The 269,218-nt window shown below is 34.9% G+C and overlaps 1 protein-coding gene across 1 annotated transcript; it reads left to right on the top strand.

Moving 5' to 3' along the window:
* Positions 1-30,611: 30,611 nt before the first annotated feature.
* On the top strand, positions 30,612-224,589 carry LOC150097499 (uncharacterized). The gene is made up of 19 exons (XM_090406938.1): positions 30,612-30,847; positions 47,687-48,385; positions 74,756-74,842; positions 85,344-85,541; positions 95,745-95,909; positions 106,203-106,398; positions 107,887-108,034; positions 111,256-111,431; positions 117,344-117,408; positions 124,254-124,472; positions 164,151-164,906; positions 187,209-187,295; positions 206,668-206,871; positions 206,985-207,149; positions 210,354-210,549; positions 210,674-210,830; positions 214,045-214,220; positions 216,042-216,106; positions 222,235-224,589. Exons 2-19 carry the CDS (start codon positions 47,701-47,703, stop codon positions 222,654-222,656), a joined length of 4,167 nt encoding a protein of 1,388 aa, XP_090263064.1. The 5' UTR covers positions 30,612-30,847; positions 47,687-47,700; the 3' UTR covers positions 222,657-224,589.
* Positions 224,590-269,218: the final 44,629 nt, after the last annotated feature.

Raw genomic sequence — 269,218 nt, 5'->3', positions numbered from 1 at the left:
TAATAATAATAATTTAATCTAATAAAACATAATAATAATTAATAAACGTGGAATTTTCCAAGGTGATTCCTTGTCACCATTACTCTTCAACATGTTTTGATACCTTTGCCTATGATTTTGAACAAAAAAAACAAAACTTGGATATAAAATTCCTAAGTACAATATTTAAAATTCCCATCTACTGTATATGAATGACTTGGAAGTTTTATGAAAATCGGCACAACAAATAGACTCATGAATGAACACAGTTCGTATTTTCAATCAGAACATCAAAATGGAATTTGGTTTGTCTAAATGTGCAATGTTATCCATTAAATGAGGAAAAACACTAGCAATTTTAATTTTGATGAAGAGAAATATACAAAAGCAATTTCACCTAGCGAACACTATAAATACTTAGGAATACTAGAAGCCAGTGATAGTCTCCACTCGAAAGTTAAACAGCAGGTAGCAGCGGAATACATCAATACAGTCAGAAATATTCTGAAAACAAGACTAAATGGATTAAACACAATTACAGCAATGAACTCTTGGGCTATACCAGTGATCCGATACACAGCTGGTACCCCAAAACCAGAAAATTAATAACTGCATCATACATTACATCCACGAAGTGATGTTGACCGATTGTACCTACCAAGGAGAATAGGTGAACGGGGTCTGCTGCAAGTAAGACAGACTGTGGAAGAAGAAGAAATTAGTTTAATAATTACATCGACACTGAGCAAATGCTTCAATTCATTTCATAAGAAAACTTTCTAAAAGCAATACGAAACAAATCCGATTACAAAAAGGAACATCAAAATAACCTATATGTGTGCTGAACAAATAAACCCTTGCAGCCAAGTTGAAAGATATTTGAAAAGACCAGAAGTATTTCTAATGCCTTTTGGGACGGCAGTTTTTTTTTTCTCTCAAATTTGGTTAGACATGAGAGCATTCTGAACTTTTTAAATCTACGCTGTAGATACTAGAAAATCCATCGAAACAATTTTGTAATAGCTTTCATTAATGTCTCAGCAATATAAGAAACTTTATGTACTTTTCATATTCATATACTAAGTTGAATCTTGAAGCCATTGAAGAAAATATATTCAAAACGAATTAATTTTAGAATGATTAATATATGTTTATTTAATAATAATATCCGTTAAAAATTCATTTTAAAAATTTAATCTATATATTATAATATACATGCTCTTTATTATGATTTGAAAGCTAATTTGAAAGTGATGTGCTACTCTACACAGTAGAATTCAAATAGATTAGAATTTCAATTCTTCATAAAAAAGTTTTGAATAATTATTATGAAGACAAAAATATTTTCTATAAATCACCGATATTTTTACTCTAATTTAAGACATCGATGGCTCAGCATTTCTTAATGAATAGAATTGCAACTAAATAGATGAACCATAATATACTTGAGAATATATAGTATATAAGTTGATTAGAGCGAAGGGGTTATTCGTTGATTACAGTTATCAATATAGGCCTGAACAAAGTTCCTGTAAACTTTCTGCTAATCGCATTGCCCTACTAAATTGATAAATATGACACAGAGGGACAAGCTATACATTTTTTTAATATTTTTATTTTCTAAATCTGCAGCATGAAATAAAAAAGAGTTAATTTCTCATTAGTCGCTAAATAGTCGACTGTGGCTTATTTGTCATGTTTATTTTAGAATATAGGAACACGGATATGAGCTATACCCTTTTTTTTGTTACTTTTCGAAATCTATATTATGTATCTGCAATATGTATAAACACAATTTGGAAAATAAATTTGGAACTTATATACAAAAGTGATTTTAGAACATTGAAGTTAAGAATGGAATGCATTCTAAATTGAAAACATTAAGATTTATTTAAAAAAAAAAAAAACAATTTACGGATTTCTTTTCAAAGTTATGAATAAAACAAAACTGATGCAAAACAAATTTTATAAAATGTACGTAATAGGAGCCTTTTATTAGCCGTTATTAGTACACATTAGAACAAAGAATAAAACTGACTACTTTCGCAACCAATAATGTGGTTGTTTTTTTCAAACGTTTGAAATAAAATATTTGATGCTAAAATATAAAAAAATTTTAGAAGAGAAAGAATATAACACAAAAAAAAAAAAAACGAGAGTACAGTGACTTGATACTAGTTAACTTGTCTTTGTAGTGTCTGGTCAGTGATGCACTCGGGATTTAATCTTGGGGGAGGACCGAGTTGAGTAAACGATTTGAGAATACACACTACGCATCGCATAGGACCTATGACTGAGCATCTGCAACGATCGCCCATACATGATGCACGTGATCTCCTCTGGCCCGGCTGGAGCAAACGAAGTAGCGCTCGGTCCGCCCGAGCACTACTTCGTTCGTCTTACGTTCACAGCGGCCGTGATTGCGTAGAGCTATAGGGTGTTCCCACCTTATGTGACCGCTAATTCATAAGTAGTATAGAAATAGAAGACACGACACAACATAAATAAAAATAATAATTTTAATTAGGAAAAGATTTTTGGAAAATGTTCTAGTGTTTTTTTTTTCCTTTTTCTTTGGGGATGCCAGGGCTTTTGCCCCCCCCCCCCCCTCTGGGTGCGTCACTGCTGTAGGTAACTGTTGAAAATGTTAAATTCTGATGTACCAAGATATCTAACTAGTATTTCCCAGACATCATTTATGATTAAACATTGGTTTATGATCAGGAGGTCAGCTGAGTGAAAAACTGCCGCAGATTCTTTAATCTGCCGAGAAAAAAAAAAGTTATCTTCCAAATAGTGCATGGGACTCTATCCCAGTCAACGGTGTGATTTTTGATTGCCTTTAGGTGGGAGATGAATTTCATCGCCCAGTGTGAGACCACCTCCTTATTGGAGGCATGAAGTGTCTTGAAAAAGTTCCATGCTTGGTCTTTAAAGCAGGGTTTCAGGACTTTGCAAAAATATATTGAAAAATACAAAAACATATATAAAAATTGATTACAAAATAAAAAAAAATCCTTAGCCCACCCATGGTATAAAATCAGATTTGCAAATAATCTTTTGGGATCAACATAAAAAAATGTAGTTGGAGTATGATGAACTTAACTAGTCTTTCTTCTCTTTTATGGTCCACATCGCAGACATATTATTATTTTTTTTTTCTAAGAAAGACTAACCTAGCCTACACAGTTCAACCAAAACCGAAATTTGCCTGCGTAAACCACAGAAACATGTTTGTACTAACCTAATATGATACCTATCCTGTTAATTCTTTTGTTCTTTTCTGACTTCAAAACTTTAGCTTGTCTGGCTTACATAGGCTTATGGTATCCTGTCCTATTTATAGAATACCTATCCTAGTTAGAGGATATCGTGCTCTTCCTGTGGTCTAGCCTGCAGAGGCCAAATAAGCGGATGTTTTGAAAAAGAAAATGAAAAAGAAAAAAAAAATCCAAAATCATATTTGTATTGTGATCTAAATGGTTCTGATAAATCGCACATGTCAGAAGTTTTATCACATAATAAAAGTGCACAGTCCTGTAGTAACTTTCATCAGGTTAGGTTTGGAAGAAATTGTTATTATATTCCATATTCTAGTAACCAACCAGAGAACTGTTTTTTCAATCCGATCTTTGACAAAAATACACAGAAATCTTTTGTTACTTTTTTAGCCAATAATTCAGAAAAGTGCGTGATATACCTCCATACCTCCATATATAAAACAGTAAGTAGAATAAAATATATATGATGGTTCAAGTTATCTGCTGAATTCTCGTTAAGTTGGTTAAGTTCTCTAGCGTCTAGCATGCCGGGCAAAAGGTACTCGACTGTCTTAATTGTGGAGGGCATCGATCTGAAAGCTTTCCGATAACAAAAAAATTTAGAGTTAAACAAAGAAGTTTCCAACTTTAGAGAGTAAAAACACTAATAAACTATTTGTAAAATAAATAAATAAATAAATAAAAACTTATAGTTTCTTCAAGTTTATTTTATTTTCTGAAAAAAGTTTAGTTGTTGTTGTTGTTGAACGAAGAAATGTTTGATGATTTGATCGTTTACTCCCGTTTATTCCCTAATAAGGGAGTAAGGCGAGGTCGGTTCAGCACTAGCTTTTGAAGACTGTTAGGGCAGTTCAATCTTCAACAAATCTAAAGCATGAATTTGCTTGTAATTAAATGATTTTAGTAATCAGTTTCGCTTCATTATTTTGATAACTCGCGACCCCGGCACTTGATTCTGGAATCTTTAAACTATAGTCGCCTCACTCTTTTCTGTTAACCAGGAGTTTCGAAACTCCTGATTGGAGCGACTGAGTCCAATAATAATAAAATGTACAGTTAATAGATAATCCCAGTGCTTTGTGTGTGATAGGATGACAGTGATTCGATAATCAAGCCTCGCACGAAATGAGAATCGATTATATGGAGTTCAAATAGAGGATTTATGTAGGTTAGGACAGGTTGTTTTCTCATTATTTTCTTTAAATCAGGCTGTTATGAACCAGGAAGAAACACAAACGAATTTGTTATTATACTAAAAGAACCCTTTCTGCAAAGTATTTCGTTAATACAGGTAAAGTGGGAATAGTCGATGGAGAGTAGACCAAGATAATTTCGCACCCCGGGCAGACACCATGTGTGATGCCCCTAAGGCACACACACACACACACACACACACACACACACACACACACACACACACACACACACACACACACACACACACACACACACACACACACACACACACTCGGGTATCTTTTTATGCGGATCTTTTTTATTCGGATTTGAAGTTATGCGGTGCACGCCCACAGATATGAGACCTTTCGACACTTCTGCGCATGTCAACAGAAGGAGAATCCATTCCGATAATACGGTAATCCAGCGTTTCCCAAACTTTTCCTGCGACGGAAACACTTCACAAATCCTGAAATTTTTCATGGAACACTTTGGTTATTTTGTAATGTATTCATTAATAATTAATTGTTAATTTAGCTGATTTTTTATTAATTAATAATTGATCATTAATTAATACTTAATAATTAATTAAATTTGGCCCAACGGAGAAAAAAAGCACCAAAGAAATTGCTTTTCTTTGGAAATGAAAATTGCAATTTTAGATCGCTTATCAAAAGGAGAGGGATCTACGGTGATTGGTAAACATTTTAATTTAGGCGAATCTACTATATGAGCTATTAAAAAGAATGAAGTCGCAATAAGAAAATCTGTCATTTCTGTCACAAAACTAAGTGCCAAATTATCATCGTACTCAAGAGATGCTTTATTAGAAAACACGGAACGAGCGCTCGTAATTTGGATTGAAGAATTGGCTCAAAGGGGAATTCCTATAAGTGGTTATTTAATTGAAGCAAAAGCTCTTCTGTTTTATGAACAGATGAAACAATTGGAGCCGTCTACTTCCGCTTCCCAGACTGATAAAGAATTTTCGGCTAGCAAAGGATGGTAAACCGGGTTTTTAAAAAGGGATGCAGTTCATAACGTGAAGATTACAGGCGAGGTTGAAGCAGCAGCAGCAGATGAAGAAGCACCCAAACATTTTTAAGAGAAGTTAGCCAAAATGATTGAAGATAGTGGATATTGTCCCGATCAAGTGTTTAACGCTGACGAAACAGGATTGTTTTGGAAGAAAATGCCTAGTCCAACTTACATCGCAAAGTCTCAGAAAAAAGCAAGTGGGTTTAAAGCAAGCAAAGATCGAGTAACGTCGTTACTTTGTAGCAATGCATCAGGAGATCGTATGCTGAAACCCCTCCTAGTAAATTGATTTCTAAGACCACGTGTTCTAAAAGGCAAAGATCTAAAACAGTTGCCGGTACATTGGATGGCTAATACAAAGGCCTGGGTAACAACTGCTGTATTTACTGGATGGTTCAATAATTCCTTTGTACCAGAAGTGGAAACATACATGAAGCAAAAACTCTCGATTTTAAAGTTTTATTAATTGTTGACAATGCACCAAGTCATCTCCGCATTTAGAACATCCAAATGTGCAGGTAGTGTTTTTTCCATCCAATACAACAAACATTATTCAGCCATTAGATCAAGGCAAAATTGCTACTTTTAAAAAAATATTACGTTAAGCACACTTTTCAATTTATATTGGATAAACTAGAAAATTAATCATTAAGAGTAACTGACGTTTGGAAAAAATTTTATATTTTCGACTGCTTAAATCATGTCGCATCTGTTATCGCTGAAATAAGACCACAAACTTTAAATGCTTGCTGGAAAGCAGCTTGGCCTGGATGTATTGCAAACAGTGCAACCATGCGAACATCTTGTTGATAATGCTTTAAGTGACGATGATATTATTGGATATCGATTAACCTTAGATATCGTCGAAGATCCAGAAAACGATAGTGAGCGGAAAAAAAACCTGTCCCCCTCACTGCAAATATAATTCGAGAAGGTCTTGAACTGTGCAATAAATTGGGAAATCATTTTCTTGTTAATGACACAAATAGTGAACGAGCCTTTAAATTCCAACGTGAGCTGAAGAACTGTATGTCTGGATATCAGGAGCTGTATAAAAAATTAGTGAAATCATCATTCGCAAAGTTTAATCACTGATTACATTGTCAGAAGAAAAAAATCAGCACAGAACGATGGTGAAGCTAATTCTGTTTGTTAAGACCCATTGCCTTTACCATACAGATATGATGCGCTGACTATCTCTTCTTTGCGAACTGTTGTTGCAAAGTGATTTTGCAACAGTTCGCAAACGTTGCCGAATATTGTCTAATGGCGATGATAATTCTGATGACAAAATGCCAAAAAAAAATGTTACTTTCAATAAAATTAAACGATTTTAGATTTATTTTAATTCATTGCTTCGGTTTTATGCGGTTTAGAAAATTATGGAACGTATCCCTGATTTTTCAACGTAAGTTAGGCCTTTTTTGCGCGATTTTTTATATGCTGTTTTCTGTGGAACGTATCTACCGCATAAAAAGAGACCCGAGTGTGTGTATATATATACTTAAGTACTTTCTAATTGTAAGTATAAGTATTTTTTTAAATTATTAATAATTTCATAACTTCATTATTTCTACTTATCATTTTTATTCACTGAGATATACTACATAAAAAAGAAACCAATAAAAATTATTACAAACAACAATTATTGATTTTACACTATAATTTTAATTTAATCAATTATAATTTAGATATATTTTTTTCTTGATTTTAAATCTGCGAAAGCTTTTATTCTTTCACTCATGTCTATTTTCTGAGCAACAGCATTTTCAATAGATAACAAGGCTGAAGTATTCCGGATAATTGACATTATCCGGAAGTTGTCAATTCACTTCCTATTAGGGAATAAAAGGCGTTAGTTATTATTTTTTTTTATTATTATAACGGTTTCTCCATGGAGTCAAAAGACTCATCGCGGGAGACCCCCCCCCCCATTGACACACTAACCATTATTTACACAATCCCTATCATACTTCTCCTTAAATTCATTCACAGTCGAAGCATTTACGACCACCTCTGGCAACGCATTCCACTCCCTTCACAACCCTCCAAGAAAAAAAATTTGGTCCTAACACCCTTGTTAATCACACTCTTGCATAATCTCCAGGGATGGCCCCTCGTTCTCCCCCTTCTTGCACTGGTCTTAAAAATGTCATCAGTATCAATCCTGTAAAATTCCTTTAATAATTTATATGCCTCTATCATATCTCCTCTCCTACGTCTATCAGCTAGTTTTTATAGCCCACAGATTTTCAATCTATCCTCGTAGGGAACATCCCACAAACCTGCAACAATCTTTGTAACTCGCCTCTGAATCCTCTCCGCCATTTCTTCATCACCAAGAAATCCAGGTGACCAGATCTGTGCACAATAGCCTAAATGTGGTCTTATTAATGTCTTATAAAGTGGAACAATAACTTCCTTATCCCTGATTGTTAGTGTGTTCTTCAACAACCATGTAATTTCATGTGATGTTTTGGCAATCTTTGCAATTTGCCCTTTAAACTTAATTTCTCCGTCCAAGTCCCAAGTCCCTTGCCTCGTCAATTTCTTGCAGTTCAGTTCCGTTAATATAGTAAACAGCATGTGATCTCATCCTCCCTAAGGGCATCACCTTACACTTAGCCACATTAAACTGATAGCCATTTATCTTAGTCCATACCGCCAGCCGATTTAAGTCATCCTGCAAGATATCCACATCATCTGAATTGACTATCGCTCTTCCTAATTTTGCATCATCAGCAAAAAAGTGGATATTTCCTTTCAAAGTATTTCCAATATAACTGATGTACAAAATAAACAATAGAGTACCAAGCACTGAGCCTTGAGGTACACCACTAGTCACTTGCCTTTTCTTGTACTCAACTCCTCCGTAAACCACTCTTTGGTATCTACCTACCAGCCATCCTCGAATCCAAATCACCAGCTTCAGATCCATATCCATTTGCTCTAATTTATGCAGCACAGTTTCGTGTGGAATCTTGTCAAATGTCTTTGCAAAGTCCAGCTATATCACTGAGTAAGGATTTCCTTTATCCAACTCTGCTGTTACTTTATTATAGAAAGTAAGCAAGTTACTGAGGCAAGACCTACCGTTCACAAAACCATGTTACCTTACCCCTTATAAAGTATCATATTGCTGTCTACCCAGTTCTGAATTCAAATTTTTACCAATTTCTCCAAAACCTTAACCACCACAACTCCAGATATATTGATTGGTCTATAATTTGCAACCTCAGTCTTGGAGCCTCCCTTGTGCAGTGGAATTATTTCTGCCCTCTTTCCACTCTATTGGTACTTTACCAGAACTGAGGCTTAAATTAAACGGCCTGGTTAGAGGAGGTGCTAATTCTCTTGCACATTCTCGTAACACATGGGCTGATATGCCATCTAACCCAATGGCAGCGTTAGCATTAAGGTTCTGTAATATATTATGCACCCTTATTTCGTCTATCTCTAGACTCTCATCAGTCAATGACACATCTGACACTGCACTATCACACCCAAATGGTACACTTTTGCAAAATAATCACTAAGCAACTCAACTATTTGATTTGCTTCTATAATTTCTCTATCATCAACACTTTTTAAAGTAATCTTTCCATGGTTATTCTTCCTTTTACTTTGCCACATAGTGAAAGAACTCCTTAGGGTTTCTTTTGGATTCATCAGCTAGCTTTCTCTCATAGTTAGCTTTGGCTTTCCTTACCATACAGGTTTCTTTACCATACATCTTTGCCTGTACCTTGTACTGCTCATGGGAACGCTCATAACCTTTTTCTTTAGACATCATACACAAACTTTTCTTTATCTGCAACTCCTGCTTAATAATATGATTCATCCATCTTACTCCTACTTGATTTCTCCTTCTGATTCTGGGAATACAGTCTGATATAGCTTTCTTTAAATACTCCTTGACAATCTCTCACACACCATCAACATCTCTTCCCTTCAAATTCTCATGCCATAGTACTACTGAAAGCTGACTTCTCAGCTTGTCATAATCACCAGCCTTATAATGACACATATACCCCTTCTTAACAGAATATTCAGGGTTTCTTTTATAGGGTTTATTTAGGCGAAAAAAATTCAAAATGAAATAATTTCAATAATAGGAAAAAAAATAAAATCTAATATTATTAAAATGCTAAAAGTAAATAAATATTACGCTATCATTTTAAACACCACAGCAGACGCATCTCACAAAAATCAATTAAGTATTGTTGTAAGATTTATTTACTTCGATAATGACAACAAGAAAATAGAAATCAGAGAACACTTTTTAGGATTTTATTCAATTACTAACTCAACAGCGGAAAGTTTAACAAATTTTGTTGTAGATTTTTTGCAATCAGAAAATATAAATCTTTACGATTTACTTGCTCAAGCATATGATAATGGGGCAAATATGAAGGGCAAAAATCAGGGTCTCCAAAAGAGAATATGAGATATAATATGAATCCGAGAGCGTTTTACGTACCATGTGCCGCTCATACGCTTAATCTAGTTGTAAATGATGCTGCATGTGTTCCTCGTGAAATAGCAATTTTTTTTTCATTAATTCAGGAAAAAAAAAAAAAAAATATATATATATATATATATATATATATATATATATATATATATATATTGTCTAAATCAACCTATCGTTGGAAAATTTTAAAAGAGGAATGCCCAAGTTTTACTGTTAAAAAGTTTGTGATACGAAATGGTCAAGCCGCATAAACGCTGTAAAAGCTTTAAGGTATGATTTAGAAAAAATATACGATGCTTTATACATTTTATATCAAGAGATAGCGACACAAGGAACGAAGCTGGATCATTATTGTTAAAAATTAAATCTTTCAAATTTATATGTTCTCTTGTTATATGGCACCAAATCTTATCGAAAATTAATGTCATAAGTAATTTGATGCAAAAAGCGAACGTAATTATGTCTACAATAACGAAAATATTGAGAGACCTAAAAAATGATTCAAAGGATTGTAGAACAGATGAGGCATTCAAAAACATGTTAGGGGAAGCAACCGAAATTGCAAATACAGTGGATTGTGATCCAATTATTCCTTGTATGCCAATAGTCAGACCTCGGAAAACAAAAAGGTTATTCTCGTATGAAAGTGAAGTTGAAGTTATTGAATCGCAAGAACAAAATTTCAAAGTCAATTTTTATTTAGTAATAATTAATATAACTATTTCAAAACTTGATGAAAGATTTACATTTTTGAAAGAACATAATGATGTTTTTTAATTTTTAAATGACATTTATTTATTAAAACCAATAGAGAAAAAAGAAAAATTAAAATATTGTAAAGATTTGGAGATAAAATTGACAGATGGTAAAGATTCTGATATAAACTCCTTGGAATTATGCGAGGAAATAGAAAATATTTTAATTTATCTTAATCCGAATATGAACTATTTTCGGTACTTGAGTATATATTTTCGAATGATCTTCTTAGTGTTTTCCCCAATTTGTCAGTAGCACTAAGAATTTATTTAAATACCTGTGACTGTTGACTGGCGAAAGATCCTTTTCAAAGCTGAAAATTATAAAAAATCATCTCCGCAGTACGATGACACAGGTAGACTCAGCAATTTAAGTCTTATTAGCATATAACGTCAAATTGTTACTAATTTAGATATGGAGGATGTAATAAATGATTTTTCTACAAAAAAAAATCACGTCAAGTAAATTTTACATAAAGGCGTGTGCAATTAATGTTTGTTTATATTAAGAAATAATTGTTGTTCTTATTTTGTTTGTTTTTGAAAAAATGTTAAAAATAACTATACGAAACTATGTATTCTGTGTTTTTAAGAAATAAGACATGTAACTTTTGGTTTGCATAAATTGTTATTTTATTTATTGTAGTAAATGCTACATGCAATTTCTCTTTAGTTCTTTTTTTTTAAGGGGCTGCCGATAAAGGTTTACACCGGGGCGGCAAATACCCTTGCCGCGCCCATGTATCCAACAGCCTCACAATTATAGATTTATGAGGGTCCACTCATCGAATACACGAGTTTCTTCTGTTTCTGTGTGTGTGATGAGTTCCTTATTCAGACTGTCCTGTATTTCTTTCAGCATCCACTTAGTAGCATCTACTTGAACTTCTCAGCATTTCCTAAACTGCACTTCCACTTATTGACATAACTCTAAGCTGGTTTATAGAAATTCTCAACGGCCTCAAAAAACTTAGCCTCATTAATTTCTTCTGAATCTACTAACATTTTCAGTTGTTTTTTGACATCAGTAGTTACAAACACTTTACTTTTTCTGGACTTTAAATTGTTTACAAGATTTTCAATGTTCATGGCTACATTCTGTATCTGAAATACCATCTTTTTCAATTAAGCTAATTTGGAACGTAGACACTTGATCTCTTGCAAATGACAACCACGATTTCAAACAGGAATCAATTTTCGAGACATAACAGGGCGTTTTTCTTGAGAAAGAAAATAAGAACGAAGCCTATCAAACATGCTTAATATTCCTTCAATTGATGGATCTAAGGAAAAAATCTTCCATGCTCTAACAATTTAGCGGAATTGTTTCCTAAAGTCACAAAAGTTTTTCATTTCTTCAACTCTGACTTGTGTATATATTGAAGTACTCTATTTGTATACTTTCACTGTAAAACATTCGATCTCGATTAGTAAACAGTCAACAGCAACAGAACAAATGCCTCGTCTGAGACGCGCAAGTGTTGCCAACATGTTTTTTTTTTTTTTTTCTCTGAATAAATCACTGCAGATATCGATATTTAGTATCAAACAATGCGACTCCATGGTTATATAAATTACTGATATCCTTGATATTGATATACGATTATAGGTTATGAATAATAATTTATGATTTGACCAATATTAAAATTTGACCAATACTGTATATTTATAGTTTTTATTAAAAATGGGACAAAATTGACATTTTTATTAAAACGAAGGGACAGCCGGGAAATATGAAAAAAAAAAAAAAAACGGTACGTATGGTCAGCTTATTTAATAAACAGAAATTCATTTTCCCATTTCTCCTGAAATGACCTGTTTTCTTCCCAGATCTTACGTTTCTCACTCATAGTACACAAAGGCTGAAGTGACTGACCAGGGGACACAAACTGCAACAATAACACTGTTAACTGTGAAACTGAGTCTCTGAAACCGATCACTGTAACCAGAGCAGATCAAGTGACTTTCAATGATGCGTTACTCTGGAGCGCATAGAAATCTACCACTCCCACTGCTACAACTTGTACAGAGAAGCAGTAGATTTTCGTCATCAGAAATAATGAATATAACTAGTATATCAATCTGAAAATCTGCGGTCAAAACTAATAGCTAAATTGATAATACATATAATTTAATATAGTTTTTATCTTGCCGCGGGCCGTACAAAATCACGTTATGGGCCGCATGCGACCCTGCTGTTGGCCACCTATGGATTATACTAATACATATATACATACATAAATAAAGATATAAAGTATATAGACAACATTTTTAAATATGTTATTGTTTCGTATTTCCTGAAGCAATAGAAGATAATGAATTATTTTATGTTCTTTCAATATTTGCGTTTTCTCGGAGTGGAAGAAAGTATAGCAATACTTCCAATGCCAGGTAATTATTTTTGGAAAGAGCTCTAGTGTCGGCCTTAGTTTGGCGCCACCTACGCTTGACGCCCCAGGCGAGTGACTGGTCAGCTCTTCCCTTAATCCGGTACTGTTTCGATGACGATAATACTTAAAATTCAAGAGTCCTTTCTTTGTAACCATTGAGCCTTAACTAAAATAGATGGTTACCATAACAACGGTCACACGATCTTTCTGTAAACGAGTTTTGCGGTCATAAGCCACAGTCATATCGCATAAATACCCTGCCGGATTTACCCATTAAGCATACTAAGGGCTTTAGGCTAAGAGAGAAATACATTTCTTGATGACACAATCGAGAAAATTAGAAAATTAAAGAAGAGGTTATTTTAAAATGAAATATTCAATATAATTGTTATTCCGACTCTGCATGATAAAGAAATTATGCTTAAGGATAATAAACACATATGCTAATCTCCAAATTTTACAGAATCTGATGATAATGATTATAGCGAAGAACAATCTCTCCAATCTTAAATCCATGAAGATAACACATACTGTATATTGCTTCATCATTTGTCAATAAGTAATTTGTTAATCTGAAGGAGTAATACGAGTGGTTACATACAGCTCTACGTTAATTAATTTGTGTAATGATATAAAAAAAATAAAGAATTACAAAGAATTTATTTTGTGCTTTGTAATCTTTTGCATAGCTTTATGTGAAGTCATTTAAAAAAGTTTTGTTTTTGTTTTTAATGACTTCACATCAGGCCATGCAAATGAACGCAAATCGTCTCAGTGAACGATTCATATTCACTCCTATTACCTAGGAATTATAGTGTCTGGGATAACTATAGTCGAATCATTAACTTCTTTCCATTTGGATAGGGAAAATACACTTCTCATCCATAGGCCATTTGGAGATTACGATCAACAGATAATTCAGAATAACATCGAGATAATCCACAATTCCTGAGGAATTCGATTCTGAATAATTTTAAAAACGCCTTAATCTGCTATGAAAGTAATCATAAAAATAAACAAAACCATCAACAAGGTTTTTTCAGTAGTTTTTTTTCGGAAATACTTCATTAAGAAGGTTGTTCCAGATGAAAGAAGTAGATGGAATAAACCAGCTTCATCTTTTGCAGTTGTACTGAAAAAAGAGACATTAGAATATTATTACTCTTATTTCAACTTGTCCAACAGAAACTCAAGAAATGAAAGCTGCCATTTCGGTGGTGCAGTGACCACGGGTGGTATTTGGAGCATATATAGTGTGGAAGCATTGCATCTGTGAAATGGAGAAAGAATGGATCTGTAAGAAAGGGATTATCTTCGAATAGTTCTCCTTTCGACTGCATCGAGAATATTTAGAGAGATATTAGGTGCACCACCGAAAACGTGTGAGCTAGATTCTAAGGAGGGACAAATTTGAGATTTTTATGGAGTTAGTAGCCAGGTGGGTGAAATATAACATCCTGAGCACAAGTGTCTATGCCAAGCGAGAGGTTGGAGGTAAATGATGGAGCAGAGATCATCCTCTCTGGTGATTTGCGTATTACTGAGGGTATAGGGGAGCTGTATCCCATTTGCAAGAGAAAAGACCAAACTGAGTTTTAGTGTATTGTAGGTGACTAGATAGTCCTTGCCTCAGTAAGGATGTATGATATCAATATTTAAAGCACTGGTGAAAGATTATCTTGGTACTTGGGGTGTCTGAACACTGCATAGTTTGTCAGATCTGTAGGTATGAATGGAGAGTTCTATGATCAGCAAAGCTGTGAATAGGATTAGTGATGATTAAGAGAGTCAGTTATGTGTGGTATAAAGAGGGTATGTGATAGAACGGAACCCTGATACACTCCTTAATCTGTGGTGAAGCTCGAAGAGGGATCCATCTATCACGACAAAAGAAAAAACTGACTACGCAATTAAACAGATAGTAGCTAGACCAAATGATGGCAATTCGCTTAGTAGGCCTCAATCCAGACGCGATCGAAAACTTCGGAAATGTCCAGAGCGACAGCATATGTTTCTCCAAATCCATGGCACTTGCCCAGTAATCGGTGATGTAGACTAAGGGGTCGGTGATAGCGCATGAAGGTGCTATCCATACTAATGATTGCGGATTAAACTGTTGAGCCTCTCTACAGTGGAGAATTTAAATATTTATGACTTTTTCATTATTTTGGAGAGAACTGACTGGATGGCAATTGGTAATTTGAGAGTAGGCTACTATCTCTCTTTTTTGGAATAGACTGGATATTTGATTAGTTTCACATATTGAGATAAGTATTAGCTAAGTATAAGAGATTGTAGAGATGATACAAGACTGAATGTTTGATCACATTTGAATAGATGATACATGAAGCAGTGTTTAAGCACAATTGGAGAGAAAGCATCAGGACCAGAAGACTTTTTTGTGCCCAAATTATTTACTATTCTTTTGATATTTATGAGGAAAAACTACAGGAGACATACGATGGACAGATTCTGGTATGGTAGGAGGCGATTCTCCTTGGCGATTTTTTAGTATCTGGTGTGGCGGTGAAGATTTTAGAGAAGTTGGTAAGAGAATGGGTAGATAAACAAGCTATATTTTGCAAGGAGTAGCATGGGTTTACTAAAGGAAGGTCATGTTTTAGCAATTTGTTCATATTTTAGAACAATGTTATGGCAGGGTTAGATAAAGGGAATGGATACACTATGATCATGTTGCATTTTTCTAAGACATTTGGTAGGATACCAAATGAAAGGCTGCTGCATAAACTGGAGAATATAATTATCATAACTGACATAATCCTTATGCCCACGACGTTCCGTCCACATCATTTTTTTCTTACAACTCTCTTGCTTAATTATATTACACGTCCATTTCACTCCTATCCTTATACTTTGAACTCTAGGGACTCATTGTGATGTCTCATCATTTAAGTATTTTAGACACTTCCCACGTACTATTGGCAACCTTCCCATCCAATAACTAATACCATGACAAAGAATCCAGTATACCCCCTCAGGAAGTCGTAATTTCCTGCTTTGTAGTTCAGAATGTAAACTTTTCTGAATGGAACATTTATAAATTTGGCTACTTCTCAAGTGAGTACCATACGATCAGAGTCACCAACGCAGTTTAGTAACGTCTTTAACTTGAACACCCACTGGCACTAAAATCAGATCTAAGACTCTTTGACCTCGAGTTCCTTCTGTCATATGTTGCTTGAGGAAGTTGTCTTGCAACAGCTCAATAAATTCAGTTTCATTCTTCTCATGTGATTTAGTAGCTATTATTATTATTATTATTATTATGGGAAACTCCAAGCAGTCCATAGACTCATCGAGGGAGGCCCTAACATCATGTCAAGAACAACTATTCAACATTCACACAGTATCTATCATACTTCGCCTTGAACTCATTTACAGTCATGGCACCCACAAGAGACTCTGGCAGCTTATTACACTCGTTAACCACTCTCCAAGTAAAAAACCTAGCTCTAACACCCTTGCTAACCACACTCTTGCCCAGCTTCTATGTATGGCCTCTAGTCCTCCCACCACCAGTCCTATTCTCAAAAATATCTTCTGAATAAATCTTATAGAAACACTTCAGAAATTTGAATGTCTCAATCATATCACCCCTTTTCCACCTATCAACCAATTTCTGCAACCCACAAATCTTCAAGTTCACATAAGGTTCATTCCATAGACCTGGTATAATCTTGGTCACTCGTCTCTGGATACTCTCCACCTCCTCCCCATCCAGAAGAGACCCTGGCACCCAAATCTGGGCACAATAGTCTAGATGGAGTCTTATCAAGGCTCGATACAGAAGCAGTTTGTCTCTGCCTGTTAAAGTATTTTTCAGCATCCAAGTGATTTGATGAGCTGATTTAGCAACTTTTGCGATGTTCTCCTTAAACTTCAACTCCTTATCCACCAACACTCCCAAATCCCTGGCCTGGTCAATCTCCTGGAGTATAGTTCCACCAATGTGATATACTGCTGCTAATCTTTTCACCCCAAAATGCATAACCTTACATTTTGCCACATTAAATTACTATCCATTCTCCTTAGCCCAGTCCTCCAAACTAACCAAATCATCCTGAAAATTTTGACATCCTGTGCACTCATTATTGTTCTACCCAACATCATTGAATCATCAGCAAACAAATGAATAGTTCCTGTCAGATCCTTTCCTATATCGTTAATGAACAAATTGAACAGTAGTGGTCCAAGAACAGAACCCTGCAGCACACCACTAGTCACAGGCCATCTTTTGGATTCTACTCCTGAATAAACCACTCTCTGATATCTCTCTATCAACCACCCTCCTATCCATCTCACCAACCCTATATCCATTCCCATATGCTGCAGTTTACTGATTAGAATTCCACGTGGTATCCTGTCAAAGGCCTTAGCAAGGTCCAGCAGAATCACTGTAAACCCATTACCCTTATCCAGTTCAGCTGTTACTGTGTTATAAAACGTGAGCATGTTACTGAGGCATGATCCACCCTTCACAAAACCATACTGTTCCCCATACAGTATCCCATTTTCATCTATCCAACCCTGTATTTTCCTCTTGACTATTTTCTCCAAGACCTTGACAACGATTCATGATATGCTGATCTGTCGGTAATTTACAACAGCAGGCTTGGAACCTCCTTTATGCAGTGGAACTATTTTCCCCTCTTTCCACCCTCTTGGGACTAATCCAGACCTGTGACCCAAATTAAACAAAATGGTCAAGGGCACTGACAATTCTTTAGCCGCTTCACGTACAACATGAGCTGGTATACCATCCAATCCCACAGATGTATTGACATTGAGGTTTTGTAATAGACTATTCACCTCTACTTCATTCACCACAATTCCCATACAAGCTGTTGGTTCTTTCATTCCTTCAATGTCACCACCTGGATGATATACTCTTGCAAAGTTCTCGGTCAGTAATTCCATTTTATCAACTGATTCAGTTACCTCCTGCCCTTTGGCATTCTTTAAAATTATTCTGCCATGTACATTTTTCTTTTACTTGCAACATATCGAAAAACCTGTTTGGGAATCCGGTTTTGCTTTTCTTACCACACTCGTTACCCATCTGGCCTGTGCTTCATACCGTTCATATGCCTGTTGGTCACTTTTCTCCTTTAATTCCCTCCACAGTTGTTTCTTTTTTGCAGTTCAAGCTTAATGGTATTATTTATCCATTTAACCCCTACTTGATTTACCATTCGGACTCTAGGTATACAGTCAGCCATTGCCTCCTGCAAACACTTCTTAACCTCCTCCCATGCACTATCAACATCCAGCTCTTGCAGTTTTACATGCCATGGCACTGAACCAATCAAACTACTAAGCTAGTCATACTTACCAGCCCAATAATTCCACATGTACCCTGTCTTATTTGTAAATTCCACACCTTTATCCACCTCCCAATTCAAGATTCTATGATCATTCTCACCAATTGGTGGCAACGTGGTCATATTCGTTACAGCCAAATTCTCAGATGCAATTACTAGGTCAAGCACTCTCTGATCCCTAGTATTTTCCATTACATGCTATCGTAGATAGTTATCCCTTAATAACCACATAAAATCCAATTCCTTCCTCCCATGTATCCTTTCCTCCTTCCAATCAATGTTACCATAGTTGAAATCTCCCATAATAATTTCCCCTCCTTCCACTCATTTCCTCTATTTGCTTATGCATACTATCTCCACCATCTATTCCATCACCTGGTCTATAGCAGCACCCAATTGTATATTTTGTTCTACTAGCCTCAATCTCACACCAAATAGTCTCAACTGTGCTCTTTTCTCTATTCTGCAATCATCAGCTATCATCAATAACACTCCTCTGCCCATTTTATTGTCTCTGTCACTCCTGAATACACTATACCCCTTGCATTCCATTCAGTCCCACTAGATATATCATCTTCTGTCTGCCATGTTACACTAATGCCAATAATATGTGGCCTGGAAGTGCCAACCAAGGCCAAATTTCTTCCTTCTTGTTCCTAATGCTTCTGGCATTAGTATACATGAATTGCAGAAGCCGATTTGTCCCATCCCTATTTTGATGCCTTATACGAACTGTCCCATTCTGATTTGTTGTCCTTCGTACTCGCTCGGGCATATTACACATTCATACACTCAACTCTCTCCCTAAAGGCTGCATATCTACTTAACCCCCTTAATAACTCCAGTTTCCATAATTCTGCACATCCACTTCCACTTCATTCAACAACACCTTTTCAAGTCTTCGTACACCAAATCCATTCAAATGCAAACCATTTATCTTATATAAATCCCTTCGCTCATCGAACTCACTCCACATGTCCACAAATTCTTCACCACTCCTCCTGCATAATCCGGCAATAAAGTTATTAGCAATTTTGGTCTCCTTCTATACTCTTCACTGTCATACTGCGGCAACACTCTCACCATCCTAACTCTCTCTCTCTCTCTCTCTCTCTCTCTTCGCTTTTGCTACCTGAAGTAATTCCTTCAAATCCTCTCTCATGGCCATTTTGTCTCCTTTCAAATCATTCGTTCCTGCTACTACTATCAAATCTTTCACTCTCTGTTTTTGCACTCTAATAGACTCGCTTACATCCTTAATGTTCGCACCAGGTTGGTACGATTTTGTCAAACTCTCATCTATCACACCTCTTACTAAAGAATCTCTGTACAACACTTGCTCTTTCATTTTGTTTACACTCACGATCATACTCTTATTTTTCTTATCATACGTTTGCCGTTTATTAGTTGGTACGCTCGGTAAACATTTTTGCCAACGCTCCAGCTGTCGATTCGCCCTATGTATCGCTCTGCGCAACCGAGCGATCTCACTCATTGCATCTGTCTCATTATTTTTATTATCCGTTAATCCATTCATTCGTTCTATAATTTTACCTTCATTCTCACTTTCAACACTGCTTTCACAGCTATCTGGTACTACCTCGCAAATATCACTACTCATACCTCTCATATCACTATTTTCTACATTCTGACTTTCAACAACGATATCACTCTCACGACCTGAAACACACTTTAAATCCTCATATTCCTTACACTTTCTGCACACATTCACTCCACTATCATTGTCTAACTGCTCTCATCAAAGCATACATCTCACAAACGGTACACTGAATAAACTCCTTTATATTAAAATTTTTGAACAAAGATGACGATCTGGACGCCATTGTATTCCTTCTTATCTGCGCCATGTGCACGCTATTAATCGTATCTATCAAATTACTAATTGAAATAATTCAGAAAACACACAAAAATCACACAGCCATGCTAAGATACGAAAATTAAACAATACTGCATAAGATTCAAGCAAATTTACCAGTTATTACTTAAAATAATATTATCTTTCCAGGAGCTCTCTACAAACACTACACACCATGTAGTCCTCTAATCCGACCAATGCTCGGTAATTCAAGGCCCCCATTATGATTACACTTTTCACGATCATCACATTTATTTGTTGATGCATTTGTTCATCACTAGCAACCGATTCACCAGGTCTTCAACAACACCCCACTCTGTATTTAATATTGTTAGACTACAACTCACACCAGGTGGCTTTAAACTCACTTCCACATGAAAAATTATTACTAGTATTGCAATCATAAGTCTCAACTAACTAGATTCAAGACATTTGATATCATTAGCAGCTTATCTATTGCCTACTATAATTGTGATCTCGTTTACTTCTCTTTTATGTTTTTGAATTATTTGCGTTATATTCTTTATTTTTGCACAGGTAAAACTTGACGTTATAACCCGCTCGTCAATGGCATGTTTTATGACACAATCCCCATACCAATGACACCTTTTTTAATCAACTTTACTTAAATGATTTTTGCTATTACGCATTAACTTACTGATTCTGTGCTTTGTTTTCCATTTTGCTGCTGAACTTTTTTATTCTCCCTGTGTTCCTCTAAATGCCACTCGAATTTCTGTAGTTCTTTCGTCGTCTAATAATCTGCTTTAGCCTAGTGATCTCGGTGGTTAAATTATTTTTAATATTCTCTTTAATATGATCTTCAGTGGAGAATATCTTATTGTTCACTACTTCGCGGCTTTCGTCAGTGTTTCGTTTCTTCTGTGGTCTTGGTCCCATTTAATACCTATATTTAATATCAAAATAATACAATAAAACTATACTATATGTATATATTTGTATATACAAAGTCTGTGTAGCTCAGTGTATTTCAGGAGTATTTACACTTCTCAGCACTAAACCGACCGGAGAAAGAGCGTCGCAACTGCGATTGTAGTCACCGACTAGAGGAACTTTTTCTAAGCTTTTTTTTTCGACCAGTTCTCGAATTAGTCGATCTCTGGAGGGGGAAAGCGGGTTTTTTTTCCGGAAACTCGAGGTTTTCGTCCTATGAACTCAGGAAAACCGATTGTTCGCAGAAACGTTTTGTTATGACAAAAGGCAATGGTGAGGAATACAAGAGAGTGGTTATTGTATTCACTATCAACGGGATCGGTTTATCGTTTTGTTTGTAAACTGTTTGCTCCTAAACATTTCTCACATTTTGTTACAAGAAAAGGGTTCAGTGATGGGCGAAATACTATTGTAATTGATCAACATGAAAAAAGCATTACTCACTCAGACTCTAGCTAACATACTTAACTGGGAGACAAGGTGTAGTTAGGAAACAGTTGGAAAAACAAATTCAGGAAGAGTGTGATTACTGAGAACATGTCCAGGCATGTCATAGCTGTTATTCGTACGTTAGCTGAACGTGGCTTGGCTTTTCGAGGAACAGAAGAAAGATTTGGATCATTGTAAAATGGGAACTTTTTTTAGGGCTGCTTGAGCTCATAAGTCAGTTTGATCCATTTTTAGCAGGTCACATTGCGAAATATGGAAATTATGGCAAAGAAAATCCTTCTTATCTGTCCAAAGCCACCTGTGAGGAACTCATTCAACTGATGGCTCAAAAGGTCTACGTGCTTATTGTTGATGAAGTAAAATCTTCTGGTTATTTTAGTTTGTCAGTTGATTCGACACCAGATCTGTCACATATCGACCAGTTAAGTGTTGTACTTAGTTACTTAAAAGATGGACAGCCTATTGAACGCTTTTTAACCCTTCTGGAAATGAAAAGCCATACCGGTGAGGATATGGCAAATCAGGTGTTGCAGTACTTACGTGAAGTTTGTCAGCTAAACTTTTCAAAATGTACGGGTCAGTCTTATGACAACGCTGCTAACATGTCTGGGCGTTATAAAGGATGCAGCAAAAAATTTTAGGAACAAACAATTTTGCTATATATGTGCCCTGTGCCGCTCATTCACTAAATTCGGTAGGCCAAAGTGCTCTCAACTGCTGTCAAGAGGCGGTTAATTTCTTCTATACAGTGCGGTTGCTCTATACCTTTTTTTCAGCCTCAACCAGCCGGTGGAGAATTCTTAAAGATTGTATTGGATATGAAAATGTCTTAAAATCTCTCTCTGGTACCAGATGGGAGGCACATGCTATGGCAACAGCAACAATTTTGAAATCTTTCCTTCAAATTTTAGAAGCGTTAGACTCTATAGCTGAAGACCAGTCACAAAAGGGAGACACTAGAAGAGAAGCAGGTAATATTGCAAATAAGATGCAAGAGCTAGAATTCGTTTTTATGTTGAATTTTTGCGATGAGATTTTGCAAAATTTTCATAGAGTAAGCCAAGCTCTACAGAATGAGGATGTCAACTTAAAGACATGTGCAGATCTGTATGGATCATTAGCTGACCAATTGTGCACTTGACGAAATGAATTTGAAAGATATGAAGCAGCTACAAAGGAAGTGCTACCAGATGTTGATTACAAGGCAGCTCAAACTCGCAAACGTATCAGAAAGAAGGTACCCAATGACGGAGATGCTCCAGAATTATATCTGAATGCCAGAGATAAATTTCGTATCACCTCTTTTCTAAGTGATGTGCCACATAATGCTACTTCAGTGACTTCATCATCTATTGAAATTGAAAGGTATTCTCAGTGTTGTCAAAAGCTGATTGATGCTTTCCCAGAGGACTTGAACACTAATTTCTCAGCTGAGCTTCAGCAGTTTCATTCATATGTGCGCCATAAGTTCAGTGCAACAAAAAATGTAAAAACAAGATTCAGTCATGCTGAACTTTATAAAATAATTGTAGAAGACATTATTGAGTGTGCCTTTCCAAATGTAGACATTGCCTGTCGTATATGTTTAACATTAATGGTCACAAATTGCTCAGCTGTGCGTTCATTTTCTCAGTTGAAGTATATTAAAAATCCCATCAGAACAACTATGCAACAAGGCATTTTGAATGCCTTATCTCTACTAAATATAGAAGCAGATGTGTTATGTAAGATTAATTTTGAGGATCTGATCTGATCTGATTAAAAAAAGTAGGAGAAAACTTTTTAAATCTAAACAAAGTTGAAGTATACAAAAATAAACATTATTTTCCATCTTACTATAAGTTTTGTTTTATTTTGAAAAATAAAAATTTATTTTATGGTTTATTATTGTTTATATTTTGAATTACATACTGTATATATGGGACACCAAAATCTTTTAAGTGCTTAGGGCCTCTTTGGGTCATAATCCGACCCTGTCTCCAATCTTCGTATTCTCCTTGAAATGCTAAACCTCTGGGGTGATAAAAATAATGTTACATCCACAATCCATTACAGAAATGCCTCTATACTTGTTTGTTTCATATTGAATTTGTAGTTGTCTTTATCGATTCCATTTCCTTTCAATGACTGCAAAAGGGATTTCCAAGCCAGACATTGTTTTCTGTGTTCGGCGCTATTTTCGTGAAGAGGAATGAGGAAGGTCTAATACCATACAACTTTTTCCAATTTCATATTTCGTTTTCGTATAGAGCAAAAAATCTTGAAATTTTATACCATTAAGATCTCTTGGCAATTCCTTATAAATCTTTTGGAATTCTTGAAAGCTAATAGTTTGTACTGTCTCTTGCCACATGTTGTTTGAGATTACTCTAAGCAAAATACTAGGGTCATCATATTTTATATCAGATTTTTCATCAGTGCCTGCAACTGAAGCATCAACTGTATCATATTCGTCCATAGTCACTCCTCCTGCAGGTTTTTCATTTTCACGGCCTTTTCTTCTGTTGCAAGAGGTCTATATGTAACAGTCGCTTGACTTTCGACTGCTTTATGAGTTTCGATTTGACACTGATAATCTGTTTAGATTTCAGTGTCACAAACATTATCACCACCTTCACTATGATCAGTACTAGGAATTATGTCATTTTAATTTTCAGATTTTAAAAATTTGGTTATGAATTGACGACCTCGTGATGCTTTCGATTCTCTCTCTCTGGGATTTAAGTTTCCTCTTCTGAGCTCCGGACTTATGTTTGTACTTTGAATCAGACATTGGGATTTTATTTATTTTAACTAGAACGTCTTTGCTTGCCTGAAAGCAATTTATTTAAATATTTTTAATATATCAAATTTGTATGATCTGGAAAAAAAATTAAGTTTGTTTCATACAAAAAAACATAACTAAAAAAGCTTCATATTTTCTTTTACTTACTAACTAGCAAAATTTTAATTCAAATAAAACAAATTCTTCTCAAATAAAGAATTTTGTAGAAAATTTTCAGTTTCTTCAGATCAACTTAGCCAACTAAAACTCTCAAATAAAGCTTTCTCTTTTATGAATAAAATAAAATTCTCTCATCGGGGAAGCGCCGGCATTGAAACGAAGGCGTGCATAGAAGGCGAGACGAGAAAGAAAAACGAAAACTAAAGTAAATCCTTTCAAACCGGAAGTTCAGAAACGTAACCATAAGTCTGAAAAGATGGATAATGGGTTGGAAACGATTGCAAAATTTAGTAGTCCCTCTCAGCACATATTCATTCTTATTTTATAGTTCCATTTTGTCTTTTGTTAGTCTCACTTAACTGGCGGACCCAACAAGACGGGCCCCCCTAATTCCGGGTCCCCAGGCTAGAGCACTGTCCGCCCTACCCTTGTGGGGGGCATGAAATCCACTAACACTTAAACTGACTCACTATCAAAGACGTATTCATGGGTGTGCGAACTGTGCGCGGTGACACAGGGCCCAGCGCCACTGCACAGTTTTTATGTATTTTCTTGGTAAAATAAACACCGTATTTTTCATGAAAATACATCAAAATTATACTGATAACGGCGCGTCGTTCTTTGGTTGGCACTGCACCGCGTTACTACTCGCCCAGTATCTCATGGCCGGAGCCAGAACGGTAGTCTGGCTCTATTGTTCGATGAAATAACAGTAGGATAAACAGTAACTGGTATAGGGAATAAATTTTAAGATCGTAGCGCTAGAGCGGTAGTATTTGAAACTACTCTAAGATATATAACAATATCGTACAACATAGTGTTATATAGGGAAAATTGCATTTTAAAACAGGTGCTTTTAATAATTTTAAGGAGTGTTTTTTTATTTTAGTTTGTGATTTTATGAACAAGTATATACACTTACTGTAACGGCAATTTTTGTATGGGACATTACTTGCAAAACATCTTAAAAAATATATTTTGTAAACTGGTTTCAGGTTATCCGACATCAGAATTTTTCTTCAATAGCAGTTTTCAATCTATATTAGATTTATTTATTTTCTAATATTATCTATTTTAAATGTTTATTATTATTTTATTTATCCGGTAACTATTTTTTTAATTTATTAACTTATTTTATAATTAAATCTATCATGTTTAATTCTAAAGTATGACTAGGCAAGGCATGTGTAGCTTAGTAGAAGTGGCGCGTGGTGTATATGTATATATGTATGTATATGTGTGTGTGTGTGTGTGTGTGTGTGTGTGTGTGTGTGTGTGTGTGTGTGTGTGTGTGTGTGTGTGTGTGTGTGTGTCTATGTATATGTATGTATATATGTATATATGTATATGTATATGTATATATATATATATATATATATATATATATATATATATATATATATATATATATATATATACAGTATATAAACGAGAACAGACTGATCTGATAATGGAACTTATAAATAGACTGAAATCACTATGTAACATATACCAACAAAAATAACAGCTCAAGCAATTCAATAGGACAATAAGGAAAATAGAAATTGAGCATGTGATGTTGTATCTTATTTAAACAATGATTGTAAAACAGGTGTCATAAGTATATTGTAACGAGTAAATGAAAATGCCTAATAGAATTAGCAGCCTATGTACAAATTGTAAATAGCTGTATATATATTTATTTTTAAATGTACACAGCTGCTGTTGTTGATACAAATAACCTCAGTAGAAGTAGCCTCAAGAAATGTAAATCAAAATGTCAATTTGAATAAGCATTCTATGTACAAATGTATATATTGTAAATAGCTGTATATATATTTATTTTGATTGTACATAGATGCTTTAGTGTTAATAAAAATATACTCAGTAGAAGTGGCGCTTGCGTCCTCTGCGCTTGAAGTTAGACCTAGGTTCTAGTCTAGTCGCTGACTGGAGTAACTTTTTCTAAGTTACTCCAGTAACTTAGAAAAAGACTATCTTCGACCGGTTCCCGAGTTAGTCGATCTCTGGCACAGGCAAGCGGGTTTTTCCTCCTGGAAATTCTGGTTTTTCGTCTCGTAAACTCAAGAAAATCGACTGTAGTACCCACATTATTTCAGACAGTGACCTATCTTGTTGGGGTTAGGTAGCTAGCAAGAGATGGCGGCACTTGTTTTCCAGCCTCTTCATCGGTAGCTGCTATAATTAGTGATAGACATTGGGCAGGCTATCTCTGATTGGCTAACGGTGGAGATTGAACTGCCCACTCAGTCTCCAAAAGCTAGATAGGGTATAAAGGCCTTGCCTACTCCGTATTAGGGAATAAAAGGCATTAGTTGAATTTTTTTTTTTTTTTGAAGTATGACTAGTCGTGAGAGAGATTATTATGGAAGAAAATATCCAAGTGGGCATGAAAAACGAAAGCAAAAATAAGAAAAAGAAGCCGGTGAGGAACGTCAAAGAAATTCACTGTTTAAATTTATGAAGTTGAACTCATATATTTGTTCAGATATATAAGTTGATAACGGGTGTTCTGAAATAACTACAAACAGTTCTTCGGCTTCAACATTAATTAACAATGAGAGTTCTGAAATACTCAAAGTAAGCAGAGAACATGAAGCATTTGGTCATACAATTAATATTGAAGATCCTAAAACTGAGACACCTTCCTCTGGTGTCTCAGTTTTAGGATCTTCAATATTTACTATTGATGATCCAGCAACATGGCCCAAAATTTTGAACAATGCAACACTAACACAAATTGTACAACGTGGTCCACTGTCTCCTCCGAATGAAAATAATTTTCCAAAAGATGACAACAAGAGGTGTTTTTCCACAGCTCACTGTGTTAAGACAATTGCAAATGGAGAGAAGCAAAACAGAAGATGGCTTGTATATTCAAACTCTGTCAACTCTATTTTTTGTGTTTTTTGCAAATTATTTTCTTCTGATGATAATTTTTATCTAATAATGGCTTTTCTGACTGGCGACATGTAAGTGAAAGATTAAAGTCTCACGAACGAAATCCAGTGCACATGAAATGCATGTATTCATGGACACAAATGGAATGTAATTTAAAAATCACAATACAATTGATCAGGCAAATCAAAATGTCATAAAATTTGAAGCAGAACGGTTAAGAAATGTTTTAAGACGAATAGTAGCAGCAATTCTTTATTTATCCGAACATAATTTAGCTTTTAGAGGTAATTTTGATACGTTGTACACAGCCCACAATGGTAATTTTTTAGGATTGTGCAAAATGAATTAATTGTTGTTATGGGAACCAAAAATGCAACAAAATATTGTAAATATAATATGACAGGCAAAGTACTATTCAATAATTTCATTAATATTTAGATTTTTACATATATTTAAAGCAGATATTGAATTTGTGAACACGTTTTGACGTTTTTAACAACTAATGACACTACTGGTAAAGGTATATATGAAAATATAAAATCACTTTTGAATAAATGAAATCTTAAATTGTCAGATTGTAGAGGGCAAGGGTATGATAACGGAGCGAATATGAAAGGAATATATAAGGGAGTCCATGCTTACATTTTAAATGAAAACGAAAAGGCATTTTATACTCCTTGTGCCTGTCATTATTTATATTTGATTTTAAGGGATGTTGCTAAATCATCAGTTATAGCTATAAATGTTTTTAATAATGTTATACAAAAAATATGTACATTATTTGCTGCCTCAACTTTCCGTTGGGACATATTAAAGAAATTTGTTAAACAATTAACAAATCCAAAACCGTTAATGTAGAATAGAATCAGTTAGTGCTGTACGCTTTCAAATTACAGAATTTTTAAATGCACTAAAAGAATTATTTAAAACTGCATCAGATAATACTATCAAAGTAGAAGTGGTTTCAATATATGAACAAATAGATTAATTTGAGTTTATGCTAAGCCTTGTAATTTGGTATGAGCTTTTGTCAAAAGTTAATTTAGTAAGTAAAGTATTACAAAATGCAAAAATTCCCATAGAGGTAGCAATTAAGCATAATAAAGAATTAGTGCAGTACTTTGAAGAGTAGAGAATATCAGGATTTGATAGCTGTTTTGAGATTGCTAAAGAACAGTCAAATCTATTAGAAATAGAAATTAAATCTAAAGAAAGTCGAGTACGTCAAAGAAAAGTATTTTTTGATTATGAAACACCTCATGAATACACATAGGTAATAAGAAAGATAATTTTAGGATAAATTTCTCTTTTGTAATTTTAGATACTGCTGTACAATCTGTCAAGAAAATATTTGAATTGTATGAAATTCACGAAAAATCATTTGGATTTCTTTGATATGAAATTAATAAGAAAAATAAGAGAAATTGAATTAAAATTTTGCTGCAACAGCTGTATCAAAAATTAAATACAGATATTGATGAATCTGAATTTTACAATGAATTAATTATTTTTAGAAATATTGTTCCAGAAGATGCACCCATTAATATTTTAAAATTCATAATTGCAAATAATTTGTCGGATATTTATCCAAATATTACTATAACATTAAAAATATTATTGACCAGTCCAGTTACGGTCGCATCAACAGAAAGGTCATTTTCCAAATTAAAATGAATAAAAACCTATTTGCGATCTTCTATGTCTCAAGAACGTTTGTCATCCCCAGCAATAATATCTATACAGCATGAAATTGCAAAAAATTTGAATTTTGATAGCGTTATAAATGATTTTATTGGTAAGCGCATTAGGTTAAATAAAATTTAATATATTAAGATTTCTTTTAAATCTTATACGTTGTTGTGCATATATTTCATTCTTTATAGTAAAAATTTATATATTTAAAAAAAAAATCAGCTAACGCCTTTTTATTCCCGTATACGGAGAGTAGGCGAGGCCATTTAGCCCTATCTAACTTTTGGAGACTGAGTGGGCAGTTCAATCTCCACTGGTACCAATCAGGGATAGATGGCCCAAGGCTATCACTAATTAAGCGGTACACAGTGAAGAGAGACGGCTCAAATGTGCCGCCATCTCGTGGTCCCTAACCCTAACACAATATATTTAATGTCTGAAATAATGTGGGTTCTACGGTCGATTTTCTTGAGTTTACGGGACGAAAAACCCGCTTGCCCGTGCCAGAGATCGACTAACTCGGGAACCGGTCGAAAAAAGGCTTAGAAAAATTTCCTCTAGTCGCCGACTAGACTCAAAACCAAGTCTTCCTTCGTGCGGCCAAGCGCGGTAGTGTGCAAATTCCACATCCACTGAGCTACACAGGCTTTCAAAAAAATGATATTTTTATATTATTATGTATATTATTAAATAAATCATAGTTTTGGCGTATTTATAAGATAATGTGTACTTACATAATAAAATAATATATCATGTACATATAAACACATTTATTTTTTAACTAATTTTTTCCCTTTACTTAAATTGATGCTAAAGAGCATACTTATTTATTTATGTGCATAAATATTTTTCATATTTGATTTAATTAATTAATTAACAAGCTATCCTTCCTTTTAAAATTTCCATAAATGTTACTAACTTTCAGGGGCCCCGCTTTTCCATTTCGTACAGGGCCCCGCAAAATGTATAAATGGGCCTGCTGACTATCATTTCTAATGTTCAACCTAGCACGGATTTCCCTCACCTTAATTCTAACATCAAACTTCGATTCTAGTCAGCGACTAGAATTGAACTCTTACGATGCTCTTTCTTCGTGAGATCTAGCGCCGTGTATAACATGCCACTTTCACTGAGTATTATTAATAATTAATTAACATTGATTAAAATTTATTATTTTTATTTATTAATACTTCGGATTAAAATAATTGAAATGATTAATGATTATTATTTATTATCAAATTCATTAATTTTAATTTATTAAAATTAAATAATAAATATAACTGACATAAACCTACCCCACACATTGCGCCATCTGCCGTCCTTTGGTAATATTTTTTTCCCTTCATGACGTATATTTACTTTTGATATCATCGTAGAACAAACAAACAAAAAATAGCTTCCGGGAGAAAAGTTCTGCTTTCATTGTATGAGATCGTTTAACTTAATTTCACTGGTCATGAGGTCAATATATAGGTTCCTGTCGTGATGAGAGTCGAACGGAAATTTTTTAGAATGGAAAGGCGCGTTATCCCGTCATTCACCCTTTTAGTTGAGATCATAGATTCATAGTCAGTAAATAATTGAAATCAAATGAGGTAGGAATTGTGAGTAGCTGTATACAAACTCTATTTTGATAAATTCACAATGAATTAGCACAGCAACGCGGGTATATTTGTTGATTTTTCATTCCATGAGGTGCCGTTCGCGCATCAATGCGTCCGCTGCGGGAGTCTGTGCTCCCATGTTAACTAAACGCAGGTTGTAAGGGAAAGAGTCCGATTTTCGAAATGGATTAATTCCAAGACCAGTAATAAGCGCTAATTTTCTTGAGTTGTGCTGTTACCAGTAAAAGGTTAGAAATTGCATGATATGCTAATTTTGAAATTTCAGGAGGAATGAAGAATCGCCAATCTTTCTTGGATATTCAGTTGTTTGCAGATGCATGATGTGAAACTAGGAAGGGTTATTAGTAAGGGTACAGATGTGGCAGCCCTGCAAGGGGATTTGAATAAACTAGACAGATGGGAAAATGAATAGGAGTGTCAATTTAATGCAGCAAAATGTAAAGTCTTGAAGTTTGGAATACATCGATGGGAGGCAGCATACTCTGTTGACAGCATAGCTGTACTGGAGGAAGTAGAGGAGACAAGAGATCTGGGGGTAATGATTGATAGAAACCTGAAATTTAGGGAACATAGTGCAAAGTTGGTGAAGGTAACCCTGAGGATACTGAGAAGGATGCTGATCTGCAGAGATAAAAGTTATCATTCTATTGTATAAAGCCGTGATCTGACCACACTTGAATTAGTGTTCCCAAATTTGGTCCCCAAGATTTGAAGGGGATAAATCAACTGTGGAATGGGTACAGAGGCAGATAATAAAGATGGTTTCAGGACTATACGCAATATTGGTTATGAGGATCGGCTGAGAGAATGTGGACTGCAGAGTTTGATAGATAGAAGAAGGATAGGTGATATGATTGAGACTTTTAAACTGTTCAGAAGTAGTTACAGGGTTGACACAGCGAGGACAAGGGACCATCTCGGGAAGCTGTGAGCAAGAGGGTGAAGAGTGTTTTTTTTGCATTGAGGTTGGTTGAACTGTGGAATGCATTGCCTGATTGAGTGGTGAGAGCATGAACGGGGAATGAATTCAAGGAGTGGTATGATAGACTTTGTGTTTTCTAGGAAGGACCTTCCACGATGAGTATTTTGACTCCATGGAGACCTGAATCATCATCATCGTAATAATAATTTTTAAATGTGGAAGTTTGCACTCTTCCAACCACTGTTTTAACACACTGTCATTTTCTATCCTCAACATTTTCCCTGAACTTCTGCAAGGTGGTGCTGTTTTATTCTATTACCTCAGCCATACAGTGGCTGGTGGGGATAGCTATATGCTACCCCCCCCCCTAGGGAAATGATTATGCGCAAGGTGGTTTCCCCTTGCCTTCCTTGCCATAGTTTATTTTATGACTATAGTCGTGTATGTGTGTGTCCACAGGAGCAGTTTGTTTGTTTTGAAGGATGAAAAACCCAAGTTACCTGGAGAAAAAACCCCTCCACCTTTGTATGAGACCGGTTAACTCACCTTTAGTCGAAAGAGACCAGATAAAGGTTCCTCACGTGATTGATGGGAATCGAACCCAGGTCTTTCTGACCAAAGGGCTTTGTTTATACTGACTGAGCTATGGAGGCTCCAAGGCGGTGCTATACAGCATGATATATTACAAGGACAAAAAATAATAATTCAGTAATAACAATTTTTTCTTTAATTATTTTGTAAATTAGCCATTTTAAATAATTGTCACCAAGGTCAAATCTTATCATTCATGCTTGAGAGTTTGGCCTGTGGGTTATTTGGATGCCTGCTATGATCTACTAAGCCGACCAGTGTTAAGTTGAAGTGAAGGCAAGTATTGAATTCTTAGTGGCGTACTTGGATTTTTCAAAGTCTTTGATAGATTGCCATCTGACAACCTTGTAATTAAATTGAAACAAATGGAATTAGATAACGGACAATGAGTTGGATAGCTGATTGGCTGCCAGATAGATATCAACAGGTTGTGTATGAATTAATGGTATTCCAAAAGAGGAAAGTCACTAGTGGCTCGCCACAGAGAACTGTTTTGAAACCATTATTATTTAACTTGTAGGTGAAGGTTAATGCTCTGCATTCCAACCTTGTAGGTGGTGGAAGATACAAGAGATCTGGGAGTAATGGCAGGCAGATACTTGAAGTTTAGTGGTAATGTTGCTAAAATTGTAAGAAAATGACAATGGATTATGGCAATTATGAGAAAGACATTGACATGCAGAAGCAAAGCATTGATGACTCCATTGTATGTATAAGGGTTTGATTGCCCCACATATGTACTATTGGGTGCAGATTTTGTTGCCTTTTCAAAGGGATGCATTGGAGAGGATGCTAAGTCAGTGTCAGGTCTATGGAATCTTGATAGGAAGAGAGAGAAAGGGTTTGAGGAAATCTCTCTCTTTCCACTTGCAGTCTTGTGAATGGAAGAAGGGGAAGAAATATGATTGAGACATACAAGTTGGCGACAGGTTTCTACCAGATTAATGTGGAGGAGATATTTCATAGAGTACAGGGAGACAAGGGTGGAAACAAGAGGCCATTTCCAGCAATTGTATAAGGAGGTTCTTTTCATGGCGAGTAGAATGCATTTGCTTGAAAGTGTAACAAGTTCAGAAACTGTGAATAGGTTTAAGGTTTGATGATCGTTTTTGCATAAGGGAGTATGGACCTCCTGTGATGAGTCCTTTGACTTCATGGAGGTCAGATGCTAATACTAATAAGTAGAAAGAACAGATAAGTTTTTTTTTCTTTTCAATTTGTGAATAACAAAGTGCAAAACATGCCAGAGAATGGAAAAGTGGCAAATAATTACAGGAATAGGAAAACTTTAACAAACTAGGAATCATGTAATATTTATTTGTGTGCTAAGTCATAAGTGAAAATAGGTGTACTAAGGAATTCTGATAAGTTAAATCTAAAAAAGAGAGAGAGAAATGATTATCCTTAAGTAATTTGATTGCTTTGATTTGATTGAATTTATGGAGACACAACACACGTTAGAATAATTACTTATCATTAAGAAAGTAATATTTCATGTTTTGACCTCTGTATTGAAGTCATCATCAGGAAAAGATACATATGTACAGGATACAAGCTACATGACACTACACCATACAAAAGTAAGATGTATCTAAATGTTGATTAATCATTAACCCAGCCCAGTGTTTCCCACCGTTTTTTGGATCATGCCCTACCTCAACACCTCAAAGATTTTTATGCCCCCCCCCCCAACATAATAGTCAGCCAAGTTTTGAAAGAGTATAATATAAATATGTTCTTTAAATAAAAAAGGAACATAGGTAAAACTGTTTTTAATTTGACTTTCTTCAATGAATATAAATTTTATATTCATTGTATTCATTATATAGGCCAGTCTGTGTGTGTCATCAGTAGTTGTTAAGATCTTGGAGAAAGTAGTGAGGGACCATATACAGCATTGGGCAGATGAGGGTAATGTTATCTGTGAGAGTCAACATGGATTTGTGAAAGGGCGCTCTTGTTTTAGCAATATGCTAGCCTTTTATAATAAAGTTACAAGAACATTAGATGAGGGAAAGGCATATACTGCAATTTTCTTAGACTTAGCGAAGGCATTTGACAGGGTGTCACATGATAAGCTGATATTTAAGTTGCAGCACATGGGTCTGGATGTCAAATTGGTCAACTGGATTCAGGATTGGCTGTCTGATAGGTATCAGAGAGTTGTGTATGGCGGAGCAGTTTCAAGGAGGCAGAGGGGTTACAAGTGAGTCCCAAAAGCCTCAGTACTAGGACCTATATTGTTTAACCTTTATATCAATGACATTGCCAGTGGATTGCAAGGGGATATTCAGTTGTTTGCAGATGATGCAAAGCTGGGAAGGATTATTAGTAATAGTGCAGATGTGGTAGCCCTGCAAGAGGATTTAAATAAGAGATAGGCAAATGAATGGGGGTGTCAGTTTAATGCAGCAAAATGTAAGGTCTTGAGGTTTGGGAAACATCGATGGGATGCTGCATACTCTATGGGAGGAGTTATACTGGAGGAAGTAGGGGAGACAAGAGATCTGGGGTTGATGATTGATAGAAACCTGAAGTTTAGGGGACATATTGCAAAGGTGGTGAAGGTAACACAGAGGATTGCTGCAATTATGAGAAGGACACTGACCTGCAGAGATAAGAGGGTTATCATTCCGTTGTATAAGTCTCTGATCAGACCACACTTAGACTATTGTTCTCAGATTTGGTCCCCAGGATTTGAAGGGGATAAATTAACTGTGGAAAGGATACAAAGACGGATGACAAAGATGGTTTCAGGACTGTACAAGGATAGTTATGAGGATCGGCTGAGGGAATGTGGACTGCAGAGTTTGGTGGATAGAAGAAGGAGAGGTAATATGATTGAGACTTTTAAACTATTGAGAGGTGGTTACAGGGTTGACACTGGGAAGTTCTTTCGCTTGGTTGAACAGCGGGAAGGAGTGATGACAAGAGGCCATCCCTGGAAGTTACGAAAGGAAACTGTGAGCAAAAGGGTAAGGAGTGGTTTCTTTGCGTGGAGGGTGGTTGAACTGTGGAATGCATTGCCTGATGGAGTGGTGGGAGCGAGAACGGTCAGTTAGTTTAAAGAGTGGTATGATAGACTTTGTGTTTCTTAGGAAGGACCTCCCACGAGGAGTCTTTTGACTCCATGGAGGCCTGAATAATAATAATAATAATAATATTAATATTACACTTTGTATATTATAAAACATAAATTGAACTGAACTCGGGAACATAAAATCCAAGTTAATGCGTTCTTTGAGCTTGATATCAGCTAAGTACCTCATATGAAAACTCAAAGAGTTTTTATTTGAGGTACTAATTTAGTCATTTTCAATCTCATATCCCCATGGTTTGTGATATCCAGATGATTTCTTTTTTTCAGTAGCAAGTAATTTACAGCACTAAAGCCACATTCAACTAAATATGATGACGGGAAGGGCAACAGTATTTTTTTTGCAAAACTAGTTGAATTTCAGTATTTCGTTTCTGTCTCGTCAGAAAGCCATGCCATTGTTCCTTTTATGTTAAATAAATTTCTAATAGACTCATCATTTTGCTTTTCTGAGAGTTCTTGATACTGTATTTATGTTGACTGCTGTGCTAGTGACATCAGCTTTTTTTCTCGGAAAGTCAGGGTTGCAACATCGACAATTTATCACCGACAATGGTGAGTTTTTTGAGTATATCGGTGATGAGGTGATGAATGCAACATCATTTTCTAATTGCCCCCAAAATATTCAAATCCCCCCCCCATGGGGCATACGCCCCACATTGGAAAACACTGCCCTAGTCTGACCTCTGTTGGAGAATATAAAAAAAAAACAGAACTACATTAAACAATTTCTGAAGTTCTCTTCTTCTGTTTGGGATGCTATATAGGTTGAAGATGGGTCCTCCAAATTCTCGGAATAATTAATTCATTATTCTTGTTCAGATTTGGATGAAGATGTTTCAGCATTTTACAGGCTTCTTTGAATTTTCTTGGGATTTAGCCGACCAAATTGTATTCTTATTGGCTTAAACCAAAATAAAAAATGATGATACAGCATGACAGAATTTCATGCTTGCTGGGGCGTCGCCCAGTTAAACAAGCCCCCCCTCGTTGTTTTCACCAGAGAACCAGGGCAAACAGCGAAAAGTCAGATACTGGAACAAATCTGAAAACACACCCCAACTCAACATCATCAGTTAAAGATCAGTACTATCAACATAAGAAGCCTGAATGGCAAAGAAATCGAGCTAGTTGAAGAATTAAATAAGTACCAGGTCGACATAATAGGGGTGACTGAAACAAAAAGGACAAAAACTGATGAGATGTTTCTGAGCAATAAATACAAAATGTTATACTCAGGCAATGACAATCAAGCAAAAGAAAGAGTAGCCATAGTATTCAACACTAAATACGAGGCTAATCTTCTTGAATGACAGGCAATCTCAAGTAGAGTGATGTGAGCAATTATCAGAATGGGGAACTGGACAATGAAACTTATTTGTGCCCATGGTCCCACAGAAAGTTCTAGTAAGGTAGAAGTGGAGGAATTTTTTGAGGCTTTAGAGAAAGCAACTCGCAATATGAAAAAAGAAAAGTTGGTCCTTGTTGGGGATCTAAATAGCAGAGTAGGAAATGATGTTGGAGGCTTAATGGATTTTTTACAACACTCAAAAAGAATTAAAATAGACTTTAATACTTCCTATATTTCGTCCTAGTCACTAGGACATCTACGGGGATTACAAAAAAATTAATGTAACATATGCACCAATAACAAACAATACTAAGCCCAACCACGTGGGTGACACTAAAGTCCTATCTAGGTAGAGCGCCCTCTAACTAGCTTATATTATGCTTATATTCACTGGTGAATATAACCAGTGAATATAAGCGTAAAATGAACATTATCCTCCGCGATCGCGCTACCTACATCCCGCTAGAACACGACCCCACAAAAACACAAGTTAAGAAACTTAAAATTTTACTCAAAAAAGTATCTTCCTGGCCCCCAGATGTCACGAAAAAACTTAAACCTTTCCGCTCCTGTCCCCCCCGAATATACGGTTTACCAAAAATCCACAAACCCAATTCCCCACTCAGGCCTATAGTAGATGCTACCAATGCACCTTGCTATAGACTATCTAAACAGCTGGCCAACTCTCTGATCCCCCTCACCGGAAGGTCCCCTTCCTATATAAAAAACTCGACCCACTTTAAAGCCCTCACAGAAAATTTAACCTTGAAGAAGACAGACATATGGTAAGCTTTGATATCTCCTCTTTGTTTACCAATATTCCCTTAATTGACACCTTATCTCTCTTAGAAAAGGTTTTTCCCTCTGACATCTTAGATCTCTTTTCCTTTGCCATTAACTCTGGATATTTCTCGTGGAACAACAAAATCTACAAGCAGATAGAGGGAACTGCCATGGGTTCCCCCCTCTCACCCACCCCTTGCCAATTTCTATATGGAAGATTTCGAAAAACGAGCCATAGACTCAGCCCCACTCAAACCTTCTATCTGGCTAAGATATGTAGATGATGTGTTCTCTATTTGGCCTCATGGCCCAGACACGTTAGACTCCTTCCTCAGTCATCTCAATAATCTACATCCAAGAATCCAGTTCACTATGGAAAAGGAAAAGAACAATTGTTTACCCTTCCTAGACACCTTAGTCACACGCCTGCCTAATGATACACTTACCTTCACAGTATACAGAAAACCCACACACACAGGCAGATACATTCACAAACTCTCCCACCACCACCCCTCTCAACAATATGGCATTATTAAAACTCTTACCAAGAGAGCCCACAATCTCTGTTCCAGTGGAACCGCCCTCACTAATGAGCTTAACCACATACACAGCACTTTCCTCTCCAATGGCTACAGCGATCACAGTATCAAAAAAATAATCAACTCCTCCCCCATTCTCCTTCCTTCTCGTCAACAAGATTTTAAAAATGCCATCACCATACCCTACATCCATGGCACATCTGAAAAAATAGCCAAGATACTAAAACAATACAATCTACACACAGCATATAAGCCCCACCGCAAACTGGCTACCCTTATCCGTTCTACGAAAGATCAGCTCCCTCCTCTCTCTCTGCCTGGAGTTTACAAAGTACCCTGTTCCTGTAAGCTGGCGTACTTTGGACAGACAGGCAGATCAGCATCCATCCGTCTAGAGGAACACAAGTCTTACATCTTCAAACACAACTATGGCCATTCAGGCTTGGCTGACCATGTTTTGGACACCACCCACAGAGTATCATGGAAGAAAACCACCATGCTCCACCACAGCAAATTCAAGAAAGAGAGACTTTTCTTAGAAGCAGCAGCAGCTCGCAAAAACCAACCAAATCTCAATAAATATGGGTGCATTAAGCTTCCGAAGATTTGGGAAACACTCATCACCAGAGTTCCCACCTTATATTCCAGGCCACCTACTACTGCCCTTAGAGGGCGCTCTACCTAGATAGGACTTTAGTGTCACCCACGTGGTTGGGCTTAGTATTGTTTGTTATTGGTGCATATGTTACATTAATTTTTTTGTAATCCCCGTAGATGTCCTAGTGACTAGGACGAAATATAGGAAGTATTAAAGTCTATTTTAATTCTTTTTGAGTGTTGTAAAAAATCCATTAAGCCTCCAACATGATGTCCTCACAGCACTTAAGCCTCTACACACGTAGAGTAGGAAATGATTGTCAGATATACAAAAATATTTTGGGAAAATTTGGAGAAAAAAGCAAAGCTAATAATAATGGCAAATACTTGTTGGAATTCTGCTCAGGACATGAACTGGTTATTACTAACACGATGTTCAAATATAAAAAATGCACAATTTCATATGGAGAGAAGAGGCAAGGAATAAGACAAGTCTCATTGACTATGTTATTGTCGATAGTGATGTTTTCTTCCTGGTGCAGGACACCAGAGTGTACAGAGGATTTGAACTTGGAAGTGATCACTATTTAGTCTTGTGCAGGATAAAATCGAATTTCATTTTAAAAAGAAGAACATAAAAGAAAGTTTTAAAGTGAATAAAAGTTGAGCAGCTCTCTCAGATGTGAACTGCAGACTAAATTACACAAAGATTATTGAAGGAAAAATAAGAGTTTGAGAACAGGAACCAAGCCTTGGAGATTCAGTGGCAAGCCTTGAAGAAAACCCTGATTGATTCAGCCGGAGAGGTATGTGGTGAGGTTGTCTGCAAGGATAGAAATATCAGAACTCCATGGTGGACATAGGAAGTTAAAGAGACAGTAAAGGAAAAGAAGAAAGCATATCAAAAGTTCCTGGCAAATAAGTCTGCTTGTGCTCTTAGAGAATACAGAGACAAATGTAAGAAAGCTAAACTCTGTGTAAAAATAGCTAAACAAAAGTCATGGGAAAACTTTGGTAAGAACATAGAAAATAAATATCAAGGTGGCAAGATATTCTGGAGGTTGTTGAAGAAGCTCAGAAATGGAGGAAAGAGTGCTGTAAAAGAAATTAGAGAACATGGGAATATAACAAAGATCTGTATTTAAGTTTTGTAGATCTGGAAAAGTCATATGACAAGGTGCAAAGAGAGAAGCTGTTTGAACCACTACGGTTATATGGTGTCAATGGGGCATTATATCAAGCAATACTTAGTCTTTATTTGAGGTGTGAGTCAGCAGTTAGAATTGAAGGAAGTACAGGAAGATGGTTTGATGTTAAATCTGGTGTGAGACAAGGATGTACATTATCCCCTCTGTTATTTATTATCTATATGGATCGCATTATGAAGGAAAGTGGTATTAAACCTGATATCAAAATTGGAGATGTTAATGTCAGCTCTTTGCTTTATGCGGATGATGTTATACTTCTAAATAAATCTGCTACAAGTCTGCAAGATTCCCAGACTAAATTGAATAGCTTGTAATAGATATGATATTTATTATTTTATTATTACAGATGACTCCAAGGAGTCCTTAGACTCATCGAGGGAGGCCCTAAACATCATGTCCATCACAACCATTCGACATTCACACAGTATCTATCATACTTTGCCTTGAATTCATTCACTGTCATAGCACCCACAACAGACACCAGCAGCTTATTCCACTTATTCGCTACTCTAAAAGTAAAAAACCCAGCTCTAACTCCCTTACTAACCACACTCTTGCCCAGCTTCTGTGGATGTCCCATAGTCCTCCCACCACCAGTCCTCTTCTCAAAATATCCTCTGAATCATAGTCTCGATCATATCTCCCCTTTTCCACCTATCAACCAATTTCTGCAACCCACAAATCTTCAACCTGTTTTCATAAGGTTCATTCCATAGACCTGCTATCATCTTGGTCATTCACCTCTGGATGCTCTCAACCTCCTCCCCATCAAGAAGAAACCTAGGTGACCAGATCTGGGCACAGTAATCAAGATGGGATCTTATCAAGGCTCAATACAAAGGAGCAATAACTTGCTTATCTCTGCAATGGTATGAAGGTCAGCAATAACAAGACAAAGACAATGAAAATAGGCAGAATCATTGAGAATATCAACTGCATTATGAATGGAGAACCTATAGAAAAAGTGAAACATTTCATGTACTTAGGCATGATTTTAAGGGAAGATGGTAAATTAAATATGGAAATAGACAACAGAATCAACAAAAGCTGATATAGTAGGATAAATTTATATGGAATAAGAGAGAAATTAATCAAAAAATAAATTAGCTGTATACAAGATAGTGTTCATACCAGTTTTAACTTATGGATCTCAGAGCTGGGTCAGAAGTAAAACACTTCACCAAAGACTATAGACATGAGAGTTTTGAAAAAAGATTAGAGGCATGAACAGATGGCATCAATGGCAATATCATTAAAAATGAGGATATTAGGAAATAACTTGACCTCGTCAGCATCCAGGAATGCGTTAGCAGAGCTAATCTCAGGTGGTATGGTCACTTAAACAGAATGGACGAGGAAATATTACCAAAAGAAGTGTTCTCTGCGAGGTTGGCAGGAAAAGGACCCAGTAAAAGACCAAGATATAAGTGGATTGCTACAGTAAAAAGTGCCTTAGAAGATAGAAATATAAGATCTGATAATGTCGGAGTCTTGACAAGTAACAGACTGATTTGGAGGATAATTGTAGATTGGAAGTTAGTAATGTTGTAAATTTTTCATGTAGTACTATCATATCCTTTACACTCCTTGAGGGTACATGGCAGGAAATTGATGATGATATTTCTATCTTTTAAAGTACTTTTTACTGTCTCTATCCATCAACATCTTTGTCCTCCTCTGGGTCTTTTTTCCTGTCCCTGGCAAAGAACAATTCTTTTGCAATCATTCCTCTCCCATTCTGTTTAAGTGACCATACCACCTGAGATTAGCTCTACAAACACATTAGTGAATGCTAACAAAGGCAAGTTCTTTCCTAAAATCCTCATTTTTGATGTGATACTGGCATCGATGCCATCTGTTCACTCCTGATCTTTTTCAGAATTCCCATATCAGAGATCTCCAGTCTTTGATCAAGTGGTTTATTTCTAACCCTGCTCTTGGATCCATATGTTAAAACTGGGTTGAACACTTTGTTGAACACAGCTAATTTAGTGTTTTGACTAATTTCTTTCTCATTGCATATAAATTTGATAGCTGACTTCCTACCTTACCAGATTTACTAGTTCTGTTGTCTATTTCCATATTTAATTTATCATCTTCACTAAATATTGTGCCTAAATAGCTGAAATGTTATACTTGTTCTATTTTCAATATTTCTGTCTATTTCCATTGTCTTTGTCTTTTTATTACTGATTTTCACACTAAACCTATTACAACAGTTATTCAATTTAGTCAGGGAATCTTGCAGACTTGTACTGGATTTATTCAGAAGTATAACATCATCTGCATAAAGTAAAGAACTAAGATTAACATCACCTATTTTGATATCAGATTTAATACCACTTTCCTTCATAATGTGATCCATATAGATAATGAATAACAGTAGAAATAAACAATAAATTACACCATAACCACAGTAATTAACTTTAATGAAATGAAAGTACAGATATTGCTTAACAAAGACGTACAGAAAGTACAGATGTTTTTTAATAATATTTTTAATATTATTTAATACTAATATTCATTTCTAGCATGCAGCAAAAGTTTTTAATTTATAAACCACTGACTGCTGTATGTACCTTATATTCCCATTCCTTTGATTTGCTTGTTTCTACACACTGATGATGTGCTGTTATTTTCAGTATGAAATATCTGTACTTTCATTTTGTTCAAGTTAATTACTGTGGCTATCATGTAATTTATTGTTTATAGTCATGTCACAGGTACCTTTAAAGATTAACAGTAGAGATAATGTGCATCCTTGTCACACACCTGATTTAATATCAAACTATATTGTTGTACCTCCTTCAATTCTAACTGCTGACTTACAGCTTAAATAGAGACTATGTATTGCTCGATATAATGTCCCATTTGCATCATATAACTGTAGCATTTTGAAGAGTTTCCCTTTTGGCACCTTGTCATATTGCCATTTCCAGATCAACAAAAGTTAAATACAAATTGTTCATTAACGATATAGGGAACGATATAGGGAAATGTTCATTAACGATGTAGGGAAGGATCTAAGTGGAACAATTCATTTGTTCGCTGATGATGCAAAGTTGGGTAGGGCAATAGTGAATGCAGATGTCAAAGCCTTGCAGGATGACTTAGATAGATTGGAGTTCTGGGCTAAGGAGAATGGATGTCAAGTTAATGTGACAAAATGTAAGGTTATGCATTTTGGGGTGAAAAGATTAGCAGCAGTATACCACATTGGTGGAACTATACTCCAAGAGATTGATGAGGCCAGGGACTTGGGAGTGTTGGTGGATAGGGAGATGAAGTTTAGGGGGCACATTGCAAAAGTACCTAAATCAGCTCATCAACTCACTTGGTTGTTGAAAAATACCTTGACGAGCAGAGACAAGCAAGTTATTGTACCTCTGTACCGAGCCTTGATAAGACCTCATCTCGACTACTGTGCCCAGATTTGGTCACCTCGGTTCCTTTTTGATGGGGAGGAGGTGGAGAGGATCCAGAGGCGAGTGACTAAGATGATAACAGGTCTATGGAATGAACCATATGAGAACAGGTTGAAGATTTGTGGGTTGCAGAAACTAGTTGATAGGCGGAGGAGGGGAGATATGATTGAGACATTCAAATTGCTAAAGGGATTCTATAGGATTAATTCAGAGGATATTTTTGAGATCAGGACTGGTGGTGGGAGAACTAGGGGACACCTATGGAAGCTGGACAAGAGTGTGGTTAGCAGGGGTGTTAGAACTGGGTTCTTTACTTTTAGAGTTGTAAATGAGTGGAATAAGCTGCCAGAGTCTGTTGTGGGTGCTATGACAGTGAACGAGTTCAAGGCAAGGTATGATAGATACTGTGAGAATGTAATCGCATAGTTGTGTGGACATGATGTTTAGGGCCTCCTATAGAGTCTAAGGCCTCCTGGAGTTGCCCGAAATAATAATAATAAAAAAAAAAAATCCTTGTTACATTCTAAAGATTTCTCGTAAGGTGAAAATCTGCTCCTGACAGCCTCTATTTGACCTGAATCCAGATTGTTCTTCACCAAGCTTCCCCTCCACAATCATTCTTAGACATTTTTTTTCTCAAGTACTCTTGCATAAATCTTACCAGAACACTCATTAGAGAAATACTTCTGTAATTCTCACATTCAACTTTATCTCCCTTTTTATAGATAGATAGGTACTATGAGACCTCTGCTCCAATCCTCTGGAATTCAACTCTCTGATCAGTCCTGAATGATGCAGTGCAGCCACTTTAAAACTTTTATACTTCCATTTTTGAGCATATCTGGCCAAATTTCATATATTCCAGCTGCCTTTCCACATTTCATATTTTTGATAACTTTTTCTACTTCCTACATTTCTGTTGAAGCTTTTTACCATCATGCTGACATTGCTTGTTTCATTCAGCATTCTTTCAAAGTAATTACACCAGACAATCTTCAGTTTTAATGTCACCTTTATCATCTCTGATTCTTATATAGTACTTTTTCAATAGCCTCCAGGATATTTTGCCACCTTCGTGATATTTGTTTTCTACATTCTGATCAAAGTCTTCCCATGACCAGGAACTTTTGATATGTTTCTTCTTTTCCTTCACTGCCTCTTTAGCTTCCCGAGTCCACTATGAAGTTCTGATGTTTCTATCCTTACAGACAACTACACCACATGCCTCTAGCTGACTCAATCAATGTTTTCTTCAGAATTTGGCATTGAATCTCCAAAATTTGATTCTTGCTTTCAAATTCTTTCATTTTTTCTTCAATAATGTTTGTGTATTTGAATCTACAGTTCACCTCTGAAAGCTGCTCAACCTTGATTAGTGTTAAAACTTTCTTACACGCTCTTCTTTTCAATATGAAATTCAATTTCATCCTGCTCAAAACAAAATAATGATCACTTTCTATTTCAAATCCTCTGTATATTCTTGTGTCCTGAACTAGTGGTCGCTGTCAACTATAACATAGTATTAGTACTTAAATGAAGGAGATATTAAATCCCACATTATTTCAAAGCTGAATAAGAAAAAAATTGGAATCAAAGAGTTTCATACTGAATATAGTAAACTATAAAAGTATCGGCGGATACTAGTGTAAGCTAAAGCACTTAGTACAAACTGGGGCAACTCGTGGCAAAAGTTGATAAAGCTCTGATCATTATTCTTAGTATTTCCCATAATGTATTTACATTATGGGAAATAATGTAAATACATTATAATGGAAATAATGGAGATTGTTTTACATTATGGGAAATACTAAGAATAGTGATCAGAACTTTATCCACCTTTGCATGAGTTGCCCTAGTTTGTACTAGTGCTTTAGCTTACTGAATATAGAAACTATAAAAGTATCTGCCAATACTTTTATAGTTTCCTATATTCAGTATGAAACTCTTTGTTTCCAATCTTTAAGTTTCTTATTCGGCTTTGAAATAAAGTGGGATTTAATATCCCCCTTCATTTAAGTAATGTTACATTGCCGAAGTGAAGCCTATTGGTTCTTTTATTTAAGTAATAGTATTAGTGGTAATTAACCCATGTGCTGAAGAGAAATCCAACAAACATTTACCATTATTATTAGCTTTACACTTTTCTCCAGATTTTCCCAAAACATTTCTATGTCATGTAATCATTTCCTACTCTGCTATTTAGATCTCCAACAAGGAACAACTTTTCTTTTTTCATTGAGCCATTTAATGCCTTAAAAAAATTCCTCTATTTCTTCCTTTATAGAACCTTCCACAGGACTAAGTACAAATAAGTCTCATTGTCCAGTTCCCTATTCTGATATTTGCCCACATCACTCTACTTGATATTGCCTGTCATTCAAGAAGATTGTCCTGATATTTAGTATTGAATATATAGGTACTCCCTCTTTTCCCTGATTGTCATTAGGTGAATGTAACAATTTGTATTTGTCACTTAGAAAAATCTCACCTGTTTTTGTCTTTTGTTGTTTTAGTCATGCCTGTCATGTTGATTGACCTCTGTTGATGTTGAGTTGGGAGGTGATCAGGGATTTGTTCCAGTAGCTGACTTTTCACTGTTTACCATGGTTCTCTGAAGGAAACAACGGAGGGTCCTTGTTTAACTGGGCAAAATCCAGCCAAGTTGAAATTTGGTCATGTTGTACCATCATTTTACATTGTGGTTTAAGCCAATAAGAATACAATTTGGTCAGCTAAATTCCAAATTGCCAGCCCAACATCATTCATTCAGTATCTGGATAGATGTGAGCATTGTACATCAGTCGGTTCCCTGCATTCCTAAAATGACTACATGGAGGTCTCTTCCCAGTTATACCCCTTTGACTCTTTAACCACCCTGCGACCAAATCTGTGCACAGTAATTCATATGCATTCTGATCAAAGTCTTGTACAATGGAATCAGAACATCCCTACTTCTACCTGTCAGAGTACTCTGCATCATTCCCATAATCTGCTGTGTCATCCTCATAATTTTATCAGAATATCAAAATTTCAAGTTCCTGTCCACCCCCCCCCCCAAATCCTTCATCTCCTCCATGTTCTCCAAAATATCCCCACCAATACTATACTCAGCATCCCTTCTTTGCTTCCCAAATTTTAAAATCTTACACTTTTCAACATTAAACTGACATCCCCCCCCCACACACATACTCACCCATTTAGACAGTCTATTTAGATCCTCTTGCAAAGGTACAGCATTTGCTCTACTTCTCATAACTCTCTCCAACAGTGCATCATCTGCAAACAACTGTATATCACCATTTAAGTCCTTTCCAATATCAGTTACATGCAAATTAAACAATGCTGGCCTGAAAACAGACCCCTGGGGCACACCCCTAGTGACTTTCCTCTACTGGGATATCATTCTCCTGTACACAACCTGTTGATACCTATCAGACAGCCAATCTCCAATCCAATGCTCTAATTTACTATCCAACCCCATCTGTTCCAATTTAACTACTAGTTTGTCATGTGGTAATCTGTTAAAAGGCTTTCCAAAATCTGAATATACTACTGTATATGCATCACACTTGTCCAATGTATTTTCACTTTGTTCTGATAAGTAAGCAAATTGCTAAAACATGATCTTCCTTCAGTAAACCTATGCTGTAATGTTCACCATACTCTTTTATGTGGAATGCCAATACATGCAGAAATTCTCCATGTGCTTATAGTAGGACTATGTTCTACTGACCAAAAAATGTGTTCTATTTCATCTACATTTTGTTTGTTTCCATGTTCAGAAGAAATATGACTGCTGAAAACAGTGCCAGTCTCATGCAGTTTGTTGTAAACACTCTTGAATCTGGTACTCTGCAAACGGTATTCTCTACAAGTAGCAACAGCACTTCCATCAAAAACGAACATCATATCGGTATATTTAGCAGATGTAAAGATGTTTGGCATTCTTAACAACACTTCTAACACAAAATTGCATCAGGTTACATCTGCTTCTTGGTCACATCTGATTCAGAAAGCTGCATTCTGGTCACCTGATCAAACTGCTGTATCTCGACATCCATTGACAATTGGACATGTTCATATGAATGTTTTTTTTTTACTCAAAATGATTGGTTGGTAATACCACCTACAAAAATATTTACTGTTCCTCCTGAAACACCCTGTATATCTTTCTTAACCATTATATTTTTATGTTATTAGAAATACACCATTTGTATTCCATTATAAACAGTTATTCTTTTTGTGCAAATATGAAAGATATTTTCTATTTTAATATGGATTTTATTTTGTTACCAGAATAAAGAAGCCACATGGAAAGTTCTGAAGAACCACTACCTCTCTCTAACCTTTTACAGGATAAAAATATTTCTTCTGATATACCCCAAAGAACATTAGAATCTTTACGTCCACTGGAAGAAAGAGAGTGTGGTATAGGAAGTTGCCGACCATTATGGCTTCAGTATTTTGCAAACCCAAAAGCATATCTCATTGTTTTCTGTTTACTGAGTGTAGCACAAGGTGCATACTTTACATATTTTGTAGGAATACTATCAACATTAGAAAGGAGATATTCATTTGAAAGTAAAACATCAGGACTTATATTGATTGCAGATAACCTAGCACCAATCATAATTGGCATATGTGTTGTTTTTCATAGTTCCCAAAGTCATAAACCACGTTTTGTTGCATTTGGCATGATAATTGTTGTTTTCAGTTGTTTTGTTGCTTGTTTGCCATATTTTATATATGGTCCTGCTTTACATATGCTATCAAAAACAGAATTACTTTTTAATAAAAGCAAGGAGGAGTTTTGTGATAATGGAGTAAAAGAAAAAGAAAACTGCAATAATGCTACAATGACATCTAATGTCATGGTTATATCTATTATCTTTCTATCTAACTTCCTCAATGGATGTGGATCATTTATTTATTATACAGTTGCAACACCATATCTTGATGATAATGTGAAAAAGAAAAATTCTGCTCTTTATTTTGGTAAGTGTTAAATGTATGTATTATGTTATGTATCTCTTTATTTTGGATTATAGTTGAAATGCATATTATACATCTTTATGTGAAATATATTATGCAGTAAATCTTGATTTAAAGGATTTCGGATTTAACGGACAAAATTTCCAGTCCGTATATCACGTGAAAATTAACACTGTTAATTTTAAAATGTTTTTAATCAAGATTTGCTTATAATTAAATTAACAGGTTATTTTTTGTTATTCATTTCCTGTTATTTTTAACAAATTTTGGCGAATAGGCCATCATATTTGGAAAAACAGTATAGTAATTTAACCAACATAAATGAGTCACTGCTCATTAAACACGGTATAGAATTACCTATACCAAGCGCCTCAGCATCGAACATTAACTTATCTAAAAACTGGTAATTAATTTATGGAATTGACAACGCATATAAAGTAAATAAATTAAAGATAACTTTAATGAATCACTTCTATATTTCGGCAATGTCACATTGCCATCTTCGGGAACATAAAGATATGGTATGTGCACTAAGGAACTAACAAAGCAAATGAGGAAGAAAATAAGAACTAATTTTGTTCCTAAAGTCCTAATGTGCCCTCTTGCGGGCTAATTTGGTAGTCTTGGCAGTTGGGCTGAAGTTCTCAAAATGAAAGTCTCCCAAATTTGGAGCAGTTTCATGCACCCAAATTTGTTGAGGTTAGGAACGTTTTTTAGAGCTGCTGAAGATTCTTTGAATAGTCTTTCGTATTTAAACTTGCTGCGATGGATTATTTTTGTCTTCTTCCAACGAATTTTATGGTGGGTATCTAAGGCATGGTCTGCCAGTCCAGAGCGGCTGTACTGGTGAAAACGGATGTAGTCTTGGTGTTCTGAAATCCTGATATTTGCTGTTCTGCCTGTTTGGCCAAAGTAGGACAATTTGCAGCTGCAAGGGACCTGGTATACACCAGGTAGGTCTAGGGGAAGTGGTTGGTCTTTGGTAGAGCGGATAAGGGATGCCAACTTTTTATATGGTCTGTAACAGGAAGTAAGGTCATATTTTTTGAGGATATTAGTTGTTTTTTCAGAGGTGCCCTGGATGTAGGGGATAGTGATAGACTTGGTGTAGTCTTTATTGTGGAGGGGGGGAGGGGGGTTGTGGTTTATAGGTTTTAGTATTTTTTGGATTTTTTTGGGGTTGTAGCCATTGGCTAAGAAAGTGTTGAGGATGTGGTTTAGTTCCATAGTCAGGGCCTTGTCATCTGAGCAGATTAATTTTGCCCTGTTATATAGTTTTTTATCACCCCATATTGTTGTGAGGGGGTGGGTGGGATTGCTGGTGAATGTATCTGCCAGTGTGGGTGGGTTTTCTGTAAACAGAGAAAACCAAAGATCCATCAAGCTGGCGGGTGATTAAAGTGTCTAGGAAGGGGAGGGTGTTGTTTTCTTCTTTTTCTAAGGTGAACTAGACTCTGGGATGTTGGTTGTTTAAGTGTGTTAGGAAGGAGTGGAGTGTATCTGAGCCATGTGGCCAAATAGCAAACACATCATCCACATAACGAAGCCAAATAGTGGGTTTTTGTGGGGCGGAATTTAAGGCTTTCTCTTCAAATGTCTCCATAAAGAAATTGGCCAAGGGTGGGGAAAGTGGTGAACCCATGGCTGTCCCCTCTATCTGTTTGTAGAATTTTCCTTGCCAAACGAAATAGCCTGAGTTCATTGTGAACTGAAATAGGGCTGAGATATCGGGAGGAAACTTGGCTTGGATGAGCTCAAAGGTTTCTTTGAGTGGGACATTAGTGAATAGGGAGGAGACGTCAAAACTGACCATTATGTCGGTGTGTTGGAGTGTGAGGTTTTCTATACTGGCTTTAAAGTGGGCCGAGTTTTTTATGTGTGATGGTGTGTTGCCAGTGTAGTGTGTGAGCGTTTTGGCTAAATGTTTGGCTAATTTATATGTGGGGGGAATCAATGCCATCCACTATGGGACATAATGGCACATTTTGTTTATGTATTTTTGGGAGTCCATATAATCGGGGGGGGGGGTCTAGAGTTATAAGGTTTAAGTTTGTTGGTGACTTCCACAGGCCAAGAAGTGACTTTCTTAAGGAGACTGTGGATAGTTCTAATCTGAGAGTTGGTCGGATTATATTCAATGGGGAGGTAAGTAGTACGGTCTCGTATTAAAGAATTTAGCTTACCTTTGTAGTCTTTTTGGTTAAGTACCACAGTGGCGCTTCCCTTATCAGCTTTGGTGATTACTATTTTTTTGTTGTTTTTTAATTCTTGTAGGGCTGTATATTCATTTTTGGATAAGTTGGATTTTGGAGGTTTGGCTTTAGTGAGAACACCGACTACATCCAGTCTCACGTTGTTGGCGATGTGGTTAGGCAGGTTGCGAATTCCACGCTCTATTTGGATCATGATTTCTTCAGCAGGTATCCTTTTAGGAGCTAGGGCGAAATTGTGACCACGTGAAAGTGCGGTGAGTGCTTCAGGCTTTAAAACTGCCGACGAGAGGTTGACTACTGTGTTAAGTGGTGGCTGGGGTACAGAAGTAGAAGTCTTTGTCAGGTTTTCGTATTTTTTCACGTGCCGACTATGTATTTTTTCGAATTCCTTTCTTGCCGATGTGCCGAATTTCTTTTAGCACAGTATCATACTTTGAATTTGGTCAGGACGCTTCAATTCCGTATATGCGTTGTCAATTCCGTAAATTAATTACCAGTTATGTCTAACCAACGTATAAGTCTTACTACTAGAAACTTATCTAAAAGTGTGTGTGTAAAACTTATCTAAAAGTGTGTAAAACAATGTTTTTGTTATTACAGTGCTAATATTGATAAAATTGCAGTATAAAGTTAGATATTTTTATTTAAAAAAAATTCTTAACGATTTAACGGACACCCCTTAGCTCCTATTAGTCCGTTAAATCGAGGTTTACTGTATATATATTTTTTTTCATTCAGAATCTCATAGTTTGTGTGCACTTATTAACTACATTTGACTCTTACTATAGCAAACTTGTGACCACAGGAATAGTTTGCTCTAGTGAATTTCTTTTAGCACAGTATCATACTTTGAATTTGGTCAGGACGCTTCAATAGTTTGTTATAGTGGTGTTTCTATAGTGAGAATGTACCAGTTATTGAGATGGGCTTGCAATCTGACTGCAGTTTTAATATCTGAGGCATTTTCAGGGATTCTCTTCACAAAATTGAAGTTTTGCTTTATTTTACTAATGTAATATATATTTGCATACATACATATACATGCTAGTACTTAATAGTTTAAGAAAACATTTATAGTAATATAGGTTTTAACATCAGTTGTACATACTGTAGAGCAGTTTTTAATACTAAATTTCTCACACTACTTATTATTCCTGCATTCTAATACATTTCTAATGCAATTTGCCTCTACATTATATATCAGAGATATCCATCTTTTTTTTTGGTCCCAGAAAAAAACTTTTTTTTTTTCATTAAACTTACAAATATTCGAGTCATGGAATAATGAACAGAGCTCAAGCTGTTTCTCATCACTTTAAAATGGATAGTGGGAAAAGACAATCCATTCTTTGTCAGGCAGTAGTTTAGTATATCAGAGCTGAGTGGAGTCAGAGGGGAGTAATAGTAGCTACAGGAATACTGATAATGTATTGATGTTTCTCTTATACAAATTCCAGAATTATCAGGAACAAAGAGAATGAATTTGCAGTACTGATAGCCTCAAACTCAAAGATTATCACTAAAATGTGATTGATAGAAGATAATGACAGCCTGATAGGAATAGACAGAGTTGTTTAACGTTTTAGCAGGATAAGGAAGGTAAATGGGGTAGCAGAATGTTACTTATAAGTTGTGCCTTCTCAGGATATCAAATTTGGAAGGACATGGCAGTGATGGTTTTGATAGTGTATGCTGTGAGATAGAAGTGGCATGTTGCTATAGGCTAAGAAACATAAAAAATAAAGCAGGAAATTTAGAGAAATTAGTTTGGCAAAGCAAGTGATTATTATGGGATATTTTAACAGTAACAATATAAATTTTGCAGAGGAAACAGCTTACAAAAGGAACTGAATTGCTGGAATTTTTGATATAGAGAGCATGTGGTGGAGGGAACATGAAGAACCAGAATTCTGAATTTGGTTCTAACAGCAGAGGCCATATGGCTGTGACTGAGATCACATCCTTTACCTCAGATTGTGAGAGTGACCTTGGAGATTGAATAGACAATAAGAAGTATCAGAGTGAAAGGAAATTATGTGAAATTATAAAGTGGATATAATATATAATAATTCTTGCACCTATGGAAGTTCCATGGGTGGAAGAATTTGAAGCAAGAAATCAGCAGTGCATAGAGCCAGTTAAAAAAAAAAAAAAAAAATATTAATTAAATATATATCGGCAAATTGCATAAGTAATGATAGCGATTTAGAGTAAAGTGGATGACTAGAGAAATCAAACAAGAACTCCACATGAAAAATGAGGTTATGAAATAAGTATGTGGAATATGGAGGTATAAAAGTTTTACAGTAGTTATACTGCATAATTTAGAAGACCTGATCAAAAAGTCAGTTCAGATGATTGAAATGGAGTTCTTATAGTATCTATAAAAAGGAAAATTAGAGAATTATAGTAATTTTTCTACTAGCATCCAGGTAAGAGTTATGCAAACATACTTAAGAAAATGCTAAGAAAAATTGTGTAAGAAAAACTTGGAGAAGAACAAGCTGAGTAGAGGTTGTCAGCATCAGATTTTCACTTTCTGACAAATAGTTGAAAAATTATGGAAATATAACAATGATCTGTATTTAAGTTTTGTTCATCTGGAAAAGCATATGACAAGGTGCCAAGAGCAAAATCTGTTTGGAACACCACAGTTATATTGGATAAATGAAATGTTATACAGAGCTGTGATCTATGTTTAAGTTGTAAGTCAGCAGTTAGAATTGAAGAAGGTACTGGAAGATGGCTTGATATAAAATGAAGTGTGAGATAAGAGTACACTCTTATTCATCATCTATATGGATCATATTATGAAAGAAAGAAAGTGGCATTAAACCTGATATCAGAATTGGAGATATCAAATTTATCCCTTTGCTTTATGCATTTGATGTTGTACTCCTTAACAAATCCTTTGACCACGTGTAATGCTGTAACCTTTGCTACGGCACAGTATGACCTTTGTTGTTCTTGCACCAATAAACCCTAAACCAACCAACCAACCATAACAAATCCAGTGCAAATCTCCAGGGTTCAACTGAATTGAATAACAGCTATAACAAATAAGAAGTCCAAAACTTAGATGTGGTTTAGGTTGATACATGAACTGCATTTTAAGTGGAGAACCTATAAAACAAGCAAAATATTTTGGCAATAGCTCCAATATTTTACTTGGTCTATAGGTTATTAGGCATACTTTTTAGTGAAAATGGTAAATTAAATATGAAAATAAACAACAGAATAAGCAAAGCTAGTATGGCAGGCAGTCAGTTGAATGCATTTATATGGAATAAGAGAGAAATCAGCCAAAACACTAAACTAACAGCATTGGTGTTCAAACCAATTTTAACTTATGCATATGCATCCGAGCGTAGAGTTAGAAATAAAACAGTTGATTAAAGACAGGAGACCACTGATATGAAAGTTCTGAGAAAAATTAGAGGAATGAACAGATGGTATCATTGGCAGAATAATTAAAAATAAACATATTAGGAGGTGAGTTTTTATTGTTGCATTTAAAGAATGTGTGAGCAGAGCTAATTTAAGGTAGTATGGTCACTTAAACAGAATGGGGGGGGAGGAAAGGTTAGTAAAAAAGTTATTTGATGCAAGATGAAAAGAAGACCAAGCTCTAGTGAATTGATGCAATCAGAAGTGCCTTAGAAGGCAGAAATATAAGAGCTGGCAATATTGAAGGACTGACAAATAATAGACAAATTCGGTGAAAAATTGTTTACCAGGAAATTACAAATAATGTAAACTTGATCGTCTATCACATACCCCCCCCCTCTCCCCCCTTGAAGAGAGAGAGAGAGAGAGAGATAGAGATAGAGTAGTAGCATGAGGAACATAAGACCGAAGCTAGGAAAGCAGCTAGTATAAAGGAAGACAAAATTAGAATATGAAAGGAGACTAATATTGTGATCCAAAGAAAATTTCAAGGAATTCTTTTATGTGCATATGCAAATCTCTTACTAGCCAGATGTGGGTAGTAAGAGAAGAAATGATTCTGCATGAATGATCTTGTTTAGGTAGAGATGGTAGTCAAGACCAATACAAATGCCATTGTGGATCTGTTTAATCACTTTATTAGGGTATTTCATCTGGCTAAAACAGATTTTATTCTTTAAGGTTGATGGTTTAGGAGGTTATGAAGAAGATGTATTTCAAATACTAAGTACTTTTCATATGTTTATAAGTACTGGGACTGGATAGGATTTTGATACATGTTTTTTTGAAGAGAATGGGTGAAAGTGACTGCTATTGATTTGGCTGAAAGTTTTGCAACTGGAAAAGTCCATGAGGAGGATGAGGTGGTTATTGAGATTTTGGAGTAACAATAAGCGATAGTATACAGAATTGGACAAATGAGAGTAATCTTAATTATAAGAGTCAGCAGGTACATACTGTTATTTTTCTGAATTCTGTAGTCACTAAAAAAATACATGTACTAACTACAGTGATAAGTTTTAATACGTAAATATTTCATCCCAAGTATCTTGAGATATCCTCAGTACAGTAATTCAAACAATACTAGGAATAACATACAGTTAGGGCACATGATTACAATGGAATCTCAATATGCGTGCAGTAACGTGTTATAGAAGTAAATTAAAATATAACTGAACAAAAAAAAAAAACATATATAAAAAGATGTTGAATTGGATTTAAATGGTATTGATGTGAACACAGATTGATAAGAAAATAACTATTTATTAACTTAAAAGCTAATATTTCGCTGGTATTATATCCAGCATCTTCAGAGCACACAAACAAAGTTTGTTACAAATGCGAGACAACCACAAATCGGTGTAACTAGCATAAGTAATTGCAGCGTGAAACACAAGACTAAAGTCCTAATACGGCGCCATTTAAGTTTAAAAAAAAAAAAACAGTAGTTCAGAGTTTTGAAATATATATATATATAGTAGTCCAAATAGTAGTCCTTGAAAGTTTTGAAAAATAGTAGTCCAAAGTTTGAAAAAAATAAAATAAAAATAATTTTTAATTTGGTCTTACGATGACTGTCTCCAAAATCTTTGGTAGCTTTATACAGCCAAATTTTATTTTATTTTATTTATACAGCCAAAAATTTTATTTATTTATACCGTCATCCTAATTAAATTAAATTTTATTTTTTAATTAGACCAGATTTAAATAGACCAAATTAAAATTTATTTTTATTTTATTTTTTTCAAACTTTGGACTACTATTTTTCAAAACTTTCAAGGACTACTATATATATATATATAATTTTTTTTTTTTTCAAAACTTTGGACTACTGTTTTTTTTTTTTTTTAACTTAGATGGTGCCGTATTAGAACTTTAGTCTTGTGTTGCACGCTGCAATTACTTATACTAGCCCCACTGTTACACCGAATTGTGGTTGTCTCGCATTTGTAACAAATTTTGTTTGTGTGCTCTGAAGATGCTGGATATAATATCAGAAATATTAGCTTTTAAGTTAATAAATAGTTATTTTCTTATTAATCTGTGTTCACATCAATACCGTTTAAATCCTATTCAACATGTGTGACGAACACATAAGCCTATCCACGCATTTATATATAAAAAGATTATTTTACATAATTTTGAATCGCTATTTCCTATACTTCAGGAATAGTAAGAACGTCATTGCGGTTTAAATTTGGTCTGTGTAGTAGGGCTTCAGCACTTTATATAAATGTTCATGTTTATATAACGATCTATGTAAGAGTTTCAACTTTTCCCAATGGACCCTATGGTTTGGCTTTTCAACTCCATTTTGAGAGAGACTAGATTGCTGCAGTTTGAAAAGACGAATGTGGTCTTGATGTTCCAAGATGCGTTTCTGAACAGATCTACCTGTTTGTCCAAAGTAAGACAACTTGCAGGAGCATGGGATCTTATACACGCCAGGTAATATCAGAGGTGAGAGTTTGTCCTTAGGAGAAGGTAACAAGTTATAGATCCGGTTGATAGGTTTGTCAGTAGTTGCAAAATTGTATTTCTTCATAATTTTTGAAAGACGTTCGGAGATGCCTTTGAGACGTTTCGGAGATTGCCCAACCAGGTGACATCATTAGAAAGATGAACAGTAAAGGCTGGTATTGAGCCTTGTGGAACCTTGCTTGCAACCTTCCTTTTGCTAATTAATCCCCATAAACAACTCTCTCATATTCCCAATCCTGTCTACTAACTTGATATCCAAATCTTAAAAGGAACCTTAAATATCAACTTATAATTTGGTAAGCCATCATTGCAGAATTCATTTTATACAACGAAACCTGTGGCGAATTCATCACCAAATGCTGCCTTAGTATTCTCTGTATGCTCTATATTTTATATAGCATGTTTGAATGAAAGGGTTTACAGTGGTTTCTCGAGCAAGTTTATATATTGGTTATCATTCGTATTATTTTTAGTAAGCATGCGACAAAAGTTATGACTTTTGTCGCATGCTTTTTAATAAATTTAATAAATGACAAACTTTAAATACTATTTTCAGCATTCTTGCAAAGTCAAATTGTCATCATCAAGAAAACAAAATATCAATAGACAGATATATCTGGTGTTGGGAAAATAAATGAAAACTTACAGGGTTAATTTATTTTTTTATGCTTATGGCTACATGAAACTGGTAAGTGAAAAGTACAATCACAATTTCCAGCAACAAATGATGAAAATCTTAACATATAAAAGTTCATTACATAAAAGGCACAACCAGCTTTCTAAGTCTTTCCTTTTTTTTATATAAATAAAGTAAAAGTAACTTGTCATAATCAAGCCAGGGACAATTATCGTCCTGCTGTAACAAGCATGACAAGGCTGCATGTTCTCACAACACTTCACAACATAAATGTAGCTGTATCCTAGGTTTAATTAGAGAGCAGTTGTGTCTTGTGTGAGAAAACTTGATCCATTAGAGGAGGACCATTTCACATTACATCATCTTCTAACAAGAGGAGGAGTTCTGTTGATACCATGACGAGGACTATGAGAGTGACTACAAGAATAACGTCTTCGTGGTGAGATGGGACCGTGATCTTCTGTTTCCTCCATAACCACCGCCACCACCATACCAACTATAGGTCCAGGCTGGAAAGCCAATTCAAGGCCTCATCTGTCACTTTGTGGATGTCCTCTAGGCCACCACCGTGAAATTGGCACCTTGGGCAGTCGTACACAATATAAGTAATCGTCTGAACCATCGGAGAACAATGACAATAAGGGTGATCTGACAGCACCCATTTATGTAGAAGGTAGCGACATCTTCCCTGACTAGTTCTGATCATGGGACGGCTGTCTCAATCCCCCCCCCCCCCCACACACACAGGGTTAATGGAAGCTACCTAGTGGTCATGGTTAGTGACATGGTTAATATATAATCTCATAGTATATATAATATATAATCTCATCTTTCATACTTCTTATCTCGTTCCCAAGACATTCCACCTCCTCTTTCAGCTCATCTATCTCTCTCTCTCTGCAAGTTAGTCACTCTTACTCACCATTCATTCTCTCAATCAAGACCATCTCTGAAACCTTCACAATCATTCAAGAGCCTTCCACACTCCCAACTTATTTTTTCATTCATATTTCGCTCGTCATTCTCTCCTATCATACTACTCATCTCCGGACATTCATTTCTCATCCCTGATGCAACTAGGTCGGTTATCGAAATATATAATTCATTTAATTCCTCCCACTACCTACATTATACGCATATATGCACCCCCCCCTTCTCTCACCTGACACATATCACTCCCAGGACATATACATGCAACAAGCACTGCATGCCACAAAGTCCTTTATTATGTTATGCAAAATAGAGTCCTTAAATGGCAGAGGACTTTGTGACACGCCATTTGTAATTGGAGCTGCGGCAGCCATCATTCCTTTCTGCTGAGGAACTACTAAACTAAACGCTAAACACTATATTATATATACACACACATAAACAAACACTATATTCAACTATACTAAATAGCGAAAACTCATCTTCCCTTCCATCATAGATGCATCCGACTCTGACCTCACCGTCCCAGTAACCCAAAAATAACACAATATATAACAACAAAACTCCAAAAGCAGCACCACTAAAGGACGCTTATGTTACTGAGAAAAAAATGTAGCACAATTCACATTAACTTCCAGGCTCTATCCACAGTTTAAAAAACACTTTTTTTTTACCACAGCTCAAATTCATCGCCAAGTGCTTCAGCGACTGTTGGAGAATTGTTTTGTTAGCAATTCATTAGAGAAATTTTTAATTTTCTGAAGCATTTTCTTGCATTCTACTACCAATTTTTATACCATACATAGAAACCTAAAAAGTAAAAACTTCAAATAAGTCATTCTGGATATTTTCTAGCCTCTATTAAACTTCTAATGTACATATACCTAAACAAACCAGATAAGTCTGCATATGATATTCAATCCATAACAGCAATCATAGCTTTCTTTCAAGAAAAACTAGTGCCAGGGCAAGCTTATGAAAACTAAAACTGATGATTTTGGTAGTCCTTGAAAAAAAAAATATATGGAGTTGCCGTATTTTTAGTAAGAATAGATGCAGTATTTTAGTTATGTAGTAAGAGCAACATCATGAAAACTAAAACTTCCAGACCTGAATACATGAATTTTCAACCAAATGTGTTGGAAAATTTTGTTCACTCAAATATTTTTTGTTAGCAATTCATTAAAGAAATTTTTAATTTTTTGAAACATTTTCTTGCATTCTATTACCAATTTTTATACTATACATAGAAATCTAAAAAGTAAAAACTTCAAATAAGTCATTCTAGATATTTTCTAGCCTCTATTAAACTTCCAAGGTACATAAACCTAAACAAACCAGATAAGTCTGCATATGATATTCAATCCATAACAGCAATCATAGCCTTCTTTCAAGAAAAAATGGTGCCTGGGGCAAGCTATGAAAACCAAAACTTCTAAATGGAGTCAAAAGACCCATTAGATACTAACATACACAATGCTCATTCAACCACACCTTAAACTGATTTAATGTTGCTGTTCTCACTGCACCCTCAAGCAATGCCTTACACTTTCCAAGTAAAATAAATGTCTACTTCTCCTCTTGTTCACATCCTTGTTCAACTTGCAGTGATAGCATGTTGTTCTGCTCTGTTCTCTCTGCACTTTTGTAAAACTCTTTAAATTGATCTGCTACGAATATGTCTCGATCACATCATCCCTCCCCTTTCTTCTAACTTTCAGGATCTATACAGATGCATTCCCTCAATTTATTTTCATACATAACATTCTAGACATCTGTCATTACCATAGTCACTTTTCTTTGGACCCTAGTAAAATGTTTTCATTTTGGTAGAAATCAGGTCACTAAATTTGAGCAAAAGAACCTAAATGTGAACTAATCAAGGTTTTGTACAATAGAACTATAACCTCTTTTATAAAAATATGATTTTTATATAATTGCCTTAATATATTAAGACAAGAGAATCTGGAAATTTCAAAATTCAATATTTCTTTATTAGTTAAGATAATTATTATTATTATTATCTGAAACCACCAGGGAGTCAAGGACTCAGCATGGGAGGTCATACATCACCCAGCAGACAAACTGTTCCACTCGCTTCACTGTGAGAAAAAAATCTAGCTCTCACCTCTTTCTTTATCATACAAAACCTTCACAGATGCCCCTTGTCATCCCTCTTTCTGCTATTTATCAGTGTCTGGAGTCCCTATATACTATCAATCTGTCCTCCTAATCTAGATATTCTCTTTGTTACTCCTATTTGCACAATTTCCATAGCTCCTTTATACCTTCCAAACCAAGGAGACAACACTGCACACAGTAGTCCAGGTGCAGTCATATTAAAGCTTTGTTAAAGGCAAAAGGGCCTCCTTACTTGTCAATGTCCATTTCAACATTGTAATTATCCTCTGAGTTGTATTTGCTATGTGACATTTGAACTTCAAATTCCTATCCACCATAACTCCAAGATCTCTAGCCTTGTCAGTCACTCAAAATATAATTCCACCACTATAATATACTGTTGGAAATAAAATCCCACCAAAGTGCATAACCATACACTTACTAACATTATGCTGATAGTCATTTTTGTTTGCCCAAATTTCCAGCCTATTCAAATCATTTTGAATAGGCTGGAAATTTGGTGATCAGTGATGCTACTGTATATATCAGTAGCATCACTGATCACCCTGCTTATCTTTGCATCATCTCAACAAATGAACATCTGTTAGATCCTTCCAAACATCATTAATGTATAGAGTGAATAACAATTCTTCAAAGATTGATCTCTGGGGTACACCACTGATCACCTTAAATCTGGAGGATCCACATTCCCATATACCACTTCCTGATACCTGTCCCTCAACTACCCAACCACTTAGTGAAGTCAATAGTTTATATTCCAATCCCATATTAATATAATATTAAAATAATTAAGAAATCAAAAATATTAAGTTTAAATTGCGTTATGCGTAGATATACCTATGACTGCATTTGTACTCCAGAAAAGTACAGTCAAAGAATTAGCATGTATCAAAATGATCTGAGACTATCAAAAAAAGAGAGAAAAAAAAAAGGGGGGGGGGCAATTTAACAGCAACCGAACCAAGGACTGTAATTAGCAATGTCATGTCCTTCCTGAGTTCTGTGCATGCACAGACCCACCTGTGCAGGCATTTGAAACCAAATCAAACAGAATAGGCTGGTTAATCCTTATTACCATTAGTGTCCTAAGTCTGCATGTGTTCTTTTTGATGGTTTCGCCTATTCTGACAGATGATACTCCCAATTTTTTTGTAGGGGAAAAACCCTTCAACCTTTGTTTGAAATCGGCTAACTCACCATTTGACCCAAATGGCGAGTTAGCCATCTCTTAAGACCCAGGCCTTAAGATATGGCCTGGGTCTTTCCAACCAAAAGGGCTCATCTAAACAAATGGAGCTACAGAAGCTCAACTTAGCAATGCACAGTTCATTATATAGAAATATCGAATATTAAAGATCCAACATTATTTCAAAGCTGAACATATGTAGAAACTTTAGAAGCTTTAAAATTTTGGCCAGACAGTTTATGAGAATACAATCCTTGGCATTGGAGTTGCCTTAGCTTGTACTACTTAAAAGGCACAAATGCTGTCCAGGCAACCGTATATTTGCCTTTTATTAGTCATTCGGTAGAGGTTTCACTGCCCTGATAGCTGTTTCAAATTGGTTGGTTCTCTTCAGAGACCAGGAAGACACCTTAAGAGAACAAGTACTCTCATTCAATGCCAAAGCAATCCTGTGTCAGAGTAAACAAACTTATTGTCTGGTCTCTGAAGAGAACTAATAGTTCAAAACAGCTGTCAGGACAGCGAAGCATTTATCAAATGCACTATAAAAATGCAAATATACGAATGCCTACACAGCGCTCATGTCTTGTGAGTAGTGCAAGCTAAGGCAACCCCAATGCTGAGGATTGTATTCTCATAAGCTTTCTGGTTAAAATTTTGAAACTTCCAAAGTTTCTGCATATATTCGGCTTTAAAATAATGCTGAATCTTTAATATTCATTATTTTTATATAATTTACATTGCTGAAATGAAACCATATCACTCTTTTTTGACGACTACAGTTTATTATTTTGAATTATCATATTAAATTTTATTTAAATTGTTTAATGTCAAAATGTTTTGTAAAAACTGCCACTAAAAATTATCTACACCGCTCAAAACAATCAGGGGATATTTTGGTTTTCTTGTAAATTATAAAGTTATAAAAATAATTTACAAATGTAATACATTTATTTTAAAATATTCTTAATAAACAACAGTGAAGAACATGCAACTGTGTACAAAATCATGTTAAGACTTGTCAAAACATGTCTTACCCATATTCGCATGTGGGGGGGATATAAAAGCGTGGCTTGTTGCGCTCAATTCGACAGTACATAATTATCACTTCAATTGCAAACTTGTTCACCTACTACCCATTATTTTGTTAAAAATGGCAGAGCAACATGACATCCCGGAATCCATGGCTTGGAGAGCCATTGGTCGATTAGAAGCTGGACAAACACAGGAAGTTGTCTCTCATGTGTGTCATGTATCTGAAAGCGTAATTTTGAGACTTTGGAACCGCTTTCTAGAGACGGGAAATGTTTGCCGAAGACAAGGTCAAGGTCGCCCATCCACAATAACTCCAAAAGACAATCAATATTTGCCATTACTTGCCAGAAGAAATCGAACATTTAATGCAACACAACTTCGAAGCGAACTTGCCACAGCAACTGGCAGGCTGGTATCGACACAGACAGTATGAAATCATCTTTATGCCATAGGTTTTTATGCTTGAAGACCAATGGTTTGCATTCCAGTTACTGCAAATCATAAAAGAGCCTGAAGAATTTGGGCACAGGAACACCGCAATTGGACAAATGAGGATCAGGCTGGTGTACTTTTTAGTGATGATATATACACGATAGTTCAGTCTGCAACCAGATAACTGAGATATCTTGATAAAGCATGAAAGGAGAATAAGAAATAATCCACAGTTTGTTCGTGAAAGACCCCAACATCAAGGTGGGAGTTTGATAGTATGGGTTGGAACAAGTATAGGTGGCCATACTGATCTCTATTTTTATCAGAAATGGTTCCTTAACAGCTCAGAGGTATCACAATGAGATTTTGGAACCTATAGTTCATCCATATGCTGCTGCAATTCGCCAAGAATTCATTTTTATGGATGACAATGCTCGTCCACACAGTGCAAATTTGGTACAAGAGTGGTTTGAGGAAGAAGGTATTGAATGAATGGACTGGACTGGCTGTTCACCAGACTGTAATCCAATCGAACATGCCTGGGATGCTTCAGGTAGGTGCGTTTCTGCTCGCCTGGTGCCACCATGATCGCGTCAAGAGCTCGAAATTGCTCTCATAGAAGAGCGGGGAAATATCCCACAACAACTGTTTGATCATCTTATCCGGTCCATGCAATCAAGATGTACTGCTGTTTTGGCTTAAATGGAAACCATACGCCCCATTAAAAAAAACTAACAAAAGTGTTTTGGGCTATTCTTGTTGTTGTTCTTGTTAAAATTATTTCACACTAAAATGTAAACAGTCCCTTATTTTAATATATTGGCTAACATAACTTAAAAAAGGGTATATATGTATTTTAGGGCATTAAGGGCGAGTATAGAAGGCAATTATAGCAGAATAAAAATGTGGAAAAAATTATGTACATACCTTGTTTTTTCCCTTGTTTCTTTCCCACAAAGTTCTGATGATGGTCAGATGACGACCGAAACGGTCCACACCCCCGTTTGTCCCAGTTTTCCACATAGGGATACCCTTCCCCTTCGTTCCCCCCCACAACAAAATAATATATATATATATGTTTATATATATATTATTAATAGTAACCCGGGGTGCCAAACTTTTCCCCACGTCCCAAGCACATCCCATGTTCTCCCCCCCCCCCCCCCCATTTACAAACAACCTTCAGCAGGAGCTTGGATTTAGAAGGCATTTTTAAACCAAAAACAAGGCATGTACAAAATTTTTTCCACATTTTTATTCTGCCATAATTGCCTTCTATACTCGCCCTTAATGCCTTAAAATATATATATATATATATATATATACAGTATATATACCCTTTTTTGAGTTATATTAGCCAATGTATTAAAATAAGGGACACTCCTAAACAAAAACAGGCTACAATAGCCGTTAATTATACTAATAGTGTTTAAGAGGAGTAACATGGGAATTTCCCAGAAACTATACTTAATGTAAAAAGTCTTTTTAGCATGTGATTCTAGGAATAGGTGATTTCAGAAACACTTCAAATGACATCAGAACTCTATATGCTAGCAAGTTTTGTGAATAAGACTGCTGTTAAATAGTTCACACGATAGAATAAGAAACCAAAGGTGTAATACCTCCATGTGATCTCAAAGCTGTCAGAAGATATAGGGATGAGTCTTAGCTAATCTGAGAATAGCTGTAATGAATTAAAGTTGTCACTATTTTTGACAATAGTTTGTGTACTTAATATTTGGGAGACCGATTTTTAGATCTTCAGATGCCAGGCTATAGAGTGTTTCTCCTTCCTTACCCAAGTTGTGCTAGATGCATTTACAGTATATAGCATTATACTGCTCTCCTCAAGTTTCTGATTTGACTTTAGGGAAAGTGGTGAAATATACGTGATCTAATAACACTAAAATACTCCTTTTTTTTTTCCTTCTTTTTTTTTTAAATTAAGCATTGAGAGAGAGAGAGAAAGAGAAGGGTGGTGGAATCAAACATTCTTTTGAAGAGATTCAAAAAGATTACATTGACTACAGTTCTTAGGTATCACTAACTAGAGGTAACCCTCATATTATGCGATACTTATACAACGTGGTTTCGATATAAGACAGTATACAAACTGTAGTAACCCTTTATCTTTTCATATATTTTTCATAATTTGATATTAGGGAATACCCTTTAGCATGCATGCTAAAGGGTATTTCCTCTACCATAGGAATTGCTTACCATACAAAGTGTTTATTGGTAAGCAATTCCTTACCGTATAAAATGCTTATTGTTGAAAATTGTTTTCGTTTTCTGCCAGGAAAGCGCATTAAAAATCATAAGTGTGTTAATCTCAAGTTGAGCACTTTATTTTTTGATGAGTTATATACAATATGTAATGCTTTTTTTTATGTAAAAAATTATTTTTATAGTAATGCCACTTAGAGAGCTTTTGCAATATGGTTGAAAATGAAATTAGTGAATTAATTGATGGGAAAATAGATTTAAATGAGGAGGAACTGGTAAAATTAATAGATGACGTCGAACCAAATGGCAGGGAAAGTTCTGCCGAAGATTCTGATTGCGATGAAGATTCATCGCAATTAGAATCAGTTTAAAGAAATTAGCAGAAGGATTGAACTTGGCAAGAAAGTTATTTTATGAATAATGATCTTTCAATGGGATTATATATACTATCATCCTTTTTCCAAATGTAAACAAACAAAGTTTGCGTGTGACATAACTTCACGACTGGGCTACTTGTATATAGCTGTTAATGGCTTAACATCAATTGTCTTAGTATCCCATGATGCAAGGCATATATCCTTACAGACATGTATAATACTGTGCATTATGGGAAGGGCCACAACCCAGACTGGCTTTGACTTTTATTGAGGTATGTTAAAGTGCAGGCCAAAAACTCTGAGTGATCTACATGAACACTATATCTCACTGAGTGACCCTAAAGGATCACTACTAAACCCATCACTCCTGATCTGAAAGTCACTCCATGACAGGAAACTCAAGTGGTGGTGGTTCCACTCAGTGACAGGTAAAAACCAGCAACCAGACAGAGCCTCTCTATTCCCTGGGAGGTAAGCTACCATCAACAGGAGCCAGATTCATAAGAGATACTAAGGTGATAATTGACAATTGACATTTATTCTTTAAGGGTGAAGCAAAATGCTTTTCATATTCCCCGCTATCTGTCGTGGTTACAGTGAGGGTAAAATTTACGAGCAGTTTGCTTGCCCTGAATGGGCATGGAGATTATGTATCGCTATAGGAGGCTAATATAGTTTTTGGTCTTCTATATTTGAATATGTCCGTTGGCTCGTATGCTGCAGCTTGTTGAACCAAATTGTTGGGATGTGTGGACGTCTTTAGAAAAAATTTGGAAGCTAAGGATTGTAGATAAGAGAGAATATAGGGAATATTTATGTCTCTGTGGAGTTGGCTGTTTCTAACATACCACGGGGCGTTCAAAATCATTCTCAAGCACTTGTTCTGCACTCGCTGTATCTTAATAATGTTAGTATTAGAGGTGTGGCTCCAGGCTGGAGAGGCATAGGTGATTATAGGACGAATCGTCATCTAATATAGCTGCAATTTGATTCTGTTGCCGAGTTTGCTATTTCTGTTAATTAGCGGGTAGATCTGAGCTATGGCTTTAGATGCTTTTGCACATGCAGACTTGATATGTTGGTTGAAAGATAGCTTTTTGTCGAGAATCACACCCAGGTAATTTGTTTCTTTCTGCCAAGGAATTATAGTATTGAATAGTAACACATCTCCTGCAAGAGACATTGGCCTTTTTGAGAAAAGAACTGCTGAGGTTTTCAGGGGGTTGACTTCCAATCTCCACTTGGAGAACCAACCCTCCAGCTTTAGAAGATTTTCTTGAAGCTTTCTGGTAACGAAGTGGGGTCTGAGAGATCTGGTTAGTATTGCCGTATCGTCCGCATATAGTGCTAAAATGGAAGTCATCGGATTGTGTGGGATGTCTGACATGTATACAGAAAACAGCAATGGAGCCAGTAGAGATCCCTGCGGCACTCCAGCAAAGATATGGTGCTGGGACGATGTAGAACTGTTAATTTTAACTTGCATTGATCTATTCTGAAGATATGAACGGTTTAGATGAACCATTTTTAGTGAGATACCGGCTGAGATAAGTTTGTGCAGGAGTCCAAAATGCCAGATTTTGTCAAATGCTTTAGATAGGTCTAGGAATACAGCTCCTGTGCACTGGCGCCAGTTGTAGCTGGTGGTGATATATTCCACAATTCTGTGGATTTGCTGGGTAGTACTATGGTGTTGTCGAAAACCAAACTGTTCTTTAGGGAGGATGTTTAGGTCATTTACTGAGGTTTGGAGTCGTGAGAGGATGACCTTCTCTGCAACCTTACCCAGATTGGAGATGAGACCGATTGGACGATAATTCTGCGGTAAGTGTGGGTCTTTGCCTGGCTTATGTATAGGAATCACATCAGCCATTTTCCAGGTGGAGATACTAAGGTTGAAGTAATGCAGAAATCATATATTTCACATATACCTGTATTCAAAAGGTATCACACCTTATTACTAAAATACTCTGGATTAGAGATAGATGTTGAAAGTTTTTTCACTTGTTTCTGCTATAAAGTAAAGATGCCAAGAAATTATATTCTTGGTTTCACTTTATCAAAGTGTAAGCAAATGAAGTTTGCATGTGAAGTTACCTCACGCGCATACTTTGTTTGCTTACATTTTGATAAAGGATGAAACCAAGAATATAATTTCTTGGCATCTTTAATTTCCTGAGATTATAGTATTAATACCTTTACAGCTTTAGTTCTAGTCTTGACCAACATCACTTTACTTACTATCAGATGTAAGAAATTTACTTGCAAGGAATATTGCATAATTTTGAACAGTACAATGTTTCCCACCCATGATAGCATAGACATTCCACTAAATTGCTCGCTTGGTTGACTGAGTGATTAGCATATCCATTCTCCAACAAGCAGACTGCTGGTTTGAACCCTGATGTTTATGATTGTCTTTAGGTTGGAAATTAATTTCTTTACATGGTATGAGACCACTTACCTCGCTTATTGGAGGTCTAAAAAAGTGGCTGGAAAAAGTTTCATGTTTGATTTCTAGATTCTCGTAGACAGGCTTATACGTTGGTTATGCTATTAAAACACTTAAGGAATAGAACAACGTAGTTAAGGATATAAATTAAATTAAACTTTAATAAATATTTTCCGATATTTCGGCAATGTCACATTGCCATTTTCTAAAGGAACTTACAAAAAAGTTACGTGCACGTAGGCACTACAACACAGAAACTGGGAATGATGAGATGAAGCTATTGTTCTCCTAACAGTCCTGATGGTGCCCTCTAGCGGGCTAAGTAGGTGTTCTTGGCCGTTGGGCTGAAGGTCTGCAGATGTTGGCCTCCCAAATTTGGGGCAGTCGCATACAACCAAATTTGTTGAGGTTTTGGTAAGAAATTCTCTTACCAAAGTAAGAGAATTTCTTAGGGCTGAGGATGATTCCATAAAGAGTCTTTCAAATTTGTATTTGCTACGGTGTATCACTGTAGCTTTCTTCCACTGTATTCTGTGGCGTGTATCCAGAGCATGGTCCACAAGCCCAGAATGACTGTATTCGTGAATATGGATGTAGTCCTTGTGTTCCAAAATTCTGATATTCGCTGTCCTGCCTGTTTGGCCAAAGTAAGACAGTTTACAACTGCAAGGGACCTGGTAAACACCAGGTAGATCTAGGGGAAGTGGTTGGTCTTTAGTGGAGCGGATAAGGGATGCCAATTTTCTGTAAGGTTTGTAACAGGAGGTCAGGTCATGTTTTTTTAAGATTTTGGTAATCTTTTCCGAGGTTCCTCGGATGTAGGGAATGGTGATGGATTTAGAGTAATCCTTGTTGTGGGGGGGAGGGCGTCTGTGGTTTGTAAGTTCTAATATTTTTTGGATTTTTTTTTTGGGGGGGGGGGGGTAGCCATTGGCTGAGAAAGTGTTGAGGATGTGATTTAGTTCAGTGTTTAGGGCCAAGTCGTTTGAACAGATTAGTTTAGCCCTGTTGTATAGTGTTTTCACTACTCCATATTGTTGTGGGGGGGGGGATTGTTGGTGAATGTATCTGCCTGTATGGGTGGGTTTTCTGTAAACTGAGAAAACCAAGGATTCATTAGGCTGGCGGGTGACTAGTGTGTCTAGGAAAGGGAGGCTGTTGTTTTCCTCTTTTTCCAGAGTGAATTTGATTCTGGGGTGTTGTTTGTTTAAGTGTGTTAAGAAGGAGAGAAGTGTTTCAGGCCACATGGCTCTGAAACACTTCTCTCCTTCTTAACACACTTAAACAACCAACACCCCAGAATCAAATGTATCAAATATAGTAATGGCCACAAACTGCAATGGAAGGGAAAAATCAACATTGAAAACAAAATTAATTTCTCTCGAAGAAAAAAATAAAATCTTGGATCGGTTGAAAAATGGAGAAAAACCAAGAGTTTTTGCAGGGACTTTGAATTTAAATGAATCAACAATTCAAACAATCAAACAAAATGAACATAAAATCATTGAAAGTGTTTATTGCTGGGTCAACAATAAGTGCAAAGCACGTTGCTCGTGTACGCGATATTCTAATGGAAAAATGGAGAAATCTCTAATGATTTTGATAGAAGATTGCAACTCAAAAGAAAATTCCTATGGATGGAAATCTTATTAAACAAAAAGCTCTCAAAGTTTATAAACATTTATAGTGCAAACCAGGTGTTCAATGCGGACGAATCCAGATTATATTGGAAAATAATGCAAAAATGCACCTATATTTCGAAAAATGAAAGATCAGCTCCTGGAGCAGTTTCCAAAGATAGAATTACTCTACTGTTTTATAGTAATGCATTAGGTGATTACATGACAAAACCAGTGTTTATTAACCAATCCTTAAATCCTTGTGCTGTGAAAGATTAAAATATGCACTATTTTATTTTGCCTAAAACATTTATGCATTATGTGTAATGAAGTTTAAGTACAATTTGTAATTTTTATACTTTTATACTATTTATTTGTTTCATAGTTTGTTTTCTTAACTTGCATGAATTACCTGAATTAAATAAAAATATTTTTTTGTTGGATATGTCATTGTTGATTATATAATTAAAAAAAAAAAACGATTTCAGAACATAACCCTACTTTTTCTATGTGATCTGAGGCTCGCATAATGCCATTTATATAACGCGGCATTTCTGCAGAACCTAACATCTGCATTATACGAGGGTTACCTGTATATAGTTTTAAATGGTCAGTAATTCATTATTCTGCTAATCAGACTTCAATCACACCTCTCATTCCCTGAATGATGACAAGAGCAAGCATGAATGTCAAGACCAACATGTGAATTTCAAGACCTGCCCTGATGTCATTAATGTATAGATTGATGGATGGTCTTGAAATTCATGCTTGCTCTTGTCATCATTCAGGGAATGAGAGGTGTGATTGAAGTATACTATTTTTAGGAATGACAAAAGAAATTGGAGAGGAGGAGGAGTACTACTACTAAGATATCAGACGACTTAATGGCCCAAGGACTGCCCTGAGGTACACCACTGGTCATCTTAAATCTGACAGACTCACAACCACTGTATATCACTTTATGATATCTGTCTGTCAACCATCCTCTGATCCACATCAAGAGTTTATATTCCAATCTCATATTCTCCAGTTTTTGCAACAACCTTTCGTGTGGTATCCTATCAAATGCCTTAGAAAAATCCAACATTGTCATAGTGTATCCATTCCTTTTATGCAACTTGGCTATAACATTGTTATAAAATATGAGCAAATTGCTAAAACATGACCTTCCTTTAGTAATGCTGCTCTTTGCAGAGTATAGCTTCTTTGTCTACCCATTTCTGTATGTGAGTTCTTACCAACTTCTCTAAAATCTTTACTACCAACATAGAAACTGATAGGTCAGTAGTTAGATACATTGGTTTTTGCACCACCCTTGTACAATGGAACTATCATCCCTATTGATAAATTCTTATTCAGGTTATGCAACAGCTCTTCAACCTATTTTCATGAATCTCTGACTGTTCATCCAATATATCAGTAGCACTGTACATCTTAGCAAAGTGAACACACATTAATTGAACAATCTCATTAGCTTGAGTACCATCTACATTCAATAAAGTTATTCTTTCACATTCATTCTTTCTTTTGCTTGCTGCATAATGATAAAATTCTTTTGGATTGCTTTTAGCTTGCATGGCCAGTTTCTTTTTAATACTCCAATTTAGTTTTCTGCATAATACTCATTATTTTTCTTGCCTGAACTTTATTTATTTCATAACTCCTCTCACTCTTATTCTCACAATATTCTTTCTATTTCACTCGCAACTTATTCTAAACTGAGTTTATTCCTAGTATTCTTTGAACACTAGGAATAAATTCAGATACCATCTCATTTAAGCACTTTTTAGAAGATTCCCATGCATTGCTGAGATTTTTCCCATTCAGTAACTGATGCAATGCGACCAAAGATAGTATTCTCCTAAGTTGATCATAATTTCCAACTTTGTAGTTCAACATGTGATCTGTTCTAATTGGAGCGTCAGTACAGTTAAATATTTCCCAAGAAAGCACATGATCACTGTCACCTACTTGTGGTAAAATAGCCATACTCTTAGCAGAGACCAGACCCCCCTTCTGACACTATGAGCAAATCCAACACTCTTTGTCCTCGAGTTCCTTCTTTCACATGATGTTTGAGAAAGTTGTCTCACAACAATTTAATAAATTCCTCTTCTTTCTTATCATGAGATTTCTCATCTACCCAATTAATGTTTGGAAAATTAAAGTCACCATAATGATCACTCGTTTGTACCCATAAGGCTAAATCGGCGACATTTCTTCATCCCCCGCAACTGAGCCACCAGGTCTCAGTTGTAGTGGGGATGAAGCAACACTCCACCATATATTTCATTTTGTTTCACATCAGATAGACCGAAACTCACTGCTACATGGAACATTATTACCATCATCTAACTGGACTTTATTATTATTATTACGTGACACCTCCAGGGAGTCCAAGATACATCGAGGCAGGGCACCCACTGTATAACTCTGTCTCCACCATTCAATCCACCAACTTCAACTAACCTCAACTACACCAACACCATCTACCTTCCACCATCCCCACCACTAGTATTTCCACAGACAATCACAAACATTCATGCCCACGGCAGGATTCAAACCCCCGCAGCTTTTTGGCTGGAGAGCAGATACGCTAACCACTTGTCCAACCAGGCCTACTTAAGTCGTCTGATATCTTAGTAGTAGTACTCCTCCTCCTCTCCAATTTCTTCTGTCATTCCTAAAAATAGTATACCATTGCACTAGATCCAGTGGTGAAAATTTTAAGTGGCGGTGCTGCATATGGCTCATTTTTCCTAATCAGTAACGAATTTATTAATAAAAATATTTCATCCTCATCACGAACAAACACCAATAATGAAAGTTTCATATCAATAGCAATGACAAGTGCAAATGAATATTGGCATTAGATTGCAGTGCATTTGTTTCATGTAACAATAATTGAAAAAATATATAATTCTTTTCATATTTTCAGCAGTGACATTCGTCATAATTCAGCCTTGTATCTATAATAAATAAATAATTATATGTTATTTTAATAAAATAAAATAAGATTTACAAAAAAAAGTTCACCACGAACAAGCGTCAATAATAAACGTTTCATATCTCGCAAGCATAAGATACACTGCCCAAGCGGCAGTGTATCTAATGACGTAACATGCAATGACAAGCACAAACGAATATTGGCATCAGATCGCAGTGCATTTGTTTTGTGTAACGATAATTGAAAAAATATTATTCTTTTCATATTTTCAATAGTGACACTTGTCATAATTCAGCCTTGTATCTATAATAAATAAATAATTATATGTTATTTTAACAAAATAAAATAAGATTTACAAAAAATAGTTCACCACGCACATGCACCAATAACAAACATTTCATATCTCACAGAAATAAGGCGCGTAAGCATACTAAAAATACACTGCTGTTTGAGCAGTGTGGGAATGATGTAATGTGCAATGACAAGCGCAAACAAATATTGGCGTTAGATCGCAGTGCATTTATTTCGTAATTTAAAGCATTAATCGAACAATTCCAATTATTACCTATTCAATCGATGTCAGAATAAGCTCTAACCTTTAACATGTTGTAATTATGTTCCGAGATGCGTTTCTGAACAGACCTACCTGTCTGTCCAAAGTAAGACAATTTGCATGAACATGGAATCTCATAAACGCCAGGTAACATCAAAGGTGAGAGTTTGTCCTTAGGAGAAGGTAACAAGTTGTAAATTTGGTTGATAGGTTATTTAATAGGTTATTGATAGGTTATTTCTGAATTGATAATTAATTGATAGGTTATTTCTGAACAGACCTACCTGTCTGTACTTTGGACAGACAGGTAGGTTTGTTCAGAAATGCATCTGGGAACATCAAGACCACATTCGTCTTTTTAAACTGCAGAACTCTGGCCTTTCTCAACACTGAACTGAAAATCCAAGCCATAGGATCCATTGGGAAAAATCTAAACTTTTAAATAGATCTTTATATAAACATGAACGTTTATATAAAGAAAGTTCTGAAGCCCTACTACACAGACCAAATTTAAACTGCTACGACATTCTTTTTATTCCTGAAGTATGGGAAATTGTCATACAAAATTGTGTAAAATAATTATTATTAGGTTCTTTTTTTTTTTTTTAACTTCTGTAACACGTTACGCACATTTAATGAGATTCTATTGTAATCAACTCTAACTGCATCTTATTCCTATTATTATTTTAAACTACTGTACTGATGATGTCCTAAGATACTTAGGGGATGAAATATTTACAATTAAATAATTTTCAATGTGGTTAATACATATATTTCTCTTAATTGTGATCTTGCCACAGGTTTCCTTATTTAAAAAAGTTAACATGTACTGCATTTGTATAATGTTGTAAACATTGTTATTATTTATAAATACAAACAAAATTTAATTTTTTCATTTTTTTCTTGGGGGTGCTGCAGTGTCGCAGTGCTTATGTACGGACCGCCACTGACTAGATCCCAGTTGCTATACCTGATTCTGATAGCCAGGTTTCACTGATGCCAACAATCTTAGGCCACATCATGTTCAGTAAAGCACGAACTCAAACCCTTTGTTTCTGATGCTCCTGGCATTTGTGTATGGACATAATAAATTACCACGCAGCCTATTATTATAATTAGATATGCAGTCTATTTGGCCTTGTTGTAGAACTTTCTACAGCACTTTCTGCCATAACAAGCTGGTAGAATAGCTCATTCTCCATGATCTATAATTTATATAAAAATGCTGTGTCTTGGATGGACTCTTACTGCCTTCCAGTCAAGAAGTTTGCTGTTGAATGCTATTACTATTCTTTTTTTCTTGATTGTCATTGTCTGAATATAACATCCTGCCCCCCCCTCTTTTTTTTAAATTAAACAGCTGATATCCAGTTCATTGGTTTTCATTCTTGCTGTTAATTACTCAAACATAATAAAAGGTAAACCTAAAATGAAATCATAATGCCATAAGAAAATTTGGATTAAAGCTATTTGTTGAAATCAGTAGAACACCTGAATGTCTAGTTCTAATGCATTAGCTTTCATCTATGCCTGTTGTTAAAATTCCTAAAACTACACTATTATGCAAATTTCATCCTTCCAAGAAATGAAGAAAGGTTGCTCTAGTACTAGGATTAGAAACTAAGTGTGATACTATATATTTATCTAATTACTTTCTTATTTGTCATCGTTATGATTTTTTTTTCTTATTTTATAGGGATTTCAGTTGCTCTGCGTATGTTGGGGCCAACTTTAGGGTTTCTGTTATCATCTTTCTGCTTACAATTTTATGAAGATCCCTTCTGTAAGTTATTGATTGAAATAATTATTTATGAGTGTATTAGGCATGAAATACCACCATATACCCTTAATTTTTCCATTCTTATTACAGAAATAAAAATCATTCACTTCATTATTTTTGGATTTGCTAGGTAGGCCATAGGCTTCCCAACAAGTTTTAATTTGAGCTACATAAAATAAATATATGTAAATTAAAGATGCCAAGAAATTATATTCTGTGTTTTATCCTTTATCCAAGTGTAAGCAAACAAAGTTTGTGCATGAAGTCACTTAACTGGGTTACTTGTATATAGAGGCTAATGACTTCACATCAATGCTTTGGTATCCCATAATGCAATGCACATATCCTTAAGGATGTATAATGCTATGCATTATGGAAAGGGGCCACCACCTAGACTGGTTTTGATTATTGAGGTCTCATTACATTATTACTTTTAATACATAGAATAGTATAAGCTTGTTCTTAATTTTGAATTATTAACTCGATTAACTGATATCCCTTGCCAAGTATCTTATCACACCTATATCATTATTTAAATACAAGTTTATGGTAAATAATTTATTAAAGTTATTTAAGTTAGATTTTAAAATTTTCTGAAATTTTAACTTGAATAATTATTTATGGTAAATCATTGTGCTATAAGTAATTCTTAATTTAATACTGTCTGTTTAACTTCCTACATTCATGATGGACTTCTGATGTTTCTCTCCTTGTAGACTGCTTCATCACATACTTCTCTGGCTGAGTCAATCAGCATTATTTAATCTATCACTGAGTCTCCAAGATTCAGAGAATCAAACTTTCTTACATGTTTTTAATATGATAGTCAATATTTATTCTGCTCACAACTAAATGGTGATTACCTTGTGTTTTAAATAATGGGACAAGCGACAAGCTAATATTAATTTGGTACAAAATTGGAAGTATTTTGTGTGATAAGCAAAGATTAAGGATGTTATAGAGTTACTGAATTCCTTTGCATGAATGGACATGCAGTTATCCATATCAGCACAGATTACAAATAACTATCAACTGTGTCAACTTTGTAGTTAAGATCGCTCACTAACAAAAAAGAGGAGGGAGAGAGAGAGAGAGAGTAGATATCAAACTATCCATTATTTTGGTCATAATATGACTTTAGGGGAAGGGAATGACAAGAACTCTACTAATTTAAAATCAAAAGGATTGAAACATAGTATAAAGCTACTGTAATGTTGAAATTTATTTTCTGGAAGATAGCAACTCTTTTCTGTTCAAAGGCATTCATCAACACCATCTTTTATTCAAATGTATTTGAATAAAAGAAGATTATCTCTGTTTGGAGAGTATAAGGGAGGGATGTAAGTATGAAGAGAATGCTCAAAAACTCATCTCAAAATTGTTAACAAATGTTCAGGAGTGACAAGATACTTGCCAAGGGAAATAATCAGTTAATTGAGTTAATAATTCAAAATTAAGAACAAACTTATACCAGTCTTCGTATTAGAAACACAAACTTCACTTTGATTTCGATGTACAAAACTTAGTTGGATGTTAAGGGATTTAAAAATTTTGTAATGTTAAATCCCTTTAAACCTCCTCATTACATACTTTTTGAATTATTTTCTAACTGTTTGTTTCATTTAGCAATATTTCAAAGTAAATATTCCATTCATCTAGAATATCTTCAATTTTTAAGTTACCTTTATCATCTAATGCCTTTTAACAGCATTCCTTTCTCTATTTCTAAACTTTTTCAGTAGTCTTCAGTACATTTTGCCACCATCCTAGTATTTATGTTCTTACAAAATTTTCCCACAACTTTTGTTTAGCTGCTATTACACAATGCTTTGCTTTCTTACATTTTTTTCTGTATTCTTTGACAGCACATGCTGAAAGCATATTTAAAGTTACTTGACAAGAGCTTTTGATGTGCTTTCTTCTTTTCCATGACTGTCTGTTTAATTTCCTGCATTCATGATGGACTTCTGATGTTTCTCTCCTTGTAGACTGCTTCATCACATACTTCTCTGGCTGAGTCAATCAGCATTTTTTTAATCTATCACTGAGTCTCCAAGATTCAGAGAATCAAACTTTCTTACATGTTTTTAATATGATAGTCAATATTTATTCTGCTCACAACTAAATGGTGATTACCTTGTGTTTCAAATCTCCTGTGTACTCTTGTTCTGAACTACCATAACTATAGCAATAACTTTCTCATTGACTGTTATTGTCATCAGCAATAACATAATCAGTGAGGTTTTTTTTTTGTTTGTTTTTTTTTCTCTCCATGTGAATTTATGCATATCTTTATGTTAGAATATAGTGTTAACCACCTAACTGGCCATTATGGATGAAATACGCATCCTCGTATGCTTCATATCCATCGTATATTTCAATGTAATATCAATGGTATTACAATTTTAATATGCACTTCACTTCCATGATAACCTTGATGTCTATAGACTTCTTGGCCGGTAGCGTGCATGGTTAATGACTAGTCCAGGCTAGAAATTTTTCATATGTTAGCAAGTAAAAATAAATAATAATGGGATGCTTAAGATAAATGGCCAATAGTAGCCACTTTCTTTGAGCTGTTAGATGTTTTTTTTTCGTCATGAATATATGGACTTGTCTCAAGAAATGGGGTTGCTTTAGTCAATGCTCATAGAAGAGGTATATTTTGCTGCTGACCTCTAGCTTATGAAAATAAAGAATGAGAGGAAAAAGTAAAGGACTTAATTATATCAAATAAAATTGAAAGAATAAAGAAACGCTTAAGAGGAATTAATTGGAATGAAGCCATTGTTGTAGATTAAGTGATAATGATAATTGGAAAATTATTATTATTATTATTATTATTATCAACATTTGACCTCCATGGAGTCAGAGATTCATTGTGGGAGGTACTCACTATTGCATACAATGCTCATCCAACCCGTCTTAAACTGATTCAATGTGTCCACATCCACGACACACTCAGGCAATGCATTCCACTCACCAACCACCTTCCATGCAAAGAACCTGCTTCTCACTCCTTTGCTCACACCCTCCTTATACAGTTTCCAGCAATGGCCTCTTGTTCTACTCCCCTCTCCCATTCTAGAAAAAATCTCTTCCATGTCTACCTGATAACAACCCCTGACCAGCTTATGTCTCAATCATATCCCCCCCCCTTCCTCCTATTCACGAGGCTCTGCAACTTACATTCTCTCAATCTATCCTCGTTCTCCACATTCCAAAGACCACCGACTACCTTTGCGAATCTTCTCTGTACCCTTTCCAACCTATCCTCGTCACCATGAAAACCCGGCAACCAAATCTGTGCACAATAATCCATATGAGGCCTGATCAAGGCCTTATACAATGGAATCATAGCCTCTCTATTTCTGTATGTCAGGGTTCTCCACATCATTGCCATTATTCTATGCGATGTCTTCACAACTTGTGCAATGTGGACCCTGAATTTCAGGTCCTTGTCCACCATCACTCCTAGATCTCTCATTCCTTCTGTTAAAGTTTCCCCACCAAACGTATACTATGCATCCCATCATTGCTTACCAAATCTCAAAACCTTACACTTGGCAACATTGAATTGACAGTTCCATTTACCTGCCCATTCATGCAATCTATTTAAGTCTTATAAGGCATTAATATCAGCCTGACTGTGTATTGCTCTCCTCAGTTTTTCATCATCCACAAACAGTTGGATATCAATAGTTAAACCAACCCAATATCATTAACATACAAATTGAACAACAATGGCCCCAAAACTGATCCCTGCAGCCCACCACTGGTGACCTTTCTCTTTCGAGATACCGCACCCGCATGGACAACGTTCTGATACCTATCTGACAGCCAGTCACTGATCCAACACAGACGTCTGTTATCTAATCCCATCTGTTTCAATTTATTTAAGAGCTTGTCATATGCAGTCTATCAAAAGCCTATGCAAAATCCAAGTACACCACTGTATATGGATCTCCTCTGTCCAAGGTATTTGTCACCTTGTTATAGTACATAAGTAAGTTAGTGAAACATGATCTCTCCTTAACAAACCCATGCTGATAACCATAGAGAATACTCTTGTTATCATTTCTGTATCCTACTTCTCACCAATCTCTCCAGGACCTTCACCACAACTTCAGATATACAAACCGGCCTATAATTCGAAGCTACAGCCTTATCATCGTCTTTATACAGTGGAACAATTTTATCCTCCTTCCACTCTCTTGGAACCTGTGCTGTTGCAAAACTCTTATTAAACAGGCATTCCAATGCTACTGCCAGTTCCCTGGAACATTCCCTTAAGATGCGTGGTGATATGTCATCAAATCCTATCGCCTTATTAACATTCCTCAAATACCTCCTGCTCACTCACAGTTAAGCTATCCTCTCCTATGTCCTCTACACTTAAGTTCCTCATGATTCTACCCTGATCAGGATGAAACCTAACCTTTATAAATTAATCATTGAATACCTCAACAATGTCTTTGCAGCAGTTACCATTCTACCACTTTCATCTCTTAACTTCATCTTTCCACGATCATTCTTCCTTCTATTTGTCACATATCTAAAAAATTCTCTAGGGTTTTTCTTAGCCTGATTTGCCAATTTCTACTCACACTATACTTTTATTTTCCTTACTAACTGAGTCACTCTCCTGGCTTGTGATTCATGTGACTGATTACCATTATTCAACTTGTACTTCCTCCAAAGTACTTTCTTTTTCCAGATTTCATGCTTAAGCTCCACATTCATCCATTTTGCACCTGCCTTATTCAGCCTTTTGGTCTTTTACATTCGTACATCGATGCTGTTATGTATTTCTTTGTAAGTTCCCATGCGGCTTTTATTTCCTTACTGCTCAACTCCTCGTTTCATGCTACAGCTTTAAGCTGTCTCCTAAGCTTGTCATAATCATCAGCCTTATAATTCCACATATATCCTTTCCTCGCAAAAGCCTGCATATGACTAGCCACAACACAGGTGATTACTTCATGATCACTTTCACCAACTGGAGGAAAATGTGAAATCCCCTCTAACGATGAGATCTAGAACTCTTGATCCTTGCGTACCTTTCTTTACGTGCTGCCTGAGATAGTTATCTCTCAAGAAATTCACTTTCCTTATTCCCAAATGCTATCTCTTCATTACAATCTATACCACCATAATTAAAATCACCCATAATAATTACCTTTCCTTTGTTCATTAATCCAAGTTGTTTATACATTTCTTCATCACCACCTTCCACATTCCCAGGCCTATAGCAACATCTAACTAAATATGTCTTCCTCTCAACTTCCACATTACACCACACTGCCTCATAACCATTGCCACTATTTCTCCCTTTCATGGCTACCTTATGTGGACTTAATTCCCCTGCTATCATCAGAAGCAGCACTCCCCATCCCTTCCTGCCCTTTCTATCCTCACGAAAAATACCGTACCCTTCCATTTCTATTCCCATTACGATGTCATCTTCATTCAACCGTGTTTCACTTATTCCAATGATTTGAGGGGAATAAACTCAATCACTGAAACCATTTCATCACCTTTATTTCTGATACTTCTGGCATTTGTAAACAAACAAACACAACAGTTCATTTTTAGGTCTATAGCCAGTCCTATCCAAGCCATATGTTGGTTGTGATTTCCCCACTACACCTGCCGAATCACCTTTATCACTGCTTACCACATATACCTGCTCAGTCTCCACTTCTCCACCCACATTGCAATATACTCCATCTTCATACACACACAATCACTGCCACTTTCAACATTCACTCTCCCTATGCCATATCTCCCTGTCCACCCAAGTTCCCCCTGTTTCCCTGTTCCTCTTGTATTCCCGTTCTCTCTTCCTTTCTCACACTACTGTTTCCACTGCCAAGCACGGTTGTCTCTCCTCAGTACCACTCTCCTGATTTTTCTCTTCATCTCTTCCTTTTGATCTCTGGCATGCATCACACACACTGTACTTCTACACATACTTTCATCCAGCAACACTTTCTCCAGCACACTCACTCCAAAGCCATTTAAATGCAACCCATCACGGCTGTATAATTTCATTCTTCCATCAAACACATGCCATACATCCACAAACTCCATTCCCTTCTCCTCACACAGCTCTGCCAACATACCATTCATGATTTTGGCTCTCTGTCGCAAATCATCATCATACCTGGGTAACACACCGACAACCTTTCCTACTACACTGTTACTTTCACTACTCTTCTCAATAGTCTCCTGATAATCGTCCTCACATCCTTATGCCCAGTTAGATCATTCGTTCCCTATAATCACAACCAACTCTCTTGCTCGTTTCTTCCTCATGTCCAATGCCTTAATTATTGTACTCATTCTCCCACCCGGATAGCAGACCTTATGGACTGTCAGTAACTAACCCTCTAATTATGGAGTCTCCATATACTGCTATCCTGGAATCACTTGTCACTTCTTTTACTATTTGTTCTTTCATTCTGTTTTCTTGCATACTTTCATTGATTTGCACTAGATGCTTAACATCACTCAACATATTCTTCATTTCGTTTTTCATTTCCAGTATCTGTTTCATTAAATCTTGCATTCCAACAATTTCACTCTCTATCTCGCTACCTCTCGTTCAGCCGCACTTTACTTCCTTTTCCTCATTCATACTTTCTTTCAACCTTTATCACTAACTTTCACTGTACATCTTTGCATTCTTTCACTCCTTCAGTTTCTCCAACATTTGTTTCACTTCCATTTTTTGCAACTTCTTCCGTAACTTTCTCTTCTACATCTTTGCATTCTTTTACTCCCTCAGTTTCTCTTGCTTTCATTTCATTTCCGTTTTTCATAACTTTGACTTCTACATTTCCTGTATTCTTTCACTCTGTCAGTCTTTCTTTCATTTCTTTCATGTACACTATCTTTTTAGTCAGTTTCGCATTCTGTGTATCGTGGTCCAACAGTATATATTTCACTTACAACAAATCCATACTTTCTCTGGTCTTTTACTCATTCTCTCCCTTTCCACAAAGACATCTGTTACATTCTGCCATGCATACATATCGCACTCAGGACATTGAATCAGTTTTGAAAAGTGTATGTCGCCAATGCTACTTGACTTTCACGGCATTCGCCTAGTAGCACCAGTCGAGCCAGCATGGATGACCTCCTGACCGGCATTGTGTGATATTTAAAATGGCAATTTAGATTAATAATTCTGATAGAATTCACACCAAAAATCACTCAGACACATTCGTTCCCAAAAATAAATAATGAAACCCTAAATTTATGAAACACTGCCAATTATTATTCAAAATAGCACTTATTTTTCCAGAGTTCTTTCTGACACTACACAACTTACGGCCCTCTAACGGCCAATATGTTCAAGGCAGTTATACTTTCAACTGCTGACAGTTTTATGCTATTTAAAACTTATTGTTCTAAATACTGAATAGTATGAACTAGGCCATTAAATAAAAATAAACATGGGTAATATGATTAGATGAAAAGCAAAACAAAAAAATACTTCAGGGAAGTCTGTCGTTATGATAAGAGTAAAGATATTTGTAATGGCACTTCTGTCCCTAGTCTTTAGGACTGTTGGGATAGCTCATAAAATACAGTTATAAGCATCTTTCTCCAATTTCTATATTTAAAAATTTTTAAAATATCTCTGGTTAACTTTAAGCTGTCTCCTAAGCTTGTCATAATCATCAGCCTTATAATTCCACATATATCCTTTCCTCGCAAAAGCCTGCATATGACTAGCCACAACACAGGTGATTACTTCATGATCACTTTCACCATCTGGAGGAAAATGTGAAAATCCCCTCTAACAATGAGATCTAGAACTCTTGATCCTCGCGTACCTTTCTTTACGTGCTGCCTGAGATAGATGTTCATTAAATAAAAATAAACATGGGTAATGTGATTAGATGAAAAGCAAAACAAAAAAAATACTTCAGGGAAGTCTGTCGTTATGATAAGAGTAAAGATATTTGTAATGGCACTTCTGTCCCTAGTCTTTAGGACTGTTGGGATAGCTCATAAAATACAGTTATATGCATCTTTCACCAATTTCTATGTTTAGAAATTTTTAAAATGTCTCTGGTTAACTGTTTCTCTATCATGATTTATTCAACCATACTGCCTCTTTGTCTTCATGATGCTATTGTTAGTTCTCCAAGTACCTGTCCCAGGACTTCACTGATTCATCTCATTTGGCTTCTTATTTTTGTAATTATATTTTCTGTTATCCATTGTGTATCCATTCTCCTTGTCTGACTCCACAGTAGCAATATTATAGAATGTTAGCACATTCAAACATGACCTTCCCTTCATAAATTAATGCTGTTCATTGCAAAGTATAGTTTCTCTGTTAACCCATTTCTGTATGCAAGCCCTAACGAACTTTTCCAAAAATCTTCACACCACTCCCAGAGATATTGATAGGTCGATAGCTGGATACATCAGTATTTGCACCACCCTTGTGAAATGGATTACCATACATTCTTTCCATTCCTGTGGAATTTTCTCTGTTTTGATACTCAAATTATATAGTCTGGTCAAAGAAATAGTTATTACTTCACCTGAAAACACTTTTTTAGCATCCATGCTCATATCCCATCATTCCTTACTGCAGAATTCATATTCTGCAGCAGGGAATCATTCAAATCATTTTTCTTTCCATACAATAATACTGTGCAGCAGCTCTAGTATCTCCTCCTCGTTTACCTGAGTTTCTTCATACAGTGAAGAGGTAGCAGTGAGCAGAATGTTGCATGCACCAGGTTGATAGCTTTTAGCAAAATGTCCACTCATTAGTTGAACAATCTCTTCTGCATCAATCACCCACATACTATCTGCATTCAGTAGAGTTATTCTTTCGTATTCATTATTTCTTTGACTTGCTGTGTCAAATACTTGCTGTGTAATGATAGAATTCTTTTGGGTTGTCTTTAGCTTGCACGATACTAATTTAGCTTTCTATATAACAATTGGGACTCTTCTGGCCAAATGCTTATAATTTTCATAACTGACCTCATTTTTATTATGCACATGGTATTCCTCCCACATCTTCTTACAAATCTCTTGCTTAATTAGATTACTCTATTTTACCCCTATTCTATTTATTCTTTGAACTCTAGGGACACATTCTGATATTGCATCCTTTTTTTAAACACTTCCCACTATCAATATCCTCATTCAACAACTGATATCATGGCATAGAATCCAGCATACTCTCAGGTGATCATAATTTCCTGCTTTGTAGTTCAGCATGTAACCTTTTTTGAGTGGAACATTCTTAAACTTAGCTACTTCCTAAGTGAGTACTGCATGATCACTGTCACCATGTAGAGACAACTAAAATCCTCTCTGACACTATAATCAGATCTAACTCTCTTTGACCTTGAGTTCCTTCTGTCACATGCTGCTTGAGGAAGTTGCTTGGTAACAGGCCAATAAATTCAGTTTCATTCTTCTTCACAGCTACCTAATCAATGTTTGGATAACTAAAGTCCCCCATTATGATTACTCATTTCCCCATAATTTTTATTTGATAGTGCATTTCTTCATCATTAGCACCTGATCCACTAGGTTCTGTAATAACACCTATGTATTTGATCTTGTTAGACTTGACCTCACACCATATGGCTTCAAACTTGCTGCCACATGAAAAGCTGTTAGTAATATTGTAGTCATAGGTCTCCATCTCTAACTGGATTCATTTAATATCATTAGCAGCATGCTCTCCCTCCTCTCCTATCCTGTCTATCCTTCCTAAAATTAGTGGTCTACAATCTGAGGTCCTCCATATTGGCCAAGGCAACATACTCTACCCCTTTACTTCTTATATGCTTAGCATTTGTGTACGGACATAATTTATTACCTGTATGCTTTTTGTTTTGTGTGACACATTTTGACAGCTTGCAGATCTCTGTCCTTATCTAGTGCCGTACTCATGCAGACATTGTTAGTACGTGCTTGATAAGTCCAAATTGGACAAACACAAAATTGTTCTCTCCTTAATCATTTCCATGATGATACCAGTTCCCATCTGCTACATAACATTGTCTCTCTTACGTACAAATTCTGACCATACATCCCTTCGTAATTTAGTTTCCCTGACTCTTTCTGCGTTAGATCTCATAACCAGTTAATAATTTTTTGAGATGGACGGTCTATTCAAGTATAGACCGTCCATCTCATACAAATCCATTCTGCCCATCCAAAAACTTGCCTCCAGTTCTGCACCACAGTCTATGCATCAAATTGTTTGATGCCATAGCCTTACTTCTTAATTTGTTTCTGTCATATCAGGTAATATACTTAAGATTCTTACTTTGTCACTCTTCACTCTTGCTTTTTGCAACAAATCCTTCATATCCTCTCTATTATTAAATTTATCATTCTTTCATATACCTGTAAGTAAGGTATACGATATATAAATATACTGCATATGCTACATTCTAAATGAGCCAAATGAACAAGTACTGTGTGCATATGTCATATTCTTTTTTATTTATAGATGACCCAGGAATTTCAGATAAGGATCCAAGATGGATAGGAGCCTGGTGGATGGGATTCTTAATTTTAGCAGCTGTTATACTCATGTGTCTTATTCCTATGTCTCTTTTTCCCCACTCTCTTCTGAATCAATCAAAAAAAAGATACATTCAAAATGATAGAGAAAAACGACCAGGAAAAATGTGGTCAGTGATCCGAGGTAATACAATTTATTAGACTCATTTTAGATACTTTTAAGAATAATTTTAATAACTTATTTTCTTTATTTTGTTGTAATTATTCATTAAAAATAAATAATTTTTCATTTAATTTTTTAAAATATTACAAGTTAAAGGGGTAAAAAAAAAAAACTTTAAGAAAGGAAGGCATGATGTGTATGCCAGGATTTGAATTCACTTTTGCTTATTCCCAAGTTTCATTATAGCCAGATATGGAGATGCTTAAGAAATTAAAGAAGTAATTTATGAAATCATTGGCTGCTCATTTTTGGTTTGGCTTGATTTTGTTTAATGCTAGCTATTAAAATTCCCTTTTCACAAGATTTTTCTTGTTAGAATAATAAGCTAATTATGTTGATCAAGAGATTAGTTTGTTATTCTCTCTCTCTTCCTGATATGTGCATATTATGGTAAGCCACGTTTCAAGCAATATCTTTATATTTCCTATACTCAAGTAATCATCTAGTCCAACTTAATTGAGCCTTAAGTAAAATTTTAATTAATAAATGGCACAGCCTATGCTGAGAACATTTATTAATTAAAATTTGATTTTGTGTACTAGCAAATACAGATTGTATGTAGTTGAATATGATCTCTTTCATTTAAAAAATCTGTTCCTTTACAAATCTTGCAAAATACTTTTAGGGCAGGATTACCCTGTAAGAAAAAAAACTTTTTTTTTCTGCATCATTAAATGATACATCATTATAAAACTTTTTTTTTTTTTTTTTTTTTTTCTTTCATGATGGTTTCAAAAATCAGTGGTGGTATATTGCACTTGTATCAACATATTGCATATCTTTCAAAGAGTATAAAATAGCTAATGAAGTAAAGTTGACAGTTGTGTTAAGTATTATCTGGAGATATTTGAAGGTCACTGCCACTTGACAGTGACCTTTGAACATTCACTGCAGAAAAAAGTTTATTGTTTACTTGGTGAAGAGGCAACATTTTAAGTTTACTGATTCAGAGTATTATTTTAATTAATTAATAGTCATGCAAGTTGTTATGCGAGTTATTCTGAGCACACCGTCAGTAGTTTTCAGGCCAGTTAGTGAAAACCAGGAATGAAGTAAGTTCTGACTGTAGGCGGTGTGTGTGGATTCAAAGTTTTGACTCTTGATAATGAGCTAGAATAAAATGTATGTAATGAAAGTTATGTGCTGTTTTGATACCAGTCCAATTTAATCATCATTACCTCTCCTATTCCTGACAGTGATTCAACTGAAATTACATTGAATGACAGATTTTTTAGGCAGTCAGTGATTTGTAATGACTATGCACCACTTACTGTGCACAAGAAGGAGAGCAAGTATGAACGTAAGCATTATAGTGTAATACAATGAATAAGGAGAAAATGTGTGAAAGATGCGAAATTGGAAAAATAAGATGAGTGTAGTATGAGGTTAGAAATTTCAAGAATGCTGTACTATACTAGGCAGAAGCTGGAGCAATTGGAGAAGCTCATGATAAGTATCAAGAAAGTTAAATGGAAAAAACTACAAGAAAAGAGATGAGAAAGGACAAAAAAAAAAGTAAAAGAAAGAATATAGTGTTATATGGTGATTGTATAATGAGGGACATGCTGGATGATCAAGCAACAAAAATCATCCTTTCCAAGTGCAAAGATATGTTATGTGACCAAGGTCATACATAAGAAGATAGATCAAATGGAAGGTAAGATGATTGCACTGATTAAAGCAAATGACTCGAAAGGAGATATGCAGTGTGAGGGAAAATATTATTATTATTGCACAGGCATACCTCCATGGAGTCCTAAGACTCATTGTGAGAGACCCAAACTATCAACACAAAAGATGTAGTACCTCTCCTTGAAACCATTAACAGACAAACTGACTCATGCAACCCATTCCATTTATTCACCTATCTCCAAGTGAAAACTTTATTCCTCACACCCTTGCTAAGCACATGGTAATTAGGTAAGCACACACACTCTTACCTAATTTCCAGAAATGACCTCTTGTTCTGCTCCCTCTAACCAGGTACTCAAACATTTTCCCTAAATCAATTCTATAACATCCTTTAATAACTTAAATGTCTCTATCATACCACCCCCCCCCCCTTTTTTTTTTTTTTTTTTGCCTATCAACCAACTTTTGTAATACAAATCCTCAATCTATCCTCATAGGGAGCATTCCACAGACCACTCACCATCTTGGTCACTCACCTCTGGATCCTCTCCACCACTTCATCCCCAAGAACTCTAAGTGACCAGATCTGAGCACAGCAATCCAGATGTGGTTGTATTAAGGCTTTATAAAGAGGAATGATAACTCCCTTATCTCTGCTTGTTAGTGTGTTCTTCAATAATCAAGTAATCCTGTGAGCTGCTATGGTTACTTTAGCACCATGCCCTCTAAACATCAGCTCTCTATCTACTACTTCCAAATCCCTGACTTCGTCAATTTCATTGATTACAGTTCTCTCAGTGTGATAGATAGCTTCTAATCTTTATATCCCAGAATGCATAACTTTACACTTGTCCACATTAAATTGACATCCATTATGTTTCGCTCGCATTGTATTTTATTCACCCTATCAGGCGCCCTCTATTCGATGCGGTTTTTTACCCATGAACCCCATCGTTCATGCCCTTTGGGTGATCCTACACTCTGCCTAATCTGTTAGGTTTATCCTATTCCAGGTAGTCATTCTGACGTCACTTTCCACATAGGTACAGCCTCCATTGCTACGCTCAACTCGTACAGATTATACACGATTATTCCGGATTACTACTTATAATCTTTCTCGAAATTTTGTAATGTACTAGACAGCTTAGTGGGATTTACAAATAACTTAATTCCCTTACATAATTCTTACTATTCTGACACAAAATACTCTGCTTCTCATTTCAGTTATACAGGAATAAATTTCAATATATGGCACATATGGACTACATATTATCACATGACATAAAGAAATTTTTCATAATTATTAGCTGATGTGCAGATATCTCCTTAATTAGTAATATTTATCATGTTAAATCCTGAATAAAGAATTTATTTGTAAAGGTCTCCATTCAGGATCTAACAGTTGAATGCTGTTAAAGTTATAATATGTGTTCTGAAGGTGAGGGTTAGAAATACAGTGAAATATTAGTCACATGTGCTATTTATTTTGCTCCTCTGGTGTTGTTTTTATTGTTTATACTGTGAAGCACTACTATGAATAACCATTATCAGCTAAGCTTATCTATTATGCTTGTATCCATAAGGTTGATCAGTTAATAGTACTTCAGTTGACCCTAGTCCACAGCAATACCTAAGATGTATTTTGTCCCATAAACCTCTGCTTCACAAACAGTCGCAAACCCCACTGCCTGCATTATTCATAATATCACCACCATTACCTCCTCTAATTCAATGATTCATCTGTAACCAGTAGCACCCTTCTCTTCTTATTCTGTTTTCTCTGGATACACTGTAGCAAGGATGTCAATGTCCTCTTCTGTCAACTACACCTCACTAACCAATAATTTTAGGTCTATTTGCATTTGCTAAGATTTGCGCAACTAAATTCCTTTCTGATGCTTTTAGCATTAGTGAACAAACAGAATAAGAGATTACCCATTGTGATGCATTTAAGTAAGAATTCTGACTCATTCAAAGAAGAAGCCCAAGTTGTTTCTCAACTAAATTCCCTACTCACAGCTGTTGTCAACCATTTTTCCTGTCTTTCAAAACTAGCCCTACCTTGAGATCTTCCATACTATTTCTCTCCTTTGCTCTCTTCGTCATCACAATCACAATGTCTATCACTCACCTTAACATGTACAATTCAAGCTCTCGTGCAGCACTCCAAACGTATTTCCCTATTTATGTTTACTCTTTCAGTGAACGATTTTCTAGATTCTGATACCAAATCTATTTAACTGCAATTCATTCTGCAAGTACAAATCTTTCTTGCCATCAACATACCAACATAGTGCACATCATTTCTCTTACATGGTGTGCTCACTGAATCATCTGATTACACAGCTCTCTTCTCGGTTCACTCCTACCATACCTAGTTCACTCCTACCTTGGCAACAAACTCACAATGTTAAATCTTTGCACTTTTTCTATTCTTCCAACAATTCTTTCACATATGGAATTATAAGGCAGTTGATTATGATACACAGAAGGCAGCTTGAACCAGTACCATGACATAAAGTTCTGAAAAGGACGGATGTTCACAGTGCATGGTATAGTCAAGGGATATCTGGAGGAAGCCATATCAAACTGTATACCCAAGGAGAGGAGTTAGATGGATGATTAAGCATGAACTTAATCAATAAGCTCATGTTGTGGAGGGTATACAAGGAGAAAGGTGACCAGCTAACTCAGGAACAGTACAAGGATCAGGCAAGAAAGGTGACCAGCATGGTAAGGAAAACATAATCAGATTATAAGAAGAAATCAGTGAAACAGGAAGAGGAAATCCCAAAGAGTTTTTTTGTTATGTGTTATGTGGCAAGTAGGAGGAAGAATGACTAACAATAAATTTAATGAGTGCAGATGGTAGAAAAGTAACAGACGCAGATGAAATTGTTAAACTACTCAGTGATCATTTTGCAAGGGTATATCATCCAAGTGAAGATATTGTTATAACAGAGGGGACAGAGTGATGTGAGAACAGAGATTGATGAACTGGAGGTACTTAAGATATTACTGAATCCGAATGCAAATACAGCTGTGAGACTGAATGGGATATCAGCTCACATTTTAAGAGAATGTGCAGGGGACTGGCGATGGCAGTGACTAGGTTGTTTAATTTTAGTCTCAGCTCTGGCAAAGTCTCAAGAGAGTGGAAGGCAGGCAAAATAATTCCTTTGCATAAAAGAGAATTTAAGTCTGGTAACAAATTACAGACCAATCATTATTTCATGAGTGGCAGAAAAAGTCCTGGACAGGCTGGTTTCAGGCCCGGGCGCAACTGTGAAGATCAAGTTTTGGTCTTAACGACTCGCACAGAATCTGGTTTCGAAAGATGCCTTAAAACTGGTGCAGTCTTTATAGACTTGACAGCTGTGACACCGCATGGAGGAATGGCATGATCTACAAGTGCCTTAAAATACTGAAATGTAAAAAAATGACCCATCTGATCAGCATTATTCTATCTAATAGAACAATGCAGGTAGTTCTAGATGATGATATGAGCAAGCCAACACTTAACAATGGACTCCCACAAAGGGTCAGTTCTGGCCCCTCTTCTTTTCAATTTGTATATTTCTGACCTTCCAAGGACAACATCTACAAAATTCGTATATGCTGATGATTTATGCATCACATTCCAACCAGAACTTCTGTACTATAGAAGTTCTGGTTGGAATGTGTCCACCATGGGAAGTTAGAGGCAGCAAAGGAAAAGAAGAAAAGAAAGATTAGCAAAACAAGTGTTCTCTGCCAGATTGGCAGTAAAAAGGCCCAGAGGAAGACCAAGATATAGTTGGATTGACATGGTAAAAAGTGCCTTCATGGATAAAGGATTAAACCAAGTATATAATTTCTTGGTATTTTTAATTTATAGTATAACCAAGTGGAAAAACTTCCAATAACTATCTGTAATCCAGAATATTTTAATAATAAGGTGTGATACCTTTTGGCTACTCATATATTAGAATATGACTTCTGCATTACTTCAAATTAGTATCACCTCAGAGTCTGGCTTTCATTGATGAGACCTCAATAAAGGTCGAAACCGGTCTTTGTAGTGACTCTTCCCATAATGCATAGCATTATACATGTCCATAAGGGTATGTGCATTTCATTATGGGATACTAAGGCAAGTGATGTGAAGTCATTAGTTTCTATATATGAGTTGCTCCAGTCCTGAAAATACTTCAGCATGCACACATACATGTGTACATTTATGAATGACTCAATTTGGAGGGGAGGTAAAAAGGTAGTAGGGGAAAAAGAGAGAGAGAGACAGATTTGTTGCAAAAAATAACTGACCAGTAATGGTGTTTTTATATATTGCTAGCTTAGTAAATGATTGAAGGGACAGACATATTCACAAATAATAGTATATAGGATCGCATGAAATTTCCCTGTTTTGTTTTCTAAAAATAATGTCTAGGGATAACACTAATCCCCTTCCCCCATACACCATATTGCACAGAAAAACAAAATTAGAAGTTTTTGTAGCACCAAGTACAATACATCTTAACAGCCTATTTCAAAATAATTAATATGGAAAACTTATTCTGAGAATTTTGAAAATTTGCTAATTCTGTAATCCCTTTATTTTTTAGAAATCACCTGGCATAAAAAAAAGGTGGAAATAAGAAATCATGAAGCTTTATGTAAATCTGTATTTCAAACCCTGCTGATAAATGCCAATGAATTTAATTTGATACAGAATGTATGTAATTTGACATGCTATAGAATTTAGAATCTTCTTTGGTAAATGAAATCAAAGAGCATATATGATTATTTTATAAAAGTAACTGTGACTCTGCTCGTGTGTTTCTTACCAAAGAAGATTCTAAATTCTATAGCATGTCAAATTACTGCAGCAGTTACACTGAGGGGGTAGAGTTTCCATTCTCATCTATCCTACAGTCACCAACTATGTATAAAATCTTGGCAAGTTCAATTGATTGATTGTTAATTAGAATATACATTGACATGAGGAACCTTTAAAGGCAATTTAGCAGTTTCATATAGAGGTGTGAGATGAAAAACCTGGAAACTCAGTGTTAGGTTTATTCTACAAAACCAGCAAAGCAATCAGAATAGTACATACAAGTTACAAACAATGAATATGGATAAGATTAAACTACCTACCATTAGCATTCAACTGGTTTCTAAAATGTCCAAAGCAGCTTTTTGTTAAAATGAAAACATCTTCAGTTGTAGAAAATAGGTCAGTGATGTGGCCACAGTATTCTCCACTTTGGTATTATTGGAGATTGGTTGTTTGTGGGCAACCAATTATAAACCATCCTGTTTTATGTAATACATAATAGTTTGAAAAGGAAATAGTTTTTACTTCGAGTTTATCATCCTACAAAACTGGAAAATCAGCCAGAAGGAGACATGCAATTTTCAAACAATTAATGTAAATAAGATTAAACCACATGATCAGTATAAAGAATATTCCAGGTGGGTAACAGCTGTAGTGAACAAGTTATAATCAGACTATGAAAAGAAGTTGGCTGAAGAGGCCAAGGCTATCAATGCTTTCACTATGTTCCAAGTAGCGATAGAAAAATGTCAAATGCAAATCACTAAGGTGGTAAGTCACTGCATCAAATAACTGCAATATTGCAAAAAAAGTTCTAACTCATAGTAATAAAAAATTAGGGTAACTATAATGCCTCCAGTTGCAAAGCAATTGTTCACTTTGAACATAGGTGGTAGAAGATCACATGGGAGTTTTGTTTAAAAGGCTGCTGGCAAGTTTATGTGGTTAAGCAAATGATTACAATTAACTATGATATGGTATGTGAAACTGCATGGTAGAGGAATTATCAATGTATGTGAGGTGGTCAAAAGGTGCCTGAAGAGAAGGTCTGTCTATATCCTCCAAGTTAAGAGAATAACTTGCAAGGGAGATAGTGATAATGAGCAAAACTTCAAAGCAAGAGCTGCATAAAAAATGTTATAGATCCAGTATTAGGTGAAATGACACATGAGCAGTCAGAAGAATATTCCAGGTGAGTAACTGCTATAATGAACAAGTTATAATCAGAGTGTGAAAAGAAGTTGGCTGAAGAGAGGCCAAAGGCCATAAATGCTTTCACTGTTCTGAGTAGTGAAAGGAAAATGTCAAATGCAAATTGCTGAGGTGGTAAGTCACATCGGATAACTGCAATGTTGAAAAAAAAAAAAAAGTTCAAACTTGTAGGAATAAAGAAGTTTTCCTGACACTTTAAAAAATTTGATAACACTACATCTAAACACAGTAGTTTAGATGTAGTGTTATCACATATAAATTAAAGTCTAAAAATTAAAAATCTAAATTAAAGATATACTGTGAACATGCAAGTTGGTAATGGGATCATTGTTATAGACACAATGGAAATTTTTCAGCTCATAGCAGATGGGGAGAGAACTTAGAATCATCCCTGGAAGCTATTTATTTTTGAAAATATTTTTTATTTTTACATGATCTGGAAACCCCACTCTGGATGCTGTGGCAGGCCATTGAGCCTAACTCTTAGTGAGGGTTATTTAAAGCTGTATTTTTTTAAATGTCAATTCTGTTTCCTTCTGAATGAATGTCTTTTCATTCTGAATTACGCTTTGACATCTGTGGTCTTGTTTTATTGTACCATTAGTTGCCATGTGTTTCTCAAAATATCACATCCCAGTTAGAATCAAAGAGCTGTTATTGAAGGTTACAGCTATAATAACTGATTTACAGTGCAGCAATATCTTGCATAGCATGGTTTATAATTTTTAATGATTTAAAATATTTTAACAGTAGTATGGTACTGTACTGCATTACTGATGTTCCAGCTCTACTAAAACATTACTGTAGTGATTTAGTAAACTTCAGTAACTGCTGTATCATGTATGCTTCTTTAGTATTATTTCAGCTTTGGTGCAAAAATGTCATGGTTTCTCTACAATTTTTATTTTTATATTACATTCAAGTACCATTTTATGCACAGTTCTAAGCAATTAGAAAAGAATATTTATTAAATGACCATTTGATTTTTATCAGAAAATTAGACGTTTCTTCTGATTTTCTTATGGACTACTATCCTAGCATTGAAATTTGGCAGGATTGTTTGATGTTACAAAGATATGTATGCAGTATTAGCCTAGTGGCTATGTGCTTTGCAACCATATACCTGGGGAAGGAGTGTCTTAGGTTTGATTCCTGTCGACGACGTGAGGAGTTAGCCAGTCTTGGGCGTGGACAGCAGGGTTTTTCTCCCCAGTTTATCTGGGGATTTTCATTTTGCAAGCAGGCAAACCGGCCCCGTGAACACACACAGATTACAGTCATCAATATTGCCCTTAGGGGATGCAGCAGAGGAGTGGCGAACTGGCTGCATTAATACGCCAGTAACCCTTCATTAGGAGGGGATTCAACCCATCCTAGGGTGGACAAGAGGGATAGGATGCAGAGAAAATGAAGGAAAAAACAAACCTGTGCAGACTACATTATTTAATTACAATTCTTCCAAATAAAAGTCATTTTTATTTGGAAGAACAGTGAAAACCTTTACTATTTTTTTCATTTTATTTTAATACTTTTTAATTTTTTTGTGCATATTAATTAGTATATCTGGGAACTTGCATAAACAAATATGTATAATTCTTTTTTCACCAATATTGTAATTGTCTGTTTGGAATGCATTACACTCTAACACATTATAATAATGTTTTAAACAGCGATACCTATTAACCATGCTATTCAAGGTATCACTGTATACCGTCAGTATGCTATGAGCAGGCATTTTTATTTCCATCAATCATTACTGACTTCCATGTGTTATTGCATGCTGTCATTGTTTTTTTTTTTAATATTTGATTTAATACATAATATGCAGAATATGAAATATAAAAACTTGTGCATCAACAGAGATCTGTATCTCAGAAATCCTTTTTAAAAAGAAAAATTTTGACATCCTGATGTTACTTATGCTTACATAATAAGGCAAAGAAAAATTTCTCCTTTTAAGAGAGAGAGAGAGAGAGAGAGACTTCTTGCAGTCTTAATTGTATTGTGGTTGCCATTTATGAAAATTATCATCTTATTCCATCTTCCTTTATGCATTTAGCCCACTTGATTGTTATTCCAGATAACTTGGTTGGCATCTTATAAACTTAATTTTGGTAATGATAGAAGGATTAATTCTCTATCTACTATTTCTGTTCTGTCGGTGCACGTATTCTTTGACAGGTTTCACATCCAAAATAGATGTGGGGAGAAGGCCAGAATTGTATGAAGCGGATGGTTTCCCTTCTGCCTCTATATTATGAGACTGCTAGCTCACCTCCAGTTGAACAACAACAACAACAAAAAAATTCCTTAAAATGTTCTTATAGATGGGATTCAAATTCAGGATTTTCAGTGGCAATAATGTTCAACCAACCAGAAGACATTATTGCAGCTACTATTTCTATTGTTATAAAAATTATTTAAATATTTTAATACTTGATTTCTATTAAGTTAATTTGTGTTTTTAATAAAGTGCATTTATTACATTTCTGTTTTTGCAGATATTCCAAAGATGGCAAAAAGTTTGTGTTCAAACGCTATTCTGACTTGTCATGCATTTAGCATTGTATTTCAGATCAATGGCATTTATGGTTATAATACTTTCATGCCAAAATATATGGAAAGTCAGTATGGTAAGACAGCATCATCTGCAAATTTTTTTTCTGGTGAGTATCTTTGGATACTATTTTAATAATGTCAAATTCTGGATATTATGAAGTAATCAGGTTTTTAATTACCCTCATATAATTGACACTATTTTAATAATGATATTATGAAATAATCAGGTTTTTAATTACCCTCATATAACTTTTCATTGTTGTATTACTTTCTGCCAGTTGGAATCCTTATTCTAGAAAATTTCTTGAGATGCTCTATTGAAAAACCAGTTATAGTAAGAGAGAGAGATTTTTGTAGTAGTGTTTGCTATGTAACTACAGGGGGTCCTCGAGTTACATCGGAGATCCGTTCCTACGGACCGACGTAAGGCGATTTTCAATGCAAGTCGGAATTACCATAGCCTAAGTTACTTACCTAACCTAAAACACCCTAAAGTCATATGTATATATCAAGAAACAGAACTAGGCCATAGGAAAATGAAAGGGAGAACATAATTCCTGTATAGTACAGAAAAATTACAAAAATGAAACTGTAATAAAAAAACAAACATAAAAATGAGAACAATCCCCAAAATGACAACTGAAACTGTATCTTCTGTACAGGTGATTAAAAAAAAAAAATGAAAACAATTCTTTACCTTTTATCCTGTGGTTGAAGAGACAATTGAGGTACCAGCGCCTGATGCAGGCCTCTCTACCTTGGTGAAAAAACGTTCCAGTCTAGTCTGGAATGACACCATCCTCTTCTCCTCGTATATCTCCCTTTAACACTGCAGGCAATTCATAACCCCCTCCTTTTGTGTACCTAGCAGTGTTGGGATCCTCAGCCTCAAACTTGGCCAGCCCATCCTCAATGAGGGCAAAACCTTCTGCCAGGCCCTTGGTGGTGAATCTCTTAGGTTCAGGGGGTTGGAACCATTTCCTCCTCCTCAATCAGCTGCTTCTCTAACTGAATGAGGTCTTCTGCTGACAATTCCTCCCCACGAGATGCCAGAAACTCTGTGACATCTTCGGCCTCCACTTCCAAATTCATCTGCTTCCCTAGGGCAACAACCTTCTCTGTGACAGCCTCCCTCAACTGTCTCCTCATAGCTATGGAAATCATTCACAAACTGGGGACACAGTTTTTTCCACACACCATTCAAATTTGTCTGTTTTACTTCATCCCAAGCACGCTCAATGTTTTGTATGGCATTATAAATGCTATACGATTTCCAAAAGTCTTTGAGGGTTAAATTCCTGTCTTTTTCAGTTGCCCTGAAAGTCATAGCAAATGTCCTGCAGAGGTAGTAGGCCTCAAAGGAAGCAATAACACCCTGGTCCATAAACTGCAAAAGGGCTATGGTGTTTGGTGGAAGGTAAACCATCTTAACATTAGGGTGAAAGTCATCCAAGTGGGCAGGGTGACCAGGGGCATTGTCTAGCACTAACAATGTGCCTCAAAGGGCAGACCCTTGGCTATATAGTACCTCTGAACTTCTGGCACAAAATGGTTGGTAAACCAGTCCTCAAAGATTTGAAGTGTCACCCATGCCTTCTTATTGGACCTCCAGATGACAGGCAGTTGACCCTTCCAAATGCCTTTTAGTGCCCTTGGATTTTCAGCCTAATAGACCAACAAGGGCTTCAGTTGTAAGTCGCCAGCAGCATTAGCCCCAAGAAGCAAAGTCAGTTTCTCCTTACCAGCTTTATGGTCTGGTGCTGCCTTCTCCTCGTTGGCAATATAGATACGATTAGGCATACGTTTCCAAAATAGACCTGTCTTGTCTAGATTAAACACTTGTTGAGCACTGTAGCCCCTCTCCCTTATTATCTCAGCCAACCCCTCAGGAAACTCTCCAGCTGCTTTATCATCACCACTAGCAGCTTCACCTTGCACCTTAAGGTTATGTAAATTGCCCTGAGCTATGTTTCATGACTCAGGATTATGACCATTTAGGTGGAACAATCTCATATTATTATCAGCCACTTTCTGTTTGTTGTTGGACAAAGGCTTTCTCCAAAGTCCTCCATTTTTCTCATCTTGAGCTTTTCAATGCTACTGAGTACAACCATCTCTCTTATCTCATCCTCCTACGGTATCTCTGATCTTCCAATAGCTCTCTTTCCATCTTGAGGATACTTTATCATATATCAACTTTGTCAGTTTTTGAGTGTTGCTTCTTGCAGTATGACCTGCCCATTGCCATTTGGATCTTTTAATGGCAATAGCAATGTCTCTCACCTTGGTCTGAGTTCTGATCCAAGTATTGTACTTTCTATCTTGAATGGTAATACCAAGCAGATCTTTCCCTTTTCTTCTGGGTAGCCCTCAACTTAGTCTAAGCCCTTGTTTCACTTTCATAAGTCATGTCTGGAAGTATACAACTGTTGAGTATTTTTTTTCTAAGACAGAATGGGATGTTTCCATTCTGTCTTTTGCTCCTGGTAAACATAATAAGTTACTACAGAGCATCTGATAAGTCTAGAAACATAGGGTGGGAGGAAAAAAAAAATTCACAATGTTAATTCTGATATGCTCAGTCAAATACAGAAAAACACTTTTTTTTTTTTTTTTTTTTTTGCAAATGTGTCTGAAGGTTGAAAGAAATATATTGTGCATATATGAAAGTGTAACTAACATTGTTTATAAATAAATTTTTTCCCATGGTTCAAGACTCATCAGACACAGTGTATATAACCTATGTACAGGCTTTTTGGTTGCATGTTTATTATACGTTATTTTTGTGTTGTCTTTGTCTCTCTCTAATCCTTTCTTTTTAATCCTGTATGCTAGGAAAAATACTTTTCATCTTCATAAACCACAATCAAACATGCATACTGCTGAAACAGTCATAATTTAAGTCGCAGTAATCAATATACTTATGGTTACTATATACCATGCACATAATGGTCCAGTTGATATATTTCTAGCTGAGTTAAATAATGTCTTAAAGACATTGAAAACACAATAATATTATATATACTAATGGATGATATAAATCTGGATTTATATATAAGAATATTAGCAAAATTGAAGAATATATAAATACATTATCTCACATGGAAGTTTTTTTGCATACGTTGATGGCAATATGAGAGAAGTGAACAATTCAGCAATTTGTATTCATTTCATATTTATTACAAATATAATGGCCTGTGAGGTATTCTCTGCAATCTGTTTTATCAATATAACAGATCTTCACTCGTTGAATCTATCCTTACTTGACTGTGGTGATATGAGCTGTGCAGATAGTCATGAAAAAATTCAAATTGTGTTATCAATTATAATATATTTGAGAATTATATTAAAGTGTACACACATACACACACACAAGGAGGAGGAGAAGCACATTGTTAAAGTCTTTGTTCAGACTGTGTCTGTCAGTGCATTGCTGCTATGAATGAAGATGAGGACAAGGAAGAAGTGGAGACTGATGAGTTAATGTGATTGTTCCACTATATGAGTCCTTGATTAAGTTATGATGACTTGACTATTGTTTCCAATTTGGTCACCTGACTTTTGATGCTGGTGCTGGAAATGGCCCAAAAGTCCTGAATTATTTTGGATTATTCTCCTACTGCTGCTTTCTGGCTTAGTTGGTTGAGCAGATACATTTCTCTTCTCTAAACTATAGGATGTAGTTTCATACCCCACTGTGACATTGATGTTTTTGACTCTAAGTCATAGATGATTTTCATGACTTGGTGTGAAACCACCACCCTGCTTCTTTGGATACTTAAAATCTCTTGAAAAAAATTTCATGTTTGATGTCCTGAGAAAGTTTTTCTAAATTATCCAACTCTTAGTCCATCTACAATACTAATGTTGTATAGATTGATACATTTTTTGTGGGTGGGAGTGACTTTAAAGAATAAAAAAATAGTATCAGGATTCTAGAATATTAGATGGGGAAGCAGGATGAGAGTTTGAAGTTTACATAGCTTGGTGGAAGCCTACTCAGTAGTTGTTCTAAAACTAGAGACATAAGAGTAATTTAAATGTCTTTATATGTAAAATTTTCGACTAAGTTTCATAGCAATTGTCAATATAATTATAGGAAACCACAGAAAAGAGAACAACAATTCAGTTGCAAGCACATGATATTATGTGCACTATTGGCTGCACTAGAAAGCTCCATCTGCATTACCAGATATCAAAAGTTAATTACAAATTAAGGAACACATGAATGGTGAGTATTAATCAGCATAATGTCTCAAAATTGAGAAAGTTTTAGGCAGTCGTTTTTGTTCAGGTTTGGGTTGTGAATATGTACTTCACAGCTTACTTTGTACAGTCTTTCCAGAAGAAAATAACTTTTGTAACATTTTGGTTTTGTTCCACTGAATCCTTTGTTTTGTATATAATGTGTACTTACAAACCAGATTTGTTGATTTCTTTAAATGAAATGTATTCCTGGTTTTTTTCAAGATGAATATGTGCAGAATGACTAGCTTGTCCATAATAATATAACCTGCAAGAGCAGAGGATTTTGTCAACTTCAGGATAACAAAGAGGAAGATATTTGTCTTTAGGTGAGATAAGGAAGGTATTAAGTTTGCAAACTGGATAGAAAGAGACTTGTAAGTTAATCTGCCAAAGTAGCCTTGCTATTTTTTCTGAAAGTCCTTTAACATATGGAATACTAATTATGGTAATTTCTTCTTGAGGCTGGTTAAGATGATGGCCATAATTTTATCGATAGTTTTTTCATTATAAGCATTACAGATAAAGTTCTTTTTTATAATAAATAGTTCTTTGTTTAAAAGAGATTCTGTAGAACATATTGTATGAGCTCTGTCAACTAAAGATTTGATTACACCATATTTTTGACAAGAGTGATGATGTGATTTAGAATCTTTAAAGAGAAACTTTATCTGCTCAACCAACTAAGCCAGAAAGCAGCAGTAAGAGAATGCAGAATAATTCAGGACTTCTAGGCCATTTCCAGTGCCAGCATCAAAAGCCAGGTGACTAAATTGTAGTCATAATTTAAAAAGGTAGTCAAGTCATCATAATTTAATCAAGGACTCATATAGTGGAAAATCACATTAACTCTACTTATCAGTCTCCTCTTCTTCCTTGTCCATATGGAATACAAATTATGGTAATTTCTTCTTAAAGCAGGTTAAGACAATGGCCATAATTATTATTTTATTGATAGTTTGTTCATCATAAAACCATTGGAGATAAAGGTTGTTATGGTAATAAATAGTTCTTCATTTAGAAGAGAATCTGTAGAACATATTGTATGAGCTCTGTCGACTAAAGATTTGATTACACACCATATTTCTGACAAGGGTGATGTGAGTTAAAATCAATGTATTTACCAGTATGAGTTGGTTTTCTATATACTGAGAACTACAGACTTCCATTTGTTTGACATAAAATGTCAACATCCAGAAGAAGTAGACAACTGTTATCTTCTACTTCCAGGGTAAATGTGATTCTTGGATTTATTGAATTTTTTCAATAAATCCAGAAATTCAAAAATTCATGAAGATCAGACAAGTGGAAAATCACATTATCCATATGGAATACAAATTATGGGATGTTTCACATAATTTGTATTCCATATGGATACAAATACAAATACAAAACTTTACAAAACTTCCATATAGCAAACACATCAACACATCTGTACCAAATTGATGGTTTAGGTGAAAAAACGACCAGAATATGTTGTTAATATTCCATAAAGTAAAAAAGGGGGTAGTGGCCCTTCCCTTAATGCATAGCAATATACATGTCTGCAAGGAGATGTGCTTTGCATTATGGGAGATACTGAGACAAGAAGTGATGAGAGCTTGGTCCACCTTTGCTCGGAGTTGCCTGGTGTCGCACTACCTTACCTCAGTCCTGAAGATATTTTCAGGTGCAAACTTTGTTTGCTTACACTTGGATAAAGGATTAAACTAAATTTATTATAGTCTAACCAAGTAAAAAATAAACTTCCAACATCTTTCTCTAAATCCAGAGTAATAAGGTGGTACACCTGATGGCAACTCCTATAGGTAAATATGACCTCTCCTATTGCTTCTGCCTTAGTATCTCCACGTTTAGGTCTGCTTCCCACTGACGAGACCTCAATAAAGGTTAAAACCGGTCTGGGTAGTGGCCCTTCTCTTAATGCATAGCAGTATACATGTCTGCAAGGAGATATGCTTTGCATTATGGGAGATACTGAGACAAGGAGTGATGAGAGCTTGGTCCACCTTTGCTCAGAGTTTCCTGGTGTTGCACTACCTTACCTCAGTCCTGAAGATATTTTCAGGTGCAAACTTTGTTTGCTTACACTTGGATAAAGGATTAAACTAAATTTATTATTATTCCATAAAGTAATTAGCTAGAGTTGGGGAAAGGGGAGACTCATAGCTGTTCCCTGTGTTTGTACCGTTTTTTCTGGCAGTTAAAGTATCCTAAATTAATGACAAAGTCAAGTAATTTTACAATATCAGGAGGAAAGTCATTATGATGAAGGTAAGACTACATCAAAACTTAATAGCTCTTTGGGTGTAAGGATAATCCTGAAATTTTATTCTTAAAATATATTGAATTTTTTTTTATAAAAGAAACAGATTTTCATGTAAATGCAGAGAGAATATTAGATAGGTACTTTGAGAGATAAGTTGGGCATCCTGTGCAGTTCACAATAGGTCTTAACTGCATGTTTTCTTTATGCCATTTAGGAAGGCTATACAGTAAAGTTCAGTAAAGCTGTGGGACTGGATGGTATTTCACAACAAGTTTTGAGAGAATGTGCTAGGGAATTTACAGTGCCTTTAACGTGGCTTTTCAATGAAAGTCTGGCTTCGGCAAAGGTGCCAGGGAATGGAAGGAAGGTAAGATAGTGCCATTGCATAAGGGTGGTAACAGACTGGAAGTGTCTAATTATAGGCCAGTCTGTGTGTCATCAGTAGTTGTTAAGATCTTGGAGAAAGTAGTGAGGGACCGTATACAGCATTGGGCAGATGAGGGTAATGTTATCTGTGAGAATCAACATGGATTTGTGAAAGGACGCTCTTGTTTTAGCAATATGCTAGCCTTTTATAGTAAAGTTACAAGAACATTAGATGAGGGAAAGGCATATACTGCAATTTTCATAGACTTGGCGAAGGCATTTGACAGGCTGCCACATGATAAGCTGATATTTAAGTTGCAGTACATGGGTCTGGATGTCAGATTGGTCAACTGGATTCAGGATTGGCTGTCTGATAGGTATCAGAGACTTGTGTATGGTGGAGCAGTTTCCAGGAGGCAGAGGGTTACAAGTGGGATCCCACAGGGCTCAGTACTAGGACCTATATTGTTTAACCTTTATATCAATGACATTGCCAGTGGATTGCAGGGAGATATTCAATTGTTTGCGGATGCTGGAAAGGATTATTAGTAATAGTGCAGATGTGGTAGCCCTGCAAAAGGATTTAAATAATCTAGATAGATGGGCAAATGAATGGGGGTGTCAGTTTAATGCAGCAAAATGTAAGGTCTTGAGGTTTGGGAAACATCGATGGGATGCTGCATACTCTATGGGAGGAGTTATACTGGAGGAAGTAGGGGAGACAAGAGATCTGGGGTTGATGATTGATAGAAACCTGAAGTTTAGGGGACATATTGCAAAGGTGGTGAAGGTAGCACAGAAGATTGCTGCTATTATGAGAAGGACACTGACCTGCAGAGATAAGAGGGTTATCATTCCGTTGTATAAGTCTCTGATCAGACTACACTTGGACTATTGTTCTCAGATTTGGTCCCCAGGATTTGATGGGGATAAATTAACTGTAGAAAGGATACAAAGACGGATGACAAAGATGGTTTCAGGACTGTACAAGGATAGTTATGAGGATCGGCTGAGAGAATGTGGACTGCAGAGTTTGGTGGATAGAAGAAGGAGAGGTTATGTGATTGAGACTTTTAAACTGTTGAGAGGTGGTTACAGGGTTGACACTGGGGAGTTCTTTCGCTTGGTTGAACAGCGGGAAGGAGTGATGACGAGGCCATCCCTGGAAGTTACGAAAGGAAACTGTGAGCAAGAGGGTAAGGAGTGGTTTATTTGCGTGGAGGGTGGTTGAGCCGTGGAATGCATTGCCTGATGGAGTGGTGGGAGCAAGAATGGTCAATTAGTTTAAAGAGTGGTATGATAGACTTTGTGTTTCTCAGGGGTGGGGGACCTCCCCTCGATGAGTCTTTTGACTCCATGGAGGCCTGAATAATAATAATAATAATAAGGGATTCTTGTAATAATATTTTATGATTAGTAAGCTCAGTAGGTTGGAGAAAACTTGCATTATTAGGTTCTGATGTATCCTCAGACTTTGGGATGGGTTCTTTTGAGAGTAATGATTTTTATTTGCTATACATTTTTTCTATCATTATACTCATTTCAAGTTTTAAGACAACTTGCATGGGGTATCAGCAGTGATTTGTTTAAACATGTCTATTAGAGTAAAATTTTCCTATTCAACAACCAGTCAGTGTGTAATAAGCAGAGGAATGAGGCATCATTTCTTAAAATGAGAGTGGTGGATCAAATGCATTGCCTGTGGTGACAGAAATCGCATCGGGTGTTGGTGTTGTGAATGCAGAGACTGAATGAATTTGAGAGGTATGACAGACACTGATTGTTTAAGATATCTCATGTTTCTTTGGGCTCTTTGTAGATCTGTTAATGATAGTAATAATGTACTAATAATATTCAGCATAATAGTGTACAGGGTAAATTTATTTTAAGGTGTTAATTTACTGAAAGCCTAATTTTAAAATTATATTTAATTCTGATTTTAATTTACTCAGTATTGCAAGGGGGTGTTTGAAAAGTATTGAGTCGACTTGCATTATTAGGTTCTGATGTATCCTCAGACTTTGGGATGGGTTCTTTTCAGAGTAATGATTTTTATATGCTATACATTTTTTCTATCATTATACTCATTTCAAGTTTTAAGACAACTTGCATGGGGTATCAGCAGTGATTTGTTTAAACATTGAAAATGTACAGAAATTACACAAGCTGAGGTTGGGACTGTCAGAAGGGAATTCTGCAAATGTTCAACAAGTGCTTGCTAGTGTGCCAGATGCTGTATTACCATGCTTTCTTTTGAAATCAAACCACTTTTGTCAAGAATTGTGGTATCTTTTTAAGTGTTGCCACTAATTAAGTTGTATCTTTTTCATAATATTCACTGATCACTGTTTCCTGAAGTACCCCAATGTTTTTGAGTCAGCAAACAAGTAATGCCAAATTACTTTTCCAAATGAAGGTGACATATGAAATATTGTCAGTCGAAGCAAGTTTCTGTGATTCTAAACTTGGCTGGTGTTTTGATTCTAGGTCATAGTATGTAATCCTGGACTCATCACTTCTGATTGTAGACATTTAAAAATTATAGTCTTGTTTAGCAAGTTTGCCCGCAAATTTCAAAATAATTTTTTTTTTTTGTTTATCATGGAGAAATCCATCTTGTACATGCTGCTTTGCGCTACAGTTTAAATGTGTATAAAACAGCTGTAAGAAATGTGTAACCCCTTTCCATAAAAATAATTTTCTGTCCTCCTTCAAAAGCCAGTCAGCTTCCTGAATACTCGTATACCTAATAGTGATGTTGTGCTAGCAATATCATTTATTCATGCTTTTAAAATGCTTCCAGCACCTGAATGCTGTTGCTCTATCTAGTATCTATTATATCTGCTGCATAGGCATTCTGTAATATCTCTAATGTCTCTTGACCACTTTTCATGAGTTTCACATAAAATATTATATCATAACTTTGTGCTATAATATTGTATTAAAATTTATGGAGAGGTGGTTACAGGGTTGACACTGGGGAGTTCCTTCGCTTGGTTAAACAGCAGGAAGGAGTCATGACAAGGGGCCATCCCTGGAAGTTACGAAAGGAAACTGTGAGAAAGAGAGTGAGGAGTGGTTTCTTTGCATGGAGGGTGGTTGAACCATGGAGTGGTGAGATCGAGAACGGTCAATGTGTTTAAGGAGTAGTATGCTAGACTTTGTGTTTCCTAGGAGGGATCTCCCTCGATGAGCTTGATAGACTTGTGTTTCTTAGAAAGGACCTCCCATGATGAGTCTTTTGACTCCATGGAGGCCTGAATAATAATAATAATCATTTTTCATCTGATAGGAAAATTATGTTTCATAAAACATTTAAGAAACTTGCACACAATAGAATACAATAATGACTATTGCACTGACTCATTGATTGTCAGGCTACAAGTTGATGCTAGTGTCTTTATTGAGGCCATTGCAGCTGAGTAGTGTTGCCAGTCTCGATACTCTTCAAGCACCCCCATCCTCTTGTAATAACAAAAACAGAAAACTTCATCAGACTGTCACTTTTTTTCTCTCTTAGGATCCACAAGTCTTATAACTATGATGATTGGAGTTTTCTTAGGAGGTGCTGCAATACAAAGGTTCAAACCACAACCTCGTTGTCTTACTGGATATATGGTTATTGTTGAATGTGTTTCTCTCATTGGTCTCTTTATTGCCTTGTTCTTAGGTTGCCCATCGCTAAATCTAGCCAGAACTTTTTTAAAGAATGACAAGTATGCTTTATTTTGAATATAAACAAAAAAAATTTATTAACTGAATTTTTTTTAAGTGTTTTGTCTGCTATAATAATTTTTAATGATAATTCCACTCATAAAAGGTAGGGAATCAATAGCACTAATAATTAAAAAACAGATCGTAGTTTTCGATCTTAGTTTCGCTTACTGGCTGAAAAACAATAAGGGATTTTTATCCCCTTAACTTATATCAACCTTTCCAGAAAAAAATAGCCGTTTGGCTTTTCATCTTAGTTATACTATGTTATAATATAATATAGTGACACACCTTTCGGGCAATCGTATAGCAAAAGTATGTAAGTTTTCTTCACTTAAACTCTGATGAGAGTTTAAGTGAAGAAAACTCTGATGAGACCTCAAAAAAGGTTGAAACCGGTCTGGGTAGTGACCTCTCCTCATAATGTAAGACAGTACTACATCTCTTAAGAGCTGTGTGTTTTACATTATGAGAAAATATCAAGAACAGTGAGGGATCTTGCTCCACCTTTGCAATGAGTTGCCGTGGTGTGGCACTACCAAGTGGTCACTTACGCCTGGATATGCTGACAGTTCTTCGGCATGAAACGTTACAGATCGTAGTTTTCGATCTTAGTTTCGCTTACTGGCTGAAAAACAATAAGGGATTTTTATCCCCTTAACTTATATCAACCTCGCCAGCACTAATAATTATTGTCTTTAACTAAGTATTAAGTGAAACAGAAATATGGAAATTCTTTTCACAAGACCAAACATGACACTTTCATGTTATTTCAGGCTTCTAATAAGATAAACAGGGTGGTCTCACATGATAGTGAAAATCATTGACTACCTAAATGGTAGCTAAATGCAAAAATGTATTCATCTTTTTGCTTTTGTTATCATAAATTGATTGAGTGGCTGAGTTTCTTGATGTTTTTAGTAATATCAAACAATTTCCCTTAAAAATCATGAGTGTATACTTCAAAGAAGCAGAGGAAATTTATTATTATTATTTTTTTAATATATTTCCTCTTTAATATGTGAGAATCATGTTTACCAACTTGCTCATTAAGTTAATATAATCCAATGCAAGGTAACAAAATTTAAACGTTCAGAGTAAGTGTTATTGGTTTGAAGAACAGTGAAAAGGTGCATTAGTTAATGAGTGTTTGCTCAGCATTACATTAGCAATGATAGTCTGTTGCAATGTGTACACTTCACTGATTATTGAAGTATGGATCCTATAAGTTTCGTTGAATAGTTGAATAATTAAATGGGAAAATTGTAGTTTTCCCATTTAATTATTTGTTTTCGTATATTTTTTCCCTAACAAATTGAGAGCAATTTTCAGAAATAACTAACTCAGAGAAAGATTGCTAATACTCCAGCTTAAAATTAAAAAAATAAAATAATAATTATTGATATGAATATTATAGTAGAAAAGCATTTATCATTTTGATTTATTATTGTTTCTTGCCCAATGGATTTTTTATTTTTTTTATATTTTAGTGTTTTAAATCTGGTCAATGAATGTAACCATGACTGTGGATGCTCAACTGAAGTATTTCAACCTTTATGTAGTCAGGCAGGAATAACATATTTTTCACCTTGCTTTGCTGGATGCAGTAATGTTACTACTACTGTAAACAAAACCAAGGTAACTGCTATCTTATTTTCCACATATAACTTTTCATACTTAATTTACACATTTATGTTCAATTAAATTGATTTCCAGTATCAATTGCTATTAATTATCAAAATCATTTTAATAACTTTATCTTTCTCTGATGAATAACATTGATAATTGATAGCTGGAAGCTAAATCATTATTTAAGAGATAGAAAAATTGCTAGTATTATTGGCATAATAAATTTAGTTTAATCCTTTATCCAAGTGTAAAGCAAACAAAGTTTGCACCTGAAGTATCTTCATGACTGAGGCAACTCATAGTTAAGGTGGACCAAGCTCTCATCACTCCTTGTCTTAATATCTCCCATAATGCAAAGCACATCTCACGGACATGTATAATGCTATGCATTCAGGGAAGGACCACTACCCAGACCTTATAGGTAAATATGACTTCTCCATTGCTTCCACCTTAGTATCACCACCTCTGGGTCTGGCTCCCACTCACAAGACCTCAATAAAGGTCAAAACCAGTTGGAAGCTTGGGTGATGAATGGCAATGCTGTAGCCCATGAAGTTTTAACTGAGGCTCGGCTGTTGCTGTCACCCAGGTCCTATGTGGGGGGGGGTAATGAATGGCAGTGCTGTAGTCCATGAAGTTAACTGAGGCATGGCTGTTGCTGTTACCCCTCAGATGACATATGAGCAAATGAGCAGCTCTGCTCAGTGGTGGAGTGAGCCTGCCACGGGGTAGAGCCGACACTGAGAGTTCTTCTCAGTGACAGGGTGAGCCTGGTACTGAGGGGAACAACTGAGTTTTTGGAGTTTGACCTTCATTGAATGCTATTCATTCAGGGAATGGCCCTTCCCTGAATGAATAGCATTATACATCTCCGCAAGGAGATGTGCTTTGCATTATGGGAGATAGTAAGACAAGGAGTGATGAGAGCTTGGTCCACCTTTACTACAAGTTGCCTCAGTTCTGAAGATACTTAAGGCACAAACTTTGTTTTCTTACACTTGGATAAAGGATTAAACTAAATTTATTATAGTCTAACCAAGTGGGAAAAAAAACTTTCAGTATTATTGCCAGTAGAACATTTAAAATAATATAGCAGATTAATGAAATTGTTGAAGTTTTTTTTGTAACCAGAAGATATCTGTAAATTGCATAGATTTGTTGAATGAAAGAAAATAGCATATTAGCTAATTATATTTAATAAACCATCTAGGTCTGTTATTTTGTCATTGACAAACTCAGGATAACTATATAGAACAAATTGTGACATTAAATATACTGGAACAGACAGCTATGCAACTACAGTTAAATCTCACCATAGCAGACCCTGATATAATAAACAACTGAAAATTTCCAACCAAAGCCATAGGTACAATGCTATGTGAAATTCACCATTGAAAACTATCCACTATGACAAACTTCAATTAACACGAAATAAATTAAATAAATAGAATTACTTATCCCTTATGTTGAATTGAAGAAACCTATCATGGCACAAGTATCTCTTAAACAACAACTATGACAAGCTATTTCTGTCATCCTTATGGGTTTGTTCTAATGTGAGTCTACTATAAATTCAGAAATCAGCTAACAGCCTCTGTGATGTGACTTAACTAGATCCTGTTGATTTGTATCAAATCACTGTAGTTTAAATTAAAAATTTCATTATTGCTTCTGCAAGCACCCTTAAAAGTTTCTTGAGCACATACCATGCCATTGTTGGAAAAATAATCAAGGTATATTGATAACTTTCTTCCAATGTATACTGTGGTGTTTCAGGATGCTCAGTTAGATCTATCATGTAAGATTTACATTTTTTGATTCTCATAACTGAAGATCTACCAGTCTGTTGAAATAACGAATATTGAAACTACAAGAGACAATGTACCCCAGAGTATGTGAGTTCATACTCTTGTGTGTGTGTGGTATTTTTCAGTGGTCATCTTATGACACAAAGTCCAAAATGTGGCTAAGATATGTTGATATTTTCCTTGTCTGGCCAGCTTCCAAAGGAACACTTCATCATTGTATCAACTTTCTAAACAGTTTAAATTATAGAATACATTTCAAAGTGGAAGATGAAGTAAATAGAGTACTTTCTCAGTATACAGAGGGGGAGGGGGATCAGCACTGGTTGAATTTTTTTCTAAATATTCCCAAAGATAAGAGCATACATCATATCAAGTGACAACAACAAAAGAAAACAAGAACAGATTATCTCAGAGATATACCTCCTAAAGAATGGCTGCAACCTAAAGACTGTCAATAACATTTTACAGAAGCTATCAAATATTTCAACACATAGACAAGAAAATGTAGACTATAAAGGTGCTTTTACTTATATGAAAAAACATTAATTTTACAGTTAAAAATTGCTAATGTATTAAAGTAATATGAGTTAAATGTGTTAAAAATTGCTTGCATGCTGATGACTAAGGCCACTGAAACAACCTAATTCGCCACTTGAGAGATCAGGTGTATATAAAATTTTCTGTGCGTGTATCTGTTAACGGGACACACAAGATAACATGTTATTTGACATGAAATAACATATTAAAGAACATAAAAAACAACATGCTCACAGATTTGGCCTAGCTTTTCATATTAGAGAACCTGAAAAATATCAGGTTCTCTAGCAACAGGAATGCTATATATTGAATTTAACAGCTGTGTCTGCAGAAACAAAGGCATCTGAAGATACAATAGAACTTTGTGAAGAATCAAATTTTTCATAAAGCGAGCCGGTCGTTAAAAATTTACCAACACACCACTGCCTTTAGGTGAGAGATGAATTTTATTGTCCAATGTGAGACAATAAAGTCTCATATTGGAGGTCTAAAGCAGCTTGAGAAAGTTCCATGTTTGGTCTCTAGTTTCTGAATTATGCAAAAAAATGAAATTAATTTAAATTAATAAAAATAGAAAAAAAAATCCTTAGTATTATAGTGTATAACAAAAAGTTATACACTATAATACTAATGTATTATAGTGTATAACCTTTTGTGGTTGGGAGTCACAAAAAAAAAAATATAGAGAGAGAGAGAGATGTTTGTTTGTGTGTGTGTGTATGTTTGTCTATATATCATTGCATTATATATCTAAATTCCACAGCTAATTAAATTTCAGGGAACTAAAATTATCTAAAAAAAACACTTTGCTTGTGTATTGCTTTTACTTCCAAGAATTATACTTGTTTTGAAACTGATTACTAATAGTTTTCATTAAAATTACAGATTTTTTCTAACTGTACATGTGTTCATGATATTTCTGGGGAATTTATTAGCACAGATTTAAAAATGAATTACTGTTCATCAGATTGTATGATGTTTGTGCCTTACCTCATAGTTCTCAGCATTAGTAAGATGCTTTCTTCAACAGCAAGAGTTGGAAATGTTTTAATTACAATCAGGTACGTGCTGCTGTTAAAGCTTGAAATACATTTCGATAAGAATTTTAACAGTATAAAAAAATTATGAAGTACAAACATTATTTTCTAGTATTAAAATTCATTTGCTTCAGAGGGAGAGCAGTGTAGCAAAATTCTTAATCTTCTTTTATTTGTAAAGATAACTCATGCTATTGTGAACTTGTAGAGCACCAAGAAATAGAGTGGTGGGGGGATTCACTATAATTCATTATAATAATTTTATTTATATACATATTAAACATGCATGCAGTTCTTAGCAGTTAATGATGTTGTAATTGATCGAGTATAGCCTTCTTTTTTTCTTTTCTTCACTGATTTAATTTACCACAGATAACATCTGCCTTCTGGGCAGGTACTTGTTCAAGCTGGGAAGTGTCATCCTGATCACTTTATTGTTCTTCTAATGCCCTCTGATGTTTTGCTGCAATTTCCTCCTCAAAATCTCCATTTTCATTGTAGTATTGATGACTATTATCAATGGATACAAAATGTACATAGTTTGTGATGTGGTTCATATCTAATTAGATGTAATTTTCACTGTCAGCCCTGTCTGGTATCTATGATTGAATGCTTAAAACACAGTAAGCAAAACATTTGTTTTGAATGGTATTGTGTCAAGGCCTGTCGCTTATTCCAATAACTGACAGCTCATTTATCATTTCCTGACGTATTTGAACAGTATAGTGTTTTATAACACAGGGAACTACACAGTGTGGCATGATAAAATAATCACGTATTGTCAGTATTGCAGATATCATCAGCACTAAATTCTTGAAGAAAGATTACATAATTTGTCTAAAACTCCATGTGGTAGAGGTTACTGGCTGGCCCAATTAAACAGCATTGTGTCCTAAATAAATGAAGCAGATTCTTGTTATATTCTCATTTTGTTTTTCTTCTTCCAGACTTGTACTAAAAAATTGTCTGCCCCAATTAACCAGAATCTGCTTTGTGTACACAAAGCACACACACACACACCTCTGACTAGTGTTTTATTCTTGCTGTTACCGCATGCTTAGAAAGATTCTATTGTAATGCATGGGTTTTTCTGTTCTTTTGTTTTTACATTGCATATATCATAAAACATGAATGTAACAAAATGTGTGTGATTAATAAAATGCTAATTTTATGGGGCATAAATGTTTTATCTAAAAAAAAAAGTATATTAATATGTAATATGTACTCCTGTTTGCGTTCCTCTTGAATATTTTTGCCATTGTTCTATCGCTTTTTGTTTCTTTCAGTAATCTTTCAATGTAATCACTCCAGGCATGTAGAATAACTGCAGCTTTTATATCATCTTTATCACCCCTGATTTCTTTTACTGTACTCTCTTTCCATCATTTCTAATTTTTTCAATAGCTTCCAGAACATTTTGAAATCCTCCTAATATAAGAGAGGAAGCCACAGGATTAGATCAGATATTCTTATAAATAAATGCTATTACACACTGCTTTGCTCTCTCTTACATTTTTATCTTCATGTTTCCTTTAGTCTACTGCTAAGTCTCCAAGGCTTGATTCTTGTTTTTAAACTCTGTTATTTTTTTTTCACAATAATATGTGTATATTTGAATCTGCAGTTCACCTCTGAAAGATGCTCAACTTATATTGATTGGTTGGCACTTTTCAGTACTAGACTCTGATAAGTGCCAACCAAAAGCCTCACAGGTACGATGATGTAGTCCAAGCATTTCACTGTCCACTATACATGAGTTTCATAGGGAAAGTGAATCAACTGTATTTAGATATACAATTACTTATTATAAGGATTAATTGATGTTGTAACTTGTTTTTCATATATCATAATTCTCCAACAGCAGTCTTCCTTCAAAAGATGAGTATAATGCCACACATTATGATGTCACTTCCCATACTATTTTCAACCTTCTATGTGTATAATAAATTTAGTTTAATCCTTTATCCAAGTGTGAGCAAACAAAGTTTGCGCCTGAAAGTATCTTCAGGACTGGGTTAAGGTGGTACACACCAGGGCAACTCGTTGCAAAGGTGGAGCAAGCTACCAACACTCCTATCCTAGTATCTCCTATAATGCAAAACACATCTCCTTGCAGATATGTCTATTGTTATGCATTAAGGGAAGGGCCACTACCCAGACCGGTTTTGACCTTTATTGAGGTCTCTTCAGTGGGAGCCAGGCCCAAGTCGAGATATCAGGCAGAAGCATTTGCAGGTCATCTCCACCTATAGGAATTGCCAATTGGTGTGCCACCCTTTTTTAATAAATTACTCTGGATTTAGAGAAAGATGTTGAAAGTTTATTTTCCACTTGGTTAGAGTATAATAAATTTAGTTTAATCCTTTATCCAAGTGTGAGCAAACAAAGTTTGCGCCTGAAAGTATCTTCAGGACTGGGTTAAGGTGGTACTTTGCATTATAGGAGATACTAGGATAGGAGTGTTGGTAGCTTGCTCCACCTTTGCAACGAGTTGCCCTGGTGTGTACCACCTTAACCCAGTCCTGAAGATACTTTCAGGCGCAAACTTTGTTTGCTCACACTTGGATAAAGGATTAAACTAAATTTATTATACTCTAACCAAGTGGAAAATAAACTTTCAACATCTTTCTCTAAATCCAGAGTAATTTATTAAAAAAGGGTGGCACACCAATTGGCAATTCCTATAGGTGGAGATGACCTGCAAATGCTTCTGCCTGATATCTCTACTTGGGCCTGGCTCCCACTGAAGAGACCTCAATAAAGGTCGAAACCGGTCTGGGTAGTGGCCCTTCCCTTAATGCATAACAATAGACATATCCGCAAGGAGATGTGTTTTGCATTATAGGAGATACTAGGATAGGAGTGTTGGTAGCTTGCTCCACCTTTGCAACGAGTTGCCCTGGTGTGTACCACCTTAACCCAGTCCTGAAGATACTTTCAGGCGCAAACTTTGTTTGCTCACACTTGGATAAAGGATTAAACTAAATTTATTATACTCTAACCAAGTGGAAAATAAACTTTCAACATCTTTCTCTAAATCCAGAGTAATTTATTAAAAAAGGGTGGCACACCAATTGGCAATTCCTATAGGTGGAGATGACCTGCAAATGCTTCTGCCTGATATCTCGACTTGGGCCTGGCTCCCACTGAAGAGACCTCAATAAAGGTCGAAACCGGTCTGGGTAGTGGCCCTTCCCTTAATGCATAACAATAGACATATCCGCAAGGAGATGTGTTTTGCATTATAGGAGATACTAGGATAGGAGTGTTGGTAGCTTGCTCCACCTTTGCAACGAGTTGCCCTGGTGTGTACCACCTTAACCCAGTCCTGAAGATACTTTCAGGCGCAAACTTTGTTTGCTCACACTTGGATAAAGGATTAAACTAAATTTATTATACTCTAACCAAGTGGAAAATAAACTTTCAACAACCTTCTATGTGGTCTCATCAGTTGGAGTTAGACCTGTGGGATTCTACTCCACAGGTCCATTTTCCACTCTTGAGATTTCAGTATGGTCGAAATCTCAGTCTATGTAGTACTCTCATCATAATTTATGGCATTATGCATATTTATTGAACTACTGCACTTCATTATTGATGATTTCTTTCTTTGCTTTGATTAAAGGGTAACTTGATGAGAAGTTGGCTATTATCTCTATATATGCCTAGCTTGGTTATGAAAATTCTTTCTGCAGACTTTGATCATATGCTGAGGACAAGATATGAATGAAAATAAGAATATAATTTCCTGATAGTGTTATATAGTGTAACCTTTGGCATATAGAATTGCTATAAGAAGAAAAGCATTTTCAGATTCAGGTAGATGAATCTGAAAATGATTTTAGTAATTCAATTATTTTCAGTAAAGAAGATTCACTCATTAATTATTTTTTTAATGTTGCCTCCATCTCTGAAAGGTTGGAAATCCCTAGCATATTTTCACTTTCGTAGGCATTGGATTAGATAAGCCAAGCAGGGGGTTAAATGGATAAATAAGTGATATAAAGCATGAGCTGCAGAAAAAAGCATTATGGAGTAATATAAATAAAAAATATGATCAGCATGCTCATGAGCAATACAGAGTGCAGGCACAGAGGGTGACTAGTATGATAAGAAGCCTAAATTATATTATGAGAGAAAATTAGTTAAGCAGATAAAGTAAATCCAGAAGAGATTTTCCATTATGTAGCAAGAGAAAGAATGATTATAGAAGGATAACTTTGCTCAGTCCAATGGTAGGAAAATGTAAGGAAAATACACCCTTGCAAATCTCTATTAAGCAATCACTTTGCAAGGGTGTATCATCCAGGTGGAGACTTTGTAGGTACTGATGTGACAGGCTAGTGTGAGAATTGAGGCAGATGAACTGGAGGTGTTCAGCATACTGAAAAATATCAATGTGGACACAGAAGTGCGACTGGATGGTATGTTGGCCCATGTGCTACAAGAATGTGAAAACTGGCATTACTTCTAATGAAGTTGCTTAATCAAAGTCTTAGCTTTTACAAGTATCTAAGGGAGTGGAACAAGGGTAAGATACATCTGTTACATAAAGGTGGCTCCAAAACAGAAGTAGCAAATTACAGACCAATTAGTATCTCTAAGTCTCCACCTGGATGATATACCCTTACAAAGTGATCACTTAACAGCTCAACTATTTCTTCTGCTTCTGTCACTTTTCTCTTTATAAGACTGATTTCGCTGTATCTTTACTGTGTGCCGATTTGTTCACCTGGATTTCAGTGGTATTGGAAAAATTGGTTAAAGGGTAATTTAAGGAATGGGTGGATAGGAATGTGACTATATAATGGGCAGCATGCCTTTGTAAAAGGTAGGTCCTTCTTTGTAATTTATTCATATTTTATAAAGAAGGACCTACCTCATGTCCATTCCTGTTTGCTCCATCTAACAGTTTTTCATGTGATATTCTGTCAAATCCTTTGCAAAATTCAGCAAAGTGACAGTGGAATTGGATAAAGGAAATTATGACACTGTGACACTGCTGAATTTTGCAAAGGATTTGACAGAATATCACATGAAAAACTGTTAGATGGAGCAAACAGGAATGGACATGAGGTTGGTGGCATGGAATTGGGATGGGGCGGATGGGTTGACACATTAAAGGATGATATATGGTGGAGTGGATTTAAGGTAAACGAGAGTGACTAGTGGAATGCCCCAGAACTCTATGCTAAGGCTATTACTCTTTATTAATGATATAGGAAAGATAAGGGGAATATTCAGTTTTTTGCTGATGATTCAAAAAATTGATACAATTGATGATGTAGATATCTTGCAGGATGATTTAAATAAATTGACAACTTTGGGATGAAAAGATTACATATTTTGTATCATATCGATACTACTGGATTACAGGAAATTGTCAAGGCTGATGGGGAACAGAGATTTGAAGTTCAGAGGATGTATTGCAAAAGAGCTCAAAGGATCACTTGTATATTGAAGACCACTGGCAAGTAAAGATTTGGAGGTTATTAACCCTCTTTATAAGACTATGACTTAGCTGCATCCTGACTACTGTGTCCAGATTTGGTCACCTGGGTTTCTTGTGGATCAGGAGATAGGTAGAGGATTCAGAAATCAGTGACTAGGGGGGTCAATCCCCTGGAAGTTGTGTAAGAGTGTAGTTAGTAAGAATGTCTGGATTAGAGATTAATGAATGAGTGGAATGTCTTGTCAGAGGTAGTTGTGAATGCCCTGACAATGAATGAGTTTAAAGAGCGATATGATAGGCATTAGGAATAATGGTTAGTGTGGATCTCCCACGATGAATCTTTCAACAACATGGAGATATCTGTATACCACTACTAATAATAATTTATTAAAGGGCTGTAACAGGCTGTTGAAGTAATAAACTTCAAAATGAGATGATTCTTTTCACCATGTATTAATTATGACAAAATATTACTTTCGAATAGGTGTGTAGATCCGAAAGATAAAGCCCTTGGCCTTGCAGCTGTTGAAGTTCTCATCTCAATTTTTGGTAAGCAGATAATTAAAGTTTAGTATTATAACTAAAATAATCATAATTATAAAATAATTACAAAATAATTATAACCAGTGTGCAAAATTATGATGTTTTGTTCACATGCACACATTGCAGAGTTCTTTCAATCAGTTTAATAAGTTTGAAATGTACACAGTGACTTAGTATGAATTATGAACACCAGCCTAATACTATGTTGAGCTACCTCATGTATGAATAATTACCCATATTTGCTGTGACATTGATTCTTCTAGATATCTAATGAGTTTGTGTGAATCGTTAGGCATGAGATATGTAAGGGATTCCACATGCCTGGAAAGAAAATAGTTATAGTCTGCTGCAAACCGACACAATACATACATGCTAAATCATACCACCACCACCCATCACAAAAATATGGAGTCATTAACACCCTAAAAAACAGAGCTACAATTTGCTCTAATCAGCAAGCTCTTAAACAAGAATTAAAAATTATTAACAACACATTTATAAATAATGGCTATAACAAAAATACTGTTAATCAAGTTCTTCATAAAACTTCATCAAAAAAGAATTTAGATTACAGTAAAACCATAGCCATCCCATACATTAAAGAGTTATCAGAAAAAATCAACAGAATCCTACACCATTATAATCTCAATGCCACCTTTAAACCACCTACAAAATTAAAAAAACATATTCGACTCCTATAAGGATCCTCTCCTCTCCTCCCATTGGCACATCCTGGAGTTTATTGCATCTACTGCACCTGTAACTTACTTATATTGGTGAAACTGGACGTACAGTCCCTATAAGGAAAAAAGAACACAAGAGGCACATTAAATATAACAATTTTGGTAGAGCAGGCCTCTCAAGATCACGCTCTCAACACCTTACACCAAATTGATTGGAAAAGTACCCGCTTGTTACACCATACAAAAACCTGATATGAAAGAAAATTTAATGAAGCCTGCAAAATTCTGATTAACCACCCTAATATCAACAATAATGGCAGCATGAAAATTCCAAGAATCTGGATGGCACATATTCAGCCTACTACTTAGTATCTAGCATACTTTAGGACTTTAAGCAACCTTCAGCTAGTATTGGAAACTATTCCATACCAATTGGTTGAAATTTATATGTATAATCATGTTTTTAATATATATATACACAGTATATATAAACATATTGCTCTCCAGCCCAATATAATTTTGTAACCAATAGATAATAATAGGACTCTAGCCTTGATGTAGTCCAGGTTTTTTTTCCAACCAGAGGTCAGGCCAGTAATTGTTGTAACGGTTGGTCAGTAACTTTAGCAAACCATGTAGATTGTAGTGCAGCTTGTTTCTTTGTATATAGTGTATATGCTCCAGAAGATGACCTTGATATGAAGGTCGAAACGTCAAGTGTTGATTTTGGTTTATATTAAACTAAAGGTTTACTTAAACATGGTAGTTATATCCATAATTTTCCAAAATGTGTTCAGATCACCATGTAAGCCTAAAAGAAAGGAAATAGTTATAGTGTCTATTATGTCTATCTCACAACATGGTTCAGAACATCTCCTGCCACCCCAAGGTGTTTGAGTTGAGGTTTGATGAATTTACTGGCCATTTAAGGTAGTTTGTCATTGTGTATGTCCCGCATAACAATTCTTATTTTGTGTGCCCAGTAAAAGGGAGCATCGTCATCCAGGAATATTCGGTTTGTATGTGAGAATGGATGCAACATTGCAGAGTACACAAGTTCTACTACATGCTAATGGTAGGTAGGCTGTACACTGATCGTGTATTGGTCAGTAAACAACAGACATAATTTTTCTAACTAGAAAAACATGCCATAATAGCACTAACGCTGGGAGAGGTTCACTGACTCATACATTGATGTCCACATATGGTTTAGTAGGAATTATGACCCCCCCCCCCTCCTTTGGACTAGCACATCTTTTTCTCCTCTAACTGGCATACTGCTAACACCATAGTGGCTGCTTTCAATGAGAAGAGGGTTTCTTGTGGAACTAGCACTCTGGAAAACCATATGGGTAAGAATATAGTGCTTCATCTGGAATAGTGCTCTTAACCCCCCCTCCCCATGTACAGTTGTGATATTAACTGTAACATTACTTATTAATCAGCATGTACAAGCAATGCATCCTTTATTCACCACAAACATACATTTTTCATACTTTATTGTTTTATCAGTCAGATAGTCCTCTCACCTATTGGACACCAATTCTGTATGCATTTTAACTACTATAGATCATATCCAGCTAACAAAGCATACCGAATTAAAAATTGAGGTGCTTAACAATTTCAAACTTTGGGATATATTTCCATGAAAGTGGGGCACTCTACTACACATGTAGCAAGTACCCAACTATATTCTGCTAATGTATGGTACTACTCATGCAATTTATACTGTAATAAATTTGACATGTTTCATTCTGGATATGAGTGATTGGTCATAATTCATTATTTTAGTGTATACTTGATTGCATTATCATACGCTAAATCAAATTTCAGAACATCAGATTATCATAAAAAATGCTAACACAACCTATAAAATAGAAACTATATAGATGAAATAAGGTGAAAATCTTAATTTTGTAAAATTAAGATTTTGCCTCTTTACAAGGCCTTGATAAGATATCACTTGGATTATTGTGTGCAGGTGTAGTCTCCTGGTTTTTGTGGCAATTCTGATATAGTGGAGAGAATGCAAATGAGAGTATCAAAAATAATATCAGGATTGTGGAATACTGATTATGAAGACAGATTCAGAATTTTTAGGCTGCAGACACTACAAACAGGAGAAAGATGGGTGATATGATTGAGACAAACTTCTGAAAGGATTATACAGAATTTCATTTAGATGGAATTTATCATTTTATGGAGGGTGGGGGAAAGGATGCGAAGACATCCATGGAAGTTGAGAATGAATGCTGTCAAGAAGGGGATTAGGGCTAGATTTTTCTCTCATAGTGTATGATTGGAATGGATTGCTGTTGGATGTTGTGTATACAAGTGGTGTGAATGAATTCAAGAACAGGTATTACAGCTGGTGTGAATATTATAATCTCTGAGTGGCTAATGGTTAGATAATCCAGAGATAAACATACTTTTTATTAAGCCATTTCATTCTTTCAATAACAAGCTGTTATGATAGCATGTTGTTGCCATCAAGAAATTGAAGGTTAGGTTATGAGAAAACAAGAGTAAAATTATAGAGATCTTTAAGATATAAACATTAAAAGTCAATGGTAAAATTGTAATATTTGAAAGAAATTTAGCAGTTTTTCTTAAGCATACTCATTTCTCCTGCCATGTGCATAGTGAGTTGTAAATCAGAACAGTAGATACCCATTCATTTCTCTTACCACATATAGTGATTGTGGATAAAATTCACATAAAAAAAAAAGGTGAGAAGTAGTCTATTGAATGAAGAAAAAGAATATTAAGTTTTTAAACCTAAAGAGGTTATAGATATAATAGATATAGGTTTGTACAGTAAAGGCCTTTACTGTACAAACATTTGCAAAAAAAGAGGTGTAAGTCAGCATGTAAACTCTGATCTTGATGGAAGAACCGAGTATATTATTAAAGATAAAGTGAAATGTGAATCTTTAGGTAAGCTGTTCTTAAGAACAGAAGCAAGATCATCTTATGAGAAATGATTCCTTGCTTCACTGGAGAATGGCAAGATCACTGGAGATCAGTATCTGACACATTAATTATGAAAGTACTTGAAGCATAGATCATCTGGGCACTTTCATTATCAACTGAAAAACAAGAATAGTATATTTGCATCGGCAAAACTAGGGATAGTATTTCAGATTTGGGAGAGAGAGAGAGAGATGCAAAATGTGCACTACTTACAGAATGTTGTGGGGCCTAGAGTAAGTCTTTCTCACATACTTTACTGCAGCCCTAGGCTATCTTCATGACACTTAATGTCAGCAAGCTTACACCATGCTGTAAGTGCAGTAACAGGAAATATTAAACCACAATACCAGTAATAACTCTGTCAGTATAGTTGGCCATGTGGATAGCATACCGCAGCCTGTTAGCTGGTATAGCTGCCCAGCTAACAGACTATGTATTCAAATCTCACTGTGGCATGGGTGTTTGAAAACATCTTTAGACAAGAGACATAATTCCTCACCCATTATGTAGCCACCACCACCCTACTTTTTTTTTAGGCCTAAAGTGGCCTGAAACTGTTCCATGTTTGGTCTCTAGAGTAGGATTTCCAAATTATCTAACCTTAGCCCACTCATAATACAAAACCTAGTGTACTCTAGTCATATAATATTTCATGGTTAGGACTAACATTTAAAAAAAATGTATATTATTATTATCTGTGACCTCCTGGGAGTCAGGATATGTGGTAATAGGAAACTGTTTTTGTTTTAGGAAATATTGAGGATAAAAGTGGCTGATTACTTTTGTATCTAAGATGAGAAACAGTAAATTTATGCATGTTGCTATTGCATATAAAGAAGACAGTATCTAATGTACATTCTTTGTTATGTATCATCCATGGCATAGTAGTTCATTTTTCTTTACCAAGAAAATGTAAATTCTCCTCAATACTGCTTTCGTGTTATTTGCTTTTTAATCTACAAACAAGTAAGGAAATGGCTGTACATAACTATAAAAACAAGTGTCTTATATAATCAATCACTTTCCTGAACCTTAGCACCATTCATTAACACAACAGTTATACTGTAGATATAATTTTGTTGTGACTAATTTTGTCATTAAAATGATCCATTTGAAATTACCTAAATTTTAATAATCTTAAATATCCTCATGAAATTCCTGATATACACCCTTCAGGTTGTAGAGGATAATATGTTAGGAATATGTGATTCACTTTGTGTTATTACTAACTTCCTATCTCCTCCAGATCAATCTGTTATTTGTCAGGATGCCAGTATTATCAGATATTACACTTCACTTTTGTAAGATGCTACTAACTGCATCAATCCACATAGATATTGGTCATCCTGTGGAATTTTTTTCCTGGTGGCAAATACATATTTCGTTAACCTTTCTGTTTGTTGACTTATCATATTAGATCTTCTCTGTGCATGTGTGTGTGCACGCACGCACACACACACACACACACACACGTATGCACAAATTCTGCATTGCTAACAAATATCAAGTTCCCTTTTAATCTTACAAACAGAAGTTGCATTTGAATTTAGTCACTTGACAGTATGAATCTATTCTCTTTTCCCCTTCTCACTTAGTGGGTTATGTTGAATAGCATATCAAAAAAAAACACTGATTTAAAAGATTTTTAATATAAGTAGACCTGCCTTTTGCAGGTCTACAAAACTTAAATACAGATCTTTGTTATATTCCCAAGATTTCTCAGCTTTGTCATAAAGTGAAAATCTGATCCTGACAGTATAAAATTCGATGCAGTAGAAATTTTCCTTTTTCTTGCATCGACTTTTACAGAGGTCGCAACTCGTAAACACGCTAAACTAACTTTGTATTAACATCATTAAAATGCTAGTTTCTATTTGCTGGAAAGAAATGTGTGTAAATGTACACACAAAATACTTTCTAGAAAATGCTTTTGTGTACTTGCAGGCGTTAACACAAATTGTATAGGTAAATTGAGTATAACTTTTCCACATATAATTATTCAAAACTTGCTGTATTATCTACATTCTATATTTGTTAATAACAATCATTTTCCCCCTCTTAATATTGTCATCAATGTTCCCGAGCATTTAAGATAGTTGTACGATATTTAGGGAAGATATGGCATAGGTTTGCATTTAATTCCGAGTACATAACGTAGAAGAAGATTATTACTTGGAAAGGAAGCAATGACAAATTTAAGCAAGATCTTTAAAGATAAAGATATTAGCCTGGCAACAAAAATCAGAATCGTGAAAGCAATGGTATTCCCTGTGGTACTGTATGGATGTGAAAGAGTGAAAGAAGGAAGATAGATGCATTTGAATTATGGATTTGGAGATGCTTACTGTGAATACCATGGACTGCAAAGCAAACCAACAAAGAATAAAGCCAGATTACTCCCTTGAAACTATAATCATCAAGCAAAAATTGTCATACTTCGGACATTATGCGAGCAAATGACAGTCTGGAGAAGATGATGATGATGCTTGCTAAAGTTGATGGAAAGAGGAGAAGAGGAAGACCAAGAATTAGATTGGTGGATGAAGTTAAAGAAGCAACTGGAGTGAGCTTGGAAATTCTGAAAGACATGGTCAAGGACAGATCTGAATGGAGAATGTATGTACATGGGATCACCAGGAGTCAAAAACGACTCAATGGAACATAACAACAACAACAACATAGATAAATGGAGGCTTCTCTACAGAACTTAAATTACAGATATAAATTATATGAAATAGACATATAATTAAATAATATATATCAAAACAAATAAAATATATAATAAAAATAATGTATTGATGCAGAGTTTTAAAACACTCTCTCTCTCTTTCATATACACTTGTTAGACCTTTAAAAATCTTTCAATTTAAAATGGACTTTTGGTTTTCAGCTTATTAGTAAACACAGCTTGCTATCAAGTAAGCTGTACTTGTTAAGAAATTGTGATGAAAAAGTTCTGTTTACTCTGAAAGGTGCCACCAGTCTTTGGTATATTGGGATGGTAAAAAATATCTGAGAGGGCAAAAGCTTTGATGTTCTTAAGAATAACTTAAAATAATTTTCATAACTAATTGGAATATATTAAATTTGACAGCATGAGATTTTTTGAAGTTGTGACAAGTATTTTTAAACATTTTGATTTGTGCTCAAGTATTTTATTTATTTTCTTCTTACTTTTTTTTTTTTTTTTTTCAGCAACTATTCCCTTTCCTTTAATTTATACATCTCTGATAGATGCCACTTGTATATTGTGGGAAGAAAAATGTGGGCAAAGAGGAAACTGCTGGTTATATGATACAGATAAGTTTCGTCATTATTTTCATGGAATATCCATAAGTTTCTTGTTATTGGCAACTGTATTTGATGGCATTGTATGCCTGTTGAGCAATCGTATGACAAACTTTTATGCTGACAACAAATAATGCAAATAAAAGAAATATTTTAATAACCAGTATACCAAAACTTTTTTGGCAGTGATCACCTATGGGTCATTTAAGCTTTGTATTTTTATATGGAGATATTGGACTGTTCATCAGGTGTTGCAAAAAATGTGTATAAATTTGATTCATAAATAAAAAGTTATGTTTTACAGATTCAAAGATATAGTAGAAAAGTGTGAATGAAAATTAAACGATTGGATTATTTAAATGATTTTTAAGAAAATCACTGAATCATCTGACCAAAATGAAATCAGAATTTAATAACAAAAAAAATTCTTAGAGCCAGAAGAAATTATTTTCTTAAATGAAATACCTTGAGACAACTAGTAAAGGTTCAAGATATTTCATTTAGAGAAGTTTTGAATTTTAAAATTGTTTAATTAATAAAATGAGTAAATGTATTAAAAACTTTTGTAATTGTTCAGTATACTTAACTTTTTTTAAAGTACTTAATTTTTGCATCTATCTTGTTCTTTGTTTTACTAAGTTACTTCATTATTAGGTCATTAAAGCTGTGAATGTTGTATGCTCTGCTTGGGCTTGTTTTGAACTGAGTATTCAGTTCAACATGTATAGCCCTTTGAACTATTGTTGGAAGATGCACTGATTCTTTTAAGACTGGCCTGGACTCCTTAGTTTTTCTCTTTTGGAAGTTTATTATTTGTGTGTTTGTCCGTCCAAAACAGTTCCATGAAAATTCGTTGAAAACTGTTCATCAAAAGAGTTTACCAAATGGCAATTCATCGAATAAACAATTAATCGATCAAATAGATGATCAAATAGTATTAGCTACATCAGAAGATGACTTACAAAGATCATTAAAATCATTAAATGATATCTCAAAGCAATATAATATGACAGTATCCAAAGAAAAAACAAAAATAATGGCATTCAAAGGAGAAAACCCAATAAGAAGTAAAATAGTGATAGATAATAAAATACTAGAACTAGTAAACACTTTCAGATACTTGGAATGTGATCTATCATACGAAGAAGAAAAAGACATAGACACTAAAATATCAAACTTTGTCAAAGTAATTGGCATAATAAATAGTATATTTAAGCCATCCCTGGTACAAAAACACACTAGAATCAGACTATATAATGTCTTGTCAAAACCATCTCTACTATATGGAAGCGAAACATGGACCATGAAAAGGAAAGATGAAAAACGAATTCAAACAGCAGAAATGAAGTTCCTCAGAAAAACAGCTGGAATATACCAAGTGGGACCACAAAACAAATGAAGAAATCTTACAATCCCTAAAAATCAAACCAATTAATTACTACATAAGACAGTATAAACAAAAATGGCTAGAACATTTAAATCGAATGGACAACAGCAGACTACCAAAAATATTATACAGATACAAAATAAGTGGAAAAAGAAGAATCCGAAGACCAAGAAAGAGATGGCATGAGACCGGAACAGGCCACATGGCCTATATTCCATGATAGGAAGAAGAAGAAGAACAATTAATCGAACAGCAATTTAACAAATGGCAATTCATCACATAACAATTTGTCACAACTGCAATTGATCGAAAAAACAATTTGCCGATAATTTTTCAATGAATTCTTTCAGAATTCATCAAGATATGAATTTTCTTGAAAACTATTGTTTCGAAGTGTTTGGTAAAAATATACCTAACATCACCAAAGATGGAGACGACATATGTGGATGATCATTGAGATGTTATAATTGTTTTGTTGTTTTTTTTACAACATTATTCTGTACGCATACCTGCTACTTCATTGTGTAGATAGCTATTTATCTCTAGACGAAAATGTTCATTCCTTTTAATTTTTCACAACAGCAGTGGTCAGATTGAAATCAAAACTGATAAATTTTAATATAGATCTAATTAACTATAAAATTTCATTGTTTCATCCAGCTAGAGGGGAATTATTAATATCATTTCGAAAATTCTTTATCAAAATTTGCTAATAAAAGTGATCCTGTTTGAACTAAAACTGAACCATGCTGACTTCTTATGCATTTGTGCATATTTCACCAAGTCAGAGAGTTATTACAATATTAAATGTCGACATGTTGTCCCTTTGCAGCCATGAAAATAGCTGAACTGAAGACAGGAACGGTTTGACAAATTTTGGAAAAGCAACATAAGCATCTATGCTTGTGTTGCTTTTCTCCTTCTTAAATGCACAGAAAATTACTACATCTAAGTTCTGTACATCGTATAGCGCCCCTGGCGGTGAATTTTGGAATTACTTATTTTCTTAGATATCACTTCTGCATGATGCACAATGTATTCCTCTAAAGTTTTGCCACACTTGGCTATGTGGCATTCCACAAGGCCTTAAACCAGGATACTTTAATTTTGATCACCCTGTTATTTTCATCATCACTGTTTGTACCGGTCTATATATATACAGGGTGTTCGGGATAAATTTGACATATTTATAATTAATTATATTTTTCCGTAAGTTACATGTATTAACACACACTTCTCTTCATTTAAAAGTTTGGACCCTTCTTCATTCATATACAAGATGTCAGAAAGGATGGATAGCTGGAACCCACCTGAATCATGGAAGAGAATAACTTGTATCATGATGATTCGTGCCTGCCATCAAAATAAGGATATTACGACTGCTGCCCAATGCTCCCTGAATACAGTAAAAACAATCAGGCATGAACTAGAGACTTGCAATGGTGACTACGAGGATGTAGCAAGAAGAAAGATCCCTAGCAGACGATCTGATTGCGTTCGTACAGCAGAATTCCTCTCAAATCTGCAGGAACAGGTGTTGAAGAACCCTGGCATTGGAATTCGGGCTTTGTTCGTGGAGTTGCTAACTGTAGTCAAGCCCTGGATAACAAGGGTAGCCAATGGTAGGCCGTATGTATGGCAGCAGGATTCGGCCCCTTGCCACACCTCTGGGAAAAGTCAAAAATGGTTGTCTGAAAATTTCTACGACTTCACCAGTCCAAATGTTTGGCCTCCAAACTCCCCAGACCTTAACCCCATGGATTATTTTGTATGGGGCGCAGTTGAAAAAGACACCAATCGCACTTCCAGTAATACAAAAGCCCAGTTAATGGATAAAATTAAAACAGTTTTTGCGGCCCTTCCCAGGGAGACTGTAGCATCAGCTTGTTCGAGGTTCCGAAGCAGAATTGAAGCTGTGATCGATGCTAATGGTGGTTATTTTGAGTAAATCTTGTTGATAGTATTGTAATTAACTCTGCCTGTAATGTTTTTTTGTCAATTCATTAAATTTAATAGATACAAAGAAGATTTTCTTTTTCCTTACGAAACTGTCAAATTTATCCCGAACACCCTGTATATATATTTTTTTTTTCATTATTATTCATTTGACAAATATAAAATGTGTTTATTAAATCATGTTTATTATCCTCAATATTGTTTAAGTAATTGAATTGTGTTGTGTTGAATATGTTGTAATGCTTATTTAATATGTTGGTCTCTAATAAATTAAATCGTCAGGAATGTGTTTTTGTTAGAATTATGCTATAGGGACTCAGGTCTCCATTTCCAGGAACTCATATGCAATTTTCAATGCATTATGCATGTAGTGCCTTTTCTTCAGATTATTTGGTTAAATATAAATTGAAATTTTAAATTAAACCAGTATTCATTACTGTCGTAATCATCAAATTCCTTACATGTATCCTCAAGGGGTGTACGGGATATAATAGTACTACATGAAAAACTTATATCATTACTTCCTATCTACAATTTTCCTCCAAATCAATCTGTTATCTGTCAAGACTACAACATTATGAGATCTTATATTTCTTTCTTCTATCCACCTACATCGTGGGTTTCCTCTTGGTCTTTTCCCTGCCAACCTGGCAGAGAACACTTGTTTTGCTAATCTTTTCTCTCCCATTCCGTTTAACGCGTTCATTGCCAATCACACGATATCGCGTGATGCGAGTTCTCGCCGGGCGGTCGATCACGCTTTATCGCGTTGACGTTGCTTACTAAATAAAAAAATAAAAAAAATTTGACCACCACACGAAATTCCAATTTTCAGCTTGGCAATGAACTTGTTAAGGAACCATAGCTGAATATAGAAACTACAAGAGTTTCGTTCTGAATATATAAAACTAAATGTTTCGGCAGATGCAAGCATAAGCAACCTTATGGGCAACTCGTAGTAAAGGTGGAGTAAGATCCTGATCACTTTCCTTAGTATTTTCCATAATGTGCAGCACATCTCCTAGAGGACATATGATAAATAACCTGTTGGCTCTCTATTTCAGTAATACATGATGGTTTATTTATTTTCAGTTACAATCTCGAAATTATTGAACAAAGAATAAAAAAACAGTTAAACCATGCTATACTGACATCGGAGGTTGCGGTATCTCTCAGATACAATTTATTGTCAACTATTACTAATTTCTTTTACAGCACTCTTGACTCCATTTCTGAGCTTTTCAACAGCCTCCAGAATATTTTGCTACCTTCCTGATATTTATTTTCTATGTTCTTAACAAAGTCTTCACATAACTTTTGTTTAGCTAGTTTTGCACAGTGTTTAGCTTTCTTACATTTGTCTCTGTATTATCTAAGAACACAAGTTGACTTATTCACCAGGACCTTTTGATATGCTTTCTTCTTTTCCTTCACTACCCTCTTTAACTTCCTGTGTTCACCATGGAGTTCTGATTTCTCATTACTTGCAGACAACCTCACCACATTCCTCTCTGGCTGAATCAATCAATGTTTTCTTCAGGGCTGAAAATCCAATGTTTGGTTCCTGTTCTCTGACTCTTTTCATTTTTTCTTGAATAATGTTTGTGTATTTTAGTCTGTAGTTCACATCTGAAAGCTGCTCAACTTTTATTTGCTTTAAAACTTTCTTACATGTTCTTCTTTTCAATATGAAATTCAATTTTATCCTGTTCAAAACTAAATGGTGATCACTTCCAATTTCAAATCCTCTGTACACTCTGGTGCAGGACACCAGAGTGTACAGAGGATTTGAAAACATTGTTATCGACAATAACATAGTCAATGATACTCTTCTTATTTCTTGCCTCTTCTCTCCATGTGAATTTGTGCACATTTTATATTGGAACATTGTGTTAGTAATAACCAGTCCATGTCCTGAGCAGAAATCCAACAGGTATTTGCCATTATTATTAGCTTTGCTATTTTCTCCAAATTTTCTGAAAATATTTCTGTGTTTGACAGTCATTTCCTACTCTACTATTTAGATTTCCAACAAGGACCAAGTTTTCCTTTTTCATTAAGTCAGTTGCTTTCTCTAAAGCCTCAAAAAATTCATCCACTTCTAGCTTAGTAGAACTGTCTGTTGGACCATAGGCACAAATAAGTCTCATTGTCCAGTTCTCCCATTCTGATATTTGCCCACATCAGAATTGCCTTGATATTGCTTGCCATTAAAGAAGATTAGCTGTGTATTTAGTATTGAATACTATAGCTACTTCTTCTTTTCCCTGATTGTTATTGCCTGAATATCACATTTTTTATTTTTTGCTTAGAAAGATCTCGCCACACCAGTTTTCTGTCTTTATTTTGTTACAGTCACCCCTGTTATGTAAATCTAGTGGTTATCCAGTTCTTCTGTAGCTCCATTTCTTTACCATTTAGGCTTCTTATATTGACTGTCCTGATCTTGTACTTGTTGTGTCCTGAATAAACTAAGAAAGGTTTTAACATGAATTATTCAGGACACAACTTTAGTTAAACATAGGCAGAGAATGTGGCATATTGGCTATAGACTGGAAAGGTAAATTTATGTATATAACTCTAGATAAGGAGCAAGAAATTGTATAACAAATGAAAGAAAAATTGTAAGACCTAACCTGTAATGCATGTGGGTAAGATAAAGAAATTAATTAAAGCTGTTAAATTTATTTAAGAACCCCATTTCATGTATTATAAAGTAGCAAAGCCTGTAAGCCAGAGTCCAAGGGTCACCTTTAATCGTCCTGTGTTACGTATACCAAAAGGGGGGGGGGAAGGTAGTTGTAGGAAAGAGAAATTAGAGTGCTTTCCAAGAAAAACACAAGCGCATGTGCGATGTGATTGAGGGAGCTGGACACCATGACGTATACCCACGTGACTGCGTTGGTGGGCATTGCGATAGCCGAGAAATGCCGAGAAGAGAAAAAAAACAAAAAAGGTCAAGCAACCTCCACTCGAGGCTTTTTTGGGGTTCCTGTTTTCCTGACCTCTCGGATGTAGGTCCAGTCTGCTCCGACAGAGAAGTTCCTGGCTGGCCGTGGAAGTCATTGGTTCGTCTGTTGCAGCATTGAAAAGGGTCTACCTATTTCCTAAGACTAGGATAGCTGAGCGATGTCGTGCGATGGAAGAACCAAGTAGATGCCGTTCGTTCTGGCTATGCTCCTGAGCCATATCACCCTTCCTGCCGAGAATCTGGCCGTATAGTTTACCGAAGGTGATCAGGCGAAAAGAAGAATGAAGAAGCCTTGATGCCCAGACAAGGCAAGAAGAAAGACAGAGTATCAATTCTGGGATGGTAAAGTAGACTTTTGTGTTATATTTTCCAGTTAAGAAAGAGTGTTTCCCTAAGAACATTTGTGAAGTGGACTCATTTTATGGAACTTTAAGAACTGTCTACAACTTGGCACAGGCCCATTTTGTTTGAGAATTGTCTGCCTAGCAAGGCCATGTTTATTCTGTATGAATTAGTAGTAATGTGTAAAATGATATAACTAATGACCACGTGAATGTAGAAAGTGTGATAGGTGTTAATGAGATAATGTTAAGTTACTTATAGAGGTGGTCTAAGCAAGTTTGTTTATATGTTTGTATAATAGTATTGAACCAAGGATCTTATTTGAGAATAATTCAGATTAATTAGTAGTAATGCTTACTTGTATGATTTCTCTATTTAATAAACATGTTTCTTAGTACCTGCCTGATCTGTTTTAGTATATGAATTCAAACAGCCACTCATAAAAATATTGACGAACTTAGTGGGAAGAACCCACGTGTATTATTAAACAAAGCGGGCCACGACTGCATGTAAGAATTTAGTGAGCAGAGATTAGATTATATTATAGTTTAATTATTGTGTATCATTCTGAGAGAGCCATCCTGGGTAAGAGTCCCATCTATCCTCGGTATTGGCTGGCGCAGTTATAATAAAAATTTGTCAATTCTTATCAGGTGGACTGTCTCAGAAGATGTGTTAATGGTCACGTCCCACACAAGGACAAGGCCCTAAACACTAAGTAACCTACGCGTGGTTAAACTATAGAGAGGCCAAAGGAAGGACTGCATATTTAAAAAGGGGAAAGAATTAAGTAGAGAACGGAATAAGTATAAGTTGTTTTAAAAGGGAAGGATATACGAGAATAAGAGATAAGACTAACAAAGAAATAATAAGAATAAATAGATAAATAAAAAGAAGTACATAACATACTCTTATGATGTTGAGTTGGGATATGTTTTAGGATTTGTTCCAGTAGCTGACTTTTTACTGTTAGCTCTGTTTCCCCTGGCGAAAACAACTTGGGCCTTGTTTAACGATGCGATGCCCCATCCAGCATGAAATTCTGTACCATGTTGTACCATCGTTTTACGAACATATCTTTTATGACTTTTACTCGATGAGCTTTTATGAACATATATTCACAAACTTATTACATATTATAATTTAGTAATTTAAAAAATTAAAAATAATGGAACTACATTTAGCTGAAAATTCAAAGAAGAGTAATGTTTACTTGTCTAAAGAATGTCGTTCCTCTCTCTTTTATTATGAATGCTCTTCCAGGGAATCCAAGTTCTTATCAAGGATGGTCCATTTAGACACTCATACTTAAATACCTACTTCTCAAACACATTCACTGAAGATATACTCACAGCATATATGTTAGCTCATTCCACGCACTTGCGCATGCCATGAGAAGAACAGGTACTTCACATGCTTCCTAACCACATTACTAGCCAGCTTCAAGGTACAACACACAATTCTACCTGTGTTGAAAACCAGGATACATTCCCTCTTTCTGTTCTCATATGGACAACTCCATAGGTCAGTTATCATCTTTCTTATTCATTGCTGAATCTTTTCAACTGTCTTCCCGCTCCTTGAAACTCAGGTGACTATTTGTTTATGCAGTAGCTAGATTTCGTCTTATCAGTGCCTTCTAAGTGAGAGAATTACTTCCTTTATTATTCAAACTAGTGTTATGTTAACAGCACAGTTATCCAGTTTTGACTGAACCATCTTAGCAGTGTGGCAGTATTATGGACAACTCACTGTCCATAATACTGCCAAGACTAGCTTCATTAACTACTTGCAGCAAATTCCCATTGATATATTAGTGTTCCTGCAATCCTCCCTCCAAAATACATACATAACCATTGAATTGAACTAATATTTTCTGTTAGTTGTTTGCCCACACAAGCAATCTATTGTTCAGTCAACAGATATTCTGTATCAGCTGCATTCCTTTTTGCTCTCCTTAACTTCATATTATCTGCAAATAACTGGGTATCACACTCCCCAATATCATTAACACACAAAAATAACAATGGTCCATGTACAGAACTCTATGGTACACCATATTTTATGTTTATTTAGTTTATTTTACAAATCGCTCCCTTTGAGTTTTGTATAACAATTTCCAGTGTAGAGTCAGATGCCGTGGCAAAATTCAAAAGTATTATGGTATACCCATTTCCCTTATTCAACTCTGTTTCACTCTATTTTAGAATGTTGAGCATATTGCTGAAGCAAGGTATACCTTTAATAAAACTGTGCTTTCATTTATAGAGGATCCTAGTGCTGTCTACTCAACTTTGGATACTATTCCTAACCAACTTTTGGAATAAATGGTGCTAATTAACTCTCTCTAATTCACTCAATCTGTCTTTAGCACTATCCTGGTATAATGGAATTATCTTGCTTTGGTCTCCTTCCACTCATTAGGAATCTTGCATTTTCTGAGACTCAATTTGAATAGTTATTCTAATTGAGTAAGGGTAAGGGGCATCACTAACTCTTTTGCACATCCCCCTTCAATACCCATGCTGAAATCCCATCCACTTTGACTTTGAGTCAAGCTCTTGTAGCTTGAATGCTTCAATTCATTTGCTTCTGTTTTTTCATCTAGTTCCTCTCCAGCATCCCGAAAGTTAATGGGCTTGCCTAGTATTATAAACTTAACTAAAGTTAACAACCCAGTGGTTTGTGCATCTCTCATTCTTCTATCATCCACATTTGCAGGTTATTCTTTCCTCCTCTTGCTACATAGTGTTAAATTTTTTGGATTTTCATGCTTGCTCTTGCTTTTTACTGTTATCTATTCCATTAACTGTGTTGATTTGACTTTGAATGCAGTGTTGGTTCTTCTGCCATGCCAAATCTCATGCCATATCAGTGCCTCAAACTGCCCTATCTGTTCATTACTATTACTATTACTACGGGCAACTCCAGGGAGTCATTAGACTCATCGAGGGAGGCCCCAAATCATATTCATCACAACTATCTGACATTCATACAGTATCTATCATACCTCGCCTTAAACTCATTCACTGTCACAGCATCCACTACAGGCTCAGGGAGCACATTCCACTCATTCACTACTCTAAAAGTAAAGAACCCAGCTCTAACACCTTTACTAACCATACTTTTGCCCAGTTTCCATGGATGTCCCCTAGTCCTCCCACAACCAGCCCTGTTCTCAAAAATATCTTCTGAATTAATTTTATAGAAACCCTTCAGTAATTTGAATGTCTCAATCATATCTCCCCTCCTCCGCCTATCAACCAATTTATGCAACCCACAAATCCTCAACCTGTTCTCATACAGTTCATTCCACAGACCTGCTATCATCTTGGTCACTCGCCTCTGGATCCTCTCCACATCCTCCCCATCAAGAAGAAACCTAGGTGACCAAATCTGAGCACAGTAGTCTAGATGGGGTCTTATCAAGGCTCGATAGAGAGGAACAATAACCTGCTTGTCTCTGCTTGTCAACGTATTCTTCAGCAACCAAGTGATTTGATGAGCTGTTTTGGTCACTTTTGCAATGTGTCCCCTAAATTTCAATTCCCTATCCACCAACACTCCTAAATCTCGTGCCTCATCAATTTCCTGGAGCAGGGTTCCACCAATGCAGTAAACTGCCTCCAATCTTTTCACCCCAAAATGCATAACCTTACATTTTGCCACATTAAACTGACATCCATTCTCCTTAGCCCAGACCTCCAATCTATCCAAATCATCCTGCAAAATTTTGACGTCATCTGCATTCGCTATTGCCCTACCCAACTTCGCATCATCCACAAACAAATGAACTGTTCCTCTCAGATCATTTCCTATATCATTTATGAACAAATTAAACAGCATTGGTCCAAGAACAGATCCTTGTGGTACACCACTAGTCACAGGCCGTCTTGTGGACTCTACTCCCGAGTAAACCACTCTCTGATATCTCTCCGTCAACCACCCTCCTATCCATCTCACCAACCCTATGTCCATTCCCATATGCTGCAATTTACTGATTAGAATTCCATGTGGAATCCTGTCAAAGGCCTTGGCAAGGTCCAGTAGAATCACTGTAAACCCATTACCCTTATCCAGTTCAGCCGTCACTGTGTTATAATACGTGAGCAAGTTACTGAGGCATGACCTACCCTTCACAAAACCATGCTGTCCCCGATACAGTATTCCATTTTCTTCAATCCAATCTTGTATTTTCCTTTTGACTATTTTCTCTAAGACCTTTACAATGATTCCTGATATGCTAATCGGTCGGTAATTTACAACAGCAGTCTTGGAACCACCTTTATGCAGTGGAACTATTTTCCCCTCTTTCCACCCGCTCGGGACTAACCCAGACCCAAGACTCAAATTAAACAAAATGGTCAAGGGTACTGACAATTCTTTAGCTGCTTCTCGTACAACACGAGCTGGTATACCATCCAATCCCACAGATGTATTGACATTGAGGTTATGCAATAGACTACTCACCTCCACTTCATTAACCACAATTCCCGTATAATCTACTGGTTTATTCGTTTCTGCAATGTCACCACCTTGATGATATACTTTTGCAAAGTGCTCACTCAGTAACTCAACTATATCAACTGATTCAGTTACCTCCCTACCATCGGCATTCTTTAAAATCAATCTGCCATGTACATTTTTCCTTTTACTTGCTACATATCTAAAAAACTGTTTAGGATTCTCTTTAGCCTGCATGGCCAATGTTCTTTCGTAATCCTTTTTTGCTTTTCTTACCACACTCGTCACCCTTCTGGCCTGCGCTTTATACCGTTCATGTGCCTGCCGGTCACCCTTCTCCTTAAATTCCCTCCATAGTTGTTTCTTTTTTTGCAACTCAAGCTTAATGGTATTATTCATCCATTTAACCCCTACTTGATTTATTATTCGGACTCTAGGTATACAGTCAGCCATTGCTTCATGCAAACACTTCTTAACTACCTCCCATGCACTATCAACTTCTAGTCCTTGCAGTTGTACATGCCATGGCACTGAACCAATCAAACTCCTAAGCTTGTCATACTTTCCCGCCCGATAATTCCACATGTACCCTGTCTTAATTGAAAATTCTACACCTTTAGCCACCTCCCAAGTTAAGACCCTATGATCACTCTCACCGATTGGTGGCAATGTGGTCATATTTGTTACAGCCAAATCCTCAGATGTAATTACTAGGTCAAGCACTCTCTGACCCCTAGTATTTTCCATTACATGCTGTCGCAGATAGTTATCCCTTAATAACCGCATAAAATCCAGTTCCTTCCTCCCATGTGTCCTCTCCTCACTCCAATCAATGCGACCATAGTTGAAATCTCCCATAATAATCACCCTCCTTCCACCCATTTCTTCTATTTGCTTGTGCATACTGTCACCACCATCTTTTCCATCACCTGGTCTATAGCAGCACCCAATTGTATATTTAGTTCTGCTAGCCACAATCTCACACCAAATGGCCTCAAATGTGCTCTTTTCTCTATCCTGCAATTCAACTTCTATTCTCCTTGGCTGGAGCTCATCAGCTATCATCAACAATACTCCTCCCCCCATTTTATTCTCTCTGTCATTCCTGAACACACTATACCCATCACATTCAATCCCACTAGTTATATCATCTACAGTCAGCCATGTTTCACTAATACCTATAACATGTGGTCTGGAAGTGCCAACCATGGCCAAAAACTCTTCCTTCTTGTTCCTAATACTCCTAGTATTAGTGTACATGAATTTAAGACCCCCATTAGCCCCAACCCTACCTTGATGCCTTATATTAACTATCCCACTCTGATTTGTTGTCCTTATTTGCTCTGGCATATTATATTCATTCTTACATTCAACTGCCTCCATAAGGACTGTATCTCTACCCACCCCCCTTAACAAATCTAGTTTCCCTGAATTTGCACATCCACTACATTCAGCAACACTTTCTCAAGTCTTCTTACACCGTAACCATTCAAATGCAAGCCATCCATCTTATATAGATCCTTTCGCCCATCAAACTCACTCCACACATCCACAAATTCCACACCACTCATCATACATAACCCACGCATAAAGTCATTTGCAATTATAGCCCTCCTTTTAAACATTTCACTGTCATACCGTGGCAAAAGACTAATCATTCTAACTCTCTCACTCTTTTCTTTTGCTACCTCAAACAATTCATTCAGGTCTTCTATCATTTCCATTTTATCTCCTTTCAAATCATTCGTACCTGCCACAACAATCATTTCTTTCACCCTTTCCTTTTGCTCTCTAATAGACGCAGTTACGTCCTTTATGGTCGCACCAGGTTGGTACGATTTTGCATTATAATCACTTACCTTATAGCTCCACATATGTCCCTTCTTAGCCAAAGCTTTCACATATGTGTAATGTCACCTCCCAAGTCAAAACTGCATGACTACGCTCACCAGTTCGAGACATAATGGTCAGCTCATTTATATACATTCTCAGTATAATGAGTTATGAAAACCAGAAAGTACACTGGTTTTCATAAATTAAGGAACAAAGAAAAAAATCACAAACTCAAAAAGTTTTTGAGTTTGTGATTTTTATGCAGTTCAGTGAAAAGCAGTATAATATGAGATTGTAAATAAATAGTTTATTTTATTTACAATATTTTTTTTAATTTAATTCAGTAACAAATAGGCAGATGAAGATAATGGTTGAAAACAAGAAGTCAGAATGAGTATTGCAGTACCTCAATGAGGAACGTGATCACCTCTCATAGCAATACAGTGCTTACGATGGAGGACGAGCATTATCATCTTGTAGGATAAATGTCTCCTGTTTTCCACCCACATATGGATGAATAGGGATCCAGAATCTCCTTTCTGCAAGTTGCAGCATTCATGGTTTCACTAGGAAGCACATACAGGTTAGTGCAACCCAACAGGATGCTTCCCTGTACTATCACACTACTTTCACCATAAGTGCTCAGATATTAGAGATATGAAATATGTTCCTAGTTCTCTCCAGATCAGAGCATGCCTGGTATTGTTTTTTTAGATCAAATTGGGATTTGTCTGTAAATAATACCAATACCGACCCCATTGGTCTTGGTCCACTTGATATGGAAGATGGCACATTTCAAATGTTCTCTCGTGTGTCATAGGGATAGAGGCATGCAGGCTACCAGTCAAAAAACTACATTCATGAAGCATTCTGTGCACAGTAGAAGCAGATACCAATGTTTCTATAGTATTCAATTGTATTCAATCAGATTGTAACTGAATCAGTAAACAGATAATGGAAGATATTAGTTACTCATTTCAGTCATAGCCCATGGCTTTCCTTCACTGTATCTTGAGGATTCTGTTTACTGTTGGAATTGGTTTCGTTGTCTGTGAACCATGAAACAACTCAGATGCAACCATCTAGCTACTGCTGCCTAACTTTGGCTGGTCTCTAGTCTTAAGAGTATCTTGCCACCTGAATTCATTAGTTAAATGATGTCTTGCAGCTATTTACAAGAATTTTGCTATCATAAATGCCTTGTTCCTCCAAACACAAAATGGATAAACCATTCAAAAATGTGTGCCTTTCATATGTTTCCTCCTCAATTATATCTTCTCTTTGTCTCCTGTTAAATTTCATCCAATTATAGTCAACTCTCAACCACCAATATACAGTCCATCTATGTACTTAATTATTAATTTGGTTGGTATCCATTCAAAGTCTGCATAACTAAAGTTGAGAGCCATTTTTAATATTTTAATGTTAGTCTGATCAGTGATTTTTCTTTTAATTTTTAAAGTAAACTTTTAATTTAACTAACAAATCTGAGCTTGATGAGTTGTCTTATCAATGTTTTCTGAATCGAAGCTCATTATCAATGAAAATAACAAATTCTTGTTCAAATTCTTCAAGCTCAAATCTTGAAGAAATTCTTTACATTTAATTTATATCTCCTCAAAATTCTTTCATACCAAATTGCATCTGTAGTCAACTTGTGCTATAGCAAACTTGTAGAGGACCATAGGAATAGTTTTGTTATAGTAGATAGTTTACTGGAGTGAATATTCTTTAGAATTGCATTGTTTGCCTATGGGCTTTGGATTGAAATTTTTCAATTGATTGTTACAATGGGTGTGTTATAATGTTGTTCGTTATGGTGAGAGTTTATTATGCATAATTGGACAAGCAGCTATTTCTACACACGGAAGTGATTACTTTCCAATTAATAAAGGTGATTAGGTTATTTTACTGCTATTATTGAACTTTTCTTTAGAAAATTTGACTGGAAGAACAAAAATAAACATATTTAATTTGCTGATGAATGGAACATTGCAAACTGGTGGGCCTTTTGTTTCTTCCTAAAATTTATTTCAAGACTAATAGCTCAAAATTTCCTCTTGCCAGATGCTATTAATGCTTAATACATGCCAGATAAGTATACTCTGTCTCAGAGTATACTTATCGGGAACAAATATCATCATTAAATTCCTGACATGTACCCTCAAGGAGTATACAGAACAAATGATATCCTTCAACAATAATTGTGAACTATATTTCTATGTCAAGCATAGAATAATTACTGGAGATTGCATCAGTGGATTTGATCCCTTTTTATTAGTAGAAAGCTGTTGGATTCTGTTGTGTTGCCCACATTGATACAAACAGAGCAATTTAGACATTAGACAGATCATGAAAGGTATTGATGACATTCTAAAAAAGCAAAGTAGAACTGCAGTCATGCTGCTAGGATGAAAGATGACAGATGGAGAATCCTTACTATAGTTTGGATTCCCAAACACAAGAGGTTCACAGGATGAAGTGCAGAGAGAGAGAGATAATATTATCGATAAGAAAGAGCGAAAAAATCTGAGAGGCCCTTGCCCGGCAGTGAGTTGCAACATCAGCAGATAGAATTATCATTGGCTTATTTTTTTAAATAAGCCGATCATAATTTTTTAATTATGTAAACCACATACTCGTACATTGATATGCTTGCAGGCACATTCACATACTCCATGTTTTACAAATGCTGAAAATTAAATAGTAGAATAAAAAAAAAATTAACGCCTCTTGTTCCTCGAAAGGAGTAGGGTGAGGCCATTTAGCAGACTTTTGAAAATCAGTTGGCAGCCATTCCCTGATAGCTGGCCAAGGCTATCAGTGATAATCTTGCATCTGCAAAGGAGAGTAGAGCAGACAACTGCATTCTTATGGTCCCCAACACTGCATCTGAAATAGTGTGGGTATAATATTGATTTTCTTGAGTTATGGGATTAAAAACTCGAGTTTCTGGGACGGAAGGCCATATTTGCCTCTGCTAAAGATGATTAACTTGGTAATTGGTCAGAGAAAAGTTCTAGTAGCTGACAAGAATTGAACTTATAATGGTATTTCTTTTGGTGACTTTGCATCATGGAGGCAATTGCCATTTCCAATGGGTTACACACAGGCCTGAAATAGAACATTAAATGTTAAGAATTATATCAAAATGAAGTCTCACTGAATGCAACAGAAAGCTGAATATCTTTAAAGTTTTGTGACTGTTTATTGTTAAACGAGAAATATATCTAGCCAGTGAAATCCTAGAAAGCTGGACTCTGCTCATTTAAAAATCTAGCTATATTTATGGCAACTAATAATTTGCACAAGTTTTGTAAACCAACTTGAGCAGTGAGAAATAAAGTTGCTAATTTAAATCAGCCAATGCCTTTTATTCCCATATAGGGAGTAGGTGACACTGTTTTAGTGCTAACTTTTTTGAAGATGAGTGGGAAGTTCAATCTCCACCGGTAGCCAATCAGATAGCTGGCCCAAGACTATCACTAATTATACATGGCCTGCAGTAAAGAGAGGCAACTTTATTTTGTGGTTCCTAACATTGTTTTTACTGTCTGAAACTAGTGTGGGTTCAGCAGTCCATTTTCTTGAGTTTACATGACGAAAAACCTGCTTGCCCATCCCAGAGATCGACTAATTCAAGAATCCATCTAAAAAAGGTTTAGTAAAAATTCCTCTATTCTGTGACTAGAATAAAACTTATGACACTCCATTCTTCAGGCAGTCTAGCGCTGTGAATGGCACATGCCACTTCCATTGAGCTACACAGGCACTTCTTGCTAATTTAATTAGATCTTACTCATGTACTCTTATTCTAGGCAGAGTTATTTCTACAAAATTTCCAATTGCTTATTTGGATCTGACACACCAAGATTATATCATAACACATTTGAGGCATTAATGCTAACATCAGTGCCTTTTTATGACAGAAATTCTACATAAGCATAAACAAAACCAAATCTTTTTACAGTTTTTTTTTGTTTATGTTAAGTTTCCCTAAAGAAATGCTTATACATAAAATTAGAAGTACTACTACATTTATTCATAACTAATAAGTGAGGTTTCCAAACTCTCTTTCCTATACATTCACCAAGAAAAACCTTGTAAACCTAGGGGAAGAAGTGTCCTAGGTTCGATTCCCGTCGGTGACGTGAGTAGCTGAAGGATCTTCCTCAGCCATAGCCAAGTTAGCTGGTCTTGGGCGTGGACAGTAGGGTTTTTCCCCAGTTTATCCTGGTATTTTTAATTCCACAAAGCAGGCAAACCGGTCTTGAGAACTCAACACTACAGGACAGGATACACCGGGGCATAGGGCTGACCACGTGTGAACGGTTTGAGGTCCGATGATTAATAAACCCTCGACACTGCAGGGTAAAAGGAAAATGAGATGAATGATATATATATATATATAACAGTCCTCCCTCGACTTATGTCCATGATCTCATAGGGGAATAAATAACATTTTAGACTACTTTTGAACAAGGCGCAAGCGAGCGTAAAGTAAAAATGTTTCTATTTAGCAATAACGCATACGCAGTGGCAATAACGCATTCGGCTGCAACCTCCCTCGGCAGTGTGCACGTGTCTTCAACAGTTCCTCTGTTGATTTTGCATTTGAGAAATAGGTTATTTGTGTATTTATCGTTAAATATTTTGTGAGGCGTGGCCCCTACACACTCAATCAAAAATCCTAGTGAAGAATCATAGAAAAATAGGTGAGCAATTGATCTTGAAGCAAAATTACAAGTTATAAAGCAACATGAAGTTGGCAAGCCCGTCAGTGTGATCGCACATGACTTCTAATGGTCTCATTCTACATGGACGACCATTTTGAAAAATAAGGATAAAATTGTAGAGGCTGTGAAAGGATCTGCTTCTATTAAATCGACGATAGTGACGAAGCAATAAAAAGATCCTATCAGTGATATGTAAAAACTACTTGCATCATGGATAGAGGACCTGAACCAAAAGCGCATACTCCCTTAGCACCATGACCATAACAGCTAAGCCACTAAGTCTTTTCAACATGTTGAAGGAAACAGCAGGGCCTGATTACGACTACGAATTCAACGCTTCTTCCAGTTGATTTTTGAGATTTAAGCAGCATTTTGCACAGCATAATGTGGAAATGTATGGTGAATCTGCAAGTGCCGATGAGAAGGCTGCTGAGGAATTTGTGGAGAAATTGGATTTAATTATTACGGAGGAAAATTATTTGCCACAGCAAAGTTAGATAGGGCTAAAACGGCCTCGCCTACTCTCTATGTGGGAATAAAAGGCGTTAGCTGATTTTTCATTTATTTATTTATTTTTAATATTTAATATGGATGACACCTTGTGTCGGAAAAAAATGCCCAATCAGGCATTTATCCACAAAAAGCTAAACTCCATGTCTGGTTTTAAAGCCCATACATATTACGATTCTGTTACGGTGTAATGTGGCTGGATATAAACTGAAACCATTTGTGGTATGGCACAGTGAGAATCCATGAGCCTTCAAAAACATTAGGAAGCATACTGTTCCAATTCATTATCGGAGCAATAAGAAGGTGATATGGAATGATTGTTTGTGGATGCCTTAACTGTTATGCGAGTGGAATGTAAAGCTATTGTGTGAAAGAAAATGTAGAATTTAAAATGTTATTAATTCTAGATAATGCTCCAGGTCATCCACCTTATATTGGTGATCTTCACAGCAAGATCAAGATCATATCTCTCCATACAAACACTGTTTCATTGATCGAACTGATGATCAGAGAGCTCTTGCAGTGTTTAAGGCTTATTATCTACAGAGAACTTTTTCACAAGCTATTTCTGCCACTGAAGGAAATTAACAGATTTTCATGCAATTCTGTAAAGCATTCAAAATTTATCATGCTATTAAACTGATCGCTGTGGCTTGGGACGAAGTGACCTCTCGATGTATGATTGGCATATGGAAAAAGATTAAAAAGGTTTGTGCCCGAGTTTGAAAATTTAAAAAAAATGAAGACATTTGGAAATTGAGTAAAGAAATAGTGGGCCTAGTAAACAATCTGAATCTCGAAGTGAATGATGACGACATAGTTCAACTCATAGAAAGTGCCCCTGAAGAGCTGCCAATGAAGAATTGGTCGAACCACGTGTTACAGAAGAGGAAGAACAAGAAAAGGAAGATGAAAAAGAAAACATGGAGAGGTAGTTAAACAATTTATAGTGAAGGTTCTTGCAGAAATGTTCTCTGCAGTTACCGATGTTCTCAGAATGGCTGAAGACATTGACCAAAAGGTTGAACGCTACTTATTAGCAGAAATGAAAGCACGTGATGCATTTGCTTGCTATAAACACATTTATGATGAAGAGAAGAAGAGGAATAAGCAAAGCACATTGGACATTTTCATCAAAAAAAAAAAAAAAATGGTTACCCCAGATCCGCAGCCACCTGGTCCTTCACATAGGGAAGGTAATGAAGATGTGGTTGTGGAAGAAGATTTGGGTGAGTATTCTCCTTTTTATAGCGGCAGTAACGCACAGTACAGTTTTATAAGGTTTAAAAATTAAAATGACTGTATATTTATTGTGGTTAAGTCCCTAACTCCTATAACTTTGTTGATTTAATGTATCGACTTATGTCCTGCAGGATGGAACGAAACCCGAATGCAAGTCGAGGGATGACTATATATATATATATATATATATATATATATATATATTTATATATATATATATATATATATATATATATGTGTGTGTGTGTGTGTGTGTGTGTGTGTAGAAAGTATTTTACCTTGAGTAAAATAAAATCTTGGTATTTCTAGCCTGGCTCCCATTGATGAGACCTCAATAAAGGTCGAAACCGGTCTGCGTAATGGCCCCTTGCCTTTAATACAAAGCATCATGCATCTCCACGATGTGCTTTGCATTAAGGGTAAATATTAACACGTTCATTGCCAAGCTGAAAATTGGAATTTCGTGTGGTGGCCAAATTTTTTTTATTTAGTTAGCGACGTCCACGCGATATCGCGTGATTGGCAATGAACGTGTTAAGATTAGTGATCAGAGCTTATTCTACCTTTACCATGAGTTGCCGTGGTCTTGCACTAAGTGCGGGGTCAGCTAGACTTGCAGGCGCAAACTTGACTTGTTTGTCTGTTTGCTTACTTGGGAAATGGAGTAAAACCAGGTTTAAAATAGCTTGGTATCATTAACACGCACACACACACACACACGCACACACACATATATATATATATATATATATATATATATATATTATTTATTTATTGTACTCACCTTTCATGTAGTCTGGAAATTATGCTCTAGAGACTCAAGATGGAACTCTTTCAAGCTACTTCAGGTCTCCAGTAAGTGGCTTGGAGGTCTCCCACATAAATATATTGAATCACATGCTTCCATGGCAGGATTCGAACTGTGGCTGTTCGTTAGTTCATCTGAACAACTTATTAAAATTGTTGAGGGTCCTTAGTACAATATTCACGAAACACACAAAAATAGTATACTGCATGAAAATTACTCCATTCTATTGCTCATTTGACAAGCCTACAACTATGATGCTTATTCATTGAGTGTGCTCTTCTAGTCTGATTGCTTTGAAGGATGAAAATATCGGATCTTCTGGGAGGAGAAGCCCTTCCATTTCCTTATGAGGTTGGCTAACTCATTTTCAGTTGAAAGGCCTTTATAAAGGTTCTCTTAGTCCTAGACAGAATTCGAACCTAGGTGTTTCCAACTAAAGGGCATCGTCGCTAACGGCTGCGTCATGGAGATCCAGTGGAGGTAAGTATATGAACTTCAATCTACCAAAATACCGGTTCACTCTAATTTCCGCTTAAAAAATATCTCACATCACTTTTTCTTACTTTTGGTAATATCCAGATCTCCAACTTTTCCGGTATCTAATCAAGTTTACCAAAATGAAACGTCAAACTTAAGTCAGTATTTATTAGATCTTACATGAAGGAAGTATTAAAAGATGAAGAGCTCTAAAACAGTCTCATTAAAACAGATCGTTCAGAGATTTGTTCATAATTGCTGAAGGATTTGGGGAGCAACAATAAAGCCGAAAACTATATAAAGAGCTATTTGATCAACTTATAGCACAAGATGGTGGGATAGAAGGATATTGTAGAAGATTTACTTCTTTCATGAAAGCGTTGGTGGAGTGGTGAACAGTATGTGAACGATTCTACGAGGTCGTTATAGTAATGAAGCTGTTGGTGGGTTCTGCAAAAGAGAGAAGTGAATGGGGCTTTCAAGAGGAAACGAAGTTTATATGTACTTTTAAATTTGTGCGTATTTTAAAGTTTTTTTTTTTTTTTCATTTCTTATTTTAAATATAGTATTTCAATTTTAACTGTTTATATTAATTTCATAACATTTTTTCTTAATTAACTTTTAATCATTAAACAATGTTCTGGTATACTTGTTACAAAGCCTGACGTGCTTTGGGATGGGGGGGGGGGGAGTTTCCTTTTTAATTCTACATCCTAAATCAACTAGAATCCATCTGTTTTGACCTAAATTACAAAATCATTGTTTACCATACCTCCGAATAAAAAAAATTAGAATAATAAAAAAATGTGTTGAATGATTTGCAATTCTTATTTATTGCATAGAAAATAATTACCAAATACGAATTAGCATCATCTAAATCTACGCACTTTTTTAGGTTATTTAACCATGTAAACACATAAAAATGTAATATAAATTATAAGAAAACTGTTTTTTGAAAACATTCACAAAATTATAATAATTTTTAACGTGGTTCAAAATATTAGAATATTCCAAATTTTTCTGATTGGTTTTGAAGAAAGCATAGAAATAGCGTATATTTCAGCAGCTACGGGACTAATTCGTGTGTGAAGAATTGTTTGCGCGTCCATTTCAGTTAATCATTTGCTAAACGTGGGTCGAACGAGTGACATATCGATAGCTAGGAATTTTTGTATGGCGTCTCTACAGAAAGAAGGCCAAACTGAACAGTTTATAGCTATGGAATTGAAATGTTCTCAAGCGAGCGTGAGTACAGCATTAAAACGGTATTCTAATAACCGGAGTTTTCAAAATAATCGCTGCAATAGCGGCCAAAAGGTAATAACTACATCAAGAGATGAGATGAGAGGAGATTGAAGAATATCGTGAAGAATAACCGCTTCCGAAGTGTAACGTATTTTCACAGGAGACGAAAAGAACTAGATGTGATGTCTCTAAATCTACGACGTTGAAATGACTTCACAAATTGGTTTTAAATTTGCCTAAGACGAAGCCGTTTATGACTTCTAAACAAAAGGCAGCTAAAGTGTGGTGGTGTAAGCAAAGACTGCTGTGGGATCAAGATGACTGGAAAAAGGGGAAAAAATCACTAAATGAACTTTTTAGCGATGAAAGTATGTTTTTGTGTGTCCCATGGTCATCAAGGGATACGTGTTTGATAAGCAATTCATGAAATGTTCGGTAAAATTTGAAACCTCTGTCATGGTCTGGGCTTGTATGACCGCAGAGGGTCCAGGTAGGCTGCGTATTGTGTACTAAAGAGTCATTTCCAAAGTGTGCCAAGAAATTCTTAAGCACTTGATGTTACCGGCATCGGAAGATTTATGCGATGGTGATTTCCTTTTTTTCAGCAAGATTCAGCTTCTTGTCACACTTCCAAGACCACTACTAGATGGCACAAAGAAAGTCTAATCAATGTAATTTCAAACTCACCAGATTTAAACCCCATTGAGAATTTGTGGGGAATTATGAAGAAACGTATTCAAGAAGTTGCTCCAATAGACAAAAATGAACTTGTTTGTTGCAGACCATATTTCACTTCCAAGATCACTACTAGATGGCACAAAGAAAGTCTAATCAATGTAATTTCAAACTCACCAGATTTAAACCCCATTGAGAATTTGTGGGGAATTATGAAGAAACGTATTCAAGAAGTTGCTCCAATAGACAAAAATGAACTTGTTTGTTGCAGACCATATGACTATCTTTTGATTAAAAAAAAAAAAAAAACCGTGAACCGCTAGTAAATAAATTATGTTGTTTCCCTTTGACTGTAATTTTTTGCATTTATTTTCGTAGTATTCTAATATTTCGCCCCACGTTAAAAATTCTAATATTGTAAATGTTTTTAAATAACAGAGTACGTTAGAATCTACAGAGTACATACATTTAGATGATGCTAATTCACATTTGGTAATAATTATTTTCTATGCAATAAATTAGAATTGTAAATCATTCAACACATTTTCTTTGATTGTTCTAATTTTTTTGATTCGGAGGAGTAGATAATCACTGGTTTAATCCTTTTTGATTCATTGAGATTACATAGTGTGATCGAGACAGCACACTTCTTGCTTGGAACATGGGTTTCAATCAGGCTACAAACTTTCATCTACTTTCGAGGGAGAATAAATTAGCTAGTCTTCGATGAATGTACCGGTTTTCTTTGCACACAGAATGAATAAAGGGACAAGTAATATGTTATGTTAATTGTTGTAATCGCTTTGGCTCTAATCCGCTACAAATGGTTTTCTTCTTCTTAATAATCGTATTTGTACATTTTAGTCACGTCCGTAGTACTTTTGTTTTCTGTTGATACTGGCTTATTTGATATGTTAATATAAATTCATAATCTTTAACTACCGAAATGTGATAGCGTATTAATGTTAAGGCAGCTTCATTAATACTGGTCTTTGTTTCTCATACTTATATTACTTAGCGTCCTAGAAACATTAGCACATAAAAACAAAAACTAGATATTCTACACAGTTGCCAACCTCCATACTCAGTTGATTTAGTAAAATTTCATGAGTATAGTGCTGCACTTGTGCTTGTGAAAGAAACATCATAAGGACTAAATCATAATGCAGTCATTTGTTTTTGCTAAGGTACCATAGTACTTGTAATCTATAAATAATCGCTAAGGCTATTTCTTCCTATAGCCATTTCTGACTCCTTAATATTATTCTATCCACTTAGAGGGGGGTGGGTGGGTCTTCAAATGAAAACAACTCTGATATTGCGGAGATATGCAGAATACTCAAACTTCAAATTTTCGAACGAGTGCTTAACAGGGAAAAAAAAATAATAGTTTTAATCGGAATTAGCTGGACCAATCTCGAAGACACAGAATTCCTCGTTGCATACTTATACAGTATAACCCGTAGTATACTTAGTTATATACCAGCCTAATTGTGTAAATGAAAGGGATAATCTTAAAAGTACATTGACATTTCGATGGGCAGGTAATTACAGCAAAAATAATTCCTTTTTGGATCGGTTTGAGTTATGTGCTTTTAAAGCCTAATAATTTGGATGTGCATACTATTCGTAATCTGTCGGCAAGGGGTGTGAAATGTATTACGTATTGCATTTCAAATGGAACGCTTTATCTGCTGGTTATTTCCTCCTTTTTGTCTGTGATAATTGCTCACCTCGTGACTTCATTTTGTATATTGCAATCAAGCGATTGTGCTGTTTGAGGCACATATTAAACTCGCTTAGTTGAACTAAGTAAATCTGATATATGCAATCGTACTCTCACTTAATTCGCATATAAAAGAAAAATAAACTTCATAAGTTGTTCTTTCAAATAGGAATATGTATCTGAAGATATATTGTTTTATTGAAAAACAAAAATAATATAAATTATCCCTCGTGTGCATTGGAAAAACTGAATATATTAAAAACATAACATTAATAATAATTCATAAGACCTTAATGAATGATGATCACTAGAATCGTCTCGTTTTCTCATTCTCGTGATATTCAGCTCTTTTCCGCATGCATGTTCGTGAACTATTTGCAGTCACAAGCACATTTCGGTAATCTGATTTGAATGTACCATTGCTAAGAAACGTGTTTAAAAGCTATTTGAATAGGAAACAAAAAGTAATGGCAGTTCTAGTATTTCATTTTATTTGAACCTCTCTTTCTCCATCGCACAGTCGCGAGAACTTCGCGACACCTGAATTTGGAAAAATCAGAATTAAAATCGTATCTAGTACGCAAGGAATTTTCGTAAGGGCTGTTCTATTGATGACTTATATCGAAAAAGAGAAGGGTTCTCCTTCCAGGAAGCTCGCTTCTTTTGATCCGCAAAACCGACAAAAAATAAAAAAATAAATAAATAACCTTGATAACAAAAATATACAATAAGGCATTTAATGAAACTTGGTATTTAGCGACTCTGTTACAATTGGTCCAGCCATGTCAGGTTTGGTTTTAATTTCAGCGTTGTAATAGACAAATTGGGCAAAACAAAATTATGTGTACCAGATTATGTGATAATGAATGGTGTCATTATTTTTAATTTTTATTTTTTAAGCGCTATTCACAATCATAAAATGCGCCATTTTATGATTGTTAATAATTATTTCCTTTCTTCTAAGTTCCAATATTCATCCAATTAAGATGTATATTTTACCAAGTTGTACATTTTATATGTTTTATATAAAAATGCATAAAAATCTATGCATATGATGTAGTTATTTGAAAAAATATTACAAAATGACCCAGCCAAAATTAGCTAAATTTAATTTAAATTACTATCCTTTTTCACAAAAAAGCGTCCGTTAATTCATTCGATTCCGAGATACCCTTTGATGGGAAAGACGTGGATTCAAATCCTTTCTGGAACAAGAACCTTTATCAGGGATTGACAATTGATGATGAGTTAGCCAATCTCATACGAAAATGGAACTCAAGCCTGCCAGGACAATACACGCAATTTGCATGCAAAAATATTAGGCATAAGATTCACTCGCTTATCCTATTTGTATGTTTACGAAAAGTTTACGGCTTGCTGAGCACCACGGATTATTTTTATTTTTTTAATGTTACGTTTTAGTCAATTACTTAATTATTAGAACTCCGGAAACAGTGATAGTATTTAATTAAGAAATATGTTTAATAAAAATTTCAAACTTCATATAGAACGAAATATAATCGGTAATTGCTAGATAATTATACCTAAATATATTTTACATTTGCTTTTGTCATGGTATCAGAACAAAGATAAAGGGAAATTTCTCCCGAATTCGAATTAACTGATGTTCAAGATCACCATTCAGAATGCAGTTGAAGTTTTCTTTGTTCCTGCCTATTTTCATAGTTTGATCTTTTCATGCCAAATTTGTTACAACTGTTATTCAATTTAGTTAGAGAATTCTGAAGACTTGCACCAGATGCGTTTAGGAGTACAACATCATCTGCATGAAGCAAAGAGCTAAGTTTAACATCTCAAATTCTAATATCAGGCCTGATGCCACTTTCATAATGTGATCCATATAGATAATGAATAGGAATGGAGATAATGTGTATCCTTGTCTTACCCCTGATTTTACATCAAATCATTTTCCTGTATCGCCTTCAGTTCTAATTGCTGACTAATAACTGAAATATAGACTATGGATTGCTCTATATAATGTTCCATTGACCCCATATAATTGTAGAGTTTTGAAAAGCTTTTCTCTGGGCACTTTGTCGTATGCCTTTTCCAAATCAACAACACTTAGACATAAGCCTTTGTTATATTTCCAGGATTTCTCAACTATTTGTCATAAAGTGAAAATCTGATCCTGACAACCTCTATTTAGCCTGAACCCTGCTTATTCTTCAAGTTTTTCTTCCGCAATCTTTCTCAACCTCTTTCCAAGTATGCTCGCATAAATCTTACTTGGAACACTCAGCAGAGAAATTCCTCTGTAATTCTTCTCACATTCAGTTTTATTTCTTTTTTTTACAGATGAGAGCTCTGCTCCAATCATTGGGAATTTGAACTTCTGTCCAGGCCCTCTGAATTATGCAGCGTATCCACTGCAAAACTTTTATACCTCCATACTTAAGCACTTCTGGTCGAATACGATCTACTCCAGCTGCCTTTCCACATTTCCCGTTTTAGACACCTTTTTCTACCTCAAGTATTGATATGTACTCCTCTTTACGTTCATCTTGAAAATTTTCTAGTACGGTTCTGTCACTGCTTGGTTCATTTAACAGTCTTTCCGAGTAATTACTCCAGATATCTAGGGATCAAAAGGGTTTTTTAAAAAAAATAATAACTTTATGAGAATTCTAATTCATGCGAATGCGTGAGAAATTTTTAAAGTGATATTTCTTCCTAGAGTAACAAATTAATCCTTAGGAAAGAACTCTGACCGTATAAGACTAGACAATATAATGAGAGAAATGTTTTTTTCCTGTTTTTTTTTTTTCTTAAATAAATGAGAAAAAAATCTGTTACAAGGTAAGAATCAACTTTCCAAAAGAATGCCCTAATGATGAGAAAAAAGTCAAGGAACTATAGAAGTGGTAATTTTGATCTATTGTTAGAAAGGATAAAATGATACTATCAGAGAGATTGCGTTTTCTTCCTTCCGGAACCAACATGAGCATGACCCACATGTCTGGTTGATGTCGTAGACAATGACTAGGAATGCTTTTGAACGGGGGGAGGGAGGGAGGGAGGGAAGGATGTTTTAGAAGACAAGCCTGAAAATATTTGTAATTTCAGCTTCTGTGCCGTATTCATTCTCTTGTTTTCTACAATGTTCAGCTAGTACAGTATCTACTTGGATGTCATAATGACTCTCGACTGTTCAAAAGATAAGCAAGAATTGCAACACCAGATTCAGGTTCTTCTTCGTGTATATATCTTTTCAGTTAATGTAAAAGTAAATGGCCAATTACAGGACAAATAAATAAAATAAATAAATATATATAAAACTTTCCAAGTATGCTATTTATCAGCGTATAATTTTAGCATGATGCAATTTTTCCTAATCTTTATACTGAGTAAGAATACGTAAATAATAACCTTTTTTTTTTCATATTTTTTCCCAACTTAATTTTAGTGAAAAAATTTCCCTTTAATGTCTACAGAAAGATGCACTAAATGCATATAGTGCATATTTCTTCGCGCTCTTCATTCTCTCTAAGTGTGTTTTCCCTCAACCAGGTGATTAGTGAAGTAGCAATGGTACTTTTTTAGGGAATTATTTAGAACAAGGTGGTTTCTCGCTGTCTTCCTGATATGTGTTTGGGGGCGCAGGTTTGTCTGTTTTGTATCAGGAAAAATCCCACACACGATGTAAAAGACGTAAAAAGTAGTTGTTCGAGAGGAGAGAGATAGATAGAATAAAAAAAAAAGAAGGGAGAAGTAGGGTTTGTGTGTTTTCAGACATATTGAAAAATGATATTGGGCAGCTGCTGCTCTTGTCGTAAAGGTCCAACGAAAAGTGGAGGAATGATAGTTGCTAGTGTGCAGTGGAGCAGTGACCATGGAAGTATCTGTAGAAGAAACCCAAAACTGAAACAGTGTGCCTGTGAGATAGGAGTTGAAGTGAGTTTATAAAGGAGAGGTCATTTATGGGCTGAATCGCACTTCTCTGAACAGCGTCGAGAAGTTTTAAGTACACCCAGAGGCGTAATCAGGGGAGAGCGGAGGGGGCGGTTTTCCGAGCGGCACTTTGAACCTTTTTGAACTTTTGCAGTTAATTCTAAAATACAGTCTCGAGAACTCATTTCCAAATATTGTAAATATTGTAAATATTTACATTATTGTAAGTATTGTAAATAAGAGTACTGCATTGCTAAGGTGCTCTAATGAATCTGATTGGAATCTGAATTCGTCTGCCATTCAAGACGAATTTATGTTACATGTTGACCAATGCACAACAGGAATCTTAATTTAACCAGCTCAAACTTACTTCATACCATTTTCGACTACGCGAACTGTAGAAACCATGCAACTACAAGTCGATGTTGATGGATTCATGTTGTTTTGTATGCACCATACATTTGCTAGTAACTGCAAGTCTTCTATTCCACTTTTCCAGATGACAATGCAGTGCAGAGCATTCTTTGCTTACTACAAACATCATTTTCCGTGCTCATTTGTAGTTTTTGTCGGAAGTAAACAGTTTTATCTGGCTATATTTTGTGCACCTCAAATACCTTGGATCGGGAGCAGCCAGCAACGCGTTTCCTATTCGGGAAGAAGGCAACTGAAGCTCGATTTCTAACGATTATTTTCTTTCAAAGTTTGTGATACTGTTTATTTTCCAGTGGCTATAACTTTAACACTGCTTTCTATTTGCTTTATATAAGGGAAATTAAAGAAAAATAGAATCTACTCTACATTACGAATCTTAATTAAGCAAGTCTTTTATTCCACTTTTCTAGTGTTACACACACACACACACACACACACACACACACACACACACACACACACACACACAGAGAGAGAATTATGCATTAAGAGCGCAACTAATACGTCGGTCATTTATAAAACTGGTGCAAGAAAAAAAATTGTTTATTAAACATTTCAAATGGGTGACCTGCTTTAATTTCCGCACGGCTGACATGCCTTTCTTGTATTTACATAATTTTGTACAAGTTCGTAGTAACACTTTTAATCCCGTATGTTTTTGTTCGTATTCATATAAAAGGAAGAATGAAAAATATATTAATATATTTTTTTTCAAAATTCACCGCCAGCACAGTAAGACGAATTTGTGAAGAAACTGCATTTTTTTAAAAAAATTTTAATAAATTTTTGTTGTGTGTAATAATTTTTTTTTTTTTTTAGTGATACTGCGTGGCGCCGTTTTGTGAATATCAGTCCATTGCTATTAACAGATTTGGAGACATTCCACTATTTGTAAAGAATGTTTCGATTTAAATGAATTTAAAAGTACTGCATAGTTGGCCTCATTGAATCAATAATTAACTAAGGGGAGCAGGTAGTTTATGCCCGCAAACCTGCAAATGGGAAGTGCCATGTGTCTAGAAGAAGCAGGTCAGGAAACGAGACAGATTGCAATTAGATAATCAAAATTATGTTTTTATCAGATAATGTACAGCTGGATTGACATTTTGGATATAACGAACAATGTACTGTTTTTAAGTACATATAAAGGAAGACGTGTGTCATCGCATCTCGTGTAGGAAACATTTTTATCCTTACTCTTGTATGAGAAACACTAAAGAAAACTTAACTGGTTCCTTATATGTCTGGTTGGCTACCTGATGAAGTTAAATTTTCATATGCAAACTCTATAAACAGAGAACTACTTTACTCCTAGTTAGACAGTATGAGAACATTGTCATACTTTTAAAGCGATCTTGAATAAGAAAATGCAACAGTGGCATATTCAATTCTTTAAACCACATATGAAACAAATTCCGTGTAAAATCAGCATGAAATAGAAGACCAAACTGATGATGATGATAATGTTGATATTTTGAATGAATCAATCGAACTAAAATGCCTCCAACATTAATTTTGATCTTTTTTGAAAACATTTCAATGTTATTGTTGAACCGACAGCGGATGTTTGAAAAAATTCGTCAGGTGGATCGGCTTGTATTCTAATTCGAAAATGGAATTTACTTGAGTAGCCCATTCGTGGAAGATTGATTATACATGTTCCTCTTAACATGTTAGTTCATGACCAAGTAACGTGGCTTCATATAAATTTAAGATTAGTCGCCATGTCAGAACATTCGTTATCTACATAATTTGCTATGTCTTTTAGCTGGGTATGGAAGATTTGTTTGCTTTTAGAATAAACAAACAAACAAAAACACGAGAATTCCTGGGAGAAAAAACTTCACAGCCGCATGAGACTGACTCACCTACCTTCAGTTATAACTGCGATTCGAACCGAGAACTTCTTATCAATGAGAATCATGAATATAAACTGAGTCTGGATTCGAATCCGATTTAGGAAGCGAAGAACCTTTATTGCAGTTCTTTTCACCTGGAAGTAAACTAGACGGTCTATTGGATATTTCATCTCGCTAAAGAACAAACCTGGTCACGGAGCATATGGAGTTACTAGATGTAATACACTGCCCTCATAGTCTTAGTTGCTGCTGTTGTAATTCCAAAAAAAAAAAAAAAACAGACAGAGCTATGGAGACTCCGGGGAGAAACGTTTACTCTTATTTGATCGTTTTAATTTCGGCATCTCAAGTTTTTGACACTATCTGCAGCAGCGACCATCAAATTCCTTATTCATCTAATTTATTTTTTAGATAATGATGATAATTATTCCATCCTGCTTAGTTTCTGACATTATTTTGAATATGAAAAGATGGATATTTCCTGATCAAGTACTTCAGTTTTCTCAAGATGGTATTCCAGCCCATCTCGTTTAGAAATTTTTCTTGAAATAAGCCCTCATATAAACATCTGTCAAGTTTTTTTTTCTTTTTTAACAGATAGTGCACCCATATACTTTTATGGCTTTTTTAACCTTGTGGAACACAAGGTTAAAAAAGGGTAATTCCAGGGTAGAATCGCCTTCTTCTTAATCAAAACAGATAATTATTGCACACACACACACACACACACACACACACACGCTGATATTTAAATACACGATGGAATGGGTAAGTGCGATATACTTATATTCCATTTGAGATCCGTTATGAATATATCTTGCTTTTTTTTAATTCAAGGCATGAAGAAAGGATAATTTTACATTACGAAAGTTTTCAATGTTTTCCTAAGCCCTACTTCATTCATGTATTAACCTCTAACAGGTTAGCAAATTAGTGATCACTAATATGGATTCCTCCATTCTCGTTTTCAGCACGACTTCGATAATCTTACGCACCTTTGGACATGGAAAGATTTTGAGAATATCATGTGATCGCTCTTGGTACTTTCAAGGCATTTGATCGAGTCTGGCATCGTTGACCAGTTTCAGTTCTGATCGTTCATTAAGTGTCTTGGTGCATAATTCCTTCTTATCTGATTTTTCCATCAATCGCGCAGTACCCCATAGTTCTATGATTTCACCTACAGTCTTTCTCCTACACATCGTTGATCTTCTCTCATTAATGTCCAATCCTATTCGTGACTTTGCTAATGACAGTACGCTCCATTCTTCTTCGTTATTCACAAAACGTTTTAGCATTCAGGTGGCTCAAGCCTAATGATCTTCAATGGCCAGTGTCATGCCTCCCTCTCCTCCACATTCGATGGTACTCCGCTTATTAACCAAGATAAATTATTTCTCCTTGAGCTGACTTTCACATCTAGCCAACCCTAGCATATACACATCATGTTCATAGTCTACAAAAACTTGGTATTATTTTTTGTTCTAAATACCATTTCATCTTTGCTCAACTCTTAACATCGATAAATCCCAAATCTACTCAACTTTAGAATATTGTTCTCACATTCGAGGTGGTGCACAAAAAACCTCCCTAGATTATATCTATAAGTGATCTATACGCTTAATAGATGACTCATCTCTCGCTGGATTATATCTTTCATTATGTCTTTTCTATAGTTATTTCCATTGAAGCTGTTTCACTGCTGCCATCATCATTTCTTTATTTGCTACTAATCATATACGAATACGGGTAACTGCTGGTAAACATCCATATACCGTTCAGCTCTAAACTCACAATCTTTAAACTTTTAAAGAAGAAGATTAATAGATTTTTCGGTTCTCATCTTTTTCTATAAGCACTTTGCCATACACACACTTGTTATAGGTGGTCTTGTATAGACCACTCATGCGGAGTAAATATATAAAACAATGATGAAAATAAAAAATGATTAATAAAAATATGGAATGAGAAAGTAATATTTATTCTAATAATATGCATAGCAGATCAAAATCGCTCTCACAGGCTATTTTATATCCTGTTGACCCTGAAGATTCATCGAAAATTATCTCCTGCGATTGCTTAGCATTACCTTGATCTTCCTACTGTCTGGGGAATTTATCAATAATAACACTTAACGACCTTGATCGTTCTTTATTTTGCATTACAGACAGGTTAGAAAAAACTGGAATTTTAATTTTTGAAAATAGGAACTCTTGCGTTATCTTCGAAGCACCAAATAACATCTATGACTACATAATAAACAAACAGGTTTGATTTCAACACTTATCTATATGCAGGAGATGGCTAGTAAGTAAATCCCCACATCCAGATATTGATACATGCTGCTACTTCCAGAGTATTTGCTACACTTATTACATTTTAGCAGTCGATTGAAATTTGATAGCCTCTTCTGTATGATTCATATGATCCTGTATTACTCAAATTATACTACTTTACATATAATGGGATAAAAGGTTTTTACTTTGTCGTCTGAATTAAAGTGTTTCAAAGTTATAATGAGCACTTCTATAATTTAAAACGCGAGTGAATCCACTAACTTACATTTGCTCATCTTCAGGTTATTATGGATTATGTATGATGCGTAAAATATGTTATTGATATCGGAAATGTCATCTTTATTTGTGTATGTAAAGTGCTTAAGAGTATATAATAAACTTTTAAGAAAATAGAATATCTTTTAAAATGTTATGATGAATTTTCACAGGTTCATAGTATCATTCAAAATACAGCCAGTAGATCAAAATTCGATTTTTATACATAAGCTATATTCTTATGTGACTACATTTTCAAGCATATTGTGTCGACTTATGTAATGCAATTTTTTCTTTAAAATAATATCATTTACTTGCCCTTCCATGATATTTCATTCGAAGTTGTCCATTCACTCGCAAATGTAGAGTGAGTCCAGCATTCACGCCATTATTAAAACCTTTTGAAGTCGGAAACTACAACTTGTACTCCCCGACTTTTTTTTTTTTTAGCTTCTTTAAATTTTCTTCTCTTCAATGTCAATGTATGTTTGGGGGTGGGGGAAGGGAAGTCACCTGGTGCATGGGAATTAACTTATGTGCGAAAAATCCTTCAACTATTTGTTGGCCAGCTATTCTTGCACAAACAAATAAGCATGAGCAGGAACATTGTCATGGTAGAGAAAAAATTATATCTACAGTTCACGATTTCCTGGATCTTTTGCGCTTAATTAACATGTGGAAAGTAATTATTCTGCTTCTATAGACAATTTTCTCGTCTTCGTCAAATGTTTATTCATGTCGTTTCTATGAGGTCCAAGGCATCATTAACAGACGTTACTTCACACTTTGTAAACTAATCCAATAATGTTTCAGTTCACTTATTGCTTTCCCCTCAGAAAGAAAATTTTAACATTCCATGGCATTTTTTTCCAGTTTAATTGAGAAGTTAAGGATCAAACACTGGCGTAACTTTTGAATCCGTAACATCATAAAGCTGTCATTTCTGATGAAGCAGAAATCGCAAAGGGAACAACGCATATTCGCACTTTGCTGCATATCAATAAAGTGTGTAGCAACTGTAATAATCATAATGACTTTTAGCTGACTTCAGTAGTATCATCTCTTAGTTAATCAGTCTCAGTATTTTTCGAGAATGCCAATAGTAAAAAAAAAAAAAAAAAAATTATTATTACATATATATGCACAGAAAATTACACTCGATAAAAATTCATTTTTTTTTTAATATTGAGGAAATACGATCAAAAAGATTGCACCATAAACAAAATCTTGATTGAAAGTATTTTATCATATAAAGAAACTAGGAAGCAATCTCGTCCTCCAGGGCGTGCAGTGATGTCGATTCCATCTAAAATGGATCCATTAAGTTAGAATTAGGGTTCTAACAACTAAGGCTAGAGACCCACGTTCCTTCCGCTTTATTAACCTTAGTGCAACGTGACGAATTTCAGTCGAAACAGATGTAATTTGATTTGTAGTATTGTATTTCAACATTTACTGTATGCTTGTACTGTGTGTGTATGAGAGAGAGAGAGAGAGAGAGAGAGAGAGAAAAGAGAATTTGGTGCTCATATTTGTGAATAGTTTGGACTTAATAGATTAAAAGAAGAACGGTATATTATCATTTTAATTCAAATGAATTATGAATATTATCAAACCTTGTATACAACAAATGCTTTTATACAAATACTAATTAAAGAAAAATTTAACTTAAGTGTTCTTGGTCAATATCTGCATGCATGGAGCGAGACTACTTTTTTCCACGGAGTGGGGGATGATTCCACTGTTGAAATAAAAACAAACTCAGTTCTGTTTGTAGAAATGACCTTCAGACCACGAACATTGTTTACTAGTATGACGCAGATGTCTGGGAAGGTGAACAAATGAGGAGAGAGTCTACAAAAACTTCTACGAAGTGTTGAGAAATGTGATCCTTATGAACTACACCAAGAACAGTTACCAACTGCGGTTTTTGGTTTCAGTCGCAAAATTCAATTATAAAAATATGAGCTTAAGTTTTGAAACCATTCAGGTTGGAAGTACGCAATTTATAACTAATAATAATAATAACTTTTATTCATACATATCAATTTTTAGTGAAAATTACACCAACCTTCTACTCCCTCCACTCCACTCATTAGATTTACCTCTTCTGTAGTTTCTTCTCATATTCAAGTCTCTTTAAGATTGTTCTATATTATCCATTGTTTCAATATATACAGTCATATATACAAATATATTCAATACTTTTTTGTAGTTACATTTTTACTTTTCTGAGAATACGAGGATGGAAAATCAATTCTGTCGAACAGTAATTATAACGCAGGATGAACCTCAACAAATGCAAAGAATAAAACAGAAGAACAGTTACAAATCCCACCGTGAATGGACATTTGTAAGGTATCGATACAGTAGTAATGTCTATCGCTTGCTGTGAGACCATCTTGCTACTTATTTGAGACTTGAATTAGTCTGAATATTCCACCCATGTTACAAACTTTTAGGAATGAAATAGAAGTCCACGTGGTTGCTTTATTAACTGAAAGATGCATGTGTTCAGATTTTAACATTTAAAATTTCTGGCATAAAACTTTTTCGTATTCACGTCATTGAATGCTCACAACATTACCACCGATAAAATAACCATCAACCCCTCTGTAGCTCAATCAGCATCAAAGACGTCCTGTAAGTGGAAAGTTCGAATCCACTGTACAATGCCGGGAATCTTTATAAGGACTTTTTCATATAAAGACGAGCTAACCGGCCCACATACGGTGGAAGAAGGGTTTTTGTGACCCTGTGGCCAGCAAACCGGCCACAGGGTCACATGCAGTGAATAGATATACGTAGGTCTCTAGCCTTAGTTTTTAGAACCCTAATTCTAACTAACGGATCCATTTTAGATGGAATCAACATCACTGCACGCCCTGGAGGACGAGATTGCTTCCTAGTCTCTTTATATAATAAAATACCTTAATTTGCCTGATATGACGTAGGTTTCCATAACAACAGTAATTCTCCTTTCGTTCTGAATAATGAAATAAATTATTGCATGTTTAATGAGCGGCAAAATGGTCTCTCTCTCTCTCTCTCTCTCTCTCTCTCTCTCTCTCTCTCTCTTTTCTTTCTTTTTTTTTTTTCTCGAAAGTTTGCGTTCGAATCCAAGTTACAGCACAAATGTTCTTTCGAACTGGGAAAAAAAGAGGCGAAACAGTAAAAAAAAAAAAAAAAATTGATAAACGGACTGCTCGTATCGAATTTTTACCGTATTATTTAATTCTTAATATTTTTCTGGTAATTAGAATAATAAAAGTTGGCAGGAAAAGTTAAAAATATCTATTAAATAATAACTTAGAGTATTTAATACATTATTAATGAACAATCCTGCACCAGCAGATGAATCTTTTCGTGCAACCGAATACAAATTTAACTTAAGAGTTACTAACAAACAACTTGCCATTCTTGAAACTGGTTGTGTCTCTTTACTTTTATTCCCCCCCCCTCCCCCTCATAACGTGAATAGATTTATTTTCTGTATAGTTTGCGTGGATTATTTGCAAATGTAGAATCACATGATCTGCTTTTGGCGAAGCTCATTAAGCTTCCTCTTTTATCATCTTTTATTCTTGTTCAACTACGTCATCAGTATATTAGGACTATCGCTTTCATGTAACCCATTTACAAGTTGATCGGTATAGGTTACAGCAGCTACGATAAACGTGAAAAGTTGTACTGCGCGGTAGTTCGCTAAAGCGTTTGGTCGAAGCGTACCAGCACGTGGATGTCTCAGCTGGCAAATAGCATGTAGTGATGTGCAGAACGGGACGCTGAGGTCCCAAATTAACACCATATTGTTTGACTGTGATAACTTTGCACTCAGCGGTAAGTTCAGCTCTCTTTTTTTTCTTCATTAACAGGCCACTTCCGGTTATTTTTTTTTTTTCCAGTTTGATGCTAAAGGAGCAAAGTAGTTTTTAGATATTACCTGCTTCTATTTAACTAATACGATGGAAGTTTTGTAGTTCAACGGGACATAATTTTAGCGATTCTGTGATGCTTACACTACATTTTAAATTTAACTATTTTATTTCTTTATTTATGTCCGGAGACGATATTCTATTTACTATTATTATTATTTAACTTATTTTTATTTATTTAACTTTATTTATTCCATTCGCGAAATTGCATTATTTAAAAATGTGACGACAACATTGAAATATAATGCTAAGCCTAATACACAGCAAAATATGTTTTTACCACATATTGCCTAAAATGTATTGCGCAAAACGCTATAAAGACATTTTATTGCACTGATGTTTTCTTTTTAATACAGTCTACAGGGATAAGATGTTAAAATAATCTACTTATGGGCGATTTACTACACACACATATATACTCTATCTAGAATGGATTTTAATAGGTCTATAAAAGGAGCATAAACATTGAAAAAGTTTGAGTGTCCCTTTTAAACAACGAACTTTTGCTTTGGTGTGTTCATATTTTGGTAAGGAAGTGTATTTCTATTATTTAATTTTATTTTTTATTTTTTTTTTTTAAAGTTTATCTGGGTAATTGCCGTATTTGTCTGGGTTTGCTTCACCATTGGTTGAAAGGTTATGTGAAGATTGGCTGCTGATGTTAGGCAATACTTGCAAAATACACAGAAGTTAAAACAGGATGAGATAACGGATACACTCGGAGGATTATGGTCGTAATTTACTGAAGAACTTGACAAGGATTTAATCTAGATATTGTGAGATTAGTAAATGAGGATAATAACAGTGGTATCCGTTAGCATTGTTTTCCCAATGTTTCTAGAGGATGTGATAGTAGAAAGTTATTATGTTCATTTTTTTGACAATTCTAAACTATTGTTCACAGACAGTAATTCCATGTAGCCTTTCAACTTGTTGATAAATAGCTATACAAATTATCAGAATAAAGAAAAGCATATAACCGCAATAGATTTGCTTCGTATGTAGTCTCCTCTTTCATAAGATTTTATAAAGTTAATTTTTACATTGTGACGAAATAAAGGATACTTACTGCGCATGAATAGTCACATTTTATTACTAATTGTTAGAATAAATAAATCTTATTGGGAAAAATGGCATTTATTGAGTCAATTAACAAGTTAAAAAAGGATTTTTTCCAAATACTAACACTATATTTTTGCCCTTTTTTTCCTTATAGCACAACTCTGTCTGAACTGACAAGGTTCTCTTTCTTTCTCTGTCTCTCTCTCTCTCTCTTGTACGTTTTATATCTGATTGGCGTGATGAGGAGCAGGTGAGCGTTGTTTGCGTTGTATAAGTAATCGGCAAGTGCTAGTTCTTGTATAAATACGTTCTATTCGTTAAGTAGCAGTGTTTTTAAACGTGTTTCACAATAGTGCACAGCATCCATTAGCATCGCTTGATTTGTCTGCCTCATGAATTTTTATCTTAAAGTTCCGTAAAGTTTATCTCAAGGTAAACTTTTAAAATACTGTATGTTAAATTGATGCTTTGTTTAACTCCATCTTTTTTATTATTTTTTAGCAAAAATTAAAAACAAAAATACTAATTACAATAACAATGCTAAATCTACCATTTCTTCTTTTATTTATGGGGAAACTAATCTAAAAAAAGCTTAGAAGACACTGATATATGTGGAGATTATTCACATATTTAAACTGTTATAACTTATAATATTCTTTTAAACGAATGATGTATTAATTTAACGTTTAAAAAAAATTAAACGTTAAGTTAAATAGAAAACTGAAATTTAATCTTAAAATTATTATTTTTTATTTTATTTTAAAGATAACGATTATGATTTGGCATTGCTGTCATCATTTTCCCATCACCTCCTATTTTTAATGTTTGTACGAATCCTACCAGAAAGCAGTTAAACTAAATCAACGAAATCTCTCTCTCTCTCTCTCTCTCTCTCTCTTCACTTTTCACATTTTTATTTTTATTTTCCCTCACTGCTGACAAAAACAACAGCAAGCTTTGATAGCACTGTCGGTAAGCAGTACCTAGTACCTAAATTGGCACGTGGTGACCCGACGACCTACAACATGAGGTTATGGGTCAGAAACAACAAAGAGCGTATGATTGCTCTAGGGAATATATTAACAACTAAAGTGGTCATTGCACTACTTTCCAAAACGTCATTCATAAAAGTCTTCTAAGGAGTCTATGAATGATGTGTCGGAAAAGAACCATCTGGTGGTTATGAGTGGAACTGAGATTATGACCAAGTGATTCTTCTCATTCCATTCTTCACAGCTGTTCAATGCCTAATCCAGCCTATTAGTCAAATACTATATAATACTTATAATTTTAATGAATTTGCGATTGACGAAAAGGAAGTGGTGGCGCTTCACATGTCATGAAATTGACTTACTCAACAAGTAGGGAAATTCCTTGAAGGATTTTCGTAAGTAATAGCAGGAACCAAAATCTTTCCCTCTCAGTCTACCAAAAAATCAAGTTACCATAGCATGATTTTCACAATACCGATAATTGCTTTCTGCTAACTCCGAACACAAATTGTTCACGATCTAAAATTCTTGACTGAACACAAAGAAAAGGAAAGAAAGAGAAAGCAAATTTCTTACGACATGCGTCGTATTTTGCGTTGTTAACTCTTCTAAACATTGTAATCTCCTATTTATTAATTAAGGGGTTGTTTTGGTCCAATCCCAGCATAGCTAGTTCTATTTTTAGCCCAAGCAGTTTTCCTATCAATGTTTAAATCAGCACCGAAGGTATTTAAACACAGTCAACCACTGATAAAAGTACGTCCTTATTATTTATTCCATTTTCTTTGCATATTCTATGCAGTACTTTATAGCGATTTTCATTTTAATCTTTCTAGATACTCCACCATGCAGATCGAAACCAGTAAAGACAGTCTGTGTGGATTCGGTAGTTTCACCCCGAGATGGCTGCAGAGATTTGCTGATCCAAAAGCCTATTTAATTGTATTCTGCATGCTTGGAGTCTTACAAGGAGCATATTTTACTTATTTCGTTGGTGTCTTGTCCACGTTAGAAAAAAGATTTGCATTCGAAAGCAAGGTCAGTGGAGTGATAATGATTGCAGATAACTTGAGTCCCATAGTGACGAGTATACTCATCGGCTACTACGGTGCTCAAGCTCATAGGCCAAGGCTTATTGCTGGTGGAATGCTCATCGTTGTACTCAGTTGTATTCTCAGTTCCGTCCCATATTTCATCTATGGACCAGCCCTTCATCTTTTGCCCAAATCACTGGATTTTGCAAAAGACAAGCATCAGCTGTGTGACAGTACTCCTAAAGACGAACATTGTAACGAAGATCATGTATCTCCGACCATTCCGGCAGTATCTATAATTTTCATCGCTAATTTCCTGAATGGGTTTGGATCCATGGCCTTTTATACAGTGGGAATTCCTTATTTAGATGACAACATAGAAAAGAAAAACTCTCCGTTATATCTAAGTAAGTACAAAGTTCTTCTATCATCGATACCGAATTTAAGCTTTTGGTGCTCATAGAAACTCTCGTGTCTATGGACACCAAATATCTTTTTGTCATCAATATAATAATTATATGTTATGTAATTTATGTTTACATTTTTATGTTATCTATGTTCACAATGGAAATCGAGATATGCTGCTTTTATGTGTTTTCCTAATATTTTGCTCTGAAATAATAATGCAACTTATATAATTACCCATAATTTAATAATAAAATATTTTCTATAGAACATAGGTTTTTAATAAGGGTTATATATATATATATATATATATGACAGTACTGAGGTACTATATATTAGAAATGGTTTGAGAGCAGAATTAGCTCTATATATAGTGCCTTGGAGTACTCAGAAACAGTATCAAAGGATATAGTATAGTATACCTGGTATAGTAGTCCCTGAATATTTTATCACGTCTCCCTCTTTTGATAAACTTAAAACTTTATTGCCTTCCTTCAAACCTTTTCAGTGTTATTTGAATTTTAAAATAAAGTAATGAGAACAAAAATACTGTAAACAAATTAAAAGAATGATACATTTAAAGGGGAAAATAAGATTAAATGAATTTTAACCTTCAAGTTTTTATTGAATTAAGGATGCATTATTTTAAAAAAAATTAGTGATAATTTTTTTAAATCATAAATGGCCAAAGCTATTTTATAGCCTAGCAGTTAATATTGTTTGTAAAAAAAAAAGAGCTGACCATTCGTAACTCAGTCATTATCGATGATGTGCCTGTTTTCTAAAGAATTGTGTTTGATTTCCGTCTGTGATGTGAAGAACCTTTATTACGGTTTTTCATTAGAAGGTAAGTTAGTCATCCTCAATCAATGATATAAGGATTCTTTCTCCTGAAAAAAAAAAATTTTTTTTTTATTCTTCCATGTCTCTAAACTGGCCCAGAAACACACAATCAATTAAATAGACGTAATACACTCACCTTATAGCTTTAGTTCCATCGGTAGTAATTCTAAACAAGTCTAACCCCTTTGAAGTTTAAAAAGCCTCGAAAATGACCCAGACTTGAATTTTTTTTTTTTTTTTTTTTTATTTTTTACTCAAACATGTTCCGCTGAGATTCCAATATGCCCCCTTCGAGAATATCATAAAACCTATAATATAGTAAAGTTATAAATGAATAAAGTAGTATATAATTAAATATTTATAGTGTTGACAAGAAAAGAGATATATGGTGCCTGGTATCGTATAAATTGTGAATTTATAGCACTTGGTAATGTAAAAATTTCTTGATTGAAAACTATGTCACGTCATAACCGTATTATTTAAGGAATGTGCTTTTTTTCACAGAGATTTTAACCAGTTAAAGAAAAATGGTGTGCTAATATATATATATATATATTTTTTTTTTTTTTTGTTTTTACTTGAATTTCTACAATAAATTGAAATCAATTAAGATTTTAGGTAAACGTGCAGAACAATGTTGGAATTCCAGTTTCATTTCAGGACTAGAATCACCGGAGCAAGCACTGTGTGATGGTACCAGTGACGAATATTTCACAAAATAAAAAATATATATACCGTTGATGAAAACAAAGCGAACGAAGAACATTTCTCAACGAAACGTGACACCATCAAGTCAGAACACGTGAAGTGAGAGGTTCAAACAAATAAGTAACAAATAACTATTAACACTTTTGTAAAGAAGACGAATTGCTATTGTTTCGTCATGCGTATCGATGTGTTTAACACTTCTAATAAAGTGCAATGCATCCTCTTTTCCTCATCTTCCCCCCCCCGTCATTTTAATTTTTCACTTGATTGCTATTAATAATACCGAAATGCGAAACCAACACATTTGATATTCCCGATGCTGCTGTACAAGGAAGTGAAGCTGCTAAAAATAATTAGAAAAAGAACGTGAAACCAGTTATCTGTGCAGGATTGTGAAGATAAAGAGCTCTCTCTCTCTCTCTCTCTCTCTCTCTCTCTCTCTCTCCTCCAAAGACAAAAATAATTGAATTATCCCCTTTACTTGAAAATTTCGATTTTCTATAAAGACTACAAGATGATGGCAGATCGTAAACTTAAATAATTATCCCATTTTTGTTTCTTTAGATAAAATAATAGCCTATAAGAAGGAATTTCTTTAAAATATAATTGTAGTTAGATTTTACATATTTGTCAGAAATTATATTTGACATATTATAATGCATTTTTTTTTAGAATGCTTCTTGTTATCTGCATATTTCTTATATATTATTATCTACATAACGAACAGATATTAGTAATATCACAAACAGTCCGCACTGTTAAAATTTTTTAAAAAAAAAGTTAATAAATGAATCATGTAATTATCTAACGGCTTTTATTCTTCAAAGGGAGTAGATGGAACACCTTTAGCATTACCTACCTTTAGGAAGGTAGCTATCCTCTACTCTTAGGTATCATCAGCATTTGAGATGAACTAGTGATGACTTCAACACTTCCGAGAGAGAGAGAGAGAGAGAGAGAGAGAGAGAGAGAGAGAGAGAGAGAGAGCGATACAGCTTCCGCCATTTTGTACCTAAATATAACCTGAATTACGGTATGAAATAGCATGAATATCGTTGATATTTCTATATAGGGCCTTGAAAAAGGTTTCTCGTCAGCGAATAGAACCAGCAAAAATAGTATTTATTCTGCAGTCTTTTATTATTAAAAAAGGTTTCTCGTCAGCGAATAGAACCAGCAAAAATGGTATTTATTCTGCAGTCTTTTATTATTAAAAAAAACTAATAAAATAAACTCATATTTTATCATAGAGATGCTGATTAAAACTCTTAGGCAAGTGTTGCATGATACCTTCATAATCGATTACAATTATTTTATGTGCTTTCTTGCTAGTAGCTATTTCTTTTATATAAATTCCACCCACGAAAGATTGTAAATCTATATTACATTAGGATCGCTCGTGGGTTGAGGTCAGATAATCTAAAAAATCTGGAAACTGATCTAATGACCAAATATGGAATTCTTTTTTGGTTCTTTGTGACTCGGTGATTCCTCTGGTGTATTTTCTCTCACAGAGTTAAAAATTTGAAAATGTTTTTGATGATGCTGAATTTTGGGGCTATTTACCGTGAGCTGAAGGTGATAAAAATGTATTGCTTATCAAGGAGCTTGTTCATTAAAACAGATCACGAATTGCTTTATCGGTTATTTAACCTTATTTGAATTGTCTGAAATCGTTTTCAAATAAGATCTGAACACAGTATCCGACAATTTGTAAGCTGATCTTTCTATATGAAGTTGAAAGTGAACTTACTCTAACGAAATGGCATAATTCGATTTTGTTTTATCACATCTCTAATACAACATTTTTAAAATACTTCAACAAGAAGATGCAGTTTAACCTTAAATTCTCGAATATCAAAACCATCAATTAAAATGTTAATTTTATTTCTTCGTGAATTCATTGCGAACAGTATTTTGACTTTTCATTTTGTTAACTCTTTATTTTATCAGAATCAATTACAAGTCTGCAAGATCACAAAGTTTTAATTCGTGTTATGATAATAACACTCATCAACGTATTTTGTTTTTGGTAAAGAAAACACTTCTAATAAGCGATTAAAGATGAGAAGTCACCAAATAGTTGGATTAGACTTACGTACTCGAAAAGTAATGTGTCATTTTGCAAAGTTCGCTAACTGTGACGATTGATCTACATTCACATAAAATTGTTGAATTATCAGGAAAAATAATCCACTTTAAGGAAGTACTTTCTGTATCATAAATTAAAGTCTAAGGAGATTCCAGAAGCCTTTGCACCTTTACACATCAAACCAGTCCTGAAAATAATCTAAACGTGATTATTTCCAATCTACATCAAGTAATTGATTGTTTCATGTTTTTATCTGAAGGGTCTGTCTGACGACTTCCCTATTGAAACATCCTGTTTCTTTAAAACTGTCTAGACCGTTTCTTAATGGTTTTATATATTGCCCTTCTGAACTGTTAAAGCTCATTTAAAATAGTGAATTGCAAACCAACTCATACCACCTGATATAGAGCTGTGTTGACAATAAAAGTGTCTTACCAGCATACGAACGGAGGTGTTTTGCATTTCATTTCTTTTATTATTATTCTGAATTTACATTTATATTTACACGTCTGTTCACTTTAAAGTTTGTAATAATCAAAAAGAAGAAAACGAAAATTGCATTTTATACAAAAATCATTATTATTCTTTTCTCGTAACGGCATCAGGATATACATAGTATACTATGCCAGTCGAATAGGATTCAATCAGAGATTGTTTAAGGAAAAAGATGCGAAAAACTTGAATGATCTATTGAGTCTCACCCTGAAATCAAAAGATCATCTTTGGAAACGAACGTGAACGTCCAATGTACACCAGGCCATTGAGTTCAACAAATGAGTACGTGAATTAGCAGTCATGTAAAGGAAGAATGGTCCAAAAGGCCGTACTCATATTTGATAACATTCTTTGTTTTCATACTGTCGATTGTTTTTTTTTATTTTTTTTGTTAAAATTTTAGATAGCCGCTTGGTTGAACTGGCTTCAGTGAACTCGCAACAATGGTTTGTATACTTGGTTCTGCTGTTTTGAGAAAATTTTGCTATTAAGCATACTATATAGCTCTAAAAAACTAAATAATAATAATAATAATAATAATAATAATAATAATAATAATAATAATAATAATAATAACAATGAATAGAGAGTCTTGCATATCTGCATGTTTTCTCTAATTATTTTTTCTGGTTCTCAAACCCAATTTTGCCTTAAACCTAAACCCATTACCTTTTCATTAATTCAGACCAATTTCATTAACCACTTTTCAGTTGTATATACATTACTTCTCAATGGAGAAATTCTGTATAATTCCCATGTTCATTTTTCATTTGATATTATAAATAAATATTTGTAATAATAATGATGATGATGATGGAGAGACTTCCAGGTAGTAAGAGACTCATCGAGGGAGGCCACATACCACACACACCAGCTATTATACTTATTCTTGAATTCATTCACACTGCTTGCACTCACAACATCCAATGGCAATCCATTCCAACCACACACCACCCTCTGAGAGAAAAATCTAGCCTTCACGCCCTTCTTGGCGGTCTTCATTCTCGGCTTCCAAGGATGCCCTCTGGTTCTTTCCCTACCCTCCATAAATCGAAAATTTCCATCAATTGAAATCCTGTATGACCCTCTCAGAAGTTTGTAAGTCTCAATCATATCACCCCTCTTTCTCCTGTTTGTTAGTGTCTGCAGTCTACAAATTCTCAATCCGTCTTCATAACCAGTATTCCACAATCCTGATATCATTTTTAACTCTCTCCTTTGTACTCTCTCCGATATATCAGAATGACAAAGGAAACCAGGAGACCAGACCTGCGCACAATAGTCCAAGTGAGGTCTTATCAAGGTCTTGCAAAATAACATCCTTATCTTTACATGTGAAGGTTCGTTTCAGCATTGCAATTAATGTTTGAGTTGTATTTGCAATAGTTGCCACATGGCCCCCTAAAAGTCAACTTCCTTTATATTAATACTCAAGATCCCTAGCCTCATCAGTTTCTTCTAGCCTAATCCCATTAATACAATACTACATTGGATATCTAATAACGCCGAAGTGAATGACTTTACATTTACTCACACTGAACTTGCACCCATTTTCCAATGCCCACAATTCCAGCCAATTCAAATCATTCTGCAAGTAATGCATATCAGCAGCATTTCTGATTACCCTACCTATCTTTGTATTTGTAGTTGTATGTCGCTTGTCAAATCCTTTTCGATATCATTAATGTACAGATTGAATAACAATGGACCAAGCACTGATCCTTGTAGTGCACCACTTGTTACCTTAAACTTTGCAGACTCAGGTTCCCCGTATACCACTTTTTGATATCTGTCAGTATGCCATCCTGTTATCCATGGTAATATTGTATTATCCAAACCTATTTTCTCCAATTCATGCAACAGCCTACCATGTTGTATTCTGTCAAAAGCCTTAACAAAATCCAAAAGTATCATGGTGTATCCATTCCCCTTGTCTAGTTCAATCGTAACATTGTTATAGAATGTGAGCAGGTTGCTAAAACATGACCTTCCCTTAGTAAACCTATGTTGTTCATTGCAAGTACAGTTTCACTGTCAACTGTCAACCCATTTCTGAATGCGAGCCCTGACCAATTTGTCCAAACTTTTCACCACCACTCATGAGATACTAATTGGTCGATAGTTGGATACGTCTGCGCCATCTTTGTGCAATGGAATTACCATACATTCCTTCCATTCCTGCAGAATCTTCTCTGTTCTGAAACTCATATTAAACAGCCTAGTCAAAGGAATGGGCATTTCAGCTGAACTCTCTTTTAGCACACGTGCTGATATTCCATCACTTCCTATTGCTGAATTCTTATTCAATTTGTGCAACAGCTCTAATATCTCGGCCTCACACACCTGCGTTTCTTCATCTAGTGAAGAGGTAACAGTGAGCTCAAAGGTGCGTTCACCAGGTTGATAGCTTTTAACAAAATGGGCACTCATTGAAACAACCTCTTCTGCATCTGTAACCCTCACGCCATCTGGATTTATAAGAGTTATTCTTTCATATTCATTTTTTTTTTACTCGCATCATATCGATAGAATTCTTGTGGGTTGTTTTTAGCACTCAGAGCCGGTTTCTTTTCATACTCAGACTTTGCTTTAAGTACAACAGTTGTGACTATTCTAGCATTCTGCTTATAACATTCCTAACGGACGTCATCGTTATGCAAACGATATTCCTTCCACATCGTCCTTTTCTTACGAATCTCTTGCTTCACATTCTTATATCGCAGATTTAAGTATTGTTTAAATGCTTCCCGACAGTGGCGCACCCAGGATTTAATCTTCGGGGGGGGTGGGGGGGTGGAGTTGAAAGGATAAAAATATTTTTAATACAATGAATTTGCATTAAAAATATTTTTATCCGTTCAACTAAAATTCGTTAAATTTCATTCATTCATTCATTCAATAAAATTCATTAGGTGATTATAAAAATTTATTTAAAGAATAAAATCCACTTTTCTTTTCTTTTTACAAAGCTCTTGAATTATTTCAGTCGTGGTACATTAATCTCTCTCTGTGTGTGTATGTATATAGCAAAGCCAGTCCGTTCAATCGTGTTGTGTCATGGTAGATCTTAAATAGGTTTTTAAAAGGCGTAAGGTAGAAAATTACCTGTCACTGACGCATGTTGTTACCGGAAGCGTTGCAAATATTTTTAATAAGTTATAGATATTAGGATATATCATTTTATCACACTTTGAAACTGCATCAACGGCATTTTTGCATGGAGCTATTGCAAACAGTTTTTCAAATTTTTTATATCACAACTTGAATTCGGCGTTCAAATTTGCTGGATTTGTATAAGGCAAATCACCGGCATAAAATTTACACAATTGACGAAAATCTTCCATTGCACTTGTTGTCGGAGCATCTTTTCCATTTGATAGAAGAGAAAAAAATATATTTCAAAATGTTGCGGTGCCGAGTGAAATGTTCATGAAGGTGAGTCAATATTTGGTCAATAAATGGAAGTTCTCCTGAAATACACTGAAATACAGAATCGGCTGGAATATTGGACCATAATGTTTGTTTTGATGAAGTGACTGAAGTCCTTGGCTTTTTAATGATATTATTAAAATTATTGGCTTTTATACATGCTTCATCGTAAATATCTTTAAATGAAGAATCTGGCGTTTCACGAACGGTATTTAATTGAGCCACAACATCATCAACAAAATTTAGGGCAATTAAGAGGTCACTGTCAGATTTTTGCATCATTTTAGATAATGGTAAGGTGCACGCAAATATTTTTTGCAAGCTAAATAAAGATATTATAAATCTTAAAAGATATTAATATTATAAACAACAAGGACGTCCTGTCTTTTAGGGGTTTGAAGAAATTGTGTACCTTTTCAATTATGCCAATGCAATTTCTTATTTGTCACAGAGATAGCATTTCCAAGTGCCAAATTCAAACTATGTGATGCACAATGAACATATAAAGCTTGTCGATATTATTATTACATAACACCTCCAGGTAGTCCAAAGACATCTCGAGGAAGGGCACCTACTCTACAACTCTCCGTCTTCACCAACCACAAGTACAATCATCATTATCATCTACACCAACGATGTCTACCGCCGACCACTACCACTAGTATTTTCACAGACAATCACAAACATTCATGCCCACGGCGGGATTCGAACTCGCAGCCTTTTGACTGGAGAGTCGGCCAACTAGGCCGGATATATAGATAAAAAAAATTAAATTGTGTGGTTACTATTACTTTTAATGAGATGGATGAGCTTCTCGACCTTGCAGAGTTGTTGGATATCTGGCTCAATATTGGTCAACTTCAGTCGAAGATCGGCACTCACACTAAAACGGATTCTGTATTTTGTTTTTATTTGAAGGATATATTATAATTTGAATTCTGTTGATTTCAACTCAATTTAGCTTGCTTTTCGCGCGATTTCCGAAAAATATATAAATACTGGAGTTAACTCACAACACATTTTGTCTAAGTATTACTTAGCACTTCTGAAGATATATTGAGCCTTGGTTGAAGGAGGAACACCTTCAACAATAAAAATCAATAAACAACAAGCAATTGGTTGAAATGTGGTCATGTGGATAACACATGTTCACTTCAAATCTAACAAAACAGCAAGGGAAGGTGGAAGCAATAAAACCATATTGTTTTTGCACTTCACCCCTCTTTTATTACTCGTCATTCTGCCGCTACAAATTAAAGTAGTGGCAGAATGTTCATGGAATTAACATTCTGCAGCTATTTTTTTTAAGTATTCATTTTATTTTAATAATTTTTACTTACTTATTCAATTTTAATTTGTTTTATTTGGATAATTAAAATATATAGATTTATTTGGTTAATTTAAGCCTGTGGACCACCTGTTCCATCGTCGTGGACCATAGGTTGAGAAACACTGCTATAGGGTTCTCTCACCTTATGTGACTCCTAATTCATAAGTAGTATAGAAATAGAAGACACGACACAACATAAATAAAAAATGAATTTTAATTAGGAAAAGTATTTTGGAAAATTTTCTAGTGTTTTTTAACTTTTTCTTTTTTGGGGGGACAGGGCCCCTTGGCTCCTCCCTGGGTGCGCCACTGCTGCCCGATATTCTTTCCAGCCAGCAACCGATCCCATTCCACTGAATCCGAAATTATGACCAAGTTGTTCATAATTTCCTGCTTTGTAGTTCAGCATACCTTTTCTGAATGGAACATTCATAAACTTAGTCACTTCCCGAGTGATTACCGCATGATCACTATCACCAACCGGAGGCAGAAGAGTTACGTCTTTAACTGAAACGCCCTCTGATACTATAATTAAATCTAACACTCTTTGACCTCGAGTTCCTTCTGTCGCATGCTGCTTAAGGAAGTTGTCCCGCAACAGCTCAATAAATGCATTTTCATTCTTCTCATGAGATTCTACTGCTACCCAATCAATATTTGGATAATTAAAGTCTCCCATTATGATTGCTCTTTTCGCGCTCATCTTTTCTATTTGGTGATGCATTTCTTCATCACTAGCAACCGATCCACCAGGTCTGTAACAACACCCCACTATGTAATTGATCTAGTTAGGTTCCACCTCACACCAGATGGCTTCATACTCAGTGCCACCTGAAATATTGTTAGTAGTACTACAATCATAGGTTGTAACTCTAACTGGATTCAAGTCATCCGATATCATTAGCAGCACATCCTCTCCTCTGCTGTCCTCTCTATCCTCCCTAAAAATACTATACCCATGACACTCGATACTAGTTAGTAGATCTGATTCTGATAGCCAGGTCTCACTAATACCTACAATCTGAGGTCGCAACATATTGACTAAGGCAACAAACTCTATCTACCCCTTTTTTTTGATACTCCTAGCATTCGTGTAACAGACATAATAATCTACCTGTTTGTTCTTTTGTATTGTCTTGTTTGCAGTCTGCCTGACACAGTTGGGCAACTTGCAGATCTTATTATTCTCTAATGCCTTACACATGAAGACATCTTTGCACACATTTGATGGATCCGAACCGGACGAACACAAAACTGAAATCATTTTCTCCTCATCAACATTTCCATGACAAAGCCCATTCGCGCCATATAATAATAATGAGCAATTCAACTGTAAAAGAGTTAATATTATTGATTACATGCACATCTTTCGGAGCTAATATTTGGCTTTATATGAAGATTCCATTGGGAAATATGAAAATGCTATAGGTTTATTTATATTTTGTACTGCTTAATAAAAGATAAAAATATATTTTTTAATCTGAGAGATGACAATACATATTTAATCTGAACTGATCACTTAGCTATTTATAATAAATTCTCTGTAATTTAGTACAGTAATATATAATTGAATTTATGTTTCATTTTAGTATGGCGATATATTTGATACTTTGCCAGTAGAGTAACTTAGTCTTTGTGATATATGACTAAGTAGTATAAGGAATTATTATTACCAGCTGTTCATTACAGTAATTATAAAACTCTTTTCAGGGCCAACTTAATATATTAAGTGTTTTATATCGTATGAAAGTTTGTTCGTTAGGTGACTTAAACTTTCTGGTTACCTCACCGTATGAATTAATTGAATGTCACCTAATGATCAGCATTCATACTTCAAAAATGTAACCTTACACGTTAAGAAAAAAGTCTTATCAGAAGTTTGTGGACATAGAGCAGTGGATCAAAGCACATTTTCACGGAGCACGTTTCGCTTTCCTGAAAGTCGGACAAGCATTAAAGACCATCCAAGAAATAGTAGGCTATTGACAGTTACAGATGACACTTTGATGGTCATCGTCAACAACTTGCTGGAAGAAGATTGGCACAAAATCACGTCTGATTTCAAAAACCTGATTGAAAATTTTGAAGAAGAGAAAAGTTGTTGTCAAGTGGATTCAACAACAGATGAACAGAAAACCAGCAAGCAGATAGCAAGAAAAGAACTGCAGCATCGTTATGAGACTGAAGAACAACAGTTTTTGAACAGAACTGTTGTCAAAAAAGAAACAACAGGGATACGAGATGTTGAATCAGAACTTAAAAGCCAGTTTCAACACCCAAAACATCTAATCATAATTTTTCCTCCAAAAAATATTGGTGTCAACATGCAAAGGTTACATGAATGATAAGAATGCCTTAAGGCATGAGCGAAGTAGAGAGCGACAAATAGACAGAGTACCCACAAAATCAGTTAACTGGGACAGCAACACAAGTATCTGCAAGACATTTTATAGCCGAAAATTCACAGCTAACACCTGATTTGTTTCCGACTAGAACCCTCATTCTGCATAAAGACCAGATTGCTTCACATGAAGTATTCGATCTTATGAAAAACGTATGATTTGCAGGCATTTACTCACTACCATTACATATGCCTTCCAGTTGTTTGATGAAAAATCTTCACTACCATTGACAAGGCTTCTGTTGAAGTAACCCGACTTATCAAACACATCAACAAAGAAAGGTTTGCTGACAGTAACATAATGCTTAACCAAACGTTGGGTATCAGTAATAATGCAGAATGAAGATTCTATTGAAGGCCTGTAAATGTATTTTGTTGAATAAAGGCTTGATTTAAACAGTATGCAGAAACTTTTAAAATGGCCTTCGTGTCACTTGTGCCAACAATATATCAGTGTATATGTTTCAGAATGCCTATATGCTGAGATCTAATTTGATCTGGCGTAGTTTTTCTTTCTTTCTTTTCTTTTAAGTAATGTCTTATTATGTTGGTGTAGTTTCAAACATTTGCAAAAGTAAGCAGTCGATTGTGAGCGAATATTATAATGACTGTTGGAAAGAAGAGCTTCTTTATTATATTTATTTTTATCCGTAGAGTTGTTGCTATTAGCCTATTTTGGAATGCGTATTTTGCTTATATAATGAATGTAAGTGTGTCATTACATATTGTATAATCAAAGTGCACGTCTCAATATTTTAAGATTTGTTACTTCCTTGATTGACGAGCAAGAACGTATTCTTGTTTGCTTTAGGCTATGTTAGCTTTAAGTAATCTGTGTGTGTGTGTGTGAGAGAGTTCTTTTTATCACCCGGGATTTAAAGTTAAATCCTGTTTGTAAATGATGCAAGTCTATTGATCTTTCATTGTATAAAGATATGGGTAGCGTGTAATATCCATTCTGCTAAACTTAATTGTGTAGTGTAGGTTGGTGAGTTTGTTTACGAATATGTTGAATAAGCATGGTAATAAAACGGTCGCAATTGATCCCAGTATCATTGCTATATGTGCAGTTTATTTTTTTATGATATAAGTTATTTTCGGATATTTGTGAAGCAGTTATGTACTTTCCCCTTATTCCTACTGTTCCTAGTTTTCTTTAAGCGAATTGAAAGTTTTATGGTGTCAAACGTTGACACCATAAAAAGTTGGAAATGGGTTCAATATATTAAACTGCTTATTGACATAGTTTTCGTGGGCAATGCTGTAGCCAATGAAGTTCTAACTGAGGCTAGGCTATTGCTAATATGAGTTCGCTCTCTTAAGGTTTTTGCCTTAAGGGAGCAATTTGAGTCTCCGGGGAAAGTGTTTTCCGGCATGGCCCGGTGAGGGGCTTTGTCGGTGAATGCTTTTCTTCGGAAAATATGAGCGGTTCTGCTCGGTGGTGGTGGTGGGTGGAAGGCCAACGCTGAGATGGACGGTCTTTCGCCCACGATTGAGTGGCCTAGGGATCGTCCGAATTTTTAGAGACGGCTTTACTTATTCATAAGGCTCGGCTATTGCCGTTACCCAGCCATGACTAGAGCTTTTAGCTCAATAACACCCCATCCACACAGTTTTTCTTTAAAAGAACTGGGAGAAGGACTCAGTCCATCTCCCAGTTCTTTTAAGATAGTTTTCGTGCAAGCAAATGTTTCCCACCGATTGAAATGTCATTTTCAGTTCTTGATTTACGTTGTATTATTGTTTAATATATATATTATTTCCCTATCTCTTCTTTCCTCTTTTTTTTTTCACTACAGAAAGTACGCATTTGGAAATATTATATTGTACACCGGGAATTTCAGCGAGTAGTACTGGCTAGTATACTCAACGCTGGAGCTGCATTCAATGCACTCCTTATGGGCGAGTCGCCGCTGGTTGATACTATGATATCTATATAAGGGAAATTTTTACTGAGAAATGCTTGATGTAATAACCAACATTTTCTTATACCACATATATTAATTAAATACACACAGTTTATTTGATCTTCTGTGATATAATTAAAATTGTTGTTCATCATATTGGATCAGAAATATATTGAAGTGTATGAAAAATATTTTTACATTTTTTATAAGTTCATTTTCATTGGGGATTGATGCCATATGCAACGTATCTTTTTCTTTTTTTTTTCCCCAAATGATTTTGAATTCTTAAATCAGAAATGATTTATAGTTTTTATTTTTCTTTCCTAGAAAGATACAATAGAATTAACATCATAATGTAATGTAATTCAACATGAAAAACAAGTCACTTATTTTCGATGTTGGTGGTCCACTTATTTTGCTGAGTTTGATTAATCTCTCTCATTCTCTCTTTCTTGTAGTGAAGTGAGGCGACTCTAATTATGCGAGTGATCATTTCTTCAATTTGCTATTCACTGAATAGATTTTATTTCTACGTATGTCATTTCGGCGTCCATGCATTTATCCAATTTTCAAATTACATCGGTTATATTTCTACATCATCTTACAGAATTCTTCGTATTGCACTGTTTGAGTGTTCACCACTTAGTCTGGTTCTTCTCTTCTTGTTTAATTTGTTCACTTTAACTGATAAATGACTATTCTCTTCCAGGTGCATGTCAGTCAGTGATGTATTCATTCATTTCTTTTAACTGAACGTAGCACTTGCATACTTTCAGGAAGTCTTGTTACGTCATTAACAGTTCTTTTATTTCTTGTATTTGAATAGAGAGAGGATTTCCTCTTAGAGCTACAATTTCTTGACAAGCTGATTGTCCTCGGTTCCATTAATAAAGATCCGTACATGCTGATTTCTTTATGTGATATTTCGGTTATCAGTGACTCAAGAAATAAATAAGGTTTAATCTAGTTGGAATTATTTTTTTTTCTTCTACATCGCCACTGTGATTTAACTTTTAAAGGTCTTACTTCTTACGCCTTATGCATATATGGTTCTGCAGTGACTGCATGTTATTTGTCCCGTTTTACGGCAAATGTTTCTGTTTTTCGCTAATAGTTGTAAGCAGTACAGCAACTTTTTTTATTTATTAAAATCTTAATTACAGTACATAGGTTAATTGGAAAATAAGACTACCATTACTGTATGAGATTAAGTGTTTGATTATTTTCAAAAATATAGAAAATATTTAAAATAAGAACTTAATTTATTTCAGAATAAATTAAGTTCCGATTATTAAATTTCAAGAAATACATTCATTGATATTGTCATGTATTTTCAGAAATTTAGTTTTTTTTCTTCTTTATGAGCATGAAGAAAAAGTACGTTTATTTAAGTTATTTTAACAATCTTGATTTAATTAACGAGTTATCTGGAAACTCGTGAAAAGCACCCCAGATATAATAAAGCGTATTGTTCTTCCTAATGTTCTATTGTTTTCTTTCATCATTAGCGAACAAATCGACTTTGATGTGGAACTTCAGTTCGCCCTTTCAAGTAAAATATGTTCAAGTTAGTGTGTATGAAAATGTTTGTGTACACCTCATTACCTGTATTAGTTTACTACTTCCTCTCCTTCTTGCAATTTCCGGCTACTGCAATGAAGGTCGAACAAGTTTTCTCTTCACATTATTAACACTTCCCTTTCTGCAAGTATTGTTTTTGCTGATGAAGGATGAGTAAAAATTTCTTGAACATCACGGATTTCCCCTATAATTCGTTTGGCAGTTAAACATTAATAGAGAAATGGGCCAAGGTTTTCGTTGTTCTTTTGTTATGTTATGTTTTTTTTTTTTTTTTCATTCTTATGGAACATATGACACGAAATTACGTGTGTACTTGGAGGAAAGAAAAGAACGAGCAGAGTAATACAACCAAAACAATTTAAATACCGTATATATATTTAAAAAAGAAATGAATAATATATAACAAATAGTCCTTTCTTTGTCTTATTTATTTCTATGAAGTATATTTGCTGGTTTTTGTCTTTATCTTTATCTGTGAAAAAGAAATTTGATAATTTACTTACAGAAGCAATGATAATCTGCTACTACAACTAGTAGAACAACGGATACTGTGTATACTACGGTTTTTAGATGAAATTTATTTATTTCTTAGAAATAATACTGTAAATTATATTTTAATTTTTAAATATAAAGATTTATTTTATTAGTCTAAAAAAGTTGCAAATATTTCTAAACAAACAATACACCTTTAAATATTTTATATCAAATTATTATAATAATGGAATTAATTTATAATAAATTATATATGAATCAATCGACCGTGAGATGCGGTGTTTGATTCATTCAATCCAATATCCGTGGAGGGTAATGGATGGCAATGCTGTAGCCAATGAAGTTCTAACGGAGGCTCGGCTATTGCCGTTACCCTCCTGCCATGATCAGAGCTTTAATTTAATTTAATTTAATAGCTCAATAACACCTTATCCCTACACTGTCCTCTACAGATAACGGGGAATATGAAAAGCATTCTTGCTTCGCCCCTTTAAGCCAGTCCTTATATTATATTATATATTATATTATATTATATACAGGGTGTTCGGGATAAATTTGACAGTTTCGTAAGGAAAAAGAAAATCTTCTTTGTATCTATTAAATTTAATGAATTGACAAAAAAACATTACAGGCAGAGTTAATTACAATACTATCAACAAGATTTACTCAAAATAACCACCATTAGCATCGATCACAGCTTCAATTCTGCTTCGGAACCTCGAACAAGCTGATGCTACAGTCTCCCTGGGAAGGGCCGCAAAAACTGTTTTAATTTTATCCATTAACTGGGCTTTTGTATTACTGGAAGTGCGATTGGTGTCTTTTTCAACTGCGCCCCATACAAAATAATCCATGGGGTTAAGGTCTGGGGAGTTTGGAGGCCAAACATTTGGACTGGTGAAGTCGTAGAAATTTTCAGACAACCATTTTTGACTTTTCCCAGAGGTGTGGCAAGGGGCCGAATCCTGCTGCCATACATACGGCCTACCATTGGCTACCCTTGTTATCCAGGGCTTGACTACAGTTAGCAACTCCACGAACAAAGCCCGAATTCCAATGCCAGGGTTCTTCAACACCTGTTCCTGCAGATTTGCGAGGAATTCTGCTGTACGAACGCAATCAGATCGTCTGCTAGGGATCTTTCTTCTTGCTACATCCTCGTAGTCACCATTGCAAGTCTCTAGTTCATGCTTGATTGTTTTTACTGTATTCAGGGAGCATTGGGCAGCAGTCGTAATATCCTTATTTTGATGGCGGGCACGAATCATCATGATACAAGTTATTCTCTTCCATGATTCAGGTGGGTTCCAGCTATTCATCCTTTCTGACATCTTGTATATGAATGAAGAAGGGTCCAAACTTTTAAATGAAGAGAAGTGTGTGTTAATACATGTAACTTACGGAAAAATATAATTAATTATAAATATGTCAAATTTATCCCGAACACCCTGTATATATAAGGACTATAAGGAATAAATTATATTGGGGGAATCAATCGACCGTGAGATGCGGTGATTGATTCATTAGTGCCCTTGGAGGTAACGGATGGCAACAATGCAATGCTGTACCAATGAAGTTTAACTGAGGTTCGGCTGTTGCTGTTACCCCCTTGGGCGATGAGTTTTTGAGTTCGCTCTCTTAAGGTTTTTGCCTTAAGGGAGCACTTTGAGTCTCCGGGGAAGGGGTGTTCTCCGGCACGGCCCGCTGAGGGGCTTTGTCGGTGAATTATTTTCCTCGGAATTTGAGCGGTTCTGCTCAGTGATCGGGGAGCCCGTCACTGAGTGGAACCAACGCTGAGATTAGGACGGTCTTTCGCCCACTATGGAGTGGCCTAGAGATCGTCCGTATTTTTGAGATATCACCTTTACTTACACAGTCGGTGATTGATTCATTAATGCCCTTGGAGGTAATGAATGGCAATAATGCTGTACCAATGAAGTTTAACTGAGGTTCGGCTGTTGCTGTTACCCCTTGGGCGATGAGTTTTTGAGTTCGCTCTCTTAAGGTTTTTGCCTTAAGGGAGCACTTTGAGTCTCCGGGGAAGGTGTTCTCCGGCACGGCCCGCTGAGGGGCTTTGTCGGTGAATTATTTTCTTCGGAATTTGAGCGGTTCTGCTAACCAACGCTGAGATATGGACGGTCTTTCGCCCACTATGGAGTGGCCTAGAGATCTTCCGATTTTTTGAGATTTCACCTTTACTTACATAGTCGGTGATTGATTCATTAATGCCCTTGGAGGTAATGGATGGCAACAATGCAATGCTGTACCAATGAAGTTTAACTGAGGTTCGGCTGTTGCTGTTACCCCCTTGGGCGATGAGTTTTTGAGTTCGCTCTCTTAAGGTTTTTGCCTTAAGGGAGCACTTTGAGTCTCCGGGGAAGGTGTTCTCCGGCACGGCCCGCTGAGGGGCTTTGTCGGTGAATTATTTTCCTCGGAATTTGAGCGGTTCTGCTCAGTGGTCGGGGAGCCCGTCACTGAGTGGAACCAACGCTGAGATATGGACGGTCTTTCGCCCACTATGGAGTGGCCTAGAGATCGTCCGAATTTTTGAGATTTCACCTTTACTTACATAGTCGGTGATTGATTCATTCAATCCAATACTCTTGGAGGGTAATGGATGGCAATGCTGTAGCCAATGAAATTCTAACGGAGGCTCGGCTATTGCCGTTACCCTCCTGCCATGATGAGAGCTTTAATTTAATTTAATAGCTCAATAACACCTTATCCCTACACTGTCCTCTACAGATAACGGGGAATATGAAAAGCATTCTTGCTTCGCCCCTTTAAGCCAGTCCTTATATTATATATTATATTATATTATGTATATATAAGGACTATAAGGAATAAATTATATTGGGGGAATCAATCGACCGTGAGATGCGGTGATTGATTCATTAGTGCCCTTGGAGGTAACGGATGGCAACAATGCAATGCTGTACCAATGAAGTTTAACTGAGGTTCGGCTGTTGCTGTTACCCCCTTGGGCGATGAGTTTTTGAGTTCGCTCTCTTAAGGTTTTTGCCTTAAGGGAGCACTTTGAGTCTCCGGGGAAGGGGTGTTCTCCGGCACGGCCCGCTGAGGGGCTTTGTCGGTGAATTATTTTCTTCGGAATTTGAGCGGTTCTGCTAACCAACGCTGAGATATGGACGGTCTTTCGCCCACTATGGAGTGGCCTAGAGATCTTCCGATTTTTTGAGATTTCACCTTTACTTACATAGTCGGTGATTGATTCATTAATGCCCTTGGAGGTAATGGATGGCAACAATGCAATGCTGTACCAATGAAGTTTAACTGAGGTTCGGCTGTTGCTGTTACCCCCTTGGGCGATGAGTTTTTGAGTTCGCTCTCTTAAGGTTTTTGCCTTAAGGGAGCACTTTGAGTCTCCGGGGAAGGTGTTCTCCGGCACGGCCCGCTGAGGGGCTTTGTCGGTGAATTATTTTCCTCGGAATTTGAGCGGTTCTGCTCAGTGGTCGGGGAGCCCGTCACTGAGTGGAACCAACGCTGAGATATGGACGGTCTTTCGCCCACTATGGAGTGGCCTAGAGATCGTCCGAATTTTTGAGATTTCACCTTTACTTACATAGTCGGTGATTGATTCATTCAATCCAATACTCTTGGAGGGTAATGGATGGCAATGCTGTAGCCAATGAAATTCTAACTGAGGCTCGGCTATTGCTGTTACCCTCCTGCCATGATCAGAGCTTTAATTGCTCAATAACACCTTATCCCTACACTGTCCTCTACAGATAACGGGGAAGATGAAAAGCATTCTTGCTTCGCCCCTTTAAGCCAGTCCTTATAAGGACTATAAGGATGAATTATATATTTTCTTCACCACTATGCTCTGTATTTCATTACGTGCATTGTTGAAGTTTGAGCGGTTGCAAAAGCATTTCGAGATTAACTCAACAGTTTATTTCGAAGTAAACAAATGCACTTTATAGAGAAAGAGTTGCGGAATCCTGAAATTACTTCATTTTTTAAATAATTTTGCTATTATGCTTTTTTGTAGTGAACGAAATGTATATCACGAATTGCTTAATTTATCTTTTCAATGCAGTATAAGTGCTATTATTTATGTGTAATAAAGCAAAAATGTGGAAAATTCTAAAAAAATATCCTTCGTATTTATTTAATGAGGTATACGTATATTCTTTTAGCATGCTTTATTACTCCTGCAATCTACAAGGAACCTTTTTGGACATTGCAAAAAATAAAAAATAAAATAAATAATAATAATAGATAAAAAGTAACATTTCAATAGGCAAGAATAGTTGTTGTTTAGTAAATCAACTGGACCATGTTGGACAATCAGCAAGCGTTTGCTTTATTTATTCCTTTTTTATGCAGTTGAATAAGTAAATTAGTGAACATCTTATTATTTTTTACTGCACTTGATATTTAAATGAGGGGCTGAACTTTTTTTAAGGAAGCAAACATATTGTCTTAGCATAAAAAACTGTAGTCATTGAGCAGCTCTTCGAATTCATGTCCCAGTGGGGTTATCCGCTCGTCCACGAAGCAAAAACATACAGAAAAGAAGAATATCTTTTCAATAGCAACTTTTGCACTGTTTAGGTCTTTTTAGAATTTTTTTAGTTGCTAAGCCTCTTTGAGAGTCCTATTTGTTGATTCGTCGTTTCAATTCGGATTCGTACGGATAATACCATGCCTTACCAGCCTCCCTATGATACTGACACATTTAAGCCATTGAGAATTATTATTATTATTATTACGGACGACTCCAGGGAATCCTTAGACTCATCGAGGGAGGCCCTAAACAACATGTCCACACAACTATTCGGCATTCTCACAGTATCTATCATACCTTGCCTTGAACTCATTCACTGTCATAGCGCCCACAACAGACTCTGGCAGCTTATTCCACTCATTTACCACTCTAAAAGTAAAGAACCCAGCTCTAACACCCTTGCTAACCACACTCTTGCCCAGCTTCCATAGATGTCCCCTAGTTCTCCCACCACCAGTCCTGATCTCAAAACTATCCTCTGAATTAATCCTATAGAAACCCTTCAGCAATTTGAATGTCTCAATCATATCTCCCCTCTTCCGCCTCTCAACTAATTTCTGCAACCCACAAATCTTCAACCTGTTCTCATAAGGTTCATTCCATAGATCTGCTATCATCTTGGTCACTCGCCTCTGGATCCTCTCCAACTCCTCCCCATCAAGAAGAAACATAGGTGACCAAATCTGGGCACAGTAGTCTAGATGAGGTCTTATCAAGGCTCGATACAGAGGAACAATAACTTGCTTGTCTCTGCTCGACAAAGTATTTTTCAACAACCAAGTGAGTCGATGAGCTGATTTAGCCACTTTTGCAATGTGCTCCCTAAACTTCATCTCCCTATCCACCAACACTCCCAAGTCCCTGGCCTCATCAATCTCCTGGAGTACAGTTCCACCAATGTGGTATACTGCTGCTAATCTTTTCACCCCAAAATGCATAACCTTACATTTTGTCACATTAAATTGACATCCATTCTCCTTAGCCCAGAACTCCAATTTATCCAAATCATCCTGCAAGATTTTGACATCTTCTGCATTCACTATTGCCCTACCCAACTTTGCATCATCAGCGAACAAATGAACTGCTCCTCTTAGATCCTTCCCTATATCGTTAATGAACAAATCGAACAGCAGTGGTCCAACAGCAGAACCCTACGGCACATCACTAGTCACAGGCCATCTTTTGGACTCTACTCCTGAATAAAAGAATCTTACTGGTATCACTTTCGTTTTATGAGATGAAGACTGAGAATATTGTAATCCCGCCCATATGGCATTTTCAACACCATTTTGATCTATTCCCAACTCCATACTCGGTAGGAAGACTCTTCTGCAGTCTGACAGCTTCCAGTAGGGATGACCAGAAGTTTGGTTCTCTTCCTCGTTAGCATGGAGATCACTAGTGGACTCATCAGACACACTCTCAAGAAGGCTGAGAAAGGGTTTCAACTGGCAATGCCAGTTGAAACCCTTTCTGTTATACTAGCTTTATGTAAACAATGAGCTTTCTATAAATATAGAAAGCAAAGAATTCTGTTCTTAAGAATTCGAATCTCGTCCAGAAGGAAATTGTTAGTTACAAGGGTATTTCACCTGAAGGTGAGTTAGCTGGTCTTACACAGAAGAGGAAAGTTTTTCCTTCCAGAAACTCAGACGTTTTGCAACAGGGGAAAACTGCCAAGAATAAGAAGAAGAATACATGCAATTATCAAGCCTGATATACTATTTTCATGGCATTAATTACTTCGGCTGGATGACACAATCCAATTCGGCAGAGTAACTCACCTGCAATCTCTCATTCTCTGCTCATGTGTTGTTTTACTTTGGCTAACGTGTTTTAGATGACTGTATGGCTATTTTCTTTTGACATGGTCACTCACATCGTTGTGCAATACGGTTGATTCAAGGTTCACTGTCCACAAGCTCAGTCTTAGATTAGTGGCATTGATTTTCATTACATAGTGTAACGAGTACTTTCTCTTCAGTCCTAATATACATCCTCTAATTTATTCTTATTAATTAAGATGAATATTTATCTCACTACTGTTTAATAAAAGAAATCGGAAGGAAATCTGTGCAGACGTACAATGTGAAGAAAAATTAAACTTCAAAGAAGGTGAGCCATGTTTTCTTTGCCCATTAATAGCTAAAAACTGTTTCCCGGATAAATTTCAATAATGTGACAATAATTAGGGGAAAACAATTAACACATTGTTTAAATTATATAAATGGATTTATTTACGTAATCTCTTTTATTGTTAAAGAAAGTAATAATGTTCATTTTCGAAATTAGTGTTAGTGATTGTTTTACCTTTCTTTTCTGATTTTGTGATTATTTTTATTCTGATCGTGCGATGGGTCATAAAATGCAGTTGCAGGCCACTTCATGGTTTCAGAACTTACTATTATCGAAACATTTATTTATTTAATGAATGATGACAACAGTTTAAAATTCGACACAATTTCTACAAGCAACTTTTTTTTTTCTTTTTGTAGGTGCGATGTTTGCCCTACGAATTTTTGGACCAACGCTTGGTTTTCTGCTATCCTCCATGACTCTAAGGTACTATGAGGATCCATTCTGTAAGTAAAATTTCAAAGGTAAATATTAATTAACAATGCTTAGAACATTTGATCAATTGTATAATTCGTGGATAAAAAATAGTATGCAAATTTTATAGCTAATGCATTAAATGATATATTGTGGCCCTTAGGCGTGTATTCTGTACTAACTTAGCATCAGAGATTAATAATTATTATAAAAAAAAAATCATCTAACGCCTTTTTATTCCCGTATACGGGGAGTAGGCGAGGCCATTTAGCCCTATCTAACTTTTGGAGACTGAGTGGGCAGTTCAATCTCCACTGGTACCAATCAGAGATAGATGGCCCAAGGCTATCACTAATTAAGCGGTACGCAGTGAAGAGAGACGGCTCAAATGTGCCGCCATCTCGTGGTCCCTAACCCTAACACAATATCTTTAATGTCTGAAATAATGTGGGTTCTAGTCGATTTTCTTGAGTTTACGGGACGAAAAACCCGAGTTTCCGGGAGGAAAACCCGCTTGCCCGTGCCAGAGATCGACTAACTCGGGAACCGGTAGAAAAAAGGCTTAGAAAAATTTCCTCTAGTCGCCGACTAGACTCGAAACCAAGTCTTCCTTCGTGCGGCCAAGCGCCGTGGTGTGTAAACGCCACATCCACTGAGCTACACAGGCTCTTTATATATAAGTTAATTATAATTTTAATGTATTTAATAAATTGTTAATCCTCCTCCTTATACGTATATTAGACCTAGTAGCTTGATACTCTCATATAAAGCATGGTCTATTAAGATTTGAAACCCCGACCACCTCAAGGATAAGGTGGTTAGCCCTATGCCTCCTGGTGTGTCCTATGTCTGTAAATGCGTGTGTTCACAGGGCTGGTTTGCCTGTTCTGGGGGACGAAAAATCCGAGTTTCTGGATGAAAAAAAACTCTACCTCCGTTTGAGACTGGCTAACTCACCCGTCGAAACAGACCAGATGAAGGTTCCTCACGTCACTGATGGGAATCGAACCCAGGTCTTTCCGACCAAAGGGTTTCTTTGTCTTTACCGACTGAGCTAAGGAGGGTCAATAAATTATTAATATCATATATTATTTATGTAAAAATTAATAAAAAATACTACGAAGAACATTACTCTCTTTTTAAAAAGCTATCTGATTCAGGTTATTTATTTTTTTCATTAATTTCAAGTTTTCCTCTTAGCTCCAGCAGTTTACTGTATCTTAAAACTCTAAAGAAGTTTTAAAAATTACCATAAAACTATTTTAAATCTGTGGACAAACGTAAGTGAATATTATACTTCTCTCATCCAACTATTAAGTAGCAGTTTAGCTTTGTTCTCTCTCTCATTAAAAGAATGGATAATTTTTCTTGGAATTTAAAGAAATAATGTAAAGAAACTAATCAAACCTATCAGCATAAATATGAAAATGTTAGATACATTATTATTTGAAGGATTCTTGGAAGACAACATCAGTATAAGACAAAAAAAGAAGAAAAAAAAATGATTAGTTGCGTGAGGGCAGTTGCCCTCTTGGCATGCGTCATGTGGTCGCAAGAATTGAAACAGGAAAAAATGTAGTATATTTTCCTTCTGAACTTGTATCTACGCAATATTTCTTTACAGAATGCGGAAATATCAAATTGTATGGTAGTTTATTACACAATCATAATTTCTGCAACATATTACTTGAAAACAATAATTAGGAGAGAACAAACGATAACACTGAAAAAAAAAAAATATTTTTACGTAAGAAGTAATTATAAGTAACAATCAAAATTTGCTTACATTTGATGCATTGTTTAGTTGGTTGATTACTGCGAACAGTTCAGTTTGTTCAGCATTATTGATATTCAGCATGCTTTTGTTATGAGTAATTGGATATTTTTATTTGGTGTATTTCACGTCGCCTTTTATGAAAAGCAGAATTTAAAATATTTCAGGTTTTTTTTTAATATTTTATTACTTTTTAGTGGTCTGGCAACTTACGTCGGGTGCTTAATTTTGATTGTTTTTATTTTCATAACTACTTGAATACTCACATATTCTTTAAGTAAAGAAAGGTGAGGATAAGTGACCAGGTCGGAACACACACGCACGTGCACACGCGCGCGCACGCACGCACGCACGCACGCACGCACACACACACACACACACACACACACACACTAATCCACGTTTTTGTATCTGTTTTCTGATATTCGATGATTTGATTGGATCAGATTGACATACGAAATCTTATACTCGCATATCGAAAATATATGATCTGATTTTGAATTTTACTGCGACTGCGCACAGAGCACAGAAAATACCTGATATGAAAGCGTTTTTTGTTTTCACGATGGAATCATATTGATTGATCAATAATTCATGATGTATACAAAGCAGTGAAAAGCAAGCTGGTTATTGATGGCCACTCACTTTCGTGAGAATATTGAAATGTGAACAAACGGACGATAGTTTGTGGGCCAAGTTTTATCTCCCTTTTTTAGGTGTAGGTTGGATAAATTCTTGCTTCAATGGTGTTGGGTAGATGAATATGAAAGCTTATTAGGTGATACTGGATGATTGAATTGAAAAGAACATTTTGGCACAAATACAGTGATATCAGTTGGACCAGTAGATTTATTAGGATCAACGCTAGTATTTTCTGATGCACTTCTGATGAAAGATCAGAGGAGGATGCTGTGGATAGTTTGTGGAATAGTGGAAGGAAATTTCTCTTGGTTATCTACACAAGAGTTAAACGAAAAACTGATTTCAAGAGGTCTGACGTAGCTTTAGGAGATATTATCGTTGTACTATCAAATAAAGAGAGAGAGAGAGAGAGAGAGAGAGAGAGAGAGATGGAAGTATTATAGGACAGAGGTTTTTCCTAACAGCCTTTGAAGGGGACCAGAAGGCTTGATTTCCATTTGAAAAGGAGGCAAAACGTTACCGCCTTTGTTCCTTATAAAGTCTGATTTGAATTCTTCGTGATTTTTTGCAATTGCTTGGGGCTATATTGTAAGATGAGTGAGAAGTTGGAGTTTTTAACTTGATTGGTTGAATATATGCTGAATATTGTCTTGAACTGTTTTGGTACATTTACTTGAAGAAATAAGGGATTTATTTCAACTAGAGTAATTTCCGTTATTTGATCGGAAAAAAGTGCTTGGATCAGGAGATCGGAAACAATAACAGAAATCCCCAAAATCTTCCCAAATGGTATCATTGTAGTGTCATAGGATGATGCTGAAATCAATGGAGAGAAGCACAATTTATAGAAAAAGAAACATGGGCAAAGTTTCCAAGCGGAGAGCTTACATCAGTGGTATATCTGGAAGGAGAGCTTGTTAAGAAAAAGTCCATGATTTTGGGAGAGTCAGTAGCTGGTATTATGATGAGTTGATGAACGATTCGTATTAGATGAATCTCCAAGGAAGCTTATCTGATTGTTTAGAGAGTTTGACCGTATGTTATCAAACGTTCCTCTTTTCTTACGAAAGGTAGCATTCCTAATGTAATGTGGAAAGTTGGGATGAACTTCATTCAATTCTTGGAGTGTGTCCGTTGAGTTTTAGTGACGAATAAAGAGATCGGGTTTGTATGTCCGAAGTAAAGCTGATACCTTAAATGTCGGTAAAGTTGATGTAGGAGATTTTTTTTAATGGGATTTGATTTTTTAGGTATATTTTTCTATTTTTTAATTTTTGAGATTTTTTTAAACTATCAGTAAATCTATAATTTGTTATGCTAACTTTCATAGTGAAAGAATCTATAGAGGCATGAAACAGGAGTGAAGAATTTGTAGACACAACTCCCACACAGGGGATGTTCATACTCGAATCCAAGCGTGTGACATTTCTTCTTGCAAGGTACTAAACTGGACCTCCCTTACTTGGCAAATAATCCTGGCAACGCAACAGAAACAGGATTATTTGCTATCAGGATATCTTTCTCTCTCTCGCTATCTTAGAGAGAGAGAGAGAGAGAGAGACTGACAGGCAGAGAGAATATATTCCGAAATGTTCTTGATCACGCCTCTTAATAATTTATAGTGTCACTTGTGGTTTCACACCATATTTCTGAATTGTCTGTTGCGAAAAATATTTAATCGTTAAACCTCATTTAACTAAATAAATAAATAACTGAAAAAGTAAAGAATGGTTGGTTGGTTGGAATTATGACTGAAGTAACTGAGGCTGTGAGACCAGAGTAGTATGTCTCTAAATTGCATGTGTTCTTCTAGCTATTCTGTCTGTTTTTAAGAGATGAAAATCCCGAATTTAGTCAAGGACTGGAAGAAGAATCCTTCCAGTACCGTATGACATCCGGCTAATCCATCTCCAGATGAAAAAAAAAAAAACTTATAAAGGTTCTTCGCATCCTTGAGAGGACTCGAATCCTACTTTTTCATAAAAGGCATCGTTTGAAAAACCACACCGGTTGAAAAAGAATGGCATGTTTATTATCAAGGTGCATAAGAGACACTAAGTATTATCAGTTATAATGGATTGCTATAATCGAGAATAGTTACTTTAATAATCATGAATTTACTTTTTTTATAATAATCAATGATGCATTAGAATTTCTCTTCTAATAATTTATTCAAATACTATGAAAAGCATTTGAACAGTTGCGCAATGATAACCATTGTGATGTAGCATTTCATTTCTTGAAATCATATTGTTCTACTAATATGATGAAACCGTAGAACTGTGACGTAACAATAACCAATGTAACGTAATAATAATACTTTATAAAAAATGAAATGTGTATTTAATTATTTACAATTACTTCTTGCATATTTGCATGTTTTCCTGCTTATTCTTCGTCACTCTCCTCCCACCATTGAATTGGTTTCCCAAATAAATATAATAGAAATACGTGCGTGCGACGTGTGTATGTGTCGCATTTCAAAAATGGGAACATTAGTTGGTTTGTTCATGCGTTTTTGATGATGCTTTGTTTAATATCAATGTACGTGTTCAATATGCCTCTTCTCCAATATTTGTTTTTTAATAATATTTAAAAAAACGAGGAAACTTATCTACTTAACATAAGTTTTCTTCTCATATTTGCATTCATGCTCGTCGTGCAGAAGGACTTAGGAGTATTTTTTGTTAACGGTCCGCGAAACTCAATAAATATGCTACATATGAATGCAATTGATTTTTTTTTCCCAGTAAACTAGAGAATAAAGAAAAGATTGTTTTTTTATTCTTATACAATAAGAATGAAAACCCTGCTGTTGGCTTTCCTTTATATCATTGAATATTTCCTTTATAATATTATAACATAGCTAATACTGAAAAAATGTTTATCCATGCTACTTCCTTTATTTGTCCCTCACAAACATACAAATTTATCTTTTTAATAGAAAATGTCAGGGCTGGCTTCACTGATGTGCTACCTGTGCAACCCCACTGGGTTCCTTGATTAGAGTGGCTCGCGCTTGGTACAGAATATAAATATGAAAAATTCATGAATTCAGTTGTATTAAATTAGGTTTTTTTTTTTTTTACAAAACAAAGGCAATAAGGGCTATCCTTTTTGAAATCTTTGTTAAAAGTAAATATTATTAGTAAATTACTACAAAATAAAAGCATACACGTGGACATTGCAATTTTTAAATTCTCGTCCTTTGAAGACTGGAAGAGTCTGCTAATTAGGGGTTTTAGGCACTTAACACAGCAATCAATACTCGATACAGCGATTAGTTACGTGTCTGATTTGTCTAATACTGTACCCAGTGTTCTCATGATGTTCCATTTGTTTCAAGTGTAACTCATGTCCGTTATATCATAAATGTTCTATTCACATTGTTACGACAGTAATTGTTAATAACACATCGACATTTGTAATGGAAGTAAAACAATAAGAGCTATAGTTTAAGCTCCTCCGTAGCGCAGTTGGAAGAATGACGATACGTTGCGCTCTTCGATTGGAAAAGCCCTAAGTTCGATTCTCGTCATGACGAGAGGAATCTTTATATGGAAGTTTTTCAATCGAAAGTGAGTTAGCCGATCTCATAAGGAGGTAGCAGGGTTTTTTCTCCCGGAAACTCGGGTTTTTCATCCCCGCATACAGACAAATCGGCGCTTCAGAACACACGCAATTTACAGACAAAAAATACTTGGTGGTGGTGGGCGGTAGATGGCGCTGATGTAGTTGATTGTTAGTAGAGGTTCGGTGTAGTGGTGGAGACTCATCGCGGGAGGGCACAATAGGTGTCCTCCCGCGATGAGTCTTTGGACTCCTTGGAGGTGTCACGAATAATAATAATAATAATAATAATAATAATAATAATAATAGTTGCAATGCTTGTAATTGTTAATAACAGATAATAACATTACTTCGATTATGAAATACGCATAGGAATATTTAGCAGACATTGTGCAACATTGGGAAATCTTAATGTTAAAATAAAGAATTAGTACACGAGTTTATCCCTTATAACAATAACTCTTCTATAGCACATTTGGTTTTGACTGAGTCCTTTCGTCAGCAAGACCAGGGTTCAAATCCCGTCTATGATATGAAGAACCTTTATCGGAGCTTTTCAATTAAAGGTGAGTTAGCTGGTCATATACTGAGATGGAATGTTTTTTTTTTCCCGGAAAGCAACTTGGGTTTTTCATCCCTCAGAACAGGCAAGACGATCCCCTGAACACACATCTACAAGCTTAAATAACTGCGCTCAGAAGATAGAGTAGAGAAGTGATGTGCCAGATGCATTATTTGCTTTTTTTTTTTTTTCCCACATTTGACGTCCGTAGACGCCGTATGGTCACTCTCGTACCTCACCGGATTTTGGGAGTGAAGCTTTCTGCTAGAAGAAGTGGTAGGGTTGCAGATTCCCTTTCGACGTAGAGTTTGTAGGATCACAAACACGGCGGGATTCGAACCTGCTGCCTCTTGACTGGAGAGCGCATCCAGGGGGGGGGGGAATCCGCTCGGCCAACCAGGCCTTAGCGGACCCCCCCCCCGTCTCCGATGGACGAGAATTGAAAAGGGGTTCCAGTTGAGTCTTAGAAGTCAATACTTAATATTCAAAATGTAAAAGAAAGGGATATTGATTTCTTGTTTGTTTTATAAAATTCATGTATCTGTGTAATGAACACTTAAAATCATCCAAGTTAATAGTTTTTTTTTTTTATTTATGAAATTTATTCATACGAAATAGTATAAAAACGACAAAGACTGCGTTGTCATTTTTCGATCAATTTCTTCGACAAACAAGACAACAGAGTTCTGAAATTATTTAGACAATTAACTGCAATTTTATTGTACTGAAAACCATATGCGTCTGGTTAATATATCCGTGAACACTGGAAATAAACTTGGTCTGACAATAGAACTAAAGAAGGGGAATTTAATGTGCATTACAACAATAGAAATTCCACAATACATTCTCAAACATTCAGTCGTTTTAAGAGGTTTTTTTTTTTTGTGAGCTTTCTTCCGTACGCCCATTGACCTCGAACTCTCTAACATTATAGCTTGAGCCCTATAATATTCTCTTGGGTTTCTGAAGCATAGTAATTTTAAATAAATAAATATATAAATAAGGTAACTTACCTACGAACTGGTGGTGTCCTAGCCAAATCAACATTACATGGCTATAGATGAACTATCTCATTAAGTCAGCCATAATATTTGTAGTATTGCCTAGGGTCAAGGCCCTGATGCCACTGGTTCTATCCATATTAAACCTGGATCGTCACACTCTCTTGTTTCTGAGCGGCCGCCTATGTTGAAGGTAATAAATGATAAACAGGATGCGTAATATGAAGTATTACAAGTACGAATTAAGTATAAATATCTTGCAAACCTTACTGAATGCGTTTTGCAAAACTTCTGAAGTACTAATTTTTTTTTTTCATACTTCTTTAACAACTTTAGCTTTTATCTAGGTAACAAATTCCTTTAGATTATTTTTTCATGCTTCGAGTAAGACACACTTAAAATGAAACGTCACGTGTTTTTGTTTGTTTCTCTTTATCGTTGTTATCCGGTTGCTGGAAGGCCTACCCGGAACTCTGGTGCTTAGACGCACAAGCACAATACGCACGGTAACCTAGAAACGCAAGTTTCAGCCATTATAGGCATTGAGTACTAAGCCCCTTTCAGACAAAATAACAAATTACAGTACTTATTCAAGACACGTTATCGTGTGTAATAAAATTACGCCTTTATACCAGATTTTTTTTTTAAATACTAATTTAATACTTCTCAGAATAAAAGCTTTTGATAGTTAAGGGGAAAAGTAAGTAAAGGAATTTACTAATCACCTTAAAATCCTAAACATTTTATTACCACATCTCCATTTTATTACTTTAGTTATTGTTAATCATATTCTAAGCGGAATATGATTAACAATAAAGTTCATGACACTATTCACATATTCAAATCTCATAACAATGTTGAAATAAACATTCCATTTAACAATTAAATGTCTGTTGTTACATCACATGACAAATGTTCGACTATTGAACCACAATATGCTCAAATATTATGGGTTTTTTTTTCTTTTTTTAGTGAATTTCTCTGATATGCATGTTTTTTTATAGATGACTTTTATAGTCTCATCCTGGAGAGAGAGAGAGATGTTGAAGTATTTGCCAGGAAACTTTATAAAAAATCATGCTTAACATTTTATAAGCAATAGATTGTAACCGCCACCTTAGGAGAATCCTAATCCGGTGGCTTCCTCTCTTTGAGAGGGTTGCAACTGATTACTAGGGAGGTAGTGACGCAAGGTGGTTTCGGTTTCCCCTTGCCGTAAATATTTATGACTGTAGCCTGTGTGTTCACGGGCCAGTTTGCCTGCTTGCGGGATGAAAACCCCCAGATAAACTTGTAGAAAAAACCCTGCCATCCACGCCCAAGACGGGTTAACTTGGCTATGGCTGAGGAGGATCCTTAAGCTCCTCGCGTCGTCGACGGGAAACGAACCTAGGATACTCCTTCCCCATGCATATGGTTGCGAAGCGAACCGCGCGGAAAAGCTTGGATTAGTTTGACATTATTACATTCCTACACAAGGAGCTGCACATGTTCGCTTTGAGTAATGATGTCATATGTACACGGTATGTCGCTAGTACTGTTTTATTTTTATTTAATATTCAGTGTCAGTAAAATAAAATAACAAAAAAATTAAGTTAAAACTCTCCTCAGTATATTTCTCTATAATTCAGCTCAACTTCTATTATTAATTAGACAGCTTCTACGAATCAGTAAATATGGAATGAAAAACAGTAAAATCTCTCATTATTCTGTGAGCGAACCAATCTCGTACAAGATTGCGATCAGTAAGCAGAAAGAAACTGTAATTTAAGACAGTTAAGTGCATGAAAATCCTTAATGCTGCTAATATCGAGCATTCAACCGAGAAACATTCCTGAGAAAACTATGCAGACAAATGAATTTGTTTAATTTATCTCTAAGTTTTCTCTGGCGACACAACAACCACATGGGATAATGTGGTTGTTGCTGTAGTGCTGTGCTTACTTTGTTGCCTTTATATTTTTACTTTGGATCTGTGTCCTAACCTTGGAGTTCCAGCAGGTGTGTTATGGCAGTTCAAGATAAACATTTTAAAACAATGCAATTCGTTTGGAAGAAAATTCTCATTATCATATTATTTATCATCCAACAGTTGCATAGCTTAAAAATACATAAATTAAATATTCATATATTTTGATGAGATTACCCCATTCTGTTTCTTATTTGGCAAACATTGCAATTCCAGCAGGTGGAAATTATTGCAACTGTGCCATGCTGGGAAATTATCTACTTAAATTCAATGGAAATAACACGCGCCCCTAATTTTTTTTTTTTAAATTCTTTTCGACTCTCTGTTTACTCAAGAATATCCAGATAGACACAAACAGATATATTTTCTTAGATTACAGTTAACCTTTCGTTGTTCTTCGCGTGAGCGCGTGTCAAATCTATAACTCTAGACTTTAGGAAACGCCTTTGTCACTTCTAATTAAAGTATTTCTTCCCTCTTGAATAACTTCTTGTTGTATACTAATATTAACCAAATCAGCTTTACCGTAAAATATACTACTCTCTCTCTCTCTCTCTCTCGACATCTTCTAGACTGAATTATAGGCAATTATTCTCCTGCTCATTTATTACCCTTCAGATCAATAATTTAACGAGGATTGTTCTCAATCTGCATTCAGATTCAGAGACAATAACACATTGAAGTTTTTATATATAATTAGCAATTATACATAAAATCAATCAAACTGACAATCATTTAAACTGCTATTTGAAAACTGTGTTATTAATTATTTATTTAATTGAGAATAATCAGTTGCGGACTGATCTTTTATTCATTAAAACAATATTACCCATGAGTATGCCGTACGAAGAACTCATTGTTCGTGTCGATGATTCTTCCTTATACAGACCCACCTTAGATTCAGGTCAGCATATTCGAATAAGGTTAGTTGTCAAATTACAGAAACTCTATTTCCAGTTCAGTGAGATTTTTTTTTTCCTGTAACAGTAACCTAGTGATGGGTGACACGAATAAACATAGCGTAATACTAATCATTTAGCCTACAAGTGAAGATTTGTAATCTCCCTTCATATCTTTCTCAGCACGCCCTAATTCAAACCATGAATTCTCTTCAAGTCTTGGATTTAAGTGTGCGTCTAGTCTTCGTCTACTGAATCATTAATGCTATCATTGTTTGGTTATATAAATATCTTTTAAAATACCAGTAAATTCCTTCCTCATCGGCTCATGTTTGCTCGCATTGTTGAGATTTTATTAATTGCATTTAAGCAATTACATTCTTGTTTTTTGTATCGAACATAATGAAATTGTTTCAAAGTAACACTGATTAAAAACTTCTACAATAATAGATAAATGATGCCAAGATTTTAATGCTACACGTGAACAGACATAAAACAGGAAATTAGTAATAATGTTAGAGCCTCAATCTTAAGTCAAAAGACCTTCTGCCAAGGGCAGCTGAATATACTTTGTAAAGGAGACTGCCTTTGAAAAGTAGTGGCGTAAAGAAATTAAAATTATTTAGTTTATTTGAATAACGAGGCTGCTCTAGCTTTACTTTATTCCTTCTGTTCTGCGCATACTCTATCTCGTATCGCTATAGTAAGTAGAATTAGTTTAAATAGATTACTGCTATTTTTTTTTTTTTTGTTTGTTTGTTTTGTAATATTCCAACGAGGTTGATCGTATTCATTAATTTCCACAATTATCTTAATAATACTTACTGGATTTTTTTAAAGTCATATAACTACTAAAATCAGATCCGTAGGTATATAAGAAGGTATATTAGAGCAAGGAAATCGAATTATTCGATCGTCTAAAAAAAAGTAGTTGCAATGCTTTTTTTTTTTTTAATTCACAATTATGAAGTTGTGGAAACCACTTTCTGACAATGGACATATTAGCATACAAGCGACCATCAGTATATGATAAGGATTCATTCTAATATATAATTATTGTTAATGCTTTTCACGTTTCTGCTGCCACATCGTCAAAAGAATATTAATCAGCCAAGTGCAAAAACTTTTCTTTTTTATGTTTGCATAAATAAAATATCCAACTTGACCTTGTTTGTTACATTGCTGTTTCTTAAGCCTAGCCAATAATTTTACTTCCAGGTATTAAAATATCAAATTGCCTAATCGAGAAACACGAAGTAAATAGGATATTTCATATTCTAAACGAGAGATTCAAAAATAGTAAAATATTAAAGACGGTTTGTTGGCTGGATGTTTGGAATTACGGTCGATACAACTAAAGCTTTAGAGGATTCGAATCCATTTCTTTCCAGCCAAAGAGTTGATACCGACTACGCTACCGAAGTTGATAGTAATTGACAAGAAATGTAATGATAAGGAAAATGATCGATAAAAATAATTAAAGAATCTTAATTCAAAAATTTGAATTACATAAGAATATTTGTTTGATATTTTGAATGTCATGGTTATATCATACAAATATGTTTGCATGATTTTTAAATGTAAATCATTTTATTTTTATGGAATAATAATGTAATTATATTCTTTATTTAAAGCTTTTAGAAAATTTAAATTTTTTTAAAATAATAGCTAATAATTATAAATAAAGAGAACACACCTTTAAATAGTTCATATGATATTATTACAATTATGTTAGGACAAAATTTTCAATTTGTGATAGCTTCATAGCTAATTTTCTTCATTCTTGAAATGTTGATGTTGGGGTAAATAAACGTTATGAAACAAAGAACGTATACACCAACGTGTACACGTTCTGAGAAGATTCTGCGCAGATTCTTCTACAATTGTGTATACCAGTGTTTCTCAACCTGTGGTCCGCAGGCAGACTTAAATTAATTAAATAAGTACATATTTTTTAATTATCCAAACAAAACAAATTAAAATTGAATAAGTAAATAAAAGTTATTGAAATCAAATGGAGACTTAAAAAAAAACAAATAGCGTCAGAATGTTCTAAGGCGGAAGCAATAAATCTATATTGTTGTTCACTTCACCACTCCACCAATTGTAAAAAACTACAATTTTTAGCCGCAGAATAACGAATAATAAAATAGGGGTGAAGTGAACAACAATATAGTTTTATTGCTTCTGCCTTCCCTTGCTGTTTTTCAGATTTGAAGTGAACATGAGTTATCCACATTTCAACCAATTGCTTGTTGTTTATTGATTTTTATTACTGAAGGTTTTCCTCCTTCAACCAAGGCTCAGCTCAGTACATCTTGAGAAGTGCTAAGTGAGACTTGGACAAAGTGTGTCCTGAGTTAACCCCAGTATTATATATTTATATATTTTTCGGAAACGTTTTTTAATAATGGAAAAGTGGCGTAAAACTAGGACTTTGAAAAGAAGAGCAAATGAAACAGGTGATACTAACCCTAATTGTGATACACGTGTTGTAACGGCGAATAAATCTGATACTATTAAAGTAGAAGAAAGAAGCAGTTCAAAGAAAAAAATACAGTAGGAAATATAATAGTTCATATTTGGAATTCCGGTTTACTTGGTGTGGAGATGAAAGTGAACAGAAACCTCAGTGTGTTTTATGTTATGAAGTGTTGTCGAACGAGTGCATGAAACCTGCGAAACTCCGACTACACTTAGAAACTAAACATTGTGATGTGAAAAATAAGCCAATTGAATTTTTTCAGTGACGCTTAGGGATATTAAATCATGGGAAAGATATAGTATCGTCCATGGGTTCCATTAACAGCAAGGCACTGGAAGCATCCTATCTCTTAAGTTTGCGCATAGCGAAAACAGGGAAACTCATTCTATCGGGGAAAATTTGTTACTTCCAGCTATAAAAGATGTGGTAAAAACTATGTTTGGCAACAAGTTACTAAAAGATGTTGATTTGATTCCTCTTTCAAATGACATTGTCGGTCGCAGAATTAATAATATGGCAGGTGACGTAGAATCTCAGATTCTACGTCAAATAGACAAAACTACTGATGTTACAAATCATGCGCAGTTAATATGCTACGTAAGATATGCGCATGATAACAACATCCACGACCATATTCTATTTTGTAGAACTTTTCCCTCCCGAACAACTGGAGAAGAAATATTTCACAGCTCAATAATTACATAATACACAAAGGGATCCAGTGGGGAAAATGTATGGGCTTCTGTTCGGATGGAGCTCGCGCCCTTACACACAGGCATAGTGGGGTTGTTTCTACGGTCCAGGAAGTAACTCCAGATATGAATTGGGTACATTGTTTCATTCTGTGCATAGAGAAGCATTAGCCTCCAAAGGAATGCCACCAGAATTTAAAACTGTGCTATATAACTGTAAAGCTAGTTAATTTTATTAAAGCTCGACCGTTAAATAACAGGTTATTTTTTGTACTCTGCGATGAAATGGACAGTGAATATATACAACCTTTGCTTCATTCTAAAATTCGCTAGCTTTTCAGGGGAAAAGTAAGAACAAGGTTATTTCAATTAAGGCACGAAGTTTTATTATTTGTAAATGAATGTAATTCTGATTTTGCATCCCTCCTTGTTGACGAAGCATGGTTATCAATATTATCCTATCTTTCAGACATTTTTTCGAAATTAAATTAACTAAATCTCTCCCTTCAGGGAAATTCTTAAACTGCTCTTGATGCCTACGACAAAATAAAGGCATTCGAGAAAAAACTGGCTTTATGGATTAATTATGTAAAAGACAAACAATTTGCACCTTTTCCAACATTGGAATCCTTTTTAGTGGAAAATGATAATTTTGTTGATTCTGAGTTTCTGGAAAGGGTTTGTGACCACCTCAAAAATCTGAAACGGAATTTTGAAACATATTTCCCGAATAACTTTTATAAGAAATTTCTGTGGGTTCGCGATCCATTTCAGGCTTGCAGTCACGAGATTAATTGAGCTTTCAAGTGAGAATGGACTTAAAATGCAATACTGTGATCTTGGTTTGGCTCGATTTTGGATCTCGCCTTCGGTAAGAAGTGAATTAACCGAATTATCTAAAGAAGCATTGAAAATGGTAATGCAGCTTTCTACAACCTATCTTTGTGAGAAATATCATCTCTCCTTCAAATAAAAACAAAATACAGAAATCGTCTAAGTGTCTGTGCCGATCTTCGACTGAAGTTGACCAATATTGAGCCAGATATCCAGCAACTCTGAAAGGGTCCAGCAGCTCAACCATCTCATTAAAAGTAAGTAGTAACATAATTATATCATATTATTTATTCGTTTAATAAAAATTAAAACTTTATTCACTGATGATACGCTTTTAATCGTTTACTTCCAATTTAATTAATTATGTTTCCATATGTATTCAAAACATGCTTTTAGATTTATTATGTTATTAATGGCACAGTTTTTCCGAAATGTTTGTAATTCCTACATTTGTTTTTTAAAAAAAATTACAAAAAGTGAAAAAGACGTATAGAGAATTAATTACAAACACTATGTTTATTTTTGAAGTAAAACTTTAATTCCGACTTTCTAAAATGTTATTTTTCTTGCTTTTCTGTTCGCAAAATCGTCGATGACATTGTCGAAGTCTGTTTATCACTCAGTTGCTGTTTTATAGACAGTATGAAATGATTTCTTAAACGACAAAAAAGTGCCACCTGGGGCGGATCGTGCCACTCCCCCCCCCCGTAACTTAGTGGTCCGTAGAATTGTTTTAGGTATTTTACTGGTCCTTGGACATAAAAAGGTTTAGAAACGTTGGTGTATACCATTGTAGAAGAGTCTGGTATCTATACATGATTTTCTATTTAATATTCATAGTTGAAAGTAGTCGGTTTATAAAACTTTTTTTAATTTACTAATTAAAAACTTTTTTAATTCAGAGAATAGAAATTTGTATAAATTCATTTTGTTAATCACCAATTTCGCCTACATGAAGATTTTATGTTTACATCGTAACAGAACACGAAAGAAATAACATGAGCACGTGTATACGTTGTTACTATAACATTTCAGCGTATCATTTTATAAGCGAACTCTACGAATAAATGGGTGCATCACAAAACACACGATTCCTTAGAATACTTGTCGTGTCTTGACAGATGAATCCCACAACTTATCATTCTATAAATCTCTTTACAGCAGTTCTGTTGCGGTGTTCGCCCACGTATAGATGTATTTTAATAATTTTCTGTTAACCACGTAAATTCTAAAGTTCTTATTGGATAAAAAGAAACGGAAATTTTTTTGAATGTGAATTCCAATGCGAAATGCGAATTTCATTGAATTCCATCGAAAAATTTTAGATGCCCACGTACAATGGCAGAAAGTATCTTGTAGTGTTGGTATACTGCTGCAAATATGTTACAACAATTGAAAAAAATGGTGCGTCAGAAATATGCTATTTCAGACATGTAACATGATAAACCATGTTGTCCAGTGTAGATCAAAATAAAATTTATTTGTTATATTTTAGGTAACAGTCTTATCAAATTTCAGCGAAAGGATAAAAATCATGCTAAAAGACCTGAATTGTCTCAACTTATATGTACAAAAAAAAAAAAAAATTATTTAGGAATAGCCAAGCTAATGATATGTTCTAGGGCTATTAAGGCAACAAAAGGGTCCTAACGCAATAAACCATTTTTTTAAAGAAATTACTGTAATACTCTAGATGATGACCTGTTTCTTTTCTTGGCGAAAACCTTCACACACACACACACACACACACACACACACACACACACACACACACACACACACACACACACACACACACACACACACACACACAAATTTGCGAGTATCAAGGACGTGATAAATTCTTTATACCCAATTATGGGCGAGGCCATACTGGAAACGATTGTTTCCATTTCGAGGCGAATTTAGGACACTTCACGTAAATCTGTTAGTTAGGCTGCCATTTAATAATTTTTTTTTACTTCTTAAAAATCTTTTTTTGTCCTACATTCAAGAGAATATATATATATATAAAATATTATTTACAATAAAGTTTTTATATAAAATAATATTAACATTACTTTTCATCATTTTCAAACCACTTTAAAATTAAACAGCCTTCCGAAAATTAGTAATCTTTTCAAGTAACCACGCTTTTCTAGATTTACATGGGGATTGGTAGAGTAGTGAAACATATTATCTACCCCGTCCAACCACACAAGCACAAAAACCGTCCTTCAGCATACGAATTCTTCCTAACCTCTTTTTCGAAATTTTCTTTTCCTGACCAGAATATCTATTCCTTTTAGGTCAAGAGCTTACAATATCTCCCTACTTGCAGAATGATAATTCTTCTGCCAAGCCTGATCGTATAAAATCAATGTGTGCTGCTTTTTTACAATTAATGCTTGTAAAAAAGAAGCGGTTTTTTGTGTCAGCTTGTTTTCAACAAACAGACAGAACATAAACCAAACGTTTCATGTCTGTTTGCTAATTGATTGTCTGTTGTCAGTCCCTTCGATTTGATTTGCTGGATCAAGACTGCATTTGCCTTGGAATGAGGAGTTCTGCAACCATCGTCTGACACCATCCATTTGTCACTTTATTCATATCTCAAACACACAAGGATTAGTACTTGAATACCGTACCCAGGTCACGTGTGGGAGAAATGAAAAACACCGTTACATTATAATACTTCTAGTCTCTTATTTCTGGAAATAAATATGAAGGAATTTTATCTCGCATATTGAATTAAAATGCAGGAATGAAAAGGACGGAATTGTTTGTTTGGTAATCTGTTCAGTAAATAATGAGGAGACTGGCTATTTCGAATAGTTGAGTTTCTCTTAAATAAGAAAAAAATATAGCCTCAGTCTCAGCGTTAATGAAATAATAACAGCTGAGTACATAATGCATTATGTATATCCAATGCAAGTTAAAAATAAATAAATAAATCGTATAACGCCTTTTATTCTCTTAACGCGATTTAGGGGAACGAAATTATTTCATCCCTAACTAATTTTTGAGGATCGATGAGTGGTTTACTCTTAACTCTCAATGATAGTTGAGCCCAGGACTATCAGCGATTTCATAAGATAAGGGATAGAGTACGGCAGAGAACTTCTGCCAGTTTTGGCAGTGGTATTATACCCTAACAGTGGTATTACTGTCTGAAACAAGACGAATTATCATACAAAAAACGAAAGAAAGAAAATGAATGAAAAGAAAAAAAAAAGAAACAGAGCGATGATATAAAGACGAACCTGGAAATCTATGGTAAAGAATATCTGCCGAAAATCAAGCAAGATCGCTTGAATACCGTTGTAATAATAACTTTAATAAGTTATTCTTACAACAAAATCGTTAGGATACATCAAAATTAAAATAAATAAATAAATAAAATAAAACTGGACCGTCAGGGGAAAATTGTAGTCATAGCAAGTAGCCCAACGATTGATATAATGGATAACAACTGGAAAGCCTATCGATCATTCAATAAAGGGGGGGAAGCATTTTGACTTAAAACATGCGTGCTTTGCATTTAAAATGGACAAAGGAACATGATAGGTAGAATTCAGGTTTATGAAACATGGTAATTTTTTTTTTTTTTTGGATTCGTTAAAGTTCAACCTACATAAAGACTCAAGTAGAATTCATTATGGCACATGTACACGTAGTGAGGCTTTTACCAAGAAGAAAAAAAAAACAAATTTCTTGTTTTTAGAATGGTTTGGATTTCATTTCGAATGGTGTGATCTGAGGTCCTAGTAACGTTCAAACTCCCAAATCTCAGAATAAGAGAAAATGCAAGAAATTTTGACACGAACGTGATATTATCATGAACTCAGTACCACACAGTTTTATTTCCAGCATGCCACAGATGCTCTGCAGATATAAAAAGAAAGCCAGTCGAAAAAAAAGTACTAAGGAAAGGATATGCTGAGATAAGTATACAGAACTGCTGTATTCTTATCCTGACATGTCAATGTATGTTTCATGTTCAGTATTGCTCATAATACGAAAAGTATGAGCCATTTGATTACGTGCTATATTTCTTCAATATTTGTAATTTCGTGAGATTCAACAAATACCAGTGTTTTAGATATTATTATTATTGTTGTAATCCCTCCACTCTCCAGCGGATCTTTTTTTATTTAGATTGTGTGTTCCTCTTTTAAATCCTCTTTTAAATTTTCGTTGCAAACAAAGATTTTGAAGACTTCAGAAAACTGTGCATGCGTATTAAGTTCTTAATCCAAGTGAGAACAACTGCCACAGTTGTTTTTGAGCTGTTATCTTTGTGTGATCTTTGAGCTGTTAAAACTTACTTTTGAAGAAGAAAGAAGTTCAAAAATGGAATGATGCATGATGACTTTATTTTACTAACCATTCTATTCATATGGATTGAAATTTCTGTGGTAAAATATGAGGCGAAAACAATATCCAAAGTGGATTGGTTTCTGCACCACTACAATGCTCCTACTTAATGTTTGTCTGCGCAATAAGTTCTTGCAAAAAGTGGCAACTTATCTCTCTTTCCAAATCTAATTGTTATAATGGAAAATATTTAATAACACCGTTACGATTGAAGAAAGAGAAAAAACACAGGATGTACTTGAGTTTTTCAAGGATTTATACGTGTTCAACAATAAGTGCGAACACTGTAAAATCTCATTCAAATTACGTTGAAAAAGAAACATGGAATACATCATCCGAAGGGGATAACATAACAAGGGGTAGATGCCGAGGAATATCCCTATTTTAGAGATAAAAATAGTCTCGTAACTTTTTGGTGAAACGTCTGAACATTTTTTATAAGAAAGAAAGCGTGGAATTTAACTTGGTTAGTACCCTTGCGTCATCAGCCTGTACGTAATGAACTATCAAGAGACATTAACACCTGCAGATACAAAATAAATATTTACATATTGAATGCGCTAACTTGATAAATAAATGTTCATGATACACATTTTGGTTGCATTTATTTATTGTTTTAGATGATCCAGGATTTTCAAGGAAGGATCCTCGATGGATAGGAGCTTGGTGGATAGGCTTTCTAATTTTAGCGGCAGCTATTTTACTGTTCACAATTCCAATGGCCCTGTTTCCAAAACATCTTAAATCTCCTTCGCAAAGCTCCGTCTCCGAAAAAAAACCTCCAGGAGAACAAGAGGATGAAAAGCCAGCCCTGAGATTCAAAGGTTAGTCGAATTTCATTTTGGTAATAATGTCGTTTATCCAAGTTTCTCAAGAATTGATTTGATTAGTTCTTTTTATGCATCATATACCTATTTTTATATTAATCTGTATCTAGATATGCCACAAGCAGTGAAGAAAGTAATACGAAATCCTATTTTGGTGTGTCATACCATAAGTGTTACCTTCCAAATCAATGGGTTATTGGGATATTACGTATTTATGCCAAAATACATGGAAAGCCAATATCGTCAGTCAGCGTCGACAGCCAATTTATTTTCAGGTAACATAAAACTATGACAATTACTAAATATTCTAACATACTTTTATACAATAAATACTCCATTTAAATTCTGACTTCTCCTTACATGCGTAATAAGCCTCAAATTCAGATTTGCTCTGATTTTAGAAGGAAACTGTAGTTTTATTTTGTAAACTTTCCATATTTATTATCTTATTCTGCATCGTTTCATACATTCTTTTGTGAATCGAATCCTTCGTTGTCTATGAATTTCTATTTCTGTTGATTTCCATCTCTCAAGAATGTGAAGAATACGGTGTATTGTTAAACATGTATTGTGTCCAGCTTCTACTGAATCGCTCTCATGATTTTGGCTTAAATTTTTCCATAAGAGCGATTCAGAAAAAGCGTGATGACTATCTAGAGTAATTTTTGCAACAGTATTATAGCGTTGTAGTAATTTAATGCATTTCATTAACATACATATATTTATTTAGTCACTAAATTAGAAACCTTTGATCACGTGCATCACCACGTCTTTTAGGCAGCTATTTAAAAATGCTGCTGGCAAGTAATTGTTAATAATATTGATCACGATGGGAAAAACAAACGATTATTCAGAGTTCGATAAAGGACATTGCCTGTCTGACTGGAGCCACGATTTTGAAAACAGCAGAGTTGATTAGTTTCTCAAAAGGTGAGATATCCCGAATGTTTAGTCAGTCTAAGAATAACCCACATTGCTTGTCTAAGAGGCAATGTGGGTTATAACTATGGTTCTAAGACAGTGTTAGGAAAGATCGTCGTTGTCTGAGAAGCTTGTACAAACAAACAAAAACAGAACTTCTTCTGACCAAAGTATTTAATGAAGGCTGTGTCCGACCCATATCTCACCGAACTAAGCGCATGAAATGGAAAAGGATCGGTTCTGGCAGCGCATGCCTATAAGGAAACCACTGAATAAAATAAAATTTCTAATTCAGTGACCGCTATGTGTATTTTATTAACCGTATCATATTTATTACTTTACATTTGATTTTATCATGTAGTGCTGCATTGTTTCATTTGGACTTTTCAAATTTCTTGTACATTGTCCAATGATGTCTAAGAAAAATCTAAAGTTCTTAAACATCCTTAGAATTTTAACCTGCATTTCCGTAATGGTCACCTCTCAGTCTAATTCAGTATCCAAGTTTTGAGTTAATTTGAGTTAAAATCGATCTTTCCAGCTTAAAAAATACACTATCCACCTGGATGCTTCTACCTCAACATTTATTACGTGAGTAATAAATGTTGAGGTAGAAGATCTTTTTACCTCAACAGAGTAAAAAGATCCCAAACCTCTGCTTGTGTCGAGGACAACCAGATTCAAACCCACATCTTTCCACTCAGCTATAAAGATCACTTAAGCCACACGTTTTTCATACTATAAAGAAACTAAATATATCTTGAAAATTACTACAACTGGAATCTTAATTTACTTTTTATATCGCTAAAAATATAAATTGTTAGATATCGATATTGTAATTACGAAGTTTTACTTTATTTACTTTAGACATTTAACTAAATCCTAAATTTTCCTGAAGAACTAAATCTTACGTTTCAGAGTAAACCTTTTAATATTGAGAAATAAAAACAAATTTGCGGAATGAAAAACCCGAGTTTCCTGGAAAAAAATGCTCTGCCACCTTTGTATGAGACCGGTTAACTCACCTTCTTTTGAAAAGCTTTGATAAAAGTTCTTCGTGTCTTAGACTGGATTCGAACCCAAGTCTTTTTAACCAAAGTGCATCGCCGAAAGAAATCGACTTAACTACGAAGGTCAAACTCTTAATATAGGAGATAATATATTGCGCTTCTTTGCATTAACTATTTGTTAATTGTAATTTAAAATTTTAATTTTTTATTAAAAAAAAATATTTTCACTTTACTTTTGTTACTTTTTTACCATAAATATTGAGATTTTCAAATAATTTTTTATTTTAAATTCTTCAATAGATATTATGAACGGTACTTTTCTTTAATTTTTTCATTCGAGGGCAATTATTTAAACCAATTGATTTCTTAATTATAATTTAATTATTTTCAGTGACTTATTTCTAGGATATACATTACAATGAAAAAATAAAACCGCGCTGATTTCGAATGAGTTTTTTTTTTTTTTTTTTTTTTAGAAGAACCCTGTATCATTATTATGTATATCCTAGAAATCAGGGTTCTTCCAAAAAAAAAAAAAAAAACTCATTCGAAATCAGCTCGGTTTTATTTTTCATGCTTTACAAAAAGGTGTTTATTTTATCACGAGACAAATCACAAAGAGATAAATAAACTTTAATCTTCTCAAAAGGTAGTAACGTAGTTGACAGACGTTATTTGTGTAATGAGTAAGTAAAAGTGTGACCTAATACGTCATTAACACAGTTGGCTTCTTATATTCTAAAAAGTATCAACCTACTTTTCAGGCACCTAGATTTCTGTAAAAACCCTACGGTAGATACATTACTACACGAAGAAAATGTTTTGTAGTGCATTACAGATGACCTGGAGCATCTGTGTACGAAGAGATGTAAACACATTATGCAAAGCACTTTAGCACGATGCAATTGGTTTCGCCTCTGGTCGACGCCTAGGGGTCAATTAAAGGGGTGTTTGACAGTGCTGTCCCAGTTTGTATTAACTATTCGCCTCGGTTCGTCTGAAGGCAAATAAATGGCACGGAATTCTGTGTTTACGATATTGTGATGTAGGCGACAACACACACACAAATTTTTCTTAGTTCAAAATAGATGTTATAGATGAAAGAATATTTCTTTTTCTTTCATTCTCACCGAAAAGAAAATTGTCTTCGTCGTTTTTTTTTTTTTTTTTTTTTTTTTTTTTTCAAGCAAGTTAATCCGTCTCAAATGGGTAGCAGAGCATTCTTTGGAAAATTTTAATTTTAACAGCTAAACTCGTTTTGAAACACTTAGTATTAACAAACATGCACAGATAACTTTGTTCTGACTTTTCTGATTTCACGTACATTGATTATGAAAATATAAATTCTTCAATTTTATATTTTTTTTATTTATTTATTAGTAAAAAGTCTTTAATTCACGAGTTTTTTTTTATCCCCTCTAAGAAACAAAAATTATCTAATTAATTTATTTCATTTTTCTGCTGTTTTTTTTTTTTTTTTTTCGTTCTGGAACTTTCTCAATGGTCGGAACTCGATTATTTCTTATTTTAATTTATTTAATTTTTTAGGCTCGACAAGTGTTGTGACAATGTTAGTTGGGATTTTACTTGGCGGTGTGGTGATCAGAAAATTCAAACCAAGACCACGTTATCTTACTGGATATATGGTTTTGGTGGAATTCTTTACTATATTTGGATTAATAGCGGCAGCATTCATGGGATGTCCTTCATTAGAAATGCCTGGAACATCCATTGCAAACAATGGGTAAGTAATTGCTTTTTTAGGAAGTTTCGTTTGCAATAACATGTATAAATTGGTGGATAATTCTTTGGATAGAATAAAGGAGAAGACTGTATGATATTATTATTAACCTAATTCTCTTTTTTAGGCTTCTGAATCTCACCAACAGCTGTAATAATCAATGCAGTTGTGACAGAACTATTTTCGAGCCTGTTTGCGGATCAGATAGAGTTTCGACGTATTTTTCTCCCTGTTATGCTGGATGCAGTAACTACACGAAACAGAATGATACCAAAGACCAAACGGTAAATAAAACATTAAGTGGAATAGTTTCATGATTTTTAAAAAAATTAATAAAGATAAAAACACATGGATAAATCTGAATGAATAACATGCAAATTAAACAACGAAAAAGTATACGTGAAAAATGAAACAGATAACATCACGTAACTTGAATATCAAATGGGACATTTATAAACGATTATGAACAAAAAAAAAGAAATCTAGGACAGAGATATGAGAGACAATAATCGGCTTTCAGGTCAGGCAAGGAATATGACCCACTCGGGTCATTTATAGATGCAGAAAAACCATTTGATAAAACAAAAGGTTAAATCATGTCTTTGAGAGTCTTGGTGTACATAACGACGTCGTTAGGGACATGAACAAGTCAACAAGAATAATACGAGTACCGTGGGAATTTGTAGAGGCAAGAGTGACAGGACAGAGATCAGAGATAATAAAGTAATTTGATAATGAGGTGGTCCATATCAGCTATCAGCACGAAATCTAATTTTATCCCTCATCATATTAGGGTAACAAATTAGTTAATAATAAATGAGCACTCTTTTAAGGTAGTTCCTATATTTCGATGAACTGAAGGATTGTAGCGCCCTCACAGAAAAATAATTGTATGCAAATAAAACTAGCACCACTTTTGGAACCATCCAATATTGAGCACTACGTGATACAGAGGCCTAATTGCTGTTGAAATTCCATTATTAAAGATTCAAATAGAAGATGGATTTAACAAAAATGCTCAATCTCCTCGTTTCATCGTGAGAAGTTAAAAAACAATAGTAGATGTTTAGAGGTCTATGAATATGGAAGAAGTGTAATTGTAAGCATCTTGTGGAGAGAACAGAAAGGTGGGAACCTCCTCCATGATATTGTTGCAATTTACATTTAAACAAATAAACATGCGTTCAAGATATCGCCAGTACATACATTAGGAAAAGAAATATTGTACTGAGTTTCTTTGTAGACTCTCAAATCGTGAATTGTGTTCGAAGCCATTAAAGGTATGAACCAAGTATATTATCCAAGTTAACTTTGTGTTTTTGGCTGGTTTGCCTAATTTGACGGGTAAGGGGGGGAGACGAATTTTACTGAAGAAGAACTCTATTACATCCATACAAGACGGACTAACTTATCTTCACCATGCTGAAAAAAAAAAAAAGATTATAACAAAAAAAAATAATTGAAATTACAGCGATAAATGGCGAGTATTAAAAATACTAAAAATCTGTTCTTTTTACATAGCCTCGGGTATTTTAAACCACGCATTCTGTTTTTGTAATAAAGACGCGATAGAAACGAATCAGGCAATGCATCAACTTAAGACGGTGCCTGCGAGTGTATATGATATCAGACATGCCTTCTCCCTTTCAAGAGAGTCAACGAGGTGCATGATTCAAATTGCAAGGCCAAGCACTGCGAACTACAAGCATTGATTTGTGATCCTGCTGTTTCTTACAAGGACAGATATAAGTATTATCCTATTCTAGGGTTAACAGCAATAACGATCTTCATATATATGCTCTCGGGGGGAAAACACACTTAATATAGTTCATAAAGAAGTTTTGATATAAGCGAGACTATATAATACTTTAGCTATAATGTGAACGAAATGTTTTTATTAATTGGTCCATATTATTTTAAACCCATTCGAATAACGAGTATGCCATCTACTTTTAAATAAACACACAATTTTTAGTAATAATTGTCGTTGAAGATTTAATTTTTTCCTCCACTTCATTTCTCAAATTTCACAAAGCATATCTTTAAACTGAACTTTTTTAATTACTGAAAACTATCTACAGCGTCCGGAGTCTCCATAGCTAATTCGGTTTCGGCGATATCCTTTTGCTGGAAAGACCTGGATTCGAATCCTATCTAGGACTCTAAAGACATATAATAGGACTTTTCAGATGAAAGTGAGTCAAACCGCTTTCAGTCGAGATTTTTCACACCGCATTCAGGCAGACCACCAGGAGAACACTCATACGCGCACTTCACATACAAAGTGTATTTATAGACATTGCGCTAATCACCTTATCTTAGAAATTATCATTACGAAATACAAGGATAAATAGAATCTCTTGGAAACTTAAGGATCCATCATTATTATCCGTAGTGTTAGAGAAGATTTCGAAAATGACAGAAGTATTGACATAAAAAAAAACCGGAGATTGTCTAATTGAAACGTTTGGTCCTAACAAAACTTTTAGCATGTAGTAGGAAAAGTTCAGAAGCAAAGACTAGACAGAATCTCATATAATTTTTAAATAATATTGAAAATTGCATCGCAAAATAAAATAGTTTCACTCATAGTGGTAAAACTCTCCAACAACTAAGCGATATTCAAGTACAACATTGATATGATGGTATGAGTTTTATATATTTAATTATTCCTTTTTTGAATAAATAATATATAATAAAAGTATTTCTACTGAAAATAAATTCCTTTCTAAGTGCTCAAAACGTAACAACAGCCATCAATTCACAAACACAGACTTTGTCCTTGGGACTTGTTTTTAACATGACAATGACCTCTGAAATATTCTGTTTATCCACGCCAAAGGGTCATAACATAGTTGTGATGCAAATATCCTTTGGACTGGTTATTTGTCTGGTTATTCTTATCTAAATCGTCTGAAGAACTATAACCCCTTTTTGAGATTATATGCAACTAATCCTACAGTTTGTATAATGCAAACATCGGAGTCCAGAATTGCAAATCATCATGCGAATTATTTCCTGTTTAAGCATTCTAAATTTTAAAAATACAGCATATCCTTTCTTCAGCACGTAGAGAATGTTTTGAAATGTTTGTTGGAATTCAACTTAAACTAGCTATTGTCTGTAATCAGACATAAAACTATATACTTCTCAGTTACTTTCCTCATTCGATATATTTCCTCCCAAGTAATAATACCTTCATTTATTCCACTGTATTTCATTGCGAGACTTGATGATTAGAAAATTAAGGAAAAATGTCAGTACATACGTCCAATCCTAAAGAAAGATTGGCTGAAATCCAACTCTTTGCTTTTGTAGTTAAACTGTGAACGTTTTTTCCTCCTAGCTGAGTATTAACGTGTATAATGTATTACGTTATATGGATGCTAACAACAACCGGCTCTAATTTTTAAAGAAAAATAAATATTGAATTCATAGCACGAAATTTTCCACTATCTTTTCATTTATAACACCTGTTTTACTACTTAATATTTACAGATATTCACCGAATGTTCCTGTGGCGAAAACACTGAAGAAACTAGCATCGCCTCGAATATCATTGGAGGTTATTGTCCTGAGGGATGTGGCATGTTCTTGCCTTACATTATAGTTCTCAGCGTCAGCAAAATGTTTTCGTCCACCGCTCGCGTTGGCAATGCTCTCATCACTTTAAGGTGTGTATTTATTTGTTTTTATTTTTAAGGAAGAGATTTAAAATGAAAATATAAGACTACAATAAGCACTTATCAAAGTCTGAATATATTTTTCACCATCTCTACATATTACGGAGTAGAACTTAAGAAAACGTTTATGAAATTTAATTTTAAAACATTCTTATTAAATTAATAAATCATTTCATGACATTAATATTAATATCCTTAGACATTTCATTAAACTAATATATATATATATATATATATATATATAAAAGCTTGGAATGTAATACACCCGATATAACAGTGGTTGAAAAAAGTGAAAACAAGGGTGTTAAGTTTATCGAAATATCAGTACCAGGAGATAGTCGGATTGTTGACAAAGAAAATGAAAAAATTACAAAGTATCGCGATTTGCAAGTCGAAGTTGAACGAATCTGGCAAAAGAAAACGAAAGTTGTTCCCATAATTATAGGTGCTTTAAGCGACGTCCCTAAAACATTGAAAAAACATCTAGAAGCACTCGAGTTAGATGGATTAAAAATTGGGCAGCTGCAAAAGGCCGCTTTGTTCGGCACAGCTTTCACTTTCAGAAAGTATTTCCACAACTCATAGGCCCTTGGGTAGGGCTCGAATTAGTGGAATATAACCAGCCTTTTACTTAAGACTGAGGAAGCAAATCAAACTTGGATGAATATTATATATATAAGTATAAAGATAAAAAAGATAAGTATAATTTCATCCCTCCTAAAGAACATAATGCTAAACTGGAGAAAATTCTTCTTCTCCTTCTTCCTTTTACGTATATTAGGCCTAGTCATGGCATATTAAGATTCGAAACCGAGACCGGTTCGAGGATAAGGTGGTTGGCCCTGTGCTTTCCGGTGTATTCTATGTCTGTAGATGCGTGTGTTACCGGGGCCGGTTTGGCTGTTCTGAGGGACGAAAAACCTGACTTTCCTGGTGAACCCCCCCCCTCCGTATGAGATCTGTTAACTCACCTTTAGTCGAAAGAGACCAGATAAAGGTTCCTCACGTCTTGGACGGGAATCGAATCCAGGTCTTTCCGACCAAAAGGCTTCGTCTATACCGACTGATCTACGGAGGCTCTACTGGAGAATAATGATGCGAAATATATTGACATATGGGAACAAATGCTTCGAATCGGTTTGGTAGTTTTTGAAATAGAAGTCAAAACCATCATGGTTACGAGGCTAGCGTATTATGTTGTTAACTGCATGTGTTGTTCTAGTTGGTGTGTTTTGCGGGATGCAAAACTCAGCGTATGTGAACAATATACTTAATTTGTGTTGAAAACTATTATGAAGGATCCTTGCGTTCCTTCGACCTTCCATAAAAATTACCAGATTTAAAATTTAAAACTTTGTTTTTTAAAAGCTTAAAATAGGTTTAAAACATAAAAAAACATAATAAGCATTTAGATTTTTGCAGAATTAAACACACACTTTAAAAGAAAACTATATGAGTTCGTTATAAAACTCTAAGTAAATGTAAAAATCATTAAGCCTAATTAGAAAATAAAAGTAAGAAAATATTTATCCATAACCACTATGATTGTTTCTAGAAAAGGCTTTCAGAAAACTTCCTTTTCTCCCCTCTAATTTAATATATATTTGATGGGTGACTTAGGATATCAAAATAAATAATATCAATAATAACAATTATTATATCCAAACTCAAGATTTAGTTTCGCGATTATGGTAACAAAACCAGTATTGCTGATGTATTTTAGTGCTAAAATGAAATCAGCCACCATATTTTATGCATTATTGTAAGAATAGTTAATGATCGTTTATCTACAATTGAAATATTTACTTGCAGATGCGTGGATGAGAAAGACAAGAGTTTAGCTTTAGGAGTGCTTGAAGCTATAATATCCCTTTTTGGTAAGTATCACTTTAGAATAAACTGACTGTTTACGTGTTTTTATTTTATTTTATTTATGAAGCCTATTTTTAAACCTTTATTCTACATAAAAGTATTGTATTATACTGTGTCGTATTAAATTGCCTTCTAATAATATATATTGTTCTGTTATCAATTCATTTTATATCCAGTTTCTTTTTAAATAATCTCTTGTACGTTCCGAATATAAATCGATACTACTTGAAACATACGATGTTTAGATTGCTTGTCAGATTTATCGTGGAATATATTTTGAAGGAGTTTTCAAATTTCCACCGGAATCAACTATTTCGTGTTACCTTTTCTTTTGACCGTTTCTCTGTCAATTAATTCTCAAGATTGTAAAATAATTAATCATAACTTAGTCAATCGGAAGTATTCCATTTTAATGACAGACAAATGGATTTAAAAGACATTTGCCAAGTGTTCTCTTTGCCATAATCATTAACTAAATGGTGTGGCAATCATTTAGTTAATAATTTTAAAGCAAATTGCAATAAGATTATACTTTTTCTAATTTTAATTGTATCAAAATATAAATTAAAACCAATATACCCGGTACGGGCACTATCATTCTTTTCGCTTTTTAGTGGTATTTTTCCCCATTTTATTTCGCTTAATTGAAATTTATTCTCTACGGTGATAATAATTGCTTTCATCATTTGCCATACAGTTTTACATTTCCATTTTTTATTGTTCTTGCTTTTTTTTTTTTTTTGCTATTTGTTTATTAAGTAGACGTGATTATTATTAATGGCATTATTATTAAGGATATAATTCTACATCATGGGTTCCCAACTGGTGGTACGCGTTCCCCCGAGGATACGTGCTGGGCCGTTCAGGGGTACACGAAAAATAATTAGTAATGGCGGCCGAGTTAAAGAAATAGCTTCCCATGTACCATGGAGTCACTGCTGCATTCATAGACAAACTCTCGAATCCAAGCCTCTTCCTAGTGAACTAAAATACGTTCTTGATGAGGCTGTGAAAGTTGTAAATTTTATTAAGTCACAACCACGAAACTACAGATTGTTTAAAGCGCTGGGAAGAAATGAACAGCCTTCACAGCACATTACTTTTGCATGCGGAGGTAAGGTGGCTATCTCCTGGTAAAGTACTTACACGCCTGTTTGAACTTAGACATGAAGTCCAGGGTTTTTTTTTTTTTTTTTTTTTTGAAGACCATCGTTTCCGACTTGCTCTAAAGTTTCATAACAGTGACTGGCATCAAAATCTTGCATATTTATCATATATTTTTCTAGAAATAAACAAACTCAACTTGGAACTTCAAAGCTCAATCACTGTATTCAAAGCAACCAACAAAATTTAGTCAATGATTATAAAAAAAACTGGACTTTTGGAAAGCGTTTATTGAAAGAGTTCAGCCTGAGGTTTTTGAAACTCTGCACAACGTCTTATCTACGAATGACTTGCACCTATCCCAAAACGTGAAAGAGAATATTTTTAGTCACTTGCAAGATCTCAAAATGTCCTTTTATAAGTACTTCCCTCAACGTGGAAAAGAAAACAATTGGATTGCAGATCCCTTCAATGAAGAATTCTTCAAAGAAGCTAATCCATCAATCAATTAAAAAAAAGAGCAGTTAATCGAACTTTCAACCGATTCTTCTTTGCATTCTGATTCTAAAAGAAAGCAGCTTATTATCTTCTGGGTAGATGTCAGTGAGGAATACGAACAGCTCAGTGAGAAAGGACTCAAATACCTCTTGCCATTTACTAATACTGAACAAGTGGAGAGAGAGAGAGCTTTTTCTTCTTACATCTTCATAAAAAATAAGTACCGCAACATGCTTAATGCAAGTCCGGATTTAAGACCTGTATCTTGCATCTTTTGAGCCTGATTTCAAGAAACTAAGTGCGTCAAAGCAAGCTCACCGATCTCACCAACAATGTTTCAATCGGTTAGTGATCTGTATACCAATTATTACAGACTCTTCAGATAACACAAATAAATATTATTAATAATAATAAATCAAAAGTTTGTTAAATACTTGATCATCATTATCAATATTTGACATGAAGCTATACTTATTTCTGTGTTACGAATATTAAAATTAAATCTGTGGTTTGTACTTTTAGTGTAGTAATTTCCTTTCCCAACTCATTACCCCATTTCCGCTGTTTTACATTAAGATAGACACTGAACAAAAGTGTCAGGATTTAAAAACAGCTATTTTAAAAACAAGGGGTACATTTTATGGAAATAGGTTTAAAAGAGGTACAAAAGTGGGAAAGGGTCGGGAACTACTGTTCTACACAATTAACGTTTCTATACGCTTTGCTTAATTATATAGAGAGAAAACTTACAACACAAACATGCTAACCGTATCTTATAATGAGTAGAATTGAAATAACTGTTATTTGCTTACCTATTTCAAGCAGTGACATAAATTCACTACATTTATTGCTTTTTATATTAAGATTCAATCGAATTTTTTTAGTATAAATAAATGTATAGCATTGTTAAAACATAAACTTCAGTATATTTTTACCTTAAAGAACGTAAAGAATGCCTGAATTAGCATACCTACTTTCAAATCGAACCGGCTGCGAGTTCTATTCCAACAGTGGGTATGGATTCTTGTCTTTAAGTGAGACATGAATATCATCGCCCGGTGTGAGATCGCTCTTTGTTGAGGGCCTGAAGTGGATTGCAAAAGTTCCATGTGTAGTTTCTGGGGAAGAGTTTCCGGAATATGTTAAAACATCAAAAATATATATAATTAATTTTAAAAAAAGAAGAAAAAATTCTTAACCCACCCACAGTACGAATGTTTCAGAAAACCCTTTCGTGAGTGGGTGCTACATAAGTAAAATTCTGCCATTACGGTATTAATATGCTATCAGAAGTCCTGTAATCCCTTTTGTTTAGGATTACTATAAATTTCAGGTAAAACATTTTTTTTCTTCCATACTTTTTTTTAAGTGTGTTTGATTAAAATTTATTCTCCCCACCCAAGACTTAAAAATAGAAATATTAATTTCTAACATGTTGTGCTTTGGAAATATGCGGTGCATTTAGAAGAGCGTGTCTAACTGTGTCTGGATTCTTCAGAGTATGAACAGATGCTGAAATCATATCTTTATTTGCAAAGTTATTTTGATATCTTTTGAGTTTTGCAATACTTTTATCCTTAAGTTAGCTTTTTCTTTAAATTTTAGAAGGATGTCTTCACCTGTTATTTTTCAAGGAAAACATGTCATCAATATTCGTTAGATTATTGCACAATTAATCATGTAGTTCTATTCAGTGAAATCTTCTTTTTTTTTTGGCCTTTTTCAGGCCTGTAAGGATAATGTCCGGTCAAGGACAGTTTCTATTACAATTCCAGGTAACCCTTGTATAACGCGGATGTTAGGTTCCGCAGAAATACCGCGTTATATAAATCGCGTTATGCGAGTCTCAGATCACATAGAAAATAGGGTTATGTTCCGAAATCGGTTTTTTTTAATTATATAAACAACAATGACATATCCAACAAAATAATATATTTTATTTAATTCAGGTAATTCATGTAAGTTAAGAAAACATAAACTATAACACAAATACATAGTATAAAATTATAAAAATTACAAATTGTAATTAAGCTTCATTGCACGTAATGCATAAATGTTTTAGGCAAAATAAACATAAGTGCATATTTTAATCTTTCATAGCACGAGGATTTGTTAATAAACACTGGTTTTGTCATGTAATCAGCTGATGCATTACTACAAAACAGTAGAGTAATTCTATCTTTGGAAACTTTAAATCCAGGAGCTGATCTTTCATTTTTTGAAATATAGGTGCGTTTTTGCACTTTTTTCCAATATAACCCGGATTCATCCGCATTGAACACCTGGTCTGCACTATAAATGTTTATAGACTTTGAGCGTTTTTTGTTTAATAAGATTTCCATCCATAGGAATTTTCTTTTGAGGTGCAATCTTCTATCGAAATCATTACAGATTTTTCCATTTTCCATTAGAATATCGCGTACACGAGCAACGCGCTTTGCACTTATCGTTGACCCAGCAATAAACAGTTTCTCGGATTTTATGTTCATTTTGCTTGATTGTTCGAATTGTTGATTCATTTAAATTCAAAGTCCCTGCAAAAACTCCTCGTTTTTCTCAATTTTTGAACCGATCCAAGATTTTGAATTTTTTTTTTTCGAGAGAAATTAATTTTGTTTTCAATGTTGGTTTTTCCTTTTCGTTGCAGTTTACTATAAAAATATTTTTTTACACAAAAAATCAAGCATTACATATTGTATGTAACCTCACCAGAAAATAAAGTGCTCAGCTTGAGATGAACACACTTATGATTTTTAATGCACTTTCCTGGAAGAAACGAGGATAATTTTCAACAATAAACTTTTTATATGGTAAACAATTAACGTACACGCCTGCTAAAGGGTATTTCCCCTAATATAAATTCGCTACTTATAATTACATACGGGATACAGGTAGACACAAATTTAACGAAGATAAAATTTGATTTTTAAGTTGCGCGGTGAAAACATATGAAAGGATAAAGGGTTACTACAATTTGTAGACTGTGTTTTTATCGGAACCGTGTTGTATAAGTACCGCGTTCAACAAGGGTTACTACAATTTTAGGCCGCGTTATATCGAAACCGCGTTGTACAAGTACCGCGTTATAGGAGGGTTACCTGTACTTGCAGTTCCTTTGTGCTTCATTCAGGTATTTTTTAAAATATTGATTAACACTAACATTTGTGTTCTATATTGCATTAGCGACTTATTTAATTTTATAAATTTATATGTGAAGAATATTAAACTTGCCATGTTTCTATATCTACTGGGTGTTAAAAAAAAAACAAATAAATAAAAATAAAAACCTTAAATAGAATTCGCGGAATTCGGTAAAATATTGTGGTGCCATCTATCGGTATATATGGAAACTTCCGTAACTGTATTGCCATTCTCAAAATAGAACAAACTTCAAATTAAATCCAACCAAAATAATTAGCAGATCAGGCTTAAACAAATCGAGTTTCTAAGGAAAACAAAAGAAAATAATTTTATTACATAGTGTTTTTCTATAGGAAAGAAAAATATAATGTAATAAAATTATAAGGACTTTAAATAAAGCTTTGCTTATCTCTGTATATTGTTATAATTATGTTATTTGTTAAATATTTATTTCTCCTTTGTGTCGGCTCAAAAAGGGCCCGATACAATTACATCTCTTGGCAGATCTGGCATTGATGAATATGATTTTTATTTTTTTATTTTTATTTTAAGACAGAATGCCAATTTTCAATTTTGTTTTCAATTTTTAAATTAAATATTTATTTTATAAATATTATTTAAAAACTAGTTGCATGCAACTTTATCGAAGTTATTACATTATTTTTATAGTTGAATCGAATTACTAAGAATTCATAAATGTCCATATTTTTTCTATAATTATTGTTCACTGAAGAATCCAATCATCTCCTAATTGTACTAAATATTACGAGCCGTAGTCGAATATCTGTGAATTGAAAACATGAACATAATTTTAGCATAATGATTGATACGCGGAATCGCATTCTTTTTTTTTAATATACTAATAAACTTTAATATGATTATTATCAGTAAAGCACAGGGAGAAAGCTTTTGAACAATTGCACAATTAACACTATCATGAAATTAGCATCAGTTGTGGTCATCGAAAAACAGTGGCTACAAATTGGCGAGTGCTTACTTTTGATTGGCTAAAATCAAAGGCAGAGCTGACTGTTTTCCATTGTTGCATCTGCTCTGATCACTTTGTATTTATATGCGTAAAGCTTAGATTTTTTTTTTTTATAAAAAAAAATCTGTCCTTTTTTTTTCTTCTAAAGCTTAAACTGTAATAATCAGAAGACTGTAACTGAGTACTATACAGTTAGTAAATTAATATTTTTATGAAGTACTCGTACAATATTAAAAAGTAACCTTAAAATTTACAAAATAAATCGTTTAATTAATCAAATTAATTAATTTTGTTTTCTATTTTATTTAATTTTATTATTTGTTTTATTTCATTTTTACACTTTTACTTTAGTTTTATTTTCAAAGTTTATTTATTAAATAAATTATATTTAATTTATTCCAGCCTTTATTCCTTATCCTTTAATTTTTGGAGCCTTAACAGACGCTGCATGTTTAGTATGGGAAGAGAAATGTGGCAAAACTGGAAACTGTTGGCTTTATGATAGCGAAAAATTTCGTTATTATCTGCACGGTATGTCTTCAGTCTTAATATTCATCGGGACGTGTTTTGACGTGGTGGTGTTTCTCCTAAGTGATAGACTTAAAAACTTCTACGAGGACGATGAAGATAAAAATGAGAAGAAATTCAAAGGACACAGCGAAATCAAAGATCAAGGGAACAAAATAGGAATTTTTACCGTTCTTAGCGATGTCAAAAACGGAAATGCAGAAAAAACAAAAGAGACCCTAGAAAGTAATGGGCAACCTTCATCATTGGAGTATTATAACTACTCGTATAAAGACAGCGTAACCACGAATCTCTAGCGATTATGAGTTGGCCAACTTTGCAATAGTGAGACTAACACTATCACTTCATTTATGCTGCGTAGATAATATCATAAAAGAACTTCGATATCTTTCTTTTATATAAACGGATTATTTAGTAGATCTCGAACAAACAAGTGCATGCTCGAAAATATGTAATTAATACCCTTTGGTTTTATATTTTAATTCGAATTTTCTACGAATGAGCACAAATGGACTGTGATATTCTGCTCTGTGTAGACAAGATAAAACCTTTAGCTTGACACTCTGTAGGGAAAGAAAAACAAGTCGAGTTATTAGCCGAATTAGCTGACATCAATGCAAATATGTATATAGGAGAACAGAGAAGATTTGAAAACACGCCTGTTTATCCATGTTGAGTTTTTTTTCCCGGAGTCGAGCAACCGAGGTTTCCTTATATAGGCTGTAATCGAAATGGATATAAAGATCTCCTATTCTTTAAAAGGTGGAAAGTTGCTGAGTTATATATAATGAACAGCTAACCACAATTTTTGATGTTCCATTACATATTTCTATTTTTTGCATTTATTTTTTATATCTTTTTGTAATTGTCAGAATGATGACGCATCAATTGTGACGCAAGTATGCTTGCAATAATTAATAAATGCATGACGTAACATTACTGATTGGAATTAGATATAAACTACATACACAACTAGTTATTTGTGTTAAGACCAATTTATATCTTGTTATTCATCAACTTGAAGACAAGGTGATGAATAACAAGATAAAAAAAACTTAAAGAAGTAGATATATTAACTTACATTATTGTAAGTAATGAAGTCTTCAAATTTAGCTCCTTCAAAGAAAGTTTCGTAACGAATTTTTTGCTGTTTTGTTTAAAGTTTGTCTGACTTGTTTCGATGTCTTTTCAGATCTGCGTATTTTGATAGATATTTTATTTTTTAAGATCACATGTGATGCGATTGTTAAAATGTCTATTAGCATTTTTTTGCATTATATACATACACACATTGTTTAGACATTATTCTGCTAAATGTATTATTTTAATATTTATAAATAATAATCTACACGCATTTCAAAATGTTAATTCTCATCTCCCCTTTTTGCATTTGATCGATGGCTTGGCAGGACAATTTAAAATGCTATATGTTTTAATTATCCGTGATTATAAAATTCTATATTATGTTTGTAAAAAAATTCATAACGGGAATCTCCTGCATTTTTTTGCCTGTATGTTTGTCTTTTATATTTTTTTATAATCGGAGTTGAATCAAAAGTGTGCAATTCAATGGCATTCTATGTAATTACTAAATGTAGCGATGTTAGAATATTAAATATTATTTTAATAATATTAATATAAATAGCAGTAAAGTTTATCATTTATCTGTTTTTTTGTTTGTTACAACAAGACGGATAAATTTGTCCACACACACACACACACACACACACACACACACACACACACACACACACACACACACACACACACACACACACACACACACACACACTTCCAGATATTAATAATCAAACTGTAAGTATTAACTAAATACAAAACATGTCTTCGAGAGTGGTAAAACTTTTTATTATAGCCGATATTAAGAACAATAACAAATTTACTATTACACCCTGTAGAATATTTGTAAATTATTAAGTTTATTGTTATAATAAATTTAATTATAATAATTTACTGTTCTTGATACTAAGAATAATAAATATACTTGCTGAGGTTGCTGAAGCATCCTCAGGAAGTATAAATCAAGCTACCCATTTAAATCATTGTTACCTTGCAACAGTTTAGAATTTTATCCAATTGTTGCTATATGTAATTGTTGCAGTTTTTCTAATTGCCACAGACTCCTTTTTTTTTTCTTCTTTTTATAAATGAACGACTATTTGATTTATGAAAAAAAAAGAGAGATACATAAGGAAATTAACCAAGCACAATGTTTTTCCTGTGGATTGTTACATCGATGCATATTACATTTTTACTAATATGGACGTGTTACACATATGGACTGAGTTTTACAATTTCTTAGTGATAGTTATAATCTGTTATATATTTTTGGATGTAATTAATATGAAAAGAGTATTATTTGGTGTAGATAGATATTCAAAGAATAAAAATTATTTTTCTTTTAAAATTTGTGTATGTTCTATTTATTCTCTCTCTCTCTCATGTTTGTCAGTGTAACCCTGTACGACCTTCGAGTCTTCTAGTTAAAGGTCATGAATGAACATTTCCAACATAATACTCACAGTAAAGTACTAAGATCTCAATAACCAACTGTAAAATTGAATAGATATATATATATTAACTAATCTGGAAACCTAAAACAAACTATTATTACTTGACCTTCAGCCAAAATAAAACAAAATCATCCACCTATCCTTGCTGTATACATAACAATCACTGAAGAAACGATATATGAACTCATGCCGATTGTTTTATATTTTAATCCTGTTCTCTTTCAAATATCTGTATAAGAATCGATGTTTCCTGATTTCGTTGAGCCAGGAAAGAACATTTTAGTGATTATTTCAATTGTTGTTATTATTGATGAAATAAGTTTTGATTTATTCCAATGGCGAGGAAATAACGATTTTAGAGCCGCATCTGACAGTTAGGCAGTTCAGGTGCACTCGTAGAGAAATTTACTATTGACATTACGATCAGCATTTCGCATCCTGTCTGCATTCATTCTTATGCTAAATTGACCACATACGAGAAAAGACACAATTAGAAATGTTTGAAACATGAAATCTGTGAAGTTACATGCAAAATGTAGTTAACAAAATTCGATAAACTTGCAACGAGAACTTCGACAATTGCAGCAAGGACAAGAAGAAAGTGGTTATAAGCAATCATAAAAAGATCAATATTTTAAGAGCAGCCATGTAGTTTTGTTTTGCTTAATTTCGCCGCTAAAATGGGTCTTATCGAAACCAAAATATAAGCAGATCGTCGAATTTTAATGTTAGTTGTAAATGTCGAAATATAATTCCATTATTTCATTTATTATTATTATTTGATACCTCCAGGGAGTCCAAGGACTCATCGAGGGAGGACACCTGCTCTACAGCTCCGTTTCCACCATTCAATCACCAACTGACCGCAACTACGCCAACGCCATCTACCGCCGACCACCAATGGCATTTCCACAGACAATCGCAAACATCCATGCCCACGGCGGGATTCGAACCTGCAGCCTTTTGGTGGGAGAGCGGACCACTCGGCCAGCTAGGCCAGCCATAATAATATTTATTATTATAATTTTGCCAATTTTTTTTCAATAGAAAGGGTCTAATTTAAATAAACATTGAAATGAACGAAATCATTCAAAATTACAAACTTCATTTGGAAGAGCGGAGTTATTTCTTTGTATAGTTTCAAAGTTATGGAATTAAGAATACGATATAAGAAAATAAACAAAGGTAAAAGCAAGAAAAGGTGGAACCTAGAAAAACTCAAAGGAGATGCAGGTAGGAAATTCAGAGAACTGGAAAGTAAAATAAGGAAAAGGAACAAAGAGATTATATCTGAAAAAACTATGGATGTTAATGCAAAATGGAATCAACTGAAAAACTTGATTTTTGAAACAGCTGCTGAAGAGATAGGTTTTGTGGAAGGGAAAAGAATTAAAAAGCCATGGATTACAAATGAAATGATAAGAAAAATGGAAGAAAGAAGAAGATGGAAAAATGTAAACACCGAAGAAGGAAGAAGAAAATACAAAGTATTAAATAATGAATTGAGAAGAGAAACTGATAAAGCAAGAGAAGAATGGTTAAAACCAGAATGTAAAGAAACTGTAGAAATGGAAAAAAGGGGGAGATATGATAAAATGTTTGAAAAAGCAAAAGAAATTACAAATATTAAAAAAAGCATAAGAAATCTGCCATTAGAAGATAAGCAAGGAAAACTGATTTATGATATTGAAATACAGGGTGAAAGATGGAAGGAATACATCGAAGAACTTTACGCAAAAAATGAAAGACCAACAAAAATTGAATTGGAAGAGCAAAATGAAATCTCAACAGAAGAAAGAGGTCCTGAAATACTAAAGAGAGAAGTAGAAACAGCAATTAAGGAATTGAAAAGTGGAAAGATGGAAGGAGTGGATGGAATACCTAGTGAAATCCTAAAACAACTGGAGAACAAAGGTATAATAGAAACATGGAAACTCTGCAACCGCATTTACAAAAAACAGGAGTATGGCCTAAAGATTTCACAGAGAGTATTCTTATACCAATTGAAAAGAAAAGCAATCCTGCTAAGTGCAGTGACTACAAAACTATAAGCATACTCTCGCATGCCTCCAAAGTACTGCTAAGAATATTAAATCAGATCGTATAATAGAGTGGAGTATTTTCTTGGGGTTGATCAATTTGGATTTAGAAAAGACAGAGGAACCAGGGAATGCAATTGGAGTAATGAGGACCATATGCGAAAGGAATATAGAAGTAAATAAAGAAGTTTATATTTGTTTCATCGACCTTGAAAAAGCATTTTGGTGAAATGGGAAAATCTGATGGAAATATTACGCAAAATAGGTTTGGATTGAAGAGACCGAAGGTTAATAGCTGAATTATATATGAACCAGACGGCCATAATAAAGACAAAAGTAGGAAAAACTAAAACATGTGTGATTTGCAGAGATGTAAGACAGGGATGCTGCCTCTCACCGACGCTCTTCAATATATTTGCAGAAGAAATGATAAAAGAAGCATTTTATGAAGAGGAAAGAGGAATATTAGATTTGCAGATGATCAAGCAATATTAGCTAATACCGAAGATGAACTACAATTTTGCATTAGGTGCTGTAGCACCTAATGCAAAATTTTGAAAATATATGCAAGAAATATGTATGAAAATTAACGCAAAGAAAACAAAAGTGATGAGAGTCTCCAGGAAACCAGGAAGTATCAAGGTGAATGAATGAAGAAAGTGTAGAGCAAGTGAGACACAAGAAAATGTGAATAATCAAGAAAATGAAAATAATACAAGAAAATGGAAAATGTGACATGGAAATAAGAGAAAGAATTAACAAAGGAAAAAAATATGCCTTTTATAGCAAGAAAAATTTGTTTATTAATAAAATGAATAAAAATCTAAAGAAAAGGCTTATTAAGTGCTATATTTGGAGTATGACCTTATATGGGTCAGAAACATGGACAATTAGGAAGAAAAAAGCTAAAATGTTGGAGGCATTTGAAATGTGGTTATGGAGAAGAATGGAGAAAATAAAGTGGACTGAAAAAATCACCAATGAAGAAGTATTACAAAGAGTTGAAGAAGAAAGGAATATACTAAAGACCATAAGAAGAAGAAAGCATAACTGGATAGGACACGTATGAAGAGGAGACAGCCTACTGAAAAGAATGATAGAAGGGAAAATTGAAGGAAAGCGACCAAGAGGAAGAAGACGACTAACGATGCTTGATGATATAATGGGAACAAGAAGATATCAGGAAATGAAGGAGGAAGCAAGAGACAGAAGAAATTGGCCGAAGAGAATCTGCTGAGTTATACCATTGGACCTGTCAAGAGACAGAACACTAATGATGATGATGATAGTTTCAAAAGGCTTTGTCAAATTTCTCCTTCAAATGTTACGATTAAAATTAAGACCAAGATGGTTAGATAATTTTTATACAGATCATAAACACATAATTTCAATAAAAAATAGGCCTGACTAATTGAAATTTAAGCATTTTTGCTGTATGAAACCGGCTAATTCTTAAGTTAAAAGTCTTTATAAAGGTTCTTCACGTCCTGAACGATGAACCCAGATTTTCCAATAAAAGGGTTTTCTCGATACAAACTAAAGTACTGAGCTCTCTCCATTTTCCAATCCATCTTTGGGTTATATATATGTTTATACTCATTTAGAAGAAATAAATTTTAAAAATCATGTAACATGAATTCACTAGTCACTGACCGGATAATCGCCGAGAAAAGTAGTGGAGTTGGGTGTGTGCCACTTGTGTGCATATTAAAAGTAGTCCTTTGTGTTATGAATAATCTTCAAACACCTGTCACGGTTTCTAATCTAATTCTACAGAAGAATGTATTTTGAAATATGCAGCCGCAACTGTTTGTTCCTCTATCAGATCTTAGGACTAAAGTCCACAATTGCATCTTCCTCACTATTTGGATAGATGACATCACTATCTGGATTGCTGGTTTGCAGATAGTCGTGGAGAGGAAGGCAAAGAGTCTGACTGGTTGTCGAAGTTTAGAAACCTGTAAATGTAATGCAGGTGCATTTGGCAACATAAGCGGTACCGGTGCCACCTGTTTGGCAAAAAAAAGAATTGTGAAATGTGCAATTTGGGTATTGAAGATAAACAGTAGTAGATGTAGCCGCACTTTGGGTGTCTGTCAAAGACTAATATGTGCGGTTTGGATGACTGCAAAGTGGTACTGACTGCCATTTATGTTGATGCTAATGTGAGGGATATTAGAAAAGTGAATGTGAGAATGCATTTTAATTGTAGAGATTCTGGTAGGTTTTGTATGTTGTCATTGTTCTGTCTTTTTTGTCGGGATTGGTTTTTGAGGGAGATTCGTTTTTGCCGCAGTCACGTTCAATATGACTCATCTACAGCTCCGTCTGTAGATGAGTCATCTACATTCATGTAAATTCATTCATTGTAAGATGGAAGGATAGCCTGGGGTCTTTTAGTGTAAGAAGATTGGCTCTTGGAAATGACATGCATACCAAGAGCAAACAGCTCCTTGCCGTAACGTGATCTCGACAGTGCTTCCCATATATCACCACTGTCTTCATATCCAAGCAAAACCTGGCAAAGTATGTGGTAGGGAGATTTCAGTTGATTGGGAAGCTTACTGAGTTGTTGCTAACAGTTTCGGGCCCACGAACTATCGGACGAGCGACCGGTCTATGGCGTCACTGTTTTTACTGACATACCCTCTAAATGGAGAAGGTTTTTGGGTCTCTAAGTACACTAAGAGACCAATAATTGCCAACACTTTGGCAATTTACAATTAACACCAGCAGAAGAACCCTAATATGTCCACCTTTAGCTTTGATCACCTCCTGCACCATTTGAGGTTTTCAACCAATGAGCGACAGACAGGTGGAATTTTTCTCCATTCCTCCAACAAAGTAGCACTGAGTTCAGCGACAGATCGAGGATGTGAACCTCAATCGCCGCGCTTCAGTTCGTCCCACAAGCTTTCGATGGGATCGAGGTCAGGACTCTGCTGTTTAAACGACAGTCTGGGTAATGTAGGAAGCACTTATTATCTAGAATATCAAGGTATTGAGCTGCCTTCTTGGAACAAAGGATAACGACCAGTGGTTCTACTTAAATCAGCTGAATGCACCTCATACCATTATTCCTCCAGCACCAAACTATACTCTGGGTACAACACACACTGTGGCAACAAGCGTTCTCCAGGCTGCCTCCACACCCACACCCTGCCATCAGACTGGAAACAGGTGAACCTTGATTCATTGCTCCAGAGTATCGTTTTCTACTGGTCAGTTGTCTAGTTCACACGCTCTTTTCACCAGGCCAGACGAGCCGCCTTCTTGTTGTGATGTTTGGCTTGTGTGCCACTGCTCTTCCGTGGAAAACCAGTAAATAGAGTTCTTTTTTGTACAGTATTAGTGCTCACTATGATGTTACTGGCGCTCTGGAACTCATCACTGATGGTCTGTGCCGATTGTAGCCGGTTTTTGCTTGCCACCCATTTTAACACTCTCCTCTCCCTGTCAGTCAATTTCGGCCGCCTCCCTGGGTGTGTTCCTGCACTAGTGATGCCAGAACGTCTCCATTTATCACATCGCCAACCTTTGACTTGGGATACTCCAGTCGAGCGGCAATGGCATGTATTGACATGCCACCAATGTGACAGCCCACGATGACACTTCTCTCGAAGTTACTGAGGTTTCCATCGTGTTGTCATACCACCTCAGTTCAACTGCTACGATGAAATATTGCTTTCTACTATCTGTGTACTGTTTTTTATGTCATTAACAAACCTGGAATCTTCCAAAACTTCAAATGACAGGGGGGGGGTGTTTGGACAATTATTGGTATATAGTGTATATTTGAACTATCTTTTGAAGGGCATTACTCACACTGCACGGAGAAGGGAGGGAGAGACCAAACATGGAATTCACCACTTCTGGCCTGCCTCTAATAAGCGGGGTATTTCACTGGGCAATGAAGGTTAAATATTACCTTCGCTGTATATATATAAAGTACATAACAGTGCAACTAACAGTATCTGATCGCATCATATCTTTGAAAAACTGTTTAGAAAACGTAACAATTATAATTTTAACTGTCAGATTGTTTGACGATACCAGAAGTAAGTTTTCTTTTTATTTCTTGTGAGCTTATTTTGTCTCGAGTTCATAGAAAATAAAATTCGATGTTCTCTTTTGTATTTAATTTATTCTCGTTTTATAGTTATATAAGTGTAAATCTACGAAAGCAAATGAATTAAAAACTGTAAATATATGTATATAACGTTTGAATCACAAAAATGGAATTGTATGATTATTCCAAATCAATTTTAGCTTGTCTCGAGACAGCTAATATGCAATTTGCTAGCATGTGATTTACAATACATCATATTTTATTTCTGATATATTATACATTAAAATAACTTACTGAAGCCAAATGAGAAAATAACTATGGAAACACGTTTCTATTTATTTTCGTATGTCATAAACTATTACACAAATGCTTAAAAAAACTGACATACTTACAGGAAACATCGCAGTCCGAATTTAAGTCCTTGAAACTGACACCCCATCAGTGACATGAATGCAACAAAAAGAAAAAAAAAAAGCCAAGGTTAAGCGTGCGGAGTTAATTATCACCCTTCTCTTCTTTCACGAGGAAGTGAATAACATTTGTCAAAAAATTAACAGCGCGGTAAGCAAATAAAGGAATCGCTCAACCAAATAATAACTGCATCTTAATTAGAGTGGCCTCCAGTATTTTATTCAACATTTATTTCATAAGCAGAGAAGCTGCGTGAAACAAATAAATAATGTCTATTGCAGCAAGCTTTCCATGTCACACAAATACTGAAATAAATCAGTTTTTGTGTCTAATTTTAATGCATTAATCTTAGTTTCTCTAATTGATCATAAGGACCTATGAAGTTGATGAAGATTTTTATAATATTCATAAGTTACTAAGCTCTACCCTCGTTTCAAAGAAATCTAACTAATTGTTTTCATATTTTTGGATATTGGATATTTTGAGAACTTTGACAATGTAACTATATTGATTACGATTATCTCTATTTCGATTTTTAAACTCTATGCGGGATTTCAAAGAACCACATTTTCCTTTGTCAATGGAGAATATCTTTATGGTACAATGTCACAAAATTTCAAAAAATATTCTGATTTTGTTTACTTCTATTTATTTCCTTTTATCGCCTGCGATCGTTGGTAATTCTAATCATGTAGTCTATTAGATATTAGATCAATAAAACGCATACAGATTACCAGTCGTGTAGTTCGTTTTTAAAATGAGCTAAAACTAATTCCTTCATTCTTTCAATGAAAATACAATGAGGTGAGTGTTAACAGATTAGATTATACCAAATGTTGGCACAAAATGGGATTATCTCCGTGATTTCAACTCTTCTTTGCTATGCTTTGATTACTGCTTCCTCTGCCAATTCTCTAAACCTTGCTTTTCTAACTTCATCAACACAGTCCAAGAAAAGAAAAATGGCATTCAACTAATAGCGTCAGATAGAAACTCCACCTTCACACTTAGCCTGTATCAAAGTCAAAATTCAAAGCAAAAAAAATTGTTTTCTGAACAAATTGGTTATGCCTTCTGGTCTCTGATCACGGCCATTAGGCGCATTTTTTCCTCCACGTTTTCATTTTCTTTTACATACAGATGTTTTTTTCCCCATACTTCCACTCAAAGACCGATGGTATTATGTAAAAAATGAACTCCTTGCATTCAGTTCTCCTTCAGCTCCTGCGCTGATAACTCAGACAAATCACCTCATACGTTCCAAGAACAGATTACTGTACTCCTCTTGTCTTTCGAAAGAATCTTATCAAGAGAAGCATTTGGTTCTCTCCTCCAAGCCTGGTGGTATCTCTAAAATATACACAAATCATATGTCCCATAATTAGTACACATCCTCTATCGTCTGTTAAATCTTTTATATTCATCTGGAATCTACGGCACAAAATGGAGGCAAAACGATATTTGATCAACTCCAAAATGGGAATAAAGGTGCTATCATGTAACCACCATCTCTTCGCTAACACCTCATTTCTCTGAAAACCGTGCAGGTGACAAGTGAACTTTTTCATTCTCTGGAGGACGACCGATTAATTCGTGACCAGTAATATTAAATGCGCTGCTCTCAGACCACACTGGATCTTCTAACTAACCTTTCCTATAGCTGCACACAAGCCATTGAAAGGTTTGGAGAATTTAATGTGCTTGTTCATGACATTTCCAGGAGTTTTGATAGGATCTATCATGGAGAGGTACTTAAATTACCATTTTATAATATGCCATCTTTCCTTTGCAAACAGACAGCCATTTTATTTATTTATTATTATTTTTTTACAAACTGTCATCCTATTTGATAGCTTCGTCTCTTGCATTGGATAATACTCATATCCCCCAGATAATATCAAGTTCTCTTTCGAGGCTGATTTCCTGACAAAAATATTTTTAGCTTCTAATAAGCAAGTAGGCAGTCTGACATCCGAGCTATGGTGTCCTCTACATTTAAATATAACCGTCCTTGAATATCTGAAGAAAACTTACGAGAAATTTTAATTTTCAGTCATTTACAGTAAAAAAAAATAAGGATTTTCTCATTCTATTTTCCTTTCATGTTAGGCTCAATGGCCTGTCATGACTCACGTAACTTGGCATGTTGGAAACAGGATTACTACTTATGATAGGGCAGTTAATCCATGTACACTCTCTCTATTGTGTCTGGGAGTTGCGTGCGTTGTCTTCTGGCTGTTTACAGGATGAAGACATTGAGTTTCCTGGAGGAAAAACCCTGTCATTGCCATATCTAACTCACCTTCACTTGATAAGTCCTGATAAGAGAAGATTTTTTCGATTCCTAGACAAGGTCCGAACCCAGGTCTTTATAAACCCAGAGATTGACGTCCCGTTAGAAGGAAGTACGCATTGTTAGTGAGATTTATATTTTAAGGGTAATACGCTCAAATCCTAAATCCATAACGTGTCCGCTAAAGGAAGAAATGTATATGTACAGAAAATAAAGAATTTAAAGAAGTCATTGAAATTTCTATTTTAGAAAAAATAAATAAGTATATCCAACAGCAATTTCTTTGTGATTTTGTTTGTTTTTGTTTCTTTATAGCGCTGTTATTAAGAACATTACATCCAAAAGTAATCCCAATACTGGAATGTATAAATCATAGAACAACTATGAGGAACGAGAATGTCCAATGATATTTTAATATTTAAAATACGCTGAGACATCACTCATAAAGAAAGCATGTGACAAGAATAACTTCAACAGCAGAATTCGAATCTTCAAAAAAGAAAGGAACCTTTTTTTAATTCTTTTAGTCTCATTCAGAACGTAAAGCCTTTATAAGATGTTTCTGAAGGTGAGTTAGCTCTTCTCATACGGAGTTTCGAGAATGCCTCGGTCCCGGAGTATAATAACCAACTGGAGAACAAATACATTGACCAGACGTAATGGCCTCGTAGTCTTAACTGGTTTTTGGTCATAATTCCAGCCAGACAGACAGACTGACATTATACTGGTCTCACAGTCTCAGTTACTTTGGCTGCAATTCCAAATAAAACCAATACCGCTTACAGCTATTAGGTCATAGCCAAGCTTAGTTAGTCAAATTAGTCAAGTCTAAATTTTCCTAAAACTATATGGGAAATGGTATAACTTACATCCAGAGAAATGAGGTGAATGTTCCAATTGATGTAATTTTCTCATATTTCAAACATAATTTGGAAGTAAACGCAACGAACGGTCGTTAAATCATTCTGTTCTTCGATAAATTACGGTGATAAAAGAAGCAGCCATTTTTTATATATTTTATTCTAATAGTTTGTTTACACTACTAACTTCTACACAAGAAAATCTCCTGCCGATTTTCCCTAGAATATATTTATAACGACAGATTTTCTTTCGATAAAAACAATGCAATCAAGGATAAATGAAAAAAAAAATCTTAGAGGAAATAAAAACCAGTCTACAAAATCTGTCACATCTAAATCCAATTCAGTTTATTTCCATTTGATGAGGAAAAATTGTGGTATTATAATTTTTCTTTAAATGCAATATTTTTATTTTTTGATTTATTTCGAGCGTTTTAAAATGAATTTTAATTTTAAAATGAATCCCGTTCATATGTCAAGAGCTAACTCACCATCAGAAACATCTTATAAAGGCTTCACGATCTGAATCAAACTAAAACAATTTCGTCTGAAGGGCACTTTTCGGTAGTCATCTCAAAAAAAAAAAGAAAAAAGAAAGTCCCTTTCTTTTTTGAAGATTCGAATTCTGTTGTTGAATCCAATTCATTTCCCTCCCTTCCCAGCTGCAAATAGTACCATATTTTGCTCTACCATTCCTATTGCTAACAGTCGTAGAAACGAAAATTCTTTTACTTCTATTTTGTATCGGTTTAGGGTTATGTCGGATATCATTTAAGATCCCAAAATCTGATAAATGTTTTGTATAAAATACTGCTCAGGATAAACACTTTTCATGAAAGTATTTGTTTCTGGTAGATGTGTGTGAGAATGATTCTAGGATTTCCGACATTGTAACTCTTTTCGGTAAATGAAAATCACACACACACACACACACACACACACACACACACACACACACACACACACACACACACACACACACACACACACACACACACACACACACACACACACACACACACACACACACACACACACACACACACACACACACACACACACACAGAGTTAACTTCAGTATCGGCAGCAACCATTGACTTGAGCATTCCGACAGACGTAATTTCTGTGAGATGATTTAAATAATTTCAGCAACTCGTGAGAAAGATGAACTTTCGAATCTTTTATTATCCCTTTTTTCATAATTTTCTCTTTCGCATTCTAGAGCCTTCCATATAGGAAAAAAAACGAATTGCTTTATCACCTTGTATATCTTAAACACTTTATAAATATCCGGCTGATGGTAATTGTAAATTGGTTTACTTTAATAGACTACTTCAAAACAAAATATCTCTTTAAAAAAAAATGAGTTTTAAATATCGATTATCTATATTAGAAAGATTAGCATTAATGCAATTGTTCTCTGAATTCATTCCGGATTAGTGTGAGCCTGAAAATTTATTTAATTAATAACTTTGATGCTCCTATAATATCCTCCTGCATAATGCTACTATATCCAACTGCTCTGTGTTAATAAATAATTAAAATGAAGACATAAAGATATTGAAATCAAAAGTGGTAACTAATTCTCTGTGTTGTTAATAGATGGCAGCACTAGATAAAAGGCAAAATGAGCGTTCATTTACAAATCTGTCTTACGAAAACTGGAAGAAATAAGAAAAAAAGACAACTAAAGTCGTGAGAGTATATATTATGTCGACAGTGAGTGAGACCAGAAGAACATACACATGCAATTAACAGAATTGCATGTGTGTTCTTCGGGTGGTTTGTCTTCTTGGGTGTAAAAACCAGGAACAAGAACGATTCGTGTGCAGAGGATGTTTTATAACAGTTTTTCAACAGAAGGTGGGTTAGCAGATTTCCGAAATGACAAGGTTTATTAACTAACAGAATCTCTGTTTTAATATATTTCAAACATTCAAACCAGCCCTAGAACATTCGGGATCTACAGATATAGATCCTGCATGTTTTATGGGATCCATACTTGTAGATCCATTCTGTAGCAGATGATTTACGGGATCTACAGATATAGATCTACGGGAACATGATCTACAACGTTATATCTCATAATAATCATATATTGACTAATAATTGGCTAGGAACATTGAAGCATTTATTAACCAACCGTAATGCAGGAAAAAAAAAACATAAATTTACATTTTCTGTTGGTTTTTTGTTTGTGTGTTGTTCTTGCGGTCGGCATAATAAAATAATACTTTTAGCAATAATAACAATAATATGATCTCAGAACTACTTATATTAACAGATAATGAATTATTTCAGAAGGATTTCTAGTTTTCTAAATGTATTCTCAGGTTTTATTTGTGTTTTCAGTGCGTGATATACTGTATATACAAGCACTGCAAATACATATGAGAATACGAATACTACATTTAGGTTGTTGTTTATTTCTAGATATATTTTGCATTTCGTAATGGGAAACTGCTTTATTTTATGTTGTGGAATAAAGCAATTTCTCATTACTCTTTCATATCTCATGACTGTCATTAATTGCACTTGGCAATTCGCCGTTATGGAATTACTGGATGATACTTTGAATTTTTTTTCAGGATCAGTACACAAACCGTACAATTGCAATAAACTTGCAGAAAATGAAATATTGATACTACACATAATTGGTTTTAATTAATCTTTTGAAAGAAGGAAAAAACATTCTCTATGTGTCAATCTGTTCTTAATTTATAAATCAACAGTGGTAAAATTCTCCGAGTGACTCACTGTAGTAATAGATTATAATGTTCTAAATACTGAAGAGTAAGATAAGGAGTTGGCATTGATGTAGTTGGATTCTAATGCTGGCTAAAAATTGGAATGCTTGGAATGGGATAATGATAAGGGTTTAACCATGGGGAAGAACACAGACGCCATGGAGTGAATGATGGGTACAATGTACAGAAAAAAGAATATACAAGTATACAGATTTTTCTCGTCAAATGCTTAAATTTGTGTGTGTGTGTGTGTGTGTGTGTGTGTGTGTGTGTGTGTGTGTGTGTGTGTGTGTGTGTGTGTGTGTGTGTGTGTGTGTGTGTGTGTGTGTGTGTGTGTGTGTGTGTGTGTGTGTGTGTGTGTGTGTGTGTGTGTGTGTGTGTGTGTGTGTGTGTGTGTGTGTGTGAGAGAGAGAGAGAGAGAGAGAAAGAGAGAGAGAAATGAAGAATCATTCACTCTTATGACGATCTGGTCACTGAACCAGATCGGTTTTCTGTGGCCAAGCACCTGCTTCATTGTCATGAAAACAGGTGCACCTCAGAATGTAACAATTAAAAGGCTTCTTCTGACTGCACGATATGATTCAACATTAACAATTGCCACCTGCAGGAAAAAAAATATTGTGTGAAATGTTCATAACAATACAATACGTAAATAAATAAAACATTCTGCCAACTGTTTTCGATTTACATTCGTACTATCAATGATTACCAAGCTCAGGTTTTTATATATAAATTATAAAGTGGATATTAATTTCATATATGATAATATCAGTAAAGTCGTGTACTGGTTAATATGTAAATTGCTTAAATTTAATATGAATTAATTAAATAAATAAAACTTAATAACTTAATCTCTTGTTTGTGCTTTACTAGTTTTATCTATGCTTTATTGCTGAAAAACTGGTCGAAATTTCATTAACTTGTAGTTTTAGCTTGCTGGTACTTGCTCGCAGATGAAATTTGGAAGTCAGTCTGCTAAGAGTGCATTACTTATTATTTCTTATATAGTGGATTAGTATATAGTGGATTAATATAGTATGTATATATTGAATTAATTAGTATTGACGGTGGATTGTGTAGTGTAGAATACTCTCACGCGAACTGCACAATAATAATAATAACAGTAATTACCTTTAATCACTATGTTGATAGTGGAATTAAGTCATAATTAGTATGTTATTTTATGACAGGATATTTGAAAAGGAAACTGTACGCATATAAGTATAGTTGAGCAGATAAAGAATGGACAATCGCTTTCTTTTAATTTTGATTTTAAGGAAAAAAGTTGAAGCAACAAGTATGAAAGATAACGTGAAAACAGTAATTTTCTCTTCAGAAATGCGCGACTTGGAAAGAAAAGAGTAATTGCTTTGTTTTCTGTTGTCATCTATTAAGAATTTCAACAAAATTTGTTAAAATGTCGTCGTTTCTGAAATAAGCGCTTTCATTACAAATAATGAAATGTTGATTATTTGAAATTAAAAAAAAAAACACATTTATTTCATTTTGAAACGATGAAGAAATGTATTTTTTTTTATAAAAAATCATCCTCATCACTACCTAGAATCTTCTCAATTACTATGCTATCCCGTTTGGATTCTACTAATGTCAATAGACAGTGCTTTATACATATGCCACTCATATTTGACGAAATACAATAGGAATAGTTTTAAATAAATAAATAAATAACTACTCTGATTTATTTTATTATTTTTTCTTTTGCATTTACCCACGATACCAGGATGGTATAAGATAAAATAAAGAAAACAACTTTTGAGCTTCAGTAGCAATAATTTATTGCAAACAAGTAACATTTTAATCTGCATTATACGAAATATTCAGTTAAGATAATGACGCCTACCACCCACGATCAAGTTATTTTACATCTGCAAAAATAAATTACAGAAAGGTGGCAGCGTTTCTTTCTTTTTTTCTGCCTGGGCAATAATCATGCAATTTCAAATTGATCATTATGTCTATGATCAATTTGAAATCAAATTGATCATAGACATAATGATCAATATAATCAATTCAAATTAATCATTATATTTATGATCAACTTGAAACCATAGACACAACGATCATTGATCATTGTGTCTATGGTTCCGAAGAAGGTTCTTCTGGGGAAGACGTGGAGGATTTTTTGAGTCATTGGGAAAGGCAGCAGACATAAAGAAACCAGAAAAGCTGATCCTTGTTGGAGATCTAAACAGGAGTTGGAAACGAATTCCACCACATGGAAATGTAGACACAAGAAATAAGAAAAGTCTCGTGGACTATGTATTGTCGATAGTAATATCTTTAACTGTTCAGGATACAAAGGTATATACAGAGGATTTGAAATTAGAGATGATCATCGCTTAGTGTTAAGTAATATAAAAATGAATATCACATTGAAAAAAACAATATACAAACTTTTTTTTAAAAGAATTAAAGTACAGCTTTTAGAGGTGAACTGTATACTCAACTATACAAACATTATTTAAGAAAAAATGAAACAGTTTTTAACACACTGGAACCAAACCTTGGAGTCTGATAGTAGACTAGATTCCAAGGTCTAATTGACTGATTCATGTAGGGAGGCATGTGTGATAAAAGAGAATATAAAAATGAATAAAAATAGAAAAAAATCCTTAGCTCATAAAGTACTGATACACTATAGGCTTATAATCTTTCGTAGTGAGAATCCAAAAATAAAAAATAAACAAATACCGCGAATTCCAGTTCAGAGAATATCTGAAGAAGCATGAACTAGTTTTTAGAGCCTTTTTATCCTTCCCTACGTCAGTTTATGTGGTCTCCCGAATTATTCTACACAATTATAACCATTGAACATGTTATATCACGTGAGTTTCACTAATATGCAATAATTAGATTGAAAATGTAGATTTAGATGGGGAGGGGATAGCAAGAACAACAACTTGTACGTCGGTAGCAACAATAAACTTCTTTTTGTTGTAAACCAAAAGAAGTTTATATTACTTCTTTTAGTATACAACCAAAAGAAGTAATATAAACACCAAAATTATCATACAATTATATTATTCGTATGAGGTTTAATATAATAATAATTATATAATAATCATAATAAGAAGTGTATTTTGTAAATCATATTAAATTATTTACATCTTTTTGCTTTGTATACTGTAAATATACATAAATTTCAATAGTTACAACAGTTAAATTTTTTTCAAACATTTGCTTACGTGATGATATTTCCGACTTAGGAAAAGCCATGTTGACGTTAGCACATCGTTTCCTTTTTTTTTTTTTTTTTGCAAAAAACTGAAATATTTCAAGAGAGTTTTCTCAGTTATAATATCCGCGTTGTTTTCACTGTATTGGTGTCACCATTTGTACTGAACAAATTTCGATGCAGCTAAGCCTAGACGAAGGGGCTGAATGAACAGCTTCAACTGTTCATAGCTGAATAATGTAATCTTTTCAGTTTTTCCAGTTTTCTGAAGAAGAAACATGCTGGGTATTAAATGAAATGGGCGATTAATTTGAATATCGTTTCTATTGCTAACAAGTATCTAAAACATCTGATGTGTGCAGGCTTCTCATACTTAATGATTATACCCAATACATTTTATTTTTGATGTATATTACGAAATCAGTCATAATAAAGTACATTATTACAGTCAAAGGTAAGAATAACTTTAACTTAGGTCCATGAAACAGTGATCATCAAGCTATGTTGCCAACATCAACATAGCGATGACAGAAAAAAAAACGTAATGCAAGTATTTTTATTTGACAGTCATGTATAAGAGAAGTTGCTAAACCTAAGATGTATTAGTTGTAACTTGTGTAGGCGCTATCTTTCTATTGTTTATTGTATTAAGAAGAATAAATAACATATAAAGCAAAAAGCAACACAGCTGTAAATGAGATCGTTGAAACAAATAATGACCACATCTTAAATTCGAATGCCTCCCTCCCAGTATTTTTATTTGACAGTCATGTGTAAGAAAATTTGCTAAATTTAAGATGTATTAGTTGTAACTTGTCCTTTCTTGCATTGTTTTCACAATGGCAGTATACTGGGACACACTCCAGGAATTCTTAAATCCTGATATACGATAATAAGACGTAAGCCACTATTTACTGTGGGGATACCTAAATAAAAGGATAATATTTTTTCTTTTTCCTTTATTTCGATAAGCCAAGAATGATATCCTTGATGATGGATGATTTAATTCATTTCAAAGACTATCTGAACAGTTTGCATCCCAATATAAAATTCAGTCTTAAACTGGAAGATCCCAAAAAAATACCGTTCCTTGATATCCTTGTCGAAATAAACGAAGAAGAAAAAAAATTGACTTTTTCAGTATACAGAAAACCTACTACAACGGGAAGATTTTAAAATGCTGCTTCTCACCATCATCCATTACAAATGATAGGCATCATTAAAATATTACGAGATAGGGCATAAAAGATGTCCAGTACGTCAATTAATAGTAACTAAGAACTACTACCTGAAACATAACCTCGTCCTCAATGGTTATGAACTCAAGACTATCTACAAAATTCTTAATATAGCTCTTACAACTCTTGTACTCAAACAAACAAGATTTTAAGAATGCAATCACGCTTCCTTACATCAAGAATGCAGCAGACAAAGTGGATACGAGCACAACATTAAAGTGGCTTTTTTATCTTTACATAAAATCTCCAGATTCGTACATCCACCAAAAGCTCCACATCGTCCCATGAAAGAAAATACCAGGCGATTATGAGATTCTCATTGCTCTTGTGGTATTTGTTATGTAGGCCAGACGGGAAGGTTGGGAGAGATCCGTATGTCTGAACACGTAAAAGATGTCGAAAAAAGGAGACATCCTAAATCATATCCTACCACAGGCCATCAAATGGTTTGGCAAAAAAGTTTATTACTATCAAATGAAAGAAGACATAATGAGAAACTATGAAACCTGTTTCAAAAATCCAACAGTCTATCATTTATAAGTAAACTGAGTGATTTGGCAATGCTTGGAGGGAAGATGACCAACTTAGTCATCTAAACCAGATAGCATCTCTCCAAATGTTCTCAAACATTGTGCTCCAGAGTTAATACCTTCAGTTTAAATATGAATTTTATGTTAATATTTGTTTGTTTGGATTAATGTTAACTGAATCGCCAATAATCTATTTTTATTTTTATAACATCAAATAATATTTATGAATAATTAAATATGGAAATCATACACAGCAAAATTCATAAAAAATATGAGCCAGATGCTACAAAGTTCTCGAAGAGATGCAATAAATTAATATATATTTAACTACGTGACACGCGGTTGTTCTGTTCTCATTCTATACTGCTTCTTGTTTTCAAAAGTAGTTTTATCTTGAAGCGAAATCACTCGAAGCGTCAATTCTTTTTTGACAGTAATTTTTTGCGTGCTGTCAGTATATTTTAATGTTTAGGTGGTTCGACTCTCTTCTCTCTGGGTGCCAATGTTACGCAACAAATGATTACTTAACTGGTTTGCCCTAAAATGCGTTTTAAGGTCATTTTGTTTTCATGAATCACTTTTTTATGCATGAGGGTCATGTGATAGCTACTGGTTGAGGAGTTGTTTCATCATTATGTGCGTGTGAGAGGACAAAAGAAGAAAGACAAAGAGACGGGAGAACACACCCTTTTACTTCCTTGTTAGATGACGCTAACACATCTCTGTAATTTTTCACAGTCGAAATGATTTCAAACGTATTTCTCTCTGTTCATATCGGATTACTCCAAAAATTTATAAAATGAATCATTTATTTCTATACACCTTACACAACTGGTAAGTTTATTGTATATCACTTATACACTCTGTCGCTCTTTGAATATATGATCTAGTAGTGAGAAACATTGAGCTTGTGATTTTAATCTAACTTTTAACGTATTCAAAAATAATCCCTCCCCATCCCACCTACGAAAGGGTAAAGATCTCCCTTACAATTCCTTTAAAACATCATTCTAATTATACGATTTCTTTCTGATTTTAAAATTACTTCATCACTAGGAAAATTAAGATATGATTATCCTTGTATTATCGAAGCTACGAAGGCTTTCCCTTGGAAGAAATACTGAATACAGCATTATGAATGGAAAGAAGAAAATATTCAGGTATTTAATGTTAAGTATTAAGTACAAGTCAAAATTTAAACTTTGAATCTAATAAGTAATCTAATCTTGGTCATATACAGGACTTATTATAAATGTCTGATTCGATCAGACGTTTCATTTACGAATTCTACATTTCTTGTTTCTATTTAGGAAGGAATATTTTGACGGAGAAAATACTCACTGGAAACGCAAGATTCCCTTTGACCAAAGTCCTCGAGAAGGCGGTGTTCACTTGCCTGGCAAAGGCTGTATGATAGTGTGCAGATAGTGGCATGAGCCACTACAAATGGATCATTGTAGTGGCTCATGCCCTGCCTCCATTTTCCAGGGTACAACAGTAAATCCTCCATTCCGTTGGCTGGTTGCTAGAAGGTGTACGGGACTGAACCTGATGACAACGCGTTTTGACTTCCTAATCAGCTGCTCAATAATCTTACTGCCACCACTCTGCCCTGCCAAATCGTTTTCCTAGAGAAATGGCCTGTCGATATAAACGAATAATAATAAGAAGAAAAAATATGACCTTTTCTATATACAGAAATCCTAAGTAGTGGTTTGCGACAAACACTGTCGTGGTTACGTTATGCATGACATCAGATATCATCGACTGGCATGACGAAACCCGTACTGTTGCGCCGAAATTTCCAAGGTATTTGATACAATTTGTAATACAGGGCTTCTTAATAAATTTCCATAAGACCTGCTTTCCTTCGTAATTAGGTCACTAGTTTTTCCTCCTTTCTGTTTATGCATTTAATGGTAGCTGGTGTACGCTTTCGGATTTCCCTACTAATCCAGATGTTCCTCACAATAATGATAATAAATCAGAGTACCTTCCAGTCCCCCTTGTGCATATACCTTCTACATACCTTCTACTATACTATACTATACCTTCTACATACCAATTCTCTTCATTATATACTTCTCTCACAGACTTCAAACTCTATTGATAGTTTGGCTGATGAGAGAACTCTCCATTTCTCCTATTATTACGACAAACTTTGTGGTGCTCCATCATCCCAAGCTAAGCTTCTTATATAACCTTTTTTAGAAACATATATTTCTGTCATATATTCCCTGTTTTCTACCTATCAACAAACGACATCAATCCATCCACTAACCTTCAGCTTTCTTTGTAGGAACATTCCACAGACCCATCTGTGGATCCTCTCCAACGCTCTTATTCCAAAGAAACCCGACTGACCAGATCCGTACATAGTAATCGAGAAGTGGCAACAACTTCATTACCATGCCATTTGCAATTCCTATGCCATATTAAAATGACGACGGTAGAAAGAACTTGATATTATTAGCTTTCAAGAATGAGTGAGACAAGCTCATTGAGAGTGATATGGTGCTGGTACAAAAGAAGCAATGGTAATGGCAATATGGAGAACAGAACAGCAACGGAGATCTTCAAATCATTCTGATTCACTGCCACTAAGATCCAGTTCTGTTTTTCTTTCTCCCCAAAAGAACCTCTTCTTATAGTGTTTTGCTTTCGACAATACCTAAATCTGCATTCACGATAACATTTCTCTTCTGGGGATTACTCTAACCTTGAATCTCTCATGGCATAAACATATTATAAATATCGTCTTCCAGCATCCAAAAATTAGAATTTTTAGGATTTCTATCTTACTCTAGGCGTCACTTTAATTCTGAAAGACTACGACCTCTACAGATCAAATCTATTAAATAGTTTTCTTTCATATTTGGTGCTCTTAAAATGTACACGACTCAGTAAAGAAGAAAGCCGTTAGGTTGATTACTGATCCTCTCTCTCTCTCTCTCTCCCTCTCTCTCTCTCTCTCTAATTCACATCACTTTCTTTCACACAAACATTCGTTTGGTGCTGCCTTTCATCTTCTACAAATACAGGGGGGGGGGATCCTGGAAAGTTGTGATAAACACCTAGAAAAAGAATAAGTTACCTTCATAACTCTGCTACTATGTTCTCTCATGTGGTTATATTACTTGCTTTAATATAATTTTTGTTCTAGATGTTTATCGGCGTGCTCAACGATGTAAACGCATATCTAGACATAAAAATCATATCTAGAATTTAAAATCATCGGAATTCTACATAACTGTATAATGTTTTCACCTTACTAATCTTTCAGTGTTTGTATATTAGTTGAATTACTTCCATTATGCATTCAAGGGCTGTACTGTTCATTATGCTGCCCTTTTCGATATGCCATAAACTGCATCCTTTGCACAGTGTGTTCAACGGCAGCACACTCCTGGTCGGGACTAATATTGCGCATATGCTGCGTTATGCTACCTTTCAGCGCTGGCAAGTAATAAGGATGAATCCGATAAACCCCCGTCTTTGAGAAATCCCCAGAGCCAGAAGTCACAGGAGATCAATTGACTTGAATGAGGTCCATACAAGTGGGAAATGCACGGCTGATCACTCTAGCTTCCGTAAAATGTTCTCGAAGAACCTTACGTATCGACTGAAGTGTGGAGAGGGACCCCGTCCTGCATGAAAATGACTGAATCCATGCACAGACGCTGCTGTAGCTGGAGCACAAAAAAATTGTTTATCATATTGCGGTAATACCGCTCGGCAGTAACTGAGCAGATCATTGGACTCGACAGACAAATATCCTCAAGGAAGAATTGTCCATGATAAATGAAACTATAAATCCAAATAATTCAAATAATTTCTATTGCGAACATCGTCAAAATGTTTCGAGGATCTCTCCTATCTTAATAGGAATCTAATTTCTTTAACGTTGCTAATGAGAGAATGAATACTTTGGAAATATAGTGTAGATCATTAAAATCAAGTCCCATGTGTCATGTTTTGGTCGTCTTCAGGTCATTAATTACTTCATGGATGCCATCCATGTCACAAAGGGAAAAGCAACAACTCGATCAGCAAACAAAGAGATGGAAAAGCAACAACTCGATCAGCAAACAAAGAGATCGCTTACCCAAATAATAATTGTGTTATAGTAATTTTTGCAACATTTCTTTCAAAGCAAGAGAGAATAACGACTTTGTAAACTTGGTCCTAGTTTTTCCAAATAGTAAATTCCTTGCTGCTTCCATATTCAAGAAAAACTGTTAATATGTTTACTACATCATTACATTTGTTGAAATCTAGGAAATACGTTAATAATGAAGACTGAAAATGAAGCGATGGTTTGAGCACAGTTATGCACATTCTTATCTATTACAGAGAGATAGTAGTTCTATTATACAATTACGTGGAAGATATGTATACGACACAAAAGAAAAATTATCTTTCCTTATTCAATGTTCTTGCGCAACGAAAAAAGAATGAAAGCACAACTACAATCAGAAAACTCTGAAAGCTTATCCATCACTGCATATTAAGCGCAGTGATATGCAAAATTAGCTAAATAAAACCAATTTCTTCTAAAATAAAATAAAGAAAGCCTTATTCTCTAGCAAATAAAATTATAATATTTTATTATTTTCCTTTATAAAAATATTTTAGATAGATAATATCTAAATACCAAGTTATAATAATGATCATGTTAATATAATCAGTAGACTTTTTTTAACATTCGCGAGCTAGGAAGTGTGTAGCCAATGAAATGAAATTCTAACTGAGGCTCGACTATTGTCGTTACCCAGCCATAACTACAGCTTAGTTCAGTAACACTCCATCCACACATTTTCTTCATTTTATGGATGTTGGCACCCACTGATGAATTCTAATAATGTTTATCTTTGAGCTTAATTAGTTCCTGGGGAGTAAAGCAGTTTGGCCTCGTGGTGGGTTTTTGCCTGAGCAGAGCCATCGAAGAGAATAGGATCACTAGAGTTTCTAGTGATCCTATTGGATCACTCAGGGAGATTTAGGTTGATCTTGCAGATTACTCAGAGTCTTTGAAATGTATCCCCCTGCACGTTACCTCAATGATTTCTACAGGATTTGAAATTAATTTAAATTCTACATTATTTGCTTGTTTGGTTTTGTAGAGCATTGTTTTCGATGCGGCAAATAAGTTAAGGAATAGAAAATATTTCAGCTGATATGATAGTCAGGAATTTTTCTCATTTCATCAATGTACTTGCATACTACTCAGTGAGAGAGAAAATTACAGTATGAGAAATTCTGCGGAGCATGAAGATAGGAGGAGTCCGAAACTTGAGAAGGAAAATACAAAGGAAATAAATAATTCTGAAGACTTTTGTAATATAAAGTGTTATTGTGGTTTTTCTTTTTTTATTAGAAATCTTAGAACTAGAACCATTTACCACATTAGTGTGAATTATAAAACAGACTGCTTAACAGATTTCGGAGACGAATCGCACTCGTTATCAAACGTCCTATATCCGAATAATAAAGGTAAAGATCGAAAGAATACATTTTAATAAGGTGTAGGAATACTTTTGGCGTATATCACAGTATTTCGTATACATGACAGAATTTTCCGCTTAAATCTGTCGTGTAGAATTTCTCGAGAATTTTTACATCAATCCTAAGACATACTATATAATACTGTGTACAATGCATTTGACGCATACATTGTATGTGAACACATTGAGCACTCTAAATGAGCACTAGTAACCAAAAATTATTTTTTCCCAAGGCGCTTCAGTACTCCAATAAGTGGAATGGTGGCTTACAATGGATGAAGAAAATCATATACCACAAATAAGATTTTACAAAAGATTCATTGCCACAGTCTGATGTGAAAGTAAAGCCTCTTGGTTGGAAAGTGAGTAATCTATTCATTCGGCCAACCAGGTAAGCAAATAATCTCATCCGTTAATAAGAGATTGTCAATTTTTCATAACGTTGTTTCACTTTATTCTGCAAGTATTTGGTAGGGTTTACATCTGGGCTGCAAGCTTGTCAGTCCATTTAACACGACAACAACAAGATTTCACCACTTTTTCAAGTTCAGCAATATTCAAAAAACGTCTCTCCGTTTATAGCAATATCCGACGAAAAAAACTTGTAAGATGTCTCGCTCTTTGTCTTCGTATAAACCAAATTAACGTCATAATTGGAAGGTTTATTGTGTATTCAGGATAACAGTCTGCTGCTCCGTCAAAGCGGGTATTCTGAGCTGTTCTACTAATGGAAAATACTACTTCTGCATGGGGACCTGCTAACCTATTTTTCATCTGAAAACCCCACTTAAAGTTCCTTGCAGACTAAGCGTGTTCGAACTCAGGTGTTTTCATCCAAAAGGTATCATTAATACCGAATGACCTGAGGAGACTCTGACACTCCTTTACTTACTAGAATCCTAATTAATTTTAACTAATACTCACAAATAATAACTAATAATTTGAATATATTCATAATAATTCCAATTTAAATCCAGGAAAATTTATTCTGAACACAGTATCTATCTATCAGCACTGGAAAAAAAATAATGGGAAACCTAATAATGGCAAGGTTACTCGTACAAGTTTACATGGCAAGGATCACATCGTACCCACAAATGATATGTTTTCTGTAAGAAAAAAAACTGACTTCTTAGAAAATGCTGATGACCTAACCAATGAATATCTCGAAATGAAAAGGTATATTTATAGTAATTTTGATAGAACACGGCAAGACATTCGGTAGCCTTCAGAGACAGTTCCTGATATAAACAAATCAAAAACAGTGTACAACGTAAGCACTTCAGAAAGAAAACAAACAAAAATACAAAAATAAATCAAAAATAGGTTGAAATAGTGAGAGTACATATAAATATCTATGGCAGATAATTAGAAGGAACCGTAAATTGTCTAATAAAATATCAGCCAGAATAGCAGCTAAATGGAACGTTTTGAAGGCCATAGAAATATGATATTTAAAATGAATTTACCAAAAAAGAAAGATTTACAGCCGATATGTACGTTCAGCAATGATATTTGAAGTCTTGAGAGACAATTGGAGGAAACAAAAAACAACACAGCGAAACACAGAAAGTATCATTATAGGAACAACACCCTCAAATTAAAAGTAGTAAGTGGATAATTAGATTCTTGAATCCGTTTCGACGAAGACATCTGGTGAAAGACCTGGGTTCGAATTCCGTCTAGCACGCCAGGAACGTTTATTGAGGTCAATGAGAGTAAGTTAGCCAGACCTCATGTGGTAGCAATTTTGGTCGTCAGCCTGAGGATTTTTTTCTCTCCCGAACAAAATGAATCAACAGGTAGTTATATATTTTGGAAAACGCAACGCAGCTGAAACCGGTTCTAGGCTCACTTGTTTTGTTATATAGTAATGATATCTCTATGCATATTCTACTTTCAAACATACCTTGTTATGATTAATTCGGATAATCTCTATACTGGTGTGTGTGTGTGTGTGTGTGTGTGTGTGTGTGTGTGTGTGTGTGTGTGTGTGTGTGTGTGTGTGTGTGTGTGTGTGTGTGTGTGTGTGTGTGTGTGTGTGTGTGTGTGTGTGTGTGTGTGTGTGTGTGTGTGTGTGTGTGTGTGAGAGAGAGAGAGAAGAATTTGGGAGAAATGTATCTAGAGTGCATATGCATATATTAATATTAACTCAAGTTATTTCGTACGCCGACGCAGTGGATTTTCCCATATAGGGCGTTGCATATTCAGATGAATGGCCGATACTCTTTCCTTTTGTGAGCTGCTTATCCACTAACCTTAATACAAGTGTCAGTTTTGTTTAGTTTCATAATTTAGCCTCACGTATTTCTTAATTTGTAAGAAATAGATGAAAACACATTCCTTAAAAGGTCTTCTAAGGTTCCGAATACATACATTTGTACGGTATTTCAATCTATCAAATTTCATCCAGTGTCTCTAATATTTCCAATTAAATGAGATTTATTGGGAAATATAAGAACATTTATTTAAAATTAGCATTTAGAAAAAATTCATTCGAAGGAAATACATGAAACACCAATGCTGCTTTTTCTTTCCTTATGAATATCCCGGCAACAAAAAAAAAAAAAAAAGTTTCGAATGAGGATTTCTCGAAGACCAATAGTGTTGAAGATATGGAATTTGAGAAGAGTTCGGGGAACAGTTATCGAGCACATTGTCACAGGAGCACGTCTGGATGGTGTATGATACGTTGAGTCATTTTATTCTTGGTGGTAAAAAGCATTGGATAGGCCACAGGCTGAGCACAGCTGCACCATAATGGACCAGTTAATGAAAGTATATAAACATAATAGACTTATACACTGCCTGCTAGGTTTTATCACTCTTTGCCAAGTAATATTTTCTACCGCGCACGATTACGTAAATGTGAATTTTTAAAAGTATTGTCACCTCAGATTGTACTTAATACTAAAATTGTTGTCATCATATCAATTTCACGATAATGATACTATCGCTTTCCATAGTTTAACAGCTTTTGTTTGTTATTAATACTGATATCATTACTATCATTTGATCCATGACTAAACGACTTTATGGAGCTAACTCACGAACTCAGATGACACAATACGAAAAGGACGTGCCTCAAGGCCAAAACAGCAAACCACAATATTATTCAAGATGACGAAGTTTTATATATAATAATATTTGACTTTTCGCTAGGGAAGTCAATTCAGAAGGAAGTGTTGAAAGAATCACAGCCTCCAAGAAATTTCTGACTTTCTTTACTAACACTATTTCCAAAATAAATAAATAAATCATTGGAATGACCTCAACGGATAGGACAGATTCCTCTAAACGAGAATGGAATAATTTTAATACTCTACCCCGAATCCACCGTCGGTATTTGTAGTTGCTTTTGAAGTCAGTAATCAGAAGGAGAACCATTCGTTCACACACACACACACACACACACACACACACACACACACACACACACACACACACACACACACACACACACACACACACACACACACACACACACACACACACACACACACACACACACACTAATAGTCGTAAGAAAACGTGTCAACGCACTCAGACGATTATACCAAAGAATATTTAATAACCAAGATTTAAGAGAGAGAGCAGAAGACAGAACTACTCTAAAGTCAAATACAACTATCAGTCCAAAATTACAAATGCGAAAACAGAATCGTGGAAAAAATTTTGTACAGTTTCAACCGTATCGAATCCTTGGAATGGCATATATATAAATTAGCAGCAAACAAGAACAAGACAACACCTATACTATCAACTATCAAGAAAACAGACGGCACCTACACTAAAAACTTAGCAGAAACTGCAGCTATTATGATAGAGAAGTTTATTCCCGATGACGATGAATCAACAGATGACGAAATCCACAAAACTTACAGACAAAGAATGGAAATAGATATAGACTTTCCTGACGACATCTCATTTGCAACTAATGAAATCGAGTCAGTATTAAGATCAATGGATCGAAGAAAAACTCCTGGAGAAGACGGAATAAGCAGCGACCTACTCTTAACACCGTTTTTCGAATTCCCTGAATTCATAACAACAGTTTACAACAAATGCCTAAAAAATAGGACGATTTCCTTCAATATGGAAACACTCAAAAATTATACCTATAATCAGACCAGGAAAAGAAACATCCGACGAAATTAACAAATACAAATCAGCCTCATAAACGTTGCCGGTAAGATACTAGAAAAACTTCTAATAAACCGAATAATGCACTACGTCTACTAAAAAAACTTATTAAGTAGCAATCAATACGCGTTCAGACCTCAGTCCAGCACAGCAGACGCAATTATGGAAGTGAAAGAGTTCGCAGAACACAGTCTACAGCAAAAAAAAAAAGATGTACTGCTGATCTCACTCGATGTAAAAGGAACCTTCGATGCTGCTTGGTGGCCAGTCATAATCAATTAATTAATAGATTTAAAATGCCCTAAAAACTTACTCAACCTTACAAAAATTTATTTTTCAGACAGAAGAGCAACCATGACACTAAAGAAGGAGAACACAACTGTAACGAAAAAAGTCAAACGAGGCTGTCCGCAAGGTTCCTGCTGTGGGCCAGGTTTCTAAAACATCCAGTACGACTCGCTTTTAAGACTCCCTGTCACCACTGAAACAAAAGTCATAGCCTTCGCTGATGATAATGATTCGGGGAGCGACTGCTTACAGTTAGAAGTAACGGCCAACGAAGAACTCTTTAAAATTGCAGAGTGGGCACACGAGAAGAAAGTAACCTTCAATAGCACCAAGGCTAAAGTGCTCGACATCTCACGAAAAAAATCAAAACAACCTGTAACAGTCTTCCTCACTGGCTATCTCGAGAAGTTCTCGAGATAGCCAGTGAGCTAAAATACCTAGGAGTAACAATAGACGAAAATTTCACATTCAATAAGCACATCTCATATGTTGCCGAATAAAGCTTACAAATAGTAAACCTTCCAGCTAAGTCGGCAAGGATTAAGTGGGGATTAGCCCAACGAGCGCTGAAAACGATATATACCGGTGCTATTACTGCCACTGATATCTTATGCTGCACCTTCCTGGAAACTGCACTAAAATCAAAGGTAAACAGACAAAAACTAAACAGAGTTCAACGCCTTATAGCCATATGCATAATCAAAAGATACAGGACAATATCTTTCGAGGCAACACACGGTCCATAATACAAGAACGCTGTTCTAGACTGCATCCTCTCTGTTCCAACAACCAAGCAGAACAATTTGCTATAGTTCAGTCACTTAACATATCTCCAGGAATTAGAACTCAACACCTCTCAGCAAAAGACAGCAACAACCTACAGCGATAGTGGAAGCACTATAGACGGCATAAAAAAACCAGAACAACCATATTGCATTGATAGAACAGACAAGAAATGGTTCGAAATCTCACTCTAGAGGGATGGGAAATCAATTTCTGCTGGGTGTGAAGAAGCAGCTAGAAACGAACGGCTAGAAACAAGTTACCAGAAATTCTGGAAATCTGCAATATAAACACTTGCAGAAGAGAAAAGCCTAGACATGTGAGAAGAAGAATGGAAAACATCAAAAAACGGATCAACAACAAAAGAATTCTTTCCTAGCATCAGAAGCAGACTCCGGCTGAAAAGACACGCCATTTCTCCAGGTTTAACCACGCTACTAATAGGTCACGGAAAACTAAGACATTACCTTCACAGATTCAATATCCTGCAATCACATTCGTGCATTTGCAGTCCACACCTTCAACAGACTGTTGACCACATACATTACGACTGTCAGCTATTGGACTCCATCCGGATGCCCCTAATACAACACGTCATCATTTCCGAAGACAAGTGGCCAGTGTCAAAGCAGAGACTTATCGAAAAGTATTACACAGAATTAACTAAATTTGCTAATAAAATTATTTCCAGTCCCTGTGATCTAACATAAATACTGTTATTATGTGAATTATACTGTATAGTGTTAATATATGTATATATAAAAATATAAATGTAAATATGAAAATTAATACAAAAATAGAAATAGAAATGTTAATCAGTACTTATTAGCTACATGTAATATAAGCATTGTAATACAAGCATGTAGGAATAAATTACCTCCTGGTAGGGTTACTATTGGGAGGAAAACACACACACACACACACACACACACACACACACACACACACACACACACACACACACACACACACACACACACACACACACACACACACACACACACACACACACACACACACACACTTCTCTCAAGGTCGAGCAGTGAATGTAGGCAATTATATAATTGCAAGTTTTATGACACACCCATGTATTGAAGCTAAGATTCGGTGCACTTTTCATGAAGGGCATAATTAAATATGAAAAAAAAAAAAACACGAATCCTGGTATCATTATATGACCATATGGGTCACGGTCGAATCTAGCAATTGAAAGCCTTGGTAAATATACTTTCACTTCATTTTAGAGGCTATAATTTTTCAAAAACCAATCATGAAGAATTAAGAAATTAAAAAAAAATAGTAAATAAAATAAAATAAGTGATCCAACATTGTGAGCATTTAGGAAAACAAAAATGGTTGAAATATAAACTGAAGAAAAGAAAGCAGTACATCCCTTCGGTCCTAAACATCCGCGTAGATAATACTTTACAAAGAGGCATATGTGACCATTGGACCATTTTTTATAGTTAATGATGAGTAAGACTGCCTTATAACAAGAAAACTCTTTGAGGGAAAAACAAAAGTGCACCGATATTAATATGAATAAACAGTATGAAATTATATTACTACTTTTTTGAAAATAACATTATTCAGATCAGCTCTTTAGATAGTTTTCGAAGCGCTTTAGGTGTTCAATTTTATATAAAACATTAATGTTATTTTCATTGATTGAAATGATATCAACCTTCAGATAAAAATTAATGTCAGATTCAATAAGATTTTACAAAACCAACATCTTATTTGGGAACATGGCACGAGTTCTATTATTGTCGTTTGTTCAAAATCGTTTGGATTCGTTGATAATTTAGTTGAGAATAATGTTAAATTTATGTAAGAAGTAAAAGGAAAAACGTGGTAGACTATTGGAAACAATGTTTTATTGGATAGAATGTTATTCTCGGATACTTCTGGAAACAGTTGCTTAATTCACGACATGGGGAAAGAAAGTAAATCAAACTGAATGGTACTCTTGTGATATCAGATAATACGAACGAAAAATAGAACAAATTATTGTGTGAGTGGCTACATCGTAAAGAAATTCAATGATAACAAATAGTGATTTGTAATTTGAGTTTCCATCAATGATACATTTATAAAGATTAGTAGTGTAAATAAAGGTGATGAAAGTGTTTCGTCGCCAGTTTTACTTGGTTGGCATTTAAACCAGTCACTTTTAAGGTGAAAACATAGTGCGTTTTTATATATTACATATAAGATTCTTTTACTTTTTTTTGCTAAAAGTTTGAAGGTGTTTTACTCTTACTATAGTCGGCAATAGCCTCAGATTCATGCATGTACACAAATAGTTGACGTGCAAGTTCGTAGTAACACGTGCTTCCGGCGATTCGTTTTAATGGCTCTTTGCTTCTGTTTTCATAGATATTATTTTTCTGCGGATCATTTAAGACATTCAGTCATGCGATGTTCATTCAGAGTTAAATTTCAGTTTGGTCATGGATATGATTGCGACCGTGAAGAAGCTCAGTAAACTGAGAAATTTTACACAAAAAGTGATAATTACAGTGGATAAGGTAGATGTTTATTGTATTTAAACTGACTCTAGATCCATCTCATTATTTCTTGCTCCATGTACTATTTCTGTACTTTTTTAATGGTAAGTTATTCATTTCTAATATTATTTTTATGTTTTGAAAACATCACCATAATAACAACTATTCCTGACCAAAGTTGTATTTTCTTTTTTAATATTAATTCTATTAAAACATTATGTATTTAAATAGTTTTGAATTTAAAGAAAAGAGAATACGCATCTTTTATAATCATGTGAAATCTCATACATTTTTTAATAATCTTATAAAATATTCTTCCTAAGTTGTTCAATAAAACAACATGAATCTTGGAGGAAAGTGGTCTAACATGATTAGACCTGTTATATTTATGTGCATGAAGAGAACAATAATGCTGACACTCGTCCTGAAGATTAACAGATGAATATAAATATCGGAAAAAAAAGGTCGTTTATTATTTCGATAAAACCTATATTCGTATCAGATTTCGACTTATGAGAAAGCGATATTTAGTTCATAAGTACAAAGAATTGAACCATCGGAGTACAAGAATGTTTGGTATAAGAGTTATAAACAATATAATAAAAGATAATGTTAATTTTATAAGAAATGCTAAATGATAAAAAGTACATATGAAAAAATTCTGAAATTAATTCAAAGTAGAAATAAAAACAAATAAATGAAATCTGTTCTTTATTTATAACTCGAAACGTCGCGCGTATGAATAAGGTCAACTTCGTTCTCTTTTTTTCACAGCAAATATATTTCAGAGAATATGATAAAGCCATGTTTACAGTGTATTCGAGAATAGTATATATGATAATTAACAATAATATTTAAAGTAATTAACAGTAATGCTAACATAATATTGTAAAATAATACAACATATTTGCTCGTAATCAAGGTTAAGATTATCTTATTTGTTTTTTAAGAGAATTTAAATAAAAAAAGCTCTCCGCTTCGACTTTGGTAATTTCAAAAAAAATAATCAACTGAGATAACTGGATGTTCACATAACACATCCAGCGACATCTATGTTTATTTTGTATTTGTAATTAACAAAAATGTTTATATTTCAGTCTAAACTCAACTATCATGGACCGAGAGACTAATAAAGACCATCTCTGTGGGATCGATAACTTCTCTTCTCATTGGTTAGAAAAGGTGTCCGGATCGAATTCTTATTTGGTTGTGATCTGCATTCTGACTATGCTTCAGGGTGGACTACTCTAGAAAAACTCTTTTCTAGAGTAGTGGATAAGGTAGATATTTTTCATCTTCGCGTTGTCATTTAAGTAGATTCCCCTACTTAGATGACAACGTGAAGATGAAAAATTTTCCCTTATACTTGAATACATAGTAATAATTTCTAGCTTAAAATTTTATTTGACTATCTACAATTTTGAGTCATTTATTTAAAGATAAACTTCAATGTTACTTTTTACTCTTATTTTTAAGATCCGGCATTTGTTTGCCTTTTTCTTTTAATGATCTCACATACATTTTGGTTTTTACTTTCGCTTAGTCTCTGACGAGATTCAACAGTTAATATTATCCCTTAATACGTCAATCCATTTATTGTAATTTTGTACTTACTGTATGTATAGTATTTTAGTTTGAGTATTAGTAGATTTAGTTTTACTTTTAATATTTAGTTATATTATTTTAATAGTTATGAAAAACTACATCGCGTAAATACCTTTCATTTTTCGGCTTCACAAATATGACCCTCTACGGTATGTTCCATGACATACTCTACGGTATGTTCAGGCTGCAGCGTCCTGATTTCTACACGAATGTTCTCCTTCAGCTGTTGTATTGTCTAAAGCTTCTTCACATACACTTTTATCTTCAGTTAATCCCATAGGAAAAGTCGGGTGCCGTTAGCGGCGTGGGAGCGTGGCTCTAGCGGTGTCGGCAGTAAAAAATCTCCAAAATAAAATTAAAAAAAAATCTCCAGGTTTTGTATTTCATTATAACAAAAAAGAATAAAACTAATTAATTAATAATGTTATTAAATGTTTAAAACCTTTCATGACTTATGGACAATGCGGCACATACATTAGGCAATTTTAATCCTAAAAGTGCTAGTTGACAACATCTCAAAGATTTCCCTGCTCTGCCTATAATTCCAGATATTTTAGTGGTAAATAAAATTTCACAAACAGAACATTAAAAAATAATTCTATTAATTAACATAGGAGACATTTTAGAAACAGAATTTGCAAAAGATAGATTTAAGGACTTTTGTCTAGACTTAAGGACTTTGTCTAGATTTAAGGATTTTTGTCTAGACGAAATAACCATATTTTAAACAAATAGCATTGTATAAATGTTTCCAAGTTCATTGCCTATCATCCTCATTCGCCTATCGTTAAGCGTATCCGCTCTTCAGAGAAGCTGTGGGTTCGAATCCCGCCATGGGCGTGGATGTTTGTAATGTTCTACTAACTCTGTGTGGAGAGCGCTTCTACGACCCTAGCAAAAGGCTTCACTCTCAAAACCTAATGAAGTACGGAAGTGACAAATACGACGTCCAGTGATGTCATATGTGAATAATTGAGCTGAAGTCAACATATACAAAACGGTTGATAAAAATGTGTTTTACATTTTCCGATGATCCAGATTATACACAAAACGATCCTCGCTGGGTGGGAGCTTGTCGATAAGATTTCCTGTTTAAGGCATCCCTGTAATTTCATCATCCATTTCAGTGGCTATGTTTTCAAAAGAAATGAAATCTTCAGTTCCTTCGACAGAAAGAATTTCCCTTGGAGGAAAAGAAGAGCCTTCTTCGCAAACTCCAGGATTAAAATTATCAGGCAAGTTACTTTCAAAGCTAAATATTATTATTAAATAATTTAAAGAAAGTATTGTGATTCTTTCTACTTATGATTACGTCACAGCATTCATGCATATTTCTATTGCATTTTCATAGGCTTTCCCAAAGCACTGATGAAACTATTAAAAAACCCAATTATTTTATTTCAATTAATTGCACTGATCTTCCATATCAGTATCCAGAAAATTCACAGAAAACAATTTACCGAAAGGCAATTTATTGAAAAAAACAATTAAGCGGAAGCCAGTTCCTCGAAAAGGCAATTAATCTAACTGAACACTTTTAAACAATAGTTCACAAGAAAACCGCAGAGCTTACTGGTTTCTCAAAAGATGAGATATTCTGGGTGCTTAATCAGTGGAAAAATAGCCCACATTGCTGGCCTAAGAGGCGTAACTGTGGTCCTAAGAGTCCGTCAGAAACAAGAACGCCATCGTTTATTTTTTGCAATTTTTTACAAATTTTAAAATTTTTTACAAATTTTAAAATTTTTTACAAATTTTAAACAATAGTTCACAAGAAAACCGCAGAGCTTACTGGTTTCTCAAAAGATGAGATATTCTGGGTGCTTAATCAGTGGAAAAATAGCCTACATTGCTGGCCTAAGAGGCGTAACTGTGGTCCTAAGAGTCCGTCAGAAACAAGAACGCCATCGTCTAAGGAGGTTTGTAAGGACAAACACAGGAGGTTTCTTTGTGTGCAGCAGTTGACCGAAGCATTTAATGAGGGCTATTCCCGACATATATCTCAGCGAACTATGCCCAGGTAATTAAAGAGGATCGGTATTGGCAGTCGCGAAACCATTGATTTCTGCGAGGAACCGGAAAGTTCGTCTACAGTGGTGTTAGGAACACCGTGACTAGACACCAGAAGACTGGAAAAAGAAGGTCATATGGTCCGACGAGTTACGGTGTTCTTTGTTCTGTGCCGACGGTACGCCATCAGTTTGGTGGGTGCTCAATGAACCCAGCTTGTCTTGTAAACACAATTCAAGGTTCTGGAGATTATGTCATGGCAGGGGGGGGGAGTGTTGTTGGTACGGAACGGTTCCCGCTGGAAGGTCGAGTGTCCTCCAAGGAATATCTGAACATTGTTACAAATCATGTCCATTCTGTAATATTGACTTTTTATCTTGTTTCATGGACGACAATGCCCATCTAACAAGATTATCCATTACTGTTTCAGTGAGCATTACAGTTACTTCCACCTATATCTTTCCTGGCGCCAAAAAATCTTTCAGCCATATTTAACTGCAATATGTGCACGAGAGCGTTTTCATCTTGCACCTAGTTTCTTTATAACTACGTAATAATATTATGTTTAGATATTTATTACATACATTTCTTATAATTAGTTTACCATCTTACATTATATCATTTTAAATAAATATGTTTTCCATATTATTTTTGTTTTCATTCTCAAAGACCATTTAATACTGAAATATTTTATTATAAAAATTAAGAACTATCATTCGATTTCATAGATACAGGCTAAGTGCTTCTTCGCGACAAAACTATTACGTTGAAATAGAATCGACTCAAAAAAAAAAAAAAAGGTTGTTTACAATAACAAGGAATAATACCGTTCACTTTTCCAGTATCCATAATCTCTTCCTCACCAATATTGTTTAGGTGAAGAGCCACCACAATCACAACTTTCTGAACCGTGTAGTATCATAAGAATGCCAAATGGAATTATGTTCAAAATTTCTTTTATTTTCATTTTATGAGCTGAAATATTGGTTTTTATCAGCTAATCTAAATTTTTGCACTGGTTTCTTCACAAAAACTGTTTCAGTTTTTGTGAAGAATTGTATAACCTTCCAATTTTCATTATACTTTAAGTTCCTATTGCTTAATGCTTTTACCGAATGTCCCTATTTAAATAATGACTCCACAATATTCTAACATCCCTGAATCCACTATATTGTATACAAAAGGCATTTTTAAAACGGAAGATGTTTACTTAACTCTTTGAAAACTTGTAAAATATTTAAAAATAAACATTATTTTTAATTTTATGATCACTATCCTGCATTAGCCAAGGTCATATCTCTTTCATAACTGCTGTTTTTCCTATCATATGCGATAATCCACCACATTTCAGTCTAAATTCAGTGCATCGTTGAAGTAAAAAAACAACTCACACTAAAAACAAATATCTTACAGCTATTTAAGAGAAATTTGCGCTTTCTTACCGAATGAAGAAACTCAAGTGCAGTTCTGATAAAGTAATAGTACGCTGCGACTATTACTTTATCAGAGCAACAAGTCTTATCAACGTTTGTATAAATAATTTGATAAATACGATAGCTCGATAAGTGGCTGCACTGTTCCATGAAACCAACGTAGTACATTACGGTCGGATATAGCAAGATATCTCATTGTGGAGGAGACAGTAAAACGGAGATATAACTCACAGAATAAGCAAACAAAGTTCTTTCTCTTTAAAATTTATATACGTAAATAACAATTAATGTATCTAAATTTATGCTAACAATAATTTTTGAACAAAAAATAAATATGAGTGGTTCGAAATGGGAGGATTCATCCGCCCGAGATTTTAAAAAAAGTTAATTAATTTAAAATGCAAATTACCACATATTGAAGTATCTTGTAAGTGACGATAACAAAATATTAGCATCAGCGGTGTTTTTGAATTTAAAACTGAAATTCTTCCAGCACTGCTAGCATTGAGATATGTAAAACTAATTGAAGCAAAAAAAAAAATAATAAAAATACAATTCTATAGAATCATTAATATACAGACAGAATATCACATTTTCTCTTAAATTAATTCTCAACCACTGTTATTTGCTTAAATGAATCATCTCGGCTGATTACTATGTGATGACGGAAAAAGCATCGTCTGTAAACCGAAGTAAAGAATCCTTAATAAGTATGTGGATATTTTAAGCCAATTTGATCAAATACTAATCTCATATAACTAGAAGTTCCTTTTTCTGTTGTATGACAACAGTCAGTATCGATAGAAATCACAAAATATGATCAATATTGAAGGATACTTCTTCTTCTTCTTCTTCATGAAGCAGTATGAGATAGTACAGAGTACTATTTGTACTTTTGTCTGTGGCAGTTCTTACAAGAACATTGAAAGGAATATTTCACACACACACACACAAAAAAAAAAAAACTGTTTGGATGAATTATGAAAAGGAATTCGTTGAAAATCGTCGAAGAACTATTTTCGAATAATTTTATTTTGAAAATGCCCATCTCTCTCTCTCTCTCTCTCTCTCTCTCTCTCTCTCTCTCTCTCTCTCTCTCTCTCTCTCTCTCTCTCTGTTTCGTGCGAAAAGGTTTTACACGCTTTGTTACGGATGGGCGTCATGGTTTTATAACTTTTAGTAATATGAGAATATTACTGACAGCGGGAACAAGAATTTTTGTACTTTTTGTTAAGTATGTGGAATTGTTTCACAGATTTCTATCGATACTACCAGGGCCGGCGGAGACGGGCATGCAGAGCATGCGGGCGCCGCTACGAAGGGGCCGCCGCCGGTGCACGGTTCATAAGCTCATTTTTAAGAAACTAAATTTTTATCATAAAAACAAAAAATTCTTAGAATGATCAATATTAAAATAAATAAGGCCGGATACACCGAATAAAAATGAAACAAATTGTATATTGCTGCCTGTTAGATCAGCCAGCTGTTTACAATTTTGCAGCGAGAGCAAGCTAAATGCTTGCCTGCGGCATGTTGTGTCTACTGTAGTCTATCTAAAGTGAAACGGTGAACGGTTTTATGCACAGAAACGAATTTTCGTACAAAACATTTGTTTCTGGTTAACCAGTCATATGGTACGCATCTCAGTAGGCTACTGACAGTAGCGCAGTGCGGACTATTATTTTGTCTCTGTGTCGTGTTGTGTAATAATTTCTTGTGGGTATAAAATAGAAATGGAATCAAAAATTTAAAAAAAAATGTTATCCGGTGCACAAAATCGTAAGCGTCATGCTGCGAAAGAAGCAGATATTAAGAAACAAATTGGGGCTCTTCATAAATTTGTTAAAATATTAAAATATTCTGATGCAGATTGTAACCAACTCGATACATCAGAAATCAGAGTTAATGAACCGTGCGCATCATCCAGTTTGCATGAAAGTACTATTGCAACTATTGAACAAGATAACAACATGCATGATTTAAGTGAAAAACAGTTAAGAGAAGATTTAGTTGTAGTTGACCACGAAACTAACACATTGTTAGTCTCTGTAAATTTAGAAGATCCAGGTGAATGGGGAAATATTGATGAAAAATTACGAGTTGTTTTAATTGAAACGGAGCCTGTTCAAAAGAAAAATATAATATATCACCGAGGTACATTATGCTCCTAAATTTATCCACACGTATTATAATAGAAAAATGGAAAACGGGCAGCTCGTGCCAAAAACATGGCTCTATTCCGAAACTTTAAATTCTGTTTTTTGCTTTTGTTGCAAACTTTTCGCACCTACCGAATCAAATAGTCTTGTAGAAGGTTATAACGATTGGAGAAATGTAAGTACAACTTTACATAGGCATGAGACTAGTTTAACTCACATGAAAAATTTCTTAAAATGGAAGGAACTAGATAAAAATTAAAAAAAAAAACTACTATTAATTTCCAGACTCAAAGCATGTATGAAATGGAAAAGAAACATTGGACGAGTGTTTTAGAACGCTTGATTGAAATTAAAAAATTATTTGGTAGCCAAACTTTAGCTTTTCGCCGATCATCTGATAAATTATATGAAAGGAATAACAGCAATTTTTTAAAATTAGTCGAACTGTTTGCGAAGTTTGATCCCGTTATGGAAAATCATGTTGAAAGGGCCCCTACAACGAAACGATAGAGTACATTATTTGAGTAAAGACAGTCAAAATGAAATATTGCAAACTTTAAGTTACGCAATCAGGGATACAATTTTATTATCGATTCGAAAATCTAAATATTATTCCATAATTTTAGACTGCACACCTAATGCAAGTAAAACAGAACAAATGACCATTATTATTCGCTTTGTTTCCTGTGACAATGGAATTGTTAAGATCAGGGAAAACTTTTTAGGTTTTGCAGATATATCAGATTGCACAGGACGTGGTTTATGTGCAACAATAATGGAACAACTGGAAAAATGGAACATTCCCATTGAAGACATGCAAGGTCAAGGGTATGACAATGGGGCAAATATGAAAGGGAAAAAATATGGACTCCAAAATTTGCTTTTGAACAAAAATCCTTGCGTTTTTTTACGTGCCATGTGCTGCTCGTCCTCTAAATTTAATCATTAACGATGCAGCCAAAGTGAATGCAGATACAATTAGTTTCTTTGCAATTATTCAAGAAATATACAAATTCTTTTCATTCTCTTAAAAACATTGGGAATCCTTTTAAAGTTCGTAAAAAATTTAACATTGAAACAGCCATCATAAACGCGATGGAAGTAAAATTAATGCAATCCGCCCTCTACGATATCAGTTAGGAGAAATTTACGATGCACTTTTTGAAATTTTAAATAATGAAAATTTTAATGAAGAAACTCAGTATGAAGCACAAACATTATGTGCTAAAATAAAGGAGTACAAACTTATTTCCTCTCTTTTAACTTGGCATGATTTACTTAACAGAATAAACCCTGTGAGTAAAATGCTTCAAGGCAAAAATATGAACATTACACTTGCTTTAGAATCTATCGATAACTTAAAAATATTCTTACGAGAGTATCGATCAGATGCAAATTTTAAAGAAGTTCTGAAACAGCAAAAGAACTGAGTGAAGAGGTGGATGGAGAACAAGAATTTAAAACTGGTACGGAAGTTCGACGACGAAAGAAGACATGACAATTGGACTACGAGCATCATGACGAAACGCCACAATCGCCAGAAGATAAATTTAGAGTGAATGTGTTTTATGCACTTCTAGACGTTGCAATGTGTTTGTTAATAGAATGTTTTGAAGAACTAAAAACATATTATGATAATTTCAATTTATTGTATAGATTACTGCAAATTAATAACGAAGGTTTACGGAAAAATTGTGATGATTTAGAGATTCTCTTGAAGGATTGCGACAATAAAGACGTAAATGCAATAGAACTATATGACCAGTTATGTGCTTTCCGGGATATTTTTCGGAAGGATAATTTAAATATTCTAAACCCTTTGGATTTTTTAATTTTATTGTGTCCAATAATATATCTTTCCCTAACTTTTCAATTGCTTTAAGAATACTATTAACCTTACCTGTTAGTGTAGCGAGCGGTGAACCTTCCTTTTCCAAGCTGAAATTGATTAAAACCTACGTTGGAATAAATGTCACCAAAAAAGGCTTGTTAGTTTGCCTTTAATAGCTATTAAAATGATATATGTGGGGAATTAGACGTTAAGACTATTATTTCTAATTTTGTGAATATGAAATCAAAAACCTTAAAATTTTAATTTAAAAAATTTCAAGTATGTTAATGTAATTTAATTTATTTTCTATTATTCTGTAAAGATGTTATTTTTTGAATACTTATATTAAATGTTCTAATTATTTCTGAATTATTTTCTTATTTTCTCATCTATCTTGAGTTTCTTTTATTTTCCTAAAAGATAGTTCCACTTATAAAAATTATTTAAAAATTTTTACAAGTTATTAAGAATTTAGTAACTTGTAAAATGAAAGCATTTTTTTAACTTTAGTTCAAATAAATTTTAACTTTAATTAAAATTCATTTTAATTTTGTTAGCGATTCGGGTCGGTGAGAAGGCTATAACCCTTGTATCATTATATTCAACGATTAAAGTGAAGTGGCTTTATCAAAATTTGCTTTAACTTTTGAGAATTTTTTGAATATTCGGGTGTTAAACGATTATCCTGCCTAGTCAACACCCCCGGTTCGTTACATCTAGCGAACCCACGTGTGGATGTTCTGTTAAAATTTATTTAAGAAATTTCAAATAATTTAAATTTTTATTATCGTAAAAGCACCACACACGCCCGGATCGTTACAAGGGGGCTTAGATAGACATTGCATGCCCGCGACAAAGACCATAGCGCCGGTTCTGGATACTATCCATTAACAAAGTTGTATATTTCCACTCTAGGGATAACATTACACTAATTAAATTTACAGTAAATATCCGTCATGGTAATAAGAATTTTAAAACCCGCTTTTAATAAAATAGCCAGCAGAACATACGTAATTATCAGAAATAATGCACTTGATACTCGGCTTAAATTGTTTTGGCCATAGTTAAAACCAAAAGAAACCGCAAACCATTTGGATTGGTTTGAAAATAACAAAGCAGTTTTAACTAAATATCTCATTCTAATGAACATTTGTGGGATATCATGTAAGAAGTCGTTTGTGGACTCCAACATCTGTCAGAACTGAAGTCCTATGTAAGAATGCAGGTTATTTTCTCATGAAAATTGTTCAGATGTAAGTACATACAGATTATCCCGTAAAATGAACGTTTGATACATGCCAAAGTCCGGGCTTAATCTTACAAAAATAATATTTTGATTTCTGTTTTAATTATCAGATTTTCCAATAAAGCTTCCCCCATTACCCCAGTGAGAAGCAACTGTTAGCGAAATCTCAATTTATTAACTCGATGCCACCCTTTTCCTTCTTTGATGTTAAATAAAAAGGGAGTTGTTTTTGAAAGACAATATAGATTCTTTGTTCATAATATGCAGGAAGTATAAATAGTCTATCTTGCTATTTATACTTCCTGAGCTTAAGAGTGACTCTTAAGCCGAATATGTGCAGTTAACGGCTTAAGAGTCACGCTTATTTCAAGAATCATTAGGACAATATTCCTCGTAATGTAACCCTGGTTTTAAATTGAATATCATCGGTTCACTACTTCTATTCTGTTCTTAACTGGTGTTCAACAAGATAACACTACCAAATCTGAAGGATTAAATCCAATTAATGAAAGAACTAGAACAACTTGAAGAACAATGAAAGATCAGAAAACGTGTAGATTTTATTATCCTCTACTTGCTGTGATGACATTCTCTACTTCGAATGCTTCAACCAGTTCGTACCAGATTTAGAATACGACTGTTTCTTACTGCTAAAGTTTGGTGAGGAATTCCCAATAACTGGAGTAAAATGAGCCTCTATATCTCATACAGATGTTTCGTGTCATATTGTTCAACTGGTTTCGATGAAAATGAATTACATTTACTTCTTTCGGGTCCGTTGACAATATTAACATTGCTCACCAAAATTCATGAGAGAAAGTAAAATAGTTTTTCAGACATCAGCGACATGATATGATTTATTGTAATTTCATTTAGGTGTAGAGTGCGTTCGAAAGACTATTTCAAGTTGACTAAACAGTCGATGCCTACTTCGTTATGAAATGATGTTTATCCAAAACATGAAAAGTGAGCCAATTACTGAGACAATAACATTTTAATGCTATGTGTGTGTGTGCGCGTGTGTTTGTGTGGCACACACACACACACACAAACATACGAAGCGTTTTTGCAAACCTATAATACATTTGTACCGGGGATCGGTTAAGACTTCTTTATTAATTGTATATATTTCATTGTATTTTAATTAATTTTAGACATAGTCCGTAATCTATATATCACATGTCGGTATTATATACCATCAAAGTAATTTAATAAGTCAGTATTGCTCCAAAGTGAGATTTAAATAAGCATATTTCCCAAACAATACTAATTAAATTACTTTGATGGTATACGACGTTCAACTTAATCCCAGAGAGTAACTGGAAAGGATTGAATTTAACATCTATTAAGTAGTTCAGTCGGTATAAACGAAACGCTTTGATTAGAAAGACCTGGGTTCGATTCCAGTCGATGACGTAAAGAACCTTCATCTGGTCTCTTTCGACTAAAGATGAGTTAGCTTCTATCTCGTTATGAGAATTTTTCACCCAGAAACTTGAATTTTTCTTTCCTCAAAACAGAAACAAAACAGGCCCCTTGAGCACACGGATCTACAGCCATGAATACTTGCCCTTAGCGGATGCACAGAGGATATATTAATTCGTCTTAAATCTCTTATTAGAATACTCAACTATTCCTAATGGACGGATGAGAAAGGAGAGTGTTATTGTAATGATTTAAATAATCCTATTTTAAGAGGTATTTTGATGTGATTCCGAAGATATGTATAGGAAATCTTATGATAATGATTTCTTTTAACATATTTTATTTCATTATTTCTGTATCACAAAAGTTCCACGTGTTGATATATAAACGTATCAGTTATTCATAAATGTGGCAGTAAGTTCTGTTACCTCCCTCCCTACCCAAAATGTATTACAACAAAAATTGTAAAACAGTTTTATGTTTTTGGGAAGCATATGTCATTTTCAATGATAGTAGAATTTAAAACAATGTACATGTCTTACTTTTTTAAATGAATAAAGCAGTAGAAAACAATACTGAAAGTTCTAGAATCACTTGTTCATCGTCATAATTCTATGCACGTAGTTCTGTTCGCATTTAGATTCTGTAGTAAATGGAAATACACATAAGGGGATATGTATTTTGATTGAGCTTAAGTAAATAAGCAGACCACTTTTTCTTTCCTAATGCACAAACGTATATAAGTGTGTTTCATACCTTCCAATCATTTGAAGAGAAGATGGATATCTACTGGTCAGCATATGTTCTTTTTTTACATTCACACCAGCTGTATTTTCTGTTATCCTTCTCATTAATGAAAGAGTTTTATTCCAAGAAATATCTGACTAGAAATTAATCATTTGTCAAAATAATTATTTCTTATTATTATACAAATACTAAATGCTTTCTGCTATAAAAAGTCTTTATCCAGGTTATATTCATATTTAAAGAACTCGTCGTTGCAAGTATGTCATGATAATTGCGTTAATCGTTATCTCGGTTAACGCAATCCAATAGAAATCAGTTACTTTTGTTTTCATGGAAATACTTTATAATCGCAACTTTTCCACAGGACATTTGATGCATATTAAAGATCTCTGAAATCTGAGCTATTTCTTCAGTGACAAATACCTTGTCTTTCTCCATAAATCACTCAGGGGATAGTTTATAATCCTGAGCACCCCCAAAGGTGTACTGTCTCTAACATTTCAATAGTCATAGTATTTTTTAAATACTGATTACAGTAATACAAAAAGATAAAAATATAAAAACAGTTATACAAATGTAACAACTTATTAAAATCTTACTTTAGTAGTTCACTGTGTAAGTCGTTTTAGCAAATTAATATTCAGGAAATTGGGGACTGCACATAATTGCTAATATGTTAACTTGCAAAATTCTGACACAAGGTTGTTAACATGATAACGCACTTATGAAAATTTATCAGAATATTAACATTTAAGAGCAATTTGGAGGAATAATTCAGATGAACACAACGTTAAAAGTTCCAAACAGAAAGTGATCATTCAGTAATATTTACTTCTAGTGGTGCCCTATTTCCCTCAAATGCTAATCCCCTAAGCACAATCATATAATTAACGACAGTTATTGAACAAATATCAATTACAAAAATGTGTCAACGAAAATTAAAATATAAACAGAACATTTTAAAGATACCAAGAAATTTTATACTTGGTTTTAATGCTTTTCATAAGTAAGCAAAACAAAGTTTTTCGCATGAAATTTATTCAAGTCTTTCACAGATTTTTACTAAGAATGTCAAGCACCTTTTATCTAGTATATGAGATATATATGATTCTGCATTACTTCTACCTTGGTATCTCTCCCAGATCTGACTCCCACTTAAGAGACCCCAATGAGTCGAAACCGGTCTGGGTAGTTGCTCTTCCTATTATGCATTGCATTATACACACCTGAAAGGGTGATGTGCTTAGTATGCATCCCATA

This window comes from Typopeltis vanoorti, chromosome 17 (genome assembly GCF_054136105.1).
Source record: "Typopeltis vanoorti isolate ZY-2024b chromosome 17, IOZ_Tvanoo_1.0, whole genome shotgun sequence".
Lineage (NCBI taxonomy): Eukaryota > Metazoa > Arthropoda > Arachnida > Uropygi > Thelyphonidae > Typopeltis > Typopeltis vanoorti.
This window is presented reverse-complemented; position numbering and strand designations above follow the sequence as displayed.

Bases quoted from the DNA above. Each gene is read 5' to 3' on its own strand.
- LOC150097499 (XM_090406938.1), top strand. From the start codon at position 47,701: ATGGAAAGTTCTGAAGAACCACTACCTCTCTCTAACCTTTTACAGGAT. The intron at 117,409-124,253 runs GTAAGCAGATAA...TTTTTTTTTCAG, and splicing joins AGTTCTCATCTCAATTTTTG to CAACTATTCCCTTTCCTTTA. The intron at 206,872-206,984 runs GTTAGTCGAATT...ATCTGTATCTAG, and splicing joins GCCAGCCCTGAGATTCAAAG to ATATGCCACAAGCAGTGAAG.